Genomic DNA, 243,793 nt, shown 5'->3' on the forward strand with positions numbered 1-243,793 from the left:
ATAGTGCCATTTATTCCATGGCGCTTTACATGTGAGGAGGGGTATACATAATAAAAACAAGTACACTAATCTTAAACAATACAAGTCACAACTGGTACAGGAGGATATATATATCACAATTGTGTTATGCCCATTTTAAATGTCACCCCAGCCCAATACACAATGTGCTTCATGCAGCACCTTTTCTCCCACCGCCACCTCTTATATCTAGTTTCCACCATAGCATTCAGTGTAATTGTGGGGTGAGACCTTCCCCTCCCATTTCCTATGCTGCCGCAGTATAAACAGTAGATGTGCTCATTGCAACATTATATCCTCTAGGGCTGATGTCACATGGGCGGTCTCTGCCCCTTGAAAGTCCTGACTGTGGTCACATCACATGACGTGGCTTGCTCCATCCACTATCGACATCACACAGGTCCTGGCCACATTACACTGTCCTTTCTGTGCGCTGTCATATCATTTTATGCAGCTTGCGCCACCATTTCTGACATCACACAGGTCCTTCCTGCACAAAACACTTCTCCCAGGTCATTTACTGGCGCACGCCTATAGAAATAGCTACTGCCATTACACTATAGCACCTTTCTGCAAATCGGAACGCCGTGTGTCAAGGCTCTATTATGACAGTTCTCATATGGCAATCGGGTAATTCCTTTCCCCTTTACTTACCCAATATCCCCCAAGGTATTGTTATTGAACCCTAATAGTAATACCCTAGACATTAGAATACATCCTTCTCATTGAAATGGGCACGTTACTTTCGTCTTCATGTAGCCTCCATATTTAGTTTGGATGCATCACCCATTGACAGTATTATAACTTTTCTTTATTCTTTCTCTTTTTGGACAGGCCCCCATTATGATATAGTCTTTTGGGACCTCACTCCAGATCCCTTACGATATTCTTTTTGACCTGTCTGAATTCTTTGTCATAATATGTATTTTGGAGGATGTATCCCTCATAATTTTGAAAAATTACTTTGGTGCGTTTGACTGTATCTTGCTTTGTTAACCTCATCACAAATGGCGTAACTATTTATTTAACTATTTATTTACACACTTTTGATTTTTACCTATTTTATATTATCTTGTCATTTATTATTGTTATTGTTTTTGTATATTTCACACAGTTCTGATGAAGGTCTAAACCAGTGTTTCCCAAACTCCAGTCCTCACGGACCCCATAGGTCATGTTTTCAGGATTTCCATAGTGTTGAATAGGTGAGAGAATTCCTGAGGGCTCGATGAAACTTCCACCGCCTGTGCAATACTAAGGAAATCCTGAGAACACGACCTGTGGGGTCCGTGAGGACTGGAGTTTGGGAAACACTGGTCTAAACAGACTGAAATGTTAACTTGTGGATTGACAATAAATCTGTTATACGTTTAAACTATCCTGAGTGCCAGGTTTATTGCGACCATTAAATATTACATAGTCACTTGAGTAACTTGAAGCTTGTGGGCCCCGATGAAAAGATCCAATGGGGCCCAAAACTATTGAAAGTCTATTACAGCAATAGTCATTTTATATGGGCCAAAGGACCTTTTGGATCCCTAGACTCAAGGGTCCGGGGGTGATTGTAACCCCTGCACCTATAATAGCTACACCACTGGACATAGAGAAAACATGATATGTGTCAAACCTGAAGTGAACATTCAATTTTACACTCAATTAATATTTTTGGATAGTTTTTTGACTACCTGGGACTTTAAACAAATGCAATATTGTTTTCTCAATCTTGATTTTCTAATGTTGGTTTGACTTTTAGATGTATTTTTAATTTTTTGGTGTGCTGCTTTTTTCTTATTCCCCTTTCATTGATATGTGGTCCAAATATTTATCTTCCCCTGCTGTGGGCTCACTGTCTTATAAGAGCTGCAGTGTGGCACATATTACACCCCTCCACTACCACTGTAAGTCGCTGTAGTTCAAAATGTCTAGTAGGCTCGAATTAGAAATGAGTAAATAGATTTGATGTCAAATCTCTACATCCCGTGAATTCAAACTATTTCTGATTCACATCAAGTGAATCACTAAAAACTGTCCATTGTCCTTTTTCCGAATGATTGCATGAGCCAGAGATGACCCTGGGAGCACACGGGTGGACTTCCCCATGATGCTTTGCAGTTACTGATTAATCACATAGTGATCTTGTATAGCTGGCAAACGCTGTGTTTCAATTACACATTTTTTTTTAATTCTATATAAAATAACCATCTAGTCAACAATATTTCTTTCAGAAAAATATAAATTTACTGTCGGCCAGATAAAGTGTGTGTTACAAGCTAGTGTTCTCAATTTACGTATGTATTTGTTCATTCATTTTTGGAGAAGCGGGAATAATTGTATTAAAGAAAAACAAAAACATTTTAAAAAGTCAGTTAAACTGGGCCTGTCTACCTCTCAAAGTGTGTGTGTCACAAAGCAATGTTTTTTTGGACACCCGCTTTAATAGTAACATTTTATGTCTGTATAGGCTACACTAATGTTGTGGTCTTTTGAAACTATTGGATTTTTGGACATGTACCTGGCGTTTCTGGCTTAGTCCTTTTTAGGAAGAGAGGAAATGGGAAAAGTTATGTAAATGTTAATCAAATTGCTGTAAAAAAGTAAAAGTGGCAATGAGAGCGGACATGGTAATATAAAAGATTTAAAAAAAATGGCACTTAGCAATAAAAATGTGGGAGTCACATGACTATAAACTTTCTGGTCACTAATACTGTACATTATGGAATATCTGCAACATCATTCATCTCAGGCACAGTGAATAATAATACTGCCTCTGACTGTCAGTACAAGTCAGTGTTCTGTAAAGTCTGCTTCCTCGGTCTATCTTTTGCATTGCATACTTTCAATTCCATCAACGATACCTGTATCTTTTCTGCCTCATAGTCCCCTAAACCACAGCACTACAGGTGTTAAATTTTCATTTACACTAGAAGATTTTGCCATCTTAAACTACCATTTAATAGCGTCTTTACACAGGAACACCACACTTTAGATGCTCACTAAATAATCTGTTTAAATCGTTCTGATTGTATAGGCTGCCTTCTTCACAGCTCAGGTGCTGTTTACACAGATTGGTTAGAGCAATGATGTTTTGTGCAAACGCGCGTTGGAGTGGTGTGTGCGGGGGACAGTGGAGTTTCAGACTGGTTGGTACTATTTATATACACTTGTATTAACTGCACCTTCGGATTCATGCTGGTTGATCACATGGTCATTTAATTGTACACTATAGCCACTACGCTTGTCTATTAATTTTTATCACCTTATGACATGGTCTTATTATTAATTGTTTTATTTATTCTGGTTAAATTATATGTACTATAACTATTTTGTATGGGCATTAATTTTTACTCATGAATTGCACGATTTTCCTGATTGATTAATTAATCTTTCATTGTTCTGTACACATTAATTTCTTTATATTCTTTTACCACTGGGTATTTATCCCTTATATATTATTTATTTATTTTTATTTTTTTGATGTCCCACATGACATACTTATAGGGGTTATATTGGTGCTTCATTTTTATCTATTTATATATTATTTTTAAGATATATATATATATTTTTTTTTTTACCACGCAGTCTGCGATTCCTTGTCCCCTGCTACACATCTATTCTTATATATTTTTTTATCTTGTTCCATATACAGAACCCCTAAGTGTCAAAAGAGCAGAATCACCCCTTTATCACCCCTTTAGTGACCTCCTTTTTGGAAACTACACCTCTCTGAGGATTTATCTATAGGTGTAGTGATGATTGCAAATCTTCCATTGTAGTGCCCAGTACAATACATTGTATTGCCCGTACATTGTGACCAGCTTTTGCTTTTGGAGACATGCACCCCTAAATTAAGTGGGCTCTCATCGCTACAGAAATGTCAAACGTGGATGCTTTTTGTGGTTTAGGCACTCTGTGGGGCTCAGAAGGGAGAGTGGCATTTTGACTTGGGAGCGGAAAATTAGCTGGATTCCTTTGGAGGCGAGGAGCCATAGCGCTTTTCCAGAGCCTTTGTGCTACCAGTAACATGGAAGCCCCCTATATTTCCATTGACAGATAATGAACTTGAGTGGGGGCAGTGCGATTACAACTAAACCAAATGTATATTTTTTATGTTTTGCTACCATCACACACTAAAATATTTTTTTCATGCAAAATTGAGTTTTTTTCTGCCAACAGGGTAAGGTTTTTTTTTTTTGTGCGATGAGTTGACATTTTGATTGGCGCACATTACATTTTTTGATCACTTTCTATTTTGATTTTTGGGAGGCAGAATGAACAAAAACAGCAATTCAGGATTTTTTTTTTCTTTTTATGCTGTTAACAGTGTGGTAAAAGTGATAAGACAGCTTTATTCTTTGGATCAGTATGATTATAATTATACAATTATATCATTTTTTTAACCTCTTACAGACATTTGTAATACATGTATGTCATGATCGTGAAGGACTTCCTGACTGATGCAGTACATGTACAACATTGCAATCGCCCACGCACACGAGGCTGTGCGCCGGCGATCATCGCAGAGTGTCAGCTGATACTTTTTATTTTTTATTTCTTATTTTTTCAATTTTTATTTATTTTTTATTATTTTTTCATTTATAGCTGTTCTCCCTGTTTATTTATTTATTTATTCTCACATTCATTTTTTCCATCTTCTTACCCATTTGGCCCTTTTCCTTCTCTCCTTTTCTCTTAATCCATGCTTATTCATAGTTGCTTATTAACACCTGTATTCTATACCTTTGGCACTTTATAGCATGCCATGTCCTGTTATATTCATCATGTGACTCCTTTGCCTTCATGTCCTGGTGCCATGGCCACAGGCACCTATGCTGTACAGCAGGCCAGATGCTGGGACTCATTTTTCCAGCATTTGGCTATGACACCTGCACATATCTCCCTTCGTTTCCTGACACCGCTACTCTCAGCGCATGTGTCCCTTCCAATCCTGGAATTTCCCAGGTGGGTTGGGGTATCGTGCGCATGCGCAGTTACGCTGTGCTCTTTTCCTTATGTAGAGCCACACTTCCTGCTTCGGCACCATGATCCTAACCCAGATGCGGCTAAGAAACACATTCCTGACACCCCGGTACCCAGCTTTCTAATTACTTTCACTATCTTTGCCGCTATTTAAAGACTGCAATAGTCACTGCTCAGCACTTCCCCTGACGAAGCTGCACTGCAGCGATACGCGTGGGGCTCTCCCACACTCCCATCTTTTCATGCTTTCCATCTCCATTCATCCAGGGGCTCCCTGCTGCCATTACCTTCATTGTCCTAGGAACTCTCTGGCTATTTACATGGGCTCTCCCCTGTGACCATAATCCTGTTCTTCCGCAGCGCAGTGTGTCTATTTGGCATTGTAGGTATTCAGCACTGGATAATAATTTTGTCCAGTACAATATATATATATATATATATATATATATATATATATATATATATATATATATATATATATTTTCTGCGCTCTTGCTTTAAAGGGAATCTGTCACCCCCAAAATCGAAGGTGAGCTAAGCCCACCAGCATCGGGGGCTTATCTACAGCATTCTGTAATGCTGTAGATAAGCTCCCGATGTATCCTGAGAAAAAGAGGTTATATTATACTCACCTGGGGGGGTGGTCCGATCCGATGGGCGTCGCGGTCCGGGGCCTCCCATCTTCTTACGATGACGTCCTCTTCTTGTCTTCATGCTGCGGCTCCGATGCAGGCGTACTTTGTCTGCTCTGTTGAGGGCAGAGCAAAGTACTGCAATACTGCAGCCCAAAAAACAATTCCTGCATTGTTGTTTTTTTGTTTATTCTGCCTACCAAAAATCAGAAAAGAAAGCTATCAAAAAATGTCATGAGCCCGAAAATGGTATCAACAAAAACATCAACTCGTCCTGCAAAAAAAGCCCTCACGTGAATCTGTCAGCAGAAATATGGAAAAATTATAACTCTTAAAATACGGTGATGCAAAAATTAATTTTTGCAATAAAAAGCGTCTTTTAGTGTGTGACAGCAGCCAAGCATAAAAAAACACTATAAAAATCTGGTATCGCTATAATGGCACAGAACCGAAGAGTAAAGTCCTCTAATCACTTATACCGCACGAGGAATGGTGTAAAAAATATATGAAACCAGTCCTTCACATGCTGTTGATTTTTTTTCATTCTGCCTCCCAAAGATCGCGGTAAGGCTTGGCTCACATTTATCCTGTGCTCTACGCTCTTAGGGCTTGTTTCCACTTGCGAGAAACACGTCCGTGTCTCGCATGTGGAAACCAAGCTGTGGCGCCGGCAGTCCAGAGCGGAGCGTGCGGCCGCATAGGAACACATGGAGCTGCACGCTCCGCTCCAAAGTGCCGGCGCCACAGCTTGGTTTCCACATGCGAGACACGGACGTGTTTCTCGCCAGTGGAAACAAGCCCTTACACCAGTGATTACATGTAAATGGAATTTCCAAATTTTCACCAAATTTCATTTTTTTCACAAATAACAGCAAGTCATATTGAAGAAATTTTATCACTGTCATCAAGTACAAAATGTCCCGAGAAATCAGTCTCAGAACCAATGAGATCCGTTGAAGTGTTCCGTGTTATTACCACATACAGTGACATTGTAAAATTTGGCCCTGTCATGAAGGTGGAAACAGGTTCGGTGGTTTAGGGGCTAATACTTTGGCGCATGTACATAATAAAAACTATTTTATAGAAAAAGGAATTGTTTTTGCATCCCTTTATTCTGAGAGCTATACCTTTTTTTTATTTCTTCGCTGACAAAGCTGTGTAGTAGCTTGTTATTTGCAGGACAAGATGATGTTTTCAGCTATACCATTTTTATGTATATTTGACTTTTCATCGCATTTTATTCCACTTTTTTGACAGTATGAAAAAAAGTATAGCTTTTTTAAAGGTTTTTAATAAAAATTTTTACGCTGTTCACTGAAGGGGTTAGATAGATATTGTTAGGCTGGAGTCACACACAACGTATATAAAATCGTATATAAAATCGGTCCGTTGGACGAGAATCACCTTGGAGTGACCACCTATCTCATAGACCTGGGTAAGCTTGTCCCCTTGCACTTCTTAGGTATTATCCTGAGTGATGTGTGTTTATTTAATTAATATGGGGGCATCCTTTTTCCATGGTCTTGTTTTTGCATCATGACTATAATATAATGCCTGATACTTTGCACTGCTGAGGTGGTTACCTTTTTTCCTGTCTGTACCACCGTGGAGTATGAGTTACTTTATTTAATGTGGTTTATTTATTCTTTTTGATATTTAATAAAGATTTATACTGTTTTTTAGTAAAATTATCGCCTGGTACTCCTTTTTCTCCTATTTGCCATGTTTTTTTGGAGTTGATGTAGCTGTTTTAGGGTGGGCCACCATAGGTGCCCCATTCTCTTAGCATTTGATATGCAGGTGGGCTGGTTTCTATCTCCAGTGAGTTTATATGTTCTCTTCGTGTTTGTGTGGGTTTCCTCCCACACTCCAAAGACATACTGAGAGGGAACTTAGATTGTGAGCCCCATCGGGGATGGTGCCAATAATGTTTCCCAAAGACAAATACACATGTTTTGATGAAGGAGTTTTTTTTATTCAGCAATCATTCTTATACATTTTTATGATATGTTTTAATATTTTTATTTCTCTGGATGATTCATTTTATTCATAGATTTGTTACATAAATGGTCTGTTTATTTGTATTGTATTTAATTATTGTTTGTGATATTTTTTGCTTTACGAATTTTGCCTTGTCTTGTGCCCTGTTTTTTTTTTATGAGAGGAAAGGGAGGAAAATAAATAAATAAATAAAAGAGATAGCGTACAGCTCTGGAAAAAATTAAGAGACCACTGCAAAATGTTCAATTTGTCTGATTTTTCTTTTTGTAGATATACTTTTGAGTAAAATGTAAATTGTTCTTTTATTCTATAAACTTCTGACAACGTCTCCGAATTTCCAAGCAATAAATTTTGCATTTTTTTTTCTGACAAAGAAAAATGGTCAAAATTAAAAAACCGCCAGTGCTTCCAGACCTCAAATAATGCAAAGAAATCAAGTTCATAATCATTTAGAAACAACAATACTAATGACTTAACTCAAGAAGAGTTCAGAAATCAATATTTTATGGAATAACCATGATTTTTAATCACAGCTTTCATGCGTCTTGGCATGTTTTCAACCAGTCTTTCACACTGCTTCTGGTGCAATGTAAACAGTTCTTCTTTGTTTGATGGCTTGTGACTATCCATGATATTCTTGATTACATTACAGAGGTTTTCAATGGGGTTCAGGTCTGGAGATTGGGCTGCCCATGACAGGGTTTTGATGTGGTGGTCTCTTAATTTTTGCCAGAGCTGTATAAGAATGTGCGGATCTGACAATCCACTTGTAAGGTTTTGTCCTGAGGAAGAGGTCCTGCATGACCTCGAAATGCATTGACTATTAACCTGTTTGAAATAAAGCTTTGAAGAATAACTTCCACCATTCATCTTTATCAGCAGCGCAGATTTGGACACATACCACCCTGTTCCACTATTATCCTCGGTCTCTGGACCTGTGTCCTGCAGCAGCTGATCCATGCTTTTTACATGTTGCTTAGTTGCAACAAAACAAGGTGAGCGTACCTCTCCCTCGTGCATCCCATGTTTTTAACTAGTTAAGACCCTATTTGTGCTTTATTTGCTCTCCAGACTTTCTACTTCTAATAATGTTTGTAAAGCGCTGTGGAATTAATGGCGCTAAAGAAAAACAGAAAACTGAGCCAGAGTATGACTTGAAAACATGCATGATGTAAAAGCATGTTCACAATGGCCAGGGAAACAAACAAATCCAAAGAAAAGACAATGTGTGCATATACCCTAATAAAAATAAATAAGTAAAAAAGCAGGTGCATTAAAGGGAATCTGTCACCCCAAAATTAGAGTATGAGCTGCGGCCACCGGCGGTCCCGATTCGGTTTGGGTCCGATGGGTGTCGCGGTCCGGGTCCCGCGCCTCCCATCTTCACCCGATGAAGTCCTCTTCTTTTCTTCCTGCTGAGGCTCCTGTGCAGGCGTACTTTATCTGCCCTGTTGAGGGCATAGCAAAGTACTGCAGTGCGCAGGTGCCAGGAAAGGTCAGAGAGGCGCCTGCGCACTGCAGTACTTTTCTCTGCCCTTAACAGGGCAGATAAAGTACGCCTGCGCAGCAGCTGCGGCAGGAAGAAAAGAAGTGGACGTCCACAATGTTTATTTACCATGTTCAGTATATGGTTAAAGTGATCAGGGAATATAATTCCCTAGGTCAGTATGAGTATGCAGCTAAAAATTATATGTAGTTTTTTTAAGTGGTGAAAGAAAAATCAGAAATGTGCAAAAAAAAATTTTCTCTTTTGTTGCCAACAAAACATAACATTTTCATAACATTCTCTTTTTTCATAATTTGGGACAGTGGTCACAGTATTTATGGGGTTAAATAGCCTGGAGTAGCCTGGAGGGGTGTGGTCTCTGCTCCTGGCTGTGACAGCCAGGACTCAGCCAAGCTGCCTGCAGTGATCATGCGGGCTCTGCTCTTGTGCTCATATGATTAACATGACTTAAATTTGCAGGATGTAATTTTTCAGAAATCTCTTCCCAACCATGACATAAGCTTAGAGTTGAGTGAAAAAGTGTTTGCCCCCTTCCTGATTTCCTATTCTTTTGCATGTTTGTCACACTTAAATGTTTCAGATCACCAAACAAATTTAAATATTAGACAAAGATAACACAACTAAACACAAAATGCAGTTTTCAAATTAAACTCATTATTAAGGAAAAAAAGAAATCCAAACTTACATGGCCCTGTGTGAAAAAGTGATTGCCCCCTAAACCTAATAACTGACTGGGCCACACTTAGCAGCAACAACTGCAATCAATCATTTATGATAATTGGCAATGAGTCTTTTACAATGCTTTGGGGGATTTTTGGCCCAATCATCTTTGTAGAATTGTTGTAATTCAGCCACATTGGAGGGTTTCTGAGCATGAACCACCTTTTTAAGGTCATGCCACAGCATCTCAATCAGATTAAGGGCTCATACTCACCTGCGAGAAACTTGGATGAGTCTCGCACGTCAATACCCGGCACTGCACCCGTCACTCAGGAGCGGCTGCATGTATTCTTATGCAGCCAAACGCTCCGATCTGAGTGCCGGCAGCAGCGCCGGGTATTAACATGCGAGACTCATGCGAGTTTCTCGCAGGTGAGTATGAGCCCTATGCGTGGATTCTGGAGATGATGGCAATTTTGTGTCTTCTGCCTTTGTTTTGTGGCATGCCATTCCTTTGGTCAGGCTATTCATGTTAATCGGTCAGCACTCCCCAATCAAATTACAAATCAGACCATAACCCTTACCCTTAAAGTGCCCCCTGAGCATCAGGAGAAGATCTCAGGTATGGTGCTCTCTGAGGGCATAGATGAGGTACTGTTGGGCATACCCTGGTTTCGCCGTCACTCACCTCATATACATTGGGCAAGTGGAAGTATATTGGGGTGGAGTAAGTCATGTGAGGGACAGTGTTTTAGGCTCCACTTAGAGGTTGGGTCATCTGAGATCTCTTCAGACCTAACTGCTCTTCCTAAGCACTATTGGCAATATGCAGACGTGTTCTCGAAAAAGGCTGTGGAGACTCTCCCACCCCATCGTCCCTACGATTACCCTATTGACCTCATTCCGGGGGCAGAGCCTCCTTGGGGGCATGTTTATCCGTTGTCTCTCCTGTAGGCTAAGGCTATGTCGGAATATATCAGGGAGAACCTGGCGAGAGGGTTTATTAGGAAGTCAGTGTCTCCTGGGGGGGCTGGGTTCTTCTTTGTCCAGAAGAAGAGAGGAGAACTTTGTCCTTGCATAGACTACATGGGTTTCAATGCCATTACCATCAAAAATAATTACCCGTTGCTATGAGGTGCTAGGATTTTCACAAAATTAGATCTGTGTGGGGCCTATAATTTAATTTGCATACGAGAAGGGGACGAATAGAAGACTGCATTTAATACTTGGGATAGTCATTATGAGTACTTAGTGATGCCGTTTGGTCTCTGTAACACTCCCACAGTCTTCCAGGATTTTGTTAACGACATCATATGGGAGCTGTTATCCACTTCTGTAGTGGTGTATCTGGATGACATCCTTATCCACTCCCCTGACCTTGACACTCACCAAAAAGATGTCTGTAGGGTCTTCGAGCTCTTATGCGCCAATTCCCTTTCCGCCACATTGAAAAACTGCGCGTTTGAGCAAGAGTCCCTACCGTTTGTAGGGTATATTTTTTCTGCCCAGGGCTTGGCAATGGACCCTGCCAAGCTAGGGTTGGTGATGAACTGGCAGGAACCACATTCCCTTAAAGCGGTGCAGCGCTTCATGGGATGTATCAACTATTACCGCCAATTCATTCTCCACTTTTTTACCCTAGCAGCTCCATTGGTAGGCCTCACCAAGAAATGAGCTAACCCTAAGCAGTGGTCCAAGGAGGTTTCTAAGGCCTTTATTTGCCTAAAGTCCCACTTCACTAGGGTGCCTGTGCTACATTGGCCCGATGTGGATAAGCCCTTTATTGTGCAAGTGGACACCTCTTCCGTCAGTGCAGGAGCAGTCCTGTACCAGAGGGATGCTCAAGGTCGGAAACATCCCTGTTTCTTTTTCTCTAAGAACTTTTCACTGGCGGAGAGAAATTATTATATTGGGAACAGGGAGTTATTGGCCATGAAATTGGCCTTCTCGGAGTGGAAACATCTTCTTGAGGGGGCTCGGCACCCCTTCAAGGTCTTCACTGATCACAAGAATCTGCTCTATTTGTAGACGGCTCAATGGCTGAATTCTTGCCAGGTCAGGTGGTCCTTATTCTTCTCCAGATTTAACTTCACTATCCATTTTTTGTCTGGGGAGAAGAATTTACATGCGGATGCCCTGCCATGTTCTGTAGTCTTATCCGAGAAGGGGGACAAGCCATGGTTAATTGTCCCTTCAGAGAGTCCTATGTACCACATAACTTGCAGCCGGGGTTACTCTCTTGGGCACACACTTCCAAGCTGGGTGGGCATTTCGGCACCAAGAGGACCACTGAGCTTCTGACGAGTTCTTATTGGTGGACTCTGATGGCGTGTGATGTAAGGGACTACGTTCAAGCTTGTGTCTTGTGTGCCAGAAATCAGCCTTCTTGTAGATAGGCCCTGGGAGATGGTTGGGATGGATTTTATTGTGGATCTACCTAAGTCTCGTAACAACAGGGTTATTTGAGTGGTCAAGGACCATTTCTCCAAAATGGTTCATCTGGTCCCTCTTCTGCACATGCCATCTGCGCGTGCCTTGGAGGTATTATTCGTGTAACATATTTTCCGCCTTCATGGGATGCCTGACAAGATTGTCAGTGACCAAGGTCCCCAGTTCATGGGGAGAGAGCTTTGTCGGCTGCTTAGTATTGAGTTCAATCTCTCCTCTGCATAACATCCCGAGATGAATGGACTGGGGGAGAGGGCCATCCAGACTCTGATCACATACTTATGGCATTTTGTGTCTGCCAGGCATGACGACTGGTCTTCTTTGCTGCCTTGGGTGGAGTTTGCTCTTAATAATGCTGTCTCCGACTCTACAGTTCAGACGCTGTTTCTCTTAAACTACAGTCAGCATCCGTGTGTCCCTGTGGCCTTGCCTGTCTCATCTTCGGAACCTAGGGAGGTGGAATGGGTAGCGGGAGCTCGATACATCTGGGATCGCTAGCAGGATGCCATCAAGGTTTCCAAAGAGAGAATGAGGGTCTCCGCCGACACACAAGCATCATATTAGACAATTAGGCTGGTTTCACACGTCAATGGCTCCGGTACGTGAGGTGTCAGTTTTCTCACATACCGGAGACACTGACACATGTCGACACATTAAAATCAATGTGTCTCTGCACATGTCAGCATGTTTTCACGGACCGTGTGTCTGTTTGAAAAACACGGAGACATGTCAGTGTTCGTGGGAGTGCACGGATCCCACGGACCCATTAAAGTCAATGGGTCCATGTAAAACACATACCGCACACAGATGCTGTCCATGTGCAGTCCGTGTGCCATGCAGGAGACAGCGCTACAGTAAGCGCTGTCCCCCCAGCGTGGTGCTGAAGCCACCATTCATTTCTTCTCTCCAGCAGCGTTCGCTGGAGAGAAGGAATGAAAAATCATTGTTTTTTTATTTTTTGTGTTTAAAATAAAGATCCTTGTCATCACCCCCTCCCACTCCCTGTGCGCCCGCCCGCTGGAAATAAAATACTCACCCGGCTCCCTCGATGCTTCTTCTCAGCGTCGCAGCTCTTCCTGTATGAGCGGTCACGTGGTGCCACTCATTACAGTAATGAATATGCGGCTCCACCTCCCATAGGGGTGGAGCCGAATATTCATCACTGTAATGAGCGGTACCACATGACCGCTCATACAGGAAGAAGCTGCGGCGCTGAGAGGAAGCATCGAGGGAGCCGGGTATTTTATTTCCAGTGGGCGGGCGCACAGGGGGTGGGAGGGGGAGGTGACAAGGATCTTTATTTTAAACACAAAAAAAATAAAAAACCAATGATTTTTCATTCCTTCTCTCCAGCGAACGCTGCTGGGAAGAAGGAATGAATTCCGGCTTCAGCACCAGATGCAGGGGACAGCGCTGTCTCCTGCACGGTCCGTGTGGTACCCATTCGGCACACGGGCGGCACACAGCTGCCGCACGTGTGCCACACTGATGTGCCACGTGAGCACACGGACACGGATAACTCCGGTACCGATTTTTCCGGTACCGGAATTATCTGGACGTGTGAGACTGGCCTTAGAGAAAGTACAAAACTGAACCTAAAATTCAATAGGAAGAAGCAAAGAGTGAGGTTATTTTCTGCTGTCAATAAATGCCCCATTGATGGCACAGAAGATCTACATCTTGAAACACACAAAGTCATAGCAATTTTAAAAGTGAGAAAGCCAAGCAATGTACATGCCATTCATAGACTGCAAACGTTTGTGAACTACTTTTCAAAATTCTTTCCAAATCTTTCAAATGAACTTTATAGGAACAACTACATATACTGACAGATAAAGACAAGGCAGGTGTGGGCCTGGAAATCAAGCCATAAAGCCCTCAAGCAAAAAAAAATCTTGCTACTTGTTACTACTAAACATCCAGGTTTGAAATATAAACCATTCAATGTAATGCCCATAAAAATGACTTAAGAGCAACTCTGTACACTGTCTTTAACAGAGCAAAAGTATGCTTGGACTGAGAAAGAATGTTTAGCTCTCGTATATTTAGGTCAGCAGTTAAATCAATATTTACATGGAAAAAAATGACATTTAGACTGATCATAAGCTACTGGAATGTATTTATAAAAAAAATATTTCCTAAGGGCACCAAAACATTTTCAGTACATGATGTTACAGCTACACAATCTATATGTGGTCTAAAAAAAAAATCTAAAACATATATATCGTATAATTCATATCTAAGGCTATGTATACACAACGAACCTATGGTGAGTTTTTAATGTTGCAAATTTTCTGCATCATTTCCACACTCATTACGTAAAATTGTCTAATTGCATTTTTACAAAAATGCGCAGCGTAAAAAGCTCATCAAAAACTCATCGTCAGAAAGTAGCTTTAAGCAGTATTACCTTGCAAAGGACTGAACAAAAATATTCCTGATTATGAGATTTTTGTCGATTCGAGGAGAAGATGAACTGAAGCAGAGAAACTTTGCAGAATATTTGAGAAGGATTTATGCTGATAAACAAATCCAAATGAGTTCTGAACAAGATGAACTCACACATACATAAAAAAGAAAAAAAAAACAACATTATATATATATATATATATATATATATATATATATATATATATATATATATATATATATATATATATATATATATATATATATATATATATATATATATACAGCTCTGGAAAAAATTAAGAGACCACTGCAAAATGTTCAGTTTGTCTGATTTTTCTTTCTTTTTTTTTGAGTAAAATATAAATTGTTCTTTTATTCTATAAACTTCTGACAACATGTCTCCGAATTTCCAAGCAATACATGTTGTATTTTTTCTGATAAAGAAAAATGGTCAAAATTAAAGAAAAACCCCAGTGCTTTCAGACCTCAAATAATGCAAAGAAAACAAGTTCATAATCATTTAGAAGCAACAATACTAATGTTTTAACACAGGAAGAGTTCAGAAATCAATTTTTTGTGGAATTATTATTATTATTTATTGTTATAGCGCCATTTATTCCATGGCGCTTTACATGTGAGGAGGGGTATACATAATAAAAACAAGTACAATAATCTTAAACAATACAAGTCACAACTGGTACAGGAGGAGTGAGGACCCTGCCCACGAAGGCTCACAATCTACAAGGGATGGGTGAGAATACAGTAGGTGAGGATAGAGCTGGTCATGCAGCGGTTCGGTTGATCGGTGGTTACTGCAGGTTGTAGGCTTGTCGGAAGAGGTGGGTCTTCAGGTTCTTTTTGAAGATTTCGATGGTAGGCGAGAGTCTGATGTGTTGTGGTAGAGGGTTCCAGAGTAGGGGTGATATGCGAGAGAAATCTTGTATGCGATTGTGGGAAGAGGAGATAAGAGGGGAGTAGAGAAGGAGATCTTGTGAGGATCGGAGGTTGCGTGTAGGTAAGTACCGGGAGACGAGGTCACAGATGTATGGAGGAGACAGGTTGTGGATGGCTTTGTACGTCATGGTTAGGGTTTTGTACTGGAATCTCTGGGCAATGGGGAGCCAGTGGAGGGATTGACAGAGGGGAGAGGCCGGGGAATAGCGGGGGGACAGGTGGATTAATCGGGCAGCAGAGTTTAGAATAGATTGGAGGGGTGCGAGAGTGTTCGAGGGGAGGCCACAGAGCAGGAGGTTGCAGTAGTCAAGGCGAGAGATGATGAGGGCATGGACTAGGGTTTTTGCAGATTCTTGGTTGAGGAATGAACGGATTTGTGAAATATTTGAAGTTGGCAGGAAGTGGAAAGGGCTTGGATATGTGGTTTGAAGGAGAGATCAGCGTCAAGGATTACCCCGAGGCAGCGAGCTTATGGGACTGGGGAGAGTGGGCAGCCATTTACTGTAATGGTTAGGTTCGTTGGGGGGTCGCGTGAGATGGGGGAAAGATGATGAATTCTGTTTTGTCCATGTTAAGTTTTAGAAATCTAGCGGAGAAGGATGAAATAGTGGACAGACATTGAGGGATTCTGGTTAGTAGGGAGGTGATATCTGGTCCAGAGATGTAGATCTGTGTGTCATCAGCATAGAGGTGATACTGAAAGCCATGAGATTCTATGAGCTGTCCCAGGCCAAAGGTGTAAATGGAGAAGAGCAGGGGCCCAAGGACTGAACCTTGCGGGACTCCGACAGATAGGGGGCGAGGTGAGGAGGTGGTGTGTGAGTGGGAGACGCTGAATGTCCGGTCTGTTAGGTATGATGAGATCCAGGATAGGGCCAAGTCTGTGATGCCAAGGGATGAGAGGGTCTGTAATAATAGGGAATAACCATGATTTTAATCACAGCTTTCATGCGTCTTGGCATGCTTTCCTCCAGCCTTTCACACTGCTTCTGGTGCAATAGTATATATATATATAGTATATACCTGTATGTCATCCCCCTGTATAGAGTATATACCTGTATGTCACCTCCTGTATATAGTATATACCTGTGTCATTTCCCCTGTATAGTATATAACTGTATGTCATCTCCTTCTGTATAGAGTATATACCTGTATGCTACCTCCCCTTTATATAGTATATACCTGTATGTCATCCCCCTGTATATAGCTTATACCTGTATGTCACGTCCTGTATATAGTATATACCTGTATGTCATCTATCCTGTATATATGATATACCTGTATGTCATCTCCTGTATATACCTGTACGTCATCTCCCCTGTATATAGTATATACCTGTATGTCATCTCCCCTGTGTATAGTATACACCTGTATGTCACCTCCTGTATATAGTATATACCTGTATGTCACCTCCTGTATATAGTATATACCTGTATGTCATCTATCCTGTATATAGTATGTACCTGTGTGTCATCTCCCCTGTATATAGTATATACCTGTATGTCATCCACCTGTATATAGTATATACCTGTATGTCACCTCCTGTATATAGTATATACAGGAGTACCTGTATGTCACCTCCTGTATATAGTATATACCTGTATGTCATCTATCCTGTATATAGTATATACCTGTGTGTCATCTCCCCTGTATATAGTATATACCTGTATGACATCCCCCTGTATATAGTATATACCTGTATGTCACCTCTTGTATATAGTATATACCTGTGTCATTTCCCCTGTATATAGTATATACCTGTATGTCATCTCCCCTGTATATACCTGTATGTCATCTCCCCTGTATATAGTATATACCTGTATGTCATTTCCTGAATATAGTATATACCTGTATGTCATCTCCTGTATATAGTATATACGTGTATGTCACCTCCTGTATATAGTATATACCTGTAAGTCATCTCTCCTGTATATAGTATATACCTGTATGTCATCTCCTCCTGTATATAATATATAGCTGTATGTCATCTCCTCCTGTATATATTATAGCTGTATGTCATCTCCTCCTGTATATAGTATATACCTGTATGTCATATCCCCTGTATATAGTATACACCTGTATGTAATCTCCCCTGTATATAGTTTATACCTGTATGTCATCTCCTCCTGTATATAATATATAGCTGTATGTCATCTCCTCCTGTATATAGTATATACGTGTATGTCATCTGTCCTGTATATAGTATATACCTGTATGTCATCTCCTCCTGTATATAGTATATACGTGTATATCATCTCCCCTGTATATAGTATATACCTGTATGCCATCTCCTCCTGGCTGTCAATTTGCCTCCAACACTTTTCCTTTCACTTTTTCCCCATTATGTAGATAGGGGCAAAATTGTTTGGTGAATTGGAACGCACGGGGTTAAAATTTTGCATCACAACATAGCCTATGATGCTCTCGGGGTCCAGACGTGTGACTGTGCAAAAGTTTGTTGATGTAGCTGCGACGGTGCAGATGCCAATCCCGGACATACACATACATACACCCACACAATCAGCTTTATATAATATATATATATATATATATATATATATATATATATATATACAGTATGTGTTTTTCACAAAATTAGAATGTCATCAAAAAGTTAATTTATTTCAGTTCTCCAATACAAATAGAGAGACTTGTGTTATATAGAACCAAAAATTAACAGATAGCTGACAGCACATCAGACACATAGATGCAAGTCCTAGTTCCACTGGACCCCCATGGACAGCGTACATACCAAAAAAGCAATGAAGGACAGCATCCAATCCAGGTGAAATATCCAAATCAAATTCTTTTATTTGCCACGTGCAACATTTCAACCACAAGGGTCTTTTTCAAGCATGCTTGAAAAAGACCCTTGTGGTTGAAACGTTGCACGTGGCAAATATAAGAATTTGATTTGGATATTTCACCTGGATTGGATGCTGTCCTTCATTGCTTTTTTCGTGTTATATAGAGTCATTACAAACAGAGTGATCTATTTCAAGTGTTTATTTCTGTTAATCTGTTAATGATTATGGCTTACAGCCAATGAAAACCCAAAAGTCATTATCTCAGTAAATTAGAATACTTTATAACACCAGCTTGAAAATTGATTTTCAAATCCGAAATGTTGGCCTACTGAAATGTATGTTCAGTAAATACACTCAATACTTAGTCGGGGCTCCTTTTCAATTACTACATTAATGCGGCGTGGCATGGAGGCGATCAGCCTGTGGCACTGCTGAGGTGTTATGGAAGCCCACTTTGCTTTTATAAAGCTACTGTTAGAGTTGGGTTAAAGCTAAGGTTAGGGTTGAGCTAAAGCTAAGCTTAGGATTGGGCTAAAGCTTGGATTTATTTTGGGTTGGGGCTAGGGTTGGGCCAAAGTTAAGGTTGTGGTTATGGTTGGGATTACGGTTAGGGTTGGGATCAGGGTTAGGGGTGTGTTAGGGTTAGATTTGAAGGGTTGATAAACTACTTGAATGTGGTTTTGCACACCTTAAGGGGTGCAGTTTTTAGAATGGTGTCACTTTTGGGTATTTTCTGTTATATTGACTGCCCATACTCACTTCAAATGTGAGGTGGTCCCTAAAAGAATGGTTTTGTAAAGTTTTTTGGAAAAATTAGAAATCAAACTTTTAAACGCTTATAATGTCCTAACAAAAAAAAGTATGTTTCCAAAATTGTGCTGATGTAAAGTAGACATGTGGGAAATGTTATTTTACTAACTATTTTTGTGTGACACCATTCTCTGATAGGGTACAAAAATTCAAAGTTTGAAAATTGCTACATTTTCAAAATTTTTGCCAAATTTCAGTTTTTTTCATAAATAAACACAAGTCTTGAAGTACAATATGTCACAAAAAAACAGTCTCAAAATCAGTGGGATACTTTGAAGCATTTCAGAGCTATAACCTCATAAAGTGACAGTGGTCAGAATTGTAAAAATTGGCTTGGTCATTAAGTACCAAATTGGCTCTGTCACTAAGGAGTTAAAATAGCCGTTTAACTCCTCTCAGCACTTGGTGCGCTTGAGCAAACTTCTCCATTTCAAATCACTGAAGCTAATAGTCTCAATAAATAATATCTCCCCTGCAGCAGTTTGGTAGTGACTGTGCCACAATATGTCCATGGATATGTCATGGCGATTTTGCGCTCACTTTGTGTGCACAATTGCAGCTGAGTGATCATATGACAGATATAAAGCATAGCAATGAAAATGCATTAATATGCTTTATAACTGTGATCAGAGTGCTGAAAGTGAAAATCCCATAGAGGCAGTAGCGTAGCTACTAGGGGGGCAGAGGGTGCGGTCACCCCAAGCCCACCGCTCACAGGGGCCCACCTGGAGCTACTGCCGATGCTAACTATATAGGCGTGCACAGCACGCGACCAATCACAGCAAGCCGTGACGTAATTTTAGGTCCTTCAGGATTTTAAAATTCGCGTCGCGGTCACATGGGCGGCGCGCGACCAATCACAAGCCGGGACTTCAAGTAAGGAAGTTAAAGCGCGAATTTTAAGCAAACAACGCTGCCGGTTCCCTCGGTAAGGTGCAGGCTGCGTCGGAGAGGTGAGTATAGCAATATTTTTTATTTTAATTCTTTATTTTACACATTAATGTTGTTTCGATACCGATACCCGATACCACAAAAGTATCGGATCTCGGTATCGGAATTCCGATACAGCAAATATCGGCCGATACCCGATACTTGCGGTATCGGAATGCTCAACACTAGTCCTGAATGATTTCTTATCTTGTGTTTGGGGTCTTGCTATCTGAAGCACATTGGATTTATAGCGGCTGGTTGAACTTTTAAACAGATTGGTGTCTGTCAATTGAAATCGCTGGAGCATCACCATATCTGTTAAAGACTTCAATGCAGCCGCCATAAATCTCTTTGTGCCCCAGATAGAGACTGACATGAGTAGTCAGTATCATGCCCTGCACTGACAGACGTGACCCCGGCTGCAGGACAGCACAGATTAGAATGTCTCTTTCCCTCTTCATAAAAATGTATAGTTGCAAAAAAATGAAAACGGAACACCATTGACAAAATGAAAAAAAGTGTTTTAATAGCCCATTGGGGCTCAGCGACATTTCGGTTCTACAAAGAACCTTTTTCCAGGAGAACCAAAACAATATTTTTTCATTTTGTCTAAATTGTGTGCTGCCTTCATTTTTTTGCTACTATATTGAGGATCAGTAAATACCTGGAAGGTTTGGCAGCCGTATAATACACAGTTTGCTAGTGCTGCTTTCACATCTTTTTGCTGTATGTATTTATATATATATATCATATATGTACATGTACAGTATATACACATCATGTGACGTAGTCCTGCAGTTGGGGTCAGGCTCTGTTGTGAACTATACTTCTTGGCTCCCTCTTGTGGTCACTAGTGATTTGGCACTTGGATTGTCTTTTACCAGGTTGGTACTCACCTGCTTCGTTAGGCCTGGGGTGTTGCTATTTAAACTTCCTGGATTCTCAGTCCAGTGCCTGGCATCGTTGTAATCAGTTCATTTCTGTTTGCTCCTGTCTTCAGGTCCTGGTTCTTTGCAAGATAAGCTAAGTCCTGCTTTCTTATTTTTTGTTATTTTGCTTTGTTCATATTTTTGTCCAGCTTGTACAATATGTGATTCCTGATATTGCTGGAAGCTCTAGGGGGCTGATATTCTCCCCCCTCACCGTTAGTCGGTTTGGGGGTTCTTGGATATTCAGCGTGGATATTTTGCAGGGTTTTTTGCTGACCATATAAGTCATCTTACTATTTTCTGCTATTAGTCAGTGGGCCTCTCTTTGCTAAAATCTAGTTCATTCTTACGTTTGTCTTTTCTTCTTACCTCACCGTTATTATTTGTTGGGGGCTTGTATTACTTTGGGGTCTTTTCTCTGGAGGCAAGAGAGGTCTTATTTTCCCTGATAGGGTTAGTTAGTTCTCCGGCTGGCGCGAGACGTCTAGGATCAACGTAGGCACGTTCCCCGGCTACTGTTAGTGTTTGTGCTAGGATCAGGTATATGGTCAGCCTAGTTACCACGTCCCTATGAGCTGGTATTTATGTTTGCAGACTTTTGCTGTAATCTCTGAGATCCTTGCCATTGGGATCATAACAAGGCTCCTATCATATCATATTGTAAATCCAGGGTGGCAAGGATGAAATCCCAATTAATTTTATTAAAATAAATCCAATAAAGTTGAGGATGAATATATATGATAAAGAGCCAAATAGAAGAAAATACAAACAGCCAGCAGGTGTGTATAAATATTCACATATAGGTGTAGGCCCCTGAACATAACAAGACACCCAAATTCAGAAAAAGGAAAAAAAGAGAAGATGTACCAGGGGTGCACTTTCTTCTTTACATGAGTAACATTCTACCTCCCCCTCTTCAAATTCCCTCCTTTCCGTTTCCCTCTTTGGGATCTTGTCCAGACAAGAGTATTCTTTTAGGGTTACCTGGATACATTCAGGGAGCTGTACCCATATCCTGGACTCTATATGCACCTACTAGCTGTTTCTATTTTCTTCTATTTATCTCTTTGTCATATATATCAGGACTGTGCAAGTTGTAGCACACAGACAGACCAGAATCAAAAGCGTGGGAGGTACTGCGGGGTCCATTACACAGTGTGAGAGCTAATGCGGGGGCCAGTATACAATGTGATAGCTATTGCAGGGGCAATTATACAGTGTTAGAACTGATTTGTTGACCATTATACAGCGGATGAGCAAATGTGGGGGTCATTATACAGCACAGCACACAGCGTGAGAGCTAATGCGGGGGCCAGTATACAATCTGATAGCTATTGCAGGAGCAATTATAGTGTTAGAACTAATTTGTTGACCATTATACAGCGGATGAGCAAATGTGGGGGTCATTATACAGCATGGAAGCTAATGCCAGGGGTCATTATACAGCATGAGAGCAAATTGGGGGTCATTATACAGTATGGGGGCTAATGCATGGGGCCAGTATACTGAATGATATCTATGGCGGGGGCCATTATACAGTGTTGGAGCTAATGCGAGGGCCATTATACAGTACAGTTTAAAGGCTACTGTGGGGGCCATCATACAGTAGTATCGGGGCCTATATAGAGTGAGGGAGTTACTGTGGGGGCTGTCATAAACTGGGGTCTATACACAGTGTGGGAGCTACTGTGAGGGCACAAAAGAGACATTCTACTATGCATAGGGCACAGTGGTGTTACTATGTGAGGCAGAAAGAGGATGCCAGCACTTGTACCACACAGCAGGTGCAGTAATAGGGACACATACAGCAGCAGCGGCTCAGTATTGGGATGACAGCATGTTGAGGCATTTGTACAGGTTGGGAATAGATGGGGATGGTGCTGGAAATGTGAGAAGTCAGATGTGTCTGTTGTAATTTGTGCATACAAGTACTGGCTGGAGAAGTTGTCATGTCGGTCTGAGTAAGATGTCAAAGTGAACGACTATCAGAAAGAATGTCACCTGTAAGTTATTATCTGTAACTGTATTGTAAACCCTTGTATATTCTGCAGCACTGATATATACCAGTATATGGTCACCATATGGTGGTAATATCAGTCTTGGCCATTGTATAGAGATTTTTATCAGTTACAGCGCTGTCATCTGCTGATATTCCCCAATACCCACGACTAGAGTGTGCCACCTGAGTTGTAATCAGGGTTACCGGTTAGGGGCCCACTCAGATTTTTTGCCCCCCCCCCCCCCTGAGCTGAACCCTTAGCTATGCCTCTGCATAAAGGGATTAAGTAAAAACCTAAAAAAAGTTGTAAAAGTATATATATATATATATATATATATATATATATATATAAAAACATATTGTACCCATAAATAAATATTTTTAAAACAAGATGCTTAAAAAAAGTGGAATAAAATGAGATCAATAGACAAATGTAACTAAAAATAATATAGCTAAAAACATCATCTTGTCCCGCATGAAACAAGCCATCATACAGCTCCATCAGCAGGAAAATAAAAAAAGTTATAGCTCTCAGAAAAAAGCGATGCAAAAAATCTTTTTTTCCATAAAAAATTTTTTATTTTGTAAAAGCAAAAAAACATAAAAAATTATATAAATGTGGTATCACCTTATCAATTTTACCGTATGCGGAATGGCATACCCCCCCACAAAAAAGAATAGAAAGTGATCAATGTTATGTGCCTGAAAATGGTACCAATAAAAACGTCAACTCATACAGCAAAAAACAAGCCCTCACGTGATTCGGTTGGCAGAAATATAAAAAAATCATGGCTATCTAAATATTGTGATGCAAACACTAGTTTTTGCAAAAAAAAAGCATCTTTTAGTGTGTAAGAGCAGCCAAACATTAAAAATATATAAATCTGGTATCGCTGTAATTGCACCTACTCGAAGAATAAAATCGACTAATCTCTTATACTGTAAGAGACATGGCGTAAAAATTAAATAAAACCAATTGTTCACCTACCTGCTGTTGATTTGTTCATTCTGTCTCCCAAAAATTGCAGTAAGGCTTGACTCTCATTTATCCTGTGCTTTACGCTGAGTACTTACACTGGGGTTTCCGTGTAAATTTCTGAAATACGAGAAAAAGTCTCATGGTGCAGAGGTGAGTTCACTGTCTGTTATGACCCATCCCGGCAGAACTGTTTTATTAGACGGCTACCAGTCTCTATACATTCTCTGTTCATTGGACCCACCTAGTTTGCTCTGTGCTATTCTCTCCTGGAGCGCGGTCAGTCTATTTAACAGAACTAAAAACCCGCTCAGACAGGACCCTATTGGCAGGCCAGCACACCTCCTCCAAGGTATTGAGGGACAGCTCATGCCAGGTTCCTAGATATGAGACCCAATTGTTGAAGGCATCGTCAGACTGGAGCACCTTGGGCTCACCAGAGAAAATCATTCTTGGGGCCCGCTATGTAGCTACATAGAAATAAATACAAGACCACCGATTGTGCGGTAAAACATGCTACTATCAGGGTATAATATAAGGTAGTACAAATCTTAATTATGTAGCAGATATTGGGGTAACCCCCTCATAGAATATAATGCAGCCCCTCATAGAATATAATGCCGCCCTCATATAGTATAATGCAGCCCCCTCATAGAATATAATGTAGCCTCTCTCATAACCCTCTCCACCACCTCCATTATTATCTTCCTCCACCCCATCATTGTCCTCATCACCTCCATCAATGCCCATTCCACCTCCATCATTGCCTTCTCCTTCACCACCCCATTGTTCTTTCCACCACCACCATCTTGCCTTCTCCTCATCATTTCCCTCTCCATTTCCTCTATCATTGCCTTTTCCCCACCACCCCAATCATTGCACTTTCCACCTCCATCATTGCCTCCTCCTACATCACCCTAATTGTCCTTTCCATCACCCACATCATTGCCTCTTCAGCACCTACACACACCTCTCTGCACGTTCCCCTGCAGACACACACATGTACACCTCTCTGCTTGTTTCCACGCAGACACACACGCACACAACACCGCTCACCTCTGTCCATTCTCCAGCAGCATCTTCTTCGCTGGCAGCTTCCTCTCTGGCACAGCTGTGCGGTGAATGACATCATCCAGTTGTGCTGCTGTATCAGACAGGAAGCACCAGGTAGGAAGCAGGACGGATCCATGCAGCTCCGCTGCCATTTTCTCCTGTAGGCAGCAGAGCTGCAGGCATCACTCCCTGCCCACCGCACATGAGGGCAATCTGGCCAGGGGCCCCCGGAGCCTCGGGGCTGGATAAACAGGCCAGATTGCCCTCAGTGTTGGCCACCTGCTGGGCCCCCCTCCATCTCCGATGCTAGCCATTACAGTGAAATTAATATTCACTCCTCTACACACTCATAGGGACGTGGGGAAGAGTGGTTATTAATTTCTCTTTAGCAGCGGGGACAGGCTTCTGCCTCCTTTCTCTTGCTGCTGGCTTGCTGGCACTGGGCGGGGCCCCCTGACTCAGAGGCCCCATAACAGCTGCATGGTGTGCCACTATTAGTGACACGCCACTGGCTGGGGGCCCCTGGAGCAGCGAGGGCCCTAGGCAGCTGCCCCAGCAGGTGTCATTGCCTGGGCCCAGTATACCAGGGAGTATGCTGGTTTAGTTGACCAGGTATTACTTGACCATCTTTAAAGCTTTTCCCTCCTTGTCAAAAATGCCCAGTCATCAGAACCTGGATGCTAGGAGGGTGTCACAAAATTGGCCTAGGCATTTGACAGTGTACCCCTGCCTCTAATATATGTGGTGTCTCCCTTGCCTCTACTCATTGGTTGGGCAAGGAAGCTTGCTCCCTGCTGCCAGCATTGTCTGATAGGAATTTTTTCAACATATTTTCCACAATGGACTTCTTGGTAATCCAAAATTTTAGCAGACCTCTCAGACTCAGGAAGGAGAGATGCAGGATTCTCCTTGTAGCTTGGGTCTAGCAGGGTGAACGATCAGTACTGTTTTTTGGCCAAGATGAATATAATGCGAGGGTCACGGAAAAGGCAGCAGTACATAAAGTTGGCCATATGTGCCAAGCTCCCTATGATGATGACTCTCTATCTCCTCCTCCTCCATCCTCATTCCTTCTCAGCCCATCCACCTAGAAGAGATGGGACAAAGCTTGTGTGGGTACTAGCCTCTGTTGTGCTAGCAACCAGCTCCTATTCCTTCTCAGCTGCCTACTCCACCTCATTGTTAGAGAATCTGCGCTGAGCAGATTGGATGAGACTGTGTAGTATTTCCCTGTCTTAGGTCTTCCTCCATGTCCACCTGGTCCGCATGTGAAGCTTCATCTTTAATTGTGAGCAGTAACTGTTTAAGTGAGCACAGAAGCAAAATTGTTGTGCTGACTATGGCGCCATTGCCGCTAACCATCTTTCTGGAGTCTTGGAGAACCGCAAAAATGTCAGACATCCATGCCCACTCCAGTTATGTGTGGGGGCTGACCAGTATACCGAAGGACATGTTGGAGCTGGTATTCAACTGGCCTCTGTTGCTCACAAAGCCTTGCCAGCATGTGCAGTGTGGAATTTCAGTGCATGGTCATGTTGCACGCCAGTCGGTGAGCTGGTACTTGCATGCGCTGCCGCAGAAGTGCCATAGCGGCGGCAGCCGTAGCTGACTTGCAGAAATGGATAGTCAAGTGCATATCTTCACAAGTCGTTCTGGAAAATCTCATCAGAAACTGATGAAAAACTAAGTTGAATAAGTGGACCAAGCATGGTACATGTGTCAGCTTGCCAAGCTTCACAGCAGCCACCAGGTAACAATCATTATCATACACGAGCTTGCCTGGTTGGAGGGTCAGCGAACCATAGATCTGTCTTGTCTCTTATTCCTTTCAATAACTGCAGCAGTATGCTGTTTGTCTCCTAGACAAATTAGTTTCAGCAGGGCCTGTTGCTGCTTCACTGAGGCAGTGCTGTAGAGCTTCCAGCTGATGTGGACAACATGCTCTGAGAAAACAAATAAGAGATGGAGGCTGAGGAGGAGCAGGAACTGGAGTAGGAATACGGAGGTGGAGGAAAACCTGATAGAAGTAGGGCCAGGAATCATCGGTGTCAGTAGCATATGTGCCATGCCAGGGTCGGACTCAGCCCTGGCCTCCACAAGGTTCACCCAGTGTGTAGTCAGGGAAATGTAGAATCTCTGGCCACAAGAGATTGTCCACGTGTCAGTGATTAAGTGGACCATCTCAGTAACTGCATTGGTAAGAGCAAGAGTGATGTTCCTGGACAAGTGCTTGCACAAGACGGGAAGGCCACACCAGGAGAAATAATGGCTGCTAGGGAATTAACATTGAGGGAAGGCTGCTGCCATGAGTCAGCAAAAATCCGTTATGCCCACAAGCCTAAACTTAAATGGCAATATTTCCATGGCAAGCAGCCTGCAAATGTGCCTGTTTAGCATTTGGGCCTGTGGGTTGGTGATTGGGAACTTTCTTTTTCATTCCAAGAGCTGGGGTAGGGACAGCTGAAAGCTGTGATGGGACAAGGATTTGGAAGTGCATGATGATGGTGCCTCTGGACTACGCAAGGACAGGTGCAGGGCGGGGGGCATCTGTTAGTGTCATGGATAGGGAATTGACAAGCACCTAGCAGAGAGGAAGATTCAGTGGTGTCACCCATTGGCACCAATTGTAGACCCAGGTGCTCGGCCCACCGAATTGGGTGCTTAGATGACATGTGCCTTATCATGCTGGTGGTGGTTAGGCTCTTAGTGGTCAGACCCCTGATGATCTTGGCATGGCACAGGTTGAAAATTATCATTTTTTTGTCTCAGGACTCTCTTTATAAAACTCCCAGACAGGGGAACACTTAACTCTTTGACAGATAAATTCACGAGTTTTGGTGCGCTGCAGAGCAGTTGCCTTTCTCCCTCTGGTCACCCCACTGCCACTTCCTGCCTGTTCTGGTGCTGCCGATCCTTCCCCTCAGTGCTGCTGTCATCGCTCTGCATGCTGGCTTCCTAGGTTGGGTCATTGACATCGTTATCCACCACCTCATTCTCCACAGCTGCACCCTGGTCCTCCTGACTTGGCGACTTAACAACAATCTGACTTATCACCAATATGTCAATTCATATAGATATCTAAAAATATATGAATAAATATCAGTTAAAAATATATATGCAGTTTGTGTAACAAATATACAGACATGATTACCAGAGTATATTACCAGGATGAGCCAAGGTGCCTATTGTTGACATGACCCAGCACGCGTTGAAGCTTGCGGCAGCTTCGTCAGGGGTGAACTGCATTTGTAATATGCCATGTATATAGGGGTAATGACTCTAATCAGATGAAAAGGAAGCAGCTGCGTACAAGCTATCTATATGAAGTGACATGTTTTTCATATACTTTTCGACAATCATCTCTAATATATCTACCTTGAACCAGAATATTTGCATATATCACTTTATTTAAAGCCTACCTATTCTGAGTGACTATGTTGGACTACCTTATCCAAATCCTGTCTTGTTTTGTTATGTGTGTACAAATTTATTCACGTTTTTATCGATTTTTCTATTTGTTGTTTTTGCTATATATTGTTACTAATAAAATTAAATATTCTTTTATATATTGGGTGTGCACATTTTTTCCTATTTTTCCTGTTTCTTCTTTCTATCGGCAGTCATTTCTACGGGGTTTCTGTAGCACCCCTTTCTACATATATCTTTGCATTGCCCATTTTTTGCTGTTTATTTTTTTCATGTAATATATTTTTCAAATCTGACATGAGTCTCTTTACGTGGTGATAACTGTGAATTGCATGAATGTATCCTAATGATTCTGAGACTGTTTTTCATGACACATTGTACTTTATTTTAGTGGTAAATTTAGGTCTATATGTTTTGCATTTTTTGGGAAAATATCTGAAATTAGCTGAAAATTTAGACAAATTAGCCATTTTCAAAGTTTGCTTATATCATTAAATCAGCTAGTCAAACCACACAAAACAGTTAATAAATAACATTTTCCATATGTCTACTTTACATGAGCAATAAATAACAAAAAAGCTTCGGCACTCAAATGAAAATGTATTGTCCAATGTAGACCAATGAGGCAAATGCCACCAGAGACTAGGTCCCATTACCTTTGACCCCCTTCACCAGCAGATTCAGCTTGAGAAAGGCATGTTCGTGCGAAACGTTGTGAAAGTTAATCTGTCATTCAGTCTGGTCATCCTGTATTTTTTCTTTGTTGTATGGTGATGGCATTTGCCTCATTGATCTACATTGGACAATAAATTTTCATTTGAGTGCCCAAGCTTTTTTGTTATTAATTGCTAACTAACACCTTGGCGCACCACCTCGTACGCACAGTGAGCACCCCCTATATTCTCTATAATTAACATCAGCATCATTTTTCAAACATCCTTTTGTTTTGTTAGGATGTTAGAATGTTCAATTTACTGTCAAAACCTGCTAGGATATGTTAATATTAAAATATGAAGAAGCACCTAAAACAAATGATAGTGTATCCTTTTCATTAAAAGAGAGTAGTTCAAACATATTAGTGGCTCTAGTTGTCATCATAGTTTTATAAATAAGAATACACTTTGAGCTTGTTTATTTTATATTTATTAGGAAATAAAAGTTATATTTAAATTGTATCATACCCTAGCAGGTTTGTACAGTGAATTGAGTCGATTCATTCATTAGGAAAATAATTGTATCAGTTTTCAGTGAGGTTGATATTAGAATGGTTAAAATTTATCAACAATTTTTTTTTTTAAATGGAAATTTACAAATACTATTTTTACAGACCTATTCAGTTTTAGAGTGACTTTAAGGGGTCTGTATATATTGGCAACTCCCCAAAAGTGAAACCATTTCAAAATTATTTCTAAATAATAAACAGAACAGATCCTGGCTACACATACATGGCTGAGCTAGCCCCAGCAAGGTCAAACAAAACAACTGTTGTCCATAGCAAGCACTGATACTTGCGGGTTCTCTGCACACGTCCTATGCAGACGCTTAGGTCATGGTCACACTTACCATATGGAAAATCAGTCCGAGTCTCCCTGCTGAGAGTCACACAAGTGTTCTCCGTATGGTCATCCGTGTGTAATGCGTTTACAATGCGATGATGCAATTTTCTCGCACCTATGTATCCGTATGACATCTGTATGATATGTATAGGGCTTTACATTTCTCACTGCTTTTCATTTTCATTGAATTTAATGGCTCAATGGGCTGAAAGGAGGAAAATGTGTATTTCTTGTAAGTCAAGTTGATGGTCTGTGTGGTGTCCGATTTTTTCTCGCACCCATAGACTTGCATTGGCGACACTTGGGCAATATCATGTACAATCGCAGCATGTACGCTGAATAGCCCGAGAAAAAAAACGGTGATGAGAGCTGCCCCATAGATTAACACTGTGCCGAGTGCTATGCGATGTTTTCTCGCATAACACTAGTCCGTATTCTACGGTAGTGTGACTCCGGCCTTAGAGATGGATTCTGGCCTGTGTCTCTCTTTAGCTCCAAGACATATCAAGTCTGGTGCACACGGCCTGTGTCGTCACCAGCTACTACATTCGCCTCTGCTCTTTCCAGAAGACGGACACTCCCTCAGGAGACTGCCACACAATGAACCTACTTCTTGCTTCTTAGAGAAACACTGCAGGTGCTTCTAATCAAACATGCAGAGCTGGGATTTAACCATGTCCTTTCCAGCTATGCTACAACGCATATCCTGCATATATATATATATATATATATATATATATATATATATATATATGCTATCATTTCCAGTCTCATTATAATAAACTGATAAGACATTCTTCAGGTCAGTGTGATTACAGTGATACCAGATTTACATAGCTTTGTTATGTTTTGTAACTTTTACATAACAAAAATGTATTTATATATAAAATTATATATAAAATTGTTTTGTTTGCTGCCACATTGTGAGAGCTATAACTTTTTTATTGTTATCATTAAGTTTTTATTTGTATCATTTCGGGTTACGTATTTTGTGATCTCCTTTGATTCATACTTTTCAAACACAGAATGAACAAAAAACAGCAATTCAGTTATTTTTGTATGTTAAACTGTTCACTGTGCTGTGAAAGTTATAAGACAGCTTTATTTATTGTGTCAATTCGCAGGTGGCAATGACAGATTTATACTTTTTTTATTCGCTAGTTTCACACGCTAAAAACAATGTTTTACAAACATTTTGTTTCTGCATTGCCATATTCTGAGCACTGTAACTTTTAAATTTTTTTGCTGACATAGCCATATAAGGCTAGTTTCACATTTGCGCTCAAATCCGCAGCGTTTAATCCGCATCCGTAAGTGCAGGAAAAACGCATAGAAACACGTACAAATGCAACATTTTTTTAGACGCACGCAGGAACGCATGAGGTTAATAAAACGCCGCATTTTTATGCTTTACCATGCGTTTTGTCATGCGTTTGCGTTTTTTTGTGCGCATGGTGGAAGATTTTACAGGACAAAAATCTAGATAACCTGACACCGCAATGGGACTACAGAGGGCGTGTATTATGGGATATCTATATATAGACCCTAGAACTGCTGAAATCTTAACAGTGCGCTACTGTGTCCTGTGTCATGATGGATCTTTGCCGGAAAGGTCAGAGGCCCGGCGCCTGCGCACTGCAGTACTTTGCTCTGCCCTGAACAGGGCAGACAAAGTACGCCTGCGCCGGAGCCGCGGTGTAAAGACCCGAAGCGGATGTCATGGAATGAAGATGGGAGGCACTGGAGCGGACCGGAGACACCCATTTGACCAGACCGCACCGGGACCGCCCCTGGGTGAGTATAATCTAACGTCTTTTTCTCCTCTTTCAGGTAACATCGGGGCTTATCTACAGCATTACAGAATGCTGTAGATAAGCCCCTGATGCCGGTGAGCTTACCTCACCAGCCATTTTGGGGGTGACAGGTTCCCTTTAAGCATCAAGCTGTTTCTTGCCTGTGCGTTTGCTTGGGAGCAACACAGAAATCGCGAAAGATGGAGAAGGACACGGCGTAGGCGTTTTTGGCGACACCCCATTATCAAACTACGTGAGAGCCGTGGAGCCTATCACATGCTATATGGCGAGCTTAATGCCAACCCGGACAAATTCCCGGAATATACCAGGATGTTGCAAGACTCTTTTCGGGATTTGCTTGGTCGTGTCCAAGGAGCCATCCGGAGACAGGACACCCAGCTCCGTAGAGCGATTCCACCAGAGGAACGTCTGCTGGTTACATTAAGGTACGTAACAATTCTAAACAAATGCCGGTCCTAATTTTGGTTGGTCTGACATGTATTCTTTGTATTTTCCTTTATGTCTTTAGCAGAACAACACCATAAATAGAATTGATTGTAAATAATTTTTTATTTATTTTATTACAGATTTCTGGCAACCGTAGAGAGTTTATCATCCCTCCACTTCCATGACCAGCTTGGAATTTGCACCCTGTCCGGAATAGTTGCGGACACCTGCCGGGCTTTGTGGAATGTTCTCCGGGATGAGTTTATACCCCTACCCACCACGGACATGTGGATTGAAATTGCTGAAAAATTCTGGAGTGTGTGTGATTTCACCAACTGTTTGGGAGCGGTGGATGGAAAGCACATCCGCATTATCAAACCAGCCAGGACAGGATCGGAGTACTTCAACTATAAAAAATATTTTTCTGTTGTGCTCATGGCAATAGCAGATGCGGACTGTCGCTGCATCTCCGTGGACATTGAAGCTTTTGGCCGTGGCAACTATTCCAGACTTTGAAGAACTCGGATATAGGCCGCCATGTGTATGGCAAACATTTTAATTTTCCAGGACCACGACCTCTCCCCAACACTCAAGGTCCACCGATGCCATTTGTTATGGTTGGGGATGAGGCCTTTCAGATGTGTGAAAACCTACTGAAGCCATATTCCAGTCGGGACTTGAACCACAGTAAAAGGATCTATAACCACAGACTGACCAGGGCCCGAAGAACAGTAGAGTGCACCTTTGGGATTCTAGCCTCAAAATGGCGCATTCTTACAACAGCCATTAATCTAAAAATGGAGACAGTCGATGAGGTGGTCAAAGCCTGTGTGGTTTTCCACAATTACATAATGGCTAAGGAGCAACCCAGCATTGAACTGGATGATCCAGTTGCAAACCCATTGCCAGATTACCAGCATCACCCGCTGCGGTCAACTGCTGAAGTTGGCCACATGCGGAACCAATTTGCTGCCTTTTTTTATTCTGATATTGGACGTGTGGCATGGCAGGAAAATATTGTGTAAAATGTCCTGTTGGGTTTGGGTCTGTACCAGTTATGTTTTAAATGTTACTAATTGTAATAATTATAGGGGATAACTCAGGAGACTCTTTGCATGGAACAAGACAACTACAGGACACAGATTTATAAGTGGTAAAGTCTATATTATCACACGGTGATTCAAACAGGTGCAGAGAGAAACTCAAGTCCACAACACTTGGAGTAAATATTAAATGCAGCTTAGCAGTCCATAGGAAACTTCAGAGGAAAATGCAATCACGCAGAAAGTCTATGAAGCACAATTATTCTTGAGGATACTTGACACGAATAAGTCCTTGCTTAGTCCAAAACACAGATGGATATGCTTATAAGGCAGTTCAAATAATATCTTAGCTCAACCAGGGAGGCCTGGGTAATAGTCTCAGGTTCTTGCAGAGCAGCAACAGCTTACATGTCCAGCAAATGCAGATGGAAGTAAACACGAGCAGCAGATGAAGGATTACTGGAACTGGTGTATGCAGCAGGAACTCAGAGCAGAGAAGCAGGATAACCCCACAGGTTCACAGGAGCAGGTATATAGCCAGGGAGTCACCAGAGGTCAGGAGCTGGATGCAAGGCAGAATACTCTAGCACAGACAGAAGGCTGGGGTGGTTTAATAGCAGGAAGACACAGTGCACATGAGACCAAAGACGCCATCTTGGAAAAGGGCAGTAATGCACAAAAGGTAATAAAAAATGTTCAGAGTCCTGACATTACTCCCTCCTTAGAAGCGGCCTCAGGATGATCCTGGACCTGGTTTCTCAGGGAATCTCTGATGAAAATGAGAAATCTTCTGTTGGGCATTGATGTTTTCCACAGGTTCCTAAGAGTCTTCCTCAGGGGGATATCCCTGCCATCTTATCAGATATTGGAGCCGATTCCTGCGAATCCTGGAATCAAAAATTTCCTCCACCACAAATTGTTCTTGCCCATCAATCACCACAGGCTGCGGAGGTGGCAAAACACGTCCCTGGAAGGTATTAGGAGATACAGGCTTTAGTAAAGATACATAAAAAACTGGGTGTACCTTCATAGTCCTAGGCAGCTTCAGCCGGCAGGCCACAGAGCTCAGAATACCGTTGACCTTGAAAGGGCCAATGAATTTCTGTCCAAGTTTTTGTGAAGGAACATTTAATTTCAGATTCTTAGTTGCTAACCACACGGAAGCTCCTACCTTGAACATGGGTGCAGGTTTATGGAATCTATCAGCCGATCTCTTATAATGTTCTTGAGCTGTGGTCAGGGATTCCTTTAGAACCTCCAGATTTTGCCTCATCGCAGTCAGCCTTTCCTCCACTGCCGGAACCGGAGAATTAATTGAAGACCTAGGTAAGATACACGGATGATAACCCAGATTGGCAAAGAAAGGTGTAAATTTAGTGGAGGCGCTCTGAGAATTGTTATATGAAAATTCAGCTAACGGCAGCAACTCCAACCAATTATCCTGGAGATGGCTGACATAGCATCTTAGATATTGTTCCAGTGTCTGGTTGGTACGCTCAGTCTGACCATTTGTCTGGGGATGGTAAGCGGAAGAGAGACAGACATTAATATTGAGCGCAGAGCAAAACCCCTTCCAGAATCTTGAAGTGAACTGCACTCCACGGTCAGAGATGATCTCATCCGGAACCCCATGCAACCGAAAGACATTCTGTATAACCAAGTTCACTGTATCTTTAGCTGAGGGGAGGCCGGTGCACGGAACAAAATGAGCAGCTTTAGTCAGGCGATCAACTACCACCATGATTGTATTCATGCCCCCCGATGTAGGCAGCTCCACAATAAAGTCCATTGATATAGACTCCCAAGGGCGGGACGGAACAGGTAATGGTTGTAGAAGACCCGTAGGTGCCACATGAGGAGTCTTGTAACGAGCACATACCTAGCAAGAGAGAACATAGTCCTTGGTATCCTTCAGGCAAGTTGGCCACCAGAAGAATCGGCTCAGGAACTCTTTTGTCTTCTGTACCCCCCTGTGACCAGCCAACTTGGAGTCATGTACCAACTTGAGGATCTGCAGACGGACGACCTCAGGGACGTAGATACGTCGATCTCTGAACCACATGCCACCCTTAAAGACAAGATTAATATCCACAGGTGGGTTGGCCAGAAATACATCACTGTCATACGCCTCCTTCCACAAGTCCTGATCGTGGATAACTCCGATGGAATTGGCATCAGATAGAATGGTCTTGGACGGGGCTCCAGGTACGGAATCCGCAGCATGGATTCGGGATAAAGCATCAGCCTTCCCATTACGAGAACCTGGCCGGTACGAGATAGCAAAGTTAAATTGATTTAAAAATAAGTTCCAACGAGCCTGACGAGGAGAAAGACATCTAGCAGATCTAAGGAACTCTAAATTGCGATGGTCAGTTAGCACTATGATCTGTTGTGCAGCTCCTTGCAGATGATGCCTCCATTCTTTGAAAGCAGCAATAATAGCCAGCAATTCCTTGTCTCCCACGTCGTAATTCTTTTCTGCTGAGGTTAGTCAACGGGAAAAGAAAGCACAAGGATGTAGCATGTCCAGATAAGAAAAAAGATAGCGCACTCACCGGTGTTGAGCCTAAGCGATTTATTCACATGCAATCATGCGGTGCATTCGCAATGTGTTCACTACCCTCCCTGCACCGCATGATTGCATGTGAATAAATCGCTTTGGCTCAACACCGGTGAGTGCGCTATCTTTTTTCTTATCTGGACATTCCTCATAAATTGTTTCTTCCGAAAAGCAGCACCCTGGTAGAGCTTGTATAGCGATTATTTTTTTCTATTGTGACTAAAAAGGCACACACGGTATGTTATTTTACATTCCTGAAGCAGTAAGGGTCTAACTCATAGCGGCTGTGCGATTGCAATACCTCTGGACTGTGGACAAGGATGTAGCAGACCCTTCTCTCCAGTTCTTTGGGAGAGTAGCCCCCAAAGCATTATCAGAAGCGTCCACCTCCACAATGAAAGAAAGCGTTGGATCTGGGTGTATCAACAGTGGTGCTGATGTGAAACAGATCTTAAAGGGAACCTGTCACCTGAATTTGGCGGGACCGGTTTTGGGTCATATGGGCGGGGTTTTCGGGTGTTTGATTCACCCTTTCCTTACCCGCTGGCTGCATGCTGGCCGCAATATTGGATTGAGTTCATTCTCTGTCCTCCAATATTGCCTTGCGCTGGCGTGTACTCCGGAGCCACGAAATTTGTCGCGATCACCATTAAATCTGAATGGGGGCAACTTAGGTGGGCTAGCTGGTGGCGGTTGCCCAGAGGGAAAAGTCGCTTGTGCAGCTATTTGCGTGCTTGTGTCCTGAAAAGCCCGTCCATACTGGGACTCTATGCCAGCAAGTTTGTTTTCCTGGGCTGCCATGCGGGTGCTTAAGTCCTGCAAAGTCTGTCCAAACACTTGTTGATTGTGTTCAAAGCTTCCAAACTTCTTTTGCAGACCTTCCACATCTTTCTGCAGTGATCTAATTATAGAAAACACCTGCTCTAATCTGATTTCTGCAGTCATTGTTCCAGCAGTCTCCTTTTTTTTAGGCTAGAGTATCCTGTAATAATTATAGGGGATAACTCAGGAGTAGTGTTGAGCGATACCTTCCGATTTTCAAAAGTACCGGTATCGGATTGGATCGGCCGATATCCAAAAAATATTGGATATCGCCGATACCGATACCAATGCAAGTCAATGGGACACAAATATCGGAACGTAAATAAGCCCTTTGTCCTTCTATATGCTGTGCCGGAGGGGGAAGAGTGTGGGCGGTGGGTGGGCGGTGCGTGGGTGGACTGTTGTGAATTCCATTCTTGGGCTCCCTCCTGTGGTTATGAATGGTACTTTTGTGAGTTCTGCCCTTGGGCTCCCTCTGGTGGTTTCGAGTGGAACTGCTGCTCCTTGAGATTCTGCAGCAGCTGCTTTCACTAATCGGCTCCACTGGCCTTGCTATGTAACTTGGCTCTGGTCTGTAGTCCATGCCAGCTGTCAATGTCTCAGGGTGGATTCAGTTTTCTCCTTGGATATTTCTCATGGCCTGTCCATTTCAGCAAAAGGTAAGTTCTTGCTAGTTCTTTGTTAGTCCATCTGCTTTGGACTTTATTGCTCAGCTCATGTCGTGTTTCTTTTTGTCCAGCTTGTCATTATGATATATTCAGGCTAGCTGGAAGCTCTGGGGAAGCAGATTTGCCCCTCCACACCGTGAGTCGGTGTGGAGATCATTTTGTAAACTCTGCGTGGATTTTTAGTTTTTAATACTGACCGCACAGTATCCTTTCCTATTTCTGTCTATCTAGATTAGAAATTGGCCTCCTTTGCTAAAATCTGTTTTCATTTCTGTGTATGTCTTTTCCCTCTCCACTCACAGTCAATATATGTGGGGGGCTATCTTTCCTTTTGGGAATTTCTCTGAGGCAAGATAGTTTTCTGTTTCCATTTTAAGGGGTAGTTAGTTTTTAGGCCATGACGAGGCGTCTAGGGAGAGTTAGGAACGTCCCACGGCTATTTCTAGTGTTGGTGTTAGGAGTAGGGTTTGCGGTCAGTAAAGTTACCACCTCCTCAGAGCTTGTCCCATGTTTTGTTTTACCCACCAGGTCATATCAGTGCTTCTCCGTAACCACCAGGTCATAACAGCGGACACTGTGAGTGTCTGTGTGTGTGAGTGGGGTCTGTGTGGGCCTGCCAGGGATCTGTATGTGCCATCCGGGGCTGTATGCGGCGTGCCCGGGCACGATGCGGGGTGGGGGGTCTCTGTGTGGCATGGGGGGGTCTCTGTGCGGCGTGGGGGGTCTCTGTGAGGCACGGGGGGGTCTCTGTGCGGCGTGGGGGGTCTCTGCGGTGTGGGGGGGTCTCTGTGCGGCGGGTGGGGGCTCTGTGCGGCGTGCTGGGGCTCTGTGCGTGTGCAGGCATCGTCTGATGGGACTACAAGTCCCATCGGATGATGCCTGCTACATTGACAGTGATTGACACATTAGCCAATGATGGGACAGTAGTAGTCCCATCATCCGGCTAATGTGTTGAATGAAAAAAAAAATACTCCATACATACATACATGCTACATGCTACATACATGCTACATACGACATGCATGCTACATACATACATACTACATACATACTACATACACACATGCTACATACATGCTACATACATGCTACATGCATGCTACATACATACTACATACATGCTACATACATACTACATACATGCTACATACATACTGCATACATACTACATACATACTACATGCATACATACATACTACATACATACATACATACATACTACATACATACTGCATGCATACATACATACTACATACATACATACATACATACTACATACATACTGCATACATACATACATACTACATACATAGTACATACAGTACATTCATACATATAGACATACAGTACATTAAACATAGATTACATACTCACCATTACTTGTCACTGATCCCCGAAGCCAGTCTCATCTGTAAAAAATATGAAAAAAACAAACAACCAATATACTCCCTGTCCGCAGAAATCCACGAGTGTCCCACGACGATCTCCCGTGGAGAACGGCAGCAACAGCTGTTGCAACCGCTCTCCAGGGGACCCAGAAACACAATGACGGGAGTAAGGTATTCCTCCGCCGCTGTAAAAAAAAAAGTCCCTAGTCTCACTTTATGGCATTGCTGGCTGATATATTTTCCCAGGCAGCAATTGCCATAAAGTAAGACTTTGAACTTTAGTAACCTCAGTGATACACTGCAGGAGCCATTGTCTCCTGTCAGTGTGTCACTGAGGGTCCTATAGAGCAGTGACATCACCCGATGTCACTGTTCTATATGGGAGATCGTCGTGGGACACTCGTTATTAATTGGACTACGGCGGACAGGTAGTATGCGGTTTATTATTTTATGTTTTCTGCAGGCGCTGAAGTATGGTAAGTATGGTGAAATGAAGAATATTTGTGCCACTTCCCCGCAGACGAAACAACACGCGAAACGCGCATCTGGGTTACCGCTACTGCCCGCAGGTAATTATGTAACATGTTCCCTTCTTAATGCTATCCAAATTAACTGCTGTATGTGTATCGTTCCATGTTTAGGCTGCTAAATTAAAAATTTAGGTTACTATATATTTGAAACCACTGGGTTTTATATACTTTATACAGGGGATTATTCTTTTCTCTTTATTTTTTGTATTTCAAAAGCCTCTTCATTGTGTTTATTCTTTATCTACCATGGACGCAACTCATTAAGGACATATGCATTTTTTGGTGAACAGTTGAACCATCTTTTCATATATTTATTGTTTTTTGGTTATTTATATTTTTTTGGCACGTTTTGACTTCAATTATACAGTGCAACTAATAACCTGCGTGGTGGCTTGCGTTTTTTTGTGTAGTTTCATCCCCACCTTTTAATTGTTTATATTATGTAAAAGACTTTTAAAATTATCTAATAAAATTCTGTAATTTTATGGCTATCTGCTTCTATGTCCTTCTTTTTTGATGTATGTATGTATGTAGCATGTATGTAGTATGTATGTATGCAGTATGTATGTAGTATGTATGTAGTATGTAGTATGTATGGAGTATGTATGTATGTAGTATGTATGGAGTATTTTTATTTTTTTTCATCATTCAACACATTAGCCGGATGATGGGACTACTACTGTCCCATCATTGGCTAATGTGTCAATCACTGTCAGTGTAGCAGGCATCGTCCGATGGGACTTGTAGTCGAGACACCCGCACAGAGACCCTGCACGCCGCACAGACACCCCACAGAGACACACCGCACAGAGACACCCCGCACGCCGCACAGAGACACGCCGCACAGAGACACCCCGCACACTGCATAGAGCCCCAGCACACACGCAGAGAGCCCCAATGTCACGCACAGACACCGCCCGCACACGCAGTCTCCGCCCACACTTCATTATACTGCATAATTTCACTATAGGAACTTCCGATTCCGATATCGCAAAAAAATCGGAACTCGGTATCGGAATTCCGATACAGCGAATATCGGCCGATACCCGATATTTGCAGTATCGGAATGCTCAACACTACTCAGGAGACTCTTTGCGTGGAACAAGACAACTACAGGACACAGTTTTATAAGTGGTAAAGTCTATATTATCACACGGTGATTCAAACAGGGGCAGAGAGAAACTCAAGTCCACAACACTTGGAGTAAATATTAAATGCAGCTTAGCAGTCTATAGGAAACTTCAGAGGAAAATGCAATCACGCAGAAAGTCTATGAAGCACAATTATTCTTGAGGATACTTGACACGAATAAGTCCTTGCTTAGTCCAAAACACAGATAGATATGCTTATATGGCAGTTCAAATAATATCTTAGCTCATCCAGGGAGGCCTGGGTAATAGTCTCAGGTTCTTGCAGAGCAGCAACAGCTTACATGTCCAGCAAATGCAGATGGAAGTAAACATGAGCAGCAGATGGAGGATTACTGGAACTGGTGTATGCAGCAGGAGTAGCAGGATAACCCCACAGGTTCACAGGAGCAGGTATATAGCCAGGGAGTCACCAGAGGTCAGGAGCTGGATGCAAGGCAGAATACTCTAGAACAGACTGAAGGCTGGGGTGGAGTTTTATAGCAGGAAGATAGTGCACATGAGACCAAAGACGCCATCTTGGAAAAGGGCAGTAATGCACAAAAGGTAATAAAAAATGTTCAGAGTCCTGACACTAATATTTGTTGTTAATAAACTTTATTTTTTTGGTATCTTGACCGTGTCTCCTATGTATTTCCTCTACAAACCACTTAGGTTGTTAGTGGTAAGGTTGTTGACGTCATTGCGTCCTGATTCTGTTCTGCAGTATCTATTGGACGCAGACTGAAGAGACGATGGCTGTTTACAGAACAGAGCTATACTCAAGTCAGGTGTCAGAAATAATGAATTCATGATGTACATATAACAGCCTTATGAATTCACTATTTCTGACACATGTCTAGGTGAGCATAGATATGCCTTGTATGACCACCATCGTCCCTTCACTTTGTGTGAAATAGATTACGTACACATAAGAGAAAATGGAGGTTATACAAGGCAGTTCTCTACTCACCAGGTCAGGTGTCCTAACTAATGAGTTTTTGGACACATGACCTGTTGAGTTGTATTGCCGCCATTTTCTCTTTAGTCTGCATCACTAGTCACAGACTAAGCAGAAGGAAGAGATTATGGATAAAATACAAGTATACATTTTTGGGCCCACCTCATATCTCTATACTAAAGACACACAAAACTGCAGTGTTGTACTTGCTAACTACTGGAGCTATGATGTGGGCAAAAAATAAAGTGTGCGGCGCAGTGTTTTATTTGGTGCATGCTGTGTGTTGCCGGCGGTGAAATACACAATTAACCAAACATTTTTTGGGGCAAAAAACATTATTATTTATTTTTATAACAAAAAAAAAAATTAACTGCACCTGCTTGGGGTAGAGTGCTGGAAACGGGGGGTATGTAGCTGTGAAGCTTGACTCACTGTGGATGATGCAGGGGTGGCAGGAGAAGGGGCAATTAAATTACTGGGGTCTGGCAGATCGGGGACAGGGCTTGATGAATGAGAGGGCTGAGACACACTGGAAGGGTGAGACAAACCTGACATAACAAACACATTGGGAGGTGAAGGGGGAGGAATAGAAATAGTCCGCTGTTTTTTTTTTTTTACCTTTTTGGGATCGGCGCTGCGGTCTAGGGAGCTTCGGCGGGCTTATTTCTTGCGGCCTGGTCATAGTGGCCAACTGTCACTGTCTTTGTCCCGCTGCTGCATGGTTGCGGTAGGAGTTTGGAAGGCCATGCCAGGGTCCTGCTGCATCGTGGTGGCGGAGCGGAAGGGAATGCCAGGGTCCTGCTGCATCATGATGGCGGAGCAGAAGGGAATGCCAGGGTCCTGCTGCATCGTGGTGGCGGAGCGGAAGGGAATGCCAGGGTCCTGCTGCATCGTGGTGGTGGAGCGGAAGGGAATGCCAGGGTCCTGCTGCATCGTGGTGGCCGAGCGGAAGGCCATGCCAGGGTCCTGCTGCTGCATGGTAGTGTCAGTGGAGGAGGTCCAAGCAGGAGCAGCAGTTGTCATGGTGGTGGCGGTGGGCTGTCCTACAGCACTCGGCATGGTGGTGGTGCTGTAGTGGTATACGGCAGTGCTTGGAATGGAGGTGGCCGTGCAGCGGTATGCAGCAGAGGTCGGCATTGAGGTCAAGCGTGACAGTGTAGGCACAGGTGGATATGCCGCCACTGTCTGCTGAAAATACCGACTCTGCTGCATAGCCTGCATGTAAGCAGCATTGCAGGCCTGCATGACACTAAGCTGGAGATCAGGAGTAAGGTGTTCCAACATGCCCTGTTCAATTTGATTAAAAAAATGATGTGCTGGCCTCTGGAGGTCGCCTTTTACTTGGTCAAGGCTTTTGGTGACCTCCTGGATACGTGTATTCATATGGCTAATGGCAGTATACAGGCGTTCACCCAAAGCCTTGAGTCCATCGTGAAAAACCGAGCTCAAGTGCAAAAACTCGGGCATGAGTGACCTGTCCGATGCCCTCTGCCGCTGCAGGGAGGAGCCCAAAAAAAAGGGGCAGAGGACTGGGAAAGGGGAACACCTGATGGACCAGCTTCCTGGTCTCCAATTAGTGTGGCAGGCTGTTATGACCCCAATGGCAGAGGGTCTCATTAATAAATACCAAGTCTGCAAACACAAAAAACCAGCACATAGGGCAGTGGTAACTGGGTTGACCGTATATCTAATCCTAGCACCACAAATAGCAGCAGCCGGGGAACGTGCCTACGTTGGTTCTAGACGTCTCGCGCCAGCCGGAGAACTAACTAACCCTAGAAGGGAAAAGATAGACCTTTCTTGCCTCCAGAGAAAAGACCCCAAAAGTTGGATACAAGCCCCCAACAAATAATAACGGTGAGGTAAGAAGAAAAGACAAACGTAAGAATGAACTAGGTATTTAGCAAAGAGAGGCCCACTGACTAATAGCAGAATATAGTAAGATGACTTATACGGTCAGCAAAAACCCTATCAAAAATATCCACGCTGGATATTCAAGAACCCCCGAACCGTCTAACGGCCCGGGGGGAGAATACCAGCCCCCTAGAGCTTCCAGCAAAATCAGAAATCACATTTAGTACAAGCTGGACAAAAAATAAGAGCAATACAAATAACCAAAAAACAAGGAAGCAGGACTTAGCTTAATTTTGCAAGAACCAAGACCAGCAGACAGGAGCAAACAGAAAGGACTGATTATACGATGCCAGGCACAAGACTGAGAATTCAGGAAGTACATATAGCAACACCCCTGGACTAACGACCCAGGTGGTGCCAAACTGAGGAAAGAAAATCCCAGAGTCATATCACTAGTGACCACAAGAGGGAGCCAAAAAAGTCTAATTCACAACAGTACCCCCCCTTTAAGGAGGGGTCACCGAACCCTCACCAAGACAACCAGGGCGATCAGGATGAGCAGCGTGAAAGGCACAAACTAAATCGGCCGCATGCACATCAGAGGCAACCACCCAGGAATTATCCTCCTGACCATAGCCCTTCCACTTGACCAGATACTGAAGCCTCCGCCTGGAGAGACGAGAATCCAAGATCTTCTCCACCACGTACTCCAACTCGCCCTCAACCAACACCGGAGCAGGAGGCTCAACAGAAGGAACCACAGGTACAATGTACCGCCGCAACAAAGACCTATGGAACACGTTGTGAATGGCAAATGACACCGGAAGATCCAAGCGAAAGGACACAGGATTAAGGATTTCCAATATCTTGTAAGGATCGATGAAGCGAGGCTTAAATTTAGGAGAGGAGACCTTCATAGGAACAAATCGAGAAGACAGCCATACCAAATCCCCAACACGAAGTCGGGGACCCACACCGCGGCGGCGGTTGGCAAAACGCTGAGCCTTCTCCTGTGACAACTTTAAGTTGTCCACCACATGATTCCAAATCTGCTGCAACCTATCCACCACAGAATCTACCCCAGGACAGTCAGAAGGCTCCACATGTCCCGAGGAAAAACGAGGATGGAAACCAGAGTTGCAGAAAAATGGCGAAACCAAAGTAGCGGAACTAGCCCGATTATTAAGGGCAAACTCAGCCAACGGCAAGAAGGTCACCCAATCATCCTGATCTGCAGAAACAAAACACCTCAAATAAGCCTCCAGAGTCTGATTAGTTCGCTCCGTTTGTCCATTAGTCTGAGGATGAAAGGCAGACGAAAACGACAAATCAATGCCCATCTTAGCACAAAAGGATCGCCAGAACCTGGAAACAAACTGGGATCCTCTGTCAGACACAATATTCTCAGGAATGCCGTGTAAACGAACCACATTCTGAAAGAACAAAGGAACCAGATCGGAAGAGGAAGGCAGCTTAGGCAAAGATACCAAATGGACCATCTTGGAAAAGCGATCACATACCACCCAGATGACAGACATGCCCTGAGACACCGGAAGGTCTGAAATGAAATCCATGGAAATGTGTGTCCAAGGCCTCTTCGGGACAGGCAAGGGCAAGAGCAACCCGCTGGCACGAGAACAGCAAGGCTTAGCTCGAGCACAAGTCCCACAGGACTGCACAAATGACCGCACATCCCGTGACAAGGAAGGCCACCAAAAGGACCTAGCCACCAAATCTCTGGTGCCAAAAATTCCCGGATGCCCTGCCAACACCGAGGAATGAACCTCGGAAATGACTCTGCTGGTCCACTTATCAGGAACAAACAGTCTGTCAGGTGGACAAGAGTCAGGTCTACCAGCCTGAAATCTCTGCAACACACGTCGCAAATCCGGAGAAATGGCTGACAAGATTACTCCCTCTTTAAGAATACCAACTGGTTCTGCGACTCCAGGAGAGTCAGGCACAAAGCTCCTTGAAAGAGCATCAGCCTTCACATTCTTTGAACCTGGTAAATACGAGACCACAAAGTCAAAACGGGAGAAAAACAATGACCAACGGGCCTGTCTAGGATTCAGGCGTTTAGGCTACTTTCACACTAGCGTCGGGAACAACCCATCGCTGTGCGTCGGGCCGACGTTCCCGACGCTAGCGTGGTCTCCGCCGCACAACGGGGGCAGCGGATGCATTTTTCCCACGCATCCGCTGCCCCATTGTGAGGTGCGGGGAAGTGCGGGAAGGTGGGGGCGGAGTTCCGGCCGCGCATGCGCGGTCGGAAAAAGCGGACCGTCGGGAGCAAAAAACGTTACATGTAACGTTTTTTTCTCCCGACGGTCCGCTACCACACGCCCAAGCATCGCAAAACGGACGCAACGTTTGGCAATGCGTCGCAAATGCGTCGCTAATGTTAGTCTATGACGAAAAAACGTATCCAGCAAGAACTTTTGCTGGATGCGTATTTTCGGCAAAACGACGCATTTGCGACGTATTGCAGTTAACGCTAGTGTGAAAGTAGCCTTAGCAGACTCGAGATACATCAGATTTTTGTGATCAGTCAAGACCACCACACGATGCTTAGCACCCTCGAGCCAATGACGCCACTCCTCAAATGCCCACTTCATGGCCAGCAACTCCCGATTGCCAACATCATAATTCCGCTCAGCAGGCGAAAACTTCCTAGAGAAAAAAGCACATGGTCTCATTACAGAGCAACCAGGGCCTCTCTGCGACAAAACGGCCCCTGCCCCAATCTCAGAAGCATCCACTTCAACCTGAAAGGGAAGTGAAACATCAGGCTGGCACAAAACAGGCGCTGAAATAAACCAGCGCTTCAACTCTTGGAAAGCCTCCACGGCTGCAGGAGCCCAGTTAGCAACATCAGAACCTTTCTTGGTCATATCCGTCAAAGGTTTAACAACGCTAGAAAAATTAGCGATAAAACGACGGTAGAAGTTAGCAAAGCCCAAGAACTTCTGAAGACTCTTAACTGACGTGGGTTGAGTCCAATCATGAATAGCTCGGACCTTGACTGGGTCCATCTCCAGCGCAGAAGGGGAAAAAATAAAACCCAAAAAGGGAACCTTCTGTACTCCAAAGAGACACTTTGAGCCCTTAACAAAGAAAGCATTCTCACGCAAAACCTGAAACACCATCCTGACCTGCTCTACATGCGAGTCCCAATCATCAGAAAAAAACAGAATATCATCCAGATAAACAATCATAAATTTATCCAGATACTTCCGGAAAATATCATGCATAAAGGACTGAAACACTGAAAGAGCATTAGAGAGCCCAAAAGGCATCACCAAGTACTCAAAATGACCTTCGGGCGTATTAAATGCAGTTTTCCATTCATCTCCTTGCTTAATGCGCACAAGGTTGTACGCACCACGAAGATCTATCTTGGTGAACCACTTGGCACCTTTAATCCGGGCAAACAAGTCCGACAACAGAGGCAAAGGATACTGAAATTTAACAGTGATTTTATTCAGAAGCCGATAGTCAATACAAGGTCTCAAAGATCAGTCCTTCTTGGCCACAAAAAAGAATCCCGCACCAAAAGGGGAAGAGGATGGACGGATATGCCCCTTCTCCAGAGATTCCTTGATATACGAACGCATTGCGGTATGCTCAGGTACAGACAGATTAAATAGTCTTCCCTTAGGAAATTTACTACCTGGAATCAAATCTATAGCGCAGTCACAGTCCCTATGAGGAGGAAGAGCACTGGACCTGGACTCGCTGAATACATCCTGAAAATCAGACAAATACTCAGGAACTTCCGAAGGAATAGAGGAAGCAATAGACACCGGCGGGGAATCACCATGAATTCCCTGACAGCCCCAACTTGACACAGACACTGCCTTCCAATCCAAGACTGGATTATGGGTCTGTAACCATGGCAGACCCAAAACGACCAAATCATGCATTTTATGCAGAACAAGAAAACGAATCACCTCCCGATGTTCAGGAGTCATGCACATGGTTACCTGTGTCCAAAACTGCGGTTTATTTTCCGCCAATGGCGTAGCATCAATACCTCTAAGAGGGATAGGATTTACCAACGGCTCAAGAACAAAACCACAGCGCTTGGCAAATGACAGATCTATAAGACTCAGTGCAGCACCTGAATCCACAAACGCCATAACAGGGTAGGAAGACAATGAGCAAATTAAAGTCACAGACAAAATAAATTTAGGTTGCAAATTACCAATGGCGACAGGACTAACAACCCTTGTAAGGCGTTTAGAGCATGCTGATATAACATGTGTAGAATCACCACAGTAAAAACACAACCCATTCTGACGTCTATGATTTTTCCGTTCATTTCTAGTCTGAATTCTACCACATTGCATTAAATCAGGTGTTTGTTCAGACAACACCACAAGAGGATTAGCGGCTTTGCGCTCCCGCAAACGCCGGTCAATTTGAATAGCCAGCGCCATGGAATCATTCAGACTTGTAGGAATGGAGAAACCCACCATCACATTCTTAATGGCTTCAGAAAGGCCATTTCTGAAATTTGCGGCCAGAGCACACTCATTCCACTGAGTAAGCACGGACCATTTCCGAAATTTTTGGCAATACACTTCAGCTTCATCCTGGCCCTGAGAAATAGCCAGCAAGGCTTTTTCTGCCTGAATTTCAAGATTGGGTTCCTCGTAAAGCAATCCGAGCGCCAGATAAAACGCATCAATATTTGCCAATGCCGGATCTCCTGGCGCTAGCAAGAAGGCCCAATCCTGAGGGTCGCCCCGTAAGAAAGAGATAACAATTTTAACTTGCTGAGCTGAGTCTCCAGACGAACGGGGTCTCAGAGATAGAAACAATTTACAATTATTCCTGAAATTCCTAAACTTAAATCGGTCTCCAGAGAACAGTTCAGGAATAGGTATTTTAGGTTCAGACATAGGACTACTGGTAACAAAATCTTGTATGCCCTGCACACGAGCAGCAAGCTGGTCCACACTTGTAATCAAGGTCTGGACATTCATGTCTGCAGCAAGCTCAAGCCACTCAGAGGTAAAGGGGAGGAAGAAAGAGAGGAAAAAAAAAAAAAAAAAAACTCAGAATTTCCTTTCTTATTATCCCACTTCTGCAATGATAATAATAATAATAATAATTTTATTTATATAGCGCCAACATATTCCGCAGCGCTTTACAACTTATAGAGGGGACTTATACAGACAATAGACATTACAGCATAACAGAAATCACAGTTCAAAACAGATACCAGTAGGAATGAGGGCCCTGCTCGCAAGCTTACAATCTATGAGGAAAAGGGGAGACACGAGAGGTGGATGGTAACAATTGCTTTAGTTATTTGGACCAGCCATAGTGTAAGGCTCGGGTGTTCATGTAAAGCTGCATGAACCAGTTAACTGCCTAAGTATGTAACAGTACAGACACAGGCTATTAACTGCATAAAGTGTATGAGAACATGATGGAGGAACGTGATTATGTTGTTGTTTTTTTATTAATAGGCCACACAGGGATAATTAGGTTAATGCGTTGAGGCGGTAGGCCAATCTGAACAAATGAGTTTTTAGGGCACGCTTAAAACTGTGGGGATTGGGGATTAATCGTATTAACCTAGGTAGTGCATTCCAAAGAATCGGCGCAGCACGTGTAAAGTCTTGGAGACGGGAATGGGAGGTTCTGATTATTGAGGATGCTAACCTGAGGTCATTAGCGGAGCGGAGGGCACGGGTAGGGTGGTAGACTGAGACCAGAGAGGAGATGTAGGGTGGTGCTGAGCCATGGAGTGCTTTGTGGATGAGGGTAGTAGTTTTGTACTGGATTCTGGATTGGATGGGTAGCCAGTGTAATGACTGGCACAAGGTAGAGGCATCGGTGTAACGGTTGGCGAGGAATATGATCCTGGCAGCAGCATTCAGGACAGATTGGAGCGGGGAGAGTCTGGTAAAAGGTAGGCCAATTAGTAGAGAGTTACAATAGTCCAGACGAGAATGAATAAGTGAGACAGTAAGAGTTTTTGCAGAGTCGAAAGTAAGAAAAGGGCGAATTCTGGAAATGTTTTTGAGATGCAGATAAGAAGAGCGAGCCAGTGATCGGATGTGGGGGGTGAATGAAAGCTCGGAATCAAGGATGACTCCAAGGCAGCGGGCATGTTGCTTTGGAGTAATGGTGGAACCGCACACAGAGATGGCAATGTCGGGCAAAGGTAGGTTTGTAGAGGGAGAGAACACGAGGAGTTCAGTTTTTGACAGGTTCAGTTTCAGATAGAGGGAGGACATGATGTTGGAGACAGCGGTAAGACAATCACTGGTGTTTTCTAAAAAGGTCGGCGTGATAACAGGAGAAGAGGTATATAATTGGGTGTCGTCAGCATAGAGATGGTACTGGAAACCAAATCTACTGATTGTTTGTCCAATAGGGGCAGTATACAAAGAGAAGAGGAGGGGGCCTAGGACTGATCCTTGAGGAACTCCAACAGTAAGGGGAAGGTGAGAGGAGGAGGAACCAGCAAAACAAACAGTGAAGGATCGGCCAGAGAGATAGGAGGAGAACCAAGAGAGAACGGTGTCCTTGAGGCCGATGGAGCGGAGCATAGTGAGGAGGAGCTGATGATCCACAGTGTCGAATGCTGCGGAGAGATCCAAGAGAATTAGCATGGAGTAGTGACCATTAGATTTAGCTGTTAGTAGGTCATTAGAGACTTTAGTGAGGGCAGTTTCAGTAGAGTGTAAAGAGCGGAAACCAGATTGAAGAGGGTCGAGAAGAGAATTATCTGAGAGATAGCGGGTAAGACGGGAGTGGACCAGGCGTTCCAAGAGTTTAGAGATGAAGGGAAGATTAGAGACAGGTCTATAATTAGCGGCACAATTTTGATCGAGGGAGGGCTTTTTAAGTAGTGGATGTATGATGGCATGCTTAAATGAGGAGGGAAAAATACCGGAAGTGAGGGAAAGGTTGAATATTTTTGTTAGGTGAGAGGTGACAGCCGGGGAAAGGGACTGGAGGAGATGCGACGGAATGGGGTCGCTGGTGCAAGTGGTCGGGCGAGAAGATGCAAGGAGCCTGCTTACTTCTTCTTCTGCAACTGGTTCAAAGTCAGAGAGTGAACTAGATGCAGTGGGGGAGGGAGGACAGTGCTTGGTATGAAGAGATTGGGAAATGATTTCCTGTCGAATGTGGTCAATTTTTTCTTTGAAGTAATTGGCCAGATCGTCAGCGCGGAGATCTGTGGTTGGGGCCTGCTCTCTTGGGTTGAGTAGGGACCGGAAAGTGTCAAAGAGACGTTTAGGGTTATTGGACAGCGAGGTGATGAGGGTGTTGAAATAGGTTTGTTTGGAGAGGTGAAGGGCAGAGTTGTATGTTTTTAACATGAACTTATAATGGATGAAATCTTCGGGCAGATTAGATTTTCTCCACAGACGTTCGGCGCACCTGGAGCACCGCTGCAGGAAACGTGTTTGCAGCGTGTGCCACGGTTGTCGCCGTCTGTGCCGAGTTGTTCTATGTATAGGAGGTGCAGCTTCATCCAGGGCACTTTGCAGGGTTTCATTGTAATGCTTCAGAGCAGAATTAGGACAAGAGATGGATGAGATTGGGGCCAATGAAGACTGCAAGTTCTTCATAAGTTTCTGGGTGTTAATGGCCTGTATGTTTCTATAAGTGTGGAAAGTGGGGGTGACCTGAGCGGGATGGCAGTTCTTGATAGAGAATGAAAGAAGGTTGTGGTCAGAGAGCGGGAGAGGGGAGTTTGTGAAATCATCCAGTGAGCAAAGCCGGGAGAAGACCAAATCAAGGGAGTTTCCATCATCATGTGTTGGAGAGTTAGTATGCTGCGAGAGGCTGAAAGAGGAGGTTAGAGATAAAAGGTGAGAAGCAGATGGGGAGAGGGGAGAAGCAATTGGGATATTGAAATCACCCATGATGAGGGTGGGGGTGTCATAAGAGAGAAAGTGTGGAAGCCAGGTGGCAAAATGATCCAGGAACTGGTGAGAGGGGCCGGGAGGACGATACACCACCGCCACTCGCATGGAGAAGGGGACGTAGAGTCTGACAGCATGGACCTCAAAGGAAGGGAATACAAGTGAGGGTACTTGGGGGATAACTTGGAAGGTACATTTGGGTGAAAGGAGCAGACCAACGCCTCCACCTGCTCTGTTGTCTGATCTTGGGGTATGAGAAAAGTGTAGTCCACCAAATGAGAGAGCAGCAGCAGCGGTGGTGTCTGACTGCTGGATCCAGGTTTCAGTAAGAGCCAGGAGATTAAGAGCCTTAGAAAGGAAGAAGTCATGAATGAAGGAGAGTTTATTACACACAGAGCGAGAATTCCAAAGGGCACAATTCAAAGAGACAGAAGGCATGCAGGGAATATTAATAAGGTTAGAGGGGTTTCTTGGTGTAGCAGTTGGGAGGTTTGACTGGCTATAACATGGGGGGCCGGGGTTCGGAGAGATGTCTCCAGCAACTAGGAGAAGGAGGATAGAAAGAGTGAGCAGATGGTTAAGTGATTTGTGAGAGCGTCTCTTGTGTTGGATGGTGGGACTGAATGGATCTGTACTGTTAAGCAATGTGAACAGAGCATGAGTGCTATACATAGGAGAGGCCAGGACAGAGGGGCCAATATGGATGGAGTGTAAAGAGTTGATGCAAGGGCGGTGATTGTGTGTGAAAGCAGCAGCCATGATATAGATTATACAAATACATATGGTGAGTATTTGCTGTGTGCCAACTGAATAGGGAATAGATTTTGATTGTCTTACCTGTCTCCTGCCCTGTCTAACTGCCATGTTATAACTGCTGAATACTTAGAAAAAAAAGTACTTTGAAAAAAATGTACACGAATAATAGTGCACGAATGCCCCCTGCATGAATGCTTCCCCAAGCTATATCTACATTTATAGGTGGCCAGCTCTTAGATCTCACTTTTTTTTTTTTTTTTTTGGTCTTCCCCCCCTCTCGTTACCAATCAATCTAACTCAATTGAGACAGCAGGGCACAATAAATGTAGTGATCAGATAAACAAATGTCCAGGTCTACATGGATCATAAACCCCTTTGAAAAACAGTTATGCGAACTCTTGGCATAAGGACAAGCAGAATAGAATTAAATATCTAGAAACAAAAACAATTGCATAACATGCAATGCATTAAACATTCAACTTTGGCCTGGCATACTGTTATGACCCCAATGGCAGAGGGTCTCATTAATAAATACCAAGTCTGCAAACACAAAAAACCAGCTCATAGGGCAGTGGTAACTGGGTTGACCGTATATCTAATCTGTTGTGAATTTGGATTCTGGGCTCCCCCGGTGGCTACTGGTGGAATTGAACTGGTGTTGTCATCTTCTCTGTTCACCTGTTCCCATCAAGATGTGGGAGTCGCTATATAACCTTGCTGCTCTGTTAGTTGCTTGCCGGTCAACAATGTTATCAGAAGCCTCTCTGTGCTTGTTCCTGCTCCTAGACAACTACTAGATAAGTTGGACTCTTGTCCATGTTTGTTTTTGCATTTTTGTTCCAGTTCACAGCTGAAGTTTCGTTACTGTGTCTGGAAAGCTCTTGTGAACAGGAATTGCCACTCTGGTGTTATGAGTTAATGCCAGAGTTTTAAAGTAATTTCTGGATGGTGTTTTGATATGGTTTTCAGCTGACCATGAAAGTTTCCTTTCTGTCTTCTGCTATGTAGTAAGTGGACCTCAAATTTGCTAAACCTATTTTCATACTACGTTTGTTATTTCATCTTGATTCACCGCCAATACATGTGGGGGGCCTCTGTCTCCTTTCGGGGTATTTCTCTAGAGGTGAGCTAGGACTAATATTTTCCTCTGCTAGCATTATTTAGTCCTCCGGCTGGTGCTGGGCATCTAGAATCAACGTAGGCATGCTACCCGGCCACTGCTAGTTGTGCGTTAGGTTTAGTTCATGGTCAGCTTAGTTCCCATCTTCCAAGAGCTAGTTCCTATATATGCTTATGCTATGTTCTCTTGCCATTGAGAACATGACAGTTTGACCGGCCCACTAAAGGGTTAAAATCCTTGGCTGAGAAAGGAGAGAAATAAGAAGTCTGCTGAGAATTTTTTTTTTTTTTTCCCTCCTTCTAATCTTTGAATGGCTCTGTGTCTACCTGTTTGTAATGGATCTTCAGAGTGTAACTGCAGGTTTGAATAATCTCGCCACGAAGGTACAAAATTTGCAAGACTTTGTTTGTCATGCACCTGTATCTGAGCCGAGAATTCCTTGGCCGGAATTTTTCTCGGGGAATAGATCTGGGTTTCAGAATTTTCGAAATAATTGCAAATTATTTTTGTCCCTGAAATTTCGCTCTGCCGGAGACCCTGCACAGCAGGTCAGGATTGTGATTTCCTTGCTCCGGGGCGAACCTCAAGACTGGGCTTTTTCATTGACACCAGGGGATCCTGCGTTGCTCAATGTGGATGCGTTTTTTCTGGCCTTGGGGTTGCTTTATGACGAACCTCATTTGGAGCTTCAGGCAGAAAAAACTTTGATGTCCCTATCTCAGGGGCAAGATGAAGCGGAAATTTACTGTCAAAGATTCCGTAAATGGTCTGTGCTTACTCAGTGGAATGAGTGCGCCCTGGCGGCGACTTTCAGAGAGGGTCTCTCTGATGCCATTAAGGATGTTATGGTGGGGTTCCCTGTGCCTGCGGGTCTGAATGAGTCCATGACAATGGCTATTCAGATCGATAGGCGTTTGCGGGAGCGCAAACCAGTGCACCATCTGGCGGTGTCCACTGAGAAGTCGCCAGAGAGTATGCAGTGTGATAGAATTCTGTCCCGAAGCGAGCGGCAGAATTTTAGACGGAAAAATGGGTTGTGTTTCTATTGTGGTGATTCTACTCATGTTATATCAGCATGCTCTAAGCGCACTAAAAAGCTTGATAAATCTGTTTCCATTTGCACCTTACCGTCTAAGTTTATTCTATCTGTGACCCTGATTTGCTCTTTGTCATCTATTACCACGGACGCCTATGTCGACTCTGGCGCCGCTTTGAGTCTTATGGATTGGTCCTTTGCCAAACGCTGTGGGTATGATTTAGAGCCTTTGGAGACTCTTATTCCTCTGAAGGGGATTGACTCCACCCCATTGGCTAATAATAAACCACAATACTGGACACAAGTAACTATGCGTATTAATCCGGATCACCAGGAGATTATTCGCTTTCTGGTGCTGCATAATCTACAAGATGATTTGGTGCTAGGATTGCCTTGGCTGCAATCTCACAACCCAGTCCTCGACTGGAAAGCTATGTCTGTGTTGAGCTGGGGATGTAAGGGGGCTCATGGGGATGTACCTGTGGTTTCCATTTCATCATCTATTCCCTCAGAAATTCCTGAGTTCCTGTCTGACTATCGTGACGTCTTTGAAGAATCCAAGCTTGGTTCATTACCTCCGCACCGAGAGTGCGATTGTGCCATAGATTTAATCCCGGGTAGTAAATACCCAAAGGGTCATTTATTTAATCTGTCTGTGCCTGAACATGCTGCTATGCGAGAATATATAAAGGAGTCCTTGGAAAAGGGACATATTCGTCCATCGTCATCTCCCTTAGGAGCCGGTTTTTTCTTTGTGTCAAAAAAAGACGGCTCTTTGAGACCATGTATCGATTATCGGCTTTTGAATAAAATCACTGTAAAATATCAATACCCATTGCCGTTGCTGACTGATTTGTTTGCTCGCATAAAGGGGGCCAAGTGGTTCTCTAAGATTGACCTTCGTGGGGCGTATAATTTGGTGCGAATCAGGCAGGGGGATGAGTGGAAAACCGCATTTAATACGCCCGAGGGCCACTTTGAGTATTTAGTGATGCCTTTTGGTCTTTCAAATGCTCCGTCAGTTTTCCAGTCCTTTATGCATGATATTTTTCGCGATTATTTGGATAAATTTATGATTGTGTATCTGGATGATATTCTGATTTTTTCGGATGACTGGGACTCTCATGTCCAGCAAGTCAGGAGGGTTTTCCAGGTTTTGCGGTCTAATTCTTTGTGTGTGAAGGGTTCTAAGTGTGTTTTTGGGGTACAGAGGATTTCCTTTTTGGGATATATTTTTTCTCCCTCTTCCATTGAAATGGATCCTGTCAAGGTTCAAGCTATTTGTGATTGGACGCAGCCCTCTTCTCTTAAGAGTCTTCAGAAATTTTGGGGCTTTGCTAACTTTTATCGTCGATTTATTGCTGGTTTTTCGGATATTGCTAAGCCATTGACCGATTTGACTAAGAAGGGTGCTGATGTTGCTGATTGGTCCCCTGACGCTGTGGAGGCCTTTCGGGAGCTTAAGCGCCGTTTTTCCTCTGCCCCTGTGTTGCGTCAGCCTGATGTTGCTCTACCTTTTCAGGTTGAGGTCGACGCTTCCGAGATCGGAGCTGGGGCAGTGTTGTCGCAGAAAAGTTCTGACTGCTCCGTGATGAGGCCTTGTGCCTTCTTTTCCCGTAAATTTTCGCCCGCTGAGCGGAATTATGATGTTGGGAATCGGGAGCTTTTGGCCATGAAGTGGGCTTTTGAGGAGTGGCGCCATTGGCTTGAGGGGGCCAGACATCAGGTGGTGGTATTGACTGACCACAAAAACTTGATTTATCTTGAGACCGCCAGGCGCCTGAATCCTAGACAGGCGCGCTGGTCATTATTTTTCTCTCGGTTTAATTTTGTGGTGTCATACCTACCGGGTTCTAGGAATGTTGAGGCGGATGCCCTTTCTAGGAGTTTTGAGCCTGACTCGCCTGGTAACTCTGAGCCCACAGGTATCCTTAAGGATGGAGTGGTATTGTCAGCCGTTTCTCCAGACCTGCGGCGGGCCTTGCAGGAGTTTCAGGCGGATAGACCGGATCGTTGCCCACCTGATAAACTGTTTGTTCCTGATGATTGGACCAGTAGAGTCATCTCTGAGGTTCATTCTTCTGCGTTGGCAGGTCATCCTGGCATTTTTGGTACCAGGGATTTGGTGGCAAGGTCCTTTTGGTGGCCTTCCCTGTCACGAGATGTGCGAGGCTTTGTGCAGTCTTGTGACGTTTGTGCTCGGGCCAAGCCTTGTTGCTCTCGGGCTAGTGGATTATTGTTGCCCTTGCCTATTCCTAAGAGGCCTTGGACGCACATCTCGATGGATTTTATTTCAGATCTGCCTGTTTCTCAGAAGATGTCTGTCATCTGGGTGGTGTGTGACCGTTTCTCTAAGATGGTCCATTTGGTTCCTCTGCCCAAGTTGCCTTCTTCTTCCGAGTTGGTTCCTCTGTTTTTTCAAAATGTTGTTCGTTTGCATGGTATTCCTGAGAATATCATTTCTGACAGAGGGACCCAATTCGTGTCTAGATTTTGGCGGGCATTCTGTGCTAGGATGGGCATAGATTTATCTTTTTCGTCCGCTTTCCATCCTCAGACGAATGGCCAGACCGAGCGGACTAATCAGACTCTGGAGACATATCTGAGGTGTTTTGTGTCTGCTGACCAGGATGATTGGGTTGCTTTTTTGCCATTGGCGGAGTTCGCTCTCAATAATCGGGCCAGCTCTGCCACTTTGGTGTCCCCGTTTTTCTGTAATTCGGGGTTTCATCCTCTATTTTCCTCTGGTCAGGTGGAAACTTCGGATTGTCCTGGAGTGGATGCTGTGGTGGAGAGATTGCATCAGATCTGGGGGCAGGTGGTGGACAATTTGAGGTTGTCCCAGGAGAAGACTCAGCTTTTTGCCAACCGCCACCGTCGTGTTGGTCCTCGGCTTTGTGTTGGGGATTTGGTGTGGTTGTCTTCTCGTTTTGTCCCTATGAGGGTCTCTTCTCCTAAGTTTAAGCCTCGGTTCATCGGCCCGTATAAGATATTGGAGATTCTTAACCCTGTTTCCTTCCGTTTGGACCTCCCTGCATCCTTTTCTATTCATAACGTTTTTCATCGGTCATTATTGCGCAGGTATGAGGTACCGGTTGTGCCTTCCGTTGAGCCTCCTGCTCCGGTGTTGGTTGAGGGTGAGTTGGAGTACGTTGTGGAGAAAATCTTAGACTCTCGTGTTTCCAGACGGAGACTCCAGTATCTGGTCAAGTGGAAGGGATACGGCCAGGAGGATAATTCTTGGGTGAATGCATCTGATGTTCATGCCTCTGATCTGGTTCGTGCCTTTCATAGGGCCCATCCTGATCGCCCTGGTGGTTCTGGTGAGGGTTCGGTGCCCCCTCCTTGAGGGGGGGGTACTGTTGTGAATTTGGATTCTGGGCTCCCCCGGTGGCTACTGGTGGAATTGAACTGGTGTTGTCATCTTCTCTGTTCACCTGTTCCCATCAAGATGTGGGAGTCGCTATATAACCTTGCTGCTCTGTTAGTTGCTTGCCGGTCAACAATGTTATCAGAAGCCTCTCTGTGCTTGTTCCTGCTCCTAGACAACTACTAGATAAGTTGGACTCTTGTCCATGTTTGTTTTTGCATTTTTGTTCCAGTTCACAGCTGAAGTTTCGTTACTGTGTCTGGAAAGCTCTTGTGAACAGGAATTGCCACTCTGGTGTTATGAGTTAATGCCAGAGTTTTAAAGTAATTTCTGGATGGTGTTTTGATATGGTTTTCAGCTGACCATGAAAGTTTCCTTTCTGTCTTCTGCTATGTAGTAAGTGGACCTCAAATTTGCTAAACCTATTTTCATACTACGTTTGTTATTTCATCTTGATTCACCGCCAATACATGTGGGGGGCCTCTGTCTCCTTTCGGGGTATTTCTCTAGAGGTGAGCTAGGACTAATATTTTCCTCTGCTAGCATTATTTAGTCCTCCGGCTGGTGCTGGGCATCTAGAATCAACGTAGGCATGCTACCCGGCCACTGCTAGTTGTGCGTTAGGTTTAGTTCATGGTCAGCTTAGTTCCCATCTTCCAAGAGCTAGTTCCTATATATGCTTATGCTATGTTCTCTTGCCATTGAGAACATGACACTAATCCTAGCACCACAAATAGCAGCAGCCGGGGAACGTGCCTACGTTGGTTCTAGACGTCTCGCGCCAGCCGGAGAACTAACTAACCCTAGAAGGGAAAAGATAGACCTTTCTTGCCTCCAGAGAAAAGACCCCAAAAGTTGGATACAAGCCCCCAACAAATAATAACGGTGAGGTAAGAAGAAAAGACAAACGTAAGAATGAACTAGGTATTTAGCAAAGAGAGGCCCACTGACTAATAGCAGAATATAGTAAGATGACTTATACGGTCAGCAAAAACCCTATCAAAAATATCCACGCTGGATATTCAAGAACCCCCGAACCGTCTAACGGCCCGGGGGGAGAATACCAGCCCCCTAGAGCTTCCAGCAAAATCAGAAATCACATTTAGTACAAGCTGGACAAAAAATAAGAGCAATACAAATAACCAAAAAACATGGAAGCAGGACTTAGCTTAATATTGCAAGAACCAAGACCAGCAGACAGGAGCAAACAGAAAGGACTGATTATACGATGCCAGGCACCAGACTGAGAATTCAGGAAGTACATATAGCAACACCCCTGGACTAACGACCCAGGTGGTGTCAAACTGAGGAAAGAAAATCCCAGAGTCATATCACTAGTGACCACAAGAGGGAGCCAAAAAAGTCTAATTCACAACAGCAGGCCCATTGGCTGCAGTGCTGCTGGATGGCTGGGACGGGTCCGTGGCTGTCTGATGAAGGACCGCTCCAGAACCTGGGTCAACAGTGCTGCTCCATGTGCTGTGAAAAAAAAAATTTAATACCAAACATTTACTAAACGCCAACTCCTGTGGAATAGAAACATACAGATTATGGCAATACAACACAACCTAATACACCGAAAAAATACTTACGTTCTCTGGGCAAGGACCAGTCTTAAAAATGCCAGAATGCGGTGGTTTTTATATTTTCGGATCCTTGCTCCAGAACCACTGGGAACACGGCTCTCTTGATGCAGGTCCTTGTTGAAGTGGTCCTTCATCGAATGCCAACGTGTTTTGACTTTGAGCACTGTTGAGAAAACAAAAAATAATGGTTACACAATGGACTTTTGGACGTGCTCACACAACTGTGTTTCATAAGAGAAACTCCTGAGAGTTTCTGTCATCACACACAGTTTTGTGAGCATGGCCAAGGTCTCTGCTGCATCACACTGCATTGCAATACTTACAAAATGCATTTCGGACCCGAGTCGGGGCGTTGTCCCAGCCATCCCACATCGCTTTGGCCACCTCATTCCATAGTCGCCGGATCGTCACGTTGTCCGAGTGCTGGGGAACCCGGGTTTCCCACAACAGGACTCGCTCATGGACCAGGGAGATGAGGATATCGTTGTCAATGAGGTCCTCATCCCGTTCTGGAACCTAAAAAATATATGAAGACATTAAGGTTGGAGACATTAACATAAGGAAAAGAAACAAAACAGAGGCAGAGAAATGGCATGAATAATGAAAGTCAAGATAAAAAAGGAGTCCAGAAGAAAAATGTAAAGAAAGAGGAAAGTAAAGAAAGGAAGATTCAACAATACTAAAGTGAGGATACAATAAACAGTCAGCCAGGTATACTTACACGCTGCCCCTTGCCACCTGACCATGAACCCACTGCTCCTGCTCAGCCTCTGCCGCAGTGGAAGAAGTGCTCTAAAAAAAGGAAAAAAAAATTGTCACATGTGTAGATGTGACAGTGAATACTTACCAATCTGAGGAGTTGAGTACTCACTTCACTGACATGTTTGGCTTGTGAAGGCCCAGGACGTTGCTCCTCATCAGAAGATGACATTCTGATGCATGCAGAAAGAAAGAAATGGCAGAAATTAGGACATGTAGAGACAGAAAATAGAAAATAAAGGCATTGGCTAGGATATACTCACATTGTTCAGAGTGTAGATTCCTTCCTGTGTCTGGTCTGCCGCATGTGCTCTTGTTCCCAGTCTGCTGAGTAGTGACCTGCAAATGTCCACTCCCTCCCTTTATTACTTTATTTGTGGGGGGTGGCTTATCAGTGTCATATACAGCAATGCGTTTTTTGGCCGCATTCCATCCGCTAATAACTGCATACGTTTCTAGGCGGCAAATTGACGCCTCTAAAATTACTACATGTAGCGTTTACCGCGCCAAACCGCAGACGACGAAAAGACGCATGCGTCGTCAAAAGCGGCAAAACGCAACCGATCGCAGACACATGCGCCTCTAATGTTAAATATAGGAATACACAACGCATGCGGATAATTGCGGAAGAAACGCTGCGGACACAACCGCAAATGTGAAATTCGCCTAAGCTTGTTTTTGCGGGACAATTTGACGTTTTCATTTATTTCCTTTTTTTAAAACACATATGAATTTTTGACTGCTTTTTATTTCATTTTTTGTCTGTATGATGAAAAAAAGCCACATTGTTGGCATCTTTTTATGTTCGCTATACCAAATTAATAATGTGACAATGTACAGAAATAGTTCAGGTTGTACAGGAGGCGGCAATATCAGTTATGTATACTATTTTTTTGATTACGAAACAGCTTTTCGTGATTTATTTTGTGCTATTTTTCTTCCTTTAACATTTTTTTTCTACTTTTTCACCTAGCCCCACTGAGGACATACATATTTTTCATTTCATAGTTGGTCTCATACACTACAGTACTCATGTACTGAAGTGCATGAGACCTGTAAGTCTTTCACTGACATAGTCTGTTGGAGCCTGCTGACGGCAAGGTCTAACATGCCACCGTATCCAGAAGTCACTAGAAGATTGTCGGTTTGTGATAGCAACTATTGAGATTCGTGATTATGGGACACCAAGAGGGTTAAAGAGGGAACCCTCTCCATCTATTAACCATCTAGATGCTGCTACAATTGATAGTAGAATCTAAGGAGTTAATCGTCCCAGATCTGCTCCAAAACCAATCAGGACGCTGGGTGTCAGCTGTCATATACAGCCAAAACCTGTGCCCTTTTCACCCTTTTGGGGGTGATATAGACTTAATCTTCAACGCTGTAAACAGCGGCAGTGAAGATTAAGGCCTCCGTAATGAACTCCGTTAAAAGGTGTATTGGCGATCATTATGGGGTTAAACGGATTGACTCGTTCCTTTTAATTATGATGTCACCTTATGCCACCCAGTGTGCAGCAGGAAAAAGCAGAATTGCTCTTTTTATGTTCATTGTGCCTAAAAATTATTTTAGCATTAGAAGTTTATGTAAATAAAACATTTCTATCGATAACAGGTAATGCACTTCAAAAGCCCAGATACCTCATTTTGAAACTGTTTTTTTTTTACTGATGGTAGGCTCCTTGGTCTGCGAATAAGGATGAGGAGGTGCAGCCACGAAAGGATCTAATATGCTTCAGTAGAGTTGTGCCTAAAGCCTAGCACAACTCATACAGTTGATCAATCAAATGTCTATGTTCTCGTTTCACCAATTTCTTGAGAGATATTCTACCTTAGAGGAGCACCATTGTTCTTTTTTTATTTATAGCAATTAAAAGTTAGAATAAAAAGTGATCAAAAAGTTATCCAACCCAAAATAGTACCTATACATACTTCAATTCATCCTGCAAAAAACTAAGCCCCACTCGGGTCCCTTAAACAAACAATAAAAAAAGTTCAAAGAATATGGTGACACAAAAACATTTTACATTTTTAAAGGTTTTTATTGTGCTGAAAAAAAATTACATAAATTTGGTATCATCGTAACTGTATTGACCCACAGAATAAAGTTACCATGTCAATTATGCCTCACAGTAAATGGAGTAAAATAAATAAATAAATAGAAAGGTGTTTTCTGTGTTTAAAAGTAGTCAAACATAAAAAAGATATCAGTTTTTTACCCAAAGAGAATCCAAATCCACATAAGCTTTATTGATACCCAAAAGTGGTGCCCTTAAAACCTTAAATAAAGCTAATATTTCCTATAATACCCCTAAGTGTAGTTTCCAAACTGGAGTCAATTTTGGGAAGTTTCCACTGTTTAGGTAGCTCAGACGCTCTGCAAAAGCAATATAGCTCCCATAAAACAAGCCAGCAAAATCAGATCAAATCCTAATTGGTACTCTCAGCTGATCATCATATTTGAGACATTGTAATGCACATAGGTGAGACATAAAACTGCCGCTGTGAAGTTGAAAAGTAAACTGGAAGTTCATTATTATATTACAATGCCACTTATAGTATGTCACCATACCTGGCATGGAGTACCCCTGAGGCTCCTTTAAATTACAGTTTATGTATACATTTATATAAACTACTAGGTTTTACTGCATTTTACAATTGAATTATCCACACTGGCCCATGCTCTACAAAAGCCAAAATACTTTAGAACCCTCATGTGTTGATGGATCTTTGGTTATGGCCAAAGAAACAAAATTCGATTAACTATTCAGCAGGAGATACATATGAGGATTTCCTAATTGGCAAGTTCAAGGAACAGTTGCATGCCTTAGACTTTCGAGATAACATGACCTCTCTTGCTTATCCAATGGCTTATTTATCTGTTATAGTATAGTTTCACGCACAACTCCAATAACACTGTGAGGTCTTTCTCTGGCAGTCCTTTGTCTTCTCATGTTATTGTCTCTCTGGGTTTGAGTAGTGCAAAAAGTGCTCACGTCTCCACAGCTGTCCAAATGTAGAACACCTGGCTGTCGTCTGCTTGGCCTTCTCTCTGCTGCTGACACTGTCTGTTGACTTGGCCCCATTACCTTAATATTTGTGGATAAGAATACATATAATCATTAAAAACCATTAGATGAATATAAAAAGAAGCAAATTGTTTCTGAACTGTCCAATTTTCAAGAACTAAAGGTGTATTTAGGTGTTTTTTCAGACGTGTTTAGAGCGAGTCACTCCACAAAACATCCTAAAGAGTGCTCATAACACACTCAATCTTCCTATTCATTTCTATTTACTGAATTACTATTCGTATGTTCAGGCTCTTGAACATCTTTCAACTGCTTCAGATTTCCCCAAATGCCAAGCAGTTAAAAAGTGATTGGAAGCGTCCACTCCATACTTTACATTCTATATTGGAAAGGAAAAAATGCCTGGGTATCTTCTGGAGTGTTTCGTGAATGTTTTTACTTAAAAAACACTTGTGCTTTATGCATTGCAGGATAGTATATGCAGGTTATACCATTTAGATGGTTTGATTATGCAGGGTATTTTTTTTTTTTTTTTTTACACCTTTACAGGTGTCCCAATTTTTTGCTTCATTTGTGTTGTCAATACTATCATGCTGCTTAGTTTTTATATTTGAATTAAATTATTTTTTTCTATTTTGCTTGCATTCTTTTGCTTGTTGGTGTTAGTTATATTGATGGATATAGGTCTTGTTACATGAATTGTGGCTGTAGGGGTTTATTACAAGAGGACCTTTCAACAATTTTTCATTTTGAACTGGACCAACATGTAATAATGCCTGCAGAGCGAAATAAAACATGTTTTTTATTTTTTTAATTTCTCTGTTGTGGAGTTATTAGCAATTGGTACATAATGAGGTAACTTTTTTTTAGTCCAAGTGGGTGTTATTAGTATGTTTTTCACTGACGGAGTGTACATATGAATGTATGAGTTGTCCAATCATAAGCAGGCAGCAACTTACTGTCAGTTCTGCTATACTGCAGTGCTGGAATGCCCCTCCCCCTCATTGCCTGTCCAAAGGGGAGAGCTCAACTTCTAAGCTCAGGATGAACAATGCCATAGATTCCAACCAGATAAGCTGATGAGACACTACATATATCCGTAGACCATGAATGGAATAAAATTTACCATGATACATAGCAATACATGTATTAGTCTATTTTATGTATGGCAACCTGTACACCAAGGGTGGGGAATCTCTTTTCGGCCACGGGCCATTTGGATATTTATACCGTCCTTTGGGGGCCATACAAATTATTATTATTATTCATTTTTATAGTGCCATTTATTCCATGGCACTTCACATATGAAAAAAGGGGCATACATAGACAAGTACAATAAACATGAGCAATACAAGGCACACACAAGTACAGAAGGAGAGAGAACCCTGCCCACGAGGGCTCACAGTCTATAGGGGATGGGTGAGGATACACTAGGAGAGGGTAGAGCTGGTCGTGCGGCGGTTCAGTAGACTGAGGATCACTGCAGGTTGTAGGCTTTGTCGGAAGAGGTGGGACTTAAGGTTCCTTTTGAAAGTTTCCGTGGTAGGCGAAATTCTGATGTGTTGTGGTAAAGAGTTCCAGAGTATGAGAGAAGCACGAGAGAAGACTTGTATGCGGTTGTGGGAAGAAGAGATAAGAGGGGAGTAGAGAAGGAGATCTTGAGAGGATCGAAGGTTGCGTGTAGGTAAGTACCGGGAGACTATGTCACAGATATATGGAAGAGACAGGTTGGCGATGGCTTTGTATGGCATAGTTAGGGTTTTGAACTGGAGCCTCTGGACAATATGAAGCCAGTGAAGGGCTTGGCAGAGAGGAGGGGCTAGAGAATAATGGGGAGACAGGTGGATTAGTTGCACATCAGAGTATAGGATAGATTGGAGTGGTGTACGAGAGCTAGAGGGGAGGCCAGAGAGTAGGAGGTTGCAATAGTCAAGGCGGGAGATGATGAGGGCGTGCACGAGCATTTTTGCAGTTTCTTGGTCAAGGAATGTACGGATATGGGAAACGCTTTTGAGTTGGAGTCGGCAGGAGGAAGCAAGGGTTTGAAAAAGAGGGCAGAATCGAGGATCACCCCGAGGCACCGAGCATGCGGGACTGGGAAAAGTGAGCAGCCATTGACATTGATGGCTAGGTCTGGTGGAGGGGTAAAGTGAGATGGGGGAAAGATGATGAATTCTGTTTTGTCCATGTTCAGGTTTAGAAAGTGAGTAGAAAAGAAAGATGAAATAGCAGACAGACATTGTGGGATTTTGGTCAGTAAGGAGGTGATGTCAGATCCAGATAGGTAGATCTGCATGTCATCGGCGTAGAGATGATACTGCAGACCATGGGATTCTATGAGCTGTCCCAGGCTAAAGGTGTAGATGGAGAAGAGTAGTCCTCTAGTACTCCTAGAACTGAGCCTTGGGGAACACTGACAGACAGGGGTCGAGGTGAGGAGGTGGTGTGGGAGAAAAAGACACTGAATGTCCGGTCTGTTAGATATGACGAGATCCAGGATAGGGCCAAATCTGTGATGCCAAGAGATTACAGAATCTGTAACAAGAGGGAATGGTCCACAGTGTCAAAGGCAGAAGACAGGTCCAGGAGAAGGAGGACAGAGTAGTGTCGCTTGCTCTTGGCGGTTAGTAGGTCATTGGTGACTTTAGTTAGGGCAGTTTCAGTTGAGTGATGTGGTCGGAAGCCAGATTGTAATCAGTCAAAGAGGGATCAGGAGGAGAGGTGGGCGGACAGTTCATGATGGACATGTTATTCCAGTAGTTTTGAGGCATAAGGGACAAGTGATATCAGGCGATAGCTAGACACAGAGGATGGGTCGAGGTAGGGCTTTTTGAGGATGGGTGCGATTGAGGCATGCTTGAAGGATGAGGGGAAGACACCATTTGCAAGTTAAAGATTGAAGATGTGTTAGGGTTGGGATGAAGACTGTGGCGACGTTAGGGATAAGGTGGGAGGGGAGTGGGTTAAGAGTGCAAGTGGTGAGATGTGATCTTGACAGAAGGGTGGAGAGCTGATCTTCTGTCAGGGTGGAAAAGCTGGTTTTGGAAGAACAGGGCTGAGCAGTTAAGAGGAGGGGGGCTGCGGGCCATCAGCTTTCTCTGATGTTATCGATCTTCTGTTTAAAGAAAGAGGCAAAGTCTTCAGCAGAAATGAGAGAAGAGGGAGGAGGTGCTGGGGGATGGAGTAAAGAATTGAAAGTGTTGAAGAGCTCTTTAGGGTTGTGAGACAGGGAGGATATGAGAGATGAGAAGTAATTTTGTTTTGCGGCAGTGAGTGTGGACTTGAAGCTGATGAGGGACTGCTTGTATGTGACAAAGTGCTCGGCAGAACGGGATCTCTTGCATCTCCGCTCAGCAACCCTGGAAGCCCGTCTCAGTTCTTTAGTCAGGCTGGTCAGTCAGGGCTCCCCGTTGATTGATCGATTTTTGCTGTGTGTGTGAGGGGGGCGGCCGAATCAAGTGCTGCTGTTATTGTGGTGTTGTATAAAGTGGCAGCAGCATCAGTGTCATGTAAGGAAGCTATGTCTATAAGAAGGAGAAGGGAGTCAGAGAAGGAGTGTAAATTGAGGTGTTTGAGATTTCTGCGAGGGTGGGTGAGTTTGTGGAGTGCGGGTTGCGCACTAGGAGAGGAGAGGGAAGAAAATGTCAGTAGGTTGTGGTCAGACGGGGAGGGGTGAGTTAGTGAGATTAGTAAGGGAACACAGGCAGGTGAAGATAAGGTCCACCATATGACCATTTTTGTGGTTGGCCACAGAGGACCACTGAATGTGGCCAAAGGAGGTAGTCAGTGATAAAAGTTTAGAGGCAGCTGAGGTGGAAGTGTCAATGGCGAGGTTGAAGTCACGCATGATGATAGTGGGGATGTCAGCAGAAAGGAAGTGAAGTAGCCATGTGGTGAAGTGGTCGAGAAAGGTGGAGATAACTAGTTCTGGCGGGCGATAGATGACAGCTAGCTGGAGGTTGGAGGGGGAGTAGATGTGGGGGAGTGCACCTCAAACGAGAGAAGAGTAGCAGAGTGTGGTAGTGGAATTGGGGCAAAGGAACAGGTGTCAGACAGGAGCAAGCCAACTCCTCCACCACGTTTGTTGCTGGGGCGAGAAAGTGCAGCTGGAGAGGCTGAGTCAGAGGGGGTGCGCCAGGTTACAGTGATGCCAAGATAGGAGAGTTTGTTGGTGATGAAGAGGTTGTGGATATACAAAAGTTTGTTGCAGACAGAGTGTGCATTCCATAGTGCTCCAGGTAGGGGATCGAGGGAGTGGGGGCTGGGTGAATGGGTATGAGGTTATCATTATTGCGAAAACGTGTAGAGCATCGTGGCAGGGTGTTAGAAATGAGTGTGGGGATGTGTTGAGGAGGGCCAAGATTTGGGGATACTTTGCCAGCAATGAGGAGCAGCAGAAAGAGCGTTAGAAGGTGGAAGCTGGATAGGACATTATGTGGCCAAGTGTGTCTGGAGAAAAAGGATTGTATGTGGAGGATGCTGCACATCTCGTATCGTAAGGCAATTGTCTATGCTGTGAAGATAGATGTTTCAGCATCTGAAACAATGGATACTGGAAGCCTGTGCTAGCATTTCTTCTGCGTGCGGTGCTATCAGTGAATCAAGAGTGGGAGAAGAGGGTTGCATTGACAATCCAACACAATAGGCAGAACTTTGAACACTTTTTATAAGTGGTCATAAACTTGTAAATAACTCATGAAAGAATAAAGTTACGTTAAAACCAAGCACACCATTGTTTTTCTTGTGAAATTTTCAATAAGTTTAATGTGCCACAAACAGGAAGTTGATATCACCAACCATTCCCATTTTATTTAGGTGTATCTATATAAATGGCCCACCCTGTATGTCCCATTGTCTTTACATATCATGTATATTTCATGCAAACAAGAAATATATGAAATTGGAATTGCATTACTGCTCTAGAAAATATATATTTCATGCTATAGTGTTACAGAGTGCAACTTTATTTGTCAGTTATACCGTATATGGAGATGGCTACTCTCAGTTTGCACCGCTTCGTGCATGTTCTTTGTTTGGAAGTGATGGTCATTCTTTGATATTTGCATACATAGTGACTGAGCACTCCACCCTTTAGCCTATAGCGGTTTTAATCACAGCAGGATCCCACCTACCCATATAAATGTGGGGTATCATTCCAGGAGAGGAATCACATTAGGTTAGGTTCTCTGCAAAAAGAAACGCCTTGTCGTGGTTAAAGGGTATACATAAATTGGATAATTTATAAGCTAAGTATCTTCATTTTTTCCTATTTTCTAAAGCAGAAATAAAATTCCATATTCATATATTTCATGTTTGCATGCTATAGCGTTACAGAATGCAAGTTTATTTCATAGTTATGGTGGAATGTATAGGTCTAGCAGGCTGCTAATAGTAGTACAAGCAATATGCCTCGTGTTATTATGATGAAAAACGCCTCCTGGGAAACCTTGGAGAAATTGCTGCATCACTGGTTCCATGAATGATTCATTCTGTGCTTCAAATGAAATTGGAGGTTACATATAAAGCCTAAAACATCAATGAGTGTCTACACAAACCATCAGAAGGCGTTTGCACGACATTAGGCTTAAAATCAGATGTCCAGCTACAGGTGTTTCACTGACCTCATGCTACTTGCTTTCAAAGGCTATCACGTGAAGAGCAAAATGACAATGGTAGATAGAATGGAGGATTATCCTCTTCAGCAATAAATACTACTTTTGTCTTGGACACAATGATAGATGGAGATTGGTCTGGAGACCATGTAGGCAACACCATGAATAGTAACTCTCATGGGTTATGGTATGGCATGGTATAATGTAGACCTGGGCAAAGTGTGGCCCGTGGGCCATATCCAGCCCTCTGGCTGTCTCCATCTGCTGTGACTTCTTTGGCGGAGGAGCAGCCTCCGTCCACTTCTTCCACCAATCAGCGAGTGAAACAGCTGATGCGATGACGTCATTTCATCGCGTCAGCTGCATACTGCGGAGAGTCAGCGCACCGGAGGCAGAGAGAGAAGCAGAGCGCCGGGGAACAGGACCGAGGTGAGCATGTGCTGTTGCTTTTTTTTCATGTGTATGGGATGTTTGGGTGGGCATGGAGAGGCTGTGGGGGTAAATGCTGCACATGGGGGTGACATGCTGCACATGGTGCTGCACATGGGGGTGACATGCTGCACATGGTGCCGGCTATGGGGGTTACATGCTGCACATGGGGAGGTTATGGGGAGCATCATGCTGCACATGGGGAGGCTATGGGGGCATCATGCTGCACATGAGAAGGCTATGGGGCTTCATGCTGCACATGAGGAGGCTATGGGGGCCTCATGCAGTATATGGGGAGGCTATGGGGCATCATGCAGTGTATATAGGGAGGCTGTGTGGGGCTCATGCAATGTATATAGGGAGGCTGTGTGGAGCTCATGCAATATATATAGGGAAGCTGTGTGGGGCTCATGCTGTATATAAGGAGGCTGTGTGAGGGTCATGCAGTGTATATAGGGAGGCTGTGTGGGGCTCATGCTGTATATAGGGAGGCTGCGTGGGGCTCATGCAGTGTATAGGGAGGCTGTGTGGGGCTCATGCAGTGTATAGGGAGGCTGTGTGGGGCTCATGCTGTATATGGGGAGGCTCTGGGGATCATGTTGTGTATAGGGAGGCTGTGTGGGCCTCATGCCGCACATGGGGGAGGCTGTGTGGGGCTCATGCTGCATATGGGGGAGGCTGTGTGGAGCTCATGCCGCATAAAAGGAGCTGTTGGGGAGCTCATACGATATACAGAAGGGGCTGTACTCGGGTTCAAAAGATATATAGGGGGATATCAGCATACTTAGCATTCTTCTCAATATTAAGTGATACAATTAATATTAATATAATTATCAATAATATAATAATTATATCGATATTACTATTGAGTAGAATTCATTTCAACCTATTGGTTCAGCCCTCCACAACAGTCACGGTCTCTCATGTGGCCCCTGGGGAAAATTAATAGCTCAACCCTGGTATAATGTATAGTATCTCTGGTCTCTATTTCAAGCACACTAACAGCTCATCTTTATATTGGCTTGATCATGGAACCAGTGGTATGGCCTTTTCTCCAAAGTGTCCCAAGAGCAGTTTTTCAAAATGACAACACTCAGCCACACGTTCCATGTGCTACAGTTAGCAGCCTACAATGCGTAAATTTGCTACCATGGCTTGTAGCATCCCTGGACTTGTCTATCACCAAGCTAAACCAAAGTACCCAATGTTATTTATATGCACTATAGCTTTTACTTATTTACTGATAGCAGGGTATTTGTCATTTTGTTTCTGATTTATGTTGTTTGTCTACCATCAAGCAAATCTGGGATATAACTGGTAGGCAATTACAAAGCGAGCTGCCAGCATCGGATCTTAATGATTTGTGTCCCCAAGTGCATTCATAGTGGCATGACATTCCTGAAGTGACTGTTAATAACCTTACTGACTGTATGACAAAGTGTGTATGTCTGTTTTTCTGCACATGGCGCTCATACTCAATAGTGAATGAATCGAGATATTTTGTTTCCATTTCTTCATAATTTGCATATCATTATCATGTCAATCAATACTATGAGTTCCAAAATTCCACAACATTTTCTTCTTAATGTTGAAATTTAAATGTTAAGGATTGTATAATCATTCTTTAGGCACAGCTGACTTAAAGCTTGATAAACGTTAACTAACCTGTTCAAGGAAGTTGGCACTTAAAATGGCTTCATCCATGTGTTCTTCATCAGATTTTAAAACGGTTTTGATGCTTTCTACCAGTTCACGGACATCTGCAGACATGTGACAAGATGGCTCCTCTAAAAACCTGGTCACCAGAAGCTTAGTGTCCATGTATGATCTGTAATCAACTAATGACCTAGGTCTTGATCGAACAGCTTTTGCTCTTAAAGCACGTCTCATGGTAACAGTCATCAATGGTGGCCTGAGTTCTGTCTGAGTAGCTGCTTCGCAGCTTGGAACTGCATCTACATGCAAAAATTAGAATATATTCCATTTCAGCAAACTCTAATGCCAGTTAATTTCTTTCAGTAAAATAAATAATTATGAAACTACAAATTTAATGAGGACCTTTCACCACATTTTTCATGTTCAACTGCACACGTGATGTAATAGTGGATGGAGAGTGATCTAAAATGTTTCTTCTTATTTTGGCTCTCCATTGTTGAGATATTAGCAAACAAAGTATTTGGCACATAATGAGTTGTCAGACAATTTTCACTGGGGTCGTGTACTTTTTCTACCTGTATCATGCTGACGAATCAAAAGAAGATGCTCCATAATAGATTAGAGCAGGTTTCTTAGTGTGTGAAATGTAGTGACGCAGCTCTGATCTCCTGGTATAACCATCTTTTCGATTAGAAAATGACTAACACCTTTCAGATAAAGTCCCTGTAGAGGGAGAGCCAGCACAGCTGAGTATAGCTGTATCACATTACAAACTGTTCTATCAGCTCTCCTCTCCTAGTTCCGTCAGCAATGCTGTACTAGTCACCTCCACCCCGCCACACTGACTGTCTGGAGATGAAGCTCAAAGTGTCAGTATCACACCTAATGTCTGGTGTGCTGGCTCTGCAGTGAAAGCAGAGCATGGTATAATTATATCTCACACAGGAGTAGTCCAGAACAGACAGGCTGTTACTATATTACATGTAATGACAGCCTGAACTCACTGCAGATCGAATACAAGTTACTTGAACACAGCAGACATAAGTTTGATTATTGACACACTCAGTAAGTAGCAGAGTCAATAGAAGGGTATGTAGTATGACACAGCTAAACTCAACTGTACGATCCCTCCCTCCACACTGACTCATGTAGGAGGTGTGACAGGGTCACTGGTGCTATATGTGTGGACAGATATGTGTCATGGAGGTTGCTATCTTCCATGATGTGAAACTCAGAAATTTTTCTCCAGCATCTTATGTGCTGAGGGGTTATCGGCCATGACAGGGTTGAGTTTTTGTGAGTGGCTGTCAGAGATGGGTAGGATGGCCACTCTACATAGGGTGTGGTTGGGGAAGTTAACTGTCCAGCTGTTTTTGTTCTCAGCTGTGTGTTTGGAGACTGGGAAGTCTCCAGGCTTAAGTGTACTGTATCATGAGCGGACGAATCCTGCAGATATATGGACTGTGCTATAAGTTATCTTTAGTTTTGCCATTATACCAGAAAGGCCATGTTTATTTTGTTACATCCTGCAATAGCTTAATCCGTGCTTTAATAAACAAGCAGAAGATTAACCCAAGAAGTGTTCCTGTGTCTACTTCTGAGAGCAGCTGAGTGAGTCAACCTATCACAGTTGGTGTTTCAAATGCGGGAAGCGTTCCAGGAACACGAGTAGCTGCTACAGATAATGTTGTACGTCCTGGGTAAAAGACGTTATCCAGCAGGAGACGTCCGGCAGCAGGGAGGACATAATCAAACACCTGGTCCAGATGCAGCAGTAGCAGGAGACAAACAAACTACTGCTACAGCAGATACAGCAGCAGGAGAAGCGGCAACAGATGCAGATTCTGTGAGCACCATCCAGGGAAGATTGACCGCCCCACCCCCAAGTATGGCTGACGACGCCCACATCCGGAAGGCTGTTAGACGGGCCATGCAGAAGATGACCATTGGGGATGCTGTGAAAGCTTTTCTCACTGTTTTCAAGAGGGTGACTGATTGGGAGAAACTTCCGCTAGGGCAGTGGGCGGAGATGCTGGCGCCATATTTGACGGACGAATTCCAAAAAGCATATTATGACTTAGCACTACAGGATGCCAAGGAATACGCCAAGTTAAAGGCCGAAATCTTTGCATGCCTGGGAGTAACTATGTCGGATATGTTCACCACTGGGTGTATGCTGGCGACAAACCCCCTCGCTCGCAGATGCTTGACTTGTTACATCTAGTCCAAAAGTGGTTGGAGCCAGAGTCTTCCACTCCTGCCCAGATGGTCGGGCGTTTGGTGATGGACCGATTCATCCACTCCCTTCCCAGGTCAATACAGACCTGGGTTGCTCAGGGTGACCGACGGAAAGTGGACAAGCTGGTTAGCCCAGTAGAAAGATACCAGGTTGTTGAGAAATTCCCGTGAGAAACTGGGTATTGCCACTTCAATGTACTGGAATAACCAAAGGGGTGGGCTCACCATGAGGTTGTCTAGAGTCACAGACATAGGGTGTCCCAATCCCGCTGAGGGTTCCCCAAAGGCTATTGCTAAGGATGTGGTCTGTTGGTGATGTCACAATCCTGACAACATAGCTGCCTGGTGTCATATGTCCCCTGAAAAAATGGACTGCGGCCTAGGCCGGTGGTGTTCCTATTATGCTTATCAAGCCTGTACTGTGGACTGTCAACCCGGCGAAGGGCCGCAGGTGTGTACTGTGTCAGTCAATGGGGTACTGGTACTTGGATTTTTGGACTCTGCAAGTCTGGTGATCCTGATCAATACTACACTTCCCCACTATTTAATCCCTGACAAGCTTGTGGGCCTCTGCTGCATACACGGAAATGCCAAGGACTACCCTGTGGCCAAAATGACCATGGGAACAGACTGTGGTACCAAGTCCCTTGAGGTTAGGGTAGTAAAGAACTTGATACGTCTCGTCATATTGGGATGGGATTTTTTCTTATTTTGGACCTCCTGGCAAAAGGGGGCTGTACTGAATGTATCAAACAAAAGTCAGATCTCTCAGCAAGAAACTCCATCAAAATCAAAGATGGAGGAGCTTCCTCTGTGTGTCCATGCTGGAGAGGAGGACAAGATGGTGACCCAGGAGCCCAACCTCCCTGAGTTAGAAGTGTCTGAAGAGAACTTTGGGACTGCTCAAATTAGGGACCTTACTTTAAAGGGGGTGTCTGACAATGTTACCGTCTATAATGGGGTTGCTTAAGAGCCAGGGGCAGACACCTGGTTCCCACACTTTGCAGTCAATGAGGAGTTATTGTATCTGGTGACCAAACTGAGGGGAGGTGAGATATTGGAGCATATGTTGGTTCCAGGACCCTACAAGTGGAGGGTTTTAGACATGGCCCATTTGCATGTTTTGGGGGGACATCTGGATGTAGAGAATAATGCAGAGATTCTATTGGCTGGGATGTTGCCGGGAGATCCTAAATTGTTGTAGGTCCTGCCCCACCTGCCAGATAAACACTCCCTCTTCTCAATTCTGAAATCCCTTAGTCCCGTTATTTGTGAAAGTGGTCCCATTTGAGTGAATTGCCATGGACCTAGTAGGTCAATTAGTTAAGTCTGTAAGGGGGCATCAATACATCCTAGTGGTCATGGACAATGTGATCCGGTACCCTGAAGCAGTACTTGTCCATATTTTTGCTAGTACGGGACTGCCAAAGGAAATCTTGACAGTCCAGGGAACCCACTTCATGAGCAAGGTGACGAAGGCGCTGTGTAAGGTCCCCCAGATTGCCCTGCTGAGAACCTCAGTCTACCATCCACAGACAGACAGCCTAATAAGAGTGTTTCAATAACACCTTAAAGGCCATGTTGAAGATCATTGAGAAGGATGGTCGAGACTGGGACTATCTGCTTCCGTTTCTGCTCTTCTCCATCAGAGAAGTTCCTCAAGCCTCCACTGACTAATTTCCATTCGAGCTCCTGTATGGTTGATATCCGCAAGGGCTCCTAGACATTACCAAGGAAATCTGGGTAGTCGTGGTCACGCCACACTGGAGCATCATAGAGCATGTCACCCAGTTGTAGGACAGGATGATGAAAGTGATGGCTATCGAAAAGGCACATCTTGCTGCTGTCTCAAATAAATGGGGAAGAACATCCCATTCTGTATCTCAGTCAGAAGCTCTCTTCCTGCAAGAAAAACTATGACATTAACGAGAAAGAGTGTTCAGCCATATACTTGGCTGTGCATATGCTGATGTATTACCAACTAGGCTGTAGGTTTAAACTAGTGTCAGACCATGGACCTCTGATATGGTTAAAAGAAGGGTAAGAACTCCTTAAGTGGATGGATAAGATAGATTGAAAAATCGCTATACTTTGTGTGATGTAAAAGGAAAATTTCTCATTGTTTTGTAAGGAATAAAATCCAAATATTTAGCATAATTTTGAAACAGGTCTGTTCCTAATTTTCCAGGTTTATGCATATATGAAATCATATCTAATAATCGTATTGTGCACAACAGTAGCAATTAATGACTCGTTGGAGTACAATGCTTCAAATTCCTTAAAGGGATTCTCTGAGAACGAGATAAAATGGCTTTCCAGATATAATTCAAACTATAGCCCATACTAGTCACATGTCAATATGGGCTTCAGCCTGAAGACATAGAGCCCCTGAGACTCAACTGAGAGCTGTATCACACATTCGTTAGTCAGGGGCAGGTTGTGATGTGTGAAGAAATATTTAAATCCATGTTGTACTTGTCGAGATCTCCAGCTTCATCTCCCTTCTGCATCAGTCTGGCAGCAGTACGCAGTCTGCAGGGAGACTGACTGCAACCAACTGGAAAACAAATAAACATTTAGGAGGCTGAAGCTGTAGATAACCCCCTTGTGCTCAGTGAGGAATAGATATATTTCTTCCCTTGTTACAACCATGCTCCCGGCTGCCCACTGAGGTATGTGTGCTACAACTCTTGTCAGTTGACACATAGGTCTTGGGAGCTATATTTTTTCAGTCTGCAGCCTGGCCTGATACGTAACTAGGATGGGCTGCAATTTGAAATATACTATGGACACCATTTCATCTAATTCTCGGAAAACTCATCCAAGTAGCGCATGCCATTTAATGAATTTGGCATATCTTCTCAAAGATTTGCGCCTTGCCAGAAAACAAACATTTTTGTCATAAGAAACACCACCACTTTTGCTGAAATTAATGGGTGGCCATGGTCATGCCTAGTCCCATCTCTTAACCAGTTTCGCCCATATTGGCAGAGCTGCTTTAAACTGGCATGAAAAGGGCAAAAGTCGCAACATTTTTGAACCTCTCCGCTTTGCATGAAAATGTTGAGACTTTTCAAAGTGTTTTACGCCTCTTTTCTGGCACATACAGTTTAATGAATTAGCCTTAATGTTTTCTCTACTATTGATAAGTGTAAAAATTATTTAGAACCTTTTTTTAAATGATTGGTCACTGATACCAGGCTAGAGGAGTACTGCCAATAACAATCTGTTTTTAGTGTTGTGTAAGTAGCCAAATCTTGGGAAGTAGATACAAAGTATGCTAGAAGCATTGGTGCCAGCTCAGTATCCTGGTCCTGTTTGCAACTGCTAATTAACCAATTTTGCCTGTCTTGTTATTGCTAAATACACAGACGCACGGTTATTTTCTTGTCTTTCAAAGTTACCTCTTAGGGGAAAATCATGGATGATTGGATCACTGTGTGATCTCTTCCGTTGTGGTTTACTGGCAGGATCCTCTTCTGTATTTTGTTGCACAGTTGATGAAGGTACAGGTATAACATCTACATTAGAACAGGCAGCAACGTCTATAAAGGAAAGCACAGCTCCGGTTTATTTTATTGGTAAAGATGAATTGATAAATCAATTTCCTGAAACCAATTAATCATCAGTAGCATATTTTATGTGTAAAACATTTTCCGCACCTGCAGTACGTAACGTGCGTTGCTCTGTAACCCAATCACACTTCAGCATAAGGTTATTGGCTACTAAATCTTAACCATAATTATGTTTTTCACAGCTATTGTTACAAAAAGGGATGTAACAAATTACTAGGTTAAAGGGAACTGTTACTTTTTATATGGTTGCTGAATTACTTTGTTACTCATAAATGCAGTAAACGGATATTGGTGTTTTATCTTAAGGAGATTATCACTGGAGGGCTAGTAAACCTGCTGCCATGAAGTCCCACATATTCAGGAGCTCTATATAACTCCACCCCGACCAGTGATTTACAGCTGTCTTTTGCCGTGGCAGTTGAGGGCCTGTTTAAAGGGTATTCCTATCTCCAAGATCCTGTCCCAATATGAAGTATGTGTAATAATAATATTGGCAAATACCTCCAATTAGAAATGTAGCATAGTTCTTCTGATTCGTTATGTCACTTACCCCATGTGCAGGGCAATACAATGGCTTAGGTATCCTTGGTTACTACCACTAACAACTAGCTAACTGTCACTATATGACTGGTTGTAACTGTGGATACCTAAGCTACTTCAATGCCCTGCATAGCGATACAGCTATACTACATTTCTAAATGGAGCTACTTGTTAATATTATTATTATTACACCTCCTACATATTGGGATAAGATCTTGGAGATGGGAATATCCCTTTAAGGCCTCCATGGCAGTGCCCCTGTGAAACCCAGCCTGTGGCTAGACTTATATGAGACTGTGATTTTCTGTACTGCAAAAAAATTGTATCACAGGTTGCAGTTTCCTAAAAAGGGAATAAAATAAAATAAAGACAAAAAGGTTTTGTTTTTTTTCATAAATTTAAAAAATTCAAATCACCCCACCATTTCCCCCATTAAATATGAAGATATTAAAATAAAAATTATTCAGTATTGCCGGTACTGTAAAAGTCCTATCTATAAAAAATATGACTTTATTTAACCCATACGGTAAAAGCTGTAGTGCAAACAAATTTTGAAATACTAGAATTTTGTTTTTGGTTGTCTGATGTCTGCCCACAAATGCAAGAAAAAGTGGTTAAACATCGCATGTACCCCAAAATGGTATCAATAAAAACATTAACTTGCGCCACAAAAAAATAAGCCCTCATATAACTCAATAGATCAAAAAAGAAAAAGTTACAGGTCTCAGAAAATGGTGACAGAAATATTTTTTTTTCATATTTAGTTATATAGTTAAAACGGTTGAAATATCCATCAAATTACCAGAGAGGTGGGAAAGGAAAAAAGGAAGGGACGCAAATTTATAAGAATTTTTTTTATCACTTACATACCGTATATACTCGACTATAAGCCGACTCGAGTATAAGCCGAGGCACCTACTTTTGCCATGGAAAATTGGGTAAGCTTGTTGACTCGAGTATAAACTGGGTATGCATTGTCCCCCTTATCCCTGTCCTGTCCTGGTATGTGGCTCCTCCTGGCCTGTCCTGGTATGTTGCTCCCCCTGTCTTGTCCTGGTATGTGGCTCCCCCCGTCCTGTCCTGGTATGTGTGGATACCCCTGTCCTGTCATGCATGGCTCCCCCTGTTGTATGCATTGCTCCCCCTGTTGTATGCATGGCTCCCCAGGTCCCACATTGCTCGGCTCCCCCGGCGGTCCCGCATTGCTCGGCTCCCCGTGTCCCGCATTGCTCAGGTCCAGGATCCCGCATGGGTTCGGCTCCCCTGGTCTGCATGGCTCGGCTCCCCCGTCCCGCATGGCTCAGCTCCCTCCTTCCCCTGGTTGCATGCATGGCTCACATTGCACCCCCTCCCTGTCATACTCACCCTTCTCACGCCTGGATCTCCGTCCGTGCATCTCCGTTGTCCTGGCACCAGCGGCTCTCCTCTCCTCTGCTCAGCGGTCACGTGGTACCGCTCATTAAGGTAATGAATATGCGCTCCACACCTATGGGAGTGGAGACCTGTCCATATTCATTACCTTAAGCTCAGCACAGGAGAGGAGAGCTGCCGGCACCGTGACAATGGAGATGCAGCGACGGAGGGCGAGTATGATGTCTTCTGCTAGCCGGCGGCTGCCTCTGCTACACCACTCCCTGTCCCGCATTCTGGACAATTTACTCGTGTATAAAGCCGAGGGGTCGTTTCCAGCACAAAAAATCTTGCTGAAAATCTCGGCTTATACACGAGTATATACGGTACTTAAATAACTGTATAAGTTTGATATCACCATATTCATACTGAACTGGAGAATCTTGATGCCATGTAATTTTTACTGCATAATGAATCTGTAAAAAGAAAACCCCCTAAACAATGTTGAAATTGCTATTTTGTTTTTGCAATTTCACCTCACTTGGAATTTCTTTCCCATTTCCCATTTTGCAATGCATTGTATGGTAAAATGAATGGCTTAATTTAAAACTACAAAGAAATGGAAAAACTATGTAAATGGAAAAGTTATAGCTTTTGGAAGAGGGTGAAGAAAAAACAAATAAAAAATTGGCAGCGGTGGGAAGGTCTTAATTAATATTTTGCATTTATCAATTAGTGGGATGAATGTCTGTGATGTATTTTGTTGCATACTGATTTACTACATGACAAATACAAAGGATGAGCAGCAGGTTTGTTGTGGTACCATGCTCTTTCCATTTGATGATGATGGATTTGATGGTGCTCCGAGGGATGATTAGAAATTTGGATATTTTTTTTATAACCCAATCCTGACTTGTACTTCTCAACAACTTTTTCCCTGACTTGTCAGGAGATCTCCTTGGTCTCCATTGTGTTTGGTTAGTGGTGCCTCTTGCTTAATGGTGTTGCAGCCTCTGTGGCCTTTCAGAAAAGGTGTATATACTGACAGACCATGTGACACTTAGATTACACACAGGTGGACTTCCTTTCACTAAGCATGTGACTTATGAAGGTAATTGCTTGCACCAGAAATTTTTAGGGGCTTTATAGCAAAAGGGGTGAATAGATATGCACATGGCAATATTTTAGTTATTTGATCCCATACATTTAATTATGCCTATATTTTTCTCACTTCACCACCTTAGACTGTTTTGTGCTGATGTATCACACACAAATCGGATTACAAAAATATTTAAACACAGGTTGTAATGTAACAAAAAGGGTAAAAGGCCAAAAGGTGAATACTTTCACAAGCCACTGTATTGCCTGGTATACATCTAAGCTTATAATGATAGGACATATAGCCTGATATATATAGGAGAAACAATACTTTACACTGAAATGTTTCTGCATTGTGTTACGTCAACACTTTGGGCAGCACTAAAACACTTAATGAAAGGTTATTATTTTAGAGGTGACTTGCAGTTTTTTTTAGCACCTTTTTTAACGGAACATGTTTTTGTTTATAGTATGAGTCATTACAGATGCACTGATACCAGTTCCGTATATATACTTTTCAATAATAAATAATTTTTTTTCTGCAACACTTTAAGGTGCTGCAGTGAGCATTGACCGTGGCATCTGAAGGGGTTAAACAACCAGTTCATAGGACTAATTAGGGGAAAAGGACTGATTAGAAGAACAAGTGATAAAGAATTTAAAATAAATAAAAAGCTATAAGTATGCTCACTGATTGACAAGGAAGGTGACAACACAATAGTAAGAATGTCCTTGGGGTCAAAAAAGGAATGTGTAAGTAAATCAGTTGAAAAATAAATAAGAAATCAATGAACTCAACTGTATAAGAACTGCTATTAAGCAAGTTTTGTAATATACAAGAAGCACACACGAGCGACCCCTTTTAAGAGGGTGTCTAGACTTGTACATTGATGGCCGATCCTTAGGACACGTCATCAATATCTGATCTGTGGAGGTGCAACAGCCAGCAACTCCACTGATTAGCTGTTCCCGATGCACTACTAATTAAAAAAAGAGGCGGATGTGCAGTACCTGTCCGCGGCCACTATACAGCTGAAGGAGCTCTGCTGCAATGCAGCTGAGCACATCCATCCACAAAGGTTTATGGACTTATTGGTACAGTAATAACTAAGTCAGAAAATTGTAGTATTCTGTCAATTAGTATATATTTGTGAAGGGATACTAACAAAACTATACTTCATTATAAGTTATATTAAAAATATTGATTCACAAAAACTAAATACACGGTGGATGTACCTGGCTACAGTCACAATGTTGTTGATGGAGTTGTGAAGCTCCACAACCGAGCACATCCGTCTGCTGCCAGCAGATCGGCGGGAGTGCCAGGTATTCCACCCACGCCAATTGGATATTAAGGTCCTATCCTATCCTGAGAATAAGCCATCAATGTAAAAGTCTCGGACAATGCCTTTAATAGTTACAACTGTTGCAATTAAAACAATTAATTCAACATCTATGTTTAGAAAATGTTTAAAATAAATAAATAAATAGATGTATCTAGAAATGTAAAAAACCTAAAAACCTTACAAAGCAAAATTTAATAATAATAATAATAATAATAATAAAAACTGACGCTCCTAATGTGGTCAGGTAAAAATTGAAAAATATACTTAATTCTAAAAGAAAAAAAAATAAATTAGGAGAGCACTTTAGGGGTTAAATTTTGTTGTAAAACATTTGGCCATTAGATGGTTTGTGCTAGAATACAAAATAAAACTGGTGGCAGAAAATGTACAAAGAACATTACAGTTAAATAAAAATGCATAAGCCATCTGGAAAGTGTCCTGCCAGGCTCGCTCTGCTGTTCTGCTTTGGTGTACATTCCAGCAGCTATAATGTAACTGTCATTCCAGCATGTCATGGGACCACTGGGGCCAGTGAGTGGCTACAGAGGTCACATCATGTCAGTGCTGCCAGAAAGAAAGAAGTAAGGACTAAGAACCGCCAGAGCATCTAAGCTGGAGACCTGGGGGACTAAACAAAAGAATGTTGTTTCTTCTACTTTTGATAAACTCATGAACAAACCTTTTGATAGAATATGCTCCAAGCACAAAAAGACAAATCAAAATGATAGCAACAAAAAAATACAGTATATAAACAGGAGCAGAGAGAACGGGCATTTTTTTTTTTAACTTTCAGAATTCTTACCAAATTTCCACCCACCTGATGTGCTTGGTATTCTAGGCAGTGGCACTGTGGCATCTGTAGCACAGTCTGTGACTTCCAAATGCATTTCCTTTAAATTATATTTAGAAGTAATGTGATAAAACAATACACTGAATAATGAAAATATTATTATTATTATTATACATTATTATAGTGCCATTTATTCCATGGCGCTTTACATGTGAAAAGGGGGCAAATATACTGTTGACAAATACAATACACATGAGTAAAAAACAAGGCACTAACAGGTACAGAAGAGGTAGGGCCCGGCTCATATGAACTGGTCAGATTCGACATACAGGGAGAAATTAATCAAGACTTATGCGCTCATTTTTTTTGTTGATTTTATGTGTTAAGCTATAGCATGAGATAGCTTATGAGTCCAAATAGCTTCAGTCTACACCCACCCAGCATAACAGCTGCAGCTTGTAGTGATCAGTGCGAGACCTCAGCAGCAGGGAGGACGGATGCTGAGGAGCTGTCAGTCAGGCTTAGGTAGACAGAGATTGAGATTAAACTTTCAAAAGCCACTGTGACTTTTTTTTAAGTAAGTACACCAGATTCACTAGGTCTAAGAGATCTATTTAATACTGCACGTAGATTTGTGAAACACACTGACAGATCCGTTTTAAGCAGCATTCACAATTTGACACAATATGTTCTTTGGTGCTACCATGTAATTGATAAAGTTCATTAGAAACTGATAAGCTCCACAATATATTTTTACTAATACTGTATGTTATGGACCTGGTGGTTAGGAGCACCCGAAATGACCTGATGGTTAAAATGGAAAACCTGGGACAACCTCTGAGGAAGTGGTAACTCTACTGACCGCAATCCCTAATCCTATCACACACACTAGAAATAGCCGTCGAGCGTACCTAACTCTCCCTAGACGCCTCTTCACAGCCTAAGAGCTAACTACCCCTAAAGATAGAAATAGCAGCCTTCCTTGCCTCAGAGAAATTCCCCAAAGTAAAGGTAGTCCCCCACAAATATTGAAAAGAAAAAACATTATATTTCAGCTCACCCGCATAACAGAATTTTCCATAGTCCAAGTGTAATCCGAGCAGGGAAAGCGTCTCTGTCCAACGCTGCAGTTAATGAGCAAGAGAAAAGAAAAAAATCCAGCTCCAGGAGTAAAATCTTCAGAAATTTTATTCAAACGTCTTTAAAAATTGGAAAGCTACTTACAAAAAATATGGATCACAAAATAAGGATGGAAACAACCATCAAATCGCTGGACGCGTTTCGAGCGCTAAAAGCACTCTTAGACTCTTGCTGAAGTCTAAGAGTGCTTTTAGCGCTCGAAAGGCGTCCAGCGATTTGATGGTTGTTTCCATCCTTATTTTGTGATCCATATTTTTTGTAAGTAGCTTTCCAATTTTTAAAGATGTTTGAATAAAATTTCTGAAGATTTTACTCCTGGAGCTGGATTTTTTTCTTTTCTCTTCCCCACAAATATTGACTGTGAGTTAAGAGGGAAGTGACAAACACAGGAATGAAACAGATTTTAGCAAAGGAGGCCAAATCTTCTCTAGAAAGACAGAGGATAGGAAAGGGAACTATGCGGTCAGTATTAAAAACTACAAAAACCACGCAGAGTGTGCAAAAAGACCTCCACACCGACTCACGGTGTGGAGGTGCAGCTCTGCACCCCCAGAGCTTCCAGCTAGCAAGGAAATATCATAATAGCAAGCTGGACAAAAACATAGCATGTACTGAGAAATATATTCAAAAAACCAATGAACAGCAAATGGACTAGCAAGGACTTAGCTTCTGCTGGAGTAGACAGGTCATCAGAGAAATCCAAGAGAGATCTGAACGAGTACTGAGACATTGACAGCTGGCATGAACTAACGACCTGGGCAGAGTTAAATAGGGAAGCCAGTAGCAGCAATAAACGAGGGCAGCTGAGAAAGCCAACCTCAAAGATCAGCAGTTCCACTCAAAGCCACCAGAGGGTGTCCAAGGACAGAACTCACCAAAGTACCATTCACGACCACAGGAGGGAGCCCGAGAACGGAATTCACAACAGTACCCCCCCTTGAGGAGGGGTCACCGAACCCTCACCAGAGCCCCCAGGCCGATCAGGACGAGCCAAATGAAAGGCACGAACCAAATCGGCAGCATGGACATCGGAGGCAACAACCCAGGAATTATCCTCCTGACCATAGCCCTTCCATTTAACCAGGTACTGAAGCTTCCGTCTCGAAATACGAGAATCTAAAATCTTCTCCACCACATACTCCAACTTCCCCTCAACCAACACCGGAGCAGGAGGATCAACGGAAGGAACCATAGGCGCCACATATCTCCGCAACAACGACTAATGGAACACATTAAGGATGGCAAAAGAAGCTGGAAGGGCCAAACGAAACGACACAGGATTGATAATTTCAGAAATCTTATAAGGACCAATGAAACAAGGCTTGAACTTAGGAGAAGAAACCTTCATAGGAACATAACGAGAAGACAACCAAACCAAATCCCCAACACGAAGTCGGGGACCAACACAGCGACGGCGGTTAGCAAAACGTTGCGCCTTCTCCTGAGACAACGTCAAATTGTCCACCACGTGAGTCCAAATTTGCTGCAACCTGTCCACCACAGAATCCACACCAGGACAGTCAGAAGGCTCAACCTGCCCTGAAGAAAAACGAGGATGAAAACCAGAATTACAAAAAAAAGGCGAAACCAAAGTAGCAGAACTAGCCCGATTATTAAGGGCGAACTCGGCCAATGGCAAGAAGGTCACCCAATCATCCTGATCAGCAGAAACAAAGCATCTCAGATAGGTCTCCAAGGTCTGATTGGTTCGTTCGGTTTGGCCATTTGTCTGAGGATGGAACGCTGAAGAAAAAGACAAATCAATGCCCATCTTAGCACAAAAGGACCGCCAAAACCTAGAAACAAACTGGGAACCTCTGTCCGACACAATGTTCTCCGGAATGCCATGCAAACGAACCACTGAAAAATGCTGAAAAATAATGGAACCAAATCAGAGGAGGAAGGCAATTTAGGCAAGGGTACCAAATGGACCATCTTAGAAAACCGATCACAAACCACCCAGATGACAGACATCCTTTGAGAGACAGGAAGATCAGAAATAAAATCCATGGAAATATGCGTCCAGGGCCTCTTCGGGACAGGCAAAGGCAAAAGCAACCCACTGGCACGAGAACAGCAAGGTTTGGCCCGAGCACAAGTCCCACAGGACTGCACAAAAGAACGCACATCCCGTGACAAGGAAGGCCACCAAAAGGACCTAGCAACCAAATCTCTGGTACCAAAAATCCCAGGATGACCAGCCAACACTGAAACAATGAACCTCAGAAATAACCCTACTAGTCCATCTATCAGGGACAAACAGTTTCTCCACTGGACAGTGGTCAGGTCTATCAGCCTGAAACTCCTGCAGCACCCGCCGCAAATCAGGGGAGATGGCAGACAGAATCACCCCCTCTTTAAGAATACCAGCCGGCTCAGGGACTCCCGGAGAATCATGCAAAAAACTCCTAGAAAGGGCATCAGCCTTCACATTCTTAGATCCCGGAAGGTATGAGACCACAAAATCGAAACGGGAGAAAAACAGTGACCATCGAGCCTGTCTAGGGTTCAACCGCTTGGCGGACTCGAGGTAAGTCAGATTCTTGTGATCAGTCAGGACCACCACGCGATGTTTGGCTCCCTCAAGCCAATGTCGCCACTCCTCGAATGCCCACTTCATAGCCAACAACTCCCGATTGCCGACATCATAATTACGCTCAGCAGGCGAAAACTTTCTAGAAAAGAAAGCACACGGCTTCATCAAGGAGCCATCAGAACTTCTCTGAGACAAAACAGCCCCTGCCCCAATCTCAGAAGCATCAACCTCGACCTGAAAAGGGAGCAAAACATCTGGCTGACGCAACACAGGGGCCGAGGTAAAACGACGTTTAAGCTCCTGAAAGGCCTCAACGGCCGCAGAGGACCAATTCACCACATCAGCGCCTTTCTTCGTCAAATCAGTCAAAGGCTTAACCACACTAGAAAAATTAGCGATGAAGCGACGGTAAAAATTAGCAAAGCCCAGGAACTTCTGAAGACTCTTCACAGATGTAGGTTGAGTCCAATCATAAATGTCCTGAACTTTAACAGGATCCATCTCGATAGTAGAAGGGGAAAAAATGAAGCCCAAAAAGGAAACCTTCTGAACTCCAAAGAGGCATTTAGAGCCCTTCACAAACAACGCATTAGCACGAAGGACCTAGAACACCATCCTGACCTGCCTTACATGAGACTCCCAATCATCCGAAAAGACCAAAATATCATCGAAATATAAGATCATGAACCTATCCAGATACTTCCGGAAGATGTCGTGCATAAAGGACTGAAACACAGATGGAGCATTAGAAAGCCCGAATGGCATCACCAGGTACTCAAAATGGCCCTCGGTCGTATTAAATGCTGTTTTCCATTCATCGCCCTGTTTAATACGCACAAGATTATACGCCCCTCGAAGGTCAATCTTGGTAAACCAACTAGCCCCCTTAATCCGAGCAAACAAATCAGACAACAGAGGCAAAGGGTACTGAAATTTGACCGTGATTTTATTGAGAAGGCGGTAATCTATACAGGGTCTCAGAGAGCCATCCTTCTTGGCCACAAAAAAGAACCCTGCTCCCAACGGCGACGACGACGGGCGAATATGCCCTTTCTCCAAGGACTCCTTTACATAACTCCGCATAGCGGCATGTTCTGGCACAGATAAATTGAACAGTCGGCCCTTAGGGAACTTACTACCAGGAATCAAATTAATAGCGCAATCACAGTCCCTATGAGGAGGTAGGGCACTGGACTTGGGCTCATCAAATACATCCTGGTAATCCAACAAAAACTCAGGGACTTCAGAAGGAGTGGAAGAAGAAATTGACATCAAAGGAACATCACCATGTATCCCTTGACAGCTCCAACTAGACACAGACATTGATTTCCAATCCAGTACTGGATTATGAACCTGTAACCATGGCAAACCCAACATGACAACATCATGCAAATTATGCAACACCAAAAAGCAAATATTTTCCTGATGTGCGGGAGCCATGTACATGGTCAGCTGAGTCCAGTACTGAGGTTTATTCTTGGCCAATGGCGTAGCATCAATCCCCCTTAAGGGAATAGGACTCTGCAAAGGCTCCAAGGAAAAACCACAACGCCTGGCAAACTCCAAGTCCATCAAGTTCAGGGCAGCGCCCGAATCCACAAATGCCATAACAGAGTAGGATGACAATGAGCAAATCAGAGTAACAGATAAGAGAAATTTAGGCTGCAAAGTACAAATGGTGACAGACCTAGCAAACCTCTTAGTGCGCTTAGGACAATCAGAGATAGCATGAGAGGAGTCACCACAGTAAAAACACAGCCCATTCCGACTTCTGTGTTCTTGCCGTTCAGCTCTGGTCAAAGTCCTATCACATTGCATAGGCTCAGGCCTCCGTTCAGAGGGCACCGCCAAATGGTGCACAACTTTGCGCTCGCGCAAACGCTGATCAATCTGAATGGCCACAGACATTGACTCATTCAGACCAGCAGGCGTTGGGAACCCCACCATAACATCCTTAAGGGCTTCAGAAAGACCCTTTCTGAAAATTGCTGCCAGGGCACACTCATTCCATTGGGTAAGCACAGACCACTTTCTAAACTTCTGGCAATACACTTCTGCTTCATCCTGACCCTGACATAGAGTCAGCAAGATCTTTTCTGCCTGATCCACAGAATTAGGTTCGTCATAAAGCAATCCAGGCGCTAGAAAAAATGCATCCACATTAAGCAATGCAGGATTTCCTGGCTCAAGAGAGAATGCCCAGTCTTGCGGGTCACCACGCAACAAAGAAATAATAATCTTTACTTGCTGAATGGGATCACCAGAGGAGCGGGGTTTCAGAGCAAGAAACAGTCTGCAATTATTTTTGAAATTCAAAAATTTAGATCTATCCCCAGAAAACAAATCAGGAATTGGAATTCTAGGCTCTAACATCGGATTCTGAACTACATAATCTTGAATACTCTGTACCCTAGCAGCGAGTTGATCCACACAAGAGGACAAACCTTGAATATCCATATCTACACCTGAGTCCTGAACCACCCAGAGGTTAAGGGGAAAAGAAAGACAAAACAAGCTGCAAAGAAAAAAAAATTGACTCAGAACTTCTCTTTTCCCTCTTTTGAGATGCATTAACACTTTGTGGGCCAGCTGTACTGTTAAGGACCTGGTGGTTAGGAGCACCCGAAATGACCTGATGGTTAAAATGGAAAACCTGGGACAAGCTCTGAGGAAGTGGTAACTCTACTGACCGCAATCCCTAATCCTATCACACACACTAGAAATAGCCATGGAGCGTACCTAACTCTCCCTAGACGCCTCTTCACAGCCTAAGAGCTAACTACCCCTAAAGATAGAAATAGCAGCCTTCCTTGCCTCAGAGAAATTCCCCAAAGTAAAGGTAGTCCCCCACAAATATTGACTGTGAGTTAAGAGGGAAGTGACAAACACAGGAATGAAACAGATTTTAGCAAAGGAGGCCGAATCTTCTCTAGAAAGACAGAGGATAGGAAAGGGAACTATGCGGTCAGTATTAAAAACTACAAAAACCACGCAGAGTGTGCAAAAAGACCTCCACACCGACTCACGGTGTGGAGGTGCAGCTCTGCACCCCCAGAGCTTCCAGCTAACAAGGAAATATCATAATAGCAAGCTGGACAAAAACATAGCATGTACTGAGAAATATATTCAAAAAACCAATGAACAGCAAATGGACTAGCAAGGACTTAGCTTCTGCTGGAGTAGACAGGTCATCAGAGAAATCCAAGAGAGATCTGAACCAGTACTGAGACATTGACAGCTGGCATGAACTAACGACCTGGGCAGAGTTAAATAGGGAAGCCAGTAGCAGCAATAAATGAGGGCAGCTGAGAAAGCCAACCTCAAAGATCAGCAGTTCCACTGAAAGCCACCAGAGGGTGTCCAAGGACAGAACTCACCAAAGTACCATTCACGACCACAGGAGGGAGCCCGAGAACGGAATTCACAACAACTGTATTGACCAAAGTGTTGTTTTGATGTGTTTGAAGAACAGGTTGTATAAAATATCATAACTCCTTTCATACGGATTATCATCCTACTTTACAGAGAACCCCTGGATGAAGCTTGTACTTGAAACACGTGTTGGGTGTTGGCAGTTGCCTGGACCCATACTCCCATCCAGTAACAAATATTGTAACACATTTAGTTTTTGGTGCATACATCCTTGTATCTGTAACACTAACTAGTATGTATGTACTACAATAATTGTTTCTATTTATCACATTGTACCTGTGTAGAAATCAGTAAGTATGAAGTTAAATTACTAATAGTCATAGTTACCGCTAGAGAATGACTTTGGCTAACCACAGATTCGTATGGCGGAGGCGGCTCTATGGGGCAAAACACTTCAACCCCTTTAAACCTGGATCCATAAATGTGTGGAAGTGGAATCACCTCATTGCCAATCATTCTGAAAAAAGAAAACACAATATTAACTTAATGCGTAGTCAACCAATTTTCATTAGATTTAGTAAGGGATTCTTAAATGACTGACACACTTGCATACAAGGCATGTTTAGTTTACTGGTCTTGCTGACATGTAAATTCAGATTTATTGGCAAACATTGAAATTACTTCTTTCATTAATAAATATTTTTTAACCAAAACAAACACATAGAGCAACCAATAAGAAATTGTGAACATGGAAGAGCAGATACGGATTTGCTATAATTATTTTGCAGATCTAATTTGTGTTATTTTTAGCATGGTGGTATTACATCTTTTATTTTATTGTCTTACTACAATCTGTAAGTCTTGTTTTAGGCACCAACAAGAAGAGGTCTAACACTGAATGATCCAGAAACAAGGAGCTAATGTATTCAATACCAGAAGAAGCAATTAAAATAATTACATGTTCAAACTACATAAACATCTGCTCCTTACTTACTGGCAAATAATGTTGGACTTCAGCAATCCTCTTACAATGCTATTCTGGCCAAATGAGTCTGTATTTTAATCAGTCTTTTTAACGACATAAAGAAACATTGCCATGGCAATTTGTCCAAGAAAGAAAACATAAGCTTATTGGCACAATCAGGGAAACTTGAGAAAATGTTGATACGAAACGGTTTCATGTTGAGTATGAAATGACAAACACAGGACAATATTGTTCATCAATTATTTAAAGGGCACTACCACCTACAAGTTACATTTTCTACCCCCTGCAGAATTCCACCTTTGGAGAATGTATAGACATCCTGCTCAAAAGCAAAAGGCTTTCACGCTTGTAAAATAAAAAACATGGCATAAAAACAATGCTTTTTAATCTTACTGCGAAAAAAAAGTGGAATAAAATGCGATCAAAAAGTTGAATGTAAATACAATTGGTATAGCTGAAAATGTCATCTTGCCCCGTAAAAGACAAGCCACCATACAGCTCCATCAGCAGGGAAATAAAAAAGCTATAGCTATCAGAATAAAGCGTTGCAAAAATAATGATTTTTTCTATAAAATAGTTTTCATAGTGTAAAAGTGCCAAAACATAAAAAAATTATATAAATGTGGTATCGATGTAATCATACTGACCCGAAGAATAATGCTGCCTTATTACTTTTACCACACGTGGAACGGCATAAAAAACCCAAAAAACAATTCCCGAATTGCTGGTCTTTGTAAATTCTACCTTGAAAAATTGGGATAGCAATAAAAAAAATAGTATGTGCCTCTAAATGGTACCAATAAAAACGTCAACTCAAAAAACAAGCCCTCACATAACTCTGTTGGCAGAAATATAGAAAAAGCATAGCTCTCAAAAAGCGTCTTTTAGAGTGTGGCAGCAGCCAAACATAAAAACCTGATATAAATCTGGTATTGCTGTAATCACACCGACCCGAAGAATAAAGTCGCCTAATCACTTATACCACACGAGGAACGGCGTTAAAAATAAATAAAACCAATTCTTCACCTGCTGTTGATTTGTTCATTCTGCCGCGCTAAGATTGCAGGAAGACTCAGCTCACATTTATCCTGCGCTCTGAGCTGAGAGCTTACACTGGGGTTTCCGTGTAAATCTCTGAAATAAGTAATTCAGACAGAACCCCTGTCAGAAAATTCCCTATCATTGGGCAGATGGAGGCACTGTGGATGCCGTCAGGCCTATGATCCAGCAGTGTCCGTCTTTTTAGAATTGCATAAAAGCGCAGTCGACTACAGTTTTATGTACCTCTGAAAAGGGCACCACTGACAGAGGCCAGATGGAGTCCAGAACAACTCTGCTGTGCCACTATAGTGAATGGCTCCCTCAGAGATTTCATCTGAATCTCTTTTCAGAGAGTAAGACAAATAGATCTGTAGCACCACCTATTGGAAGCAGCAATCCTAAAAGTCAATAGCAACTCTTTAACGAGCCTTGCAATATGACAAGGGATAAAAAAGTTGCACACTTGACTTGCAACTTTTCATAGCGCCAGAGAACGCTGGTTACAGAAGTGACAGTGAATGCCTGGCACGATAAAATAGAAGTCACTGCCCTGAGAAGGGCAGAACAGTGCACAGGAGAGACGGCAGGCATAATGTGCAGGCGCAGGATTAACGTCCGCACACCTGACAAAAAAGACAAGCAGGGAAGAGGGGAAGGAGAAATCTAGTATAACGAGAGAAGAGGCAGTGTTATCTTCCAGGTGCGCATACGCTCCATAGCCTGGAAGATCAAAATGAAAAAAGATGATTTTTAATGAACAAGGCATCATCGAGGAGGATACAGGCATGACTAGTTTCAGCTTTACACAATCTGTGTGCCCATATTATTAGCTAAAATACTCAAATGGGGTGACAGATACCCTTTACTATGTGTTAAATTCTAAATTACGACACTGTTGGCTGTGCTATAACCCCAGTGTTGGAAAGAATTTCTGATGCAATTCAAGACTTTTCTTCTCTTTAGTTATGGCAAACAAAGATATTCATAATTTCCATGTAATTAGAATATATAACATTTTTTTAAACCATACAACTTGTTTTAAACTCATCAATATGTATGGCAGAAAAACAGTTTATTAAAATTTACAAAATGTGAATAACAAAGAATAATTTATGAGATTATAGACTATACTATTATAAATAATTATAGAATAATAACAATTTTTTATATATCACCAACATATACAGTTAAGAGGTTACATCTACAAACAATATCAAACATTAAAATTGTATACATGGGTCACCAGTTCAAACAAGAGAACTTCGCAAGTGAGCTGGAGGAAAGTCTTGCTACTTACAAATTGCAGTGAGGCAAATGAACACTAACTAAAAATTCCTAAAATATAACCTTTATTTAGCATAGTTAAAGGGGTTGTCCAAATGGGTAAGTCTGCAGTCACTTTGTGTGACTGAAGACTTATGAATCCCCCTAGCGCAAAGATTGGTTGACACATTTTGCAAAAATATAGAATGCTTTTTTGGCACATACCCTAGCAGGAATTAGTTACTATCTTCTATCTTTTGACATCTGGATAACTCTATTGCATGAGAGGTTGGATAATAAATTATTTAATAAATATTTAATATGTCTAAGTACTTTTCCCAGCAGTAATCAGTCACCATCACTTACAACTAACATCCCATTGACCAAAAATATAAAGATTTTTCTATAATGTTTGATTACCACCAACTAGCGTGATTTTAAAATTTTCACGTTAGCCCTATATTAACTATACTAAATAAAGGTTATATTTTAGGAATCTTTAGTTAGAGTTTATTTGCCTCATGGCAATTTTCTGAACAGATTACAGTGGGAAGAAAGTCTTGGAGATGGGAGTGTGATATTCAGATTATGGAAGATGTTAGTTCTGGATCATTATCAGAATGGAGGGCACAGGGCTTTGTTGGTAATTTGAGATGAGAAAGGATGAAGAGCGGTTCAGAATTAAGATATTTGTTGGTGAGTGTCATCAATTTATGTTTTATTCTGTAGAGGATGGACAACCAGTAGAACGACTGGCACAGGGTGGAGGCTTTCGCCTAGTGGCTGGACAGAAATATCAGCCTGGCTGCTGTATTCAAGATAGATTGGAGAGGGAGAAATGTAGTAATAAAGACGAGAATGAATCAAAGCAACAGGAAAAGGTTTTGCAGCTTAGAAGGTAAGAAAAGTTTGGATTCTGCAGATGTTCTTGAGCTGCAGTTGACAAGAGCGGTATTGGATATATAATGCACAAAGGAACAAAGGAAGGATCTGAGTCAAATATTACTCAAGATAGTGGACATGCTGCCAGGGAATTACAGTAGCACCCAGGGCTGGCGTTAGAGGAAGGCAGACTAGGCAGCTGCCTACGGCCCCCGCTCTCCCCAGCCAGTGGCTTGCTACTCATAGAGGCACGCCATGCAGCCAGTATGGGGCCCGTAAGAGGGGCCTGGGGTGGCACCCCCTTCCCTGCATTGCGCATTCAACTTATCGGCATCATAGACACTGATACAGTTGAAAGAAAGCAGTGATGGAGGAGAGAGCGTCAGATGACCCTCTGCTTCTGACTCACCGGGTGAGCGATGACGGATATGGATATGTTGGGATATGGGGCACATTATGCTATGTGGAGGACTATGGGGTGCATTATACTATATGGAGGCCTATGGGGTATTATACTAAACATGCAAAATGCTGCCTATTCATCAAGTGATTATATTGTTTATGCCGGAACAAAAATCATTGTTCTCTGCAGCACATCGCCCGATGAAAACTGCAGATAGGCTGCTGATAACATGATACTGTATGGGAACAGATTGATCTAAAAGTAATCGTTCTGTGCCCATCATTCTTTCTCAGTTGGTGTAAAGAGGCCGAGAAACAAGCATATAACGACTTCATTATTGTTGATCACGCTCGTTTAATGGCCTGAACTCAGCACATGTAAATACAGCCAAAATGTTTCTGTGTGACGGTGCCATATGTGAGCATTTGGGACCCCACTTTAAACTTTTGCCCATGGCCCCACTTTGTCTAAAACCGGCCCTAGTAGCACCATACATAGAGATGGAAATTTCAGGATTAGGTAGGTTAGTAGAGGGAGGAAACACAAGAAGATAAGTTCTGTTTTGGAGACAGACAGGGGCTAGAAGATTACGGTGTCTGATTTCACAAACTCCTGCTCTAATTAGAATTGCTTCATAATTTAATGAAACAGTGCAGTTTTTTTCCTTGCTGGCAGTGCAAGGGTTAATCAGTTCAGTTGGTCTCCTGGAGCTCTCCAACCTGAATTGTCTTAGCTGTTTAGTGTGGGCCACTACCATATATGCTCACCACTGGCACTTGGGAATTGTCAGTGATAGTTCTTACTACCTGGTTAGGAGTTGGAGGTTAAGTTTGTGTTTGGAGTAGGTGTTTAGAGAGTTGTTCAGGAGATTGTTGCATGGAGTTTGTTTGTGTGTTCATCCTCATTTTCTCCTATTTTGGTTTCACCTTGGCATACCTCCCCTATGTTCCACTCTGTTGTTTGGTGAGTGTATTTTGTATGATTGTAGTTTTCATTCATCTCAGTCCGTCTTCCCTTGCTTGTCTGGGTACTGTTATCCTATACACTTTGGCCTCACACCTGCCTGGGAGGGGGAGGGAACTTGACCCCGGTGTCTCCACCTTCAGGAGTAATCCGGCGGACAGAGATAGACTAGGGCCCCACTATGTGACAGATTCAGTCTAAAATTAATTGTAAAGTGCTGCAGAATATGCTGGTGCTATATAAATAAAATTAGTATTGCTATATAAATAAAATTATATTTATTATTAAGATAAAGAGAAATAACTCTCTGAAAAAATATCAAATATCCCTCGACTAGAAGATTCACTGACAAAGGATAAAACTAAACTTTATTCAATCCAATTAAAACTATACCCACAAGTCACCCCTGAAGGATAGTCAGAAGGTGACTAATAGAAAACATAAACCCCACATCTCAGTGTATAGGGTGAGGTGTCAGTACATACACACACTTAAAAACTCTCATCTCTACGTGTTTCATCGTCCTCGCCAAAGACGACTCATCAGGAGACCTTATTAAAGATTACCCTATATTCCAAAGAGACTAGACAAACCCCCTAAAAACATATATCCTGTTATCCGAAAACAGTCAGCAAACTATATATGGTCTGAACCCAGATTTCTCCATAGGCTCATAAGTAACTTCAATGGCGGTCAGACAATGAGAAATAATGTGTGAAGATACAGTATAGTTATCGTTTTTCCTATAGGGACTGACTTATTTAATATAGCAGCTGAGAATTATTAGTGCAGACCAACTGTCCTTTACTAATCTCACTTTTCAGACAGCCCACTATATGCAATTCAAGGAACACTTGACTGCTCATAAAATCATTTTATATTCATATTAAATGATTACACTAACCTCCCAAACATTATAATTGCACAAATTCGTAGTCTGTATTGTGATATTGCACTCATTCTCTAAGTAACCGCAGCATGGCTATTAGATTTATCATGCCACCACTAGATTTAAATCATTATGTCAGTTTGTTTCAGAGACCATTCATGGTTCAGAACTATTAGCATCTCTGGTCATAAAGATTTTGTTTGTATGTAACGACCCCCTGCTCTAGCTGACATTGATTACTAACATTCCTAAAGTGACTGTTCAGTGTATAACATTTCCCTAACGAGCACTGTACACGTGCATCCATATCAAAGGTTGTATAGTTAGTGGCGCCGACAGGACATTAAAGAACATAGCCACACCCCCTTAGTGACGTCACACTCACAGATGTGATAGGTTCCACCTACACCAATCACACCATAGAGCCGGGTCCACACCTCTGTGACATCACATTAGGAGTCCGCCGTAACACCTAATAAAAACAGAGTTCTTCCCAGTAGGCGTGCACCTTGCAGTTTCTAAACAGACATAAATTACCTAAAAGAGGGGCTGTTCAGCGACACAGTAAGCAACAGTGTATACGTTTTCTATTAGTCACCTTCTGACTAACCTTCAGGAAGTGAATTTTGGGCATAGTTATAATTGGATTGAATAAAGTTTAGTTTTTTCCTTTGTCAGTGAATCTCCTAAGATAAAGAGAGAACACGATGTTAGAGATAGCTGACAGACAGATACTGGTATTTTGTAGTAGTGCAGTCATGTCAGGAGAATAAATATATTATTGGGTAACATCAGCATAGACATGGGGGCGTGGTTTGCAGCGGACAGGAGCGGACGTGCTTCTGCATAGCTCCTGATAATCCCCTATTTTCAGCTACTTCTTTTAAAAGATACTTTTTCGCACATAGCTGATGCTACACTCTCAAATATTAAAGGGGCATCTAACAGATCTTCCGATGTCACAGAAAGAATTAATTCCTCATACAAAATTTACGAGATTTCACACACTAAAGGAATGCAGGATCTCCCTACAATCTCAGATTCATTGGAAAACATCCAGAAGGATATTACTTCCTTCAGAAACAGTCTAGCTAATTTGGAAGACTTCAAAAGGAAAAACAATGTGAAGATCAGAGAGATTCCGAAGTCGGTCCAAAACTTCCAGTTAAGGGATTACATTTCTTCGCTAATTTCTCATCTAATTCCTAACGCCAATGGGGAAAACTTAATTGAACAGGCCTTTAGAGTACGCAGGCCATCTGCTCTTCCATCTGATGTTGCTACAGATGTTATTGTCTCATTTTACCCCAACTGGTAAGAAACACACTACTGGGTATATCAAAAGAGCCAAGATTCCTCTCTTCTCCGTATAGTCATTTTACCTTTTTTAAAGACCTATCTAAAGAAACTCTGCAAAAGTGGAAATTATTTCAATCCACTACACGTGAGCTTCTAAAAGCCAGAATACCCAACAATTGGACTCAGTTCTCTACGCTACAAATTAAATTCTCATCTAAACTGATTACTATTTCTTCTCCAACGGAAGGAGTTGACTTCCTGAAATGTGCCGGCAAAGTTTCCTCCGTGGGCTCTCCTGGTCTCCTTTCTATGTCCAAATCAAACCTATGTCCCAAGTGAAAAGTACTACAATCAACATTTATTGAAGTCGGTAACTTTATTATTCAAGTTCCTAGAAAAGCGGTTTTCCATTTATTCCTCAATTGTAGCTTGTAAATGAACCGTACTTTGCCCCACAAAGTCCTATGATCACCTTTAGGTGATTCCAGACAGGACAGACCCTTATACAGGTCCTTCTCAAAAAATTAGCATATAGTGTTAAATTTCATTATTTACCATAATGTAATGATTACAATTAAACTTTAATATATTATAGATTCATTATCCACCAACTGAAATTTGTCAGGTCTTTTATTGTTTTAATACTGATGATTTTGGCATACAACTCCTGATAACCCAAAAAACCTGTCTCAATAAATTAGCATATCAAGAAAAGGTTCTCTAAATGACCTATTACCCTAATCTTCTGAATCAACTAATTAACTCTAAACACATGCAAAAGATACCTGAGGCTTTTAAAAACTCCCTGCCTGGTTCATTACTCAAAACCCCCATCATGGGTAAGACTAGCGACCTGACAGATGTCAAGAAGGCCATCATTGACACCCTCAAGCAAGAGGGTAAGACCCAGAAAGAAATTTCTCAACAAATAGGCTGTTCCCAGAGTGCTGTATAAAGGCACCTCAATGGTAAGTCTGTTGGAAGGAAACAATGTGGCAGAAAACGCTGTACAACGAGAAGAGGTGACCGGACCCTGAGGAAGATTGTGGACTGAGTCTGGTGTGGAAACATCCAGAGCCACCGTGCACAGGCGTGTGCAGGAAATGGGCTACAGGTGCCGCATTCCCCAGGTAAAGCCACTTTTGAACCATAAACAGCGGCAGAAGCGCCTGACCTGGGCTACAGAGAAGCAGCACTGGACTGTTGCTAAGTGGTCCCAAGTACTTTTTTCTGATGAAAGCAAATTTTGCATGTCATTCGGAAATCAAGGTGCCAGAGTCTGGAGGAAGACTGGGGAGAAGGAAATGCCAAAATGCCTGAAGTCCAGTGTCAAGTACCCACAGTCAGTGCTGGTGTGGGGAGCCATGTCAGCTGCTGGTGTTGGTCCACTGTGTTTCATCAAGGGCAGGGTCAATGCAGCTAGCTATCAGGAGATTTTGGAGCACTTCATGCTTCCATCGGCTGAAATGCTTTATGGAGATGAAGATTTCATTTTTCAGCACGACCTGGCACCTGCTCACAGTGCCAAAACCACTGGTAAATGGTTTACTGACCATGGTATTACTGTGCTCAATTGGCCTGCCAACTCTCCTGACCTGAACCCCATAGAGAATCTGTGGGATATTGTGAAAAGAAAGTTGAGAGACGCAAGACCCAACACTCTGGATGAGCTTAAGGCCGCTATTGAAGCATCCTGGGCCTCCATAACATCTCAGCAGTGTCACAGGCTGATTGCCTCCATGCCACGCCGCATTGAAGCAGTCATTTCTGCCAAAGGATTCCCGACCAAGTATTGAGTGCATAACTGAACATTATTATTTGATGGTTTTTTTGTTTGGTATTAAAAAACACTTTTATTTGATTGGTCGGGTGAAATATGCTAATTTATTGAGACAGGTTTTTTGGGTTATCAGGAGTTGTATGCCAAAATCATCAGTATTAAAACAATAAAAGACCTGACAACTTTCAGTTGGTGGATAATGAATCTATAATATATGAAAGTTTAATTGTAATCATTACATTATGGTAAATAATGAAATTTAACACTATATGCTAATTTTTTGAGAAGGACCTGTATACATCATACAACCTACTTACTTTTTTATTGACAAGCAACAGTTATATTAGGTTTGATACTGAGCTACGTTTAATCTGTTTGAGTAAGCTACAATCGTTTTCTGTTTGTGTAAGCTACAGTATATATATATGTATGCCTGTCTTTTCTTTTCCTTTCACCCTTTTTTCCCTTACCCTTTACCCTTCATCTCTATTAAATTTATAAAATCAATAACATTTGTTGGAAAACATCAGCATAATCAGCATAGACATGTCGCTAAAAGCCAAATCTGATTATAGTTTGTCCAATATGGGCAGTGTACAGAGAAAAAGAGGTGGAGCCTAAGAACTGAACCCTGGGGAACACCAACACGAAGGAGAAGAGGATAGGAAGAAGAGCTAGCAGATTATATACTACAGGAGCGTTGAAAGAGTTAAAAACAGAGCCAAGAGAGAGCGGCATCTTTAATGATGATAAAGCAGAGAATAGTGAGGATGAGCTTGTGATCTACAGTGGTAAGCTCTGCCAAAAGATCCAGAACAATCAGAAGAGTAGTTAACATTAGATTTAGCTGTTAGTAGATCATTAGACACTTTAGTAAGTGCAACTTCTGTAAAGCGTAGAGTCGGGAAAGCAAATGGTAGAGAGTCAAGAAGAGAGTTATCAGAAAAAAATGCAGATTTGGTGAGAGTGCACCAAGTGTTTCAGGATTTTAGACACGTGTCTGTAATTAGCAGAACATGGTGGATCAATAAATATTTTAATGGGGATGTTGAAAAGTGGAAGTAAAGATTCTAGAAGAAAGACTGAGTTGAAAGTGAATCTATCATCAGACTTATATTCTCCAAACTAATGCTATTTATTCTAAAGGCATTGTAATGCTGAATACATCCATAACTTTATTTAAAAAATCTGGGTTTACAGTATTGTTGAGTTGTTATGCACACAAGCTGGAAATGCAGCACGGTGGGCACTGCACTTACAACTCTGCTGCCCCTCATCCCTACTCCCCGCCACAGCCGCCTGTCTCCTGTCAGTAATGGACAGGTCACTCTTCTTTCAGTGACCTTCGGCTCCTGCCCGACATCAAGTGCAAGTGCCGTCATTCCTCGGGGTAGCGCATGCACAGTAATGTCCTAATGAACAAGACTGTCATAGTTTGCAGGTGGGCCCAGACACTGCCATCTTCTTCACTAGGACAACAGTTGTGGGAATGAGAAGTAGAAGAAAATAAAACTAGGCAGAATGGGCAGGAAAAAGAGAAAAGTGGCAGAAGAGCTGTAAGTAAGTGCCCACCCACTGCACTTGCGGATGATTTGAATAAAAATTCAACAATAAATTTCCCTAAAACAGAAACCCAAATTTCTAAAATAGAGCTATGGATGTAATCAGCATTACAGTGGTACATAGACAGCAGAATAAAAACATGATGACAGATTCCCTTTAAATATTTGAGTTAGGTGGTTAGTGACAGATGGGGAGAAGGACTATGGAAGGTGTGAGGGAATAGGTAGTAAGGCAAGAACAACTGAGGAGCCTGGAGACTTCGGTGACTGGGTTAAAGGCAGAAAGTGAGCTAGATGAAGTGTGGGAGGGAAGATAAGGGATAGGGAGATAATTTCATGTTGGATATTATCAATTTTTTCTTTCAAGCAAATGGCCAGATCGTAAGCGCTGAGATGAGAGATAAACACCTGAACTATAGGGCTGAAGAAAGAATGAAAAGTGTAGAAGAGTGATTTTGAATTATTGGCATAAGAGGGTGGTGAAGTAGGGTTGTTACTGGTAAGGGGAGAAGCAGGGCTGTAGGTTTAGAGAACAAACTTATAGTTCAGGAAATCTGCTGCCATGTTCTTCACATTTGGCACACCTAGAAAAAAGCTGAAGAAAAAGTGTTTGCAGCGTTTGCTAGGGTTATCTTGGCCTGCAAAAGAAAGTTCTTGGTATAGTGGATGCTGCTTGATCCCGATCACTTAGTAGCAGGGCCGGTGTTAGGGGCAGGCAGACTACCAGGGGCCCCCAGCTAGCGGCAAGTCACGCAGCCGCTATGGGGCCCCTGTGAGGCAGGGGGGCCCACCTGCCGCTAGTGCCAACTCGCCCGAAGCATTGAACTATACCGGCGTCTGCCGGTACAGTTCAAAGCAATGGTGGAGGAGAGAGCGTCAGGTGACCCATCATTCCCCGCTCTGCCTCTGACACTGCGGGTGCGCGTCATTGCGCACTCACTGTGTGCCAGGCAGTGCGGCGGCAGCTGCCGACACAGGAGCAGGGAGCAGCGCAGGCACGAGGAGAGGTGAGAAGCTTGTGTTTTTTTTTTTTACTGGACTGTGGGGCCATTCTCGAGAGGAGAGAGGAGGGGAGGAAAGGGGGATGTGGGCTGAGCTGTGCTGTATACTACTGTGTGGGCAGTGCTGTATACTACTGTGTGGGCTGTGCTGTATACTACTGTGTGGGCAGTGCTGTATACTACTGTGTGGGCAGTGCTGTATACTACTGTGTGGGCAGTGCTGTATACTACTGTGTGGGCAGTGCTGTATACTACTGTGTGGGCAGTGCTGCATACTACTGTGTGGGCAGTGCTGTATACTACTGTGTGGGCTGTGCTGTATACTACTGTGTTGGCAGTGCTGTATACTATTGTGTGGGCAGTGCTGCATACTACTGTGTGGGCAGTGCTGTATACTACTGTGTGGGCAGTGCTGTATACTACTGTGTGGGCAGTGCTGTATACTACTGTGTGGGCAGTTCTGTATACTACTGTGTGGGCTGTGCTGTATACTACTGTGTGGGCAGTGCTGTATACTACTGTGTGGGCAGTGCTGTATACTACTGTGTGGGCAGTGCTTTATACTACTGTGTGGGCTGTTCTATATACTACTGTGTGGGCTGTGCTATATACTACTATGTGGGCTGTGCTGTATACTACTACGTGGGCTGTGTTATATACTACGTGGCTGTGCTATATACTACTATGTGGGCTGTGCTATGTACTTCTATGTGGGCTGTGCTATATACTATGGGGTATATTATACTCTATGGGGGAGGCTGTGTAATATACTATGTGGCTGTGTTTTATATTTGGGGGGTACATTATATTCTATGGTGGAGGCTGTGTTATATAGTGTAGGGGGATTTATTAGATTTTATGAGGGATGATTGCATCTTACTCTTTGATGGGGCTACAATATATTCTATGGGGAGGTGGGCTGTATTATATCCTGTTCGGGGCTACATTATATTCTATGGGGGGGGCTGTATTATATTTATATTCTATGAGGGGTGATTGCACATACTCTATGAGGGGGCTACATTATACTATATGGGGGGCTGCATTATATTCTATGAGGAGGTTACATTATACTCTGTGGGGGGGTTACATTATACTCTGTGGGGAGTTACATTATACTCTGTGGGGTGGCTGCCTTATACTCTGTGGGGTGGCTGCATTATACTGTGGGGTGGTGGCTGCATTATACTATATGTGGGCTGAATTATACTGTATCAAAGACTATGGGGAATAAATTATACTATATGAAGAACTATTGGGTGCATTATACTATGGGAAGTGAATTGTACTACATGGATGACTATGACGGTGCATTATACTATATGGAGCACTGTGAGGAGTGTATTATGCTATATGGAGGACTGAGGAGTATATTTTAATATATGGAGGACTATGAGGAGTGTATTATACTATATGGAGGACTTTGGGAAGTGTATAATACTATATGGAGGACTGAGGAGTGTATTATACTATGTGGAGGACTATGGGGCACATTATATTATATGGAGGACTATGGAGTGTGCATTTTACAATATGGAGGACTGTGGTGCACATTATAATATATAGAGGAATATGGGGTGTATTATTCTAAACAAGCAAAATGCTGCATATTCATTGGGTGATTGGATTGTTTATGCCAGAATAAAAATCACTGTTCTCAGCAGGACATCGCCGATGTAAACTGTAGATGTGCTGCTGATAACATGATACTGTATGGTGATCTGTTAGTGATCTCTTTGTGATCGTTCTGTCCCCATTATTCTTTCTCAGATGGTGGAAAGAGGCTGGGAAACAAGCGTCCAACGACTTCAGTATTGTCGATCACACTCATTTAGCGGCCTGACATCAACGCATGTAAATACAACCAAAATGCTTCTGTGTGATGTGCACAAATGTGTTAGCATTTGGGGCCCCATTTTAAACATTGCCTAGGGCCCCACTTTGCCCTGCTTAGTAGAAAACATATATTACTCACCTCTGACTTGTTCTGGGAGTGTTCGAATAAAATGTTGAAAAGTAAGAAGGGGGAGGAGCAGGTGGAACAAAATCTTCAAAATCTGGCTCCCGATCTTGCTCTTCAGCTTCCTCTACAGAGACTTGGGACTCATCCTTATTACAAAAAAAAAACATCATTAAACCTGAAATTGTGTATATATTTAGGGGTTTGCAAAACTTTTCACCCCTATTGGCATTTTTTTTATTTTGCTACCTCACAACCTAGAATGTCACTGTTTTTTTAAGGGTTTGCATCAGTTCATTGAATGAACATACCTACAACTGTGAACACTTGGTTTTCTTTTTATTGCGAAGTAAACAACAAATAGGCCACTCTTTCATAAAGGCCACCTCTATGGAGTGTATGGCATATTCTGGTCATATGGACAGATACTCCAGTCTCTGGCCTGGGGACTCTGAAGCTCCTTGAGGGTTACTTTTGGTCTCTGAGCTGCCTCTCTGATTAATGCCCTCCTTGCCCAGGCTGACAGTTTTGGTGGGCGGCCCTCTCTTGGCAGGTTTGTTGTGGTACCATGTTCTTTTTATTTGATGATAATGGATTTAATGGTGCTCCGGGTGGTCATCAGAGATTGGGATATTTTTTTTATAATCCAATCCTGACTTGAACTTCTCAACAACTTTGCTAGTGGTGCGTCTTGCTTATTGGTGTTGCAGCCTCCTCAGATGGACTTCATTTCACTAAACATGTGACTTATGAAGGTACCGTATTTACTCATGTATAAGCTGAGTTTTTCAACACATTTTTTTGTGCTGAAAAGGGCCCCTCGGATCATACACGAGTCACTGTCCCAGAAAGACTGCAGTGAATATTCATTTTTCTTATAGCATGTACAGTTACACCTGCAGCCATCGGCTTCCAGCAGCGGCCAGGCTAGCACGGGTGCCCACTCATTAAGGTAATGAATATTTACCCCTCTCCACTACAATAGGCGTGGAGTGAATATTCATTACCTTAATGAGAGGGGACCCGTGATTGCTCGGCCGAAAGAGCGGCTGACACCGGAACGAGATGCAGCGAGGGCGCGCAGGGAAGGTAAGTAGGAATTTTTTTTTATAGGAGACATGCATACAAGGATGGGGTTGGGGAGCCATGCATACAAGGACGGGGAACCATGCATACAAGGATGGGGTGCCATGCATACAAGGACGTGGTCAGGGAGCCATGCATACAAGAACGGAGAGCCATGCATACAAGGATGGGTAGCCATGCATACAAGGATGGGGATGGGGAGCCATGCAAACAAGGACGGGGGTGGGACAGGCATGGAGAGCCATGTATACAAGGACAGGGATGGGGAGCCATGCATTCAAGGACAGGGTTGGGGAGCCATGCATACAAGGACAGGGATGGGGAGCCATCCATACAAGGATAGGGATGAGGGCACAATGCATACCCGGTTTATACTCGAGTCAATAAGTTTTCCAAGTTTTTCGTGGCAAAATTAGGTGTCTCGGCTTATACTCGGGTCGACTTATACACAAGTATATACATAATTGCTTGCACCAGAACTTAGACCATTTAGTGCTGATGTATCCAATACAAATTGAATTACAAAAATATTTAAACACAGGTTGTAATGTAAAAAAAATTAAAAACTAGGTAGAAAGTCAAGGGGGAGGGAGTGGGGTACATACTTTTGCAATTTAATGTGTGTATATATATATATATATATATATATATATATATATATATATATATATATATATATACACACTACCGTTTAGGGTCACCCAGACAATTTTGTGTTTTCCATGAAAACTCATACTTTTATTAATCAAATTAGTTACCAAATGAATTTAAAATCTAGTTCAGACATTGACAAGGTTTAGTTACTATTAAGGTTGAAGGAAGACTTTAAGTCCATCTAGTTCAACCCATAGCCTAACCTTACATGCCCTAACATGTTGATCTAGAGGAAGGCAGAAAAAAACGACTCCAAATACGGCAATTTGTACTGTCCCCTCATATATTTATACATTAAAATAAGATCACCCCTTAGCCTTCGGTTTTCCAAACTAAATAGAGCCCCAAGTGTAATAACCTATCTTGGTATTGCAGACCCCCCAGTCCTCTAATAACCTTGGTCGCTCTTCTCTGCACCCGCTCTAGTTCAGCTATGTCTTTCTTACACACCGGAGACCAGAACTGTGCACAGTATTCTAAGTGTGGTCGAACTAGTGACTTGTATAGAGGCAAAATTATGTTCTCCTCATGAGCATCTATGCCTCTTTTAATGCATCCCATTATTTTATTTGCCTTTGTAGCAGCTGCCTGACACTGGCCACTAAATATGAGTTTGTCATCCACCCATACACCCAGGTCTTTTTCACTGACGGTTTTGCCCAGAGTTTTAGATTTAAGCACATAGTTATACATCTTATTACTTCTACCCAGGTGCATGACCTTACATTTATCCCCATTAAAGCTCATTTGCCATTTATCAGCCCAAGCTTCAAGTTTACATAAATCATCCTGTAATATATAATTGTCCTCCTCTGTATTGATTACCCTGCAGAATTTAGTGTCATCTGCAAATATTGAAATTCTACTCTGTATGCCCCCTACAAGGTCATTAATAAATATATTAAAAAGAAGAGGGCCCAACACTGACCCCTGTCATACCCCACTGCTAACCACGACCCAGTCCGAGTGTGCTCCATTAATAACCACCCTTTGTTTCATATCCCTGAGCCAGCTCTTAACCCACTTACACATATTTTCCCCTATCCCCATTATTCTCATTTTATGTATCAACCTTTTGTGTGGCACCATATCAAAAGCTTTTGAAAAGTCCATATACACTACGTTTGAAAAAAAAGATTTTTATTTGAAATAATTTTTTTCTCCTTCAAACTTTGCTTTTGTCAAAGAATGCTCCCTTTGCAGCAATTACAGCATCGCAGACCTTTGACATTCTAGCAGTTAATTTGCTGAGGTAATCTGAAGAAATTTCACCCCATGCTTCCAGAAGCCCCTCCCACAAGTTGGTTTGGCTTAATTGGCACTTTATGCATACCATACGGTCAAGCTGCTCCCACAGCAGCTCAATAGGGTTGAGATCTGGTAACTGCGCTGGCCACTCCATTACAGATAGAATACCAGCTGCCTGCTTCTTCCCTAAATAGTTCTTGTATAATTTGGAGGTGTGCTTTGGGTCATTGTCCTGTTGTAGGATGAAATTGGCTCCAATCAAGTGCTGGGCACAGGGTATGGCATGGTGTTGCAAAATGGAGTGATAGCCTTCCTTATTCAATATCCCTTTTACCTTGTACAAATCTCCCACTTTACCAGCACCAAAGTAACCCCAGACCATCACATTACCTCCACCATACTTGACAGATGGCATCAGACACTCTTCCAGCATCTTGTTCTGCATCTCACAAATGTTCTTCTGTGTGATCCAAACACCTCAAACTTAGATTCGCCTGTCCATAACACTTTTTTCCAATCTTCCTCTGTCCAAAGTCTGCGTTCTTTGGCCCATATTAATCTTTTCCTTTTATTAGCCAGTCTCAGATATGGCTTTTTCTTTGCCACTCTGCCCTGAAGGCCAGCATCCAGGAGTCGCCTCTTCACTGTAGACGTTGACACTGGCGTTTTGCGTGTACTATTTAATGAAGCTGCCAGTTGAGGACCTGTGAGGCGTCGATTTCTCAAACTACAGACTCTAATGTACTTGTCTTGTTGCTCAGTTGTGCAGCGGAGCCTCCCACTTCTCTTTCTACTCTGGTTACAGCCTACTTGTGCTCGCCTCTAAAGGGAGTAGTAGACACTTTCTTGGCAATTCCTCACATGGAATAGCCTTCATTTCTAAGAACAAGAATAGATTGTCGAGTTTCACATGTAAGTTCTTTTTTTGGGGGGCCATTTTGAGAGTTTAATGGAACCAACAAATGTAATGCTCCAGATTCTCAACTAGCTCAAAGGAAGGTCAGGTTTATAGGTTCTCTAATCAGCCAAACTGTTTCCAGGTGTGCTAACATACTTGCACAAGGGTTTTCAAGGTTATTCTAACCATCTGTTAGCCTTCTTACACAGTTAGAAAACACAAAGTACCATAAGAACACTGGAGTGATGGTGGTCCGAAATGGGCCTCTATACACCTATGAAGATATTGCATTACAAACCAGACGTTTGCAGCTAGAATAGTCAATTACCACATTATCAATGTATAGAGTCTGTTTCTAAATCATCTAATGTTAGCAACATTGGAAAAAACTGTGCTTTTCTTTCAAAAATCTATCTATCTACAGTTCACTTCTATGTGGTAACATTAGATATTTTGTTAAAAATAGGATCTTCAAAAAGGATGTCACGCTATAAGCTTATATATATATTAATAACAGCACCTCTGAATGATGCTTACCTTCTATTTAATTTCCCTCAATCCTTCCTTGATTGTTTAGCTCAGCTCTACTATACAGGGAGTATAAGATGATCTACTGCATCAAGATTGGCTTATACTGCTCCTCACTTCCTCTCCTGCAACTCCACCTTCTGAGATAGGTTGCTGTGTATAATTATAAGTTTATCACAGTTTCATAAGAGGGGTTATGAATTATAGAGATCAAAGGCTGGGGGCCTTGGTTCACTGTTTGCACCCCTACTGTGAACAGAGAATTGAAGCATGTTATCTGATGAAGATAAAACATGGAATTGTGTATACAGAGTATTAACAGATAGCGGTCAATGTTTGATAACCATTTGGGCCAGCAGATTATGTCTCCACTGGCACACAAGTGTTAAACGCAGGGGCATCAATGCTTTCATTTTGTGTTTATACTTCATAGTCCGGACAATACAAAAATATGTCACACTTTAATTAAAATTAAATTAATATTTTTTATTAAAATTTAATCTCAATGAAAACGCATGTGCGCAAAATGTTCAATATGATATAATAACAAACACATGATGACAGATCTGACAAGGTGTGATATAATTACCCCAAGATGAATGTGCGCTCCCCTGACATTCACGATACATGCATCTTGATTGAGATGCTCAATTTGTTATCTATGGCTACAGCTATGACCATGTTTACATACAGTATTAAGTATTGTACTGACATGTACTGTATATCTGTGATGGAACACTTTTATATTCTCACCCATATATTCCTGCTATTATGTTTTGCATTTCCATAATCTTATGATATCTTATCAATAAGATCTTTTTTATAAGTAAGATTTAATAAAAATATTATATTTTAATTAAAGTGTGACACATTTTTGTAGGGATATTAACTTTTTTTGTTCATACTTTATGGAATTTGATGGTGTTTTGTAAATGGGTTATCTCATAGTCAGAACATTATAAAACAATATTGTAAGTTTTTTTTGCATTATAATTCTAGTTTTACAGAATGCATGGATATATCCATGATCTGCAAGCATAATTGCATCTGTGGATAAAATTGCAAAAGTTTTCGTAGTTGGCAACCTACAGGAGTGCAGTATCTGCCTGAATTATGGATACAGTATATCATATTCATGTGTTGTATGTATAGAATGCTTTAAGGATGTTCGGTAAGATGACAGCCATATTGTTTCACTAGGATGTTCCTAGGGAAAAATATGACCCACAGAAGAAATCCGTGTTAAAACAGGACAAGATTAAAAAAAATTGAAAAAAAACTGGATAAGCAGATGGAGGAGTGAGGTGTCTGGTGAGACCCTTTATAACATTTCATCTACCAAATATCAGGGTCAGATCTGGAAGAACCACATGTGTATGGTCGTTCTGCACCCCAAGTCTCACAATCCAATTGTCTAAGGTTTCTTTATTTATCCTTTTTGACTTCTTGTTTTATCTGTACCTTTTTCTAATTTCACCTTTTGAACCACTGTAATTCTGGAACGTTAATGATGGCGTCCCCACATGGCTCTCCTCCTTTCACCATGCAGGCTGGCGTGCTTCCTGCTTGTGCACACTGCACTTTCTGGCGGTGCACCTAGTGTGTGCGCGTGCTTACCATTATTAAAGGGGCAGCGTGTACGCGGTAAAATGCCCCCAGCAAATAGCTGGGAGACATTTAGTATCAGAGTACACCTGTAAAATAGGCATCTTGTATAAAAGACTACCTCCCCTTTAGAGAGTCGCCGAAGCAACAGTATTCATTAGTGTGTAGTTTCTCCTATTAGCGAGCTGTTAGGTCCCCTGGTCCTGAAGTGACCAGTGTCCTGAACCCAAACTCATGATCCTTGCGTGACCAGTCCTGTACCTCTTTAAACCCTTGTCCCATTGTGGCCAGTATCCTGAACATGGACCCCTGGTCCTTGCATGACCAGTCCTGAACCTGCACCCCTGGCATCCAGTGCCTGTAGACTAGTCCCCTGGTCTGTGTATGGCCAGTGTCTGAACCTTGTGCCCGGTCAGTGTGTGGCCGGTGCCAGTACCAGTATTCGAGACCTGTGTGTCTGTACTTGTGCCTATTCAAATATTCTGTATATCTGGACTGCTCTAGCCAATCTCAGAATCAGCCCAGTCTGAACATAGCCTGAGTCCTTGTCAGCGAACCTAACCCCTGGGGACAGCCACTGCAGTACCAAGGACTGCCTAGGAGTGATACTTGGTGGATACCTGCAGCCCAGCCTGTCTCCACCATCAGGAGCTCCAGTGAACACCAGTTAGAAGCTTAACTATGACCCTTACTAGGCAAGCCCGGCTCTGTGGCACAGTGGGTCAACGAACCACATGCGCCACCTGTGAGTGTAGTAACTTCTTTTTGTATATTAAATCTAAAATGTAACTTAGCTCTTCATTGCACTAACGTATCCACAATCTCAGGGAGAGAAAATAGCTGGGTTGTATGATCTCGTACCCAGAGTGCAAGTAGTGAACAGTCTAGGATCTTGGCAAATGTGGGTGTGCATCTGTAACAGTGTGTTGTCCTGTGTAGGCCTCTCACTGGCCTGGTAAAACAGAAAGTGGTGGCAGCATAATGTGTGGATGTGGGGACAGTCTGTTTGGTGCTCTTAGCTCATTGTTGGCCTACTCCAATAGATGAGTGGACAAGTGAGTGGGAAGCAGGGTCTCCCTTTATGGTCGAATCCGAGGCATGTGTGTTTTGAGCGAGTGGTGTTCTTGACACACAGAAGCACTGGAAAATAAATGTGGGGATAGCTGTTTTCTAGTAGAGCAAGAAAATGTAGAATACAGTACATATGATAATAAAGTACAAACTAAACCCATAAGTGATAAAGCAGGAATATTGGGTGATTGTCATATATACACTGAATGGAATGACCTAAGTAATGGGGATAGGGGGGTGTTGAGGGTTGCGTTACATAGGTTGAATGAAAACCTAGGTTCATCAAGTTCAACCTTTCTCCACCAATTGTACATTTCATCACTAATCTAGCTATAACCCACAATGTTATGTGTATCAAGGAAATCCTCTGTGAGATGTCTTTTTTCAAAGCTAAACAAGCCCAACTTTTCCAACCTCTCTTCATATGAGAGGCCTTCCATCCCTTGTAATAATCTAGTTGCCCGTCGTTGAACTGATTCTAACTTCTAAATATCCTTTTTAAAATGTGGAACCCAAAACTGGATCCCATATTCTAGATGTGGCCTCACCAGTGATTGATAAAGGGGTAATAATACGTTGGGATCGCAGGATTTTATCTGTTTTTATACATCCTAAAATCTTGTTTGCTTCTGCGGCTGCTGCTTGACATTCTGTACTGCTGCTCAGCTTACTTGTAACCAGAATACCCAAGTCCTTCTCTTGATCTGTAGTCCCAAGTATACTCCCATCTACTATCTAATTGTCTAAGCGTCACTTCCGTCTTTTTGTCTGTCTGTCTGTCCCGGAAATCCAGCGACGGGCACAGTCCGGCCGAGAATTAGTCCCTCCCTACTCCCCAGCCGTCAGTGCCCGCTCCATACTCCCCTCCAGTCAGCGCTCACACAGGGTTAATGGCAGCGTTAGCGGACCGCGTTATGCCGCGGGTAACGCACTCCGTTAACGCTGCTATTAACCCTGTGTGACCAACTTTTTACTATTGATGCTGCCTATACGGCATCAATAGTAAAAAGATCTAATGTTAAAAATAATAAACAAAATAAAAAATCATTATATACTCACCTTCCGTGGGCCCCCGGATCCAGCCGAGGCCTTTCCCGCTCCTCGCGATGCTCCGGTGACCGGTCCATGCATTGTGGTCTCGCGAGATGATGACGTAGCGGTCTCGCGAGACCGCTACGTCATCATCTCGCGAGACCACAATGCACTCTTGGGACCGGAGCGTCGCGAGGGGCATCGGTAGTAAATGCCTCGGCTGGATCCGGGGGGAGGGGGGGGGGGGGCGACGGAGGGTGAGTATATAACTATCTTTTATTTTAACTATTTTTTTAACAGGGATATGGTGCCCACATTGCTATATACTACGTAGGCTGTGTTATATACTGCATCTCTGTGCTATATACTGTATGGGCTGTGCTATATACTACGTGGCTGTGGTATATATTACGTGGCTGGGCAATATACTACATCGCTGTGCTCTATACTACGTGACCTGTGTTATATATACTGCATGGACAGTGTTATATACTACGTCTCTGTGCTATATACTACGTGGCTGTGCTATATACTAAGTGGCTGTGCAATATATTACGTGACTGTGCAATATACTACGTGGCTGGGCAATATACGTGTCTGTGCTATATACTACGTGTCTGTGCTATATACTACGTGGCTGGGCAATATACTACGTGGCTGGGCAATATACTACGTGGCTGGGCAATATACTATGTGTCTGTGCTATATACTATGTGTCTGTGCTATATACAATGTGGCTGGGCAATATACTATGTGGCTGGGCAATACACTACGTATCTGTGCTATATACTACGTGTCTGTGCTATATACTACGTACTAAATATACAAATATATGTTAGTAAACTTTCCACTCACTTACTGTGCAGGGTCTTCTAGTGGTTAGAAGTTGCAGGTAACGTAAGGCAGCTGCTACCAGGCACACAGTGGTTGTCAAGGCATTCAAGGCACATAGGGCAAAGAACACTTTCTACAGGAAGAATAAAAATCTGTTTAGTAAATGTAAGTTACATTGCATGCTGTAGAAAGAAAAGCAATATATTATTATTATAGTATGAGCTCTGTAACATCTATCCTGTATGTCAAAAAGGTAATTTCTTTAGAGTTTTCCAGCTCTACAGTAACAACTTGAATTTAATTTTCTGCACATTTATTTCAATTCTTAATGAGAAGATAGAAAAGACTTAGATGGGTTTTCCGAAACCAGAAAATTCCTTTTCCCTGGCTGCAGTTTTTTTTAAAACAACAAACTGTACTTTACTCCTCCTCCCTGGGTCTAGAGTTGAGTCTCTGCTGCTTCTAGTGTATGTTATTCTCTGCAGTACTGGCATCACGTCGACAGAACTACAGTCAATGAGTGAGCTTACAGCATGTTTTTCAGTGTGTGAGATGTAGTGATACAGCCCTGGTCTCCTAGTCTAACCTCCTGCATGATTAGAAAGTCCTGGGAGTAGAGTACAGATGACTAAGACTTTTCAGATGAGCAGAGCAGGCATTCATTATACGTCTCACACAGGAGTAGATTGCTCTGTTCTCACTGCAGAGCGATCACAAGCTGCTGTGACTACAAGAGACATAAGTCTAATTACTGACACCTTTGATTTAACCTTCTGGCAAACAGTGTGTGAGAGGGGCACTACAGCTGAGGTGATAGTGCTCTGAGAGCAGGAGAGCCACAGAAACTCAGCTGTGCTGCCCCTTCTCTCCACATTAACTGCTGGGACCTTATCTGAACTGTGCTAGTCATCTGTGCTCTACTCCCAGCACTTCCTAATCATGCAGGATGTTAGACCAAGAGATCATAGCTGTATTTCACACACTGAGAAACTTGTTCTAAGCTATTGTGGGGGTGTTGTCTTTCTTCAGTGTGTTTTATCACGTTCTGCAGCTACTATTATATCCAGTGTCCAGTTCAACATGAAAAAATTGACAAAAGATCCTCTTTAAAGTCAATATTGACCCTTTAAAGGGAACCTGTCCCCAGGTTTGACCGGATATGAGATACGGCCACCACGTTTCAGGCCTGATATACAGCATTCTATAATGCTGTATATCTGCCCCAACCAGACCTGCAAAACAAGAAAAGACCTTTTATTATACTCACCTGCGGGGTGGTCCAGTCCGAGGGGTGTCGCTGGTTTTGATCCGTCCTTCTCCTTTCTTCTCACGATGCTGCCCTCCTTCTTGCTTTGTGTGGAAGACAAGTCCCTATGTCAACCACACAGTTTTCACTGGCATTGTGCTCATGTGCAGGCGTACTTTGCCTTGACTAGACAGAGTAAAGTACCGCAGTGCGCATGCGTCAGTGCTCTTTCACCTTTCCCGGCGCCTGCGCACTACAGTACTTTACTCTGCCCTAGTCAGGGAAGAGAAATACACCTGCACAGGAGCACAATGTCGGGGAGACTGTGTGGATGTCGCAGGGACGCGTCACCCACTTGAAGCAAGGAGGACAGCATAGCAAGAAGAAGGGAGGTGCTGGACCAAGACAAGTGACACCTCTTGAACCGGACTGCCCAGCAGGTGAGTATAATAAAAGGTCTATTTCTTGTCTTGCAGCTCAGGTTGGGGGCATATATACAGTATGATACAACCCCTGGCAAAAATCATGTAATCAACAGCCTTGGAGGATGTTCATTCAGTTGTTTAATTTTGTAGAAAAAAAAGCAGATCACAGACATGGCACAAAACTAAAGTAATTTCAAATGGCAACTTTCTGGCTTTAAGAAACACTAAAAGAAATCAAGAACAAACAATTTGGTAGTCAGTAATGGTTGCTTTTTTAATCAAGCATACTGTAAAAATTATGGAGTCACTCAATTGAGGGAAAAAATTATGGAATCATGAAAAACAATCAAACAAAAAAAACTCCAAAACATCACTAGTATTTTGTTGCACCACCTCTGGCTTTTATAGCAGCTTGCAGTCTCTGAGGCATGGACTTAATGAGTGTCAAACAGTACTCTTCATCAATCTGGCTCCAACTTTCTCCGACTGCTGTTGCCAGATCAGCTCTGCAGGTTGGAGCCTTGTCATGGACCATTTTCTTCAACTTCCACCAAAGATTTTCAATTGGATTGAGATCAAGACTATTTGCAGGCCATGACATTGACCTTATGTGTCTTTTTTCAAGGAATGTTTTCACAGTCTTTGCTCTATGGCAGGATGCATTATCATCTTGAAAAATGATTTCATCATCCCCAAACATCCTTTCAATTGATGGGATAAGAAAGTGTCCAAAATATCAACATAAACTTGTGCATTTATTGAAGATGTAATGACATCTCCCCAGTGCCTTTACCTAACATGCAACCCCATATCATCAATGACTGGAAATTTGCATGTTCTCTTCAGGCAGTCATCTTTATAAATCTCATTAGAATGGCAAAAAAACAAAAGTTCCAGCATCATCACCTTGCCCAATGCAGAATCGTGATTCATCATTGAATATGACTTTCATCCAGTCATCCACAGTCCACGATTGCTTTTCCTTAGCCCATTGTAACCTTGTTTTTTTTCTGTTTAGGTGTGTTAGGGCTAGCGGAACGCACCGAGTAAATATAAATGTTTTATTGAAGTAGATGCGTTCGCAGCCCGGGGTCCACCGTGCAGGAGAACCTGCTGCTAGTAAACAGCGGCACTATATGGCGGTACGAACTAGCTCTGTTAGTTTCACAGAGTAGCCGAGAAAGCAAAGCTCTGTGTCCTGTTTGAGGCACAGGCTAAATACCCAAAAGAGAGCAGTCAGTGGTCATGCATGCACACATAACTCCTCGCCGGAGGTGCCAGCATTCTAGGGGCTTATTTCAGCCGGGTCCCTGAACACACACTCACATGACCACACTGGCGCAAAGCACATAACTTTTGAAAGACACTAGCGCATGGCCGTGTGGCCATGCGAGCCTTAAATAGTTGCAGCACGTACAGGACCTTCCTAGGAAGACAAATGAGAGGCTGCTACAGAGCCTGCGCACCTACAGGACCTTCCTAGAAGGACCAATAGATTAGACTGCAGTATCTGAGCATGTGACCCTCGATCTCCACTGAGAGATCTTACCCTGGGCATGCTCAGAACGGGAAAAGCAGGACTTAGTCCCAGAAGCGTCGGCTCGCCGCTGCCCAACACTGGCTTCAATGGCAGAAGCAGGAGAAGCAGCAGTAACTCTTTGTACGGAGTCAGCCTGAGCGAGACACTGGGACTGATGTCTCCGCTGAGCAGGCTCCACTGCGGCAGGAGAAGAATGGGAGACCACGGTGGAAATGGCCTGAGATTCCCCCTGGGCAGAGGGGGAAACTCGACCCCTAACAAGGTGTTAATGATGGCTTTCGTTTAGCTTTTCTGTATGTAAACCCCTTTTCATTTAGGCAGTTTCTTACAGTTCGGTCACAGACGTTGACTCCAGTTTCCACCCATATGTTTTGTTGAGCATCTAGGTAAAAATCTTGTTTTTTCATATATGATTTATTATGATGTCTCTTATTTTTGTGTATGTGGTGTGCATATTTGGAGTGATGCTTTTTCTCTACTTGAACTCTAGTGTCACCTAACAATGAGAATGAAGGGACAATTAGCCCTTTGGCTTTTTCCCCACACCCTATGGTTCCTGTCCAAACACAGTGACAGAAACAGTAACAAAGCTCTGTTCCAGTGAATGGGTGCAGGAAACAATGTTAATGGGGTCATAGTGTTTAACAAGGAAAGGTGAAGATTGCTGGCAGCCACTTTATCCAAGAGGATCTTATTCAGAACAGCACTAGCACTGTAAAACGCAGCAGATTTTCCATCTGGAAATGGTGCTTTGTTTTTGCCCCAAGAGTGTATACCCTTAGGATTGATTTATTTTGATGTCTATTACAATTCTTAATTGCAGGCCACAAAAAAATGTATTTGATTCATGGAGTGGTTTAACCAGCTCTTAATGGACACAATATTTTGTCCATCTGTACTCACACCTAATCTTCTGCAAAGACTGGAAGAACTATCTATTCCCATATGACATATGACAGTGATTTCCTAGAGTCAGCTGTTTCATGTGTACAGGAAGCCAAATTTACAGTTGTTATCTGATCAATGTAGTGGCACCAGTCAACAAGCAGTTGTTTGTGATATGACAACCTCATTAAATAGGCAATTGTCAGAACAAAATATCACAAAATACAATATTATCCTGTATGAAGAACAAAGGAATTATGGACTAGATTATGAATACAGCATGTCACCCTACACTTGGCAGGTGCGCCAATAAGGGTCTTGATGCATATGTCAGTAGGGTCGCGTTTGGCCAGTATGAGTTGCTATACCTTATTATTTACCATATAAAACAGTATAGACTAATGTACTTTTCTATGCAGGGGCATCTACAACACCCCCCCCCCCCCATAAAAACAAATATACACCATGTTCCAAATTATTATGCAAATTACATTTTTCTCAGATTTTCCTAAATGGTCGGTGCAAATGACAGTCAGTCTAAGAAAAGTCACCACTCTTAGAGTATACATCTAATTTTATTGCAGAAACCTCCCAATGATAACAGTATAATCTCCAAAATGAATGAAACCTCACATTTGATATGTTTTAAAGAACTGAAAATGCGCATTTGTGGAATTTGCAGCATTAGTAGGTCACATTCACTGAACAAAAAAGCTATTTAACTCCAAAACATCCTAACAGGCCAAGTTACAAGTTAACATAGGAACCCTTCTTTGATATCACATTCACAATTCTTGCATCCATTGAACTTGAGAGTTTTTGGAGAGTTTCTGCTTGTATTTCTTTGCATGAAGTCGGAATAGCCTCCCAGAGCTGCTGTTTTGATGTGAACTGCCTCCCACCCTCATAGATCTTTTGCTTGATGATGCTCCAAAGGTTCTCTATAGGGTTGAGGTCAGGGGAAGATGGTGGCCACACCATGAGTTTATCTCCTTTTATGCCCAAAGCAGCCAATGACTCAGAGGTATTCTTTGCAGCATGAGATGGTGCATTGTCATGCATGAAGATGATTTTGCTCCTGAAGGCACGTTTCTGCTTTTTATACCATGGAAGAAAGTTGTCAGTCAGAAACTCTATATACTTTGCAGAGGTCATTATCACACCTTCAGGAACCTTAAGGGGCCCTACCAGCTGATTCCCCATGATTCCGACCCAAAACATGACTCCTCCACCTCCTTGCTGATGTCGCAGCCTTGTTGGGACATGGTGGCCATCCACCAACCATCCACTACTCCATCCATCTGGACCAACCATGGTTGCTCGACACTCATCAGTAAACAAGACTGTTTGAAAATTAGTCTTCATGTATGTCTGGGCCCACTGCAACCGTTTCTGCTTGTGAACACTGTTTAGGGGTGGTCGAATAGTAGGTTTATGAACCAAAGCAAGCCTTTGAAGGATCCTACATCTTGAAGTTCGAGGGACTTCAGAGGCACCAGCAGCTTCAAATATCTGTTTGCTGGTTTGTAATGGTTTTTTAGCAGCTGCTCTCTTAATCCGATGAACTTGCCTGGCAGAAACCTTCCTCATTATGCCTTTATCAGCACGAACACATCTGTTCTCAGATTAAGCCACAAATCTCTTAACAGTAGGATTATCACGCTTAAGTTTTCGGGAAATATCTAATGTTTTCATCCCTTGACCATGGCATTGCACTATTTGATGCTTTTCGGCAGCAGAGAGATCCTTTTTCTTTCCCATGTTATTTGAAAACTGTGGCCTGCTTAATAATGTGGAACATCATTTTTAAGTAGTTTTCCTTTAATTAGAATCACCTGGAAAACTAATTATCACGTGTTTAAGATTGATTTCAGTGATCCATTGAGCCCCGAGACACAATACCATCCACGAGTTTATTTGAAAAACAAAACAATTAAATCTTTATGACACTTATATCCAAATTTGGGACACAGTGTAGAAACAGCATACCAGGGAAGCTTATCAGTGTTATAACGTACCTTACCCTTAAACAGTATAATAGTTAGGTCCAAAAATATTTGGACAGTGACACAGGTTTTTCGGCTGCCCCGAAGCACAAACAGTCTGTCTCTATGATGAGGAACATGTTTGAGCTCCAGGGTGGTCTGTGGGCAGGTCTTTCCTTGGTTTCTCTGGCTTAGAGCAGGAAGATAAGACTGCCTACTGTCCCATCAGGAGCATGAGCATCTCATTAGCTGAAAATTTCTAACACTGATTATACAAGAAGGACAAGACAGATTTCTTCACCCCAGGTATCATTTTAATCAATGTAACAATGTCAACCTGACAATGCCTGTCGTTAACTTAGCAAAATCCTGCTAACAGGTTTACATATAAGATCCAAGGCTCAGATATGGTGTTAATAGAGCTTTATCATTTCCTGGAAAACTCCAAACTAGCTGTACCTGTATTCAGTTGTATGTATTCATAACTTCACTTTGAGGAAAAAAAAAGGCCTGGCATCAACAATATTATAAAAACAGAGGACCCCTTTAACCCCTTAGTGACAGAGCCAATTCGGTACTTAATGACCTAGCCAATTTTTACAATTCTGACCACTGTCACTTTATGAGGTTATAACTCTGGAACACTTTAACGGATCCCGCTGATTCTGAAACTATTTTTTCGTGACATATTGTACTTCATGTTAGTGGTAACATCTCTTCGATACTACTTGCGATTATTAATGAAAAAAACGGAAATATGGCGAAAATTTTTAACATTTTGCAATTTTCAAAATTTGTATTTTTATGCCCTTAAATCACAGAGATATGTCACGAAAAATAGTTAATAAATAACATTTCCCACATGTCTACTTTACATCAGCACAATTTTGGAAACAAAATTTTTTTTTGTTAGGGAGATATAAGGGTTAAAATTTGACCAGCAATTTCTCATTTTTACAACACCATTTTTTTTAGGGACCACATAACATTTGAAGTCATTTTGAGGGGTCTATATGATAGAAAATAACCAAATGTGACACCATTCTAAAAACTGCACCCGTCAAGGTGCTCAAAACCACATTCAAGAAGTTTATTAACCCTTTACGTGCTTCACAGGAACTGAAACAATGTGGAAGGAAAAATTTAACATTTCACTTTTTTTTGCAAACATTTAACTTCAGAACCATTTTTTTTTATTTTCACAAGTGTAAAAACAGAAATTTAACCATAAATTTTGTTGTGCAATTTCTCCTGAATACGCCGATACCCCATATGTGGGGGTAAACCACTGTTTGGACGCACCGCAGAGCTTGGAAGAGAAGGAGTGCCGTTTTACTTTTTCAATGTAGAATTGGCTGGAATTGAGATCGGACGCCATGTCACGTTTAGAGAGCCCCTGATGTGCCTAAACAGTGGAAACCCCCCACAAGTGACACCATTTTGGAAACTAGACCCCTTAAGGAACTTATCTAGATGTGTGGTGAGTAGTGTTGAGCGATACCGTCCGATACTTGAAAGTATCGGTATCGGAAAGTATCGGCCGATACCGGCAAAGTATCGGATCCAATCCGATACCGATACCCGATACCAATACAAGTCAATGGGATTCAAGTATCGGACGGTATTCCTGATGGTTCCCAGGGTCTGAAGGAGAGGAAACTCTCCTTCAGGCCCTGGGAACCATATTAATGTGTAAAAGAAAGAATTAAAATAAAAAATATTGCTATACTCACCTCTCCGACGCAGCCTGCACCTTACCGAGGGAAGCGGCAGCGTTCTTTGTTTAAAATTCGCGCGTTTACTTGGTTACGTGAAGTCCCGGCTTGTGATTGGACGCGGCGGCCATGTTGCCGGGACGCGGACCAATCACAGCAAGCCGTGACGTAATTTCAGGTCCTGCAGGATTTTAAAATTACGTCCCGGCGTTGTGATTGGTTGCGCCGCAGTCACATGGGCGACGCAACCAATCACAAGCCGTGACGTCACGGGAGGCTGGACACGTGCGTATTTTAAAATGCGCGCTTGTCCAGCCTCCCGTGACGTCACGGCTTGTGATTGGTTGCATCGCGGTCAACCAATCACAAGCCGGGAGGCTGGACGCGCGCATTTTAAAATGCGCGCTTGTCCAGCCTCCCGTGACGTCCCGGCTTGTGATTGGTTGCATCGCGGTCAACCAATCACAAGCCGGGAGGCTGGACGCGCGCATTTTAAAATGCGCGCTTGTCCAGCCTCCCGTGACGTCCCGGCTTGTGATTGGTTGCATCGCGGTCAACCAATCACAAGCCGGGAGGCTGGACGCGCGCATTTTAAAATGCGCGCTTGTCCAGCCTCCCGTGACGTCCCGGCTTGTGATTGGTTGCATCGCGGTCAACCAATCACAAGCCGGGAGGCTGGACGCGCGCATTTTAAAATGCGCGCGTGTCCAGCCTCCCGTGACGTCACAGCTTGTGATTGGTCGCGGCGGCCATGTTGCCGGGATGCGGACCAATCACAGCAAGCCGTGACGTAATTTCAGGTCCTGCAGGATTTTAAAATTACGTTCCGGCGTTGTGATTGGTCCGCGTCCCGGCAACATGGCCGCCGCGACCAATCACAAGCCGGGACGTCACGGGAGGCTGGACACGCGCGCATTTTAAAATGTGCGCGTGTCCAGCCTCCCGTGACGTCCCGGCTTGTGATTGGTTACATCGCCCATGTGACCACGACGCGCCCAATCACAACGCCGGAACGTAATTTTAAAATCCTGCAAGGACCTGAAATTACGTCACGGCTTGCTGTGATTGGTCCGCGTCCCGGCAACATGGCCGCCGCGACCAATCACAAGCCGGGACTTCACGTAACCAAGTAAACGCGCGAATTTTAAACAAACAACGCTGCCGGTTCCCTCGCTGAGGTCCGGGCTGCGTCGGAGAGGTGAGTATAGCAATATTTTTTATTTTAATTCTCTCTTTTACACATTATTACATTAATGTTGTTTCGATACCCGATACCCGATACCACAAAAGTATCGGATCTCGGTATCGGAATTCCGATACAGCAAGTATCGGCCGATACCCGATACTTGCAGTATCGGAATGCTCAACACTAGTGGTGAGCACTTTGAACTCCCAAGTGCTTCACAGAAGTTTATAACGTAGAGCCGTGAAAATAAAAAATCGCATTTGTTTACACAAAAATGATCTTTTCGCCTACAAATTCTTATTTTCACAAGGGTAACAGGAGAAATTAGACCACAAAAGTTGTTGTCCAATTTGTCCTGAGTACGTCGATACCCCATATGTGGGGGTAAACCACTGTTTGGGCGCACCGCAGAGCTTGGAAGAGAAGGAGTGCCGTTTTACTTTTTCAATGTAGAATTGGCTGGAATTGAGATCGGACGTCATGTCGCGTTTGGAGAGCCCCTGATGTGCCTAAACAGTGGAAACCCCCCACAAGTGACACCATTTTGGAAACTAGATCCCTTAAGAAACTTATCTAGATGTGTGGTGAGCACTTTGAACCCCCAAGTGCTTCACAGAAGTTTATAACGTAGAGCCGTGAAAATAAAAAATCGCATTTTTTCTACAAAAATGATCTTTTTGTCCCCAAATTTTTATTTTCACAAGGGTAACAGGAGAAATTAGACCACAAAAGTTGTTGTCCAATTTCTCCTGAGTACATCAATACCCAATATGTGGGAGTAAACCACTGTTTGGGCGCACCACAGAGCTTGGAAGAGAAGGAGTGCCGTTTTACTTTTTCAATGTAGAATTGGCTGGAATTGAGATCGGACGCCATGTCGCGTTTGGAGAGCCCCTGATGTGCTTAAACAGTAGAAACCCCCCACAAGTGACCCCATTTTGGAAACTAGAACACCCAAGGAACTTATCTAGATATGTGGTGAGAACTTTGAATGCCCAAGTGCTTCACAGAATTTTATAATGCAGAGTCGTGAAAATAAAAAAGATTTTTTTTTCCACAAAAAAGATTTTTTAGCCCCCAAGTTTTTATTTTCACAAGGGTAACAAGAGAAATTGGACCCCAAAAGTTGTTGTCCAATTTGTCCTGAGTATGCTGGTACCCCATATGTGGGGGTAAACCACTGTTTGGGCACACGGCAGAGCTCGGAAGGGAAGGAGCGCCGTTTTGGAAGGCAGACTTTGATAGATTGGTCTGCGGGCGTTATGTTGCGTTTGCAGAGCCCCTGATGTACCTAAACAGTAGAAACCCCCCACAAGTGACCCCATTTTGCAAACTAGACCCCCCAAGGAACTTATCTAGATATGTGGTGAGAACTTTGAATGCCCAAGTGCTTCACAGAATTTTATAATGCAGAGTCGTGAAAATAAAAAAGATTTTTTTTTCCACAAAAAAGATTTTTTAGCCCCCAAGTTTTTATTTTCACAAGGGTAACAAGAGAAATTGGACCCCAAAAGTTGTTGTCCAATTTGTCCTGAGTATGCTGATACCCCATATGTGAGGGTAAACCACTGTTTGGGCACACGGCAGAGCTCGGAAGGGAAGGAGCGCCGTTTTGGAAGGCAGACTTTGATAGATTGGTCTGCGGGCGTTATGTTGCGTTTGCAGAGCCCCTGATGTACCTAAACAGTAGAAACCCCCCACAAGTGACCCCATTTTGCAAACTAGACCCCCCAAGGAACTTATCTAGATATGTGGTGAGAACTTTAAATGCCCAAGTGCTTCACAGAAGTTTATAATGCAGAGTCGTGAAAATAAAAAATATTTTTTTTTTCCACAAAAAAGATTTTTTAGCCCCCAAGTTTTTATTTTCACAAGGGTAACAGAAGAAATTGGACCCCAAAAGTTGTTGTACAATTTATTCCGAGTACGCTGATGCCCCATATGTGGGGGTAAACCACTGTTTGGGCGCACGGCAGAGCTCAGAAGGGAGGGAGCACCATTTGACTTTTTGAGCGCAAAATTGGCTGTCGTGTTTGGAGACCCCCTGATGTACCTAAACAGTGAAAAAACCCCAATTCTAACTCCAACCCTAACCCCCAACACACCCCTAACCCTAATCCCAACCCGATCCATAATCCTAATTACAACCCTAACGATAATCACAACCCTAACCCCAAAACAACCCTAATCTCAACCCTAACCATAACCCTAATCAAAACCCTAAATCCAACACACCCCTAATCCTAATCTCAACCCTAACCTCAAACCTAACCCTAATCCCAATACACCCCTAACCCTAATCCCAACCCTAACCTTAACCCTAATCCCAAACCTAACCCTAATCCCAAACGTAACCCTAATGCCAACCCTAACCCTAATACCAACCCTAGTCCAAACCCTAACCCTAATCCCAACTGTAACCCTAACTTTAGCCTCAACCCTAGTCCTAACTTTAGCTCCAACCCTAGCCCTAACTTTAGCCCCAACCCTAGCCCTAACCCTAACTTTAGCCCCAACCCTAACCATAGCCCTAACCCTAATTTTAGCCTCAACCCTAGCCCTAACCCTAACTTTAGCCCTAACCCTAACCCTAAATTTAGCCCCAAACCCTAACCCTAAATTTAACCCTAACCCTAGCCCTAACTTTAGCCCCAACCCTAACCCTAGCCCTAAGGCTACTTTCACACTTGCGTCGTGTGGCATCAGTCGCAATCCGTTGTTTTGGACAAAAAACGGATCCCGCAAATGTGCCCGCAGGATTCCTTTTTTGCCCATAGACTTGTATTGCCGACGGATGGCCACACGTCGCGTCCGTCGTGCACTGGATCCGTTGTGTTTTGGCGGACCGTCGTCACAAAAAAACGTTCAATGTAACCTTTTTTTTTGTGCGTCGCGTCCGCCATTTCCGCTCATGCGTGGTCGTAACTCTGCCCCCTCCTCCCCAGGACATAGACTGGGCAGAGGATGCGTTGAAAAACTGCATCCGCTGCCCACGTTGTGCACAATTTTCACAACGTGCGTCGGTACGTCGGGCCGACGGATTGCGACCGCCCCGTACCGACGCAAGTGTGAAAGAAGCCTAACGCTAGCCCTAACCCTCACCCTAGCCCTATCTGTTATGGTTCTCAATGGCAAGAGAACATAGCCCAGCATACATAGGAACTAGCTCTTGGAAGGATGGAAACTTAAACTGACCATGAACTAAACCTGCCGCACAACTAACAGTAGCCGGGTAGCGTAGCCTGCGTTTTATCCCTAGACGCCCAGCGCCGGCCGGAGGACTAACTAATCCTGGCAGAGGAAAATATAGTCCTGGCTCACCTCTAGAGAAATTTCCCCGAAAGGCAGACAGAGGCCCCCACATATATTGGCGGTGATTTAAGATGAAAATGACAAACGTAGTATGAAAATAGGTTTAGCAAAATCGAGGTCCGCTTACTAGATAGCAGGAAGACAGAAAGGGTACTTTCATGGTCAGCTGAAAACCCTATCAATACACCATCCTGAAATTACTTTAAGACTCTAGTATTAACTCATAACATCAGAGTGGCAATTTCAGATCACAAGAGCTTTCCAGACACAGAAACGAAACTGCAGCTGTGAACTGGAACAAAATGCAAAAAACAAACAAGGACAAAAGTCCGACTTAGCTGGAAGTTGTCTGGTAGCAGGAACATGCACAGAAAGGCTTCTGATTACAATGTTGACCGGCCTGGAAGTGACAGAGGAGCAAGGTTAAATAGCGACTCCCACATCCTGATGGGAACAGGTGAACAGAGGGGATGATGCACACAAGTTCAATTCCACCAGTGGCCACCGGGGGAGCCCAAAATCCAATTTCACAACAGTACCCCCCCCTCAAGGAGGGGGCACCGAACCCTCACCAGAACCACCAGGGCGATCAGGATGAGCCCTATGAAAGGCACGGACCAGATCGGAGGCATGAACATCAGAGGCAGTCACCCAAGAATTATCCTCCTGACCGTATCCCTTCCATTTGACCAGATACTGGAGTTTCCGTCTGGAAACACGGGAGTCCAAGATTTTTTCCACAACGTACTCCAACTCGCCCTCAACCAACACCGGAGCAGGAGGCTCAACGGAAGGCACAACCGGTACCTCATACCTGCGCAACAATGACCGATGAAAAACATTATGAATAGAAAAAGATGCAGGGAGGTCCAAACGGAAGGACACAGGGTTAAGAATCTCCAATATCTTGTACGGGCCGATGAACCGAGGCTTAAACTTAGGAGAAGAAACCCTCATAGGGACAAAACGAGAAGACAACCACACCAAGTCCCCGACACAAAGCCGAGGACCAACCCGACGCCGGCGGTTGGCAAAAAGCTGAGTCTTCTCCTGGGACAACTTCAAATTGTCCACCACCTGCCCCCAAATCTGATGCAACCTCTCCACCACAGCATCCACTCCAGGACAATCCGAAGATTCCACCTGACCGGAGGAAAATCGAGGATGAAACCCCGAATTACAGAAAAAAGGAGACACCAAGGTGGCAGAGCTGGCCCGATTATTGAGGGCAAACTCCGCTAAAGGCAAAAAAGCAACCCAATCATCCTGATCTGCAGACACAAAACACCTCAAATATGTCTCCAAAGTCTGATTCGTCCGCTCGGTCTGGCCATTAGTCTGAGGATGGAAAGCAGACGAGAAAGACAAATCTATGCCCATCCTAGCACAGAATGCCCGCCAAAATCTAGACACGAATTGGGTTCCTCTGTCAGAAACGATATTCTCCGGAATACCATGCAAACGAACCACATTTTGAAAAAACAGAGGAACCAACTCGGAAGAAGAAGGCAACTTAGGCAGGGGAACCAAATGGACCATCTTAGAGAAACGGTCACACACCACCCAGATGACAGACATCTTCTGAGAAACAGGAAGATCCGAAATAAAATCCATCGAGATGTGCGTCCAAGGCCTCTTCGGGACAGGCAAGGGCAACAACAATCCACTAGCCCGAGAACAACAAGGCTTGGCCCGAGCACAAACGTCACAAGACTGCACAAAGCCTCGTACATCTCGTGACAGGGAAGGCCACCAGAAGGACCTTGCCACCAAATCCCTGGTACCAAAGATTCCAGGATGACCTGCCAACGCAGAAGAATGAACCTCAGAAATGACTTTACTGGTCCAATCATCAGGAACAAACAGTCTACCAGGTGGGCAACGATCAGGTCTATCCGCCTGAAAATCCTGCAAGGCCCGCCGCAGGTCTGGAGAAACGGCAGACAATATCACTCCATCCTTAAGGATACCTGTAGGTTCAGAATTACCAGGGGAGTCAGGCTCAAAACTCCTAGAAAGGGCATCCGCCTTAACATTCTTAGAACCCGGTAGGTATGACACCACAAAATTAAACCGAGAGAAAAACAACGACCAGCGCGCCTGTCTAGGATTCAGGCGTCTGGCGGACTCAAGATAAATTAAATTTTTGTGGTCGGTCAATACCACCACCTGATGTCTAGCCCCCTCAAGCCAATGACGCCACTCCTCAAAAGCCCACTTCATGGCCAAAAGCTCCCGATTCCCAATATCATAATTCCGCTCGGCGGGCGAAAATTTACGAGAAAAAAAAGCACAAGGTTTCATCACGGAGCAGTCGGAACTTCTTTGCGACAAAACCGCCCCAGCTCCGATTTCAGAAGCGTCGACCTCAACCTGAAAAGGAAGAGCAACATCAGGCTGACGCAACACAGGGGCGGAAGAAAAGCGGCGCTTAAGCTCCCGAAAGGCCTCCACAGCAGCAGGGGACCAATCAGCAACATCAGCACCCTTCTTAGTCAAATCAGTCAATGGCTTAACAACATCAGAAAAACCAGCAATAAATCGACGATAAAAGTTAGCAAAGCCCAAAAATTTCGGAAGACTCTTAAGAGAAGAGGGTTGCGTCCAATCACAAATAGCCCGAACCTTGACAGGATCCATCTCGATGGAAGAGGGGGAAAAAATGTATCCCAAGAAGGAAATCTTTTGAACCCCAAAAACGCACTTAAAACCCTTCACACACAAGGAATTAGACCGCAAAACCTGAAAAACCCTCCTGACCTGCTGGACATGAGAGTCCCAGTCATCCGAAAAAATCAGAATATCATCCAGATACACGATCATAAATTTATCCAAATAATCACGGAAAATGTCATGCATAAAGGACTGAAAGACTGAAGGGGCATTTGAAAGGCCAAAAGGCATCACCAAATACTCAAAGTGGCCCTCGGGCGTATTAAATGCGGTTTTCCACTCATCCCCCTGCTTAATTCGCACCAAATTATACGCCCCACGGAGATCTATCTTAGAGAACCACTTGGCCCCCTTTATGCGAGCAAACAAATCAGTCAGCAGTGGCAACGGATATTGATATTTAACCGTGATTTTATTCAAAAGCCGATAATCAATACACGGCCTCAAAGAGCCATCTTTCTTAGACACAAAGAAAAAACCGGCTCCTAAGGGAGATGACGAAGGACGAATATGTCCCTTTTCCAAGGACTCCTTTATATATTCTCGCATAGCAGCATGTTCAGGCACAGACAGATTAAATAAACGACCCTTAGGGTATTTACTACCCGGAATCAAATCTATGGCACAATCGCACTCCCGGTGCGGAGGTAATGAACCAAGCTTAGGTTCTTCAAAAACGTCACGATAGTCAGACAAGAATTCAGGAATCTCAGAGGGAATAGATGACGAAATGGAAACCAAAGGTACGTCCCCATGCATCCCCTTACATCCCCAGCTTAACACAGACATAGCGTTCCAGTCGAGGACTGGGTTATGAGATTGCAGCCATGGCAATCCAAGCACCAACACATCATGTAGATTATACAGCACAAGAAAGCGAATAATCTCCTGATGATCCGGATTAATTCGCATAGTTACTTGTGTCCAGTATTGTGGTTTATTACTAGCCAATGGGGTGGAGTCAATCCCCTTCAGAGGTATAGGAGTTTCAAGAGGCTCTAAATCATACCCACAGCGTTTGGCAAAGGACCAATCCATAAGACTCAAAGCGGCGCCAGAGTCGACATAGGCATCCGCGGTAATAGATGATAAAGAACAAATCAGGGTCACAGATAGAATAAACTTAGACTGAAAAGTGCCAATTGAAACTGACTTATCAAGCTTCTTAGTACGCTTAGAGCATGCTGATATAACATGAGTTGAATCACCACAATAAAAGCACAACCCATTTTTTCGTCTAAAATTCTGCCGTTCGCTTCTGGACAGAATTCTATCACATTGCATATTCTCTGGCGTCTTCTCAGTAGACACCGCCAAATGGTGCACAGGTTTGCGCTCCCGCAGACGTCTATCGATCTGGATAGCCATTGTCATGGACTCATTCAGACCCGCAGGCACAGGGAACCCCACCATAACATCCTTAACGGCATCAGAGAGACCCTCTCTGAAATTCGCCGCCAGGGCGCACTCATTCCACTGAGTAAGCACAGACCATTTACGGAATTTTTGGCAGTATATTTCAACTTCATCTTGCCCCTGAGATAGGGACATCAAGGCTTTTTCCGCCTGAAGCTCTAAATGAGGTTCCTCATAAAGCAACCCCAAGGCCAGAAAAAACGCATCCACATTGAGCAACGCAGGATCCCCTGGAGCCAATGCAAAAGCCCAATCTTGAGGGTCGCCCCGGAGCAAGGAAATCACAATCCTGACCTGCTGAGCAGGATCTCCAGCAGAGCGAGATTTCAGGGACAAAAACAACTTGCAATTATTTTTGAAATTTTGAAAGCAAGATCTATTCCCCGAGAAAAATTCAGGCAAAGGAACTCTAGGTTCAGATATAGGAACATGAACAACAAAATCTTGTAAATTTTGAACTTTCGTGGTGAGATTATTCAAACCTGCAGCTAAACTCTGAATATCCATTTTAAACAGGTGAACACAGAGCCATTCCAGGATTAGAAGGAGAGAGAGAGAGGAAGGCTGCAATATAGGCAGACTTGCAAGTGATTCAATTGAAAGCACACTCAGAACTGAAGGAAAAAAAAAAAAAAAATTTTTTTTCAGCAGACTTCTTTTTTCTCTCCTTTCTCTGCCAATTAATTTAACCCTTTGTGGGCCGGTCAAACTGTTATGGTTCTCAATGGCAAGAGAACATAGCCCAGCATACATAGGAACTAGCTCTTGGAAGGATGGAAACTTAAACTGACCATGAACTAAACCTGCCGCACAACTAACAGTAGCCGGGTAGCGTAGCCTGCGTTTTATCCCTAGACGCCCAGTGCCGGCCGGAGGACTAACTAATCCTGGCAGAGGAAAATATAGTCCTGGCTCACCTCTAGAGAAATTTCCCCGAAAGGCAGACAGAGGCCCCCACATATATTGGCGGTGATTTAAGATGAAAATGACAAACGTAGTATGAAAATAGGTTTAGCAAAATCGAGGTCCGCTTACTAGATAGCAGGAAGACAGAAAGGGTACTTTCATGGTCAGCTGAAAACCCTATCAATACACCATCCTGAAATTACTTTAAGACTCTAGTATTAACTCATAACATCAGAGTGGCAATTTCAGATCACAAGAGCTTTCCAGACACAGAAACGAAACTGCAGCTGTGAACTGGAACAAAATGCAAAAAACAAACAAGGACAAAAGTCCGACTTAGCTGGAAGTTGTCTGGTAGCAGGAACATGCACAGAAAGGCTTCTGATTACAATGTTGACCGGCCTGGAAGTGACAGAGGAGCAAGGTTAAATAGCGACTCCCACATCCTGATGGGAACAGGTGAACAGAGGGGATGATGCACACAAGTTCAATTCCACCAGTGGCCACCGGGGGAGCCCAAAATCCAATTTCACAACACCTATCCCTAAATTTAGCCCCAACCCTAACCCTAAATTAGCCCCAACCCTAACCCTAATTTTAGCCCCAACTCGTCTCTCCTGCTGGCCGGCAGATGGCAGCAGAGAGCGGGCGCACTGCGCATGGGCCTGCCATTTTCTTTCCATAGGAAGAAGCCGGCGGACAGGAGGGGACACAGGAGGACCCAGGGACACCGGTAAGTATAGCAGGGTCCCCGAATCCCCCTATTTCTCTGTCCTCTGATGTGCGATCACATCAGAGGACAGAGAATGACCGATCGCTTTTTTTTTTTGCGACCGCCGGTAAACAGTTAATTACCGGCGATCGCAAAACAGGGGTCGGTAAGAACTGACCCCGATCATGTTCTTTGGGGTCTCGGCTACGCCCGGCAGCCGAGACCCCAAAGATCCTCCGGGTGCCGGCCGGCGGGCGCACTGCGCATGCACCCACCATTTTTTTGCCGAAAGAAGATGGCGGCGCCCATCGGGAGCCACGAGGAGCATCGGGGGAGACGGGTGAGTATCGGGGGGCTATCGGGGACCCCATTTCTCTGTCCTCTGATGTGCGATCACATCGGAGGACAGAGAAATTAAAAGGGAGATCGAGTTTTTTTTTTGCGATCGCCGGTAAACGGTTAATTACCGGCGATCGCAACTCGGGGGTCGGTAAAAAACCCCCGAATCATGTTCTCTGGGGTCTCGGCTACCCCCGGCAACCGAGACCCCAGAGAAAATCTGACTCTGGGGGGAGCTATTCACTTTTTCCACAGCGCCATTAATTAATGGCGCTGTGGATTAAATACCCTTAGCGGCCGCCGTTAAAAGGCGTATTGGCGGTCGTTAAGGGGTTAATAAAAGGGTACTGTTCAAAACTGAAAACCCCTTTAATAGATTAATTTCCCACATTGCGTTTCCACTGTGATATTCCTCAATAAAAATTACTGACAAAACAAGGACAAAAAAATGGATTCCCTACATTTAAAACCGCGTTTGTCTTCTAAGGATGCACAATATATTAAGAACTGGAAAATGGCGTAATATCCTTTACAGGATAGCATTAAATCATGAAAGACAGCTGCACAATGGGAACCCAAACAATGAATATACTACTATTGGAGTTTGCAGCAATCTAACCTTTATTAGACTTTCAAGTGTGCAATGTCAGCACTGCCTATTGGTAAATTAAGATGCCTAGCAAGTTCCTGGAACGTAACACTTAAATCAGCTTCTTTGTCTTATATAACAGGAAGGTCAATGTGTTCCTGACATAGCTAATATATAGTGCAATGAGATACCATCTGATTCTCGCCAGAAGCCCTGAATCAATTACATTCTAACAAGTACAGGATCTTATTCTGCAAAATACTATGTTTTGTAGATGGTTTAGTGCAAAATTAAAAATATAAAGCAAATCACTAGGAATAAACAGACAAAGCAACATTGCTTCCAATTTTAACCTGTCCATAGTCGGAGGCCTCTGCATTAGCCAGCAGCGTGTACAGAACAGAGCTGCTGCCTCTATTGGATAAGGCAGACCGCAGAGATAACGTAGGCCATATGGCTGCCGCAGGGGCTATCTTAATCAGAAAAAGAATAAAAAATATTCTTACGACGCACAAAAAAAGAACTCATATTAAAGGAGTTAATCACTTGACAAAAACTTTAGATGAGTCTGGAACACAAACATGGAGTAGGTGTCCAGGTCTGAAGACATCAATGTCCATCCAGCAGTTCCAATTCCAGGTTGCTTGACTCATGAGAGAGCTTTTAGTGTTTGAGCATCAGTGATGGCTGGAGAGGGCTGAATGAGTTTTTCATTTTAATAACTAAGCCAGCTCCTTTTCTGTAACGGCCAATGCACGGACAGAGAAGGACAATGGCGCAGTTAATTAAGTGAGCCAGTTAGTTCCCACCGCAAAGAGCACTAGTGACTTGTTGACACAGGAAGCACTCTCTTATGGCAAACATATAGTAGGGTAGAACTTTAAAGTGTAACTATGCATAACTTTTCAGAATAAGCTGTCAGGTGTGTGCTTCCAGCCATTACATGACTTTTATCTTGCGTTTTTAGCAGTTTTTCCCTCTACACCAGTGGAGTTAGCAGATTTTCATTGCAAACACCACCTTTTTCTTCCTCCAGCCCTTTCTCCCTCCCCTCTTCATAGTTTTACAGGTCGAAAATGTAATCTGTTTCCTCACTAAATATGTATTTGTAGACAGATGTAAGTGGTTTTAGAGAGCGAATGGTCAGTGTAAGGGGAAAAGAAGAATGATAAGTGGGAAAAAAGAGGCATACTGTATGTTACAATGTTTCCTATCTTCACTTGTACTATTTATTTATGAAAAAATAAGTGTTTAGTTAGTATTTAAACCCAACCTTCCACCATTTCATTATAATGGTAGCTTAGACAGATCTGAAGTTTCTGAGTTTTCCTAAAGTAGGAGACTTAGAATAAATATTATTAGAGCTAACATTAATACCGTATATACTCGAGTATAAGCCGAGATTTTCAGCCCAAATTTTTGGGCTGAAAGTGCCCCTCTCGGCTTATACTCGAGTCATGATCGGCGGTGGGGTCGGCGGGTGAGGGGGAGAGAGGACTGTCGCATACTCACCTAGTCCCGGCGCTCCTGGCGCTCCCCCTGCCTGTCCCACGGTCTTCGGTGCCACAGCTCTTCCCCTGTTCAGCGGTCACGTGGGACCGCTCATTAAAGTTATGAATATGGACTCCACTCCCATAGGGGTGGAGCCGCATATTCATTCCTCTAATCAGCGGTAACGGTGACCGCTGACAGATGAAGAGGCTGCGGCACCCGGAGACCAGCTGTCCGGGATAAGGAGCCAGGGACGCCGGGAGCAGGTAAGTATATCATATTTACCTGTCCGCGTTCCACACGCCGGGTGCCGCTCCGTCTTCCCATCCTCTTGCAGTGACTGTGCAGGTCAGAGGGCGCGATGAGGTACTAGTGTGCGTGCCGCCCTCTGCCTGAACAATCAGACGCCGAGACGGGACGCTGAGGAGCTGCGGGCAGCAAGAGAGGTGAGTATGCCATTTTTTTTTTATTGCAGCAGCAGCATTATATATGGCACAGCTTTCTATGGAGCATCTATGGGGCCATAATGAACTGTGCAGAGCATTATATATGGCACAGCTTTATGTGGAGCATCTATGGGGCCATAATGAACGGTGCAGAGCATTATATATGGCACAGCTTTATGTGGAGCATCTATGGGGCCATAATGAACGGTGCAGAGCATTCTATATGGCACAGCTTTATATGGATCATCTATGGGGCCATAATGAACGGTGCAGAGCATTCTATATGGCACAGCTTTATGTGGAGCATCTATGGGGCCATACTGAACGGTGCAGAGCATTATACAGTTAAGTCAATATATATTTGGACAGAGACAGCATTTTTCTAATTTTGGTTATAGACATTACCACAATGAATTTTAAACAAAACAATTCAGATGCAGTTGAAGTTCAGACTTTCAGCTTTCATTTAAGGGTATCCACATTAAAATTGGATGAAGGGTTTAGAAGTTTCAGCTTCTTAACATGTGCCACCCTGTTTTTAAAGGGACCAAAAGTAATTGGACAGATTCAATAATTTTAAATAAAATGTTTATTTTTAGTGCTTGGTTGAAAACCCTTTGTTGGCAATGACTGCCTGAAGTCTTGAACTCATGGACATCTCCAGACGCTGTGTTTCCTCCTTTTTGATGCTCTGCCAGGCCTTCACTGCGGTGGTTTTCAGTTGCTGTTTGTTTGTGGGCCTTTCTGTCTGAAGTTTAGTCTTTAACAAGTGAAATGCATGCTCAATTGGGTTTCTTTGGCTTTATGTTTTGGGTCATTGTCCATCTGTAGTATGAAACGACGACCAATCAGTTTGGCTGCATTTGGCTGGATCTGAGCACACAGTAATATCTCTGAATACCTCAGAATTCATTCAGCTGCTTCTGTCCTGTGTCACATCATCAATAAACACTAGTGACCCAGTACCACTGGCAGCCATGCATGCTCAAGCCATCACACTGCCTCCGCCGTGTTTTACAGATGATGTGGTATGCTTTGGATCATGAGCTGTACCACGCCTTCGCCATACTTTTCTCTTTCCATCATTCTGGTAGTGGTTGATCTTGGTTTCATCTGTCCAAAGAATGTTCTTCTAGAACTGTGCTGGCTTTTTTAGATGTTTTTTAGCAAAGTCCAGTCTAGCCTTTTTATTCTTGATGCTTATGAGTGGCTTGCACCGTGCAGTGAACCCTCTGTATTTACTTTCATGCAGTCTTCTCTTTATGGTAGACTTGGATATTGATACGCCTACCTCCTGGAGAGTGTTGTTCACTTGGTTGGCTGTTGTGAAGGGGTTTCTCTTCACCATGGAGATTATTCTGCAATCATCCACCACTGTTGTCTTCCGTGGGCGCCCAGGTCTTTTTGCATTGATGAGTTCACCAGTGCTTTCTTTCTTTCTCAGGATGTACCAAACTGTAGATTTTGCCACTCCTAATATTGTAGCAATTTCTCGGATGGGTTTTTTCTGTTTTCGCAGCTTAAGGATGGCTTGTTTCACCTGCATGGAGAGCTTCTTTGACCGCATGTTTACTTCACAGCAAAACCTTCCAAATGCAAGCACCACACTTCAAATCAACTCCAGACCTTTTATCTGCTTAATTGAGAATGAAATAACGAAGGGATTGCCCACACCTGTCCATGAAATAGCCTTGGAGTCAATTGTCCAATTACTTTTGGTCCCTTTAAAAACAGGGTGGCACATGTTAAGGAGCTGAAACTCCTAAACCCTTCATCCAATTTTAATGTGGACACCCTCAAATGAAAGCTGAAAGTCTGAATTTCAACTGCATCTGAATTGTTTTGTTTAAAATTCATTGTGGTAATGTCTATAACCAAAATAAGAAAAATGTTGTCTCTGTCCAAATAAATATGGACCTAACTTTTTGGAAGTGCATCTGAACAGCAAGGTGGATTGCTGTTGAGGGGAGATAGAGAGAAAAAAAAAAAAATCTATAAATCTTCAGCACAGCGAGTGTGAGCGAGCTGAGTGTGACCTGAGCGTAAGTGTGAACGGCGGTAAGTGTGTGACTTGTGATTCAGTGACTTTGGAATCAGGGAGTTTCCAAGGGAGGAATTGCTTCTGTTTTTTTTTTTTTTTTTAATTAATACTTTGTATTTATTTTTAATTAAAGCTTCTGTGTGGTGCAATCCCCATTAGGAAATGTGCTCCACAATTGTTAATGCCATCCAGTGCACATCTTGCCACATGTATGCAGTCCTTGATCAGCTGGTCGAGGGTGCATACTGCTGTGCGAGATGTGAGCACATTGTGCATTTGGAAGCCCAGATTTTGGATCTAAATGTGCAGCTGGCAACACTGAGATCCATAGACAATATGGAGAGGAGTCTTCTGCTCACAGAGCAGACGCTCAATGGGATAGATGAGGAGGGGGATGGTAGGATGGAGCTGCAGGACAGTGTGGCAGTTAGCTGGGTGACAGATAGAAGGCGGGGTAGAGGGAAGAGTGCCAGGGAGGCTAGTCCTGATCTGGCACACCCCAATAAGTTTGCTAAGTTGGCAGATGAGGGGGGTGCCAGTACAGGGGTAGCACTGCTGCAGCCAGGCATGTCCTCTGAAAGCCGGAGGAGTGACTGCTCCAGTAAGGGGGGAAATAGGAGAGCAGGGCAGGCCAGACAGGTGCTGGTAGTGGGGGACTCAATTATTAGGGGAACAGATAGGGCAATCTGTCACAAAGACAAGGATCGTCGGACGGTGTGCTGCCTACCTGGCGCTCGAGTCCGACACATCGCTGATCGGGTGGACAGATTACTGGGAGGGGCTGGTGAGGACCCAGCGGTCATGGTGCACATTGGCACAAATGACAAAGTTAGAGGTAGGTGGAAGGTCCTTAAAGATGATTTCAGGGAATTAGGCTGCAAGCTGAAAGCAAGGACCTCCAACGTGGTATTTTCCGAAATACTGCCTGTACCACGTGCCACGCCAGAGAGGCAACGGGAGATTAGGGAGGTTAATAAGTGGCTCAAGAATTGGTGTAGGAAGGAGGGGTTTGGGTTCCTGCAGAACTGGGCCGACTTCTCAGTGGGCTACAGGCTCTACGCTAGGGACGGGCTGCACCTCAATGGGGAAGGGGCAGCTGTGCTGGGGGAGAAAATGGTTAGAAGGTTGGAGGAGTGTTTAAACTAGGGATTGGGGGGGAGGGTATTCATTTTATAGGAGGGGAAGATAGTGCAGATAGAGAGCTGGGCACAAATAAGGAAGTTGGGGGTGGCGGTGGCATGGGGGGTGGGGTTAGAACAGTTAGTAATTTAAGAAAGAATAGAGGTACAGAGAGTAACATCAAGTGCATGTATACTAATGCCAGAAGCCTCGCCAACAAAATGGACGAATTAGAACTAATGTTGTTGGAGCATAATTATGACATGGTGGGGATATCTGAGACGTGGCTGGATGAGAGCCATGACTGGGCTGTTAACTTGCAGGGCTATAGCCTGTCCAGAAATGACCGTACAGATAAGCGAGGGGGAGGGGTGTGTCTATATGTAAAATCTTCCTTAAAACCCATCCTGCGTGATAATATAGGTGAATTTAATGAAAATGTGGAGTCCCTGTGGGTGGAGATAAGGGGAGGGGGAAAAAATAATAAATTACTGATAGGGGTTTGTTATAAATCTCCAAAAATAATGGAAGCAATGGAGAATATCCTCGTAAAGCAAATAGATGAAGCTGCGACTCAAGGAGAAGTCATTATTATGGGGGACTTCAACTACCCTGGAATAGATTGGGGAACAGAAACCTGCAGTTCCAGCAAAGGTAATCGGTTTTTGACAACTATGAGAGACAATTACCTTTCACAGCTGGTTCAGGACCCAACAAGGAGGGGGGCACTGCTAGATCTAATATTAACCAACAGGCCAGACCGCATATCAAATATAAGGGTTGGGGGTCACTTGGGGAATAGTGATCATAAAATAATAAGTTTTCATGTAACCTTTAATAAGATGGGTAGTAGGGGGCTGACAAGGACACTAAACTTCAGGAGGGCAAATTTCCAACGGATGAGAGAGGATCTTGGTGCAATTAACTGGGACGATATCCTGAGACACAAAAATACACAAAGAAAATGGGAGACGTTTATTAGCATCCTGGATAGGACCTGTGCACAGTATATACCGTATGGGAATAAACATACTAGAAATAGGAGGAAACCAATATGGCTAAATAGAGCTGTTAGGGGCGCAATAAGGAACAAAAAGAAAGCATTTAGAGAATTAAAGGAAGTAGGTAGTGATGAGGCATTAAATAAATACAGAAAATTAAATAAATTCTGTAAAAAGCAAATCAAGGCAGCAAAGATTGAGACAGAGAGACTCATTGCTAGAGAGAGCAAAAATAACCCCAAAATATTCTTTAACTACATAAATAGTAAGAAACTAAAAAATGACAGTGTTGGCCCCCTTAAAAATAGTCTGGGTGAAATGGTGGATGAGGATGAGGAAAAAGCCAATCTGCTAAATGACTTTTTTTCATCAGTATTTACAAAAGAAAATCCCATGGCAGCCAATATGATCAGTGATAACAAAAAATCCCCATTAAGTGTCACCTGCTTAACCCAGCAGGAAGTACAGCGGCGTCTAAAAATCACTAAAATTGACAAATCTCCGGGCCCGGATGGGATACACCCCCGAGTACTGCAGGAACTAAGTACAGTCATTGATAGACCATTATTTTTAATCTTTAAAGAGTCCATAATAACAGGGTCTGTACCACAGGACTGGCGTATAGCAAATGTGGTGCCAATATTCAAAAAAGGGGCAAAAACTGAACTCGGTAATTATAGGCCAGTAAGCTTAACCTCTACTGTGGGTAAAATCCTGGAGGGCATTCTAAGGGATGCTATGCTGGAGTATCTGAAGAGGAATAACCTCATGACCCAGTATCAGCACGGGTTTACTAGGGACCGCTCACGTCAGACTAACTTGATCAGCTTCTATGAAGAGGTAAGTTCCGGACTGGACCAAGGGAACCCAGTAGATGTAGTGTATATGGACTTTTCCAAAGCTTTTGATACGGTGCCACACAAAAGGTTGATACATAAAATGAGAGTAATGGGGATAGGGGAAAATATGTGTAAGTGGGTTGAGAGCTGGCTCAGGGATAGGAAACAAAGGGTGGTTATTAATGGAGCACACTCGGACTGGGTCGCGGTTAGCAGTGGGGTACCACAGGGGTCAGTATTGGGCCCTCTTCTTTTTAACATATTTATTAATGACCTTGTAGGGGGCATTCAGAGTAGAATTTCAATATTTGCAGATGACACTAAACTCTGTAGGGTAATCAATACAGGGGAGGACAATTTTATATTACAGGATGATTTATGTAAACTAGAAGCTTGGGCTGATAAATGGCAAATGAGCTTTAATGGGGATAAATGTAAGGTCATGCACTTGGGTAGAAGTAATAAGATGTATAACTATGTGCTTAATTCTAAAACTCTGGGCAAAACCATCAATGAAAAAGACCTGGGTGTATGGGTGGATGACAGACTCATATTCAGTGGCCAGTGTCAGGCAGCTGCTACAAAGGCACATAAAATAATGGGATGTATTAAAAGAGGCATTGATGCTCATGAGGAGAACATAATTTTACCTCTATACAAGTCACTAGTTCGACCACACTTAGAATACTGTGCACAGTTCTGGTCTCCGGTGTATAAGAAAGACATAGCTGAACTAGAGCGGGTGCAGAGAAGAGCGACCAAGGTTATTAGAGGACTGGGGGGTCTGCCATACCAAGATAGGTTATTACACTTGGGGCTATTTAGTTTGGAAAAACGAAGGCTAAGGGGTGATCTTATTTTAATGTGTAAATATATGAGGGGACAGTACAAAGACCTTTCTGATGATCTTTTTAATCATAGACCTGAGACAGGGACAAGGGGGCATCCTCTACGTCTGGAGGAAAGAAGGTTTAAGCATAATAACAGACGCGGATTCTTTACTGTAAGAGCAGTGAGACTATGGAACTCTCTGCCGTATGATGTTGTAATGAGTGATTCATTAATTAAATTTAAGAGGGGACTGGATACCTTTCTGGAAAAGTATAATATTACAGGGTATATACACTAGATTCCTTGATAAGGCGTTGATCCAGGGAACTAGTCTGATTGCCGTATGTGGAGTCGGGAAGGAATTTTTTTCCCCATGGTGGAGTTACTCTTTGCCACATGGGTTTTTTTTGCCTTCCTCTGGATCAACATGTTAGGGCATGTTAGGTTAGGCTATGGGTTGAACTAGATGGACTTAAAGTCTTCCTTCAACCTCAATAACTATGTAAGTATGTAACTGTATATGGCACAGCTTTATGTGGAGCATCTATGGGGCCATAATGAACGGTGCAGAGCATTATATATAGCACAGCTTTATGTGGAGCATCTATGGGACCATAATGAACGGTGCAGAGCATTATATGTGGCACAGTTTTATGTGGAGCATCTATGGGGCCATAATGAACGGTGCAGAGCATTCTATATGGCACAGCTTTATATGGTGCATCTATGGGGCCATAATGAACGGTGCAGAGCATTCTATATGGCACAGCTTTATGTGGAGCATCTATGGGACCATAATGAACGGTGCAGAGCATTATATATGGCACAGCTTCATGTGGAGCATCTATGGGACCATAATGAACGGTGCAGAGCATTATAAGTGGCACAGTTTTATAAGGAGCATCTATGGGGCCATAATGAACGGTGCAGAGCATTATATATGGCACAGCTTTATGTGGAGCATCTATGGGGCCATAATGAACGGTGCAGAGCATTATATATGGCACAGCTTTATGTGGAGCATCTATGGGACCATAATGAACGGTGCAGAGCATTATATATGGCACAGCTTTATGTGGAGCATCTATGGGACCATAATGAACGGTGCAGAGCATTATATGTGGCACAGTTTTATAAGGAGCATCTATGGGGCCATAATGAACGGTGCAGAGCATTATATATGGCACAGATTTATATGGAGCATCTATGGGGCCATAATGAACGGTGCAGAGCATTCTATATGGCACAGCTTTATATGGAGCATCTATGGGGCCATAATGAACGGTGCAGAGCATTATATAGGGCACAGCTTTATATGGAGCATCTATGGGGCCATAATGAACGGTGTAGAGCATTCTATATGGCACAGCTTTATATGGAGCATCTACGGGGCCATACTGAATGGTGCAGAGCATTATATAGGGCACAGCTTTATATGGAGCATCTATGGGGCCATAATGAACGGTGCAGAGCATTCTATATGGCACAGCTTTATATGGAGCATCTATGGGGCCATAATGAACGGTGCAGAGCATTATATAGGGCACAGCTTTATATGGAGCATCTATGGGGCCATAATGAACGGTGTAGAGCATTCTATATGGCACAGCTTTATATGGAGCATCTACGGGGCCATACTGAACGGTGCAGAGCATTATATAGGGCACAGCTTTATATGGAGCATCTATGGGGCCATAATGAACGGTGCAGAGCATTATATAGGGCACAGCTTTATATGGAGCATCTATGGGGCCATAATGAACGGTGTAGAGCATTCTATATGGCACAGCTTTATATGGAGCATCTACGGGGCCATACTGAACGGTGCAGAGCATTATATAGGGCACAGCTTTATATGGAGCGTCTATGGGGCCATAATGAACGGTGCAGAGCATTATATATGGCACAGCTTTCTATGGAGTATCTATGGGGCCATACTGAACGGTGCAGAGCATTATATATGGCACAGCTTTATATGGAGCATCTATGGGGCCATAATGAACGGTGCAGAGCATTCTATATGGCACAGCTTTATATGGAGCATGTATGGGGCCATAATGAACGGTGCAGAGCATTCTATATGGCACAGCTTTTTATGGAGCATCTATGGGGCCATAATGAACGGTGCAGAGCATTATATATGGCACAGCTTTATATGGAGCATCTATGGGGCCATAATGAACGGTGCAGAGCATTCTATATGGCACAGCTTTCTATGGAGCATCTATGGGGCCATAATGAACGGTGCAGAGCATTCTATATGGCACAGCTTTCTATGGAGCATCTATGGGGCCATAATGAACGGTGCAGAGCATTCTATATAGCACAGCTTTCTATGGAGCATCTATGGGGCCATAATGAACGGTGCAGAGCATTCTATATGGCACAGCTTTATATGGAGCATCTATGGGGCCATACTGAACGGTGCGGAGCATTCTATATGGCACAGCTTTATGTGGAGCATCTATGGGGCCATAATGAACGGTGCAGAGCATTATATATGGCACAGCTTTATGTGGAGCATCTATGGGGCCATACTGAACGGTGCAGAGCATTATATATGGCACAGCTTTATGTGGAGCATCTATGGGGCCATAATGAACGGTGCAGAGCATTACATGTGGCACAGCTTTATATGAAGCATCTATGGGACCATAATGAACGGTATGGAGCATCTATTTTTATTTTTGAAATTCACCGGTAGCTGCTGCATTTTCCACCCTAGGCTTATACTCGAGTCAATAAGTTTTCCCAGTTTTTTGTGGCAAAATTAGGGGGGTCGGCTTATACTCGGGTCGGCTTATACTCGAGTATATACGGTATATTGCAAAACGATCTGGATACGATGTCTGAATGGGCAAACACTTGGAAAATGAGACGTACAGTAATGTAGATAAAGTGGGTACGGAAAGTATTCAGACTCCTTTAAATTTTGCACTCTTTGTTTAATTGCAGCCATTTGGTAAAATCTAAAAAGTTCAATTTTTTCTCATTAACGTACACTCTGCACCCCTTCTTGACTGAAAAAAAACAGAAATGTAATGTAATTTTTGCAAATGTATTAAAAAAGAAAATTGAAATATCACATGGTCGTAAGTCTTCAGGCCCTTTTCTCAGTATTGAGTAGAAGCCCCCGTTTGAGCTAGTACAGCCATGAGTCTTCTTGGGAATGATGCAACAAGTTTTTCACACTTGTATTTGGGGATCCTCTGCCATTCTTCCTTGCAGATCCTCTCCAGTTCCGTCAGGTTAGATGGTGAATGCTGGTGGACAGCCATTTTCAGGTCTCTCCAGAGATGCTCAATTGGGTCCAGAGAATGGTCACAGAGTTCTTCTGAAGCCACTCCTTTGTTATTTTAGTTGTGTGCTTAGGGTCATTGTCTTGTTGGAGGGTGAACTTTCAGCTAAAGGTACCGTCACATTTAGCGACGCTGCAGCGATCTAGACAACGATGCCGATCGCTGCAGCGTCGCTGTTTCGTCGTTGTGTGGTCGCTGGAGAGCTGTCACACAGACAGCTCTCCAGCGACCAACGATGCCGAAGTCCCCGGGTAACCAGGGTAAACATCAGGTTACTAAGCGCAGGGCCGCGCTTAGTAACCCGATGTTTACCCTGGTTACCAGTGAAGACATTGCTGAATCGGCGTCACACACACCGATTCAGCGATGTCTGCGGGAGTCCAGAGACGAAATAAAGTTCTGGACTTTCTGCTCCGACCAACGATGGCACAGCAGGATCCTGATCGCTGCTGCGTGTCAAACTCAACGATATCGCTAGCCAGGACGCTGCAACGTCACAGATCGCTAGCGATATCGTTCAGTGTGAAGGTACCTTAAGTCTGAGGTGCAGAGCGCTCTGGAAGAGGTTTTCATCCAGGATATCTCTGTAGTTGGCCGCATTCATGTTTCCTTCAATGGCAACCAGACGTCCTGTCCCTGCAGCTGAAAAACATCTCCATAGCATGATGCTGCCAACACCATGTTTCACTGTTGGGAATATATTGGGCAGGTGATGAGCAGTGCCTGGTTTTCTTTACACTTACAATTATCACCAAAAAGGTCTATATTCGTCTCATCAGACCAGAGAATCTTATTTCTCATAGTCTGGGAGTCCTTCATGTGTTTTTTAGCAAACTCTATGCAGGCTTTCATATGTCTTGCACTGAGGAGACGCTTCCGTCAGGCCATAATGGCCTGACTGGTGAAGGGCTGCAGTGATAGTTGACTTTGTGGAACTTTCTCCTATCTCCCTACTGCATCTCTGGAGCTCAGCCACAGTGATCTTGGGGTTCTTCTTTACCTCTCTCACCAAGGCTCTTCACCCACGATTGCTCAGTTTGGCTGGACGGCAAGGTCTAGGAAGACTTCTGGTGGTCCTAAACTTCTTCCACTTAAAGATTATGGAGGCCACTGTGCTCTTAGGAACCTTGAGTACTGCAGAAATTCTGTTGTACCCTTGGCCAGATCTTTGCCTTGCCACAATTCTGTCTCTGAGCTGCTTGGTTAGTTCCTTTGACCTCATGATTCCCATTTGGTCTGACATGCACTGTGAGCTGTGAGGTCCTATATAGACAGGTGTGTGCCTTTCCAAATCAAGTCCTATCAGCTGGACCCCAATGAAGGAGTAAACCCATCTCAAGGAGGATCACAAGGAAATGGACAGCATGTGACTTAAATATGAGTGTCTGAGCAAAGGGTCTGAATACTTATGACCATGTGATAATTCAGTTTTTCTTTTTTATTAAATTTGCAAAAATTTCTACATTTCTGTTTTTTTCAGTCAAAATGGGGTGCAGAGTGTACATTTATGTGAAAAAAATGAACTTTTAGAATTTACCAAATGGCTGCAATGAAACAAAGTGTGAAAAATTTAAAGGAGTCTGAACACTTTCCGTACCCGCTGTAAATGTAGAGTAATGCACCTAGGATGGAGTAATCCCACAGCTGCATATCCATTGAATGGTAGTATACTCAGGACTACAGAACAGGAGAAAGACTTGGGTATTCTGGTTACAAGTAAGCTGAGCAGCAGCACTCAGTGTCAAGCAGCAGCTGCAAAAGCAATCAAGATTTTAGGGTGTATAAAAAGAGAGAAAATCCTGCGATCCCAACGTATTATTATCTGTTGATAAATCACTGGTGAGGCCACATCTAGAATATAGGATCCAGTTTTGGGCTCCACATTTAAAAAAGGATATTCAGAAGTTAAAACCAGTTCAAAGGCGAACAACCAGATTATTACAAGGGATGGAGGCCTCTCATATGAAGAGAGGTTGGAAAAGTTGGGCTTGTTTAGCTTATTAAAAAGACGCCTCAGAGGGGATCTCATTTACATGTATTAATTTATGTGTGGGTAATACAAAGGCACATGACTTATTCCTGCCAAAGACTATACTAAGGACCAGGGGACATTCATTACGGGTGGAAGAAAGGCGATTCCAGCAGCTAAATAGGAAAGGGCTCTTTACAGTTAGAGCAGTCAGACTGCGGAATGCCCTACCACAGGAGGTAATAATGGCAGACACTATAACAGCTTTTAAAAAAGGGCTGCACGATTTTACACATAACATTGTAGGTTATAGTTAAATTATTGACAAAATGTATAATTGGTGGAGAAAGGTTGAACTTGATGGACCTAGGTCTTTTTTTTAACCCTGGTAACTATGTAACATGTCATGGTCAAACTCTAAGGTGATACATTGCTATTTTTTAAATTGAAATAGTCTTGCTTTCTGTTTGTAAAGGCAATAAAACACCTGGATGTCATCAGCCCATTATTGCTGCTATTACAAAGCTACAAAGACAAGATACTTGCAGTAGAGCCCAGATAATGAGGCTAATGTATTAAAGCTGGCCATACTTACGGGATAGCTGTTAATGATAGCTGTAACCAACCCAAGGTTCCCATCACATTATTTCCACTAATTATAATATATATAATTGGGAATATGACATTTTGTGCACACTATGTGCATCTGTATCCCCCAGGAGTCAAATGTCATCGTCTACCAGGATTTCACTTTGAGCGATTGGATGCTTACTGGCGTACGCAGAAAAACTATTAAACTGCTTGTGGCTGACTGAGAGTTAAGAAGCAGGCTATTCATCAAAGCACTGATAGTAAAGTCATAGGGAAAGATTTCTCGAGCTATTGCACCATTTTTCTGTTGAAAAAAAAACAAACCAAAAAACCAAACTCATTTTTTTCCAATTTAATGCCACTTTTCTAAGAAGTTTAGCTTAGGTGGTGGAATAGGACCCAATAGTGGCCTGCTAGATTTAATTTAACTTACAGAAAAAATGAAGCTAAACTATAGCTGAATGCTAGCACAATTTATAGCTGGTGTAAATTTCAGCCCAAGAGCCACCAAATTCATTCGTGGTAGTCTGTTTTTTCATACATTTTTTGTCGTACAGACTTCTGTTTGAAACTGGCATATAAAATTCTAGAATTAATTAATTGCTTCGTTTTCTCCAAGTATTCTCAAGATTTTCGCAGGTGGTTAGCAGCCAAATTAACAGTATATGATCAGTTACATCGCTCACTGGAAAACTAAATGACACAAACTCAGGGGTTACATAGTTACAAAGGTTGAAAAAAGACCTAGGTCCATCAAGTTCAACCTTTCTCCACCAATTATACATTTTGTCACTAAATTATCTATAAACCCCAATATTATGTGTATCAAGGAAATCGTCCAGCCCTTTTTTAAAAGCTGCTTATAGTGTCTGCCATTATTACCTCCTGTGGTAGGGCATTCCACAGTCTGACTGCTCTAACCGTATATACTCGAGTCATACCCAGGGGTCAGCAGGGGAGGGGGAGCGGACCTGTGTAATAATACTCACCTGCTCCTGGTCCCTGGACGTCCCTCGTTCTCCGGGCGCTGACAGCTTCTTCCTGTAGTGAGCGGTCACATGGTACCGCTCATTACAGTAATGAATATAGACCCGACTCCACTCCCATAGGGGTGGAGCCGCATATTCATTACTGTAATGAGCGGTACCATGTGACCGCTCACTACACGAAGAAGCTTCCAGCGCCGGAGAACAGACGTGCAGGGACCGTGCCAGGAGAAGGTGAGTATAACTCAGTGTGTGATATTCACCTGCTCCCCATTCCACCGTCGGCACCGCTGCGTCTTCCGCGTCCTCTGCAGTGACGCTCAGGTCAGAGGGCGCGATGACACGATTAGTGCGCGCCGCCCTCTGCATGAACGTCAGTGCAGAGGACGGGAAAGACACAGCGGCGGTTGGCGGTGGAACGGGAAAGGTGAGTATAGCAAGTGCCGGGGGCCTGAGCGACGAGGGGTGAGTATGTCATTTTTTATTTTTTTAATTGCAGCAACAGCATATGGGGCAAATGTCTGTATGGAGCATCTTATGGGGCCATGTGCAGCATTACATGGGGAAAATATCTGTATGGGGCCATGTGCAGCATTATATGGGGCAAATATCTGTATGGAGCATCTTATGGGGCCATGTGCAGCATTACATGGGGCAAATATCTGTATGGGGCCATGTGCAGCATTATATGGGGCAAATATCTGTATGGAGCATCTTTTGGGGCCATGTGCAGCATTACATGGGGCAAATATCTGTATGGGGCCATGTGCAGCATTATATGGGGCAAATATCAGTATGGAGCATCTTATGGGGCCATGTGCAGCATTACATGGGGCAAATATCTGTATGGGGCCATGTGCAGCATTATATGGGGCAAATATCAGTATGGAGCATCTTATGGGGCCATGTGCAGCATTACATGGGGCAAATATCTGTATGGGGCCATGTGCAGCATTATATGGGGCAATTATCTGTATGGAGCATCTTATGGGGCCATGTGCAGCATTATATGGGGCAAATATCTGTATGGAGCATCTTATGGGGCAATGTGCAGCATTATATGGGGCAAATATCTGTATGGGGCCATGTGCAGCAGTATATGGGGCAATTATCTGTATGGGGCCATGTGCAGCATTATATGGGGCAATTATCTGTATGGAGCATCTTATGGGGCCATGTGCAGCATTTTATGGGGCAAATATCTGTATGGGGCCATGTGCAGCATTATATAGGGCAAATATCTGTATGGAGCATCTTATGGGGCCATGTGCAGCATTATATGGGGCAAATATCTCTGGAGCATATTATGGGGCCATAATCCACATTTGTGGAGCATTATATGGGGCAAATGTGTCTATGGAGCATCTTATGGGGTTATAATCAACATTTGTGCAGCATTATATGTGGCATATTTTAATATGGAGCATCTTATGGAGCCCATCGTAAACTGTATGGAGCATTATATGGAGCCTATTTTGTATGGAGCATCTTATGGGGCCATCATGACCTGTATGGAGCATTATATGGGGCTCCTGATTCAATATGGATATTCAAAAACACTTAACCTACTGATGTCTCAATTAATTTTACTTTTATTGGTATCTATTTTTATTTTTGAAGTTTACCAGTAGCTGCTGCAGTTTCCACCCTAGGCTTATACTCGAGACAATAAGTTTTCCCAGTTTTTTGTGGCAAAAATTAGGGGGGTCAGCTTATACTCGGGTCGGCTTATACTCGAGTATATATACGGTAACTGTAAAGAACCCTTTCCTGTTTAGCTGCTGTAATCACCTTTCTTCCAACTGTAATAAGTGCGTTCGGTGGACACGTCAAAACGCCATACGGGGACGCATCCGCATACAACGCATGACCACGCATGTCCCTGCATACACAATGTTGAAGATAGGTATGCAGGATGGATGCGGATATATGAGGATCTGAAGGTAAGAAGTACGCAGTCCTATGCTGCGTACCCAAATGCTAGTGTGAAACCGGCCTTAGCGCAGTTATGTAAAGTACGGTTAGGCATTGTATTAGAAGGACACTGTGTAAGGCCACAATTAACCCAAAGCATAATGTGGACATACCAGAAGCATACCCCAGCACTGTCCTAAGTGTACGACCAATTCTAGACAAAACAAGTAGACGTAAACGTACGTAAAGCATTGATTACACTAGTGCAACAATATTACCTTGAGTAAAAGATGAACAGCATTGCAGGAGTGGATCATGACCAGCTTCAGGACATTTTCTTTTTCCAGGCACTTGGAAGCCTGAGTTTCATCACAGCAAATGCAGAATTTTCCTTCTGTCATATCTACCTGCAAAAACACAACTGTGATTAAAATACAAAATTCTGTATTACAGCATACCAGATCTGTGTTCTCACTTCATACGAATGATGAAGTATACTCTGTCGCTCACACAGTTCTGGTTAAAGAAGGTGAGATACTTCAGTGGTGATTATTTGATCAAGCATTGCTGCCTAATCTTGTAAATCAGGTACTTGCATAGTTGGCAAGAACATGTTCATCTACAGTTGAATTGAGGTATTTTACACAAAATCAAATTATGAATAATAACAGAGTGTGTGATGTGAGTGTGTCTGTGATGTGTGCTGTGTAATGTGTGCTGTGGATGATGTATATGTGTGTGTAATGTGTATGACGTGTGTATATGTAATGTGTGGTGTGTGATGTGTATGTAATGTGTGTAATATGCGTGTTAATGTGTATGATGTGTGTGTACTGTGTATGTAATGTGTATGATATGTGTGTATGATGTGTATGATATGTATGTGTGTGTACTGTGTATGTAATGTGTGTATGATGTGTAATGTGTATGATGTGTAATGTGTATGATATGTGTATGATGTGTGTGTACTGTGTATGTAATGTGTATATGTGTGTATGATGTGTAATGTGTATGATATGTGTATGATGTGTGTGTACTGTGTATGTAATGTGTATATGTGTGTATGATGTGTAATGTGTATGATATGTGTATGATGTGTGTGTACTGTGTATGTAATGTGTATGATATGTGTGTATGATGTGTAATGTGTATGATATGTGTATGATGTGTGTTAACTGTGTATGTAATGTGTATGATATGTGTGTATGATATGTGTATGATGTGTGTGTACTGTGTATGTAATGTGTATGATATGTGTGTAATGTGGGTGTAATGTATATAACATGTGTGTATGATGTGTAATGTGTATGATATGTGTGTATAATGTGTATGTAATGTGTCGTGTGTGTGATGCGAGAGTGTGTGTGATGTGTATATAATGTGTGGCTTGTGGGTAGATGACAAACACCAGTGTTCCCCAACCAGTGACTCGAGGGTCACGTTACTAGGGTCTTTTTTAATGTGGCTCCTCAGATGTTGACAACCGCAGATACTATTGTGCAACAATGACATGGGATATCAGCATTACCAGCTAAAAGCTGTAGATGTATCCAATATTTCCCCTTTTAATTTTTAGGGTTCCATAACATCTTTGTCATGTTAAAAAGGTACACAACCTACAAGGAGACCTTTGATCTACAGTGTTGTAGGTGCCACACAACATGTCTTTGGTGATATGACTCACTGAACAGCAAAATTCTGGGTTTAGGTCAATTTAAAGTGATGAATGTCTGATCAGCAGTGGTCTAACTGCTGGGACCCCCATCGATCCAAGAATGGGTGTCCCAAAGTCCTGTGTATAAGAGCACACGTGTGCTTACTTGACCACTGCTCCACTCAGTCCTATAGGTCTATGGAAGCAAATGTGAGCAACTCCCTTTATTGGGAGTGAATGAAGTGCTGGGCATGCATGAACACTAGTATTCCTATCACAAAGGGGACCTTGGATCCCCATTCTCAAGACTGTAATGTATGCATAATGTATGGGCAGAGATCCTGATTCCAGTGATGCACCAGCCTCCGAACATGCTGTCAAGCAGCAACAAGACATGCAACCGCAGGTACTCAAATATATATTTCGAGCACGCTGAAGACACTTGGTTAGCACCCGAGCATGCTCAGATAACACCTTATCCCAGCACATTCGCTCATCACTAATTGAAATCACTGATCTGCAGGTCTTTACAGGATTGTCTGGTTTTCTTATCTCACTGCTGACATTCAGCATTGAGAAAAGTCAGTGTAATGCCGTAATCGGAGTCCTTTGCGTATAATTTTCCTCCCATAACCCCCAAAAATGCAGTTACGGTATATCATTTTCCTGGAATGTCTGAAAGAAACCTAGGAAAATATAGGAACGATGCATTGTAAGCACTCTTAGAGCGAAGAGAGATGTGAGGGGAGTGGATGCATCCCGCTAAAACCATTGTAGATAATGGCACAGAGTGTTTTGAAGAGTAACTCGACTAAGCGCTGGAAAATACAAGAATATATTGCACATAGTGTACTTTCTAACAGAACAAAAATATTCTCATAAATCTTTCAACTGCGAAGATAAATGTTTCATACTTTGAAGATAAAAAATTCTAAGAGAAAAACTATTATCATTGCTTTTTAATGTAATTATTCATTAAACAGTAACATTTTATTTAATTACTGATCAGCATATTTAACGTTCTGAATCTTTGTAATATACTGCGATACCTTATTTTGCTATCTTTATAACCATGCTGAAAGTGCTCATTGTGTCTTCGTAGCTGAATTGAACTGAGGGTCTAGCAAAGATCTGGGCTCAATGACTTTCGGTATCCCTGTATGAGCATGATGGATGGGGCAGAGAAACCTCCTCTCTGGCTACGTTTACAAAATCAAGTAAAAAGTGTCTGGGTTTCAGTCAGAAAATGCAGACGATTTTTTTCTCATTTATCATCTGTGTGTAATTTGTATACAATCAGTGTGCAATCTGTTTTTATACAGCAAGTATTATTAAAAAATCTACACGACTAAACAGCTTATGTTAAAGAATTGCAATGTATATGTAAAAATTGGATGATATACAGTGACTCCGTATGGATTCACATTTTTTGAACGCACTCACAAACATAACTGAGCATGTCTCATCTGACACACTGAAGAAACTAGTGCATACTGCAATTTATTTCTCATAATTAGGCCACGGTCACACGTTCAGCATTTGGTCAGTATTTTAGATCAGTATGTGTAAGCCAAAACCAGGAGAGGAACAAAGTATAAAAAGTATAATAGAAACACGTCACCACTTCTGTATTTATCGCCCACTCCTGGTTTTGGCATATACATACTGATATAAAACACTGACCAAATACTGAACGTGTGAGCGGGGCCTTAGATTCAGGCCGGCGTCACACTTAGCATAGCATAGGGAAATACAGTCCGTTTTTTAGGGCCGTAATACGCAGAAAAGTTCCTGAACAGTGTTCCATATTCAACGCAAGGATGCGATTTTTTTCTCTAAAAATTATCCGTGTGTCATCCGTATGGCATCCGTACGGCGAGATTTTCTCACTGGCTTGCAAAATGGACATAGAATGGATCCAAGGGCTCAAATATTCGTGAAAACATATATACAGTCTATATATATATATATACACTCACCGGCCACTTTATTAGGTACACCATGCTAGTAACGGGTTGGACCCCCTTTTGCCTTCAGAACTGCCTCAATTCTTCGTGGCATAGATTCAACAAGGTGCTGGAAGCATTCCTCAGAGATTTTGGTCCATATTGACATGATGGCATCACACAGTTGCCGCAGATTTGTCGGCTGCACATCCCAAAGATGCTCCATACAAGGCAGGATGGATCCATGCTTTCATGTTGTTTACGCCAAATTCTGACCCTACCATCCGAATGTCGCAGCAGAAATCGAGACTCATCAGACCAAGCAACGTTTTTCCAATCTTCTACTGTCCAATTTCGATGAGCTTGTACAAATTGTAGCCTCAGTTTCCTGTTCTTAGCTGAAAGGAGTGGTACCCGGTGTGGTCTTCTGCTGCTGTAGCCCATCTGCCTCAAAGTTCGACGCACTGTGCGTTCAGAGATGCTCTTAGGCCTACCTTGGTTGTAACGGGTGGCGATTTGAGTCACTGTTGCCTTTCTATCAGCTCGAACCAGTCTGCCCATTCTCCTCTGACCTCTGGCATCAACAAGGCATTTCCGCCCACAGAACTGCCGCTCACTGGATTTTTTTTATTTTTCGGACCATTCTCTGTAAACCCTAGAGATGGTTGTGCGTGAAAATCCCAGTAGATCAGCAGTTTCTGAAATACTCAGACCAGCCCTTCTGGCACCAACAACCATGCCACGTTCAAAGGCACTCAAATCACCTTTCTTCCCCATACTGATGCTCGGTTTGAACTGCAGGAGATTGTCTTGACCATGTCTACATGCCTAAATGCACTGAGTTGCCGCCATGTGATTGGCTGATTAGAAATTAAGTGTTAACAAGAAGTTGGACAGGTGTACCTAATAAAGTGGCCAGTGAGTGTATATATACAGTATATAGTGTCAGTGAGACACACATATGCAGTATATATATATTTCATACAGCGCTAGATAGCTTAAAAGCCGTTAATTCAATTGCCGGCTTTTGTTATCTCCTTATCAAACCCGACAAGATATGAGACATGGTTTACATAGAGTAAACCATTTCATATCCCTCGTTTTTTTACATATTCCTCACTACTATTTTTAGAAGTGTCTGTGTGCAAAATTTGGTGGCTCTAGGTGTTAAAATAAAGGGTAAAATCACGGAAAAAACTGATGTGGGCTCCCGCGCAATTTTCTCTGCCAGAGTGGGAAAGCCAGTGACTGAGTGCAGATATTAATAGCCTAGAGACGGACCATGGTAGTTGCCCCCCCCGGCTAAAAACTTGTGCCCCCAGCCACCCCAGAAAAGGCGCATTAATGTCACCTTGCTAATGTAAGACACCTATCCATTATTAATCCAATAGTAGTAAAGGGTTAATAATACACACACATTATGAATAAAGTATTTTAATGAAATAAATACAAACATGGGGTTTTAAAATCTTTATTGTACGCTTAATCCACCTGAAGACCCTCGTTCTGTAAAAAAATAACATAAAAAATCAACAATATCGCATACCTTTACGGCGACCAGTCATGTCTCACGCTGTAAATCCACCTGAAGGGGTTAAATAAATTTACAACCAGGAGCCTGCTAATGCAGCTGTTGCTCCTGGTTGTAAAAACTGGAGAATTAATGGAATGCAGGGCAACGTAGCATCGTAGACTTGCGGTGATGCACCCCCTGGTGGCATAAACTCATATGAACGCTAGCATGAGAAAATATTCATAAAAATTTCCACGCTAGAGTTCATATGAGTTTTATGCCAGCAGGGGGCGCATCACCACAAGTCTACGATGCTACGTTCCCCTGCATTCCATTCATTCCCCAGTTTTTACAACCAGGAGCAACAGCTGCATTAGCAGGCTCCTGATTGTAAATTTATTTAACCGCTTAAGATTTACAGCGTGGGACATGACTGTACGCCGGAGAGGTATGGGATAGTGTTGCTTTTTTATGTTATTTTTTTACAGAACGAGGGTCTTCAGATGGATTAAGCACACAATAAAGATTTTAAAACCCCATTAGTGTATTTACAGTATTTCATTAAAATACTTTATTCATAATGTGTGTATTATTAACCCTTTATTACTATTGGATTAATAATGGACAGGTGTCTTATTGACATCTCTCCATTATTAACCAGGCTTAATGTCACCTTACATTAGCACTAGAACATTAGAACTAGGTAGACAAACCATCACTTTTAGCAAGGTGTTTCATAGATCCATTCACGTATCCATGAAAATCACATATCCAAGAATGAGATCTGCGGGATTCAGAGCATGTCTATTTCTGATCCTATTTTGAGGATCAAAATAGGGTATATTGAATGGGTCTATATGCTATCCAAGGAAACAATCGGGCAGCACACCAACACTTCACGCATATACAGGAATGTAGCACTATTATGCATACTGCTGTCCCTTAGTATATAGTCTACATTTTTGTTATATATAGCGCCATCCCTTAGTACATAGTTTTTGTTCTTGCTATATATAGCAGCATCCTTAATCACATAGTTTCCTCTTTTATTATATATAAGTCTCATATTTTGTAGCATCTTCTCAAGTTTCGAATGGAGAAGTCCCTTATTATATAATGTTATGTGTTATGTACAGCACCATCCATTTTTACATGTTATCTTGTTATGTACAGTACCGACAATTACATAACATATTCTTGTTATTTCTGTTATTCACAGCACCTTGTCTTTCTTACATCGTCCTCTCTTGTTAGATACAGTATAAAATTATTGTTGTTGGAGCAGGAACTGACCAGAAGACCAGTCCATCAGCCTCCTCCACTAGAAAAGAGAAGCTTTCCTGTGTACCATCACCAGTCATTTCATTACCTATCTAAAAAGAGAAGACGCTATGAAATAAAGACAGTGAGCTATAAATAGCAAACATAAAGCCTTGCGAAAGTATTCGGCTCCCTGGAACTTTTCAACCTTTTCCCACGTATCATGTTTCAAACATAAAGATACCAAGTGTAAATTTTTGGTGAAGAATCAACAACAAGTGGAACACAATTGTGAAGTTGAGCGAAATTTATTGGTTATTTTAAATTTTTGTGGAAATTCAAAAACTGAAAAGTGGGGAGTGCAATATTATTCGTCCCCTTTACTTTCAGTGCAGCAAACTCACTCCAGAAGTTCATTGTGGATCTCTGAATAATCCAATGTTGTCCTAAATGCCTAACTAATGATGAAAAATGTAATCCATTTTGTGTGTAATCAAGTTTCTGTATAAATGCACCTGCTCTGTGGTAGTCTCAGGGTTCTGTTTGAAGCACAGAGAGCATCAGGAAGACCAAGGAAAGGAACACAGCAGGCAGGTCAGTGAAACTGTTGTGGAGAAGTTTAAAGCCAGATTTGGATACAAATTTATTTCCAAAACTTTAAACATCCCAAGGAGCACTGTGCAAGAGATCATACTGAAATGGAAGGAGTATCATACCACTGCAAATCTACCAAGACCCGGCCGTTCCTCTAAACTTTCATCTCAAACAAGGAGAAGACTGATCAGAGATGCAGCCAAGAGGCCCATGATCACTCTGGATGAACTGCAGAGATCTACAGCTGAGGTGGGACAGTCTGTCCACAGGACAACAATCAGTCGTACACTGCACAAATCTGGCCTTTATGGAAGAGTGGCAAGAAGAAAGACATTTCTCAAAGATATCCATAAAAAGTGTCATTTAAAGTTTGCAACAAGCCACTGTTAAATATTAATTATTAATTGAATTATTCATATTCTCAATCCTGTACTGAGCACATTGCTTCTTGCTGACATTACAAAGAGCTATTTCTGTGTGTGTAGCTCAACACCATATAAAGGGGAACACGTGGTCTGTAGGACACATATATAAACACAGCTCTTAGGAGGGTGTGGGGGGCTTTTGTAACGTGGGGGCTGTCACCTCCTGCCTTCATCATCATTCTCCATGGACATCAGACAAGTCACAGAAGGAAGCAACAGCTGGTAGCGGTAGCCATGATAACTTCAGACTTCACACAGATGGCTTTTACCATTCAGAACTTTGGGAAAGATGAGTATCAAGTGCTGATATCTACACATGGACAATCTGTTCGTAACTATTTTATCTATTTTATGTTTTGCTGCAATGTGGTTTTTCTGTGGACAATTCAATAAACCACTACCTTTTTTATGAGAATATCATGACATTTTTTCTTTAAGAGTAATGCACCTGGTAAAGTCCTGATTAAATAAATGTGCAAAATAAGCATATTTAACATTGGCCAAGCCAGCCAGTTTTGATTTTTTGTGCTATTTTTGCGTGAATTTCCTTCATCTTGCACACAGGGGAAGAGAGAAGAGCTTCGCTAGATGTTGTGCAAGTTTTCAGGAATTCCACTTCAAAACTTCAAGTCACAAAGATCTCAAAAGAACCTACGAGTAACGGAGACTTTAACAGGTGTCAGACGGATTGACAAGTACTAGCATTGGAAGTGCTGAAAATAGATGTGCTGAAGATCGGAGCCCAGCGTTGTAAAGCAAAGGAACTACAAGCTGAGATATTTCAAGGTAAGAAAAATGGATTTAATTAATTCATATGCTAAATCAAGTCAGATAGAATTTGTAAGTTTGTACAAATCTAGCTTAGAAATATTTTGGCTTAGCTTATTTGCAGAATGCAAGATAGCAAATCTAAAGTTAGATTCTAAGCTAATATCTAGGAAAAAAGAAAAAGAGCAACTGAAAAATATATTACATATGGTTTATGTATTTAACGAGTTTGTTACAGAGAAGTCCAAAAAAGACTGTGTAGAAAGAATTTCTAAGGAAATGGAAATTAATGATGTTCCCAAGGTTGACTGTAATGTGGAGAAAAAACAAGATGTGATGCACGTGTCATTAATGGCCATTCAAGGTGTCTTTGTGTCTCATGATGAAAAACAAGATGGAGGAAACGTAGGAGACATGACAACTGACAAAGATGATGTACGAGGGACAGATGTAGAAGGGCCACTAAAAATAGAAGACGACTCGGAGGCCCAACCCCAAACTAAATCTAGGAAAATCTTGTTAAAATTATGCAAAATCATTCCTGCATATGATGACAAAATCCATGTGTGCAGAAATTCAGAGATATTTGAGAGTTTTGCTGATAAGTTTGATTTGACTAATGAGGAGAAAAATCAGTTGTTTAAAATGTGGCTTCCAGTAACTTTTTCCAGAAGGTTCTCATTAAAAATGCAGAGTGATGAGTTCCATGAAGAAATGACTGATGTAGAAAGATTAAAAATTTTGATATTCTGTGGATTAAAAGAAAATTATCCAGATATTGATATTCTTCTAAAATTGAGGATTGGCCGGAAAGAATGTACTTTTACATTCATGTCCATATTTGAAAGGTTGTACAAAATGGTCATTACGAATTTCAACAATCAATGATAAATTGTTTTGTAAACAAATTTGGATTCCTAAATCCTGCATCTCGTGTTATTGCGTCACAAGAAGATTCTTTATTTGAATATGCGCAATCCCTTGATTTTTCTAGAAAACATGAGAATCTTGAAAGGAAAACAAATCATACTAAGTTTTTTAAAACAGGCAGAATTATATCTTATGAGAAACCAAAATCAAAATTTCCAAAATTGACCCAAAATCAAATCTATGAAGTACGAAGAAAATTACATATTTGCTACAAACCCTACGAGTCCATTAAAGAAGTTGCTCTGAATGGGGTAAAAGTTGACGGGCCAGATCTGTCTGTAAAGATGGCGGAAATTGACAAACAGAAACAGGTGAGCAACAGCATAGGGGGTGAGCTGAACACTCCATTATCACAGCTCATAAGTCTAAAAATTACCTTATTAAATAGCGCTTTTCAACAAATTATTGACAGAGAGTTGAGATTTAGTTTAGGAATTGGCTAAAAATGTAATTATATTATATGATGTGTAAATGAGTTATACAATGTATTATTTATTAATTATATAATTATATTTTATACAATATAATTCTGCAGTTATATTTATATATATTAATATAGTACACAGTAAATACTGTAGCATATTTGTATAGGTAGAGATTATATTAACTGTATTTTTATATGTATAGTGAAATAATTAGAATTTAATCCAGTAATAATATTTAGAATTACATTAAATACATATATTAAATATATACATATGTATAAGATATTTAAATTATTTTGTTTTTAAATAAATATGAAATTAACCTTATCTTTTATTTTTCCTTAGAGCTTTCATTTCAAAGCAGGAATTGAACAAAAAACTTCTTACATGAATTTATGTTTTTATTTACACAGGAAGTTATAATAACTGCATGATTTTATATATTTAACATTTAAAAGAAAATAATACATAACTAACAATCTAAAATTTGTGTACTGTAATTTTTGTTCTGTAACATAATCTAAAACTTGTTTTTTTTTTCCTTTGCATGGTAACAATATAGTTTTTTTCCTTCACTGCATGGCATGACATGTCACACCCCTATTTTAATTTACAGCTGTAAGAAGAAGCTTTAGAATGGATTCAGTTGCAGGCATTGTACCAGATATAGCTGTAGAACAAAATGCTAGGGCATGTGTATGTAGGGAATATTCAAAGAAATATTAGAATATTAAATTTAATAGTTTACAATGTGCATTGATAATTAGGATACAATATTTTGGGTTAATATACATGTATTCTTATTCTTTGTATGTGAAATATGTAGTTTCAACTTCTATGTGTGTCACAGTCTGAGTGACAGATGACAGATGAGCGTATGAGCAGCTGCTAAGAGTGAAGTTAATGTAAGAGAGACTAATGTGGAATGTGTATGTACAATATGAAAGAGGCCTCATGATTTATGGTATGTTGGAAAAAAAAAACCTTGTGTTTATGAGAAAATAAGATTCAGTTAAATTATTAGATTAAGATATATTTAAATATTATTTACTCAACATATATTTCTATATTTCTTTAGTAATTATTATTTCTTGATTTAGTTAATAGTGAATAGTTGCAATCACACATCAATATGGTTTATCAAGAAAATCTACATTTAGAATAATTTTTCCAAATGATAATTTTATGATAGTCAGTGTTTTTTTTTAATAGTTACATAGATGGGTACACATCTTCAAGCAAACATATGGCACAAGCTGATATGACAGTTATTAAATTATTTTTAATTTTGGTTTTTACAAATTAATTTTTTCATAAAATAATAATTTTTGGTAATAAGGGGGAAATGTGTTTTTGGTCCAGATTACATCATCGCATTTCATCAATACCTCCTCTTCACACATTTTAATAAAGAAAAAATATTAATAAGATATTATTGGGTACAATAACATTAAGTATTATAAAAGTCTTTTTTTTCTCTAATGAAGGATATTATATGCAAAGCTGCATAATTTCAATATTTTGGTAATCCAAGGTTATGACAACATCTAAATGATGAAATTATTAAAGGAAATGTGTTACTGAGACATAACCTCAGCATTTATCATCAACATATAAAGGCCTTATTTTTATTTTTATTCTCATTTTTATTTTTCGTTTTTTCTTCAATTTTTATTCTTAATTCTCATTTTTATTTTTCATTTTTTCTTCAATTTTTATTCTTAATTTTTATTTTTTTATCTCAGGAAAAAAAAACCCAATATTTAATAAAGTATTGTCTAATACAAGAATATTGCTTTATCAAATATAATGATCATATGGTTTCATTATAAGAAATGTTTCAATTCTGAGTTAAATACAACAATTCTTTCACTCATTCATTCATTTATTCATATATATTCTTATTTTGGTTCATGGCTACACATTCTTACATATTATTGGTCTAATAAATATAGTTTATTAATAACGTTTTATTAATAAAATATTTGTTACATAATAAGACACATTGACATCCATGGGTTAAAAAATAAATTACACCTATGACATAAAAATGTCCTATCACATGAAGAATATGGTAAATAATGTATTATCATTTATTATTATTATTATTATTTTTTATTTTTGCAAATATAAATTCCATATTAATATAATATAATAATTATATGGATATTATTGATTGCTTAGGTATGCTGTGATATTATAAGTGAGTTAAATTACCAGATTTGGTATAGAATAGGGAATGAAGACTTCAATCAAGATACTGAAGTTACGTTAATAAAGACTTTTCCTATTTTTACATTCAATTGATTCTTAAAAGTTGTAAGAAGGAAAAGCCATTATCCAGAAGTTCCAGAAGGTAACAATGCTATGATTTCTGAATAATAGACTGTGTCAAATACCATTCATGTCACCACTCACAACTACAGCATCCATCACTGACAACTATGAGTACAGTATCTAAACTGCCAACCACGGAGAGGACGATGATCCTATGATGCTAAGATGAACTGTGTTATTACATTTTTATTATGTTCCAGTGGTTTCCTATCACCTATAAGACTTCCATGAAAGCTGGTGAACAATCAGGTAATTGTCAGGACGCTACAACCCTGACATGTGTCCTGTGCACTAAGGACTGGTTATGGTGCTATTATTAGCAGGGAAGAGTCAATGTAACCCTTGCTGTGCTGACCAAAGATGTCACACCTGTTCCAAGACCAATGCAGATGATATGGAAGGATTCCAGATCCAAGGTGAGCCAATGTAAGTCCAGGTCTTTAAAGGTGACACAGCACAGATATTAAAGCTACATTTCATCTATGAATTTTGTTTTCTTATCAACATTTGAATTTATGGACTTTGATTGACTGATTGACACATGACACATGGTTTCTACAATATCTACATGCTATCATCTATTTCAAAAGAATTATAATAAAGATTGTTTTAAAAGAACCAAGAAGAAGACATCAAGATGAAGACCAGATGACATCAGATGATGATCAGACCAGAGATGCTTCAATTATGTATAGGGAAGTATAAATATATATTTTATATGAATATTAGTCACGGCTTACCATAACATGAATTTACATATCATTATATTATTGAGTATGTATAACAATATTATTATTATTATTATTTATATTATTATTTACTAAATTATTTTGCCAAAGAAGAAGAAAAGAAGAAAGAAGATCTTATTAATATATTTTATTTGAGGGTTCCAATCAATGTCTGTCACCCTCAAAAGGGGGAAATATTAATTATTAATTGAATTATTCATATTCTCATTCCTGTACTGAGCATATTGCTTCTTGCTGACATTACAAAGAGCTATTTCTGTGTGTGTAGCTCAACACCATATAAAGGGGAACACGTGGTCTGTAGGACACATATATAAACACAGCTCTTAGGAGGGTGTGGGGGGGTGTTATGACCCCAGTGGACAGGGTCTCAGAGGAACGTGTAAGTCTGCAAGATACAAAAATCCAGCTCATAGGGCTGTGGTAACTGGGTTGACCAAATAGCTACTCCTAACGCCAACACTAGAAGTAGCCGGGGATCATGCCTACGGTGATCGCTAGATGACTCGCGCCAGCCGGAGAATCTAACTACCCCTAGGAGAAGAAAACAAAGACCTCTCTTGCCTCCAGAGAAAGGGACCCCAAAGCAAGATACAAGCCCCCCACAAATAATAACGGTGAGGTAAGAGGAAATGACAAACACAGAAATGAACCAGGTTCAGCAAAGAGAGGCCAGCTTACTAATAGCAGAATATAGCAAGATAACTTATCTGGTCAACAAAAACCCTATAAAAATCCACGCTGGAGATTCAAGAACCCCCGAACCGTCTAACGGTCCGGGGGGAGAACACCAACCCCCTAGAGCTTCCAGCAAAGGTCAGGATACAGATAGGAACAAGCTGGACAAAAATACCAAACAAAACAAAAGCAAAAAGCAAAGAAGCAGACTTAGCTTGAAAAACAGGAACCAGGATCAGAGGACAAGAGCACAACAGATTAGCTCTGATTTCAACGATGCCAGGCATTGAACTGAAGGTCCAGGGAGCTTATATAGCAACGCCCCTGAACTAACGGCCCAGGTGAGGATATAGGAAAAGACAGACGCTCCAGAGTCAAATCACTAATGACCACTAGAGGGAGCAAAAAGCAAAATCACAACAGTACCCCCCCCTTAGTGAGGGGTCACCGAACCCTCACCACGACCACCAGGGCGATCAGGATGAGCGGCATGAAAGGCACAAACTAAATCAGCCGCATGAACATCAGAGGCGACCACCCAGGAATTATCTTCCTGACCATAGCCCTTCCACTTGACCAGGTACTGAAGCCTCCGCCTGGAGAGACGAGAATCCAAGATCTTCTCCACCACGTACTCCAACTCGCCCTCAACCAACACCGGAGCAGGAGGCTCAGCAGAAGGAACCACAGGCACAACGTACCACCGCAACAAGGACCTATGAAACACGTTGTGGATAGCAAACGACACAGGTAGATCCAGGCGAAAGGATACAGGATTAAGAATTTCCAATATCTTGTAAGGACCAATAAAACGAGGTTTAAATTTGGGAGAGGAAACCTTCATAGGAACAAAGCGGGAAGAAAGCCACACCAAATCCCCAACACGTAGTCGGGGACCCACACCGCGGCGGCGGTTGGCAAAGCGCTGAGCCCTCTCCTGTGACAACTTCAAGTTGTCCACCACAAGATTCCAGATCCGCTGCAACCTATCCACCACAGAATCCACCCCAGGGCAGTCAGAAGGTTCCACATGACCCGAAGAAAAACGAGGGTGGAAACCAGAGTTGCAGAAAAACGGCGAAACCAAGGTGGCGGAACTAGCCCGATTATTAAGGGCAAACTCAGCTAACGGCAAGAAGGTCACCCAATCGTCCTGATCAGCAGAGACAAAACACCTCAAATAAGCCTCCAAAGTCTGATTAGTTCGCTCCGTCTGTCCATTAGTCTGAGGATGGAAAGCAGACGAAAACGACAAGTCAATGCCCATCCTACTACAAAAGGATCACCAGAATCTGGAAACGAACTGGGATCCTCTGTCTGACACAATATTCTCAGGGATGCCGTGCAAACGAACCACGTTCTGGAAAAACACAGAAACCAGATCGGAAGAGGAAGGCAGTTTAGGCAAAGGAACCAAATGGACCATCTTGGAGAAGCGATCACATATCACCCAGATAACAGACATGCCCTGAGACACCGGAAGATCAGAAATGAAATCCATGGAGATATGTGTCCAAGGTCTCTTAGGGACAGGCAAGGGCAAGAGCAACCCGCTGGCACGAGAACAGCAAGGCTTAGCTCGAGCACAAGTCCCACAGGACTGTACAAATGACCGCACATCCCTAGACAAGGAAGGCCACCAAAAGGATCTGGCCACCAGATCTCTGGTGCCAAAAATTCCTGGGTGACCTGCCAACACCGAGGAATGAACCTCGGAAATGACTCTGCTGGTCCACTTATCAGGCACAAACAGTCTGTCAGGTGGACAAGAATCAGGCCTATCAGCCTGAAATCTCTGCAACACACGTCGCAGATCAGGAGAAATAGCTGACAAGATAATACCATCCTTAAGAATACCAACAGGTTCAGTGACTCCAGGAGCATCAGGCACAAAGCTCCTGGAAAGAGCATCGGCCTTCACATTCTTTGAACCTGGTAAATACGAGACAACAAAGTCAAAACGGGAGAAAAACAATGACCAGCGGGCCTGTCTAGGATTCAGGCGTTTAGCAGACTCGAGATACATCAGATTTTTGTGATCAGTCAAGACCACCACACGATGCTTAGCACCCTCGAGCCAATGACGCCACTCCTCAAATGCCCATTTCATGGCCAACAACTCCCGATTGCCCACATCATAATTTCGCTCCGCAGGCGAAAACTTCCTAGAGAAAAAGGCGCAAGGTCTCATAACAGAGCAACCAGGGCCTCTCTGCGACAAAACGGCCCCTGCTCCAATCTCTGAAGCATCCACCTCAACTTGAAAGGGAAGCGAGACATCAGGCTGGCACAAAACAGGCGCCGAAGTAAACCGACGTTTCAACTCCTGGAAAGCCTCCACGGCAGCAGGAGCCCAATTAACCACATAGGAGCCCTTCTTGGTCATATCCGTCAAAGGTTTCACAATGCTAGAAAAGTTAGCGATAAAACGACGGTAGAAGTTAGCGAAACCCAAGAACTTCTGAAGACTCTTAACTGACGAGGGCTGAGTCCAATCAAGAATAGCTCGGACCTTGACTGGGTCCATCTCCACAGCAGAAGGGGAAAAAATGAACCCCAAAAAGGGAACCTTCTGTACACCAAAAAGACACTTTGAGCCCTTGACAAACAAAGAATTTTCACGCAAAATTTTAAAGACCATCCTGACCTGCTCCACATGCGAGTCCCAATTATCAGAAAAAAACAGAATATCATTCAGATAAACGATCAGAAATTTATCCAGATAGTTTCGGAAAATGTCATGCATAAAGGACTGAAAAACTGAAGGGGCATTAGAGAGCCCAAAAGGCATCACCAAGTACTCAAAATGACCTTCGGGCGTATTGAATGCGGTTTTCCATTCATCCCCTTGCTTAATGCGCACAAGGTTGTACGCACCACGAAGGTCTATCTTGGTAAACCACTTGGCACCTTTAATCCGGGCAAACAAGTCAGACAACAGCGGCAAAGGATACTGAAATTTGACAGTGATCTTATTTAAAAGCCGATAGTCAATACAAGGCCTCAAAGATCCGTCCTTTTTAGCCACAAAAAAGAATCCCGCACCAAGAGGGGAAGAAGACGGACGGATGTGTCCTTTCTCCAGAGACTCCTTGATATATGAACGCATAGCGGTATGTTCAGGTATCGACAGATTAAACAGTCTTCCCTTAGGAAATTTACTGCCTGGAATCAAATCTATTGCACAGTCACATTCCCTATGAGGAGGCAATGCACTGGACCTGGACTCGCTAAAGACATCCTGATAATCAGACAAGTACTCCGGAACTTCCGAAGGCGTAGAAGAAGCAATAGACACAGGCAGGGAATCCTCATGAATACCACGACAGCCCCAACTAGACACTGACATAGCCTTCTAGTCAAGGACTGGATTATGGGTCTGTAACCATGGCAGCCCCAAAACAACCAAATCATGCATTTTATGTAGAACGAGAAAACGTATCACCTCGCGGTGTTCAGGAGTCATGCACATGGTAACCTATGTCCAATACTGCGGCTTATTTTCTGCCAATGGCGTAGCATCAATACCCCTAAGAGGGATAGGATTTTCTAATGGTTCAAGAATAAAACCACAGCGCTTAGCAAATGAGAGATCCATAAGACTCAGGGCAGCACCTGAATCTACAAACGCCATGACAGGATAAGATGACAGTGAGCAAATCAAAGTTACAGACAGAATAAACTTAGGATGCAAATTACCAACGGTGACAGGACTAACAACCTTAGATATACGTTTAGAGCATGCTGAGATAACATGTGTAGAATCACCACAGTAGTAGCACAAGCCATTCCGGCGTCTATGAATTTTCCTCTCATTTCTAGTCAGGATTCTATCACATTGCATCAAATCAGGTGTCCGTTCAGACAACACCATGAGGGAATTTGCGGTTTTTCTATCACATTGCATCACATCAGGTGTCTGTTCAGACAACAACATGAGGGAATTTGCGGTTTTGCGCTCCCGCAACCGCCGGTCAATTTGAATAGCCAGGGACATGGTATCATTCAGACCTGTGGGAATGGGAAAACCCACCATAACATTCTTAATGGCCTCAGAAAGGCCATTTCTAAAATTAGCGGCCAGTGCACACTCGTTCCAATGTGTCAGCACGGACCATTTCCGAAATTTTTGGCAATACACCTCAGCCTCGTCCTGGCCCTGAGACATAGCCAGCAAGGCTTTCTCTGCCTGAATCTCAAGATTGGGTTCCTCATAAAGTAAACCGAGCGCCAGAAAAAACGCATCAATATCAGCCAATGCCGGATCTCCTGGCGCCAACGAAAAAGCCCAATCCTGAGGGTCACCCCGTAAGAATGAAATAACAATTTTTACTTGTTGAGCAGAGTCTCCAGACGAACAAGGTTTCAGGGACAAAAATAATTTACAATTATTCCTGAAATTCCTAAACTTAAATCGGTCTCCTGAAAACAGTTCAGGAATCGGAATCTTGGGTTCAGACCTAGGATTTCTGGTAACATAATCTTGTATACCCTGCACACGAGCGGCAAGCTGGTCCACACTTGTAATCAAGGTCTGGACATTCATGTCTGCAGCAAGCTTAAGCCACTCTGAGGTAAAGGGGAAAAGAAAAAAAAAAAATGAGAGAGGGAAAAAAAAAAACCTCAAAATTTTCTTTCTTATAATCCCACTTCTGCAATGCATTAAACATTTAATACTGGCCTGGCATACTGTTATGACCCCAGTGGACAGGGTCTCAGAGGAACGTGTAAGTCTGCAAGATACAAAAATCCAGCTCATAGGGCTGTGGTAACTGGGTTGACCAAATAGCTACTCCTAACGCCAACACTAGAAGTAGCCGGGGATCATGCCTACGGTGATCGCTAGATGACTCGCGCCAGCCGGAGAATCTAACTACCCCTAGGAGAAGAAAACAAAGACCTCTCTTGCCTCCAGAGAAAGGGACCCCAAAGCAAGATACAAGCCCCCCACAAATAATAACGGTGAGGTAAGAGGAAATGACAAACACAGAAATGAACCAGGTTCAGCAAAGAGAGGCCAGCTTACTAATAGCAGAATATAGCAAGATAACTTATCTGGTCAACAAAAACCCTATAAAAATCCACGCTGGAGATTCAAGAACCCCCGAACCGTCTAACGGTCCGGGGGGAGAACACCAGCCCCCTAGAGCTTCCAGCAAAGGTCAGGATACAGATAGGAACAAGCTGGACAAAAATACCAAACAAAACAAAAGCAAAAAGCAAAGAAGCAGACTTAGCTTGAAAAACAGGAACCAGGATCAGAGGACAAGAGCACAACAGATTAGCTCTGATTTCAACGATGCCAGGCATTGAACTGAAGGTCCAGGGAGCTTATATAGCAACGCCCCTGAACTAACGGCCCAGGTGAGGATATAGGAAAAGACAGACGCTCCAGAGTCAAATCACTAATGACCACTAGAGGGAGCAAAAAGCAAAATCACAACAGGGGGGCTTTTGTCACGTGGGGGCTGTCACCTCCTGCCTTCATCATCATTCTCCTTGGACATCAGACAAGTCACAGAAGGAAGCAACAGCTGGTAGCGGTAGCCATGATAACTTCAGACTTCACACAGATGGCTTTTACCATTCAGAACTTTGGGAAAGATGAGTATCAAGTGCTGATATCTACACATGGAAAATCTATCTATTATCTATTTTATGTTTTACTGCAATGTGGTTTTTCTGTGGACAATTCAATAAACCACTACCTTTTTTATGAGAATATCATGACATTTTTTCTTTAAGAGTAATGCACCTGGTAAAGTCCTGATTAAATAAATGTGCGAAATAAGCATATTTAACAGCCACCTGGGAGACACACCAAACATGTGGAAGAAGGAGCTCTGGTCAGATGAAACCAAAATCAAACTTTTTGGCAACAATGCCAAATGATATGTTTGGCATAAAGGCAACACAGCTCATCACCCTGAACACACCATCCCCACTGTCAAACATGGTGGTGGCAGCATCATGGTTTGGGCCTGCTTTTCTTCAGCAGGGACAGGGAAGATGGTTAAAATTGATGGGAAGATGGATGGAGCCAAATACAGGACCATACTTGAAGAAAACCTGTTGGAGTCTGCAAAAGACCTGAGACTAAGACGGAGATTTGTCTTCCAACAAGACAATGATCCCAAGCATAAAGCAAAATCTACAATGGAATGGTTCTCAAATAAACGTCCAGACCTGAATACAATCGAGAATCTGTGGAAAGAGCTGAAAACCGCTGTTCACAAACAATCTCCATCAAACATCACTGAGCTCGAACTGTTAGCCAAGGAAGAATGGGCAAGAATTTCAGTCTCTCGATGTACAAAACTAATAGAGACATACCCCAAGTGACTTGCGCTGTAATCGCAGCAAAAGGTAGCGCAACAAAGTATTAAGTTAAAGGGGCGGAATAATATTGCACTCCCCACTTTTCAGTTTTTGAATTTCCACAAAAATGTAAAATAGACAATAAATTTCATTCAACTTCACAATTGTGTTCCACTTGTTGATTCTTCACCAAAAATTTACATTTGGTATCTTTATATTTGAACCATGATATGTGGGAAAAGGTTGAAAAGTTCCAGGAAGCCGAATACTTTCGCATGGCACTGTAACCAGAGAATCTAAAACATAAGGAATGGTGCTGTACATAACAAGCAAGGGCACTGTGTAATAAGGGGCGACAATGAACATGATGACAGAAGACTATATATATTGTAAGGCAGCGACTTTCACGTCCATGCCTTACAAATGTCTTTATTTGCCCACTTAGAAAATAAATCTGAACTTTGTTATCCGGTTCACAGCTGTAATGTCCGTATCAGTCCGTTGTCATTGGCGACTGCATCACCATATAACTCACTGGTGCGGTAGTGGCTTTGCTCTAGTCTCCAGTCTGTGTTTAATTTCACACAGACAGGCATACATAGAGACTACTGCTCGGCTGCTTGCAAAACAACACTGACACAACGACCTCTTACCTGAAAGTTTAAATGGGAATCATGGACATGGGCCACTTCCAAGACTACCACTGGAGGGGGAGATCTGCCTCTCTACCTTCCAACAGATCCCTCCAAAAATAAAAGCCCATGTCAGGTTTTTCTAAACCTGACTTAGGCTAGTTTCACATTTGCGTTTAAATCTGCAGTGTTTAAAACGCATCCGGAAGTGGTGGAAAAAACGCATGTAAACACGTACAAACGCGGCGTTTTTTTGATGCATGCGTTGACGCATGCGGTTAAAAAAATGCCGCGTTTGTACGCGTTTACATGCGTTTTTTCCTGCGTTTGCGCTTTTGGTTCGCATGATGAGAAATTTCACAAGAGAAAAATCTAGATAACCAGAGACCGCCAATGGGACTACAGAGGGCGTGTATTATGGGGTCTCTATATATAGACCCTAGGGCTACAGAAATTTTAACAGTTTGCTACTGTATCCTGTGTCATGATGGATCTTCGCATGGAGAGCTTTTATTTCAACCTGGATTTCAGCTTCAAGCTGTTTCTTGCCTGTGCTTTCGCTTGGGAGCAAGACAGAAATCGCCAAAAATGGAGGAGACAACGTAGGCGTTTTTGGAGGCACCCCATTATCGAACTACGTGAGAGCCGTGGAGCCTACCACACGCTCTATGCCGAGCTTAATGCCAACCCGGAGAAATTCCAGGAATACACACGAATGTCACAATACTCATTCCTGGATTTGCTGTCTCGCGTCCAAGGAGCCATATGGCGACAGGACACCCAGCTCCGTAAAGCGATTCCACCCAAGGAACGTCTGCTGGTTACATTAAGGTACGTTCCAAATCTAAACCAATGATAGTCCAATTTTACTGTTTTCTGACATGTATTTTTTGGGTTTTTTCCTTTCTTTCTTTAGCTTAACCACACCATAAAAAGAATAGATTGTAATGGTTTTTGTGTTTGTTTTTCTTACAGATTTCTGGCCACCGGAGAGAGTTTATCATCCCTCCACTTCCAATACTGGCTTGGAATATCCACCCTGTCCGGAATAATTGCGGACACCTGCCGGGCTTTGTGGAATGTACTCCGGGATGAGTTTATACCCCTACCCACCTTGGACATGTGGCTAGAAATTGCGGAGAAATTCTGGAGTGTGTGTGATTTCCCCAACTGTTTAGGAGCGGTGGATGGAAAGCACATTCGCATTACCAAACCAGCCAGAACAGGATCGGAGTACTTCAATTACAAAAAATATTTTTCTGTTGTGCTCATGGCAATAGCCGAGGCGAACTGTCGCTTCATCGCCGTGGACATTGGAGCTTTTGGCCGTGGCAACGATTCGCAGACTTTCAAGAACTCGGATATGGTCTGCCATGTGTATGGCAAAAATTTCAATTTTCCCCCACCACAACCTCTTCCCAACACTCAAGGACCACCGATGCCATTTGTTATGGTTGGGGATGAGGCCTTTCAGATGTGTGAAAACCTACTGAAGCCCTATTCCAGTCGGGACTTGAACCACACTAGAAGGATCTTTAACTACAGACTGACCAGGGCTCGAAGAACAGTGGAGTGTACCTTTGGCATTCTGGTCGCTAAATGGCGCATTCTTGCATCAGCCATAAATCTAAAAGTGGAAACAGTCGACGAGGTGGTCAAAGCCTGTGTGGTTCTGCATAATTATATAATGGTTAAGGAGCAACCCAACATTGAACTGGATGAACCAGTTGCACACCCACTGCCCGATTTCCAGCATCACCCGCTGCGGTCAACTGCAGCAGTTGGCCACATGCGGGACCAATTTGCGGCCTTTTTTGATTCAGATATTGGACGTGTCTCATGGCAGGACAATGTAGTGTAAAAGTCCTGTTGTAATTCGATATGTACCAGTTATTTTCTACAATGATAATAATATTTCTCATTAATAAACTTTATAATATTTCTCATTAATAAACTTTAATTGTGGTTAAGTTGACCGTGTCTCCTATTTTTTTCCTCTCCAAACCCAGGCTGTCCTAAAACTGGCAGTATTTGATCTGTATTTAATATCAGTTTTTGTAATCCAAAACCAGGAGTGGGTGATAAGAGCAGAGGTGCTAGTTATTATGTTAATATCATAATTTACCTAATTGTTCCACTCCTTGTTTTGGCTTACAAATACTCATCTAAAACACTGGCCACATACTGCTAGTAAGGGCAGCCATGTTGCTTTATTGGTAAGCTTTTTAACGTCATTGCATCATGATTCTCTTCTCCTGTATCCATTGGACACAAACTGAAGAGACAATCACTGTCACACGATCTATAGTCAGATAAATATAAAGTCAGGTGTCAGAAATAATGAATTCATGATAAACATATACAGGCTCATGAATTCACTATTTCTGACACCTGTGCAGGTGAGCATAGATATGTAGTGTGTGACCACCATTGTAACTCAAGTTGTGTGTAATATAAGAAGAGAAAATGGTGGTTATACAAGGCAGTTCTCTACTCAACAGGTCAGGTGTCAATAACTAATGAGCTTTTTGACACCTGACCTGTTCAGTAGAGGTCTGCACTGTGTTTCCACCATTTTCTCTTCAGACTGGCACACTAAGCACAGACCTAAAGAGATTATGGAGATACATGTAATATTTTTTGGGCCACCTCATATCTGTATACTAAAGACACATAAAGCTGCAGTCTTTTTATTTTTAACTAGAGGAGATATGATGTGGCCCAAAAAATTAGTGTGTGGCCAAGTTTCATGGCGCACGGTGTGTTGCCGGCGGCAGAAGACTCAATAAACCAAACATAATTGTGGCAACTCAAACTTTTTTTATTTTGTTAACAACAGGAAAAAAATTATTTTTTACTGCGCCGGCTTGGGGTAGAGTGATGTAAACGGGGGGTGTGAAGTACTGAGGCCTGGCTAACCGTGGACGACGCAGAGGTGGCAGGAGAAGGGGCAATGAAACTAGAAGGGTCTGGAAGTTCGGGGATGGGGCTTGACACATGAGAGGCTTCAGACGCACTGGAAGGGTGAGACAAACCTGACATTACAGACACATTGGGAGGTGAAGGGGGAGGAATGCTAAGAGTCCTTGGTTTTTGTTTTTTTTGTGTTTTTTTTTGTTTGCCTGGTTGTGGGAGGTCTTGGTGGGCTCATATGGCGTGGCGTGGTGGTGGGTGACCTGTCAGGGTCCGGCTGCACTGTGTCAGAGTCCATAGTGCTCGTAGATCGTGCAGCCATGCCAGAGTCCATAGTGCTCGTAGAGCGTGCAGCCATGCCAGAGTCCATAGTGCTCGTAGAGCGTGCAGCCATGCCAGAGTCCATAGTGCTCGTAGAGCGTGCAGCCATGCCAGAGTCCATAGTGCTCCTAGAGCGTGCAGCCATGCCAGAGTCCTGCATCGTGGAGGCGGTACGGAAGGCCATGCCAGGGTCCTGCTGCATCGTGGAGGAGGCGGAACGGAAGGCCATGCCAGGGTCCTGCTGCATCGTGGAGGAGGCGGTACGGAAGGCCATGCCAGGGTCCTGCTGCATCGTGGAGGAGGCGGTACGGAAGGCCATGCCAGGGTCCTGCTGCATCGTGGATGAGGCGGTACGGAAGGCCATGCCAGGGTCCTGCTGCATCGTGGAGGAGGCGGTACAGAAGGCCATGCCAGGGTCCTGCTGCATCGTGGTGTCAGTGGAGGAGGTCCAAGCAGGAGCAGCGGATGTCATGGTGGTGGCGGTGGGATGTCCAACTGCACTCGGCATGGTGGTGGTACTGTAGTGCTGTCCTGTGGAAGGAATTGAGATGGCCGTGCAGTGGGATGCAGCAGTAGTCGACATCAAGCGTGACAGTGAAGGCACAGGTGGATATGCCCCCACTGTCTGCTGAAAATACCGACTCTGCTGCATAGCCTGCACGTAAGCAGCATTGCAGGCCTGCATGACACTCAGCTGGAGATCAGGAGTAAGGTGTTCCGACATGCCCTGCTCAATTTGATTAAAAAAAATGATGTGCTGGCCTCTGGAGATCGGCTTTCACTTGATCAAGGCTTTTGCTGACCTCCTGGATACGTGCATTTAAGAGGTTATGCGAATCATCCATTCGGTCACCCAAAGCCTTGATCGCATCGTGTAAAACCGAGCTCAAGTGCAAAAACTCGGGCATGAGTGACCTGTCCGAAGCCCTCTGCCGCTGCTGGGATGAGTCCCAAAAAAAGGGGGCAGTGGAAGAGGACTGCGAAAGGGGAAGACCTGATGGACCAGCTCCCTGGTCTCCAGTTAGTGTGGAAGGCCCACTTGCTGCTGCGCTGCTGGATGGCTGGGATGGGTCCGCGGCTGTCGGATGAAGGACCGCTCCAGAACCTGGGCCGACAGTCGTACTGTATGTGCTGTGAAAAAAGGAAAACGAAAATTAATATCAAAAATTTACCAGATGCAAAATCCTGTGGAATTTAAAAATACAGATTATGGCAATACAATACAACCTAATGCACGTGATAAATACTTTCGTTCTCTGGGCAAGGACCGGTCTTAAGAATGACAGTACTCGATGGTATTTGTAACGTCTGATCCTTGCTCCTGAACCACTGGGAACACGGCTCTCTTGACGCAGGTCCTTGTTGAAGCGGTCCTTCATCGAATGCCAACGTGTTTTGACTTTGGATACTGTTAAAAAAAAAATTGTGGTCAGAAAAAGGACTTTTGGCCGTGCTCACACAACTGTGTGTGATGAGAGAAACTCCTGAGAGTTTCTTTCATCACTCACAGTCGAGTGAGCACGACCAAGGTCTCTGCTGCTTCACACTGCAGTGCAATACTTACCAAATGCAGCTCGGACCCGTGTCGGGGCGTTGTCCCAGCCATCCAAAATCGCTTGGGCCACCTCATTCCATAACCGCCGGATCGTGATGTTGTTCGAGTGCAGTGGATCCTGGGTGTCCCACAACGGGACTCGCTCCTGGACCAGGGTGATAAGGAGGTCATTTTCGATTAGGTCATCCTCCCGTTGTGAAACCTAAAAATTAAAGAAAGTCATTAAAGTTTGCTCAATTTACATAAGGAAAAGAAAGAAAAAAGATGCTGAGAAATGGCATGAATAGGAAAGTCAACATACAAAAGGATTCCAGAAGAAAAAAGTAAAGAAATACGAGTGTAAAGAAAGGAAGATTCAAGAATAATACACGGAGGACAGTCAGCCTTGTATACGTACCCGCTGCCGCCTTTCCACCAGACCTTGACTCCGCTGCTCCTGCCCTGTCTCAGCTGCAGTAGAAGAGCTCTAAAAAACAGAAAAAATCAAATTGTCACATGTGTCGATGTGACAGTGAATACTTACCAATCTGATGAGGCAAATACCTCACTGACATGCTCCACTTCCGACTGTCCTGGCCGAAACTCCTCACCAGATGAAGAATCCGAAGAAGACATTCTGATGCATGTAGAAAGAAAGAAATGGCAGAAATTAGGACATGTAGAGACAGAAAATGAAGGCATTGGATAGGATATACTCACATTGTTCAGTGTCTTGTTGTCCTCCAAGGATGTAGCCTGCGTCTCGTCTGCTTCAGTGTCTGGTGAGAAGTGACCTGCAACTGTCCACACCCTCCCTTTTATCACCTTGATGGTGGGGGGTGGCTTATCAGTGTCTAGACATGTTTTTCTCAATTGAAACGCATGCGTTCAAAAACGCAACCAAACGCATGTGCAAAAAAACGCATGCGTTTACATAGACAGCAATGTGGTTTTTTGTCGCAATCCTTGCGCAATCGACCGCATGCGTTTCCTGGCGGCAAATAGATGCCTCCAGAAATTACTACATGTTGCGTTTCCGCGCCAAGCCACAAACGACGAGACGACGCATGCGTCGTCAAAAGCGGCAAAGCGCGAACAAAAAAAAACGCATGTGTTTTTAATGTTAAGTATAGGAAAACACGACGCATGCGTTTATATGCGGTACAAACGCTGCGGCAACAAACGCAAATGTGAAACCAGCCTTAGTCAAATAGCTTGACAAAGTCCACACTCATTTTTATTTTACGTTGTAACCACAGCTGTGGCTATTATTACAACATTCTCCAGTGAATTCAGTATGTTTCTATGTACATCCTGGGGTATACATAATTCCCACAACAGCTCAATGGGGTTGAGATCTGGTGACTGCGCTGGCCACTCCATTATAAATAGAATACCAGCTGCCTGCTTCTTCCCTAAATATTTCTTGCATAATTTGGAGGTGTGCTTTGGGTCATTGTCCTGTTGTAGGATGAAATTGGCTCTAATCAGGCGCTGTCCACAGGGTATGGCATGGCGTTGCAAAATGGAGTGATAGTCTTCTTTATTAATAAAAATCCCTTTTACCTTGTACAAATCTCCCACTTTACCAGCATCAAAGCAAACCCAAACCATCACATTACCTCCACCATGCTTGACAGATGGCGTCATGCACTCTTCCAGCATCTTTTCAGTTGTTCTGTGTCTCACAAATCTTCTTCTGTGTGATCCAAACACCTTAAACTTGGATTCGTCTGTCCATAACATTTTTTCCAATCTTCCTCTGTCCAATGTCTGTGTTCTTTTCCTTTTATTAGCCAGTCTCAGATATGGCTTTTTCTTTGCCACTCTGACCTGAAGTTAATGTACTTGTCTTGTTGCTCAGTTGTGCAGCGGGGCCTCCCACTTCTCTTTCTACTCTGGTTACAGCCTGTTTGTGCTCTCCTCTGAAGGGAGTAGTACACACCATTGTAGGAAATCTTCAGTTTCTTGGCAATTTCTTGCATGGAATAGCCTTCATTTCTAAGATCAAGAATAGACTGTCGAGTTTCACATGAAAGTTCTTTTTTTCTGGCCATTTTGAGAGTTTTATGGAACCAACAAATGTAATGCTCCAGATTCTCATCTAGCTCAAAGGAAGGTCAGGTTTATAGGTTCTCTAATCAGCCAAACTGTTTTCAGCTGTGCTAACATACTTGCACAAGGGTTTTCAAGGGTATTCTAACCATCCATTTGTCTTCTTACACAGTTAGCAAACGCAAAGTACCATAAGAACACTGGAGTGATGATTGTTGGAAATGGGCCTCTATACACCTATGAAGATATTGCATTACAAACCAGACATTTGCAGCTAGAATAGTTATTTACCATGTTAAAAGGAATCTGTCACCCCATTTTAGGCCTATAAGCTAAGGCCACCGCCACCAGGGGCTTATCTACAGCAATCTATAATGCTCAGGAGTTTATATATGAATTTGTTAGTTATTAAAATATTAGGAAATTATTTGAGACTTGAAATACCAATCAGTAAAGGGAAACTAAAGGCTCCCAAACACATTAGACTAATGGGGCCTGAACATGTCGTTATATATAAGTCGCTTTCAAAGGAGTCTGACAGCGGCTCTCTTACACAGAACACAGGAGCCCCCCGCAGAGTAAGCGCTCCTGTGTATGGGAGAGACGGCTGAGATAGCTTTGGCTGACAGCTATCTAAGATATATAAGGGGGTTTAAGGGTACCGTTACACTAAACGATTTACCAACGATCACGACCAGCGATACGACCTGGCCGTGATCGTTGGTAAGTCGTTGTGTGGTCGCTGGAGAGCTGTCACACAGACAGCTCTCCAGCGACCGACGATGCCGAAGTCCCCGGTTAACAAGGGTAAACATCGGGTTACTAAGCGCAGGGCCGCGCTTAGTAACCCGATGTTTACCCTGGTTACCATTGTAAATGTAAAAAAACCAAAAACACTACATACTCACATTCTGGTATCTGCCACGTCCCTCGCCGTCAGCTTCCCGCACTGACTGTGTCAGTGCCGGCCGTAAAGCACAGCACAGCGGTGACGTCACCACTGTGCTCTGCTTTTACTTTACGGCCGGCGCTCACAGTCAGTGCGGGAAGCTGACGGCGGGGGACGTGACAGACATCAGAAGGTGAGTATGTAGTGTTTTTTTTTTACATTTACAATGGTAACCAGGGTAAACATCGGGTTACTAAGCGCGGCCCTGCGCTTAGTAACCCGATGTTTACCCTTGTTAACCGGGGACTTCGGTGATGTCAGCGGGTGATCCAGCGACGAAATAAAGTTTCAAACGATCTGCTACGACGTACGATTCTCAGCGGGGTCCCTGATCGCAGTAGCGTGTCAGACACAGCGAGATCGTATGTATATCGCTGGAACGTCATGGATCGTGCCGTCGTAGCAACCAAAGTGCCACTGTGAGACGGTACCCTAAGCCTAAAGTTTTATCTTCATTTTCTGTGCAATAAAATACAATCTACTGCTTCCTGTAATCAGCCATTTCAAGCAAGAGAGAAGAAGACTTAAGTATTCTTCAATGGGATTACTAAAACAATGTTGAGGGAAATGACGTCCCCCCCACCATCACAACATACATATTTTCATTATTCATAAATGCCAGATAGATTAACATATACTGTATATTTGCAAATGGTAGTAATATATACAGTACCTTAATACAAATTACTTTTCTTGGCTCTAAAAGTATGGCTGAGCTGCCTTTTAAAAGGTTAATTCTGAAACTGTGTGCTGCCAAAGAACTGTGCTGAAGGAAGAACGCTGCTAATTTACTCAATGTGTAATTCTGATGTGAATCATCATGGTACTAGAAAGAAAACATCTAATTTTCAACAGGAGATAGACATCAATGAGAAAAAGAACACAATGTAATATTTTATCACAGGATGAAGACTAAGAGTATTTACTTTAGGAAAGACTGAGCACGGAAGCCAATTTGTTTACTTCTGACAAACCTAATTGCCATAATTAGAGTTATCAATTCTGTTTGTAATTAAACATGACACCAAAAACTAATGCTGAAAAATTAATGTTATTTACATTTTAGGACCTGATCAGCATCACTAATTTATTGAGGTTGCATTAGAGATTGCCAAGGACAAGAGCTTGTGAATGTGGTGACATCATGGTGGTTATGACGTCATAATTGGCACTGTTAATGACATTTTTCACTCCTACTAGCAAAGGGATGGTTATTAACCTTCTCAAACTCCCACTACATCAATGGTCTCTGACAGGAGTGGAAGTGATGATGTACTTCCACACCGTTACCTGATGCTGAGTCCATTGATTGTCTAGAAGGTCAGGTGACTGATAGATGGATCTTGAGGAGATCATCGATACTAGGTTTCAGAGAGATACATAAGAATTCTTTACTTTGCCACCATCCCTTGCCTCTACCCACTTTTGAAAGGGATGGAAAACTACCAATATAGGTGACGACTTCACAAGGTGTGTGAGCTTATTAAATAACTTACAGGACACTTTGGGTGCCATGATGTCACAAGGAGTTCTGGAGCTTTTAGGTGGACGCTAGGTCCGATATCTGCAACAGAAAAAGGGATGCTCCATGTATCCTTTAACGCTCCATAACAGGTGATGACACAATGACCATGATGTCAAGGAGGCTAACATAAATGTGCTTAAGATATCAGGATTGGAGTTGTCTGACATATGGACTTGTGTCCCCTGTAGGGGATAGCATACGAGTTTACATAAAAGTATTATAGATGTCATAAAGGTGGTGACTTTACTACTGGTGTATGAGTTACAGTGGGGGAAAAACAGTATTTAGTCAGCCACCAACTGTGAAAGTTCTCCCACTTAAAAAAACAAAGTGAGGCCTGTAATCAACTTCATAGGTAGACCACAACTATGAGAGTCAAAATGAGAAAACAAATCCAGAAAATCACCTTGCCTGATATAACAAAATATTGAGATGAACTTTTAATGATCAAATACTTATTTTCCACCATAATTTGCAAAATAAATCTTGCCAAGTCAGACAAGGTGATTTTCTGGATTTGTTTTCTCATTTTGACTCTCATAGTTGTGGTCTACCTATGATGTCAATTACAAGCCTCTCATCTTTTTAAATGGGAGCACAATTGGTGGCTGACTAAATACTCTTTTTTCCCACTGTACATTGCCTGATGTGAAACTTTTAATGCCTTAATGCCCCACAAATATATCACATTTGGGGAACAACCATGATATCACAAGTTGTTCTGGATCTATAATTGGCCACCATTACCCACAGCAACCAGACATTTCTGGCAGCTACAGCAAGGGTTATGAATGCAGGAAGTGTTGCGCTGCCACTTTATGGTTTTGATATTAAGAGAACTTCTTTTTTTGAAGTCTGAGATTCCAGAGTAGAAGTCACCGTTTTCATTATAGCACATACAGTACAGACCAAAAGTTTGGACACACCTTTAAAGATTTTTCTGCATTTTCATGACTACAGTATGAAAATTGTACATTCACACTAAAGGCATCAAAACTATGAATTAACACATGTGGAATTATATATATATATATATATATATATTTTTTTTTTAAATCAGATAAATTTTTATTAAACAAACAAGGTTAACAACCACTCATATGACAATATTCTTTTAGATTAACAAAAGAAATACCCCACCCCCCTCCCTCCCTCCCGGAGACCAAATCCAGGGCATACAATAATCTATCCATATTAGCTGAAAGAAAACAAAGTAAACAATTCGCATAAATTATACAGTCTGGTATTCCATACAAATAACCATCATATATTTCCATCCAGCCATGGCTGCCACAATTTCTGGAAAAAAAACAACCTATTTCTCTTAGTGTATATACTTTTCTCAAGCTGGACAATACGGTTCGTTTGAGTAATGAAATCACGTCTGGCTGAAGGTTCCTCCCTGATCCAGTACCTTGCAATCAATTTCCTCGCTATAAATAATAGTTGCGCAATTGCAATTTTAGTCGTGTTGTCGGCTAGTATTTCCTCCACATACCCAAGTACACAAATCAAAGGATCTCTAGGAATTGAACACCCATATATCACTTCAATTCTATTCAGCACTACAACCCAGTATGTAGACAGTCTGGGGCAAAGCCAGAGCATATGTAATATACCCGCCTGAGACTGTGAACATCTAGGGCACTGGATCTCAACCCAGCTTTAAATAACATGTCAGGTGTCCTGTAAACCCTATTTATCACATACAATTGGGACAGTCTCCCGGGTTCACTCATAGATAACTTGGGTACGTACTCTAAAATGGACTCCCACCTGTTATCGTCTATCTCACCCAAGTCAGCCTCCCACTTCCTTCTGGCCTTAATACGGTGGTCTACTAGAAAGGTATGTAACAGATCACTGTATACTTCTGATATTGCCCCCCTTCGTTCCGCCAAATATTAAGTATGAAATCCAATGTGAGATCTGTCTGTATCACTATAGGCCCTCTCCTTCTTTGCGCCTAGAATGCATGCTGAACCTGTCTATATTGAAAAATATTTAGCCTTGTGAGTTGAAATTCTTCCTGCAGCATACCATATGATTTAAGGTTCCCTCTACAAATCAATTGGCCTATCAACCCAATGCCCTTGTCCTTCCACTCCCCCATTCCCTCCATATTGTAAAATTCCTGAAAATATATATTATCCCAAATAGGAGAAAATTTTGTGAATCGCACTACCCCCCTGATTCGTTTAATGGTCTGCCATAACTTGTGAATTAAACTTATGGTCTGGTATTTTGACCCCAATTTCTTGAAAAGTCCCGCTTCTAGACCCCTACTCAAAGGCCAAGTCTCAATTACATACACTAGACTACTATGAACCTGTCCCTTTTCAAGCCCTTCTCCCCATCCCCGAAAATGTTGGCTCTGCGCAGACAAAAAATATATCCATGGGTTAGGTAGGGCAAGTCCTCCTTCGTCTTTGGGCCTCTGCAATATTTCTTGTCTAATTCTCGGGCTCTTCTTACCCCACACCAATTAATGATTTTATCCTGCGGAATCTGTTCAATGGGAGACAAATGGGAGAATTATGCAAGACATATATTAGCTGCGGCATCGCAATCATCTTGGTCTATATGACTCCGGCAACCGCGGATCTTTGTCCGGTTTAGGGATAACCACAATAATGGCCTCCCTCATAGACACAGGCAATACTCCCCTCTCCAGCGACTCGTTAAAAACCCCTAACATTTGGATCATCAGCTCCTCAGCAAGGCCACCATACACTTCAACTGGGATACCGTCAGCCCCCGGAGCCTTCCCCCCCACCATTGATGCCAAAGCCCTCTCTAATTTCTCCACTGTAATAGGCCTAGCTAACCAATCCCTATCCTCAGCGCTTAATTTAGGCAATTTTGCCTCATCTAAAAACCTATTAATTTCCACTTCCCTCTGCCGTACCTGTGAAGAATATAATTTACGGTAAAATCCCCTGAAACCCTCAACTATTTGTGCCCCCTGCGTAGCCATATTACCATTTTCTAAAAATTTTTAACACATATACATGTGCTGAGTCTCGTTGTGCAGATGCCACCACTGAGAGCAGATGGCCCACCTTCTCACCCTCCACATAAAAAGCCTCTCTTTCAAAAGCTTTCTACCTCTCTGCCTTATGCAAATGCAATTTGGTTACCTCGTCCTGAGCAGCCTTCATACGATTGAGAGTGTCTTGTGAACGCAAATTACTCAGTGCTGCCTCCGCTGCCCTTAATTCCTCCAATACCACTTTATCGGAATTCCTGGTTTGCGTCTTATGCCTAGACACATCTCTAAATAAAATCCCCCTCAAATAGGTCTTCATGGTATCCCAAACCACATGCTTCGCTGCACTACCCTCATTAATTCTAAAAAATTCCCCGATCTCTTCTCCAATCTGTTCCATATCTAGGAGTTGTAACCAAAATAAGTTAATTTTCCAACCCATCCCCACAGTTTTTCCCGGGACTTCTAATTGCAATGTCACTACCAGCGGACTATGGTCTGACACTACTCTAGGCATATACTCCACCTCCCGCACCAAACTATCCATCCCTTCATTTCCCAGGGCCAAATCAATACGGGATAAAGAGCCATATGTTGCTGAGTAACATGAGAAGCAGTATGTGTCGATATTATGTACTCTCCATAGATCTTTCCATGCCACTTCTCTCAAGTAACTACCGAACGCTGTCTCATTTCCCTCCTTCCTCAACAAGGTGTGTCTTTCCTTATCCCAGTGGTCATTGATAATATTATTAATGTCTCCTATTATGAGCAATGGGACCCCCACCCACCTTCCTAAAATTTCCTGCAGTTTTTTCCCGGAGTATGGTGGAGGAATATACACCGACACAATGCACAACATTCTATTAAAGATTTTACATACCATAAAGACATATTAACCATCACTGTCTATCACCACCTCCACCTCCTCAAACAGTACACTTGTGTGAACAAGGATTGATACCCCTCTGGCATAGGCCGAGAACGTCGCATGATATGCCTTTCTCACCCATCTTCTTAGTAGCACATCTACTTTTCCTTTAACCAAGTAGGTTTCCTGAAAGCATATTATCGAAGGTCTGTTTCAAAATGTATTGCAGAACTGCCATACGCCTTGTATCATTAGAAAGACCCCTAACGTTCCAGCTCAGAATTTTAACTCTACCTCCCATCATTCTGCATAACATCAAGACTGTGTTGCTCCCTTCCGTTGGTCTCCCTTCCCCCCCTAAACTTTCCCCACCTATCCCCAACCACCCCCGGTACCTCCATTATTTCTACCAACCTAACCCTATCCCTACAAGTACCCCTACCAGCTATAACTATCCCAACCCACAAAACGTTTGAAATACTTTATTTAGAAACTCACTACTCCCTCTCTATATGAGAAAGGGGAACGTTCTACCACAATCCCAGCAGTAGATTGTTTGAGGCCGAAGCCTCAAACAATTAACTCTCACCTATCTCCAAATTGACTCCCTCCACCCAATCTAAACAGAATAAATGTAACAGTTGCGCTGCCGAACACAACTACATAAACCAGCAATTTCTCTTAATAACATAACGTGATAATCAGTAAAATCCAACAATTCAATAGAATTCAATAATTGGCAAATATCCACACAGAACCCTCTTCAACTGGTCCTCTCTGCTGCAATGCATTTGGCATTCAGATACAGCCAGTTTGTCACCTCCTCAGGATTTTGGAAAAAGTGATCTTTCTCCATAGCCACCACTCTCAGTTTAGCCAGATAGAGCGTAGAATAGGCCAGGCCAAGGTCACGCAGACGTCTCTTAACCTCTCCAAATTTCATCCTGAGCTTCTGCACGATTGTAGAATAATCATGGTACATGGATATCCGGTTACCATCAGTGGATAAATCTTCCATATTCCTGGCTTTCCTCAATAGAATGTCTCAATCTCTGTAATTCAAAGTTTTTGCCAAGAATGTTCTCGGAGCAGACCCAGGGGGCAACGGTCTAGACAGCACCCGATGAGCTCTTTCCACAGGAAATAATGTGGTGAGGCTGTCCCCCCCCCAACTTTAGTTTTCAGCCATGTCTCACTATAATCAGTGGGGTTATTCCCCTCCACTTTTTCAGGTATACCAATAATTCTCAAATTGTTCCTGCGGGAGCGGTTTTCCAGATCATCAGTTTTAAATTCCAGCTCTGAAATCCGTTGGACATATTTTTTCTCCCGCTTTAACAGTTCAGCCATCTGGTCCTCCACGCCCCCCACACATTCCTCCACCATCTCCACTCTCCCTTCTATTTTTTGCATGGCAGAACGGAAGGTGGCCACCTCTCCTTTCAAATTGTCCACCCGGAGGGCCAGGGTCGTCAGTGCAGATTTGCAGTATATCACTGCAGAAAATATATTCCTTAGGGTCGGCTCTGCTGCTTCAGCAGCACACATAGTCTCCACCCCAGGGACCAGCTCTGCCATAACAGTAGGTGATGTGTCCCTCATGTTAGGTGTTACAGTTGATTTTATGGAGGACCCATGTGCTGCCATCTCATCCTGTGCCCTGGGCAGCGCTCCCACCTGGTCTCCTGAACCCTCCGCTTCACCAGCCTCCTCACCTCCAGCTCCCTTCAGTAGCCGCCCAGCCTCCTCCGTCCTTGCGAACTTCTCAAGCTTTGAGATAACTTCAAGCCACCTCCTATATTCAGCGCTCGCCTGTGCAGCTTCCTCCTCAGCATGGTCGGCGCCATCTTGGGATCGTGTGCTTCCCGGGCTCTTTCTGCCATTTACGCATCATCCCAGGACACAGAGTCTTCACCGCTGGCCTCTCCACACCCCCCAGGACCACAGGCTCTCCTCCAGCTGGAATGTGTTCAGCGGCGCCTCCACAAAGCCTTTCAGCGGTATGTGCAGTGGGAGAGATCCGACTAGCATCCTCTCATATTGCCTGCCAGGCCACGCCCCCCCCATGGAATTATACACTTAATAAAAAAGTGTGAAACAACTGAAATTATGTCTTATATTCTAGGTTCTTCAAAGTAGCCACCTTTTGCTTTGATGACTGCTTTGCACACTCTTGGCATTTTCTTGATCAGCTTCAAGCGGTAGTCCCCGGGAATGGTCTTCCAACAATCTTGAAGGAGTTCCCAGAGATGCTTAGCACTTTGTGGCCCTTTTGCCTTCACTCTGCGGTCCAGCTCACCCCAAACCATCTCGATTGGGTTCAGGTTTGGTGACTGGAGGCCAGGTCATCTCGCGTAGCACCCCATCACTCTCCTTATTGGTCAATTAGCCCTTACACAGCCTGGAGGTGTGTTTAGGGTCATTGTCCTGTTGAAAAATAAATGATGGTCCAACTAAACGCAAACCGGATGGAATAGCATGCCGCTGCAAGATTCTGTGGTAGCCATGCTGGTTCAGTATGCCTTCAATTTTGAATAAATCCCCAACAGTGTAACCAAAAAAAACACACCCACACCATCACACCTCCTCCTCCATGCTTCACGGTGGGAACCAGGCATGTGGAGTCCATCCGTTCACCTTTTCTGCTTCGCACAAACACACGGTGGTTGGAACCAAAGTTCTCAAATTTGGACTCATCAGGCCAAAGCACAGATTTCCACTGGTCTAATGTCCATTTCTTGTGTTCTTTAGCCTAAACAAGTCTCTTCTGCTTGTTGCCTGTCCTTAGCAGTGGTTTCCTAGCAGCTATTTTACCATGAAGGCCTGCTGCAAAGTCTCCTCTTAACAGTTGTTGTAGAGATGTGTCTGCTGCTAGAACTCTGTGTGGCATTGACCTGGTTAAACTTATCCTCAGAAGCAGAGGTGACTCTTGGTCTTCCTTTCCTGGGGCGGTCCTCATGTGAGCCAGTTTCTTTGTAGCGCTTGATGGTTTTTGCCACTGCACTTGGGGACACTTTCAAAGTTTGCCCAATTTTTCGGACTGACTGACCTTCATTTCTTAAAGTAATGCTGGCCACTCGTTTTTCTTACTTAGCTGCTTTTTTCTTGCCATAATACAAATTCTAACAGTCTATTCAGTAGGACTATCAGCTGTGTATCCACCAGACTTCTGCACAACACAACTGATGGTCCCAACACCATTTATAAGGCAAGAAATCCCACTTATTAAACCTGACAGGGCACACCTGTGAAGTGAAAACCATTCCCGGTGACTACCTCTTGAAGCTCATCAAGAGAATGTCAAGAGTGTGCAATGCAGTCATCAAAGCAAACGGTAGCTACATTGAAGAACCTAGAATATAAGACATAATTTCAGTTGTTTCACACTTTTTTGTTAAGTATATAATTCCACATGTGTTAGTTCATAGTTTTGATGCCTTCAGTGTGAATGTACAATTTTCATAGTCATGAAAATACAGAAAAATCTTTAAATGAGGTGTGTCCAAACTTTTGGTCTGTACTGTATATAGGGTCTGAAGCCTGTGCCACTTTCTATTACATTAATATACCTCAGTAAGTGTAGCGCCAGCGTCCCTGCACGTTTCTTCCCTCCACTGGCAGGGACGCTGACTCACTCACCGCCATGACCCCCATCCTGCAATTCCCTCCCTGCCGGTTGTTGCCTGGGGTCTCTGCACAGCTCGCAGATTCCAGGGCACTGTGCATAGGGAGCATGTGCGCGTCCTCCTTTTTAAAGGGACAGCGCACCCCGTCCTAAAGTGTCTCCAGACAATGGCTGGGAGACACTTATTATTTAAGGCACTTCCACCTGAACGTGTAATGTCAGAAGTCTGCAGTCTTGCTAGTTCTCAGGTCCCTTGAACCCGCCTGTCAGTTTACCTGTCCTGTACTTGTTTGCCCGTACTTGCCTTGTGTTTATATATTTCAGCTGTGCCCGCCAGCACTTACCTGTCTGTATATTAGCCATGCCGCCAGCACTTGCCTGCCTGTATATCAGCCTTGTCCGCCTGCACCTGCCTGCCTGTATTTCAGCCGTGCCGACAGCACTTGTCTGCCTGTATTTCAGCCGTGCCCGCCATAACGTGCTTGTCTGATTATCAGTCATGTCTGCCAGAACCTGCTAGCCTGTATATCAGCCGTGTCCGGCAGCACCTGACATGCCAGTATGTATACCAGCCTGCACCTGCCGTGCCACGTTCGTACCAGCCATACCTGCCTGCACCAGCTGTACTAGGCTGTATACCAGTCGTACCTGTCTGCACCTGCCATACCATTCTGTATACCAGCTGTACTTGTTTACACCTGCCGTGTCTCTCAGTATTGCCATGCCTGCCTGTACTTGTCAAGTCCATCTAGTCTTGGCCATTCCATTGACCTGCCCCTTTGGGGGTCAGCCGCTGTGTGTCTGAGGTCTGGAATAGCACCTGGAGTCACTTAGGAGCCAAATCTAACCCCACCATCAGGGGCTCTAGTGAAGAGTCAGATGTTCATCTAGTTACGCCCATCCATGCTCTCCTCGGATCACGGCACAGTGGTTCCACCACTCCCGTTACAATAACTTACAAGGAGAGGTTTTCTTGTGGTGAGAGAAGTCTTGTAGGTTCCATAGCCAGTGAATGAGATGTTGGGAGCCTCAGTGTTATTGTTGTTTATGTGGTACAAGTGGCAATGACACCATTTATTTTAGTTGAGCTTTTACCCTTTATACAATACTACAAAATCACATTATATTGCTTTGTTTTCACATCTTTACTGATGAATTTTTATTTTTTAAAACTAAGTATACTCTATACTATACAATCACAGTCATCTATTAAATAGGCTTATTACTCTCAGACTGTATTGTTCACAGCTGGGTTTCTGTTTTATTCAGCATAATTTATCATCTCCATCAGTATTTGCACAAATATGATGATCAATATTAAGAACAGTATTAAGTAGTTTTACTGTACCACCACAACCTCCGTTAGTGAAAAAGCCTCCTTTGCACATTGAAAATTAAAACCAGTTACCTAATAATTTTCAGGACAACCTCATTAGAGATGGGAGAATTAGTTTGCAGAATCCTGGTCCCACAGCCATGCCAGTATTCCATGACTGCTGGACTGGAGCCTGTTGAATTGCCTTTTACCTGACAGCATTTACAGAGTGTCTTTAGATTAGCCAAGCTGGATGGACATTCTCATTGCAGCGTGATGCTAACACGACATCTCACCTGACCAGCTGATCAAATGAGGAGCTCTCAGGCAATTTGAAGGGCCTCCCATCCCGCAGTCACAGAATGCTGATCTTCCTGCTGGATGGTGGTCCTGCAAATCGATTTCCCATCTCTATTCCTCATGCCACCGAGAGATGACAGATCTGACCAGTCATATATTATACAAGACCACTAAAGGTGTCCTGTGGTATCTGACGCAAAGACAATAGCAACAAAGCCTTTAAAGAGTAAGGGTGCCGTCACACAGTGCCATTTTCATCGCTACGACGGCACGATTCGTGACGTTCTAGCGATATCGTTACGATATCGTAGTGTCTGACACGCTACTGCGATCCGGAACCCCGCTGAGAATCGTACGTCGTAGCAGATCGTTTGAAACTTTCTTTCGTTGTCTAGTGTCCCGCTGTGGCGGCATGATTGCATCGTGTGACACAGGTTGTATACGATGTGCGCACAGTAACCAACGGCTTCTACATCGCAAATACATCATGAAATTATCGCTCCAGCGCCGTGTATTGCAACGTGTGACCGCAGTCTACGACGCTGGAGCGATAATCATACGACGCTGCAACGTCACGAATCGTGCCGTCGTAGCGATGAAAATGGCACTGTGTGACGGTACCCTAACTGTGCTTTCAAGTTTTTTTTTCAGAATAAGCTGCCTTGTGTGTATATAGGGAATAACACTATTTCTGGCCATTAATGAGACTCATATCCTAGATTCTAACCCTCTATCTGTAACTCACAATCCCTTTCCAGCTGGGGGAGAAGATGAGCGGCAGTGATTTCTCCCATAAACAACTCAGCACAGTAAGAGGGGTTGCTGCTTTTCGTTCACTTTTTAGCTCACAGAGATGAGCAGCAGGAATGAGGAAATTATTCAGCAGAGCTGAGCTGTGTTGATCTGAATCAACTTCTGATGTGTGGTAAAACACTTGGTACAGAACTCTGTGCAATGTTTTGCTGTGAGCTGCCCACTGCTTCTCCCCAACCCCTCTTCATAGAGCATAATGGGCTGTATCACATGACACCTATATCCATCTCAGCTGAGGAAGATGGACTTGAACTACTTTTTCACAGTGGATGACAAGGTCAGGAGGCAAGTGAGGAAGGAAGATGATTTCTCCGATTAGAAACGTCAAAGTTTCTTATAATCACCTATACTATTGGTTTATACAAATGTTCCACTTTAAGGCTTATAAATTGCAAGACAAATCTTTCCATGGGTTGGACTTGTTTTTCCAGAACTACCCACAGATGCTTGATTACAATGCCATCTGGGGAAGTTGAAAGCGAAGTCGACACCTTGAACTCTTTGCAATGTTCCACAAATTATCCCTGAATAATTTTTGTACTGTGATAGGGGGCAATAACCTGGTGATGGAAGACAGTGCTGTACAAAATACTTTGGTGACAAAGAAGTATATTTGACTTTAAACATTTTTATTTAGGTGGCACAAGTAACATACACAAAGGTGCCAAGACCCAAGAGTCAAAGTGCTGGCTTGCCTTCTTTCCATTGCATATCCTAATGCCATCTCTGCATCAGAAACGTGATGCACATGCCACCAGCCAACTGCATGATATAAGAAAAAAAAACAATTACTCACCCCAGGCCACTTTGGTTTATTTCATTATCCAGATCTGATGCTTACATGACCATTTTAGATAGGTGGACAGACGTCTATAAGTCCTGCTGTTTTGGAGATGATCTCAACCAGCCATTTAGCCAGCACAGTGTATATGTATTTTGTAGTCTTTAATGGTAAAGTGCAATGCATAAAGAAGATGGAATGGGCCATACATACAACAAGGATGATATTCATACAGGGCTCAAAGGTGAATACATGACACTTACCAAATGACAGCTGGGTACACTGGACACAAATTGAGCACCTTGGCATCCTAATATGAAACCGGCCAGGTTCAGTAGTACACAGACAACCGACAGCATGACAAAAAGGTTTACCTTGTATAATGGAAGAAAAGGACAGACATATTAGTTAGGTTATGTTTACATGCACTAACTAATTATTGCCGTCAAAATGCGGTCCAGACACATGCGCCGACAGGGCCATAGACATAGTGAACGTGCGCTCTGCCATGCACTTTTTTGGGAGTGTATGCTTACAAAAGATGGACATTCAGACACAGTTTCCATTTCCTGTCTCCCGAAAATGGTGCACAGCACAGCGCTCGTTCTCTCTGCCATCACCAATACAGTCTATGGCCCCATTGGCGCATGCATCCGTAATCCGTTTTGTGGGTGATTTCGGACGTATGACTCAACTGGGACACAAAATGCAATGTGAAAGCACCCTGACACTTAGCAAATATTTCATTCTCTCAGAAGTTTCAGAGTCTGGGCTACTCATGCTTTTCAAAATGATTATTATGGGCCCCAATATGTCACCAATGATAACGAGCTAGTGTGTTTTTTTGTAAATTATATCACCCTTAAACCGTTAAACGTAGTTCCTGCAAATTCAAGTGAGTTTTGTACCTTTTAATACTGATGGGGCGTCTTTGATTGGGTGTCCCCTTCTAGGATCAATATCAGACATTCAACACCAATCAAATGTTCCAGCTCTTACATCTGTCTAGTTTAGACAGTGTATAGAGTGGAACACTACCAGACAGTCACACTGTTTAGTGGTAATTTTCTGGTACTGCAGAACAGCTCTTAATCAAATGGATAGAAGCAAGATTTCTGAAAAAATAAATAAATCAGAAATCTTACTTTTTTCACACTTGCCTTCAATTTTCCAAAAAGAAAGACTGAGTATAGGAACAAGACACAGGGTAGGTATACTGAACATCAAGGGCTCAGGTGTGTTTTCTGATGAGAAGGGTGTAGAAAATCGGCATGTAAGTTCACTGCAGTTAGCTATAGAAGTAGAAAGCCAAACTGGGATAAGTGTTTTCTGTGACACAATACAGTGCACACTGCAGGGGAATGGCATGCATCAGGGTTTTCCACAAAGGAAGCCTCTCCTAATGCGCATGCACAAAAAAGCCTGCCTACAATTTGCCAGGACCCACAATGAAAAATATGAAGACTATTGATTTTCTGTATTCTGGAGTGAGACCAAAATAAATGTTTTTGTAACTGATTGCTTCAAAACTGTATGTCGTATCAAAGGTGAGGAGTGCAAAGAAAAACAAATACATGGTGCCTACAGAGAAACATGGTGGTGGCTTTTTTCTTATTTGGGGCGGCATGAATGCTACTGGTGTCCCAGAGCTCCATTTCAATGTATGTACTGCTCTATATTTAAAAGGTATGCAAAACACACATCAAAGGCCATTTTTGCATTTCTGAAGAACAGGGTGAAAATGGTTCAAGTATGAACACAGATCCCATACTCATAGCACTAAATTGTGACCATATACTTTTTAGGGCTATTCTTAGTCTTCACCATATATGGTTCTGATTTGGCAAATCTTAATTGTATTCATATATCATTGTTATGTCACCTTAATCCATAATTATATCAATAGCATTATGCTTCTCTAGACAACAGAGCACCTTTAATTATTTACTAATTGTAGTGTCCATTCTTTTTAGCACTTGTTGATTTAATGAATGCTCTTATTGATAAGCTTGGCATTTTGTATTATTCTTTGTGACATTTTCACAGTATGACTATTTTGCTTATTGTCAGAGCACTTGCTGGGCAGCAATCAGGCACGGTTTCTTTTTATATGGATTGCAATGGAAAGAAAATTAACTCCAACTGAGACTCCCCTCTGGGATAGAGCACATATATCTACTGCTAAATATACAGTTACAAATAGTATATTATTAAACTTAAATAGCACATAAAATTTAATGCAATCAAAACCATAATGAGATTGAATAAGTAGATAAGGCACTTATCTGAATCTTTCAAGGGAATCTGTCAGGAAGATTTCACACTATATGTGAATGTAGCTCTTACACACATACGTCCAGCAATACTTTTACATGACCAGTCTTTTTCTCCGTTACTGAAAAATCAGCATTTGAATTGATATGCAAATAAGGCTGAAGAACTGAAGCCTCTGTCACTCCAGCTCTATTCCCCACCCAGAGCTGCCTCCACCTGCTTGACCGACAGCCTTCAGGCAAAGGAGCCATCAGTCAAGCAGGAGGTGATTCTGAGAAGAGAATGAGCTAGAGTAACAGTTGTTCAAACTCAATTGCATATCAATTCAAATACAGATTTCTCAGTAATGGAGGAATGGCGGGCCATGTCAAGTTATTAGCTGGACTTGTCTTTGAAAGAACACCTCTAAATAGTTTAGGGGGTGAAATGCTGCTGACAGATTCCATCTAAAGCGGATTTATCACCAGGTCAAAAGTGGCCAGATTTTATTCCCACAGCTCCCCCGAGTATTATGACTTTTGTTCTTTAATCTACCATACCATTCCACAGATATGGGCATTTTCATTTACTACTGATATTTATGTTATTTACTAAGGGGGTGTTGCCCACAGGAGTCTCCATTGTTGTGTCTTTAGGCTGCTCAGAACAACTATCCTGTGATCAAAGTTCCCTTGGTATAGATGATAAAAATTAGCACTAAATCAAAAGGCCCATATCTGTAAGGCTGCAGTCACACTATCAGTATTTGGTCAGTATTTCTCATCAGTATTTGTAAGCCAAAACCAGGAGTGGGTGATAAATCCAGAAGTGGTGACATGTTTCTATTATACTTTTCCTCGGATTGTTCCTCACCTGATTTTGGCTTCCAAATACTGATGTAAAATACTGACCAAATACTAATAGTGTGACTGCAGCCTAAAACTGTATAGCTGATTTAAAATCAATCAATAAAAAAGGGAATATTCAGGGGAGCCCCAGGGATAAATAATAGCAACAAATGGCCATATTTTACCTAGTATCAGGTTCTCTTAAAACGTATTAACTCAGAAATTCAGATGATTACAACAAAAAGTAAGGTATAAATAGTAATGGTAGTTATAAATTATTAGCTATTCAATGTCTGACAATCAGGCAAAAAAATAGACATTGCAACCCTATTTATATACAGGGCCCCTCTGCTTGTGACTCAGCGGGCGCGCAATGACGTCACTTCATCGTGCGCCACACTGTGCCAGCAGTGGAGTCAATGAGAACGGAGAAGAGCCTGGAGCAGCACGGATAACAAGGAAGAGAGGTGAATATTGTGTGTGTGCATATATGCATTATTGTGTGTGAGAATGCAGGGGCTGCATTATACTGTGTGTTGGGGGAGCTGCACTAGACTGTGTTGGGGAGCTGCACTATACTGTGTGTTGAAGGAGCTGCACTATACTGTGTTGGGGAAGGTGCACTATACTGTGTGTTGGGGGAGCTGCACAATACTGTGTGCTGGGGAAGCTACACTATACTGTGTGTTGGGGAGCTCCATTGTACTGTGTTGAGGGGAGCTGCACTATACTGTGTGTTCGGGGAGCTTTACTATACTGTGTGTTGGGGGAGCTGCACTATACTGTGTGTTGGGGGGAGCTGCACTGTACTGTGTGTGGGGGGAGCTGCACTATACTGTGTGTGGAGGGAGCTGCACTATACTGTGTGTGGAGGGGGGCACATTATACTGTGTGTGTGGGTAGCTGCAGTATGCTCTGAGGGGGGCTGCAGTATACTCTATGAGGGGGGCTGCAGTATACTCTTAAGGGGGGCTGCATTATACTCTATCAAGGACCATGGGGAGTGCATTAGACTGTATGAGAGCTGCATTATACTGTATCGAGGACTATATGTCCCCATCATTCTTTCTCAGCCGTTGTAAAGGACCTCGGGAACAAGCATCTAACAATTTCAATGCTGTCGATCCTGAGGGTTTAGTGGCCTTAAGTCTGCACCTGGAAATACAGCTGAAATGTTTGTGTGATGTGGAATATGTGAGCATTTGGGGCCCCACTTTAAACTTTTGCCCAGGGCCCCACTTTCTCTAAAACAGGCCCTGTTTATATGTAATGCTATAAATACTACTAACCTTAATAAATATATGCATCATTTTAAATAAATATAAGCAGGCACAGACCCAGAACGAAAAAAGGGAATCTGTCAGTGGGATCAACCCTCCTAAGCCATCTACACTCCCTAACAGAAGTTATGTCGCATATCTATGTTATATAAATAAAAGCTTATAACCTGACATTAAATTCATCCATTGGTTGTATAAATTATTCTTTTGAAAGACGAAACCCTCCGAAATGTGGTTTAGGTTAAGAAAATAAATTGGCATCAATGCAGAAATATTGATCACTTAATGAACACAGAATGGTCAGATTTTGGCAAGACAAAAGTTTTGTCGCCCACAGAAAGTACACTGTGTGCAGAATTATTAGGCAAGTTGTATTTTGATCACATGATACTTTCTATACATGTTGTCCTACTCCAAGCTGTTCAGGCTTGACAGCCAACAACCAATTAAGTAAATCAGATTATGTGCATCTCTGTAATGAGGAGGGGTGTTCTCTAATGACATCAAAACCCTATATAAGGTGTGCTTAATTATTAGGCAACTTCCTTTCCTTTGGCAAAATGGTTCAGAAGAGAGATTTGTCGGGCTCTGAAAAGTCCAAAATTGTGAGATGTCTTGCAGAGGGATGCAGCAGTCTTGAAATTGCCAAACTTTTGAAGCGTGATCACCGAACAATCAAGCGTTTCATGGCAAATAGCCAACAGGGTCGCAAGAAGCGTATTGGGCAAAAAAGGCGCAAAATAACTGCCCATGAATTGACGCTATGTCGTGTTTGGTCACTGACCTCCATTAAGAAGAAGCTAACACGAAATCCGTGTCGGGGTGCCATCTGCAACCAGGTTATGTATATCTCTCTAATTTAGAACTCTTTCTCTCCTCTCTGTCACTATTTAGTGGTTGAATAGCACTGTGCACCTTAAATCTGTATGCTGTATTGACTACACCTTGGTTTCAATACTATATACTACTGCATTCAATAGTGACAAGCACTGAAAATAGCACCATTACTTACTAAATCAAGGGTGCATACTACTTTGTATGAGGAGTGTTCCTTTTAGAACTTTGGTTCTCCTATAACTTTGTGATTTATCTTACTTTATTGAATACCACTCCGTCATTTGGTCTTTATTTCCCTACACTATTAGACCTTTATTACAATATATTATATCATTTATTGAAAAAACAAGCACTAATGGCTTATTGACTTTTATAAATTTCTTCAGAAGCCTGAAGTATATTACTAAACCACTAACTTAAAAGGTCTAATGATACAGTCCCTGACAGAAGTTATGTCGCTTATCCATGTTATATAAATAAAAGCTTATGACATGACGTTAAATTCATCCATCGGGCAGCACGGTGGTGCAGTGGTTAGCACTGCAGCCTTGCAGTGCTGGAGTCCTGGGTTCAAACCCCACCAAGGACAACATCTGCAAAGAGTTTGTATGTTCTCTCTCTGTTTGCGTGGGTTTCCTCCCACATTCCAAAGACATACTGATAGGGTATTTAGATTGTGAGCCCAATCGGGGACAGTGATGATAATGTGTGCAAACTGTAAAGCGCTGCGGAATATGTTAGCGCTATATAAAAATAAAGATTATTATTATTGGTTGTATAAATTATTCTTTTGAAAGCTGAAACTCTCTGAAATGTGGTTTAGGTAAAGAAAATAAATTGGCATCAATGCAGAAATATTAACAGTTAATGTACACAGAATGGTCAGATTTTGGCAAGACAAATGTTTTGTCGCCTGGTCATATAATGAACCCAATCCTAGTTTATATCCTCACCTGTGCTCAGTAAATGATCGGTTAATTAGTGTGTGTATAAAAAGAAACCCAGCACCCTAGACCTTCACTTGAACTGCAACTTGAGCTCTGACAACTTGCCACAAATCCATCCTGCGACCAAAGCCTGGATTATCAAGAGGCTGAAGACCAGATCCACTGCAGAGGTGGCTGGCACCCTTAATGTGTCTTAGCGTCAAGTACAAAGAATTAAAAAAAGATTTGAAGAGACTGGAGATGTGTTTGACAAGCCCAGGTCCGGCAGACCCCGCAAGACAACTGCTCAGAAGGAACGTTTGTTGGTTAGAAAATCCAAAGCAAGCTCCTCTTCCACTGCAGCAGAGCTCCAACAGGCCTGGTCACCTCAAGTCCCTGTGTCAACTAGAACAGTTTGTAGGATTCTGTCTCGAAATGGCCTCCATGGCCCAATCAGTGCCCAGAAGCCAGCAATAAACAAAAGGCAAATAATAAACCGTGTGGCATTTTCAAAGTCCCACAGCCTGCTAAACAGATGAACGCTGGAAAAGTGGCAGAAGGTAGATTTCTCTGATGAATCTTCAGTAGAATTACACCACAGCCACTGCAAATACTGCAGGAGACCTACTGGAGCCCGAATGGATCCAAAATACATCCAGTAAACAGTTAAATTTGGTGGTGGAAAGATCATGGTCTGGGGTTACATTCAGTATGGGGGTGTGCAAAACATTTGCAAGGTGGAAGGCAATAGCCTAAAATATCAAGAAGTATTAGCTACCTCTTATATTCCAAATCATAAAAGGGGTCAAATTCTGCAGCAGGATGGTGCTCCATCTCATACATCAATCTATACAACAAAGTTCCTTCAGTCAAAAAAGATCAAGGTGCTCAAGGACTGGCCAGCCCAGTCACCAGACATGAACATCATTGAGCATGTTTGGGGTAGGATGAAAGAGGAAGCTTGGAAGACAAAACCAAAGAATCTAGATGAACTCTGGGAGGCATGTAAGACTGCATTCTTTGCTATTCCTGATGACTTCATTAATACATTGTATGAATCATTGTTGAACCGCATGGATGCAGTCCATCAAGCTCATGGAAGTTACACAAAATATTAAATATGACTCTAATAGCACCACAACTTCATTCACCAATGTTATGCAACATATATTTGTATTTTAAGTTAATTATTTGTTTGAATATCACATTACTTTCTGTGGGCGACAAAACTTTTGTATTGCCAAAATCTGACCATTCTGTGTCCATTAACTGATCAATATTTCTGCGTTGATGCCAATTTATTTTCTTAACTGAAACCACATTTCGGAGGGTTTGAGCTTTCAAAAGAATAATTTATACAACCAATGGATGAATTTAACGTCAGGTTATAAGCTTTTATTTACATAACATGGATAAGCGACATAACTTCTGTCAGGGAGTGTATAGGGATTTACTATTCATTATTTATTATTTGTAAATCCTCTGTTTATGTGCATACGTTGACTCTCACAAGTACCAACTGTATGAATATTTATTCTCAAAAACAGATTTAATCAATACTGATTCTCTAACTTAGCAACAGGAGACCAATTTATTTAAGAGAAATATACTGTATTTTCTGGCGTATAAGACTACTTTTTAACCCCTGAAAATCTTCTTAAAAGTCGGGGGTCGTCTTATACGCCGGGTGCCGTCTTGTACGCTGAGTGCAGACACCAATGTGTATATGGTGGGTGGGGGGGTGGTCCCGATGACGAAGAGGGGCGTCTCACAGGAAAGTGTGAGTGGAGTATTCCCCATTACCTCATTGTAGCTGCAGCACGGGGTCTCTGTGCTGGGGAGAGGCGGCAGCTGCTGCTCCTCTTTGTGCCGCATGGGTGTTGTGCTGTGGGGCGGTGGCCGCCGCCGCTCCCCAGCACCCCACACTGAAGCTACAATGAGGTAATGGGGGATACTCCACTCACACTTTCCTGTGAGATGCCCCCTCTTCGTCATCAGGACCACTCCCCCCCCAAAAGGCACATTAGTCACCGGCCCTATAAAACGACATTCGGCGTATAAGAAGACCCCCGACTTTTAAGAAGATTTTATATTTTAACTGCAAATGTTGGGGGGTCGTCTTATACGCCCAGTCGTCTTATATGCCGGAAAATACGGTAATTGTTTACATATACATATTGGTATTCATATTTCTGTGTCTGCAGATCCATTTGGGGTTTACCCATTGAAAAAAAAATATGTTTTTTAAAATATGTATGTTCTTTAGTGTTTAGTAAAGATTTATGTGATTTTTTAACTTGGCATATGCTTCCCATGTGTTTATAGGTATGGATTTCAATGTGGAAGTGCCACTATTAGTTAGACCAACTTGTGTTTATTTTATATGTGGTTTAGGTATACTGTGGGGCTCAGGAGGAAGAGGGACATTTGGATTTGAGAGCAAAGAATTTGCTGAATTTCATTTTACGGGTGAGGAGCCATTTCGCTTTTCCAGAGCCTTCGTACTACCAGTAACGTGGAAGACCCCTAAATTTCCGTTAACAGATAACGGATCTGAGTGGGGACTTGCTTTTTTTGTGGATTGAGTTGAAGCTTTTATTGGGAACTCTTTACATAACGTTTGGGATCACATTTATTTGGCGCTCTACGCTGACCACTTACTTTGGGGTTTCGATCTAAATCTCCGAGTGACATGATTCAGATGAAACCACCGAGGGATCCACATTCACTATAATGAGGCAGCAGACTTAATCTGGACTCCGTCTGCCCTCTGTTCAGTGGTGTCCTTACTTTCAGAAGTGCACAAAACTGTGGCCGATGGCTTTTATGCAAGCCTAAAAAGACGTAAACCACTGGATCACAGGCCAGACGGCGTCCACAGTGCTTCCATCTGCCTCGTTATAGGGAATCTTCTGCCAGAGGTTCCGTCTGAATCACGTATTTCAGAGATTTACACGGAAACCCCGATGCAAGCACTCAGCGTAGAAGGCAGGATACTTGTGCGCCGAGCCTTACTGCGATCTTTGGGAGGCAGAAGGAAAAAATCACCTGCAGGTGAAAAACTGGTTGTATTTGTTCCGCCTCTTCGTGCGGTGTAAGTAATTAGGTGACTTTATTCTTCGGGTTGGGGCGATTACAGTGATACCAGATTTATATTGGGTTTTTATGTTTGGCTGCTGTCACACACTAAAAGATGCTTTTTATTGCAAAAAAATACTTTTTGCATCGCCATATTTTGAGAGCTATAGTTTTTCCATATTTTGGCCCACAGAGGCATGTGATGGCTTGTTTTTTGCGAGACGAGTTGACGTTTTTATTGGTACCATTTTCGGGCACATGACATTTTTTGTGAGGCAGAATGAACAAAAACCAGCATGTCACGCTGCTGCAATGCAAGTAGGTGCAGGCTCCACTAGATAGAGGAGAGTGGAAGCAGGACGGCATCTAAACAGAGCTGATCTGCAATGCAGCAGTGAGGCTACCACAGGTGGCAGCATGGCAGCAGAATAGTCAAACAAGCTGGGTCAAATCCTAGACTGTAGCGCAGTACCAAAGGAATAAGCAAACTCACGGTCAGAGACAAACCAGGGAGTCGGTAACGGTCAGGAGCAGATAAGCCAAAAGACAGAAGCAGGTCAAGATACAAGCCAAGTCAAAACTAGGGAGTCAGCACACTAAAGGGAAACACGGAGTCAAGACGGGAATAGGGGAAAACAGAGACCCGGGTTCGGACAGCAAACGCAGCCGGCAAATCAGAGCAATCAGAGTCAGCTACAGCAACACTAGGTAAAAGCTATAACTGACATTGGCTGCAGGAAGCAGCGGTGATAAATAGCCAACCTGAACCCAGACAGAGGCTGAAAAAGGCTAACTCTTGACAATACCAGACCGGGAAAAAGGGAAAACAGGACTCAAAACCCGGTCTGGATCATGACACAACAATTCAGAAATTTCTTTTTTTGGGGGGGAGGGGGGGGGGAGGGGGAGCTTGGGGTTATGCCGTTCCATGTGTGGTAAAATTGATAATGCAGTTTTATTTTTCGGGTCAGTTCGATTACAGCGATACCTCATTTATCTTATGTTATGTTTTGGAGCTTTTATATAATAAAAACTATTTTATAGAAAAAATAATTATTTTTGCATCACTTTATTGTGAGAGCTATAACTTTTTTATTTTACCACTGATGGAGGTGAGTGATGGCTTGTTTTTTGTCGGACAAAATGACGTTTTCAACAGTACCATGTTTATTTATATCTGTCATTTGATCACGTTTTATTCTACTTTTTGTTCGGCGGCATGATAAAGCATTGTTTTTGCCTTTTTTTAAATTTTTTTATGGTGTTCACTAAAGGGGTTAACTAGTGGGACAGTTTTATAGGTCAGGTCATTGCGGATGCGTTGATTCGAAATAGGTGTACTTTTATTGTTTTTTTTTTCATTCAAATATTTATTTAGACTCGAGATGTAATATCTTTTGATTTGTTTTATTATTATTTTTCATATTTAAAGCAAAATATTTTGACAATTATTTGAAACATTTTTTTAACTTTCTTCTAACTTTTTTACTTTGTCCCACTATGGGACTATCATTTTTGCAGGCTGATCATTTCTACAGCATGGAGATGAAGCAGCATCTCTGTGCTGTAGAAAATGTCAGCTCTGCACCAACAGACAAACTTGCTAATCATGCACTGGGCATGATCAGCAAGTTTGCTATTGAATACGGATCACTGTTCAGGAACTTTTCTGAGTATCACGGCCGTAAAAAATTAACCGTATTTTTATACATTAGGTCTGACCCCGGCCTTATGGATTCTTAATTTTGTTAAAGCTATGTATTCACAGAGTCTTTTTAATGAGTTTTCAGAGCAGAAATTGACCGGTAACATTTTTTAAAAACTTTTGGAATTTAGAGCGTTTCTGTTCAGTTTTTGCTCCAAAATTCCTAAAAAAACCTGTGTGCACATAGCCTAAGGGTATGTTCCTATATGGCAACTTTGCAGCGTTTTTTTCCTGCACCCAATACATTCCCTACTGGCAGGAAAAACTCTGCAGACAAAAAGGAATAAATTAGTTGCGTTTTACATGAGTTGTTGCTGCAATTATTTTTGTGTGTTATACAGGAGGGTTTCATTTGTCTACTGTATATGTTTATAAAGTAAAAATAAGTTATAATGCACATTCCTGTTGAACCACATATCTTTTTACTCATTTTATATTTTATCTGTGATTTCCGATGTCACATCCTCATCTATAAAGACAAGCATTTTTATACTACAAAAATGCAGGGCTCCAAATACTTGTGGATGAAAAGCAGAGTGTGAGCTGAAAGTTCAGAAATCTCATTGATTTTGCTGCTACTGTTTATATACTGCATAAAATACGCATCAAAATGCTGAAATTATGCTACATATGAACATACACTAAGAGGCAATTTTAGTCAAATTAAAAACACTCCCCGGTATTTTGGAGATTTTATACATCTAAAATAAATAAGAAATAAGAAACAATGTACCACCAAAGCCGACTGTATACCGGAGAAGTATAGTACAAGCATTTTTTTTCTTTTCAGCAATAAAATGTTTTACTGTGCTGGAAAATGTGAATTTCTTATTGCGAAATGTACCACAGATGCATCTAAAGAACTAATTCCTACTCAAATAAGTTTATTCTGTTAGCAGCATATTTTACTTACCAGAAGGACCATGGGTTTTTTCCATGTAGTTAATCCTATAATACCAGACAGAATTACCTGCAAAAAAAAAATTCAGTAGAAAATTAACCTCAGTAATTTTTGAATGTTAGTTCCATATGTTCATTTATAGTGTTAACCCACTAGTGATCGAGCCAATTTTGACCTTAATGACAAGCCAATTTTTACAATTCTGACCACTGTCACTTTATATGATAACTCTGGAACACTTCAACGGATCCCACTGATTCTGAGACTGTTGTTTCATGACATATTGTACTTCATGTTAGTGGTAAAAATTTATTTTATATGTCTTGCGTTTATTCATGAAAAAAATTGAAATTTGGCAAAAATGGCGAAAATTTAGCAATTTTCAAACTTTTAATTTTTGTGCCCTTAAATCAGAGAGTTATGTCAAACAACATAATTCATAAATAACATTTCCCACATGTCTACATCAGCACAATGTTGGAAAAATATTTTTTTTTTGTTAGGATGTTATAAGGGTTAAAAGTTGACTGTGTCTATCACAGTGATCAAAATGAACCAATAGGAAAAATTTTCTATTGTTGTCCGGTAGCGGCCGGCAGATCTCAGTGGGCACACTGTGTATGCGCCCGCCATTTTCTTCCAGGAAGATGACGCGGAGGGCGGGGAGACTGAGCAGGAGGGCCCGGGGATGGCGGAGGTACCGGGGGAAGGATTGGGCGACCACACTTCTCTTTTATCTGATATGCTAGATCATGCCAGAGAAAAGAGAAATTAATTGCAAATCAGACTTTTTTTTGTAATAGCCGAGGCCACATAGATTTTCCGACACTGAGGGACGCTTTACCCTTAAAAAAGCAGCACTGAGGAATAAATAACTGCCGCCGTTAAAAGGCATATCGGTGGTCGTTAAGGGGTTAAGGGCCTGTGCAGACAAACCGACCAGCAACCAGATACAATCGCCAATAGATATATCTTTATCAATCGGCATTCATTTAGTAGCCAGTTTACAAAGGAAGACCTCAGTAAAGGGTATACTCTCATTAGTGTGAGTCTTGTTTACACAGGATGATGCATTGCCAAGAATGATGATCTTTAGTTTTTAAGAATGCTCATTCACGATTATCTTTCAGTGTAAATGCAGATTAACTCATGGGGTGGGGGATGAGAAATGAATACTAAATGCATTTGTATTTTTCTTATTTATTCCTTTACTGTCTTCTTTAAAATGGTTGTCAGGGAGATGGCTGCTTTCATATAAAACTAGCATCATACTTGCAGCACAGCCCCATTAATTTAGAAGTACCGTATTTTTAGGAATATAAAACGCACCGGACCATAAGATGCAACTAGGTTTTAGAGGAGGAAATTAGGGAAAAAAATTGAAGCAAAAAATGGTCAACTCTGTACTGTAATATCCCCTTTCCTGGTATATATGGTCCCCTTATCCCCATTCTGGCCCCCTCATCCCTATCCTGGGATGAGGGGGCCAGAATGTTCAGAATATTAATTTCTCTTAAGTATCGGCACACGTGACCGCGGGCCCCAGCAGGAAGCCGCTGGCTGATACTGTGTGCTTCTGAAGAGGAATGGATACTCACCACCCTCTGCGATGAACAGTCCCGGTGAGTATTCTGGCAGCTGTGCTCTGCTTGTGAGCAGCGCATGACATCCCTGCCATGCGCTGTTTACAATCATTAAGAAGCTGCTGGCACCGGAGCAGGACGCTGCGAGGGAGCGCCGTGTAGGTGAGTGTATTGTTGTTGTTTTTTTTAAATCTTTCCTGATGGAGCCATGGATACCAGGAATGGATGGGGCCAATTATAAAAGAAAAAGGATGGGGCCATTTACACAAGGATGCCAGAAAAACAAAACATGTTTTGTATTTAAACAAATATGAATTGCCCTCAACGCCCATGGGTGTGGAATGCAGTGCATATTCATTTCTCTCTAGCAGCGGGCACAGGTGTTAGCCGAAGCCACCGACTCCAGTCTCTGGTGACCCAATGCTCCTCCGAAATGGCGCCCCCACCTCCTCACCACAGCCAGACACCATACATCTGGACTATAAGACACACCCCATTTTCCGCCACATTTTGGGAGGAAAAAAGTATGTCTTATCGTCCAAAAAATACGGTAATCTCACCTTCAATTGCTATGGCATATTGCTGGATCTGTCATCGCCTTTCGATTATTTGGTGTTAGATGCTGGGAACCCCACCAAACCTGAGAATGAAGGTTTGTCGACACAAAGTGGAGCCCTACAACCTGCAATGCAGGGAACTGAAGCACAGCCCAATTCAAATGGGACCATTTGCACTCAGGTGGCTAATAGCATGAGAAAACTACGGACAGGTGCAGATGACTGTAAATGCACTCATCCAAGACAATCGGGTTGATTATGCAAATGACACTCCTATCAAAATCTGATCAGAGTGTCAAAATAGTGTGATGCGATTCTCTCGAATGAGAAGATGAAGAAAAAAAAAGTCTCCATCTTCTCCATTCTGTCAGTCCATGGACTTTGTGTGAGGGAAAAAACTGGACACATGCATGGTCCTTTAAGCTAAAATTGGTCCTAAAATGTCTGTTTTTACAATTCTGCTTTTTATATCTGAATGGTTTTTTTTACCACAGCATGCACATAGTTTTTGCAAGGACTATTCAGGTAAATGGGAAAGTCACAGAAATGTTGGCAACAAATTTTCCAGATGGGAATTGAGCTGTAAAGTATAACCTCACCTATATACAGTTATGGCCGAAAGTGTTGGCACCCTTGAAATTGTTCCAGAAAATGAAGCATTTCTCCCAGAAAATTTTTGCAATTACATGTGTTTTGTTATATTTCCTTTGTGTGTATTGAAACAACACAAAAAAAACAGAGAAAAAAAGGCAAATTGGATATATTTTCACACAAAAATGGTCCGGATAAAATTTTTGACACATTTCCAAAATTGTGGGTATATATCTTTGCTTCAAGCATGTGATGCTCGTTCAAACTCACCAGTGTCAAGTAACAGGTGTGGACAATATGAAAATCACAGCTAAAACCAGATAAAAAGGGGGGATGTTGACTCCATCTTTGCATTGTGTGTGCCACACTAAGCATGGAGAACAGAAAGAGAAGAAAACTGTCTGAGGACTTGAGAACCAAAATCGTTGAAAAATATCAACAATCTCAAGGTTACGAGTCCATCTCCAGAGATCTTGATGTTTCTTTGTCTACAGTGTGCAACATAAAACCAAGCAACAGATGATACTGGGTCAAGATATATGGTGTAAAATATCAATACTTTATTATAAAAATTAAAAGTCGACATCAGGTGTATAGAGGTGATACACAAAACAAGGTCTAGAGCAGTGCTATAAAAAAGACATTGGCAAAAGGCATGTAGACAGGGGGTCAATTAGTAAGGCTATATAATCCTAGACACAGCAGAAATTTCCAGTAATCTTACTAGACTGATTTAAATGACCAAAAAGAGGGAGCACCCTCATTGAATTATATATTCCAGTGATCAAACAAAGGTCCTTATCAGTCAGAAGTATACACAAAAGACGCTGCATCCCATCAAGCAGTGGAGACCTAAATAGCAGTTACCCATCCCTGCTATGCAGCCGTTAAAATTACGGTGGCAATCACATAACATAATAGTGCAATAATACGGCAACTGGCAGCATGTACCCACCGCAATGTAGAAGGACCCTCCTGGAACACGCAACATAATCAAGAAGTTTACAAGCCATGGTACTATAGCTAATCTCCCTGGACGTGGATGTCAGAGAAAAATTGATGTAAGGTTGCAACGCAGGATAGTCCGGATGGTGGGTAAGCAGCTCCAATCAAGTCCAAAAGAAATTCAAGCTGTCCGGCAGGCTCTGGGTGCATCAATATCAGCGCTAACTATTCATCTTTGAATTAAATTAAACACTATAGCAGGAGACCCAGGAGGACCCCACTGCTGACTCAGAGACATAAATAAGCTAGCCTCTAGTTTGCCAAAATATACGTAAACCAAAATGCTTCTGGGAAAGCATCTAGTGGACAGATGAGATCAAGATAGAGATTTTTTGCAAAACATATCATTCCACTGAATGAGGCCTACAAAGAAAAGAACACAGTACCTACAGTCAAATAACGGTGGACATTCAAAGATGTTTTTGTGTTGTCTTTTTTTTGCCTTTGGCACTAGGTGCCTTGACTGTGTGCAAGGCAACATGAAATCTGAACATTACCAAATAATTTTGGGTCACAGTGCAGTGCTTAGTGTCAGGAAATTGGGTTTGTATCATAGGTTATGGGTCTTCCAGCAGTACAATGACCCCAAACATTCTTCAAGAAGCACCAAGAAATAGATGGAAACAAAGCTCTGGAGAGGTCTGAAGTGGCCCGCAACGAGTCCGGATCTAAATCCCATTGAACACCTGTGAAGAGATCTAAAAATTGCTGTGGGGAAAAGGGATCCTTCAAATATGAGAGACCTAGAGCAATTTGCAGAAGAAGAGTGGTCCAAAATTCCATTTGAGAGGTGTAAGAAGTTTGTTGATGGTTATAAGAAGTGAATGATTGAAGTTATTTGATCCAAATGGTGTGCAACCAAATATTAAGTTGAGGGTTCCAACAATTTTGTCCTGCCCATTTTTTTTTTGAGAAATGATGTCCAATTTGCCTTTTTTCTCTTGTTTTTTTTTTTTTTTTAGTTCCAATACACACAATGGAAATAAACATGTGTATTACAAAACATGTGTAATTGCAATAATTTTCTGGGAGAAATACTTAAATTTTCTGGAACAACTTCAAGGGTGACAACACTTTCCGCCATGACTGTATGCCACTGAAACCTGTTAGAGTATATCTGACATAGTAATCCCAGCTCGGTATAAACAGCCTATGTTGCTCTTCTTAGTATTGTAGTATAGTCAGGGCGTGAGCGTGACACTATATAACTATAGGCTGTATTCCAGCCTTGTGTCTTTTGGTGCAAAAATATAGTGTGATGCGTGCACGGTTAGTTACAGTGGCATCACAATTGGCTTTAGTGTTCTTACCGACGGGTCTGCTCCAAACAATACAATCAGTACACACAGGCGGATGCAGAGCTCCTTCAACAGGTGAGCAATAATGAGTGTGCTTGTGGTTTAACTGTCCAACGGGGTCCAACAACTCTCCTCTCACTATGGGTCCTGGCCTCTTCTGTCGCTTAGTATCTTTCCTGGCAGGAATTTCCTCAACTCCAGACAGGTTCTAAACATGGAAAAGTTCAGCTCCAATCTACCGCTGACTCAGTGGGGTGCTTTCACGAGGGGATGTTATCAGATCCCTCTCCAGCAAATTCTCTCCCTATGAGTAAGGGCGCTAGTGATGTGCCAGAAACGCATCAGGTGTTTCCTATGCTTTTAATCCGGTTTGACATACCAAAATAAAGTGTTTTTCTTTTATTTAATGGGTTGGAGTGCCCATTCATTTTCTCCCTTTTTTTCTGTCTTTGCCATGCTCACCAGCGGAAGGAGCACCCACCCATTTTGCTGCACTGGACTCAACTCACACATCATTCTGTGAATAACGTCTGCAGCTCCGTACCTCTCTCTCCTACACATTCTCTCCCACTCTTCATTGCTGCAGACTCTCCGTAAGATGGCCGCACTTCCTCTTTCTGTGTCTCACATTAATCACATTGTAATCCCTCCTCTAACATCTTATTAGCATATCACATTCTTTCAACAATGCTTAAACAACAGCGACATCTTGTGGCCAGTTAACAATACTAACTATAATAAACATCCATTTACAACAAGTACAGGGATTATACTGGAGTGAGTACATGTATACTCAATTATACCGCTCTGGTGAGCCGACACACATCTCACATGAGTACTGTCGCTTGGATTTGGCAGTTTGAAGGTCATTGGTGACTTTAGTCAGGGCAGTTTCAGTGGAATAGTGAGATCGGAAGCCAGATTGTAGGCGGTTGAAGAGGGAGCAGAAGGAAAGGTGGGTGAACAGTTTAAAATGGACGTGTTATTGCAGTAGTTTTGAAGCATAGGGGAGGAGTGAAATGGGGCAATAGCTAGACAGAGAGGATGGGTCAAGGGAGGGCTTTTTGAGGTTTGGGATGAGGTGGGACAGAATTGGGTCAAGTTCACAGGCGGTCAGATGTGATTTGGAGAGTAAAGAGGAAAGCTGATGTTCTGAAATGGATGAGAAGCTGGTTTTGGAGGAGGAGGGCTGAGTAGTTATGACCTCCTCATAACTACTTGTGTGGGGCTGTAGGTCAACGCTTTCTTTGATGTTATCGATCTTCTGTTTGAAGAATGAGGCAAAGTCTTCAGCTGAGAGGAGAGGGAGGAGGCACGGGAAATGAGGGAGAGAATTGAAAGATTTGAATAGTTGTTTAGGGTTGTGAGACAGGGAGGCTATGAGAGATGAGAAGCATGTTGGTTTTGTTGCAGTGAGCATGGACTTGAAAGTATTGAGGGACTGGTGGAATGCAATGAAGTGCTCATTGGAGTAGGACCTTTTCCATCTCCGCTCAGGAGCCCTGGAAGCCCACCTCAGTTCCTTAGTAAGACTGGTATGCCAGGGTTGCCTGCTGATTGTGCAAGCTTTGGTATGTGTGAGGGGGTGACCGATTTGAGAGCTGAAGCTGTTTTGGTGTTATATAAAACGAGCAGCAGCATCTGCAATTTGTAAGGAACTTATGTCTGTAAGAGGGTGAAGCGATTTCTGTGAGGTTGTGTAAAGTTGTGGAGTGGGGATTGTGGACCTGGAGGAGGGGGAAGAGAATGTAAGTAGGTTGTGGTGAGAAAGCAGGAGATGCGAGCTAGAGAGGTTAGATAGTGAACAGAGGCAGGTGGAGATAAGGGCCAGTGTGTGGCCATCTTAGTGAATGGCTGCGGAAGACCATTGAGCAAGGCCAAAGAGGAAAGTGAGAGATAGAAGCTTAGAGACAGCTGAGTGGGAAGTGTCAATGGAGATGTTGAAGTCACCTATTATGATATTGGGGATTACAGCGGAAAGGAAATGAAGTAGCCAGGTGGTGAAATGGTGGTGGCTGGCCCTGGGGAGTGGTAAATGACAGCAAATTTGAGGTTGGAGGAGGAGTAGATGGACACACAGCGCACCTCGAAAACAGGGAGAGTAATGGAGGGTGGTAGTGGGATTTTTCTGTGAAAGAGCAGTTATCTGACAGGATTAAACCAACTCTTCCACCATGCTTGCTGCTGGAGCTGGGATGTGGGAAAGGAGGAATCGACCAAACAAAAGTGCAGCTGGAGAGGTTATGTCAGAGGGGGTGAACCAGATTTCAGTGATGTCAAGGAAAGAAAGCTTGTTAGTGATTAAAAGATCATGGATGTATGAAAATTTGTGTAATAATTATAGGGGATAACTCAGGAGACTCTTTGCGTGGAACATGACAACTACAGGACACAGTTTTATAAGTGGTAAAGTCTAAATTATCACACGGTGACTCAAACAGGTGCAGAGAGAAACTCAAGTCCACAACACTTGGTGCAAATAATAAACGCAGCTTAGCAGTCTATAGGAAACTTCAGAGGAAAATGCAATGAAGCAGAAAGTCTATGAAGCACAGTTATTCTTGAGGATACTTGACACGAATAAATCCTTGTCTTAGTCCAGGCACAGATAGATATGCTTATTAGGCAGTTCAAATCATATCTTAGCTCAACCAGGGAGGCCTGGTTAATAGTCTCAGGTTATTGCAAAGCAGCAACAGCTTACATGACCAGCAAATGCAGATGGAAGTAGACACGAACAGCAGATGAAGATGAAAACTTGTGTATGCAGCAGGAACTCAGAGCAGAGTAGCAGGATCACCACACAGGTTCACAGGAGCAGGTGTATAGCCAGGGAGTAATCAGAGGTCAGGAGCTGGATGCAAGGCAGAATACTCTAGCACAGACTGAAGGCTGGGGTGGAGTTTTATAGCAGGAGACACAGTGCACATGAGACCAAAGATGCCATCTTGAAAAAGGGCAGTAATGCACAAAAGGTAAAAAATGTTCAGAGTCCTGACAATTTGTTGCAGACAGAGCGAGCGTTTCATAGAATTCCTCTTAGAGGGACTGGGGAAGCGGGGGCTGGGTGAATGGGTATAAGGTTAGAAAGGTTGCAGAAATTTGTGATAGATCATGGATGGGAGGTGGAGGTGACTGTGGGGATGTGGTGAGGACCAGGATTTGGAGAGATATCGCGGGCAGTGAGGAGGAACAGAGAAAGTGTTAGTAGGTGGGAGCAGGAGAGGGAAAGAGGTGGCTGCCTGTGTTTGGAGACAGAGGATTGCATGTTGAGGAACAGATCTGAGGAGGAGGTGAGATGGATGGAGAGGATGGAGGGAGAGATGACCAGTAGTGATGAGCGAGTGTGCTCGTTACTCGAGTTTTCTGAGCATGCTCAGGTGTTCTCCGAGTATTTTGGGCGTGTTTGTAGATTATGTCTATGTCCCCGCAGCTGCATGATTTGCGGCTGCAAGACCACCTGACTATATGTGGGGATTCCCTAACAAACAGGCAATTCCTGCATGTGTTCAGGCTGTCTAGCAGCTGCAAATCTTTTTTAGGAGAGGTTAGATAAAGGTAAGGTAAATGAACCGATGAAGGCAAGGTAAGGTAAATTAACCGATATTTGACTGTATTAATGTGTCCTTTATATTTTTTACCCTTCTATACGAGAATGGGGGATTTTTTAATTCTGAAACATAAGTTATAACCCAACATTTTCCAATGGTCTCTAATTATTTTGGCAATCTATATACTCTCTTCTCCATAAGTAGAAACCAGTAGGTCTCCGGTCTTATCTTTCTTTTCACTAACTGCATTAATTAATGCAGTTCTATCCAACTTTTGGACCTTACTTTCCTGATCACACAGATGTTTCTGTGGTTAACCTCTAGTTTTGAACTTTTTGGTTCTAAAATTTAAGTTAGTTTGCAATTTATTTTCATCACTCTCAATTCTTTTAATTCTCAAGTATTGGCTACATACAGTACGGCGCTGTGGAAAAAGTGTATAGCGCCCCCCGGAGTCGGATTTTCTCTAGGTCTCAGCTGTCGGGGGTAGCTGAGACCCCAGAGTACATGATTCAGGTCGTTTTTTGCCGACCCTGGGGTTGCGATCGCAGTTATTAACCATATAACGGCGACCGCAAAAAAAGCGCAATTTGCCATTTAAGTTCTCTGTCCTCTGATGTGATCGCACACCAGATGACAGAGAAAAAGGGTCTACGATCACCTCCCGATACTTACCAGTGTCCCTGGGCCCTCCTGCTTCTCCCCACAGCCACTGGCGTCTTCTTCCGGTAAGAAAATGGCGGGCGCATGCGCAGTGCGCCCACCAAGATCTGCCGGCCGGCACCTGGCAACAATAGGAAGATTTTTCCTATTTGTTCATTTTGGTCACTGTGATAGACCCTATCACAGTGATCAAAATAACAAAAATTGTAAATAACCCCCTCTTTATCACCCCCTTAGGGAAAAACAATAAAATTAAGAAAATGCATTTATTTCCATTTTCCCATTAGGGTTATAGTTGGGCTAAAGTGAGTTGGGCTAAAGTTAGGGTTAGGGTTGGACCTAAAATTAGGGTTAGGGTTGGGTTTAAAGTTAGGGATAGAGTTGGGATTAGAGTTGGGGTTGGGATTAGGGTTAGGCTTGTGGTTAGGGTTATAGTTTGGGATGTGTTTGGATTATGGTTGGGATTAGGGTTAGGGTTGAGATTAGGGGTGTGTTGGGGTTTGGGTTGTGATTAGGGTTATTGTTAAGGTTGGGATTAGGGGTGTGTTGGGGTTAGGGTTACGGTTGGGATTAGGGTTGTGTTGGGGTTAGGGTTGTGATTAGTTATGGTTAGGGCTGGGATTAGGGGTGTGTTGGGGTTAGGGTTGATGTTAGAATTGGGGGGTTTCCACTGTTTAGGTACATCAGGGGGTCTCCAAACGCGATATGGCGCCACCATTGGTTCCAGCCAATTTTGCATTCAAAAAGTCAAATGGTGCTCCCTCCCTTCTGAGCTCTGCCGTGCGCCCAAACAGTAGTTTACCACCACATATGGGGCATCAGCGTACTCAGGAAAAATTGGACAACTTTTGGGGTCCAATTTCTCCTCTTATTTGGGAAAATAAAAAATTGCGGGCTAAAAAATAATTTTTGTCGAAAAAAAAATGTTTTATTTTTACGGCTCCATTCCATCAAAGTCTGTATTCCAAAGCATCACTACTTCCCTTCCGAGCCCCGACGTGTGCCCAAACAGTAGTTTTCTCCCACATATGGGGTATCAGCATACTCAGAACAAATTGGACAACAACTTCTGGGGTCCAATTTCTCCTGTTACCCTTGTGAAATTAAAAATTTGGGGATGAAAAGATAATTTTTGTGGAAAAAATTATTTTTTATTTTCACATCTCTATGTTATAAACTTCTGTAAAGCACTTGGGGGTTCATAGTGCTCACCACACATCTGGATAAGTTCCTTGAGGGGTCTAGTTTCCAAAATGGGGTCACTTGTGGGGGGTTTCTACTGTTTAGGCACATCAGAGGCTCTGCAAATGCAACATGACGCCCGCAGACCATTCTATCAAAGTCTGCATTCCAAAACAGCGCTTCTTCCCTTCCAAGCTCTGCCATGCACCCAAACAGTGGTGCCCCCCACATATGGGGTATCAGAGTACTCAGTACAAATTGCACCACAACTTTGGTGGTCCAATTTGTTCTGTTACCCTTGTGAAAATGAAAAATTGCAGGCTAAAAAAATTATTTTGAGGAAATTATTTTTTTCACGGCCCTGCGTTAAAATCTTCTGTGAAGCACTTGGGGGTTCAAAGTGCTCACCACACATCTAGATAAGTTCCTTAAGGGGTCTAAATTCCAAAATGAAGTCACTTGTGGGGGTTTCCACTGTTTAGGCACATCAGGGACTCTCCAAAAGCAACATGGCGTCAGATCTCTATTCCAGCCAATTCTCCACTGAAAAAGTCAAATGGCGCTCCTTCCCTTCCGAGCTCTGCCATGCGCCCAGTGGTTTACCCCCACATATGGGGTATCAGCATTTTCTGTCATGTACACCCCTCAAAGTGACTTTAAATGTGACATGATCCCTAAAAAAATGGTTTTCTGAATTTTGTTGTAAAAATGAGAAATTGCTGGTCAACTTTTAACCCTTATAACTTCCTAAGAAAAAAAATTTTGGTTCCAAAATTGTGCTTATGTAAAGTAGACATGTGGGAAATGTTATTTATTAACTATTTTGCGTTACATACAGTACCTCTCTGATTTAAGGGCATAGAAATTCAAAGTTTGAAAATTGCTAAATTTAAAAAATTTTCGGCATATTTCCATTTTTTTCATAAATAAACACAAGTAATATCGAAGAAATTTTACCACTAACATGAAGTACAACTTGTTAAGAAAAAACATTCTCGGAATCAGTGGGATACGTTAAAGCGTTCCAGAGTTATAACCTCATAAAAAGACAGTGGTCAAAATTGTAAAAATTGGCCTGGTCATTGAGCTGCAAATTGACTCCGTCACTAAGAGGTTAACATAAAGGACATCAAGAAACTGTATACTACTATCTGAACTGTGAAAATCTGAGGTTGTGGGTTGTAATAATCACCTAGGCAGGTTAAAGATGCAACTATTTTTTATTTGCTACGTCTATGGTCTTACAGCAAATGTGGGTAGATGGCCACAATGCAATGCACCCCAGTCCACAAGATCGCAACCCGAGCCAGTAGTTCCACTGCTCCTGTACCAGGTGATCTCCACTGTCTCCCAACTTTTGGTTGGCCCACCGCTTTTGTATCTCCCACCAGTATAGTCTGTAGTCACAGTCCATACTCCTCCAGAAGATTCCACGACCGAAGTATCCAGCTCAGCCAGCAACTGATCTCTATTCTCCATAGGCCATCCATACACCAGTACCTCAGCAACAGATCCTCGCCCCTTGACTTCATTGCACCAACTCCCTCACTAATAACGTGGCTTATTGTTCTCCCTCTCCTGGGATCAGCCCCCTGGATGGGAAAGAAGTGTTCAGACTCTCCCCCTAAAACATTTGCTGAAGAATGTTCCAGAAACCCAGTCTCCAGCCTGGCTGTAGGGTTGCGTATTAAGGATGTCCCCTGCAGAGAGGAACAAACACATGATCCCACCAGACGCAAGTCAGAAATGATAATGTAGGCCTTATGTATACATAAGATCCAGAATGCACATCTTCCTCTGCATACTGACACTGAATGGAAACATTGATTCGTGAGGCTGAACACTTTCTAGGAGATGTTTTTGCACTTTAAACTGACGAGCAAGTAAATCTCTAATAAGCACAACAATAATATTAACGTTATCGGTGCTCCGTGCTGGAAATGTCCGTGGCCAGCTCCTCACAGGAGCAAATTGTCTATGTTAAGAAATTAGAAAATACTAATTTGAAAGAATTCTCATGAACATATGATATTATTCCCTTTAGATATGGATATGGCACAACAAGGGGGCAGCATCGGAAAAGAAGAGGAGGCAAGCTGCATCAGAAACAACAGAAAAGAGAAAAACAAGGCACGACAACAGAGACAAATAACAAGGAGGAAGGAAATTAACTAGTGGTAAATATATCTACCAAAATACTTACGGAGCCACAAATAGCGTTTTTTAATAAGGGATTAATATTTAGCCCGAGTAAGCTTGTGGATTGGTTCTAATTGGAATTAGATCTTCAAATTTTTTTTTACAAAGATTAAAGCGAAAAATTGGTTTATCAATAATACTATTACTTCAAAACCCTGTACAAGTGAGATTATGGTAATTTACAACAGACATTGTTGGTTAAAAAGCTCCAACGAAGTATAAATCCGCACAGTGGGGAAGCTAACTCAGTGCACAGGTATTGCATGAACCGATACTGCAGGCATATATACAGCAGTAAGTGCTCCGTGAGCCGGGGTGCCACTCCAAAGAAAATAGCTACAATGGTTACAAAAATTGAAAGAAACGGATGGCACTCACCGGTTAAAAAAGTTTTCTTTATTTCAATACTTTAAAACATCGGAGTCAGGAGGATGGGAGCAGGAGTGGAATGGACGACAGCCGTTTCGCGCTGCAGTGGCGCTTCTACTGGTCATAGTGTGCTGCTCCCATCCTCCCAACGCCGATGTTTTAAAGTATTGGAATAAAGAAAACTTTTTTAACCGGTGAGTGCCATCCGTTTCTTTCAATTTTTGTATCCATTGTTGGTTAAAAAAGATACTTTTACACCACCAGTTAATATACCAGTGATAGAGGCATTTATTGAAGCAGTATATCAAGATGTAGAGATATTAAATAATGGTATGAGTAAATGTCTTAAACACCGGAACTTAAGAACTGAGGAATCAAAGGCACTTTTTGAACTTGTCCATGATAATGACATTATAATCAGAATTCCCCCATTATTCTCGTACAGAAAGGGAAAAAAATATAAAAGGACACATTAATACAATCGGATATTGGTTCATTTACCTTACCTTCATCAGTTAATTTACCTTAACTTTATCTTACCTCTCTTGTGTGCATTAACTCGGTATGTTACCCAGATTTCCAAATTTTGTGCTAAATCTTACCTCTCCTGTGTGCATTAACTCTGTATATTTTTTAAACTGATCATTGGTATACCATTAGGAAGAAAGGAATGGACCTTCCAGTGTCTAAACATTTTACAGAGGCAGGTCATACAGAAAAACAATTCAAATTCAGAATAGATGTAGTGACCCCCCAAAGAAGAAGTGAAGATAGGGAAAAGTTAGAGTGGATTCACAGGTTGAACACGCTTAAATCGAACCGTTTGAATGTGGAATTTGAGGTAAGTTCAATAATATAAGTACCGTATATATTCGAGTATAAGCCGACCGGAGTATAAGCCGAGACCCATAATTTTGACACAAAAAACTGGGAAAACTTAATGACTCGAGTATAAGCCTAGGTTGGATAATGCAGCAGCTACCGGTAAATTTCAAAAATAAAAACAGGTACCAATAAAAGTAAAATTAATTGAGATATCAGGTTAAGTGTTTTTGAATATCCATATTGAATCAGGAGCCCCATATAATGCTCCAAATAGTTCATGATGGGTCCCATAAGATGCTTCATACAGTTCATGATCGGCCCCATAAGATGCTCCATATTAAAATATGCCCCATATAAGGCTGCAAAAAGGTTAATAATGGCTCCATAAGATGCTCCATAGAGACATTTGCCCCATACAATGCTGCACAAATGTTGATTATGGCCCCATAAGATGCTCCATAAAGATATTTGCCACATATAATGCTGCATAAAAGTTGATTATTGCCCCTTAAGATGATCCATAGAAAACATTTGCCCCATATAATGCTGCATAAAAGTTGATTATTGCCCCTTAAAGGGAACCTGTCACCTGAATTTGGCGGGACCAGTTTTGGGTCATATGGGCGGGGTTTTCGGGTGTTTGATTCACCCTTTCCTTACCCGCTGGCTGCAGGCTGGCCGCAATATTGGATTGAAGTTCATTCTCTGTCCTCCGGAGTACACGCCAGCGCAAGGCAATATTGCCTTGCGCAGGCGTGTACTCGGGAGGACAGAGAATGAACTTCAATCCAATATTGCGGCCAGCATTCAGCCAGCGGGTAAGGAAAGGGTGAATCAAACACCCGAAAACCCCACCCATATGACCCAAAACTTGTCCCGCCAAATTCAGGTGACAGGTTCCCTTTAAGATGCTCCATAGGAAATTTGCCCCATATAATGCTTGATCACCCTATTTGGTCTAACCTATACACAATAGCCGAAACGAAGAGATCCAGAGCTAGATAAGATCAACAAAGCTTTATTAAAGACAAATATATATTAGTGCATTTGTGCACAAACACCCTAACATAAGGTGAGAGGCTGAATAGTAATATATACATTATGAAAATAACAATACTAGTAAAAACCACTGCAAAGTAATACATATATCCTCATGTACTGTCTGGTACAATTCCAGCTGCCTAAGCATACATAAAGTGCATCAAATATATATAACCAGAGACAGTACTGATAACTACCTGCAGCAAGTTCAGCGTCCCACCTCACCCCCTATGGGAGTGGAGTCGCGTCCATATTCATTACTGTAATGAGCGGTACCATGTGACCGCTCAATACAGGAAGAAGCTATCAGCGCCCGGAGAATCAGGGACGTGCAGGGACTGCGCCAGCAACAGGTGAGTATGATTAGACAGCTGCCGCTCCTCCTCCCCTGCCGACCCCTGGGAATGACTCGAGTATAAGCCGAGAGGGGCAATTTCAGCCTAAAAAAATGGGCTGAAATTCTCGGCTTATACTCGAGTATATACGGTAGATTACAGAAATTCTTCTCCAATGCTCAGTGATATATGAAATTTTAAGTGTTTTTTTTTATTGTTTAAATGCTTTCTAGCAATATTTTAATTCTTTATTGTTTTTCCTATTTACAGATCACTATATGCACAATACTGTTTGGAGAGGATGACTCAATAATATGATGCATGGAAATTATTAATATTTCTCTGCAAAGGGAAGAAAATATTTTAATCCTACAGGGTGGGCCATTTATATGGATACACCTAAATAAAATGACAATGGTTGATGATATCAACAACCATCATGATGATGTGTTGCCCTCTTTATGCACTGAAGATGGCAAGTTCCCTGAGTTTTTCCAGCAAAATGGTGCACCACAACATTATGGGTGTCAGGCCCGAGCATTCCTACATGAACAGCTTCCTGGAAAGTGGAGTGGTCATCGTGGGCCAGTTGAATGGCCACCAAGTTCTCCCGATCTGACCCTTAGACTTTTATCTTTGGGGTCATTTGAAGGCAATTGTCTATGCTGTGAAGATACGAGATGTGCAGAATCTGAAACAACGGATACTGGAAGCCTGTGCTAGCCTTTCTTCTGCGGTGTTGCTATCAGTGTATCAAGAGTAGGAGAAGAGGGTTGCATTGACAATCCAACACAATGGGCAGCACTTTGAACACATTTTATAAGTGGTCATAAACTTGAGAATAACTCATTAAAGAATAAAGTTACGTTAAAACAAAGCCACCATTGTTTTTCTTGTGAAATTCTCAATAAGTTTGATGTCACATGACCCTCTTCCCATTGGAAAAAATAAAGTTGGATCCAAAATGGCAGACTTCAATATGGCCGCCATGGTCACCACCCATCTTGAAAAGTTTCCCCCCTCCCATATACTAATGTGCCACAAACAGGAAGTTGATATCACCAACCATTCCCATTTTATTTAGGTGCATCCATATAAATGGCCCACCCTTTATATTAAACTGATTATAGTATCTGACTTTCGAACCTGCAGTTACATTAATATATTAATAGAATAAGGATTTCTCTGTTTTCTATGTCTCTAATAACAAGAAGGGGAGGTCTTATGTTAACCTGGTACACTGTATAGGGTATGGAAGGAGGACATGGTCTGTAAAGACGTATATCACCCGAGTCTCGCTAATGCATGTCTATTGGTGTGAGAAAAAATCGGACACAGCATGGACCATCAGTGTGACTTGTGGGAAATACGCAACCATTTTCCTCATTTCAGCCCATTGAGCCATAAAATTAAATGGTGAAAAGCAGTGAGAAATGTAAAGCCATACGTGTATCATACGGATGTCATACGGATACATAGGTGCGAGATATAACATCATCGAATTGCAAAGGGATTACACACGGATGACCATACGGAGAACACTCGTGCGACTCTCGGCCGAGAGACTTGGACCGATTTTTCTTACGGTAAGTGTGACCATAGCCTAAGTAATAAAATAGGTCATATTCACCTTACTCATCCACTATTTTTCCCATCCAGACACTTCCTAGGTCCACCTCCAAATACCTGGAGGAGGTCATAAAGCAACAGTTCTTACTTGTTTTGAATGTCAGTTTCATCCAAAGGAAGTGAGGGTGAAGTTACCCATTAGTGGCCATTAATGGACTGCAGATCTCATATGACGTAACATCACGAGAGCACTGAGAGGCCCGGCATCGAAGGCTGTTTTTATCTTATTTGTAAGAATATAGTCATTGAGAAGGGGTTGTCAAAGTAGTGGACAACCCATGTGAAGGTGTGTCATGTCACACATAAAAACAACAACGAATACCCAAAAATGTGGAAGAACATACAAAACTCTGGAACTGTGAAAACTCACCATGAAAAAGAGTATAAGTATCATGTAAAATTAATTTTAATCTTTATTTTCTAATTTGTTTTAAAAAATATGATCATACAAAGTATACAAATATAGTATAAGAGGCTGCAATGCCATATATTAGTCACAGGAGACCATATCATATATTTTGCCCTAGTAAAATCCCATAACATGTCCAGTAAGCTGAAATATTCATAGTTTAACCCCTTCATAACCGTGGGATTTTTAGTTTTTCCGTGTTCGTTTTTCACTCCCCTCCTTCCCAGAGCCATAACTTTTTTATTTTTCCGTCAATTTGGCCATGTGAGGGCTTATTTTTTGCGGGACGAGTTGTACTTTTGAACGACATCATTGGTTTTACCATGTCGTGTACTAGAAAACGGGAAAAAAATTCCAAGTGCGGTGAAATTGCAAAAAAAGTGCAATCCCACACTTGTTTTTTGCTTGGCTTTTTTGCTAGGTTCACTAAATGCTAAAACTGACCTGCCATTATGATTCTCCAGGTCATTTCGAGTTCATAGACACCTAACATGACTAGGTTATTTTTTAACTAAGTGGTGAAAAAAAATTCCAAACTTTGCTAAAAAAAAAAAATTGTGCCATTTTCCGATACTCGTAGCGTCTCCATTTTTCATGATCTGGGGTCGGTTGAGGGCTTATTTTTTGCGTGCCGAGCTGGCATTTTTAATGATTCCAATTCGGTGCAGATACTGTCTTTTGATCGCCCGTTATTGCATTTTAATGCAATGTCGCTGCGACCAAAAAAACGTAATTCTGGCGTTTCGATTTTTTTTCTCGTTACGCCGTTTAGCGATCAGGTTAATGCTTTTTTTTATTGATAGATCGGGCGATTCTGAACGTGGCGATACCAAATATGTGTAGATTTGATTTTTTTTTATTGATTTATTTTGATTGGGGCGAAAGGGGGTGATTTAAACTTTTATATTTTTTTATTTTTTTCACATTTTTTTTAACTTTTTTTTTTTAACTTTTGCCATGCTTCAATAGCCTCCATGGGAGGCTAGAAGCAGGCACCACTCGATCGGCTCTGCTACATAGCAGCGATCATCAGATCGCTGCTATGCAGCAGAAATGCAGGTGTGCTGTGAGCGCCGACCACAGGGTGGCGCTCACAGCTGCCGGAGATCAGTAACGATAGAGGTCTCAAGGACCTCTATGGTTACCATTCTGAAGCATCGCCGACCTCTGATCATGTGACGGGGGTCGGCGATGACGTCATTTCCGGCCGCCCGGCTGGATGCGGTAGTTAAATGCCGCTGTCTGCGTTTGACAGCGGCATTTAACTAGTTAATAGCGGCAGGTGAATCGCGATTTCACCCGCCGCTATTGCGGGCACATGTCAGCTGTCCAAAACAGCTGACATGTCCCGGCTTTGATGCGGGCTCACCGCGGAGCCCTGCATCAAAGCAGGGGATCTGACATCGGACGTACTATCCCATCCGATGTCAGTAAGGGGTTAAACATTAATCAAATGCAAACAGATGCATATAGCATAAAGTGCTGCTTAATAGCGTGCATATACAGTACAATACGATAATAATGAATGGACTTACATGGGTAAATAGGGTATAGTGAAGGCAGGGCTGCCACTAGAAATTGCGGGCCCCACACTGGCAAAATTTTCGGGGCCCCCTTGAGACTCCGCCCAGGCTCCACCCCTCAAACTGTCCACAGCCCCACCACTCTCTATTGGAAAAACTCCACTTCTCACCAATCACACAATAACAGTTCCCATCATTAGGTCACACATATAACCAGCAGCCTTTGTTTTGGCCAAAAGATTTTTTAAGCCGCCACCACGACACGATAGACTCTTTTGGCTGGGCCCTACTCTACTCTAAACTATTAAATATTTGGTAAAATATGCAAAAAAATGTAGGTGTATTTTTTAATTTTTAAAATGACCAATAATATCACACACAAGGGACAAATACCACCGTACCATGACCAGACACCATATTACCACCACATAGTGACCTATAATACCACATATAAAGAACAAATACTGCCACACCATGTCCAGACCACATATTAAAAACCACAGTGACCGAATAATATCACATACAAGATACAAATACCACCGCACCATGACCAGACCACACATGATCACTGGTGACATTGTACACAGGACTGCTGTATATACTATACAGTGTCTAGGTAACATGCTCACCAGTGATGCCTCTAGGTGAAGTCTTTCATCTTCATCCAGCACAGACCACCATCACTTCTTCCAGCCAGGGCTCGTCTCTGAAGGAAATAACACAGCTAGAGTACCGCTTGCAGAACACATTACTTATTTTTTCCCAACTTCTACACTACACCAAATGAAGAAAAAAGGTGACATAGGTTCGCTCTGCACAGTAACAGGACCGCCTCCCCATTTAAAACAGTATACTCAAAAAATAAAATAAATACATCACTGCAGTAATAATATCCCTTAATTAGCCCGTATGGTAATAATATCCCCCATCCTGGCCCTTGTGTGTCTCATTCCTGGCTCCAGCCATATGTCCTCCCATCCCGCCCTAATGAGTATCCATTTTGCCCCCATGTGATGTCCCAATTCTGCCCCATATGTTACATGATCCTGCCACAACTGTCCCATGAACCTGCCCCATCTGTCTCCATCCTGACCCATGATTCTGCCCCATCTATCTCCATTCCGCGTGATCTGTCTCTATTCTGCACCATGTTTCCAATCATGCCCCCTGTGTCTCCAATCCTGCCCCCATCTTTCACCCTGCCACCATGTCTCCAATCCTGTCCCTATATCTTTCATTCTGCCATCTCCAATCATGCCCCCTGTGTCTCCAATCATGCCCCCTGTGTCTCCATTTTTGCCCTGTGTCTCCAAACGTGCACTGTGTCTCCATTCTTGCCCCATGTCTCCATTCTTGCCCCGTGTCTCCATTCTTGCCCCGTGTCTCCATTCTTGCCCAGTGTCTTCAATCTTGCCCCGTGTCTCCATTCTTGCCCCATGTCTCCATTCTTGCTCCATGTCTCCATTCTTGCCCCATGTCTCCATTCTGCCCCGTGTCTCCATTCTGCCCCCGTGTCTCCGATCCTGCCCTGTGTCTCCATTTTGCCCCATGTCTCCAATCCTGCCCCGTGTCTACAATAACATCTCGATATATTTCACCCTGCCCTGTCTCCTTTCTGCCCCGTCTCTATTCTGCCCCCCGGCAGGATGGACACTTGTCTCCATCCTGCCGGCTTGCCGCTTTCAATTAATAAAAAAACAAAAACAAAAACCCTTTCCTCTTACCTTGCCGTGCTCCTGCGGCGAGCGATTTTCACCCAAGGCTGAAAGCGTGCACTCGTCGGTAAATGACGATGACATCAGATGCTGGCGACGTGCGCGCTGACGTCAGCTGCCAGCCTCCTATTGGCTGGAGGCTTTAACTATTGCCATGTGGGTGGGCCCGCACGGCAATGGAGTGTAACTGAACCCTGCATCTCGGATGGGCCCCCTTTGCTGACCGGGTCCCATACGCCAGTCAGTGCACTAATGCCCTGATGGCAGCCCTGAGTGAAGGTACTCCCACCGTCCCAACACATGTTTTGTGTGGTCACTTCCTAAGAAGGCGTGTCACACACATACCCTGCTGTTACATTTAACAAGGACCTTTCACCAATTTTAGCATAATAAACTGGCAAAATCATGGGATAGTGGTAGCAGAGCCGACTAATATATCTGATTTATTTTATAATTTCCCCTCTCTGTTGTGGAGATATTAGTATATAAAGTGTAGGTTATAATTTATGTTAAGTCTATGTTGGAGTTTCCTGAGATTTTTCACTGGGGCCATGTACTTCTTCCCCTGTATGAGGTTGACCAATCATAAGCAGGTAGCAACATTTCATGAAAAAAACCACCCGCCCACAAAGTAGAGCAGTTTGCTCAGTGTGAAACATGTAAGGACAGTCTAGTTTTCTCACCAGTCTCGCTGTAGAGCTGTGTTTGATTACAAACAGTAGAGCAGAGAGACATGTGCCGTACTAGTACTGCTCTGTGGGAACTGCGTTCCCGCAAACCGCAGTACTAGTATGGCGCTGCTATTTCCGGTCACCGCGCTGTGATCTGGCGAGCATGGCTGCTGTTCCTGATAGCAGATCATCCTGGCACGTCACCACATGGGACTGATCCGCCCCCCGCGTCATCGATCACTGTGATTGTCTGAACTCTCACCAGCCAATCACAGCAAAGTTAGCAATAAAGTTGTTGGAATAAACAAGCATGTGACAGGCTGTGATCTGTGCTCTGTGACTTAGCACCAATCACAGCCGTCACAGTGGGTGATCACCACATTACCTCACCTGATTAACCCCTATGGCGCTGACAGGCTGAATAATAGCTTCTAGCCAATCAGCGCCAAAGGGGTTACTCTAAAATTGCGATCACCGCCCTGCACGCCATCTTTTCCTCAGATTTGGCATGCAGAGCGGTTCTCCAGCCCCTCTGTGTCACCAGAGAGAGAGAATCCATTGATGGCCAGTGCGATCAACCTGGCAATCTCATGCCCTCCTGTGCTGTGTGCTGCTCCATTGAAATCTCCTGCAATCTGTGCTGTGATCTGTCTGCTGTGTGACTCCTGTGATCACAGCAGCAGCATCTCTGCTACCCCTTTCCCAGTCCCCATCCCTGTTCCAGTACCCCCTCCCCCAATTGAATTTGTAGCGCACTTATTTTGCGCATTTTTCCTGTGCGCTGTGTCCCACACTTGTGCTCTTCTTGTGTCCGCAGCTCTATGGTCAGTATCGCTGCTGATCAGAGACTGCGCCACGGGAATTTTTCCTTTTTTAGCTAGCTAGTGTAATGGACTTCGCAGTCTAAAGGTACCTTCACACGAAACGACTTTACAACGAGAACGACAACGATCTGTGACGTTGCAGCGTCCTGGTTAGCGATATCGTTGTGTTTGACACGCCGCAGCGATCTGGATCCTGCTGTGATATCGCTGGTCGTTGATTAAAGTTCAGAACTTTCTTTGGTCGTCAGATCGGCGTGTATCGTCGTGTTTGACAGCAAAAGCAACGATGCCAGCAATGTTAAACATGGAGCTAACGACCTGTGAGAACGATAAGTGCGTCACCGCTACGTCACTGGATCGCTCCTGCGTCGTTCTGGAGCTGCTGTGTTTGACATCTCTCCAGCGATGTAAACAGCGACGCTGCAGCGATCAGATCGTTGTCGTTCTCGTTGTAAAGTCGTTTCGTGTGAAGGTACCTTAAGTGACGTCTGAATTTTTTTTTTCTAGAAAAAAATAATAATTGTAGTCAGTACAGTGTAGTATTAGACATAGCAAAACAGCATAGCCGGCGTCAGTGTTTGGTGACGTCCCCTTTCCCAGTCCCCCCTCCCCCCTCCAATTGAATTTTTAGCGCACTTTTTTGCACTTTTTTTGTGTGTCCGGCACCCTGCGCAGAGCATTTGTGCTCTTCCTGTGTCCGCAGTTTTTTCATTAGCATCGCTGCTGATCAGAGACTGCACCACGGGAATTTTTCTTTTTTTAGCCAATTAGCGTAGTGGACTTCGCAGTCTAAGCGACGCCCGATTTTTTTAAAATAATAATAATAATAATCGTAGTTAGTACAATGAAATTTTAGACACAGCAAAGTAGCATAGCCGGCGTCAGTGTTTGGTGACGTCCCCCCCATCCCTGTTCCAGTACCCCCCATCCAATTGAATTTTTAGCTCACTTTTTTGCGCTTTTTTAGTGTGCGTGGCATCCTGTGCAGAGCATTTGTGATCTTCCTGTGTCTGAAGAGCTCTAATCAGTATCGCTGCTGATGAGACTACGCCACTGGAATTTTTCTTTTTTTAATTAGTGTAGCGGACATCACAGTCTAAGCGATGTCCGATTTTTTTTTTTTAGAAAAAAATAGTAGTAGTTGGTACAGCGTAGTTTTAGACGTAGCAAGGTAGCATAGCCGGCGTCACATCGTTAGTAACGACCGATCTTTTAGAGAAAAAATAAAAAGTACAGCGTAGTTTTAGTGGTAGCATGTTAGCATAGCTCCCAACCGTCCCTAATTCTGCGGGACTGTCCCGATTTTCAGGCTTTGCCCCGTGGTCGTGCATGGGACTCTGCTTCTCCCGCAGACTGCAGGAGAAGCAGCCGACACGCCCCCTTGCATGAGGCCACGCCCCTTCCCCTGCAGTCTGTTTATCTTTCAGTGTGCGTGGTACAGCTCAGAGGGAGAGAGAGGGGACATGTTTGAGGTACATGTCACGGAGGGTGTGTGTGTGTAGGTGCTGAAATCTTTGCCTGCATTGTAAGCAGAGCTGCTGGGAGTGGGACACATCTACAGCCGGGAGCCCCGCCTGTACACTGGCATCTAACACCAGGGCTCTTACCTGCCGGACACAGCCTGGGCATCAATGTAAGCAGCAGTGGTGCTAATGCCTGGCTTATCCTGCATGGAATGAGTGGGGCTGAGCATGGTGGGATGGACACTGACAGCCTCCTCTGTTACTGGCCTCTGCTGGTGTGATTGCAGATCGATGTATCAGGTATGGAGAAGTCTGTGCAGTTAGCCGTGTGTGTATGAGGTGTATGGAGCGGAGCCGTGTGGTATGAGGTGTATGGAGTGGAGCTAAATGTGTACGAGGTGTACGGAGTGGAGCAGTGTGTGTATGAGGTGTATGGAGCGGAGCCGTGTGTGTATGAGGTGTATGGAGTAGAGCTGTGTGTATACGAGGTGTACGGAGTGGAGCCGTGTGTGTAAGAGGTGTACGGAGAGGAGCTGAATGTGTATGAGGTGTACGGAGCGGAGCCGTGTGTGTATGAGGTGTATGGAGTGGAGCCATGTGTGTACGAGGTGTACGGAGCGGAGCCGTGTGTGTATGAGGTGTATGGAGCGGAGCTGAATGTGTACGAGGTGTACGGAGCGGAGCCGTGTGTGTATAAGGTGCATGGAGCGGAGCTGAATGTGTACGAGGTGTATGGAGCGGAGCTGAATGTGTACGAGGTGCACGGAGCGGAGCCGTGTGTGTATGAGGTGTACGGAGCGGAGCCATGTGTGTATGAGGTGTACGGAGCGGAGCCATGTGTGTATGAGGTGTATGGAGAGGAGCCATGTGTGTATTAAGTGTATGGAGCGGAGCCGTGTGTGTATGAGGTGTATGGAGCGGAGCTAAATGTGTACGAGGTGTATGGAGCGGAGCTGAAGGTGTACGAGGTGTACGGAGCGGAGCCGTGTGTGTATGAGGTGTATGGAGCGGAGCCATGTGTGTACGAGGTGTACGGAGTGGAGCCGTGTGTGTAAGAGCTGTACGGAGAGGAGCTCAATGTGTATGAGGCGTACGGAGCGGAGCCGTGTGTGTATGAGGTGTATGGAGTGGAGCCATGTGTGTACAAGGTGTACGGAGCGGAGCCGTGTGTGTATGAGGTGTATGGAGCGGAGCTGAATGTGTACGAGGTGTACGGAGCGGAGCCGTGTGTGTATAAGGTGCATGGAGCGGAGCTGAATGTGTACGAGGTGTATGGAGCGGAGCTGAATGTGTACGAGGTGCACGGAGCGGAGCCGTGTGTGTATGAGGTGTATGGAGCAGAGCTGAATGTGTACGAGGTGTATGGAGCGGAGCTGTGTGTGTATGAGGTGTACGGAACGGAGCCATGTGTGTATGAGGTGTACGGAGCGGAGCCATGTGTGTATGAGGTGTATGGAGAGGAGCCGTGTGTGTATTAAGTGTATGGAGCGGAGCCGTGTGTGTATGAGGTGTATGGAGCAGAGCTAAATGTGTACGAGGTGTATGGAGCGGAGCTGAAGGTGTATGAGGTGTACGGAGTGGAGCCGTGTGTGTATGAGGTGTATGGAGCGGAGCCATGTGTGTACGAGGTGTACGGAGTGGAGCCGTGTGTGTACGAGGTGTATGGAGCGGAGCTGAATGTGTATGAGGTGTACGGAGCGGAGCCGTGTGTGTATGAGGTGTAGGGAGCGGAGCTAAATGTGTACGAGGTGTATGGAGCGGAGCCGTGTGTGTATGAGGTGTATGGGGCGGAGCCGTGTGTGTATGAGGTGTATGGAGCGTAGCTAAATGTGTACGAGGTGTATGGAGTGGAGCTGTGTGTGTATGAGGTGTATGGAGCGGAGCCGTGTGTGTATGAGGTGTATGGAGTGGAGCTAAATGTGTACGAGGTGTATGGAGCGGAGCTGAATGTGTATGAGGTGTATTGAGCGGAGCTGAATGTGAACGAGGTGTATGGAGCGGAGCCGTGTGTATGAGGTGTATGGAGTGGAGCCGTGTGTGTATGAGGTGTACGGAGCGGAGCCATGTGTGTATGAGGTGTATGGAGAGGAGCCGTGTGTGTATTAAGTGTATGGAGCGGAGCCGTGTGTGTATGAGCTGTATGGAGCAGAGCTAAATGTGTACGAGGTGTATGGAGCGGAGCTGAAGGTGTACGAGGTGTACGGAGTGGAGCCGTGTGTGTATGAGGTGTATGGAGCGGAGCCATGTGTGTACGAGGTGTACGGAGTGGAGCCGTGTGTGTACGAGGTGTATGGAGCGGAGCTGAATGTGTATGAGGTGTACGGAGCGGAGCCGTGTGTGTATGAGGTGTAGGGAGCGGAGCTAAATGTGTACGAGGTGTATGGAGCGGAGCCGTGTGTGTAAGAGGTGTATGGGGCGGAGCCGTGTGTGTATGAGGTGTATGGAGCGGAGCTAAATGTGTACGAGGTGTATGGAGTGGAGCTGTGTGTGTATGAGGTGTATGGAGCGGAGCCGTGTGTGTATGAGGTGTATGGAGTGGAGCTAAATGTGTACGAGGTGTATGGAGCGGAGCTGAATGTGTATGAGGTGTATTGAGCGGAGCTGAATGTGAACGAGGTGTATGGAGCGGAGCCGTGTGTATGAGGTGTATGGAGTGGAGCCGTGTGTGTATGAGGTGTATGGAGTGGAGCTAAATGTGTACGAGGTGTATGGAGCGGAGCTGAATGTGTATGAGGTGTATTGAGCGGAGCTGAATGTGTACGAGGTGTATGGAGCGGAGCCGTGTGTATGAGGTGTATGGAGTGGAGCCGTGTGTGTATGAGGTGTATGGAGTGGAGCTAAATGTGTACGAGGTGTATGGAGCGGAGCTGAATGTGTACGAGGTGTATGGAGCGGAGCTGAATGTGTACGAGGTGTACGGAGCGGAGCTGTGTGTGTATGAGGTGTACGGAGTGGAGCCGTGTGTGTATGAGGTGTATGGAGCGGAGCTAAATGTGTATGAGGTGTATGGAGCGGAGGTGTATGGGGCGGAGCCATGTGTGTATGAGGTGTATGGAGCAGAGCTAAATGTGTACGAGGTGTATGGAGCAGAGCTGTGTGTGTATGAGGTGTATGGAGGGGAGCCGTGTGTGTATGAGGTGTATGGAGTGGAGCTAAATGTGTATGAGGTGTATGAAGCGGAGCTGAATGTGTATGAGATGTGTGGAGCGGAGCCGTGTGTGTATGAGGTGTATGGAGTGGAGCTAAATGTGTACGAGGTGTATGGAGCGGAGCTGAATGTGTACGAGGTGCACGGAGCGGAGACGTGTGTGTATGAGGTGTATGGAGCGGAGCTAAATGTGTACGAGGTGCATGGAGCGGAGCTGAATGTGTACAAGGTGTACAGAGCGGAGCTGTGTGTGTATGAGGTGTATGGAGAGGAGCTAAATGTGTACGAGGTGTATGGAGCAGAGCTAAATGTGTACGAGGTGTATGGAGTGGAGCTGAATGTGTACGAGGTGTACGGAGCAGAGCCGTGTGTGTATGAGGTGTATGGAGTGGAGCCGTGTGTATGGAGCGGAGCCGTTTGTGAAAAGTGTACAGAGTGCAGCCGCGTGTGTAGGAGTAGCTATGTGTAGTCATTATACGGTACGAAGTATCATGTGCGGCCAATATACAGTATGGAGCATCATGTGCAGTCATTATACAGTATGGAGCATTATCTGCGGCCAATATACAGTATGGAGCATCATGTGCAGTCATTACACAGTATGGAGCATCATGTGTGGCTATTATACAGTATGGAGCATCATATGTGGCCATTATACAGTATGGAGCATCATGTGTGGCCATTATACAGTATGGAGCATCATGTGTGGTCATTATACAGTATGGAGCATCATGTGTGGCCATTATACAGTATGGAGCATCATGTGGGGCCATTATACAGTATGGAGCAACATGTGTGGTCATTATACAGTATGGAGCATCATGTGGGGCTATTATACACTATGGAGCATTGTGGGGCCATTATACAGTATGGAGCACTGTGTGGCCATTAAACAGTATTGAGCATCATGTGTGGCCATTATACAGTATGGAGCACTGTGTGGCCATATTTTTTTGTTTATAATTATTCTTTATGAAACAGTGTGATCAGCAGTGCTAAATGGGTGTGGTTGGGACATGGATATGGGTGTGAATAGATATGAATGGGTGTGGTCAGAGGCGTGGCCTAAAATTAGCCACTTTGTTCCTCTTTCCCATCTTCAAAAGTTGGGAGGTATGGTGTTAGTATAGCCGGCGTCAAAGCGTTAGTGACGACCGATCTTGTTTTAGAAAAAAAAAGTACAGAGTACTTTTATAAGTAGGGAGGTAGCTTTTTTTTTTCTTGCATAAAAAGTGCATTAGGGGAGCGTACGTCACATTGTTGGTGATGTCCGTTTTTCTTTTGTAAAAAAGAATTTGCGTCTGGTACATTTATAGGGAGGGCATTAGTGTAGTGAATGTCTGTATTTTTCATGCAAACTTTTTTTTTACATCTGATTTTTCTTTCCATTTTTTTCTTCTACATTTTATCTCTCAACTTTTTTTTCTCTCTGTTTTGTTATAATAAAGAGTATCCTATACACAAGCCCCACACATTACACATGTAAAAGCACCACTTACATACACATCCCCGAGGTATGGAAAAATAAAAAAAAATGGCCCATTCGACAAGAAGGCGCTATTCACCAGGAGGCTTACGACTTCATTGCGTCCGACACGGATTCAAACAGTGAGGAAAGATCCCACATTCCTCTATTCCTCCTCCTCCTCATCTAGTGATGAAGGACCCCTAACAAGGCACCCTAGGACCCAGGCAACTCCTGCAGCAATCGATCCCATATGGATTGCACCCCCGAAAATTATCAGCCCGTCATTCCGGATTTCAGCCGCAGCTCAGGAATCCAGTTTGACACCACTGTGGCCTCACTGAAATTGACTTTTTCAAATTCTTTTTCAGTGATGAAATAATAAATCTTATGGTGGCCCAGACGAACCTGTATGCCCAACAATTTTTCACCCAAAATCCCACGTCATCATACTCCCCCTGTAAATGCAGCAGAGATGATGACATTTTGGGGAATTGTGCTGCATATGGGCATAATAAAAAAAACAGAGCTTCGGCAATACTGGAGTACTGATATTCTCTACAGTACACCGGTATTCCGCATGGCCATGACAAGGATATGATTTGAAGGGATCCAAAGATTTTTGCATTACAGTCATAATGCAGTGTCCTTCCCAAGACGATCCAAACTTTGATCGTCTATATAAAATTCAGCCAGTGGTTAAACACTTCAGGAGAAAATTTGCTGAGGTGTACACACCCCAGAGAAACATCGCTATTGATGAATCTCTCGTTCACTTCAAAGGGAGGCTAAAATTCCGACAATACCTGCCCAGTAAGAGGTCCAGGTACGGAATAAAGTTGTACAAACTGTGCGAGAGTACCTCAGGGTACACCCCCAGATTTAGGGTCTATGAGGGGAAGGACACCTAAATTAACCCCCCTGAACGCCTCCCCCCCCCCCCCCCCTGTCCTGGGGGTGAGTGGGAAAATTGTGTGGGAATTGGTGCATCCACTGCTGGATAAGGGTTATCACCTCTACATTGATAACTTTTACACCAGCGTCCCACTCTTCAAGGCCCACTCTGCCAGAGGTACAACTGCATGTGGCACCGTGCGAAAAAATCAGCGAGGCCTCCCTAAGCCGCTAATTGGGCAAACAGTGAGTAAATGGGATAGCAGAGCCCAATGCAGCGACAACATGCTGGTGGTCAAGTATAAGGACAAAAGGGATGTCCTTGTCTTGACCACCATACACCGTGACAACAGTTCCCTTGTCACTGTTCGTGGGACCACAGCACAAGTCAGAAAGCCAGATTGTATCTTGGATTACAATCGGTACATGGGGGGTGTGGATCTTTCAGATCAGGTCCTCCAACCATACAGTGCCATGCGAAAAGCCAAAGCATGGTACAAAAAATTGGCCGTGCATATTGTACAGATGGCACTGTATAATGCTTTTGGGCTGTTCTGATCTGCAGGCAATACGGGGACCTTCCTTCAGTTTCAGGAGGAAGTTATCAAGGCCCTAATGTTTGGCACTCGGGGAGGTGAGGGCCCCAGTACTTATGAATCTGAGAGTGCCCGTATTGTCCAAGGTCAACATTTCCCAAGACAGGTTCCCCAAACAGCATGGACAGGCTGATCACAAAAACGGTGCAGAGTATGCTACAAGAGGGGAATCCAAAAGGACACAACTTACCATTGTGAAACCTGCCCTGTAAAACCTGGCCTTTGCATTAAGGATTGTTTCAAAGTGTACCACACGTCCACAAATTACTAAACTTAGTTTATACCCTGTTGGAACAGCACACTTTTATAATCTTATGTACCCGCACATCTTACACATAACACCACATTATAAATTCATACACCAGTAAAACCAAAAGCATTATAATTATTACTATAAAACTATGCCTGTAGATAAATTCCTTCACAGGTGAAGTTTCCAAAATGGGGTCAATTGTGGAGGATTTCCACTTTTAAGGCACATCAGGGGCTCTGCAAATGCAACATGACACCCGCAGACCATTCCATCAAAATCTGCAATCCAAAACTCCTTCCATTCTGATCCCTGCCGTGCGCACAAACAGTAGTTTTCTCCCACATGAGGTATCGACATACTCAAGAGAAAATGTGCAACAACTTTATTGGTCTACTTTCTCCTATTACCTTTGTGAAAATAAAAAAATTGGGGATTAAAGATAATTTTTATGGAAAAAATGTGCTTTTTTTAATGTTCACGACTCAACGTTATAATTTTCTGTGAGGCACTTGGAGGTTTAATGTGCTCACCACATATCTAAATAAATTCCTTGGGAGGTCTAGTTTCCAAAATAGGGTCACTTGTGGGAGATTTGCACTGTTTAGACACATCAGAGGCTCTGCAAATGCAACATGACGCCAGCAGACCATTCCACTAAAGTCTGCAATCCAAAAGTCACTCCTTCCATTCTGTGCCCTGCCGTGTGCACAAAGAGTGGTTTTCCCCAACATATGGGGTATCAGCGTTCTCAGGAGAATATGTGCAACAACTTTAGTGGTCTATTTTCTCCTGTTACCTCTGTGAAAATAAAAAAATTGGGGCTAAAAGATCATTTTTGTGTAAAAAAATGTGATTTTTTTTTTCACGGCTCTAGGTTATAAACTTCTGTGAAGAGCCTGAGGGTTCAAACTGCTCAACACACAGCTACATAAGATCAATAAAGGGTCAAGTTTCCAAAATTGGGTCACTTGTGCAGGTTTTCCAATGTTTAGGCACATCAAGGGCTCTTCAAACGCGACATGGCATCCGCTCTCAATTCCAGCAAATTTTGCATTCAAAAAGTCAAAAAGCGCTCCTTCCCTTCCGAGCCCTGCTGTGCGCCCAAACAGTACTTTTTCCCCACATATGGGGTATTGGCGTACTCAGGAGAAACTGCTCAACAATTTTATTGACCATTTTCTCCTTTTACACTTGCGAAAATAAAAAAATTGTTGCCAAAAGATCATTTTTGTGGAAAAAATTTGATTTTTTTTTTCACGGCTCTACGTTATAAACTTCTGTGAAGAGCCTGGGGGTTCAATCTGCTCACCACACAGCTACATAAGTTCATTAAAGGGTCTAGTTTCCAAAATGGGGTCACTTGTCAGGGTTTTCCAATGTTTAGGCACATCAGGGGCTCTTCAAACACGACATGACGTCCGCTCTCAATTCCAGTCAATTTTGCATTCAAAAAGTCAAAAGGCGCTCCTTCCCTTCCGAGCCCTGCCGTGCACCCAAACTAGTTTTCCCCAACATATGGGGTATCAGCGAACTCAGGAGAAATTGCTCAATAATTTTAGTGGACCATTTTCTCCTTTTACACTTGTGAAAATAAAAAAATCGTTGCTGAAAGATAATTTTTGTGGAAAAAATTTTATTTTTTATTTTCACGGCTCTACGTTATAAACTTCTGTGAAGCACCTGGGGGTTCAAAGTGCTCACCACACAGCTACATAAGTTCGTTAAAGGGTCTAGTTTCCAAAATGGGGTAATCGTGGGGGGTTTCCAATGTTTAGGCACATCAGGGGCTCTTCAAATGCAACATGGCGTCCGCTCTCAATTCCAGTCAATTTTGCGTTCAAAACGTTAACAGGCGCTCCTACCCTTCCTAGCCCTGCCGTGCGCCCAAACCGTGGTTTTCGCCTACATGGGTATCTGCGTGCTCAGTAGAAATTGCTCAACAACTTTAGTGGATCAATTTCTCCTTTAACCCTTGTGAAAATAAACAAATTTTTTCCAAAAGATCATTTTGTGACTAAAAAGTTAAATGTTCATTTTTTCCTTCCACGTTGCCTCAGCTCCTGTGAAGCACCTGAAGGGTTAATAAACTTCTTGAATATGGTTTTGAGTACCTTGAGGGGTGCAGTTTTTGGAATGGTGTAACTTTTGGGTATTTTCTGTCATATAGACCCCTCAAAGTGATTTCAAGTGTGAGGTGGTCCCTAAAAAAAGGTTTTGTAAATTTTATTGAAAAAAAGAAAAATCGCTGGTCAACTTTTAACCCTTATAACTTCCTGACAAAAAAAAAAATTTGGCTCCAAAATTGTGCTGATGTATAGTAGATATGTTGGAAATGTTATTTATGAACTAATTTTTGTGACATATCTCTCTGATTTAAGGGCATAAAAATTCAAAGTTCAAAAATTAATAAACTTACAAAACTTTTGCAAAATTTCAGTTTTTCACAAATAAAAGTCATATCGAAGAAATCATAAAGTACAATATGTAACGAGAAAACAATCTAAGAATCACCTGGATCCGTTGAAGCGTTCCAGAGTTATGTCCTCAAAGTGACAGTGGTCAAAATTGAAAAAAATGGCCTGGTCAGGAAGTTGAAAACATGCTTCGGGGGGAAGGGGTTAAATACGCATTGCAGTCAATTTGGGGAGGGGAATATAATAAGGGTATGTGTCCACGTTCAGGATTGCATCAGGATTTGGTCAGGATGTTTCATCAGTATTTGTAAGCCAAAACCAGGAGTGGGTGATAAATGCAGAAGTGGTGCATATGTTTCTGTTATACTTTTCCTCTAATTGTTCCACTCCTGGTTTTGGCTTACAAATACTGATGAAAAATCCTGACCAAATCCTGATGCAATCCTGAACGTGGACACATACCCTAAGGGTATGTGTCCACGTTCAGGATTGCATCAGGATTTGGTAAGGACTTTTCATCAGTATTTGTAAGCCAAAGCCAGGAGTGGGTGATAAATGCAAAAGTGGAGCATATGTTTCTATTATACTTTTCCTCTAAGGCCGGGGTCACACTAGACCGTAATACAGACGAGTGCTATGCGATAAAAAATCGCATAGCACTCGGCCCAATGTTAATCTATGGTGCAGCTCCCATCATCCGATATTTTCTCCACCGTATTCAGGATCCGAGTGAAAACGCAGCATGCTGCGATTGTCAGCGTATCTCGGCCGAGACTCGCCAATGCAAGTCTATGGGTGCGAGAAAAAATCGGATTACACACGGACCATGTGTGTGCATTGCGAGAAATACGCAGCGGTGTTAGAGAAAAGCCGGTAATTCAATTGCCTAAACCCGACATGATATGAGAAGGAAAATCCCCCAGGAAGAAGCGGAACGCGAAACGCGCGTCGGGGACCCACGCTGCTAAACTAGGTCGTATACCCCTTTATCCTCATGTTTATTTAGACTGATCTCTGACTGCCCATTTTTTTGGTTGTTGCTAATACTGCCACTTTATAGATGCTTGCTTCAGTATATTGAACGCATGTCTATGCCCTTTACATTTGAATTATGTTTATCACAAAGATCTTATGGATCCATCTGTGTCTGCCGTACGTGAAATCCTATTGAGGTATACCTTACCTTATTAACTATATATGACTTATGACAGTCCGGTTTTCAGCACTAGGCACTTTTATTGTGTGGTATCAGTTTATTAGCTATGAATTTTTGTATTGGCGTCATGTATAATGTTTCTCTTGACCGTCTTAATAATATGTAGGCATGATTGAGCCACTTTGAAAGGGAGTAAGTTACAGATTGGGAAACATAAATACAATAGCCCTCAGGATATACGGTATGTGATGTTTAGTTAAATGGGCGTTAACCAGTAGGGATACTTAGGATGTTTTGGGGGTAAACTACCCAGCTAGGCAGCCATATTGTGCACTAGTATCTCCATTTTTTAACCTTTTGTACTTGTATTAAAATCTGTTTAATAATAAAGTGTTTAAATTTTAAAATTGGCATTTGCTTCCGCCTTTTTTCAGATTGGTTTATATTGTTGTGGGAAGTGCCACTATCTAAGCCTTGCTTTGAGTATAGGTGAACTGATATGAGACATGGTTTACATACAGTAAACCATGTCATATCCCCCTTTTTTTTGCATATTCCACACTACTAATGTTAGTAGTGTGTATGTGCAAAATTTGGGCGCTGTAGTTGCTAAAATAAAGGGTTAAATCGCGGAAAAAATTGGCGTGGGCTCCCGCGCAATTTTCTCCGCTAGAGTGGTAAAGCCAGTGACTGAGGGCAGATATTAATAGCCAGGAGAGGGTCCATGGTTATTGGCCCCCCCGTGGCTAAAAACATCTGCCCCCAGCCACCCCAGAAAATGCACATCTGGAAGATGCGCCTATTCTGGCACTTGGCCACTCTCTTCCCACTCCCGTGTAGCGGTGAGATATGGGGTAATGAAGGGTTAATGCCACCTTGCTATTGTAAGGTGACATTAAGCCAGATTAATAATGGAGAGGCGTCAATTATGACACCTATCCATTATTAATCCAATTGTCTGAAAGGGTTAAAAACCACACACACGTTATTAAAAAGTATTTTAATGAAATAAACAAACAGGTTGTTTAGTATTTTATTGCTCTCTCAATCCATCCGGAACACCCTCGCTTGGCCAAATAATAAACCAACAATATACATACCTTCTGATGTACTGTCAGGTCCCACGAGGTAATCCATCTGAAGGGGTTAAATCATTTTACAGCCAGGAGCTGCGCTAAAGCACTCGCTCGTGGTTGTAAAAACCCCGGGTACTGAAAGGAAATCAAGGTGATCTGTACTTACATTGATTTGCGGTGATGCGCCCCCTGCTGGATGTTCTCATGAACTGCAGCCTGGGAACTTTTTCCCACGCTCCAGGTCATATGAGGACATCCACCAGGGGGCGCATCACTGCGACTGAAGGTAACTATAGGTCATTGACCTACATTTCCTTCATTCGCCGGGGCTTACAGACACGAGCACAGCTGCATTAGCAGGGCTCCTGCCTGTAAAATATTTTAACCCCTTCAGATGGATTACCTCGTGGGACGTGACAGTTCATCAGAGAGGGTATGTATATTGTGGGTTTATTATTTTGCCAAGCGAGGGTCTTCCGGATGGATTGAGAGAGCAATAAAATATTAAAACAACCTGTGTGTTTATTTCATTAAAATACTTTTTAATCATGTGTGTGTGTGTGTGTGTGTGTTTTTTTTAACCCTTTCAGACAACTGGATTAATAATGGATAGGTGACACTCTGGCGGAGAAAATTGTGCGGGAGCCCACGCCATTTTTTTCCGCCATTTAACCCTTTATTTTAAACGCTACAGCGCCCAAATTTTGCACATACAAACTACTAACATTAGTAGTGTGGAATATGCAAAAAAAAGGGGGATATGACATGGTTTACTGTATGTAAACCATGTCTCATATCATGTCGGGTTTGGGAAGGAGAAATGAAAAGCCGGCAATTGAATTACCGGCTTTTCACAGATATCGCGCTGAATTAAATATAAATACAGAATATATATATATGTGTGTCAATTATATATATATATATATATATATATATATATATATATATATATACTGTATATATGTTTTAACGAACATTTGAGCACATAAATCCATTAGATGTCGGTTTTGCAAGCCTGCGAGAAAATCTCGGCATACGGATGCCATACGGATGTCACACGGATGTCAAAAGGATCATTTGATGCGAGGAAATCGCATCTTCGCACTGCACACGGATCACTGTTTGGGAAACATTTGTGCGATTCTCGTCCGTGAAAAACGGACCTTTTTTTATACGTTGTGTGTGTCCCCGGCCTAATTGTTCCACTCCTGGTTTTGGCTTACAAATACTGATGAAAAATCCTGACCAAATCCTGATGCAATCCTGAACGTGGACACATACCCTAAGGGTATGTTTCCACGTTCAGGAAACGCTGCGTTTTTGACGCTGCGTTTTTCCGCAGCGTCAAAAACGCAGCGTCCAGATGTTACAGCATAGTGGATGGGATTTTATGAAATCCAGACTCCACTATGCGTTTAAAAACGCATGCGTTTTTGCCGCAAAAACGCATGTGTGGTGCGTTTTTTCTAAACGCAGCATGTTGCTACTATGAGCAAAACACGCAGGTACACCACAGGTGACCTGCCAGTGACCTCAGGTGCAGTTTTGGTCAGGATTTTACCTGCATAAAATCCTGACGAAAGCCTGAAGCAAAACTGAACGTGGAAACATACCCTTAGGCTGATTTTTGCCTCATTACAAACATCTTTGCAGCTGCAGCTCTCTTTTCACAGTGCTGTCACCTGTACTATATCTTCATCCCCCACACTGACTGCCATGAGATGTGTCATGGTTTCATCACTCACTGTGGCCTAGGGAAGCTGTGACAGCTATGAAAACTATTCATCCCCTAAACATGGATTACGGCGTTAGACAGAACGACTGACAGGTGAGGGATACTGTTTTAAATTTTTGTTTTATTACAGGAGAACGACGGCTTGCTGTGTGACTGCAGACTTTTGAATCCCCCTCAGTGCATGCACTGTGCACTGCAAGGATTCGCTGGTTTCTGAGCTGCGAAAAGCGGTGTTGTATGCGATATGCATACTCCCAGGCAGAAGCTGTGCAAGTGTATGATGCGAGGTCGCGCTGGCTAGTTTGTGCAGCCATCCAGTGGGCGTGGGTGCCATCTAAAGGTTGCGGCCTCGAGCGATGCTGTTCTCACTAGACGGCTTCTGCACAGGAGTATGCATATTGGATACATTACTGCCATTTCCAGCTCAGAAACCGGCGAATCCTTGCAGCGCAGTGCGTGTGAGCTCATAGGATTCGAAAGTGACTGCAGATTTTTCATTTTAGGGTCCCTTTCCACTTGCGAGGAAAACGGACGCGTGCAATCCGATAAAAAATCGGATTGCACTCGGACCAATGTTAGTTAATAGGTGTCTTTTGATTTGCGATTTTTTTCTCAGCCGAAATCGGACTGAGAAAAATCTGGATCGGCTGAGAAAAAAATCGCAGCATGCTGCGTATTGCTGCGATTCTCGGACGAGACTCGCCAATGCAAGTCAATGGGTGCGAGAAAAAAATCGCACAGCACTCGCACCATGCGAGTTCTGTCCGATTTTTAGGCACCGGTGTCCTTTGAAAAGCCGGTAATTCAGCGCGGTGTACAGTAAAATCACACTGATAGGTTAGAATAGACTAGATATATACACATAGAATGTGTCTATATACATATATATATGTCAGTGAGACATCTATATATGTATATTTATATTTAATGCAGCACTAGATAGCATTAAAGCCGCTAATTCAATTGCCGGCTTCTCATTTCTCCTGCACAAACCCGACAGGATATGAGACATGGTTTACATACAGTAAACCATCTCATATCCCCCTTTTTTTTGCATATTCCACATTACTAATGTTAGTAGTGTGTATGTGCAAAATTTCAGCGCTGTAGCTGCTGAAATAAAGGGTTAAATGGCGGAAAAAATTGGCGTGGGCTCCCGCGCAATTTTCTCCGCCAGAGCGGTAAAGCCAGTGACTGAGGGCAGATATTAATAGCCAGGAGAGGGTCCATGGTTATTGGCCCCCCCGTGGCTAAAAACATCTGCCCCCAGCCACCCCAGAAAAGGCACATCTGGAAGATGCGCCTATTCTGGCAATTGGCCACTCTCTTCCCACTCCCTGTAGCGGTGGGATATGGGGTAATGAAGGGTTAATGCCACCTTGCTATTGTAAGGTGACATTAAGCCAGATTAATAATGGAGAGGCGTCAATTATGACACCTATCCATTATTAATCCAATTGTAGGAAAGGGTTAAAAAACACACACACATGATTTAAAAGTAGTTTAATGAAATAAACACAGCGGTTGTTGTAATAATTTATTGTTCTCTCAATCCATCAGGAAACCCTCGCTTGGCAAAATAATAACCGCACAAGATACATACCTTCTGATGTCCGATCATGTCCCACGAGGTAATCCATCTGAAGGGGTTAACTAATATTACAGGCAGAGCTGCGATAAACCACTCGCTCGTGCCTGTAATCCCCCGGGTGCTGAAAGGAAAGCAGGATCTGTACTTACATTGAGTCGCGGTGAGGCGCCCTCTGGTGGATGTTCTCATAAACTGCAGCCTGGGAACTTTTTCCCACGCTCCAGGTCATATGAGGACATCCACCAGGGGGCGCATCACCGCGACTGAAGGAAATGTAGGTCAATGACCTACATTTCATTCATTCGCCGGGGAATTACAGGCACGAGCACAGCTGCATTTAGCAGGGCTCCTGCCTGTAATATTAGTTAACCCCTTCAGATGGATTACATCGTGGGACGTGATCTGACATCTGAGGGTATGTATCTTGTGCGTTTATTATGTTGCCAAGCGAGGGTGTTCCTGATGGATTGAGAGAGCAATAAATTATTACAACAACCGCTGTCTTTATTTCATTAAACTACTTTGTAATCATGTGTGTGTGTGTTTTTTAACCCTTTCCTACAATTGGATTAATAATGGATAGGTGTCATAATTAACGCCTCTCCATTATTAATCTGGCTTAATGTCACCTTACAATAGCAAGGTGGCATTAACCCTTCATTACCCCATATCCCACCGCTACAGGGAGTGGGAAGAGAGTGGCCAAGTGCCAGAATAGGCGCATCTTCCAGATGTGCCTTTTCTGGGGTGGCTGGGGGCAGATGTTTTTAGCCACGGGGGGGCCAATAACCATGGACCCTCTCCTGGCTATTAATATCTGCCCTCTGTCACTGGCTTTACCATTCTGGCGGAGAAAATTGCGCGGGAGCCCACGCCAATTTTTTCCGCCATTTAACCCTTTATTTCAGCAGCTACAGCGCTGAAATTTTGCACATACACACTACTAACATTAGTAGTGTGGAATATGCAAAAAAAAGGGGATATGAGATGGTTTACTGTATGTAATCATGTCTCATATCATGTCGGGTTTGTGAAGGAGAAATTAAAAGCCGGCAATTGAATTAGCGGCTTTTATGCTATCTAGCGCTGCATTAAATATAAATATACATATATAGGTGTCTCACTGACATATATATATGTATATATACCTATTCTATGTGTATATATCTACTCTATTCTAACCTGTCAGTGTGATTTTACTGTACACCGCGCTGAATTGCCGGCTTTTCAAAGGACACCGGTGCGTACAAATCGGACAGTAATACGGATGTCATACGGATGATGCGATTATAAAAAACGGATGATGCGATTAAAAATCGCATTGTACTCGCATGACACTCGCATGAAAATCGCATACGTTCCATCCGTTTTTTCGGTCCAGATTACGGACCGTTTTTTATCTCGCAAGTGGAAAGGGACCCTTAACCGGAAAACCCTTTAAGGCCATGTTGACATGTTCAGTATTTTGGTCAGTGTTTCACCTCAGTATGTGTAAGCCAAAACCAGGAGTGGGTGATAAATACAGAAGTGGTGACGTGTTTCTATTATACTTTTCCTCTGATTGTTCCACTCCTGGTTTTGGTGTACAAAACACTTATGTGAAATACTGACCAAATACTGAACATGTGAATGTGGACTAAGGCTACGTTCACATTTGCGGTGTGCGCCGCAGCGTCGCCGCCGCAACGCACAGCGCAAATGTGAACACATGCACAACGCTGCTTTTTGCGCCGCATGCGTCCTTTTTTCCATTGATTTTGGACGCAGCAAAAATGCAACTTGCTGCGTCCTCTGCGCCCCGACGCGGGCGCCGCAGGGACGCATGCGGCGCAAAAAGCAAGTGCACCGCATGTCCATGCGCCCCCATGTTAAATATAGGGGCGCATGATGCATGCGGCGCCGCTGCGGTGCCCGACGCTGCGGCGCTAGCCGCGAATGTGAACGTAGCCTAAGGGGGACATGTCTGACACACACTGATGTAGGAACACATATTGTTTTGGGAAAACTCTGGCTTGCAAACACCGTTATGGGGAGCTTACAGTTGTCTGCCAAGAAATGGATTGCAAGTTGTAATATCGATGTATAATTGACACTTTTTTCTGGATAAAGGCCGACATATGTAGACTCTGCTAATAAGGGCTAATTTTCTTGTCAGTGATTTTTCTCTTTCCCAAAAAATGGTCTGAGTTTCATCAGTGGTTTTGATCAGAGTATCATCATTGTCTGGTCAGTTTCATCAGTTTTTCTCAGATAAAAAATTCAGATAGAGATTTATCAAGCTTATTTCAAACAGTCCTTGAAAGAACGAACAGAATATGGATGAATCCAAAGACTTGCATTGATCAGTTTCGTCTGACACTGAATGAGAAGAAACAGTAAGACACGTGAACTACCCCATAAACTGTGCTATCTAGGGACAACACAGGTTCACATGAGCTTATTAAGATTTGGATGCGTTTCATCCAGAAAACACAAATGATTTTTTTCTTACCTGTCATCCGTGTGCAACCCTATTTAAGAGCAGCAGCAGGTAATCATTTCCAAGATCAGTTACAGTTTTCCTACGTTACTGAATTGCAATGTATCTGTAATAATCGGATGCTATATGTATGGAATCTGGGGATTTGGGGCACCTATAGACTTGAGTCGGCGAGTCTCATCTGAGTTATGGAAGAAACTAGTGAATGCTGTCATTTTTTTCACATGCAGATTTGGTCCATGAAAAAAAAACCACTCGTCTCCACTGCCCCATTGAATAACATTGGTCTGAGAGCTGTCCATTTTTTACGGCTAGCACTTGGACCGAAAATACGTGTACTGTGAATGAGCCCTAACACTGCTGTGTGGGTACCACCGGCTGACGTGGCCAGCGATTGGAGTCTCTGTGGCGAACACTGGGGCTCGGAAGAAGGGTTGAAACATATTTGACACAATACCTAAAGCAGATCTATATTATATTTGGGGGATGTATTAGAAGAGAGAACTGTCCTGTTTATAAATAAAACACTACTACAATGCATAAATAATTATACACTATCACTACACATATGTATAACATTATTACGACACATAAATAAGTATACACTATCACTACACATATGTATAACACTATCACAACCTACAAATAAGTATACACTATCGCAACACATAAGTATACACTATTACACTACATAAATAAGTATACACTATCACTACACATATGTATGACACTATTACACTACATAAATAAGTATACACTATCACTACACATATGTATAACACTATTAGGCTTCTTTTACATTTACCGGGTTTTTTGCGGCCCGTTATTGCGGGCCTTTTTTGTGGGCCATATCGCCCAATTTTCACGGTCTGCCGCAATAACGGACGTAAAAAAACTTGCGCATCGCCTTTTTTCGGGTTTCCAATACTATGGAAAAAATATTGGAAAAAAAATGGCATTCCGCAAAACCGGAAGTCACAGTACACCACAAAAACAAGCTTCCACTGTTTTTGCGGCCCCACTGATTTTCAATGGGGCCTGTGTCCGTTAGCCGTGAAATATATTGAGCAGGCTCGATATTTTTTCACGGCCGTAAATACGGCCCTCACGGCCATACGGTGCTCCTACGAATTTTTGCGGTCCCATAGAAATGCATTGGGGCCGCAAAAACGGGCCAAAAAAACACAGCAAGTGTAAAACCAGCCTTACACTACATAAATAAGTATAGAAGCAACATGCACCAAGCATGAACCAGACCAGTGAATTGTTATCTCTGTGTCTATTTGATTATAAATAAGTATACACTATCACTACACATAAATAAGTATACACTATCACTACACATAAATAAGTATACACTATCACTACACATATGTATAACACTATCACTACACATAAATAAGTATACACTATCACTACACATAAATAAGTATACACTATCACTACACATAAATAAGTATACACTATCACTACACATATGTATAACACTATTACACTACATAAATAAGTATACACTATCACTACACATAAATAAGTATACACTATCACTACACATAAATAAGTATACACTATCACTACACATATGTATAACACTATTACACTACATAAATAAGTATACACTATCACTACACATAAATAAGTATACACTATCACTACACATAAATAATTATACACTATCACTACACATATGTATAACACTATCACTACACATAAATAAGTATACACTATCACTACACATAAATAAGTATACACTATCACTACACATAAATAAGTATACACTATCACTACACATAAATAAGTATACACTATCACTACACATATGTATAACACTATTACACTACATAAATAAGTATACACTATCACTACACATAAATAAGTATACACTATCACTACACATAAATAAGTATACACTATCACTACACATAAATAAGTATACACTATCACTACACATATGTATAACACTATTACACTACATAAATAAGTATACACTATCACTACACATATGTATAACACTATTACACTACATAAATAAGTATACACTATCACTACACATAAATAAGTATACACTATCACTACACATAAATAAGTATACACTATCACTACACATAAATAAGTATACACTATCACTACACATAAATAAGTATACACTATCACTACACATAAATAAGTATACACTATCACTACACATAAATAAGTATACACTATCACTACACATATGTATAACACTATTACACTACATAAATAAGTATACACTATCACTACACATATGTATAACACTATTACACTACATAAATAAGTATACACTATCACTACACATAAATAAGTATACACTATCACTACACATAAATAATTATACACTATCACTACACATATGTATAACACTATTACTATATACTCCACTACATAAGTATAACACTATTACACTACATATATGAGAACTACATTATCACAATAAATCAGTACAGCGCTATCACAATATGAGACACTCTCCCAACACATAAATAAGTATCAGACCCTGTCACCCCAGGTAAATAACGGTCCGAGTGTCACCCCCCATCCCAGAGGAGGTGCAGCAGGTGTCTGCCTCGTACTCACCGATGATCCGGCCCAGAAGGGACACGAGCTCCTGATCTGGGGGCTCTTGCTGAGTGACAGAGCCCCAAAGCTGAGCGCTACGGTGCAGCATCCCAGGATGAGCTGTAACAAGCCCAGGGAAAGCAGCGGTCTCCCGGGAAGGATCAGCCCAGAGACAGCCCGGCGCCTGCTGGAGAGACCGGCCGGTGGAGGAGGGGGACACAGGCTCAGAGTGGCCGAACATCTAGGGGGCTGAAGGGCGCCGCGGCCTCTGCGTGCCCGCTGCTGGGAAGGGTCTCCGCCTTGAGAAGAAACAGGTGCCGCATTGGCCATGGAAGAAGAGAGCCCGGCCATGGGACAGCAGGAGCCAGGAAGTAGCACTGGCAGAGACATGACCGGGGAGGGGATGGGAGCAGAAGCTGTGCAGAGGGGAGGGTGAAACCTGATCAGAACAAATGCTCAGCCTAATAACTCCAGGGTGGCAGAGCCGCTACATGGCATCACTTCAGGCAGCACAGCACGGGGCGACCCCACTGCCCGTGCCTTACTTCCTGCCCTCTCTCTGCCAGTCCCTTCCCTCTCCCCACTGTCCTCTTTCCTAAGGACCATCAGACACAGAAGTTTTAAAATAGCTCCAGTGATGAGTAGGAGGGAGCAGAGCCTCAGTGTCACATATCCTGGCTCTGCTTCAAGGAGGGTGTGGAGAGAAAACAAGCTGTTCCCTTGTAAGACACTACATAAGGTGTCATGACCTCATATCATAATCCGATAGTCCGGGAATCTGTTACTAAACCATAAAATGAAGAATAGCTTTCCAATAGTTTGCAATCTGCCCCGATATTAGTGGCATGTACCTTCACCATTCTATCTGTATAGCCATTTCCTAAAAAGATATCACTTACCTGGGCAGATGGAGTCAAGCAATGGTGGAACCTAAAGCTCATGGACTCCAATGCAAAATTTACCAACAAGGCCCCCAGTTACCACAGCTTTCATATGGTCCTAACAAACATGGTGACCCCTTTGCTCCAGGAACTTTGTGCAACTGCCTCCCCACCAGGGTCAGACTGGCCCACCGGAGAACCGGAGCATTCTCCGGAGGGCCCAGGCACTGACACCTGCTAGCATACAGCGCCGGCAGCTGCCTAGGGCCCCCGCTGGTCCAGGGGTCCCCAACCAATGGTGTGTCGCTAATAGCGGCACACCATATAGCTGCTATGGGGCCCGTGAGTCAGTGGGGCCCACTTGGGGCCAGCAGAGCAGGAGACAGGAGGTAGAAGCCTGTTCCTGCTGCTAAAAAGAAATGAATATTCACTCTTCCCAACGCCCCCATGAGTGTGGAGAGGGGTGAATATTCATTTCACTGTAATAGCTGGCAGCTGCGGCTAACATATTGCATGTAAAGCCAGTGCGGCTGCATCGGAAGTGGAGGGGGGGCCCTGCAGGTGGCTAAAATGTGTGGCAGGCAGGGAGCGATGCCTACAGGAGAAAATGGCAGCGGAGCTGCAGGTATCCATCCTGCTTCCTGCCTGGCACTTCCTGTATGATACAGCAGCGCAGCTGGATGATGTCATCATTCAGCGAACAGCTGTGCCGGAGAGGAAGCTGCCGGCGATGAAGATGCTGCAGGGGAACAAACAGGTGAGTGGTGCTGTGTGTGTCTGCGGGGGAACATGCAGAGAGGTGTCTGTGTGTGTGTGTCTGCGGGGGAATGTGCAGAGGTGTGTGTGTGTGTAGGTGGTGGAGAGGGCAATGATGTGGGTGATGGAAAGGATGATGGGGTGGTGGGTGAGGAGGCAATGATGGAGGTAGTGGAAAGGGCAATGATGGGGTGGTGGGGAGAAGGCAATGATGGAGGAGATGGAGAGGGCAATGATGGGAGTGGTGGGGGAGAAAGCAATGATGGCATGGTGGGGGAAAAGGCAATGATGGTGGTGGTGGAAAGGACAATGGGCTGATGGGGCAGGAGGC

General features: G+C 42.9%; 1 protein-coding gene across 1 annotated transcript; it reads right to left on the bottom strand.

Annotated features, from left to right (window-relative positions):
• Positions 1-61,835: 61,835 nt before the first annotated feature.
• Positions 61,836-242,413, bottom strand: ENTREP1 (endosomal transmembrane epsin interactor 1). The gene is made up of 11 exons (XM_077249074.1): positions 241,844-242,413; positions 199,021-199,077; positions 187,444-187,554; positions 147,239-147,367; positions 111,530-111,637; positions 102,564-102,697; positions 88,908-89,037; positions 81,500-81,572; positions 76,178-76,318; positions 70,545-70,834; positions 61,836-62,898 (listed from the first exon to the last, which is right to left on the bottom strand). Exons 1-11 carry the CDS (start codon positions 242,213-242,215, stop codon positions 62,692-62,694), a joined length of 1,752 nt encoding a protein of 583 aa, XP_077105189.1. The 5' UTR covers positions 242,216-242,413; the 3' UTR covers positions 61,836-62,691.
• Positions 242,414-243,793: the final 1,380 nt, after the last annotated feature.

Source organism: Ranitomeya variabilis, chromosome 1 (assembly GCF_051348905.1).
Source record: "Ranitomeya variabilis isolate aRanVar5 chromosome 1, aRanVar5.hap1, whole genome shotgun sequence".
Classification (NCBI taxonomy): Eukaryota; Metazoa; Chordata; class Amphibia; order Anura; family Dendrobatidae; genus Ranitomeya; species Ranitomeya variabilis.

Excerpts from the sequence above, each read along its gene's own strand:
- ENTREP1 (XM_077249074.1), bottom strand. The coding sequence starts at position 242,215 with ATGTCTCTGCCAGTGCTACTTCCTGGCTCCTGCTGTCCCATGGCCGGG. Across the intron at positions 111,638-147,238 it reads CTGTTCATCTTTTACTCAAG|AAAGTGTTCTTTGCCCTATG; the intron begins GTAATATTGTTG and ends TTCTTCCTGTAG. Across the intron at positions 89,038-102,563 it reads ACTCCCAGAACAAGTCAGAG|AATGATTGGCAATGAGGTGA; the intron begins GTGAGTAATATA and ends TTCTTTTTTCAG.